The sequence below is a fragment of the Ictidomys tridecemlineatus genome, chromosome 3 (assembly GCF_052094955.1).
Source record: "Ictidomys tridecemlineatus isolate mIctTri1 chromosome 3, mIctTri1.hap1, whole genome shotgun sequence".
In the NCBI taxonomy this organism is placed as follows: domain Eukaryota; kingdom Metazoa; phylum Chordata; class Mammalia; order Rodentia; family Sciuridae; genus Ictidomys; species Ictidomys tridecemlineatus.
Genome location: NC_135479.1, coordinates 64,848,062 through 65,134,670, shown reverse-complemented (window position 1 = coordinate 65,134,670; position 286,609 = coordinate 64,848,062). Strand labels below are relative to the sequence as shown.

General features: G+C 35.0%; 3 protein-coding genes across 3 annotated transcripts; 2 read left to right on the top strand and 1 right to left on the bottom strand.

The window, feature by feature from the left end:
• Nucleotides 1-38,264: 38,264 nt before the first annotated feature.
• LOC144376207 (uncharacterized) lies at nt 38,265-39,434 on the bottom strand. The gene is made up of 2 exons (XM_078043075.1): nt 39,077-39,434; nt 38,265-38,750 (listed from the first exon to the last, which is right to left on the bottom strand). The coding sequence occupies exons 1-2, from the start codon at nt 39,391-39,393 to the stop codon at nt 38,633-38,635; spliced, it is 435 nt and encodes a 144-aa protein (XP_077899201.1). The 5' UTR covers nt 39,394-39,434; the 3' UTR covers nt 38,265-38,632.
• Nucleotides 38,613-99,718, top strand: LOC144376206 (uncharacterized). Its single transcript, XM_078043074.1, has 4 exons — nt 38,613-38,909; nt 62,081-62,177; nt 85,854-85,980; nt 90,983-99,718. Exons 2-4 carry the CDS (start codon nt 62,118-62,120, stop codon nt 92,119-92,121), a joined length of 1,326 nt encoding a protein of 441 aa, XP_077899200.1. The 5' UTR covers nt 38,613-38,909; nt 62,081-62,117; the 3' UTR covers nt 92,122-99,718.
• A 12,961-nt stretch (nt 99,719-112,679) lies between these two features.
• On the top strand, nt 112,680-279,869 carry LOC120888242 (uncharacterized). Its single transcript, XM_078041107.1, is given in 8 exon segments — nt 112,680-112,731; nt 165,702-165,798; nt 187,363-187,432; nt 191,587-191,713; nt 196,539-197,520; nt 274,349-274,362; nt 274,989-276,148; nt 279,598-279,869. Coding segments are annotated over 4 exon segments (2,127 nt in total). The 5' UTR covers nt 112,680-112,731; nt 165,702-165,798; nt 187,363-187,432; nt 191,587-191,713; nt 196,539-196,839.
• The last annotated feature ends 6,740 nt before the right edge of the window (nt 279,870-286,609 follow it).

The window sequence follows — 286,609 nt, the reverse complement described above, 5'->3', positions numbered from 1 at the left end:
TGACATGGTCGTTGCACCCCAAGTTATTATAACATTGCACTGGGTACGACATGTCCTTCTTTTGTCTTTCTCTTAGTGCTGGAAAGCCCTTGCACTCTGCAGGTTTTGTTGCCATTGCACACAAAAGGGTTTCCACACTGGTCTTTATCTATCACTTTAAAGTCCGTGCCTTTCTTTCAGGGTGCTGCCAACTTGTTTGTAGTTGTACTTCTACATGGCCACAGTTCAATCTCAGCTATTCCCTCTTACTCACCATCGTCACGATACAGGATGCGAGGCAAGGCACTGCACTTGAGTGATCCATTGAGAAGAGGGACCTCAAGGGGAGCATGTCCTATTGCATGCGGGTTTGACGTGTCTCCGCCCCGCCCCACGAAAAAAGGCGTCGGCTGATATGGTGTCAGATCTGGGGAAGGCGCCCCCTAGGGCTGGGCCATACTACGCAGCCACTTCTGCACAGTGGGATAGGACCTCTACTCTCGCCTGTATTGTCTTAGTGAAACAAAAAGGGGGAGCTGTGGTGAGCCGTTCCTGCGGACTGTGGTCACCATTACATGATGGCGCTGGCTCCGTTGTGGTCTGTGAAGGACAACTCCATATCAAAGAGAGTTGGCGTGTTCCCAGCTCCTTATCAGAGAAAGTTGGCGTGTCATTTTCTAGCACCCTGTGAGAAGGGTACACGTGGCAGCTTTGCATTGGGGTTCGAGGTGCTTTATTAAGGCTGGGAGGGGCATCCGAAGTAGTAGTAGAAGTAGAGTAGAAGAATTATTAAAAGAATATCAAGGACCTGAATAAACTGCTGAAAGAAGATTCCTGAGTCGCGTCTTCCTTGCGGGCAAGGGGGGTCGCGACAAAGGGCTATCCCTCAAACCTCCTCTCCAGAGAGCATCCTACCTAGGAAGGTCAGCAAAGTCATTTTCCAACTCTTTCCTGCTTTTAGACTGCCACAGTGGAAGGCAAGGCATGAGAAAACACACCTACTGTTGGTGAGCAGCTAACTCTCCTTCAGAATCTGCTTATGCAGTTGGGCTTATAGAAAGGTGCCTACCTGAGTCAGGTAAGTGCCTAACCTGAAGCAAGGCTAAAGTAGGCAGCTGCTGATTACCTGCAGCCATCTGATTCCTTGTTCACCCCTGAGAAGGTAGGGGTAGGAGACAGATTCACTCTTCTGGGTCTCAAAAGGAGCGCCTGCTGGAATCACTATGGACTCCCATGCCAAGCTCAGGCATGTGAGAGCCACAGCTCCACCACTGCCTAGGGCCAAACTCATTCATGCAACAAATAGTTACTGGGCATGCATTATGTTCCAGGTGCTGTTCCAGGTGCAGGGGGCTATGCAAATGATAACACAAGCAAAGCTCCCTGCACTCATGGAGGTGATATTGTCCAGCAGGACTCAGCAAACTTTTCTTCTAACAACCAGATAGTAAATATGTTTGACTTCGGGTGCCATAAGGTCTCCATCAAAAGGATTTAACTGCCTTCCCAGTAGGAAAGCATCCAATAATGGGTGTGGCTGTGTGCCAATAAAACTTTACTTAAGGACACTGACCTTTGAATTCCATTTCATGCATCCTGAAGTAAAAGTGTTCTCCCCATGCCCAACCATTTAAAAATGTGCAGATGTATAAAACATTCTTAGCATGAGGGAAGGCGAAATAAATACAGGTGATGCCAATAATAAAAACGGGAAACATACACAACACTTAGATGTGCCAGGTATTGTTCTAGTGCTTATGTAAATTAACTCATTTAATCATTAGAATAACTCTGGGAGAAGTGTAACCATTATTGGCTCCACTTTACTGAGATAAAAAGAGGGAATGCAGAAATTTGCATGGAGTGATACTACCAGAAAACTGTTTGGCCAGTGAAAAACCAGCCTCTAACTCATAGCAAAGCCTGTCCAAAGAAGGGAAATGACCTTTGTCCTTGGAAAGACCCATAGAGCACTTCTAAGCACATTCCCACCCTACTAAGTTGTTTATCTACAAATAACAGGAGAGATCTGCTGCACCAGGTGTCCCTGACTCAGGCAAGGTGGGGATCCATAGAAACCCTCTAGCAGCCACCAATCAGCATGAGACAGGGAAGTACCTGGGATGCCAGATGACCCTCCCAGTAGTTTATGGTGATTGATAACATGTTGGGAAACCGTGTAGTTCAGCATGTACATCCCTCTTGGCTTAAACCAATCAGTTCAAATGAATCCCCCTCTTGTAGTAACCAGTAACCTCTCCCCAACTTGTTCCCACCAGTGAATGCACTAATCATGTTTTAGAGTTGTTATTTGATTTCCACGGTGTGTGATGATTTGCTAAGAGATGCTATGATGTATGTGAGGTCCCTGCTTTCTCCAAAGAATGTATGAAACTGCTACAAACCCCGGACTCGGGGCCTCCCAGCATCACCAGTTGCTGTGTGTTCGCTCGGAGGACCGAGCTAGCTTGGATTAAACACCTCTTTGCTGTTCACATCAATCTTGGTCTCTGGTGGTCTTTTGGGGGTCCCAAATTCGAGTATAACACCAGGATGCTTACCCAGAAACCCAATGTGCATGCTTTTATACCTTATTCCTATCCTGTTCATAAAAACCCAATGAAGTGATCAATTTGTTAGCACCTTTGTTGAGCAGACAGTCCTAGGCAGGGAGAGGTCAAGGTGCAACCTGGCGGGAAGAAAGTGAGAACTGGGACCCAGGGGGGTTCCCAGAGTGAGGAGCCAGGAGACTCTCCCAGGAGGCTCCTCTGAGGGCCCAGAGGACAATGCTTAGCATGATGGGTCGGGCACCCCCTGCCGCTGTGTGGGGCGGTGGCTCCACAGACCCCTGGGTTCCTTTTCTCTGGGGGTCTGAGGACACTCTGGGCAGGTTCTTTTGGTCCTTCAAGGGCTCAAAAGCTGGGACACAAGAACCCATCACTGGCCAATATATTTTTTTGTTTGTTTCTTTTTGCAGCACTCGGGATTGAACCCAAGGGCACTTTACTGCCACAGTCTTGGCTGGGCACAAGATCACGAGCCACCACACACCTTGTAGATTCAAACAGAAATTCTTTATTCCTGAACTCACACCGGCCTCTACACAAACACGTTCTGGGGAAAATCCCAGTTCTGCCCGCACAATTCACGTCCCAAATTACTTTCTCAATTCCACGAGAACTCAACAGGAACTCAGGCAGCAGGAACGCCCTATTCCCAGCAGCAATAAACTTAAACCTGAAACTTCCCTAAAACCCGATTGTCTTAAACCGGGAACGCCTTAAACTTGTCTTAAACCGGGAAGGCCCTAAACCCAAGAAGCGGAATACTTCCTCAAACCTGCAGGATTTAAAATGAACTTTTGTCATCAAGGAAAAGTTACTGAATTTTATATGCTTTTATTTAATAATCATGTAACTGGAAAGGTACATCAAAATTTTTCTATAATCTTCACTAAAATATGCTCTATTAGTATATATATTTACTTATTTATTTACTTATTTATATTTTTGTACCATGGGTTGAATTCAGGGGCACTTGATTAAAGGTTTTAATCACAGTACTTTTTGTAATACAGAGCTATATACATACCAGAGAACAACATTAATTTGAAACAATAGGACATAATGACATTAAACAGGAGTATTGCAAGTTCAAGAGCAGCCTCAGCAACTCTGTGAGATCCTTTCTCAAAAATGGTTCCATCTGTTTCACTGAAAAAAAAATGTTGAGGATCTAGCTTGGTGAGAGTCCCCCCTGGGTTCAATCTTCAGTGTTAGAAAGAAATGAATTAAAAATAAATTTAAAAAAAAACAATTAGTTGAACATGTATGTTTTCAAGATAATGTATTAAAGGTGGGTTTTTTATTTAGGTGGAACAAACAAAAGGATAATGTTACTTTGTACTAATCATATTATTATACAACTCATATGATTTATTTTGGTAATTTTTAAATTACTGAAAAATTGAAATACTAGTTTAATTATTTTTATTTCTCTTTGTTAATAACTAGTTGGAAACTTGTATCTAGTGTATACTGGGCATGGTTTGGCCACCATTCTTTGAAAATACCAATAATTTAATCATAAATATGGCTTAAGAATCCTAATCTGGAGGCTTAATGAGGCTGGGATGTGAGTGGCAAATACTGAAGTATGAAAATAATTACAAGGACTTTGGAAAATGCTTTTTCCTCTCTCTTTCTCTGATTTATATGTGAATCTATCTATATGTCTACCCATTTATTTTGACACGTTTCATTGGAGATTGAAAAGGCAATTTTTATATTATAGCTTTTTATATGACAAAGTAGAAAACAGTCAATTTTCCGGGGGTGAGGATGTGGATTTCGAAGGACCCAAAGGTGTGTGTTCTTTTAAGTCAAGTAATCAAGACTTGAACCATTTGCTCTATGGGGACTGAGGCAATTTACTTATTTTTATTTTCTGTTCCTTTTTCTCTATCTAAAAGGTAGAAGTAAATATAGCAGCTTGTTTACAGTATTTTCCATTAGTTTTAAATAAATGATGTGAAGACAGCTGACATTTAGACAGTGCCCAGCAAAAATAGCAGTGACTCTTGCCACTGTCATCCATCTTGTGGTCCTTATTTGTCATATTACAATAGTGATGTAGCATCAAAGAGATTTAATCCCTCATAGTATCATTGATTCTCTGTGATCTAAATTGTGATAGCTAATCTTTCTGGGTTTGTTTAGTCATAAATTAGTTGGTGATGAATGGTTGATTCTTTTCCTGCACATGTTTGAAAAATTTTATGCATTGTTCATACTCTGTTGGGTGACATTCTGGGAACACATCCAACTACAGCTATTTGAAATATTATTACTAACAGCCTTCCAAATTGTCTCAATGACACCTATCTTCTGTAGCTTTTCCTATTATTTTAATTTATATCAGAATTTTCCTTCTAAAATGAATTTACTCTTGTCACATTACTTCAGATGTACCTTTAGGATAAAAATTCAAACCAAAAGAAACTAACATAAATACAATTAATTCCTTTTGTCATTCAATAAGCTAAACATATTATAGAAGTTCTCTCATTTAGTCTTTCCAGTGATTCTTCAGTATAGGTGATTGTTTTCCCAATTTTAACTGCTGAAGAGACTGGCAGAAGTAAGATGAATCATGTTCTAGTGGCATCATCTTCTCTGTTATATTGAGACTTAATAAAGAATCTGTCAATGATGTTCTCCTCCTTGCAACTTAGAAATTAACATGCTTTTATGCACTGAAAATAAATATTTAAAATAAACTAAATATTATGTTACACATCTTTGTTAATGGAATAATGTAATAAAAATCATAAATATCAGCAGTCAGATATAAGGTAAAAATTTTTTAATATCTACATCAGTATTTCTGGAAATAAATTTAAAAAGTGATCTAAGGTATTTGAAAAAAAAATACAACACTTTACTGAAATAAATAGTATTTTTTGTTCTTTTGGGAAAAAAATAAACAATCAGGATATTTTGAATTAAAAAAATAAGTTATAAAGTTAAGATATAAAGGATAATACTAAAATAGTTTAAATTTAACATAAACATTTGTATAGGATACATAAGTATGATCAAGTATAACTAATAATAATAGAGATACATGGAAAATAAAAGTAAGTAGTTCTACAAAATATTTAACTGTATTATGATACTATAGTAAAACATTATAGTGTGGACACAAGGTTGCAGATCTATATGAGAATAACAATGAAGAACTAGAAAATTTCTAATTCTTTTGAAAATGAATCTGATAAATTAATTGTGGAACTTGAAATTTTTATACTATTAATTCTATTTCTAGAAATCTTGCTAGAAGTTACAGAAAAAAATGTGTGACATTTTATGGATGATCACATGCATTGTAAGTTAAACAGTAGAACACATTGCATGTTCCTGTTCTTACAGGTGTGACATTAAGCGCCTTGCAGCAGAGAAACAAGCTATAGGTAAATTCTCTGTGACATTATCACTTGTATTTTTAGTAGAACTGCATGAGCATCTCGATAAAGTTTAGAATCAATGCACCATTAATGAAGGCTGACAGTAATTTATATGTAATTTTTCATCTGCCATTTTTAGAAATGTAATTAATACATAATTTTCCTACAATAAATATAACATTAGCATTTCAACTATTTTGCAGAAATATGATTCCTGTCTCATCACAGTGAAAACTTTAATAAACTTTGTATATTCTTAAAACATTTATTATAAATATTATGCTAATTCATTATTAATAAGAAATCAGTCTAGTTTATATTTTCTCCTAAAAATGGCATTTTAAACAAAAATTGCATATTTGTGCCTACTTCCATTTTATTTTCAGATGTGCATCTATAAGAAAAGTGGTTCTTTTATTGAAAAGTAAAAAAAAAAATACTTTTTGGTTATCTACAAAGTATGTTACACAATTTTCAAAAAACACACACACATATATATATATATATATATATATATATATATATATATATATGCAATATAAAGCAATGTTTTGTTTTTTTATGATGGAAGTATTTAGGGAGTTCTTTCAGATTCCGTTACACTAAATTCTTAACCAGCAAGCTGAAATGGATATATTTCTCTCAATATAACATAAATCATTAGAAATAAAAAAAAACTATGATTTTTAAATTAATTTAACAACTACCTGTTGTTTTAAAAATAGTGAGGTACTAGAATTAGAATTCAAATTCATTCTATATATGTTTTCAAATATTTGAGCTCTTTTAATTTTTCTATGAGTACAAAATAACAATGAAAATACCTAAATCCACACCCTACAAGACCAAATTTTCACAATAACTAATAACTATTCTGTCCCAATTCCATGGTAACTCCTGGCAATTACTAAACGTGTTTCTAGTAGTAGTAGTAGTAGTAATAGTAGGTAAATGAAAATGTTCTTAAACACCAAAATTATTTATAATCTCTTTATGGTTTATTTATTATTATTTCTTCCCACGTGTGGTTAAGAGTTATGTGACAGAGGAGCCATGAATGGGACTATGTAATTTTTCTGGAAGTTACATAAGAAAATACCATAAACTGTGTAGCTAACAGCAGACATTTATTCTCTCAAAATTCTAGCAGTCAAAATCTGAAATCAAGGTGTGAGCAAGGCTGTGCTCCTTCTGAGACTCTAGATAAAATCCATCTTTTTCTCTTCCTAGCTTTGGTGATAACCGCTTTCAGCTGCCTCACTCCAATCTGCTTCTGTTCTCACAGGTTCTTCCCTTCCAATTATCTTGATATATATATAAGTCCTTCAAGCATATTGGTTAAGGGACAACATTAATTCTCTCGTTTTTACTGCGAGTGATAAAAAAGTAATGATTTTACCATATTATCCATTTTTTATAGACTGACAGATAAATTTTGTTCAAAGTATAATTTAAAAAAAAACAACTTACAAGAGTAACAGGATTATTGCATACTTTATTTTACAGCCCCAATCACTGATAAGTATCTAATTTTGTAATGCTATATGAGCATTCTTAAGTTGGATACGTACATAGTTGTTTTGTAATAAAATATGCTGGCATTTTAAATCTATAATTTTCAGTTAGGAATGAATTAATTTAAAAGATACTTAAAAAATCAAATAGTAATTCTTTTAAAATAACATTAGCCATTTTAAGTGTGTAATAGAGTAAGATTAACAATTAACATTGTTGGAACAACATAGGTGCCCTTAAACAGATGAATCAATAAAGAAAGTATGGTATATATACACAATGGAATATTACCCAGCCTCAAGAAGAATGAACATATAGCATTTGCTTGTTAATTGATAGAACTAAAGTTGTCATTCTAAGTGATATAAACCAGTCTCAAAAAAACCAAGGCCAAATGTTCTCTCTGAGGTGTGGATGCTAACCCGTAATGAAGGAAGGGAAACATAGAAGTTCACTGAATTAAACAAAAATGAATGAAGGGAGGGGTAGGAATAGAAAGAGAGTAGAATGAATTGCACATGATTTTTCAATGCACATATAAACACATGACCAGTGTACCCACACAAAAAATGGGATAAAATTGTAATGGTTTGCACTCCATATACACATAATATGTTAAAATACATCCTAGGGTCATGTGTATGTAGAAAACAAATTTTAAAAAAGAGGAATAATTTTATATGGGTTTTGTATCCAAATTAACATATTTTTTGCTGTCAGTGATGAGAAATATAATAATGTTTTCTAATAAATAAAGAGAACCTATATCTGCATATTTTTATTTCCCAGAATGTTTCTTAGACAAAGATGACAAAAACATGCACCTGAGAAAAGACAGCCTCTTCAACAAATGGTTCTGGGAAAACTGGAAATCTATATGCAACATAATAAAATTAGACCTCTATCTCTCACCACACACCAAATGTGGATCAAGGACAGAGTAATTAAACCAAATGGATCAAGGACATAGGAATTAAACCAAAGACTCTTTATTTAATAAAAGAAAAAAAATAAACCCTAATCTTCATTATGTGGGGTTAGACTCCAAATTCCTTAATAAAAATTCTGTGTCACAAAAATTAAAATCAAATAAAACTCAAACTAAAAAGTTTATTCTCAGCAAAAGAAACAATCTGTGAGGTAAATACAGAGCCTACATTTTGGGAGCAAATTTTTACCCCTCATATATCATATAGAGCACTAATATCTAGGATATATAAAGAACTCATAAAGATAAGCATCAAAAACAAACAAACAAAAGCAAATAACCCAATCAATAAATGTACAAGGACCTGCACAGACACTTCTTAGAAGTGGATAAAAAAATCAATCAACAAATATATGAAAAAAAATGTTCATTATCTCTAGAAATTAGAGAAATGCAAATAAAAACTACTCAAAGATGTCATCTCACTCCTATCTGAATGTCAACTATTATGAAGACAAACGACAATAAGTTTGGTGAGGATGTGGGGAAAAAGGTACACTCATATATAGCTGATGGGACTGCATATTAGTGCAGCTGGTATGAAAAGCATTGTGGAGATTACTTGGAAAACTGGGAATGGAGGCACAATTTGACCCAGCTATCCATCTTCTTGGTCTATACTCAAAGGACTAACAAAAAACATATTACAGAAAAAAAGTCACACCAGTTTTTATAGCAGCACAATTCACAATAGCTAAACTGTGGAGCCAACCTACATGTCCTTCAGTAGATCAGTGGATAAAAAAGTGGTATATATACACAATGAAGTATTACTAAGCAATAAAAGAAAATAATATTATGACATTTTCAGGTAAGTGGATGGAGTTGGAGAAGATAATTCTAAGTGAAGTTATCCAATCCCAAAAAGACAAAACCTATACTTGGGTGTTTACAGAAAGCATGGGAGAAATAGATGAACTCTGCATAGGGCAGAGGGGTGGAAGGCAAAAGAGGGAGCAAATGATGGTGGAATTTGAAGGACATTATTATCTAAAGTACATGTATAAAGACATGAATTGGTGTGAACATACTTTATATAGATAGATAGATAGATAGATAGATATAGATATGAAAAATTGTTCTGTATGTGTGCAATAAGAATTGTAATGCATTCCACTGTCATGTATTTAAAAAATAAGTTAAATTAACTTAAAAAAAAGAATTGAATATAGGGACTCAAGATTTCATATGTACACCTGTTCTCATACTAGCATTTTTATAATTAACCTCTGATGGAATAACCTCAATCTCCCCAAACACATGAAATTATAAGAAAAAAACATGGCATTGGCATACCATGGAATATTATTCAGATTGGAATAACAACAAAAAAGGTTTCAGGAGTAATTCATGAACCTTTCAAACATTATTGCAAGTGACCTGTAGGTCATGAATTATCTAATGCTATAAGAATTTAATGTAGAAGGTGAAATTGAGGGTAGAAACTCATACAGACAGAAAATAAAATGGCATTTACCAGGAGCTGATAAAAGGTGTCAGTGATATTTTGAAAAGAAGAAAAATCAATGGAATGGATGATAAATATTTCACAATAGTAAAAATGTGCTTACTGCTTCTTATCTGCATTCTTAGAAAGCATCTAAAGGTTCAACCAAAATAATAACACCAAAACTTTAGTGGGTGGCAACTTAAATATGTATAATGTTTCAAAATTATACACACACACACACACACACACACACACACACACACACAAGTAAATAAATGATGTTGGTATTTAAAAAAAAAGAAAGAAAGAAAAGGATCAAAATGGTATATTTTCTATTTTGTGCACCTTATCATAACAAGAAGTACACCTTGACCTTCTTAATATGTTAAATGTAATATGCCCAGAGCAGAAGGACAAAGCACCATAAGTTCTCATTTATTTGTAGAAAGCAATAAGTAAATATAGTAGAAGAGGATGGAATAGTGATCACAAGAGACTGGGAAGAGTAGAAATAGACAGATTGAAAGAGTTCATTGAGGAGCACAAAGACCAAAATGGAGGAATCACTTTTGATCCTTCTATGGCACAGTTGGGTAACTATTGTTGAAAATAACCTAAAATGTGTTTCAAAATATAATTTGCACCTGGCAGGTGGCACATGCCTGTAATCCCACTGACTTCACAGATTGAAGCAGGAAGATCTTCAGTTCAAAATCATCCTCAGTAACCGTGTCTTTAAGTAAAATAACAAAGAGGGCTGGAGTTGTGACTCAGTGGCTGAGTACAACTGAGTTCTAACCCCAGCACCAATAAATAAATAAATAAATAAATAAATAAATAAACAATAAATAATTTTGCAGTACATAAAGATAATTAATATTTAAAGAGATGAAAATACTTATTACTCTAATTACTACCACTTCTATATATGTACTGAATTATCATAATGTACCCAATAAAATGAATATATAAAATATATATTAAAGAGTTTCCAGTAACTTTATAAACAGCTGTGAAAAACTTCTCTTAAATAAGTAGAATTTTATCTGTCATGATTCTAAAGATGTCAACAGATAATTTGTATACTTTCTGAAAATTTTAAAGCATTTTAGTGGATTGGGTTCAAATATTTTTTTTCTTTTCTTTTATTCCCACAAATTATACCCAGTGGTGATTAACCATTGAGCCACACCCCCAATCCTTTATTTATTTATATATTTATTTATTTATTGAAACAGGGTTTCAGTAAATTTGTAAGTTGCTTAGGTTCTTCCTAGGTTGTTAGTGAAATGGGCTCAAACTTTTGATTCTCCTGCCTCAAACTCCCAAGTAGCTGAGATTACAGGTATGTGCCACATTGCAATGTATTCAAAGAAAGAGGAGGACGTCTTGCTATGTATTCAATTAAACCTCAGTCTATGCTGCTCACTCTTTCAAGGGTATGTTGCCTTATGTAGCAACAGTTTCTTTATTTTCTGGGCTTATGTTTCACAAGAGATCAAAATGTAAAACTCAAATTATAGGAAGATATATGAAAAATATCTGGCCTTAATAAGTCATGCCATAAAAATTATGAATTTGTAGTATTATTTTAATAAGAAAAAATACTAAAGTTGCATTTCTAAAGAGATGTCTGTATTTTACGTCACTGAAAATATCAAAAGATGTACTGTGGGAAATGTTGAAACATTATATATATCTTATATATTACTGTCTCATAATATTGTTCCTTTTGTGTGGTAATTTTGGATTTAAAATTATGATGTAATAAGCAACTGAAAATTGAGAACTGGTTCAGGTAACTTATAGAAAATTTGTACAAGTTTATCTTCTAAATAATGAAATAATCAAAATACACAATAATAATTCCTCAATTGATGATCATGTCTAATTAGTTGAAATGGTGGGATGCTGTGTCACAAGAGTTCCAGTGAATGACAAATATAGAAGAGAAGAAAACATGAAAAGACCCTTCACATAATAATCTCTAGAAAGAGCATGAAAACATCTGTAAAGATGCTAAATAGCACCTGTCAAATGGAAAATAAAATGAAAACTAATACTAGTTTCCTCAAGCCACTAATAAATGGCACACACTCACACAAAACCCAATAGTAACAAATACTGATTGGTTGTGGAGCAGAGGAATTCTTTTTGATTGTTACTGGGATGTCAATACAGTCTTCTGGGAGAGACGCACTGTATTTTTATCCTTAATAAAGTTAATATATGATGCAGTGATCACACTTCCACATATTATCCTCATTATTTGTAAACTGATACCTACAGAAATGGTGTATATGCTACCAAACCTTGATCCTTCTCTTTGATGCTAATTTAATAAGGAGGACATGGTTTTGAAAAAAAGGCAAAGCAGGTATATTATTTCTTTGTTAATAAAGAAGAAACACAGAAGACTCCAGTTGTAGATGCTTTTATTCTGCTCATCCGAGGGAATAGAATCTTTTTTTTTTTTTTTGATGTGTGTGTGCGTGTTTGTGAAGTGGGGATTGAACTCAGAGGCATGAAACAACTGAACAACATTCCCAGCTCTATTTTAAAATTTTATTAAGATACAGATTCTCACTGAATTGCTTAACACCTTGCTTTTGCTGAGGCTGGCTTTGAACTCAAACCTCCTGCCTCATCTTCCTGAGCCACTGGAATTATAGGTATGAGTCATCATTCCTGGCAGAACAAAGAATATTTTCAAAATAAGCTATTCAGAGACTGCTTGTCAGGTACTCCCTGTAAAGAAGAGTAACTGTTCACTTGTTAATTTGGGAGAAATCTATTCCTTAGATCTTCTGGGGCCATCTTTGACATCTGAATTATTCGGTTCTTTTGGTGAATGTGTTCTCAAAACTGTCTGATTCATGGATGGGAAAAGGTGATCTAGTTCCTAGTTATGAAACAGGAGAGAGAGAGAGAGAGAGAGAGAGAGAGAGAGAGAGAGAGAGAGAGAGAGAGATCCTTTCTCTCTTTTCTTTTTTTAAAAGCCTCAGTGGTAGAGTGACAAGGGTTATATTCCAAGCATGGGGCAAGCCACTTTTACATATGCAAATATTCACAGCAGATTAATTCAACAACAATTTAAATTGGAGGGTATATAGCAAATTAATGCTAAATGTAACATTAATATATGGAAATATAGCAAATTTGCTTAAAAAAAAACCTTTAGCAAATTAATGGAGAAGTATATGTATTTTCAAAGAAAATCCATTCAACAAGAAAATAGTAGCCTATTAATTAACTCAACAACCAAAATAAAATTTAAATGCATTTTCTTAAGTAAAAGAAGCCAGTGTAGTAGAATGAGACAAGGTCAGACACCAGAGGAATAACAGAAAGGAGATTTATTTGGCTGCAGCCAGGTTCAGAGAGAAAGCATTTTACTCTACTCAATCAATTGGCCTAAAGAACATTTTCAGGATGTTTTAGGACTTCAAACCGAGTGTATAGGGAGAGGTACTCAGAGGTTCAAAATCTACAGAAGTTCCCATTATAACAAATTTTGTTTTCACTGTTCTGGGGAAATTAACACCTCAAAAACATTTTTTTTTTCTAAGAATCAGTATCTGAGAAAGAAAGAGCTTCTTTTACCCCTCTTTTTCCTGCTATCCTTTTGAACCATTACAATTGAGCCCAATTAGTCTTTGAGATATAAATATCCCTGTGAATATCTCTGGCCCAAAGACAAAGACTTTGTTACAATAAAAACACACTTTTTCAAATACACTCTCCACTTGAAAAAATTCACAAAGTATATTATATCATTGCAATAATAGGTTGCTCAAAAATCTTGTGAAAAACTAGTAAAGAGGTGTTCAGCACCTGATATGTTGATCTCTTTCAGGCTCATGGCAAAGTAAGATAGAGCAACAGGGAATAGAAAGCTCAAGTACATTAAACTCTTTTGTATTTTCTTTTGCTCATAGTCATAAAATAATTATGGTGAATATTTGTAGAGAAGATTAATTAAGACTTTCTTTATAAAAGGGGATTTTATTAAAATAAGATGCAAAGGGTATTTCTTTATTTCAATTAATCTGACATTTCTGAGAAGGAGACAACATGAAGTAAACTAAGGCTACTGATTTTCATGGTTGGACAAAAGTACAGCCTCTGATAAAAAGTGGATTTTTTTTCTCTTTCTGCATCACAGTTCCTGATATTTCTTTCAATGAAATTCTACTAGAGAAATATTGATGCTTATCTTTATTTTTTGTCTATTAATATGTGCATGTTCATATCAAAACTACTCAGGAGTCTGCAGGAGTATTGCAAGTCTTTGGGAACCTTGGATAACTTAGTGAGAAACTTTGTTAACAAAAGAGGCAGGAGATGTATCTCATTGGTGGACCACCTTAAGGTTCTCTTCCCTATACCAAAACTACTACAACAACAACCTGAACAACAGAAATTCAACAAATAACATGAAAGAGTACTTTATGAACAAGAGAATGCTTTTATTATGTTAAAAATAAAAGTGTTGGGCACCATGTGAAACAATTGGAAGCTACCCACACTTCTGTTAAATATATAAAATGGTATAGTAGGGATAGGAATAAAATTGATGATTGCTGAAATTTTAAACATAGAATTACCAAATGACGTACCAATTTCATTCCTAGCTATATTTCTAAATGAACTGAAAACAGATATTCAAACACTTGAACATGAATATCAATGGCATCACCATGTCCACTAGGAAATATACGAAAATCCAAATTTCCATAAAGAATGATAAACAAATGAGTCTATGTATTTATATGTATCCATGTCTGAGTTAGCACATATACATATAGATATATTGATATAAAAATATACATATATCTATATGTCTATATTGATAGACATATAGATATACTGATATATATAAAATATATATATATATTTTTTCAATATTACTCTGCCATAAAAATGAAATACTGATACAGGTGACAATGTAGACAAATCTCAAAAATATTAAGAAAAGTAAACAAAATCAAACATGAAATTTCACCTGTGCTATTACTACATTTATATTAAATATCCAAAAATTGGAAATCATAGAGTTAGAAAGGAGAGAGTTGGTTGCCAGGGCTTGGAAGGTATGTAAGTGAGTGGTTGATTAACAGATTACATAGTATATTATCAGTGATTAAAATGCTTAAAACAAGGTAATTGTGGTAATTATACCACAATATTGTAAATATCACTACTTAAATTATTTTTATAGGCAAGTTTACGAGAATTCAACCTCAATAAAACCAATAAGAAAAAAAAACTTGAAAACACTGAAGTCTATGCAATTATAGGTAGAAGTGACAGAAATGAACTATGGGATTGGACATAACTTCCTTATCTTTGTATTTGAGCACATGACCAGAGTGACTGCATTATGTAGAACCACAAAAATAGAATCCTAAATACAATGAGTTATACTCCATGTATTTATTATATGCCCAAATATTTCCTATCATCATGCATATCTAAAAAAAACCCTAATAAAATAAAAAGAAAGAAACTATGGAGTTATAGTCTCCAACATGTACTCTGCATCATCAAACAAAAGCATAAATGGTAACACTTGATACCAAAAATCAAGAGCCTTCTCTGTCTCAGGCAGTATTCTTGATTCATTATTTACTTTGTTCTTATATTTACACTATCTTTGGTCCTGATTGGAAGATCTCTTATCTAACAGATGAGTACACCATGTTTGAGAGAGGACTGATTGTTCCAAGGTCACCATTTATGCAGACTAAGGCTCTGAAAATTAATGTGTGTGATTTTCAATTACTGTATCATGTATCACAATACAAAGTCAGTCAGTATTGTGGTTGTTTTGTTTCTTTTTGTTTGTTGTTTATTCCTCCTGGTGGGAGAAGGAAGCAAGAAGTAGAAATTACAACAGGGCACCAAGAATCATCTGCATAAACTATCAATATTAAAAAACTTGATTGTGGTCATTTACACTGTAAAAAAGTATATGCAACATGACAAATTATGACTTATGTATGTATAGTTTATTGTATTTTAGTATTATCCTAATAAATTTGTTTTAAATTTTAATGAAAGAAATAAAATATATTCCTCAAAAAAACCAAGTATATATTTAGAAAGCATAGAAAAAGATGCTAAATATTATATGTTATTAAGTAATTACAAATTAAACAGACCTATAAAAGTTTACAAAATTTCAAACTTGACAATATCAAAAACTGGCAAAGATGGGGAATAAGAAGAACTCTCATACATTGCTGTTGGGAAAGAAAAATTGGACAGACACTCTGAAAGACAGTTTGTTGGGCACTTAATATGGCCCACTAATTGTATTTCTCAGTGTTAATTCAATGTAATTGAAAGTTATGTCCACACAAAACCCACATACAAATATCCACAGCTTCTTCATTCATGATTGCCAAGAACAGGAAGCAGCTAAGAGAGACTTCAGTAGCTATTTACCTGTTATTAATGTAAACACTGTGATAAATCTATACAGTGGAGGGTTACTCAAACTTTTTCAAAAAATAAAATTTACTATCAAACATGGAGACAGCATAAGTATATACTGCCAGAAATTATATATTGTCTGAAATATCATATTTGCATAATTCCAAATGTATGACATTCTGGAAAAGTCAAAACAGTAAAAATATTAAACATTGCCAAGAAATCAGGGGGAGAAGAAGAGGTGAAGAACAGGGATTTCTGACATGATGAATCCACTCTGTAAGATGCCATCATGGTGAAAATTGACATTATTCCTTGTCAATGCTTAAAAACCTGTAAAATTAGTGTTTTAATAAATAATTTAACTATTTATTGCTATTAATAATTATTTAACACCATCTCTATTGGCTAAACATTTTGATTTTTTGCTTACATATAATATTTCTCAGTAATACACAAAGAAAAAAAAATGTAGAAATTCTGAATAAGGGAAAGCATATGGGAATATGGTACTATGTGCTTTGTTTTTTTTCTGTAAATCTACAAGTATCTTTAAAATAAAGTTTGTTAATTAAAACAATCAAAGAAGGCTTGGTGGTTTACCTAGCCTAAAACATGCCTGGCCTAGGACTGACCCTCAACAATAAAATTTGCACTGAGAATTAATAATTTCCAACAACCTTGTTTTTCTTTTTTTTTTTTCTCTTTCTTTCTTTCTTTCTTTCTTTTTTTAAATTTTTCTGTGAAGTGTTGCTGGAATTTTCCTACAAAAAAGTCAAGAAAATCGTTTTCTACAAATTTCATGAACTTTTTAGAGAATAGTGAACGTAAGCCCTTAGTGAGTAAACTAGTACCTTATTAAAAAGATGCTTATACATCAATAAAAAATAATTATTTATCACTCTGATCCATAGGTGGTAATTCGTTGAATACTAATTAAAATATGTTCTAAACTTATTTTACTACAAATAAGCATGAGAAGATTAACTGAGATTTTTTTAAGTCCACCTCACTTCCAATATGCTACCTATAAAATGAGATTACTTTTTTTTCTTACCCAACAAATCTCTGGTTGAAATAAATGAAGATAGTCCAAGTAAAGAGGTGTGCTGATATGCATTAAGGGGCAGATAAATTGTGAGTAATATTACTTAGAAACACAGTCCTATCGATCAGATAAATACTAGGCATTTGATGAGACTGAAAATTCCATATTCTTTCTCCATATTTTCATTTTTTTATGGAGTGAGTGTTTTTTTTCCTTGTTTTTTTTTTTCTTTTTTTATTGGTTGTTCAAAACATTACATAGTTCTTGATATATCATATTTCACACTTTGATTCAAGTGGGTTATGAACTCCCATTTTTACCCCGTATACAGATTGCAGAATCACATCAGTTACAATTCCATTGATTTACATATTGACATACTCATGTCTGTTGTATTCTGTTGCCTTTCCTATCCTCTACTATCCCCGTTCCCCTCCCCTCCCCTCCTCTCTTCTCTCTCTGACCCCTCTACTGTAATTCATTTCTCCACCTTGAATTATTTTTCCCTTTCCCCTCACTTCCTCTTGTGTGTAATTTTGTATAACCCTGAGGGTCTCCTTCCATTTTCATGCAATTTCCCTTCTCTCTCCCTTTCCCTCCCACCTCTCATCCCTGTTTAATGTTAGTCTTCTTCTCATGCTCTTCTTCCCTACTCTGTTCTTAGTTACTCTCCTTATATCAAAGAAGACATTTGGCATTTGTTTTTTAGGGATTGTCTAGCTTCACTTAGCATAATCTGCTCTAATGCCTTCCATTTCCCTCCAAATTCTATGATTTTGTCATTTTTTAATGCAGAGTAATACTCCATTGTGTATAAATGCCACATTTTTTTATCCATTCGTCTATTGAAGGGCATCTAGGTTGCTTCCACAGTCTTGCTATTGTGAATTGTGCTGCTATGAACATTGATGTAGGAGTGTCCCTATAGCATGCTCTTTTTAGGTCTTTAGGGAATAGACCCAGAAGGGAAATAGCTGGGTCAAATGGTGGTTCCATTCCCAGCTTTCCAAAAAATTTTCATATTCCTTTCCAAATTGACTGCACCAATTTGCAGTCCCACCAACAATGTAAAAGTGTACCCTTTTCCCCACATCCTCGCCAGCACTTGTTGTTGTTTCACTTCATAATGGCTGCCAATCTTACTGGAGTGAGATAGTATCTTAGGGTGGTTTTGATTTGCATTTCTCTGACTGCTAGTGATGGTGAGCATTTCTTAATGTACTTGTGGATTGATTGTATGTCCTCCTCTGAGAAGTGTCTGTTTAGGTCCTTGGCCCATTTGTTGATTGGGGTATTTGTTATCTTATTGTCTATTTTTTTGAGTTCTTTATATACTCTGAATATTAGGGCTCTATCTGAATTGTGAGGAGTAAAAATTTGTTCCCATGATGTAGGCTCCCTATTTACCTCTAATTGTTTCTTTTGCTGAGAAAAAACTTTTTAGTTTGAGTAAGTCCCATTTGTTGATTCTTGTTATTATATCTTGTGCTATGGATGTCCTATTGAGGAATTTGGAGCCCGACCCTACAGAATGTAGGTCGTAGCCAACTTTTTCTTCTATCAGATGCCATGACTCTGATTTAATATCAAACTCCTTGATCCATTTTGAGTTAACTTTTGTGCATGGAGAGAGAAAGGGATTCAGTTTCATTTTGTTGCATATGGATTTCCAGTTTTCCCAGCACCATTTGTTGAAGATGCTATCCTTCCTCCATTGCATGCTTTTAGCCTCTTTATCAAATATAAGAAAGTTGTAGTTTTGTGGGTTGGTTTCTTTGTCCTCTATTCTGTACCATTGGTCCACCCACCTGTTTTGGTACCAGTACCATACTGTTTTTGTTACTATTGCTCTGTAGTATAGTTTGAAGTCTGGTATTACTATACCACCTGATTCACACTTCCTGCTTAGCATTGTTTTTCATATTCTGGGTCTTTTATTTTTCCATATGAATTTCATGATTGCTTTCTCTATTTCTACAAGAAATGCCATTGGGATTTTGATTGGCATTGCATTAAACCTATAGAGAACTTTTGGTAATATTGCCATTTTGATGATGTTAGTTCTGCCTATCCATGAACAGGGTATATTTTTTCCATCTTCTAAGATTTTCTTCAATTTCTCTCTTTAGGGTTCTGTAGTTTTCACTGTATAACTCTTTCACCTCTTTTGTTAGGTTGATTCCCAAGTATTTTATTATTTTTGAGGATATTGTGAATGGAGTGGTTGACCTCATTTTCATTTCAGAGGATTTGTCACTGATATACAGGAATGCCTTTGATTTATGCGTGTTGATTTTATATCCTGCAACTTTGCTGAATTCATTTATTAGCTCTAATAGTTTCTTTGTAGACTCTTTTGGGTCTGCTAGGTATAGAATCATGTCATCTTCTAATAGTGATAATTTAAGTTCTTCTTTTCCTATTTTTATGCCTTTAATTTATTTCATCTGTCTAATTGCTCTGGCCAGTGTTTCAAGAACTATGTTGAACAGAAGTGGTGAAAGAGGCCATCCCTGTCTATTTCCAGATTTTAGAGGGAATGCCTTCAATTTTTCTCCATTCAGAATGATGCTAGCCTGAGGCTTAGCATAGATTGCTTTTACAATGTTGAGGTATGTTCCTGTTATCCTTAGTTTTTTGAGAGTTTTGAACATAAAGGGATGCTGTACTTTGTCAAATGCTTTTTCCGCATCTATCGAGATGATCATATGTTTCTTATTTTTAAGTCTATTGATGTGGTGAATAACATTTATTGATTTTTATATATTGAACCAGCCTTGCATCCCAGGGATGAATCCTACTTGATCATGGTGCATAATTTTTTTGATATGTTTTTGTATCCCATTTGCCAGAATTTTATTGGGGATTTTTGCATCTAGGTTCATTAGAGATATAGGTCTGTAGTTTTCTTTCTTTGAAGTGTCTTTGTCTGGTTTAGGAATAAGGGTGATGTTGGCCTTGTAGAATGAATTTGGAAGTTCTCCCTCTTTTTGTATTTCCTGAAATAGCTTGAAAAGTATTGGTATTAGTTCCTCTTTAAAGGTTTTGTAAAACTCTGCTGTATACCCATCGGTCCTGGGCTTTTCTTAGTTGGTAATCTTTCGATGGTTTCTTCTATTTCCTCAATTGATATTGGTCTGTTTAGGTTGTCTATATCCTCCTGACTCAATCTGGGCAGATCATATGACTTAAGAAATTTATCGATGCCTTCACTATCTTCTATTTTATTGGAGTATAAGGATTCAAAATAATTTCTGATTATCTTCTGTATTTCTGAAGCGTCTGTTGTGATATTGCCTTTTTCATCCCGTATGCTAGTAATTTGAGTTCTCTCTCTTCTTCTCTTCATTAGCATGGCTAAGGGTCTGTCCATCTTATTTATTTTTTCCAACTTAGTTAGCAATAGTAGGAATTTAACTCATAATTCCTCTATCACTGAGTTACATTTCCTGCTCTTATTCTTCTTTGTTTTATGACAGGGTCTTTCTCAGTTGTCAAGGCTAATCTCAAACTTTTGATTCTCATGCCTCAGCAATCTGTATCACTGGTATTGAAGTACATGACCCTTCACCTGGCTATTTTGTAACATTCTTAAAAGTTGAGTTAAAAACTCACCTAATGATGCATGCCTTTAAGTCTTGTGACTCCCAAAGATAAAGTACTTATTTTTTATTTTCTAAAAATTTGTCCATGGTGACTAAGATGCAGATAATTGCCTTGAAAAAGCACACAGCACAAGCATTAAATCATACACTTCAGGGTCTATTTCTATTGAATGAAACTTCTGTCTAAGAATATCTTTTGTAGCCTCCAGTCTACTTATTTGTGGAAGTTACATTTAACTATTATTATCATTTAAGATGTTTAGGAACAGCTGTGCTTTGGCTTTGACTGTCTTTGCTAAGTGTTTAAGATGAAGCAAGTCAAACTGACTTCTGTTTCTACCTATTGTTAACAGTCAGCTGAGTCTCTTGGGAGTCCTCGGGAAGTTTATAGCAGCTTCTCAGTTCTGCTAGTGCCATTTGCGCTAGGATGGGTCCAGGCCTTGCCTGACCATACGGCTTCCCTCAGAAGCATCAGGGATGTCTCCCTTTTCTGATGACCCTCCTCTTCACAGCAAATGCACTGATTGGCCTTCTGTCCTCCACTGGTCTCATTAATCTCCCTGATCAGGAAGTTATGTGGCCTAGAGTTGCAGAGATATTTGGAGAAGTCCCCTATCCCCTGATTCAGACTGACTCAGAGGGCAAGAGCCAAATATTGGTTTTCTTGGCCCTTTCAATTTAACTTTAATTTTAAAACTTAATCTTAAACATCCAGCAAATAAGTTTCAACAGCCTTATACTAAGTACTGGGCTTTAGTACCTATCTCTCTATCCTGTAGGTGATAACTCCCTATCTTAAGTTAACCTGGGTTGTGAGTTCTGAAAGCAGTACCTCTTTAAAACATTAACAGGCAATCTATCAGGCATTCCTTAGACCATCTAAAAGCAAACTACAAAACAAAACTAACTAGGATAAAAACATATTTAGTTTATGTAATAGCTACTTTAAATTCTGGCAGAGTTATACATTATAATCCCCTGTTTGAGGTCCTGGCAATTGTGACAAAAACCAGCTTTTGGACACAACTTTAAATGCACTGAAATCTGGTCTATTTTTTTTATAGTCGCTCCCACATGTAGTGAGATGGGACATAGAGCCCCATCTCAAGTAAGGTGGGGTTCTTTATAAACCTTAAGTGCTATTGATCTTTGCTTTTTAGACATCATTTTACAAAGTTTACATAAACTGTTGCTCACATTTACATGAACATTAGCTAACACAACATAATATCACACCTAAAACATGAATTAAGGGAAGGCTGAAAGCTTTTAACCTCTTATAGGAAAGTAGCAAAGTACTTCTGTGTATTACAATAAAACCTTTACCCAGATTAAGCTCTCATTGACTTAAAAATATATTTAAATTGTGTATCAGTGTAGAAAAACAACATGGAACCTTACAGACTTGTATACCTGGAAGATATGAACACATTAATAACATCATAATTACATTGATGATTTTATGCTAACCAAGTTTGACTTTTAAAGAAATGACTAAGGGGGAGATGGCAGGGCTTGGATAAATGGCAGGCAACCTGTCTATTGGCAAGTTTTTCCAGATATCATCATCAGCACCTGAAGAAGATCAGAGCAAATAAAAACAGAATGAAGATTAAAATTAGAGCAAAGATCAATTTCTGGCAGAAGTTCCATGTTGGGGGGCTGACAGAAAAGAGACCAAGGACCATGAGGAAGCTTAAAAGGACATAAAGACTCATGAATCCAGAATGGCAGATTAAGAGGTTCTCTGAACTTGTTGTTTCCCGCTGTCCCATGTCCGCTGCATTCCATCGTGCCTGGTAGTGAGTTTCAGCACTGAGTGATTTGTTCTCTTGAAGATGTTGAGGGTCCATCGTTCATCAGAAGCTGGTAGTGCCTAAGCAGAAGCTGGTTGGAAGTTTGATTTGAGACTTTCTGCAATCGGATTTGAAGGAACTTCATTATGCAGAGCAAGAGAGCACAAAAAAAGTATTGAAAAACAACAGTTGTTGTTTAACCATAGTTCTGTAACTTACTCAAAAACTTATACACATAACCAATTTACATAAACCTCCTTTATCCTTTACTTAAACCCTCTTGATTACTTAGTCACATAGACTAAGATATGAACACATTAATAACAACATAATTACATTGATGATTTTATACTAACCAAGTTAGAAACACAATTTTTTTTCTCTATTAGATCCATACCTAGAACCTTTTAGTTTTTTTTATCTATTAATCTCCTTTTGTTCACATTTTGAAACAGTACTTGTAAACCTTTAAATTTAAGCAGACTTAATATTTTATTAGGGCCTTTTTTGAACACCTAGAGAAACTTATAAGCTTAATTTTAAGGACATCTTTACTTTTATCTGTTTACCCAATCTAAATCAAACCATTTAAATCACGTGAATTAAAGATATTTGGATCTATTTTTAATTTTTCATGAGCACCCCTCATCTGTCAATTGTTATATCACTGCAGGATATATGGACATACACACATACAGACATACCGACATACAACACATAACAGGAGTGTGCACACATAACAATAATAAAGGCCTCGTAGCTTTTCGCAGATGAAATATCCATTGCAATTTTTTTTTAAACTCCACTGATCAGAAAAACATTAACCTAGGTCCTCAGGATCAGAATCACTAGCTCAAAAAAAAAAAAATACAGAATCTAAGAAAAAGCAAGAATCCTAAAAAAAAAAAAGATGACTGGCCATACAATTTACTTCTTGGTTTGGTCTAGTTTGAGTTCAGGTAAAAAGTCACTTTTACTCCTTTTTTTTTCTTTGGGCCTGAGCTCCAAGCTGCTTCTGTTTGCATATCAGCTTAAGCCCTGGCTAAGGTCTGGAAGGAGCAGGGAAAAACCGCTATTTTGAGCAGACACTTTAGGCCTAAGGCATTTTAACCTTAAGTTATATTTACAAATTTAAGAAGCAATTTCCAAAATTTCATATCTTTTTACACTAGAAAAACTTGCTCACATAAAACTGGAAATAGGATCTCTACAATCAGAAGAAATTTCTTTAGGACCTCTAAGACACTTTGCTTGTTCTGAAATTTCTAAAGCAGCATTAAGTTACATTAAATTTACACACACATTACCATGTGTATCTAAAATTAAGCTTTGAAAATTTCCAAGACTGTTGCTATTTAATTATCTAATGTCATTTTAATAAGCCAGACCAATGTTGTAATTTAACACTTTTTTTTTCTGAATCTTACACGCTGAGGAAAACAGATATCATATCATAATTTACTATTTTTATCCCAGTAAATGCACTGGTACACCTTAGTAAAATCTTCTCAGGCTACCCAGTTTAAAATTGAAACTCTTTAATTTTTTTTATCTCAAGTATTTAAGTTTTCTAGCATGAACTATCTGAAATCAAACTAAACAATTGCTTAAACCCAACTTTTAACTGCAAGCTAGTGCAATGCTTTAGAAACCCATTCAGATACCAGATTGTTACAATAAAAAAATTAATTTTTAGGCACACATTTAACCTAGATTATCCCTAAGAAACAATCAGACAACCAGATAAGAAAATACCTCTCCAGGTTTTGAACTTTCATTTAATTATGACTGCCCTTACTGCATTCAGTATTCCTTCTTTTTAAGTAAACAGAGGTGGGGTAATTCTTAAAGTATAAATAAGAAATAAGGGAGTTCCCCAAAGCAAAATGGCTCTGGCAGCTGCTGGGAGTCCCTTAGTCTTATCTCCCACCCACAGGATTAGCTCCTCCAGTTTGGTTTGACCTTAGGCACTAGGCATTTTTTTTTTCTTCCTAACTTTTTAGTAGCCAGCTCCCAAAAAGCTCATCTTCAGCTTGCAGTTGTTTCGAGTGCTAGGCTTCCATAAGAAAGCAGAGTGGAGACTCCTTAAAAGTCTCCTCAGGAGTGTTAAAATTTGTGACTGAAAATTTGGTTCCCATCTCTAAAGCCAATTAACACCAATTTAATAATGAGGACAGGGCTTTTAGAAAAGTCAAAGCAAGATGTCAAAGTTGTTAAATCCCCAGCAGGCATCTCTATTTGCACTCAAGCCGATTATGGGAGGGAAAAAAAACATTGCTTCCCTAGTCTCAGTATTTTGCCTTAGATGGAATTTATCACCCGCCTTGGGCTGCAATTTCAAGCAGCCCTACTCCAGGAAGACCCGTTCGCTTCCCTGGCCCCGTGATAACTGCGGCCGGGGAGGGCTGTAACACTTGGGGGGGTTTGGGGACCAGGTCCCTTCTACCCCCACGAGGGAGAGAGAGGGCTGGGTGCCCCCGCGCTGCTTTTCTTTTTTTTGCTTGCCGGGCGGACAGGGGGCGGGGAAGTGCCCAGCCGACTCCATATCTGACCCCGCCCGCCCCACTGTGGTGGAAATTTGCCCTGTGGCAGCCGGTTGCCGGCAGAGGAGGGGGAAGAGGGGCGGTCCCCCGCCGACCTCACCCCCGATTCTGTCCGCCCATCCCCCGCGCCCAGTGGAGTACCCCCCTCCCGGGAGGGGAGACGACCAGGGGGCAGAGAGGACAGGTGGATGGAGGGGCCGGGAGGAACAGAGACAGGACAGATTCACCATACTCCCCAGTGGAGTCCTCCCAGCAGAATGCTCGGACCCCACCCATGCAGGAAGAGAGTCGCAGAGGTCCTGAAAGGTTAGAAGCCATGATCTGGATGACCCTGTGGCCCCGGCTGAAAGACAATATCTCTGACTTTGCAGATTAGAGAGAGAGAGATGGAGGGACTTTCCTGGGGGCCATTCAATTCCGAGGGTGGGCCACTCTGAAGCGCAGAGAGACAATACAAACATGACGTAAACACAGACACACACACAGTAAACCTTTAACACAAGTCCAGAAGCAAAGATTAAAGACAGACAGTGAATTCAACCTAACAAAAAGAGTTGCCGGCAAAACCAGACGGGTTGACAGCAAAATACACCGACAAGGGTCCGTCCGCCCCTCTACCTGATGGAGGGACACTCCTGTCCCCCCCCCCGCCCTCCAAAGCGTCTTTCAGAGGGGTGGCCTGTGGCTCTTTAGACACATCTGCCTGCCACCGCAAGGGGGAGCTTACACTCTCCACTGACAGCCACACACACACACTGCCAACGGCACCCGAGGCTCTGAGAGCTTATGCTCTCTGGGGACTTACACCCACCATTGAGCCAGAGACCAGAGCCTGAGCGATCGCAAAAGAAAAATAAAAAGGAGAGAAGGAGAAGAAGGAGGGGAGAGAAAGAGCAAGAGAGAGAGCGAGAAAGGCGTGTTACTTACCCCCGAAGCAGTCCGTTGTTAGGGTCTCCCTGTTCGGCGATGCACAGATCCCAGCCAAGGCACCAAATGTAAGGGTCCTGAGGAGCGTTGGAGGGAGAGACCACACAAGAGACCAGCTTCATGCAATTGCAGGGGGAAGTTTTATTGAACCAGCATGCTGGGGCTCAAGGCTCACTCAGGAAGGGAGAGCAGCCAAGAGCCCAGAGCAGAGGTCAAACGGACCTTAAGTACACTTTTTGGAGAGGGTGGGGGGCTTTGCATACATCAGAACAAATCATCATGAGGCACGGGAAAATTGAACAACATCTCTGAGTCAGGATTAGTACATATATTGGCGGGAACAATCTGGGCAGGGATGATTGGTCATTTCTAAGCAGGGTACAAATTTAAACTGATTGGTTTTGGAGCCTAGATGCTTACGTGCCATGTTACCTGGAGCTCTTAGCTATTAAACAACCAGGGAATCAATGGAGATATTTACTGGGCAGCTCCCACATTGTCCTAACAAGTTACAGAGATTACAAGTTCCGGGGTAGCAGAGGAATTGTAACAATACCTAGTCTTTACTTTTTAGCCCAGGCCTTGCCATTTAGAAGCTTTACAATGCCCAATCCTTTACACTTTAACTCAAGCTTTTGCAGCTTAGAATCAGCTTAGAAATTTTACCTTTACACTATGTCCTTTACCTATTGGCTCCTATGCTCCTCAGAGCTGCCTTAAAAGGTGGGTACAAACATGTCCTCATTTTCAAAGATAAAAGAACCGAGTCACAGAAAAATGAACTTAACTTACTGGAAAGCAGAGAAGTTGAGAAAAGATTGACATCTACTCTCATTCAGCAAACTCAGGATGCCAGGGCTCCTCCTTGGACCCCCCTTCCAACATTTCCTTGATACCTGATGTTGGACTTGAGAATGTTGGCTTCAAAGATCAGCTCTGCCATTTATTGATACTGTGACCTTCTGCAACTCCTCCCCAGACATCAGTTTCCCCATGGGCCCTGGTGAGGGGGTGCCTGATCTTTCCTTCTCTGTCCACAAACCCTTTAGGAATCTTTTCCTTGACTGGATGGCAGCTCTGCTCCCAGGGGCAGGAGAAGATTTTGGGTACAAACAGAGACTTCCTGAATCCTCCTCTCACTCCTGCTGTGGCTTTGGTTCTGGGCAGGGGCTCCAGGGCCTCTCCCATTGGGTGCTGGAGGCCAGAGCTGCCTTTTTCTGCCCCAGGAGGCCAGCCAGTCCCTGCCCAGGCCTGGAAGATGTTTTTTTTTTCCCTGTGTATTGCAGCTGGGTCCGGTTACAATCAGAAAAAAAGAGAATGACCAGGCCAGCTGGCTGAAAAATAAAGAAGCTTATAAAGAAATGTGTTAGGCCTGTTCTTCTCCTGTGGAGGCTTTGGTTAATCCAAAAGTTTTAGTTCCTTTCTGAAAGGCATTTGGGCTTTTGAAGTCCCTCCCTCTGGCCCCTGGGAAGCCAGGCCCTGGCATGTCCCAATGTGCATAACCAGGATGGGGCCAGGCCACACAGAGTAGGAAGCAGCAGGTCCTGGGAAATGTAGCACTACGCTGGGTCCATTGGGGCCTTTGGCCCCACCCACTCTACTCCTCTCCCAGTGGGGCCCAAGCCCCACAACCTCCCTTTAGTTGCCTCTTGCCTGAATTTCCTCTGCTCCCAGTGGCTTTAAATGCTGGCTGGGTGCCATTTGTGCCAGAGGGTGGGAATGGACTCTTCTTCATTCAGAGAACCAGAGAGATTTTGCAAACAGGGAGACTGAGGCAGAGAGGGCTTACCCCCGGCCATTCAGAAAACCTGAACATACTGAGTTGTCATCGTTCTGTAAATGTGAACAACAGCTACCATTTTTTAAAGATGCAGTTGATGAATCCAGGAATTCACCTGGCAGAGGAAACCCAGCAATCTGTCTCTCAAGGACACTACCTAGCTAGCTCTCTTCTAGTCTTATTTAGTTCCAGTCCTTGCAAATGAGCCTCTTTTTTGTGTGGCTGCTCCATGCTGGGGTCTCTTCTACATCTATTACTGATGAAGGAGCACTATCAAAATATATCTAATAGCTGGGCATGGTGGTTCACACCTGCCCAACTATTCAGGAGGCTGAGGCAGGAGGATTGCAAGTTCAAGCCCAGTTTCGGCAACTTTGTTGAGAATCTGTTTTTTAAAAAAAGGGCTGAAGATGTGGCTCAGTGATAGAGTGCCCTTTGGTACCACAAAATTAAAAGGGCTGGGGATGTAGCTCACTGGTAAAGCACTATAATTGCCAGTACTGCAAAAAAAAAAAAATAGCAGCAAGCACCTACTAGGTGCAAAGTGTCATGTGCTAGATAGACTAGACATGTTCCAGATTTAGCCCCCTCTCTGCTCTTCACACAGCAATGAGCCCGGTCACTGTGGTGCTACACTTGCAGGGCACCCCCTCCCATGACCTACTTCCTCCAACAAGGCAACTAGGCCCTACCTCCTATAGTGTCCACTAACTCCTGATGGTTTGTTCAAATATGTAGATTGATTCACTGATAAAGACAGAGCCCTCATGATCTGATCAGTCCCCCAAGCCCTGCCTCTGAACATTGTTGTTCTGGGGACCCAACCATCAAGATAGGAGCCTCTGGGAAAGGTTTCAGGTACAATGTGCAAAAGCTGGTAAACATCACGGCTGGGATTAGAATTCAGCCCTGCCTGTTTCTTTATGTGTTATGAGCCTCTGTGCTATGTGGGCAACCTCTGACCTCTTGGCATTGCCCTGACTGCTACTCCAGTCACCCCTCATTCACTGGGCAGGGAGTAGGCACCATGATGAGATGGGGGTATATATCAAAATCTAGGCCTCTGTCCTGAAAGAGCTTTTGGTTTACTTGGGACTGCCAAGGTTTCTACCCGTGGTCCTTTGTTCCACTAGAGAGCCTTTATGCAACAGTGATGAGTGCACTGTATATGGACCCCTCCTCTCTATGCTAGCCAGGATGCTGGTCTTTCTATTGATGACATCACTGTATTCCAAGCATCTGTAGGGCACAGGGGATGTAAAGGGAGCAGTAGACCCAGAGTGGATAACATAATTCACTTCCTTTCTGCTGGTGGGTATTTGGTCCCCAAAAGTATTCCATGTGTTCAGCTGAGGCAGGGACTACACATGCTGACACCTCCATAATATTTCTCCAGGGCCTGTGTACCTAGGAGATTCTTTCTATGATGATAGGAGTGGAGGTGCAGAAAAGGGCTATGTACACAGGAAAAAAAATAAAGTACCCATGCTTGGTGTAGGGGTACAAAACAGTGATCCCAGCTACATGGGAGGCTGAGGCAGGAGAACTGCAAGTTTGAGGCCAGTCTGGGATATTTAGGAAGATGCTACTTCAGAATAAAAGGACATAAGCAAACATTTTAATTTTTCTCAAAATGATCTGAGCCAGTTTGTGCTTCTTGGTAGATTCAGATAACAGTGTCATAAGAGAGGTTAGAGTCAGGTGTGGTCTCCTGCTGCCCTATAACCTCTCTAGAAGGTGATAGTAAAGGAAAATATTAGACCAAATTTGCTACATGAAATGACAGTCATTTCACAGACAGCAGCAAATTGGGGTCTTTTTTTTGGGGTGTGTGTGTGTGTGTGTGTGTGTGTGTGTGTGTGTGTTTTGGGAATTGAACTCAGGGGCTCTCAACCACTGAGCCACATCCCCAGCCCTATTTTGTATTTTATTTACAGACAGGGTCTCACTGAGTTGCTTAGTGCCTCACCATTGCTGAGGCTGGATTTTTGAACTCATGATCCTCCTGCCTCAGCCTCCTGAGCTGCTGGGATTACAGGCATGTGCCTCTGCACCTGGCAAAAGTGAGATCATTTTAAAGATAAAATAGGCCCTATAAAGTAGTTTTAACAGCACAATGAAGTCCCAGCTCCATATTTCAGGCTATCTGCCCCCTCCCCAGGGTGAGGAGCCCATCACATTCCTAGGCAGGCTTTGGTGTCCTCAGAATTTCTACTCATGGCTGGACACAGGATGGCCTGGGGGTGGAGCTGTGTGTGAAGGGGCATGCAGTTACCACAGCCTCACCTGCATGCAAGGTAGAGAGCATTCTAGACTGTTTGTTAAAGCATACCTCAAAGGCCTTGGAAGTCAGCAATGAGAGCCCATTTTTAAATCTACCACATTTTTGTTTGTTTTCTAATGTGATAATTAAATTTATTGGTAGCTGAATGATCTACTCAAGACTAAAGGATGTATGACTAGTCTTGGAATGTGCCTACTGCCTGGGGATGTCTACCTGTGCACTCTGAGTCAAAGCTTATAAAACCAGGCCTCATATCACATTTATTATATTGAATTTATATTTTTTTAAAGAGAGAGAGAGAGAGAGAGAGAGAGAGAGAGAGAAAGAGAGACAGAGAGAGAGACAGAGAGAGAATTTTTAATATTTTTTTTCAGTTTTTGGCAGACACAACATCTTTTGTTTGTATGTGGTGCTGAAGATCAAACTCATGCTGCACAAATGCCAGGCGAGCACACTACCACTTGAGCCACATCCCCAGCCCCATATATTGAATTTTTTAAAAAACTTGTTTTAAAATTAAAGAAAATATTGCTGGGTGCAGGGGTACATGCTGGTAATCCCAGCTACATGGGAGGCTGAGACAGGAGGATTGCAAGTTTGGGGCCAGTCAGGGCAATTAGGGTGATGCTATTTCAGAATAAAAAATAAAAAAGGATGAGGGAATGTAGCTGAGTGTAGCGTGCCCCGGGATCTGATCCCTAGTACTGGGGGAAAAAATGAAAGCCAGTCACCACCGCTGTAACAGAGAACAAAGCCACAAGTGAACCAGAGTCCAGCACCTGCAGGCTCCAGGGCGCAGCAGCACACCAAGGGTAGCTGGAGGTGGTCCGGGTGGAGGCTCCTGGGGCAAGGGCCAGGAGTTTCAAGCTTTCTCAGGGTGTGAATTCACCGTGGAACCTCCCAAGAAATTGGTTTCCTTCATGCCTTGTGGGTGTTCCCTGCAAAAACTGCTGACTCTTGAAGAACTAAATAATTATAATAATGATGATAAAATAGAGATGGCTTTCCCAGCTGAACAGAAACTGGAGAAGACAAGAAGGTTCCCACGCCCGACTTATTGTTTTTGGCACCAGGCTCCTGCAGCCCCAGGGAGGCTGATGTCTGGGTCTGCTGCTGGCCTCTTTGAGTTGTGGTCATTGGGCGGACAATGGGGAACCTCTGGAGAATTTCAGAAGCATCTCCAGGGATTTTCTTCCCCCCAAATGGCAGGTTGAGAACTAGAAGCAAAAAAGGGGATATGCTCTTCTCTCTTGCCTTACCCTCTTGTGAATGCCTAGAAACTTCAAGACCAGCTGGGTGTTGTGGCACATACCTGTAATCCCAGTGACTGTGGAGGCAGAGGCAGGAGGATTTCAAGTTTGAGGCCATCCCAGACAATTTAGTGAGATCCTTTCTTAAAATAAAAGAAAAGGGACTGGGGATGCAGCTCAGTGGTAAAGCGCTTGCGTGATGTAGGGAAAGGTCCTGGGTTCAATGCTGAGGCCCTGGGTTCAATCTCAAGCACAAGTACACAGAAAGCATACTGTCTCCTTGGTAGACATAAAGCGGTAATCTTCTAAAAAGCAAACACAAGTCTGTCTCAAGGGAACATGAGATGGGGGAGTGCCTGAATGAAAGGAGAGAATTTACAGTTATGTGGTTGGCTCTCTCTCTGTAAATGGTGTTGACCTTGGCGGTGGTAAAGGTGAGAGATGGAAAAGGAAGAGAGGGAAGTGAGGCCTGGTAACAGCTGTCTCATGGCCTCATTCTAGGCCAGACAGGCAGAGCTTACTGACATGAAATTCTGAGGACAATCTCATGAGATCTGTGCTATCAATACTCCCATTTTTCAGATGAGAAACTATAAACACAGACAGCCCATTGCTTGAGGTTTTCCAGTGAGGCAATGAGGAAGATGGATTGAAAAGGGGATGGAATTGGTTATAATGCCTCCTTTGGTTCTTTGCGGAAGCTGTAACAACTTCTCACTTCAACCACCCAGGTTTCTTTCACCTCAGGCCCTTTGCACATACTGTACATTCTATCATTTTCCTTGACTCCTTTCTTCTCTTCCTTCAGCATGTTAGCCAAACCACTTTTGACCCTTATTTTTCTGGCTTCATTTATACTATCATTTTTCTTCTCAGGAATTGTTCAAAACTGTTTAAATCATTATTCTCATAATCTTCTATTAAAAGTCAGCCTTAGGGCTAACATTTGATACTTCTAATCCACAACCCCTCCCCCCTTAGGGGCTGGGGTTTTACTGATAGAATGCCTGACTAGCATGTGTGAAGCCCTGGGTTTGATCCTCAGAACCACATAAAAATAAATAAAAAAATAAAGGTATTTTGTCGAACTACAACTAAAAAATATATATTTAAAAAAATGTTAGACTTAGCTGGTTGCGATGGCACATGTCTGTAATCCCAGTGGGTAGGGAGGCTGAGACAGGATGATTGCAAGTTCAAAGCCAGCCTCAGCGAAAGTGAGGCACTAAGCCACTCAGTGGGACCCTGTCTCTAAATGAAATACAAAACAGGGCTGGGGATGTGGCTCAGTGGTGGAGAGCCCCTGAGTTTAACCCCTGGTATCCATCCCCCAAACAAAATCCTCAAAAAAAAAAAGGCTTTTTCATCACCCTAGCAAACAAGCCCCAGCAGGAAAGAGTTGTAATCCTTCTGCATTGTTGTACCCTCAGTATTGGCACACAGTAGGCACACAATCAATAAATAAATGTTGAATAAACAAGTGAACCAAGGAAGTTATAAATCTTCCTCCCCAAAATGACTAATTTTCAGGGGCTGATGTAAGTTTGCCGCACAGAGAGTGAGACTTTCAAGTAATTAACCAGCAAGCAAAAGATGCAAATTTCAGATTGCATATAGCCAAGTGACAGGTGTCATTTAAAGTAAGTGTGCATGTGTGTGTGCACATACAAGTAAAAATATGTAGGGGAGAAGGTGGTCACTGGGTCACTTACTGTAAAGCATCTTTTCTTTTCTTTTTTTTTTTTTAACTGGTATTGGGACTTGAATCCAAAGATTATCTACCACTGAACTCCATCCTTAGCCTTTGTGTTTTATTTTGAGACAGTATCTCCCTAAGTTGCCCAGGCTGGTCTTGAATTTATGCCCCTTTTGTCTCAGCTGCCCTGATAACTGGGATTACAGGCATGTGCCACTGTGCCTGGCATGCAAAGCATCGCTTAAAAGACTCTGGGAACTCTTCAGGATGTAATTTAGAGGCCACAAAAGGAACTCTAACATAGGATTTTGTTGGGGGTGGGGGTGGATACTAGGCATTGAACTCAGGGGCACTCAACCACTGTGTCACATCCCCAGCTTTATTTTCTATTTTACTTAGAGTCAGGGTCTCACTGAGTAGCTTAGCACCTCACTTTTGCCGAGGCTGACTTTGAACTCACAATCCCTTTTCCTCAGCCTCCTGAGCCACTGGGATTACAGATGTGTGCCCCTGCTTTGGAATCTACAGTTTTACAGGTTTGTTTTTGTTGCTGACTGGACTCTTGCATTCACCAAGATGATACACGTGCCTCTTCTTGGAAATTCAGAGCAGCAGCCTCACTTGCTCCATGTTCAGAGACAAATTCTCAAGATGCATCATTTGGGAGAATGGCAGCTCTTAGGCTTCCCCTCCTCCAGCTCAATGACAATTGAGGAAAAATGTCTATTTATGTGAACAAGTCTTCTTTGTTTTCAAAATTATCAACTTGTAATCTTTCTTGCATTTATGATGTTGGTTTCTTACAGTTTACTCTGGGTTTCCCAACCACTTCTCTGAGCAGGACAGAAGAAGTTGCCTCCTCTAAATCTTGATCCACCTAAAGCAGATGAAATTGAGGTCAGAAAATGCCTTTAAAGTGTTATAATTTCCATGTGCGGTGGCACAGACTTGTAATCCTAGCAGACCTAATCCTAGCAGCTCAGGAGGATGAGGCAGGAGGATCACAAGTTCAAAGCCAGCCTCAGCAAAAGCGAGGCACTAAGCAACTCAGTAAGACCCTGTCTCTAAAGAAAATATAAAATAGGGCTGGGGATGTGGCTCAGTGGTAGAGTGCTCCTGAGTTCAATCTCCAGTAAAAAAAAGTTATTGTATCTATTATTATTATTATTATTATTATTATTATTGGCAGTGTGGATTGAACCCAGGAGCACTCTACTACCAAGCTACATATATCGTCTTTTTCATTTTTTATTTTTGAGATAGGGTCTTGATAGATTGCACAGGCTGGCCTCAAACTTGAGATCTTCTTGCCTCAGCCTCCTCAGTTGCTGGAATAACGGGTCAAAGGGACCTTGGGCCAAAGGGACCTTTTTAACAAGGGAGGGGCCCTAAGCCCTGGATTCCCTGCTGGAGGTAGGCAGGAGGTAGGCAGATGGTGTAAAATACATCACCTGAAAATGACTTTCTGGTACAGAGTCACCAGATTGGTGAGAAGCAAGGCCCAGGCTTCAACAAATGTCCCTTGAGACCCTTTTGGTATGAATCTGAGTTCAACAGGGCTAGGGTAGTAAGGGGGACAGTACTGGTTTTTTGCAACTCTGAGATTTTTCTTATAACAACATATTTTCTGGAAGGAATTTAAAATGAAACAAGCTTTAGAGGAAACAGGAGAAAGGAGGCACAAGGAGGTCAAGCTCCCTCCACACCCTGACGCACCCTGACTGTAGCTGACAGGGACACAGCAGCCATGTCTCCAGTGGGAGCTGGGTGAGTGTCTACTTGCAAACATGCTTCACAGCAGTGCGCCCAACTCATCAACTCATCAAAAACAAACAAACAAACAAACAAACAAACTTTGTGTGCTGCTCCAGGACCCTCATCCTTGAGGATTAGTTCCAAAAGGCCTTGGTCATTACTGCCAGCCCCCCACCCTCCACAATTCCCCCCTGTCTTTCCTAGTCCATTCTGTTACCTCCACCTCTGGCCTCTGAGTCTCCTGCAGTTCCCTTAGGACAGAGAAAGGGCAGAGGCACTGGCGCCCCTTCCCACTGGACGACCCCCTCCTTTTGCCTAACACAACCCATCCCCACCTTGCTCCTTTTGTTTGTCCCCTCTCTCCTGGATGGGTATGATCTGAATTTTCCACCCCCTGCCTCCAGAGCCCGGGCGGGCGAGCTGGGGGTTTTTCTCCCCCATCCCCAGGAGAGTCATCCCACGATAGAGTCACCCCAGAGTCGAAGCCAATTGCCCCCTTCCCCAGTGTGTTTCATCTGCCACCTGTCAGCCTCTCTCTGAGTCCTTGATCCCAGGCACCAGAAGGGGTGTGTGGGGGGGCGCGGCTGGTTCGGCCCCTTCTTCCTGGCTCTTTCCCAGGCGCCTAGCGTACTCTGCCCTTGCCTGGGCCCTTGGCACTCTTCAGTCTAACCCTGGCCATCCCTGGCTGCAGGAGGTGGCTCTTTGGAGACGTTGGACATTCTTGGACTCACGAACTGGGGAGGGCAGTGGCTGAGAAAGGGAGGACCTATTCCAGAGAAAGGGAAGACCTCCGGGCCTAGGTCTTACTTAGTGGATGACCTGGCCTTAGCCTGTCCAGGTATCCTCACGCTAGGTCTCTGCTGTTGGCGTGTTTGCCTGGGCATTGCATTTCTCCAGTCACCCGACTGTACCTCGTAGATGGCCTTGGGCCCACGCCCATGGTCCCCCTGCCTAAGGCCTTTCTCTGCATCCACTGGCCTGCTCTCCCTAGCAGCAGGGTTGCGGGGGTGGCATATACCTTGGCAACCAGCCAAACACGGGGTTGGCGAGCAGGGCCTTGGGGGACTGCTAAGCTAGGTGAGGGGGGCTCGGTTCAGGCTGGCGAGCAGGCGGGGAACCGTGGGGTGTGGGCACCACTGCTGGGCTGGCCCAGCACTGCTCTCAGAGGGGAGCGGGTTTTTCTGTGAAAGGTTGCCCTGTGTAACTGGTCTCTGAGGGGACACAGCCCTCCCCTCTCCAAGTGGCAATTTATCAATCTTCGAGATTGATAACCCCCAGCGCTGCTCTGTGCACCCGCTCTGCTCTCCGGGCTCAAGGCACCCCAGCCCAAGGTGGCGTCACTTGCCTGGGAGGGGGTGATGTGGGGGCCTCTCCCCTACCTGGGTCCTGGATGCCTGCAGCTGGCGGCGGCGGAGGGGGACGCTTCAAAGTAAAGGTTTAGGGGAGCCGCCCAGGGAAGACTTTTTTTTAAGCATGTGCCCTTCCAGGACCACAGGACCAGCTAGGAGATCTGAGACTTAACTAGTTTAAGAACTACAGAGACTTGAGGCGCTCCCTGGCAAACTTTGTGGAAAGTAGCAACTGGTTTATTTTTGCCAACCTTGGAGGGAAGGGGTGCTACTGCAGTTTTCTGGAGATAAGGTGTTAGACTCACAGACTGGAAGTGCTCACCAGGCTCAAGAACCCTACAAATGAGGGTATAGGCTAGCTCAGTGGTGTAAGCATTTGTTTGATGTGGGGTAAGAGTGGTCTTGGAACACCAAACCATCGTCAAAAGTCATTTGAGGGCCTGAGGATAATTCTAGTGCGTGAAGCACAAGAAGCAACACTGGGGTAGCTAACCTGTTTGCTCCCCCATTCTTTCAATTTTTGCAGTTTGTAATGCTAATGCATCTGGGTGAGCTTGACAGCCAGCATGGGCCTTCTGTTCCCTCCTACCTCCCCCTTGAAGCCAGAGCCCGCCCCCGCTAGCCAGTGAGGTGCCTGGGCCTGCATGGTGCCTGCAAATGCCTCCACAGAGGTCTGGGTTTTGTGGGCGGCTGGAGCTGTATTTCCAGCAATGTCCATTGCTTGGTGGTGTTGGCTCTCTCTCCATCTGATCTGAGCAGGAGCAGTGCGGGGTGCCCCAGGGGATCAGAGTGCTCCCCAGCCTGGATTCTGCTCCTCACATCCTCCTGCTGGGTTTCCAGCCAAGCCTGGCTTTATGATGTGTCTCTGCAGTGCAGAGGTGGAGAGCCAGCGACTACAAAGAAGACAGGAGCGCGAGGGAGGCTGGCAGGCAGCACCAACTGGAGAGCAGAGGAGCCAGGGCCCAGCCGCCCCGCTGCTCCTGCCTAGGAGGACTGGAGCCAGGCTGCGGCTGCCACCTGCTCATCCTCCTCCCCCTCCACCACCGCCGCCACCTCCCCCATCTCCGAGGCCCTGTCCAGTGGAGGCAGCTAGAGGGCTGGCGACTTGGCATCGGCCTGGGGATGGACTGCATCCACTGCCCTAGGGCAGGCAGTGATACGGCTGTTGACCGGTGACGAGTCCTTGCTTCCCTGATGCTGAAGAATAACACCAAAGAAGCACACCGAGGCAAGGTCAGAGTAGAAATTAGAAGTTGATTAAAGGACAGCAGAAAAGACTTCTCCCGGAGGAAGAAGGGGACCCAAGAGGTGGAATCTGTGGAAGTGTGGTTGTCTCCCCTTTGTATAGTTTTGGTGATGGAATGCAAGGGGGAAGGGTTAGGACACAGGTGGACCTAATGATCACCTTTTGGCATGGGATTATCACTTCTCTGGGATGGGCTATCTCCAAATCTGTTGAGGCTGTTGGTTAACACTTCTTTGAGGTGGACTTTGGCCTAAGGCCTTTTCTGGGACTTCATTAAGATTCCATGAATTGTCCTGTGTTTTCCCTCAGTCATTCCAAGCATGGCCTCCATTTTAGATTTCACTTGGTATTAGACCCGATCTAACTACACTGACTATCTAACTTTAAATCTGGCTTCAGCAGCAGCAGCCCTGCACACGGGCTGAGGATGCCTGGGGCACAGTGCCTGAACACTGCCGCCTGAGCCCCCACGCGCCCCCCTCCTCCTCTGGGGGACAGCTCCAGACCTAGCTGAGAGCTAGAGAAGCGGGTGTGAGCCAGGGGCCCCAAGCCACGGCTTCCAAGCCCCTATGGCCTTTTTGAGCCCCTACCCCAAAGTAGGCTGAGTTGAGGTACCCCCTTGCCATCCATCATAATCTCCAAACCGGGTGTTTGGGCATTTTTTGAGCCATTAATATTTATTTTTAAATTTTTTTTGTGTGTGCAGCAGGGGATATTTGAAGCCTTATTTTTTTCCAGGGGGTACTGAGCTTCCTCACTCCCAACCACCTCCGGGTCTCTCCCGCCTCCTGAGACCCTCTTGACTCCAGCACCATTTCCCCCTCCTCAGATGGGTTCATTATGAGCTCCCAGACAGGCTGCAAAATCCAGCAAGGGGAAGAGGAGGAGGCGAAGGAGGAGGAGGGTGAGGGTGGCGGTGACGTGGGGGAGGGAGGGAGGGGCCACATGGGCTGGGGGCAGGCGGGGGGTGGGGAGAAAGTGGAGGGCGGCTTTTTTTTTTTTTTTTGCATAACTTGGCTCAGCCTAGTGGCCTCCGGACTCCCCCGCTACCGCCGCTGGGACCGGGAGCCCCCAGCTGCCTCACTGCAACAGGCAGGGCCCCACCTGCTGTCTGCTCCCCGCAGCCTCTGACCCGGCTGTAAAAAAAAAAAAAAAAGTTTCCAAGAGGCAGGCTGAGAAAGTGGAGAAGGGTTACCCGGGGCGGGGGCGGCGAGAGCCCGCCTCTGAGGGCGAAGGAGTGCCCTGAGCCCCGGAGGTGTCCAGGCGGAAGCAGGTGAAGCTGCGCTCCATGAAAGGTGAGCGAGCAAGGCACAATCAAGCTAGGAGGGAGAGAGAGAGGGAGGAGGGACCTGCGAGCAGGCGGGCTGCTGGGGACCCTCGGAGCCAGCGGAGAGAAGGAGGAGGAAGCCAGGAGCGGGAGGTGGAGGCGGTGGAGGGGGCACGCCATGGACATCCTACCCACCTGGACACTTTCTGGGCCTGGAGCCACCGCTGGCTGGGACCCGGGCCTAGGGTGCCTACAAGGGGACTTCCTCGCTCTCTTCTTGGGACCCCGGGCCTGAGAGGCCAATCAAGGGGTGCGGCCCAACTTGGTTCGGATTGGGAATCTCCATGCTGGCAAGAGGAAGGAAGAGGCAGTGAGGACGGGCACCCTGGAGGCTGGGAGCTTGGAGGCCGCCCTTGCTGGCTCCAGCCTTGCTGGCTTTCTCCAGCCCCTTCCTTGTTGCCCGGGGATGTGGAGAGCGGCAGGCGCTGCTGGCCCAGGCTTCGGGCGCGCATGCGGTCGGCCACCCCGCGCCCCCTCCCTGCCCCATTCCCAGGCCATGCACCCGGCTGCGGCAGCCGCACTTCCTGCCTGCTCCGCGGAGGCTAACCGGGCAGGAAGCCTCCGCCAGGAGTTCATTGTCTGCGCCATGCAGGCCGGTCACAGGTATCCCAGGGAGCGCTGTGGACGTCCTCCCAGTGTGCCAGGTACTCACCTTCCGCACCCTGGTCAGCTTCCTGCACCGAGTACCCAGGGTGCACACGTTTGTGATGAGATATGGATATATAGCCACACACACACGCACTCCTTCTCCTTGCTTTGCTTTATATTTATAGGCTTTATATTCCTGGCTCCAGGGGCCCCTGGAGAGCAGAGGTGCTGGGGAGAGGAAGTGTATGGGCTGAGCCCCTCCCCTGCCATTTTCCTCTAACAGGCTCCCCTCTCCTGGCTTGGCCTGCTGCTTTGTCCCAATTCCAGCCCCTCAGATGGGTGCTTAGCTGCCTGAACACACTGAGGGGTGACTGAGGAACAGGATGAGAGTGGCTATATGCCTCTGAAGCCTTAAAGTCCCAAGGCCCTTGTCCTCTCCTAACTCCCTTGATGACCTCTGGCCGCAGCCCAGTTCTGCTCTGAAAAGTTCATTTTTTGAAGGCCTTCGTGAGAAGGCGCTGGTGCCCCCGCTCTCTTCCTGCCAGCCTTGCTCTTGGCTGGAGTGGTTGAGACTGAATCTGGTGATACACTAGCCACCTCCCTCCTCCTAAAGTCCCAGGAAAGCCAGTGGCAGCCGGCCTGAAGAGAGGCTCCCAGTCATCCTAGAAGAAAACCAACTCAGTTCAAACTTTCAGCAGCGGGACTGCACCTCTATTAGGCTTTGGGAGAAGTTGGTCTTCTGCTCCTTGTTCTGTATCCCAATTCGGAATAGCCTGTTCTGTCTCACAGAGGTGGGGGTACCAAGGGTGTTCTGATCAAGAGAAGGAAACCAGAAGAGAGACTCCCAGAAGAAAAGAGGGGAGAAGGGTCGATGTTTATCCTTTTACTGAATAGAAGGGCAACCACAACTTTAAGTAATATTTGATTTCTTTTCTCTTTTCCTGGCTCATTGCTCACTCCTTATAGAGCCACTTAAGAAGAAGATATTCGAACTGGAACTACTGGATACAAAAAGTTTTCTTTAAATTGGGCAGTTGATTTTGGGTTAAACTTGCAGATTTTTTTTTTTTTTTTGTAAAGATGCAAAGCTTGCATACCTATAACCTGGTAATGTGTCTTCATATCTCCTTATTTTAGAAGGCAAGCCACAGAAAGAAAAGGTAGAGCAGTTTGCAGTGATCAGATGGGTGGGTGTTTCAGAGTTGCTTGTAAAGAATTCTAAAACCACTCTGGATCTCAGAGAAAGACTTAATAATTGGTCTTTAGCCTTTCACGAAATGAGCCTTGAAATGATTTTAAATGAATCTACAAGTACATGTGTGTATATGTAGTTGAGAATTCAACCAAATTGAGGAAGGAAGATAGCTAGGTGGGAGAAGACTAGTGCAGGCATTTTGAGAAGTGTTGTACATACCAGCCACACAATCTTTCTGCAGAACCTTGGCATCGGAAGCCCCCTGATTCTTCCCATGGAGCTTTACATTTTCTAAAAGCAGCCACAACCTTTGTCTCTCACCATTTTGCCTTTTATTCAGTTTACTGGAGTGCATAGGGTGGAGATGTGGCCACTTATCAAAGGAGGAATTAAGAGAGTAGATAATTTGAATAGATAAGAGTTACAGCAGGTGAGGGATTTATTGCTTTTCAAGAACTGCCCTCCTTCTCGAAAGCAATATTCAAAAGTGTGTGCTTAAGTGTGAACAGCTCCTCACCAAGTGTTTGAAATGGCAAGATCTTCACCTTTAAAGATGCTTGAAGGTGCTTCTTAAGGAACAATGGTAACTTTTACATTTTATTATATTTTATTTTGCCTCCACTGCTGTGTGTCAGGGCTAATGTGGAGTCATTGTGGACTTCCCCAGCTCCGTGCATTCTGCAGTAGAACTCACTTGACTGTAATTCATAATTGATCTTGGAAATATGAAAGCAGGTAGCAGGAAGGATAGACAGAAATGTAACAATTTTGAATGGATGCTCAGAGAATGTTATTTGAAAGCATAGGCATTGCTGCTTTGAAAATCAAAATGCCTGGGGGGGGGGCTCACTTTCCACTTCAGGGACACAGCCTCCCTCTGGAGTGGGGGGTCATTTGTCCCCCAGGATGTTTGTCCTTTTTGGAAAGCCCAGATTTACTGGAGGGAGTTTACCCAACAAATAGAGAAGGGGACTGGGGTGGTCATTTTGTTAAAAAAAAAAAAAGAAAGAAAGAAAAAAGAAAAAAACCCCCAAATCCATAAATGTTACAAAAGTCACATTTTCTGACTGATTTTCCTACACCCTTTTCCCCTTTTTTGAGTCCTGGTGGTGTGGCGTGGTAGTTGCAATGATTTGTTCCCTTTGATAATTTTGGCCTCATTCTCCAGGCTTTTCCCATCTTGCTCACTGATGTTATTTTGGCTGATGATATCAGATGGTTTGGTAAGGATTAGCTAGCAGTTCCCTCTGTCACTCAACTTTAAGGAACCCTGTCTTCCTTTACCCTATGGATGGCTGCTGCTGGCTTCCTCAGATCCACGCAACAGCTTCTCTCATTTCTATGGAAAAGGAATACGGCATTTTTCCCAGCCTCAGTTTAAAATTTTTGTATAATTTGTACTGCAGTTTTTCTCAATCTAGCAACTGCCTGTTAATTACAGTTCTTAATATTAATTAGCATTCAGGCTGTGTCCACATACCCCCACCCCAACATCCAAAACTACCCCCATTGACTTTTCTCACCTTCCCTCCCTTCTTTGTCTTTTTCTGCCAGCCCCAAGCTCCTCCAAAGTCCATTTTATAATTTTGGTAGTCTAGGGACCCAGGAACAATGTAGCTTGCCATTGCTAGTATTTCCATGGAAATAATTGAGATGTAATAAATAGAGGCATTCTGGGGTTACAGGTTTCTAGATTCATCTGAGACCACGTACAAGTGTAAATTGTCGACATTTGTTTGGCTAAATGTACATGATCTTGCAGGAAGGGCAAAACAAATCCTTTGCACTTTCCATAGCTTTGTATGTAGATTGGGGTAACTGATATTTAATTCTAATATTTAATTCCCCCAATTAAGTTACCTATTCTTAGGTTTTGAAGGGCCTGTTTCATTCTTGAAAACATTCTTTATGTCTAGTAATTGCTGTTTAGATTCTTACACCAGTTTCCTTGCAAAAGCTTAATAAGCAATAATATAATAATAACTATGTGCCTCTGGCAGGAGAATCCTGCTAAACGTTTAACCATAAGGTGCCAAGTAGGCATTAATAATGAAAAGTGCAAAATGCTGTTGACTTAACAGTCATAAAGTAATTCCACAAAACCCGCCAGCCCTGGAAAATGTTGTGGCCTGCTATAGCGCGTTCACAGAGGAGGAGGAGGGGGAACCATGAAAGGAGAAAACTGGAGCTAGGCATCTTGGAGTACAGATCTTCTGGCTGGAGTCAGAAGGCTGGGGATCTGGTTCAGTTTAATACAAAGTTACAATAATTGCTGTATTGCTAGACAACTCTTAAGCTGGTGGCTGTGGAATTCTTACCCTGTTGTAGGACTTAATAGTCTGGCAATTAGATGCTTTGATTTCTCTTAACTCTTCATTTGAATGTGTAAACAAAAGGAACTCACCACTGAGGCCAGTGTGCAGACTTGCTGCCTGTCTCTGGAAAAGACTCATTTAGGTGGCAGTGGTGGGAGATTGTGTTTTCAAGACAGCGTTAGGAGCAACTTCCTCTTCTTTTAACATTTCTCCCCATTTTATCAATGAAATGAAGGGAGCCTGTTCAAACACTGTTTAAAAAGACACAATAGTGTCTACTTCTGTCTGAAAAAGTAAAAGCAACCATTGCTGCCTCTAGTGCTTTGAGAGTAACATCTTTGCTCAGAGTGACTCGACTTGGTTGTATACTTTTGGCATGTGGTCTGTGGATATCAGAGGGACAAAACACTTTGTCTGGGCTCTTCAGCAGAGTGTGTTTCTCTCTTTATTTCCTCCTTCACAACATTCTAAGACTTGAAGCTACCTGTACCAGGAGATCTGTCAAGCCCTGAGTGGGGGTGACCTCCTTTGGGTGTTAAGGCCATCATCTTGGACCTTTTGGAAGACTGGTGGCTGGATACATCTATGGTTCAGAAAGTGTGTCGATTATAAACTCTCTTGAACATTAGTTTCCCCTTACTTCCTGCTCCAGGGCCTGCAGTTTTCCTTAAGTGTCACTAACTTATGGCATGCAGGCATCTTAACTGTTTCTCGAGGTAATCTAGTGGTGGATGGCTAGGTTTCCTGATGGCCCCATCCATTATGCAAGGTGGGTGGGTGGCTTTAGGTGCTTGCTTTTTCTGAACCCTGGCTGAAATAAGTCCAGACTTGTCTATGCATGCTACACTGATGTTTGCAAAGAGTATTATCTTTATGTCTTGAAAATATTTGTATAGATATCATAGTTTTTTCCTATCTGAGTGAGTGTCGGGTAATTAAAACAGAAGAGTATGTTGGAAACTATTACTGCCTGGTTATAATAGGTAACCTCAAAAGGTGTGGTTGGGCCAATTTGTCAATTTCTGCAAATTCCTGTTGGCTTGCAAGTGTGTTTTGTGTATAGATATATTAGTCTGTAATCAGAGTAGTTTTGCACTCAAAATGGACTAGTGAAGCCTGTATTGGTTATATATCCCACTTGAAGTTTTCAGTGCTGGCTGTCAGTTCCCTTAGCCTGCTGTGGGTGACAGGCAGGGCGAAGTGAGTGGGGGAGATAAAGATGGAAATTTTGGATTCATAGCATACCTGCCAGGATGGGGTGGCAGCTAGCAACTGGGGTTGTATACTCAGTAAATAAAAATACTTTACTGCTTTCAAGTATCACCAATTATGTGATTGCTCTGCATGGCTGTCTTTAAGGAGAGTGCTGTTTTACCTATCTTCTTATACAAAGGTTTTATTTTTAATGGCTTGTGAAAAAGGTTCTCTTTGTCTTGATTGATGTCAGGAATGAAAGCATGATGGTAATATCCCTTTGAAAGCTATTTTATTGTCAGCCTTGCCTGACAGCAGGAGGGCCTCCCAGCGTTATAGATTAGTGCTGTGAATACACTGACATTTTCTTTGTTACATTGCTGTTGTTCTACTTGCAAAGTCAATTACACAATGTCAGAGGTCAGTTACCCAGTTGACTTTGGAAGTAGCAGTGTCTTTCATTGTCTTCTTAAAGATATAATTTCATATTGTTATTGTTGCTTTGTTTTCTCCTTTTTGTTTTGAACCTGCCTCCCTCCCTGGTTACCTCCCCTTCCATGTGCTAACCACACCCCCCACCCCCTTCCCCATAGTCTGAACATGTGAGCAAGGCAAACACTCTGGTTTTAATTGTGACAATCCAAATTCAAAGACCGCTACATCATTATCTCTGAATTCTTCTGCTCATTCACATCTCAGTGGATTTTTATTTATATAGTGACCACAGCAGCCAAGATACATAAAAAACCCATCCAAAGAGATTATAGTGTTGATAATCTTTTATCAAGTGGGTTTTCTCTGGATTGGAGGTCACTAAGGTTGGCAAATTCAGAGCTTCCTTTTTAATTTTTTTTCCTCCTCCCACTTCCTAGAGCCTGCAATTCGAGCTGATCCAGGTTCCCTGGTAGATGGGACCCTGGCAAACAGTTTATTATTATTATTATTATTGTTATTATTATTATTATTGTAGATGTAGCATTCAGCTAGAGCCATTGAGTTTGGGATTTATGATCCTGGATGGCCTTTTGTCATGGGTGGAAGCGGTCTCATAGGAGAATCATGCAGTCCCATTGCAGATGACAAATCGGGTTATAAGGTGTTGTTCTGAAGGGATTCCAGTCTGCCTTTTTGGGCACACTTGGGCTTGGGAAGGATTCACATCCCTGTGTGAAATCTTGCTAGTGAATGGAAGGAAGCCTTGACATGTCTAAATCTGAAAATGGCTCCAGAGGGTGTTTTTATTTATCTGCCATCTTTACCATCACTCCCTTCTCCAGAAAATCTGAAAGTCCTGAGTTCCCTAACCTGGTCACGGAAGTGGCGGTCACCTGGAGCAGGGGCTCACAGAACCATCTCTCTCACCCCACAGAACAGGGTGTAGGAGATACGCTGGCTCTGCCCGCCACCACTACAGACTGCAGATGACGGGCTCCATCAGGAAACTCTGTCCATCCAAGGACACTAATGGTGGGCCCCCAAAGTTATTAGTATGCACCACCAGACAAGAGCCTGTGTTTGCCAACAATTTGTCAGAACTAATTTTTTTTCTCCAATAATTGAAAATTAATGTCTTGAAGTGAAAGCAGATGTTCATGTCATCTTCTGAATTGGGATATAAAACGAGGCTCTGTGGATGTGCTCACTAACCTTACAGCAATTTACCTCTCCTCCATAATGGGGGTTGCTCGGCCTATGTCACCCAAGACCAGAGATTGGGAGCTGAGAGAAGGGGGCCTGGTGGCACTCCTTGTGCTCCTTGGGGGTTTGTTTGGGAGGGAGACTGCATCAATAAAAATCTTTTTGTTTGAGCTCTGAAAGTTGGAGAGTTCATTGTTGAGGATGTTCAGTCGCTGGAGACATATTTGCTGAGATAATTCAAAGCATTGTCCTGGGATAGGTAAGGGAAGCCCTGGCAGGGGGAGAGTGGCTTCCTACAGATGTGTGGGTCCCCAACTGTCATGTCCTTTCGCTGTTTCATGGTGAGGCTGCTTAAAGTCACGCATTCCTGGGTCTGGACCCCAGAGACCTCTGCTCACCTGGCTGACCTGAGCAGGGGCTCAGAACTCTGTGTCTCTCCTTTTTAAAAAATGGGGGTAAAATACGCATAATATAAAATTCACATCTTAACCAGTTTTAAATAGTATTTAAATACCCAACATTGCAGCTGACACCACCTCCAAGTAGTGATGGTTGGGGGAAGGCCATCAGTTCAAATTTCAGTCTTCCAGGGCAGATGTGAAAAAACTAGCTCAGGAGATGATGTGGGGTCTCAAAAGCTCATGGTTCTTTTTCTTAGTCCAGAGCGAGAGGTGATTCAGGTCTGTCTGCCACTAAGAGAGAGAAGGAGCCTAGACCCATCAGGGCCAGTGGGACTGGGGTGACAGGGACAAGGACAGGAACTTTCTAGTGATCTGGTGACCTTTCCCAGGATTAGAACATTTGAGCTCTCTTTGGGAAGTGCCATTCTTCTGGACACTAAGCCTGGCTGGGAATGGGCTCCCCTAGTGGCCCTCATAGGACAGATTTCTTGTGGCTCCCGCACTTGCCTGCCAGGGCCCAGGCAGCATCGGCTCTGCATTTGGCTACAGTAGAAGTAAAATCACATTACCAAATTTCTGTACCCAGATAAGGCTAAAGTACTACTGATATTATGGCACTAATTCTGCCTTTTGTAAAAGATGAGGTTTATACAGCTGTTTGGTGTCAAAAAATATTTTCAAAGTCTCACAAGTACTGTGTGTGTGTGTGTGTGTGTGTGTGTGTTTATATGAGTCTAGTATTGGTGGATAAACTGAGGGAATATTATTCCTGAGCTATATCTTCATTTTTTTCTTTTTTTTTTTGTTTTGAGACAGCATCTTACAAATATGATTTCTTGTGTGTCCACAATTTTTAAGTACATATCAAGAACAAATATGCCTGAACCAAAGGCAAATCTTATCTCCTTTAGGAGCCATGATTCATAGTTAATTTTAAATTCTCTTAAAAGTTAAGTAGTCACTTTTTTTTTCAAAAAGGGGGGTTACACACATATGGTGGCTCATGTCAGCAATCTTAATAATTTGGGAGGCTTAATCAGAAGAATCACAATTTCTAATTCAGCCTAAATATTATGAGAGGGCCCTAAGCATCTAAACAACACTTTGTCTGAAAACTGAAAATAAAATAAAATACAATTAAAAAGGGCTTGTGATACAGGGGTTTAGGAGAACTATCCTGGGTTAAGTACTCATTCCTCTCCCCTTAAAAGGAAAAGAAAAGAAAAGAATAAAAAAATTACATCTGGTTAACTTTCTATTAAATGGGGATAATGTGTTTGAGAAAAACTTCTGAAGCTTATAGCAAGGATTTAAAATAAACTTGGGAAATGGCTGAGAACTGAATTGAAAAATCAAGGACAAGAAACATTTTTAAAATTTCTTATCAGGAGAAACTTAAAAACAGGTATATTTCATTACAGTCATGATAAAAATGCAGCATGGTATGGAAAATGCAACAAAACCACTGTATTTTTATCACAAAAGTTTTATAAATGGAGAATATGAAACATAAAACACTACATAAAAAAGTGAGGGGGAGACAACATTAAGGCAATATATGTAATCTAAAATAAATAATTCACTAAATATCCACTATATAAATATTATCTGGGAGCATGTCTACAAAACAAAACAATACTCCTTGCATAAAGCAGAGAATTTGTGATAGTCTTAAATTAAAAATAGTTTCACATATGTGGCTGCTGTGTACGGGCTCATATCAAAAAAGCAATGTTCGGGGCTCAAGCAGTTGAAAGAATATGTGAGAAACTTTTTTTTTTCTTTTTTACCATGTGATTTTTAAAAATTTTTTTTAGTCATACATGACAGCAGAATGTATTTTGACATATACATACATGGAATGTACTTACATCAATCATATTGTCTATTCTATTCTGCTGCCCTTACTATCCTCCCTACTCCTCCCCTCCTGTTCCATCCTTTCTCTTTATTCAGTCTAATGTGACACACTACCACAGTCTTGTCTGGGCACAAATAACGAAGCCGCCACAAAAGCCTTGTAGGTTCAAACAGCAAGTCTTTATTCCCGAACTCTCACCAGCTCTCTACACACACTTCTTGGAACACTTCTGGGAAACACACAACACACTCCCTCCACCGGACTCCATGTGCCAATCCTTCATGAACACCCCCCCACCCCACCCCCACCTCTGCGAGAACTCAACTGGCAACTGGAACTCCAAAGTAGCGGGTACCCAAGGCAGCAGGATCTGTCCTAATCCTGGCGCTGCCCTATTCCCGGAGCAGGGTCACCTTTCAACCATTCCCTTTAGCAAAATGCCAGGTGTCATTCCAACTAAACTGTGGGTCTCAACAACACACTATTTTTTTTTCTTTTTCTCATCACAACATAATATATGTATTCTGAACAACAATGAGGTCCTCCTTCCATCTTCCATGCAACTCCCCTTCTCCTTCTTTTTCCCTCCCACCTCTCTTCCTATTTAGTGGTAGTCTTCTTCTCATGCTCTTCTTCCCTATCCCATTTTGAGTCACCCCTCTTATATCAGAGAAGACATTCGGCATTTATTTTTTAGAATTGGCTAACTTCACTTAGCATAATCTGTTCTAATTCCATCCATTTGCCTGCAAAATCCACGATCTTGTTATTTTTTAGTGCTTTGTAATATTCCATTGTGTACAAATGCCACATTTTTTAAATCCATTCATCTATTGAAGGGCATCTAGGTTGGTTACACATTCTAGCTGTTGTGAATTGTGCTGCTATAAACATTGATGTGTCTGTGTCTCTGTAGTATGCGATTTTTAGGTCTTTTGGGTATAGTCTGAGAAGGGGAATAGCTGGGTCAAATGGTGGGTCCATTTCCAGCCTTCCAAGGAATCTTCATACTGATTTCCAAATTGGCTGCACCAATTTGCAGTCCCACCAGCAACATATGAGTGTACCTCCCACCCCCATCCTCACCAGCAATTATTGTTGTTTGACTTCATAATGGCTGCCATTCTTATTGGAGTGAGATCGTATCTTAGAATAATTTTAATTTGCATTTCTCTGATTGCTAGAGATGGTGAGCATTTTTTTATGTATTTGTTGATTGATTTTATATTCTCTTCTAAGAAGTTTCTGTTCAAATCCTTGGCCCATTTGTTGATTGGGTTATTAACTTTTTTGTTGTTTAACTTTTTAAGTTCTTTGTATACTCTAGAGATTAGAGCTTTATCTGATGTTTGAGGGGTAAAAATTTGTTCCCAGAGTGTAGGCTCCCTATTCACCAGATGTGAAGAACTTTTTAGATGGTAGGCTTGCTGCTTCTGAAGGCAGCAATAGCCCATAACCACCCTCTAGCTTCTATCCCTCAGCCCCCAAAGTTATTAATTTTTTTTTTTTATGCAGGTCAGACAAAGAAGGCACATTAACAACATTTGACTAATGTAAGAGCATGCTCACAAACAAATGTTTTTGACCTTGAGTACATACATTGAATCTGAGTGTTTATGACCTTGGCTACTTGCTAAAAATATAGCCCTCTGGAAGCTGTACTAACACAGTTGGTCTTTTTCGTCTTATTTTTGGCCCTAAATGCCTCATGGAATTGAGCATTTTACAACTTCTACTGTAAGGAGCAATGCTAACCTCACCATTATTAGGGTGCAACACAAAATTCTGTTTATCTCTAATTCTAACATACAAAAATTAATAATTTTGCTCTCTTGACACCTGGGTAAATTTTTTTAAGTCCATCAGTTCTGGTTAACAGGTAAAATAGGTTAAACTTGGATACCCGGGCTGGCCATGCCAGTTGTTCTCTGGAGCCATTGGCTACTGTTGTTTCTTTTTATGCATCATCCAAAGGCTGGACTTGAAGGCCTATATCCTTCTTCTCTAGAGACTCAACATCACAATGGGGAAGGTTGATAGGTATATTCAAAATACAGAGATCTTACTCTCCTGGATATATTTTGGATTCCTAATCCTCTTGACTATCTTGCAATTCCTTATTCTGGTAGTCTCTCATAAACTTGCATCAATTTTTGCTCTCAGATCTATAGAAACCATTCATCCCATGGCCAGAGCAGCTGCACATGACTCATTTGACTACTTACCCAAATCATCTATGCCACTGCTGCCACTTTTTTCTTTGGCCAGGGGCTGAGGCCTAGGCTTCAACACTTTATTGACACTTCAACTTGCAGGGTTCATGTTTGCCCACAGTGCAGTCAGAATCCTTATTTCTGCTTATAAGGAACTAATCCCATTATATCACAACTCTCCATAGGAGTCCACTGTAATAGGACTGAGGCATCTAGGTGTTTTATGCTTTTAGGTGTCCATAGGTGCCACCACTCCCCTAACAACCTCTATTAATCTATCAGGACTGAGATATCTCTCACCTACAAATATCCTAAAGACTTTGCCAGCTGCTGTGTGTATGTCGAGACCAAGGATGTAAAATTTGGGTCTCTAGCAATTGAGAGATGTTAGGCAGAGTTGGCAGTGTAGTCATGCTTATGCAAAAAAAAAAAAAAAAACACAATAGCTCCCAGACAGCCCAGAACCTTCAGCCCTTAGATTCCTGCATCATTCCATAGGCCTTTTCATATACAGGACAGTAAACAAAAGTGAATGGTCGATATTTTACATAATGAACACATGCTCAAAAGAAAATGTTTATGACAATGAATGAATACACAAAATCAGGGTATTTGTTACTTCAATAAATAATAATAATAATAATAGCAACAACAACAACAATAACCTGTTGGAAGCATCAACATGTTTGGCCTTTCCAGTGATCCACCCTTTTAGGATTCATCATCAAATTCTACACACCTGAAGTCTTCTGCAATGATCTATTAGCAAGGAAGTAAGAGCTCTGCATCCACAGGCACAAAAAAATACACTGTATTGTGATATGACTAGAACACAATCCCCCTGCCTAGGATTACTAAAAGCATTTTCCAGATAGTATCCTGACAAGCTCATCATTCTTTTAACTTATCATTGATCAACTGCTGTGTGGCTGCAACCAAAGATGTAATGTATGATTTAAGATTTGACTGTGTACTCTATTTTATTCACCAAGGATACATAAAAAAATAACATCCTCGTTAGTTTAAAATTTTATTTATCATATAGTCTTTTCTTTAGCTATAACCACACTTTAATTTTCCATAGGCTGTAACGTTTGAACCTAGTATCCTAATAATGCCAGCAGAAAAACCAGAAGTTCAAATATATTGAGTAATCTTTTTTTTTAAAGAGAGAGGAGAGAGAGAGAGAATTTTAATATTTATTTTTTAGTTTTCGGTGGACACAACATCTTTGTTTGTATGTGGTGCTGAGGATCAAACGCGGGCTGCACACATACCAGGCGAGCATGCTACCGCTTGAGCCATATCCCCAGCCAAATCTTTTAAAATTAAATAAAAGTTTAGGCAGTAAAAAAATGTCTGGATAGAATGGAGATCAACAGACTGTTGACTATAATAGATAATGTTACCTTCAATATACATTGAAATATTGGTTTCAATATTTAAACCTTAGGAAATAAGCTAGAATTAACAAAGGGGTGATTTTAACAGCTGTTTCTATGCTTAGCATTTCAATTTTGCCTGTTCATAAACCAGGAAACAAGAGCCAATATTGTAATGCATGTCTGTAATTTCAGTGACTCAAGAGGCTGAGGAAGAAGAATTTTAAGTTCAAGGCTAGTCTCAGCAACTCAGTGGGGCCTTAAGCATCTTAGTGAGAACATGGATTGTTTTTAAAAACAAATGGGCTGGAGATGTGACTTGTGATAAAATGTTCTGAGTCCAGTCCTTGGTACAAAAAAAAAAAATTCTGCTTTTTTGTTCCACTATCTAACTTCTAAGATAATAATGAAAGATTGATAATTCATGTAGTCTAGAGGATGTGAGTTGTGGCTTTGGGGTCACATAGAATTGATCCTGAATTTCAGTAAAGTAGCTTAATATTCATGAGACCTTTCAAATATTCTTTCACACCGAACAGCTATGTAAACCTCATTCATTACAAAAAGCAGAATGATAAGAGTGTCAACATATTAGCAATTCTTTAGCCCTATCTGTACACATAAAGTTGACAATGTGTTTTTACTCCTCTTGTATACAAAGTTCAGAGTATGTTTCCCAAACTTTGAATCTGAGCTCTTATTTTTTTGTGTGTGACTTATGTAAATCTGTGTCTATGAAAGTGTATTAGTCAGGAAACATTCTGAATACTTTGTTTTTGCTTTCATAACACTGTCATCTCCATGAGAATGAGCCGACCTTAATTTATTTGATTCTGAGAAGAAGGGTGCTTTTTTTTGGCAACCATATCTCCCTCTGAAGTTCAGTAACCTTACCAACTATCACCTAATGCAGTAAAAAGATTCCATATAAACCCAGGCTTAATTGATGATAAGCCCACACTTGAGACAATAATTTTTATATGGTTTCTTCTTATTCAGTGATAGATATCTAATTCACTAACCATGGGCTGAATGTTAGGATTCAATCACATGTGGAACAGAAGTTATGTGAAAAACATATTGTGCCTTATAGATACTGGTTAAATTTTTATTAATTTAAATTTAAACTTTAATCTCTTGACAGGATTTATTGAATTATGTGGTAATATGTGTAGACTTTTATGCCTTTAATGTTTGATGATATTCTCAGAGTACCCCATACTAAAGAAGAAAATTGAAATCACAACCCTGCATTAGGCTAAAGACAAAAGTGTAAAATATTTTTTTATATGTTTAGACTCTAGTTTCTGGGTTACTGATGATCTGATGACCTAGAGTTTTCTCTCCAGTGATACCAATCTCTTTTGGTTAAAGTATGATATCTAAAATGAAAATGGAACTTGCCCAGAATCCTGTGAGAAACAGTGTCCACTTTTGTACACTTCTGAGTTGTAGATGGCTGCTTTCTCAAAATGCAGAATCTCTCCTGTTCTTTGGCCCTGTATGTTTATTCCATAACCTATTACACAGAACTGAGTTGTCCATTTTTTTTTTTTTTTTCACCTTGCTGAGGTCAGGGTATTTATAGATCTCAAACAGGGAATATAGCTGTGGTGAACATAGATATCCCTGAGAGGTCAAGAGTGAATTTTAGGATGAAACTTGAAAAATACATTTATTTATTTGTAAATTTATATTTTCAAAAATAACAATATTTTGGATATAGCGGTTTAAGTTATTAAATTGATTTAAGCTGTCTTTCTTAATTTTTATTATGAATACTAGAAATTTTTAAATTATTCTAATGCATTATATTGTTTTTCCCTCTGGGAAAATATTAATGCCTTAGGACATTGCTTAGAAGTTTAAAATAAAATTTGCTTTCTCATAAGACCAGACAGCACAAAAGTTAAATGAAATTTTAAAGTAATTTTGATAAAATTTTTATTCATAAAAGTATATATTTTGGGTGTGTGGGAGATCTTGCCTCTTGGGTTTATTTTCCCCATTGAGTTTCTCCCCACTGAAATTAAGTTTTCATCACATGAGAATAACATCACATAATCTTTTACTTTTCCCCCTCTCACTAAGGTGTGGCTGTAGAGTTTAAGAGTGGTGAGGATAATACAAATGATGAGAAGTGATGAGATGTCATTCAAAGTCCTCATCAGCCTCCCCAGCTCAAGTGCATTTTCTATTGAGCTGGCTGAACATCTGTTCATTTGCTCTACTCTTTATAGTAAAGGTATTCTCACCCTTCCTTCTTACTAGGTAAGGACAATCTGACAGAAGCCTCACTCTATTTATCAAGGTGAGGGGAAGTGATTTGTTTGTGTCTGAGGGCAATACTGCAGGGCTTCTTTAGGCATGCCTGGTGAGACTGCATGTTTCAAACTGAAGTTTTTAAAATGGAGTTTTTTAGACCAGGCCTAAGACCATCCTCACAATAGTGTAGTTCATTTGTCCAAAATTGAGGTTCTTTTTTTTTTGTTGTTGTTGTTGTTGTTGTTGTTGTTTGTTTGTTTCTTTAATGTATTTGTCCTCAAATAAATTTTTTTCTTTTTTCTTTTTTTTGTACCAGGTATTTAACTCAGGGGCACTCAGATACTTCCCCAGTCCTTTTTTGTATTTATTTAGAGAGAGGTTCTCACTTAGTTGCTTAGAGCCTTTCTTTTGCTGATGGTAGCTTTGAACTCACGATATCCATGTATAATTCTTCTGGGCCACAGGGGTTATGGCCTGTGCCACCAAGTTTGTTTCAACTGAGTTTTTCAATATGTAAAACAACTTTATTAAAGTGACATTTGGAAGCATTCGTAATATTCAAGCAAACTCCTTTGTCCTGGTGTGGCAGGAAATAAAAGTGAAACTGGACTTTAATTTAAATAACAAGAAAGTTTAATTGCAAGGGCTTAATTAGAACACAGATAATAAGAAGTTTACAGGCCATAAAGCACTGTTGTACTTGTTTAAAATAATCCTTTTTCTTCGTTGTAGATGAACAAAATATCTTTATTATTATTCTTATTCTTATTCTTATTATTAATGTGGATCCAGTATCAAACAGACTGCCTCATGCATACTAGCCAAGCACTCTACTACTGAGCAACAATCCTAAATCCTTACCTGGTATTTTTTAAATATTTATTTATATTTTACTTATTTATATGTGGTGCTGAGAATTAAGCTCAGGGCCTCATATATGCTAGGCAAGCACTCTACCACTGAGCCATACCTTCAGCTCTTTCCTGGTAGTTTTTAAATACCTGTTCTACATAAATTTTAATTAGTAACTTTAACCCTTTTCCAATATCTCTTTGGAGTAAATCAATAACCTAGAAATCAGTGAAGCAAAGTCTAGTTTTATCTCAAACTCTGATTTTACTTTCTCTTTCTTCCCCAGATCAGACACCTTATAACAGTGTCTGGATTAAGATTACCCCTTGAGAAATTTACTGTATGTTGTCCACATACCAAACTCCAAAATTTATCTATTCCTTAGTTTTGAAAAATTCTTACAGAATATGTCCAGAGGTACCAAAATTTCTTGGAGTACTCAGAAGAATCCATATCTGAGTCTTGCCTTTTAGGGAGCAGTTTGAATTATAAGTATGCAGCCTTTAAGGCAAGTAGATGGATGATCTGCAGCTGGAAGGAACCTTTTCATCAATAACTTGCATCTAAAAGGCACTTAATTTGATTCCTTTTATTAGATCCTGTGAATAAACCTACAATGAAAATGGAAGTGAAGTAATTTCTATAACAAAAGTATTCCAATTTTTTTAGATATTTATCCAGAATTATAATTACTAGGTTATAGGGCATTTTTTAAACCAAGAATTGTTATTTATTTTTACATATTTAGGCACTTTACCACTGTGTTACATGCCTATTTTTTTATTATTAGTGGATTATATGACATTTTTATTTTGAGCTCTTAGGAACCATGATAGGGGCTGGGAATGTGGCTCAGGTGGTAGTGCACTTGCCTGGCATGTGTGTGGCGCTGGGTTTTATCCTCAGCACCACGTACAAATAAAGATGTTGTGTCTGCCAAACACTAAAATGAATAAATAAATATTAAAATTCTCTCTCTCTCTCTCTCTCTCTCAAAAAAAAAAAACATGAACTTTTTTTTCAAAAGTATATTTATTAACTTTATATTGTAAGCAAAAATTTTATCTATGCATATACACCTATACTCTGGAGTCCTTACTATCTTTCAGATATTTGTTTAGTTTGGTGTGGTTGGGTGCTAGGAATTGAACTCCAGGGGTGCTTACCACTGAGTTATGTCTCCAGTCCTTTTTTTTGGAGACAGGTGATATATCACTAATATCTCAATAAGTTGCTTATAGCCTTTCTATGTGGTTAAGGCTGTCTTTCAAATCACATTTCTCTTGACTTGCCTCTCCAGCCTCTAGTATATTTTCCAGATTTGGCAGATTCATTTTTTGAGTTAAATTGACAGCTTTGATATTTAGGTATTTTTGTGTCTTGGTCACAGCTGATGAAACACTTGTGAAAAATTTTATAGCTCATAGATATCACCATGTTTTTGTATCATTTCTTTCATATTTCCTTTTTTCTTTTTTCTTTTTTTTTTTTTTTTTTTTGTGGTGCTAGAGATTTAACCCAGGGCCTTGTGCATACAAGGCAAGCACTCTAAAAACTGAGTTACATCCTCAGCCACTCTCTCACATCTCTGTTCACTAGAGGTAATGATGGTAATTGGGAATTTTGTTCCAAATGTTGTACATTTCTTAAGACCGGACTAATATCTAGTGTATCTAAATCTCTCTACTCATTCACGATTTTTTCAAAGAGATACTCACAGTAGTTTTTTTTTATTAAATTTATTTATAGATGAAGGGAGATTATCTCATTTAATATTCTGCTTTATTTTCAACATCATTCCCTCTTAATATTTGCTTTTTATAGTGTTGCTAAGTTTGTAACTGATTATCTTGCACATTCTGCACACACACTCTAACAGGGAAATTTGCCTCTATGTCCCAATTCTAACTTTAGGTTGGATAGATTCATTCATTCATGTCTAATGTATTTTTCATATGGTCAGTTTTACATATGCCTTTTTATTGCTTTTAACAATACTATTGATCTACATATGGTTTCAGATTTGGTTTATATTATGATATATTGGTCTATATTATTACAATATAGTTTCATAATATACATTAAATGTGTCTCATAACAATAACTATATTATTTGTTTTTTTATTACAGGTTTTGGGGTATTTTACATATATTTTATTTCTAAGATAATTTTTTTGTCCCTTCTTATCTTTTCTTTTATTTGGTACTTGGAATTAAACTCAGGGGAATTGAGCCACATCCCCAAACCTATTTTGTATGACTTTTAGAGACGGTGTCTCACTGAGTTGCTTAGGGCCTCACTTTTGCTGATGCTGGCTTTGAGCTCACAATACACCTGTCTCTGTCTCCCAAGGTACTGGGATTACAATTGTGCACCAACAGGTCCAGCTCTCTTCTTTTATTTAAAGAAAAGCATGCTAAAATTTTGATAGGAAAATATTATATATTAAATTGAGTTAAAATAGTTGTCTTTGTAATGATTACTTTTATTTACACACATGCTATTTTATGTGCCTTTGTAAATTTTTATTTAGTTTGTGATAAGTTCCACATATTTTCCTTGAAATCTATTATACATGTGATGTATTTAACAGATGTAACTTCAGTATAATACTTATGTTGTATTTTGTACTCTAATTAAATTGAAAATCTCTCTGGGTTCCACAAACAATTTTTCCTCAAACTTTGTTATTTTTATTTTTCTGAATCACCTCCTCTTTTCTCCTAGGCTGCAGATTTCTAATGTATTGACAAGTATAGCTCTATTCTTATGCTATCACATACTTGTACACTGTCATTGTACACACATACTATAATTTCTACAGGTCTAAGCTTCTTGGTGAGGAGTATTTCATTTATATATATATATATATATACAGTTTTCATGATGAAATAACAGCAATTTCTACTCCATTTTAAGTTCATGATAATTTGTTCTGTGTCCTCATCAATATATTATATTCTTTTTGTTGTTGTTGTTTCTTACTGGAAATTTAAATCAGGGGCCAGAGACTGGGTCACACATAGTTGCTTAGGGCCTTGCTATGTTTCTGAGGCTGTCTTTAAACTCAGGATTATTTTGCCTTAGCCTCACAATTCATTGGCATTAGAAGTGTGTGCCATGGAACCTGGTTCTATTTTATTTTTATATTGAAATATATATTACTTCTGAAAAAAATTTATTCTTGATATTAAGCATAGAATACAATTTTCCCCCACAAATAACCCCCTCTTTTTTTGGAAAAGATGTCATTTTTTTCGGAAAAGATGTCAATAGTGCTAGATGTATAATTTATTAATGTCTAAATGGCAAGTTTATTATTATTATGATGATGATGATGATGATGCTATCTATTAGTTACATAACTTTATCTGTTCATATTATTATAAGATACATTGTCTTTTCTATAACTTTAAAACATACATCAGTGTGAATCAAAATAAACTTTTGGGGGTTGGGAGGTGAGGGGAGGGATGATGGGGTTAAAAATGATGGTGGAATATAATGTATATTGTTATATAAAGTATATGCATAAAGAAGTGAATTCATGTAAATATAATTTGTATAAACCCAGAGAAATAAAAAATTGTGCTCTATATGGGTAATAAGAATTATAATGCATTCTGTTGTCATATATATTTAATAAATATTTAAAAATTAAAGATAAAGATGGCATTATGTTCTAACTGAAAATAATTACTACTCCTTTTAAAAATGGAAAAAAAGGTCTGTTGGTCAGTTGTAAATTTTATAAAGTAAAAAATGTATCCTGAACATTTGGTAATACATAAACCTAGATGTAGGTATTTATAGTGTTGTCAGCAAAATTAAAAGAAAAATACTGTAGAGTCATTTTTGCAATGTATACTCATAATTATATGAGATGCATTTTGTACATAAACATATATACTACCATTATATAATTAATAAATGATTACTACATCTCACATTAACTACATATATTTCAAATTAATTTGTGTTTTAAAAGCACTGATATATGACACTCTTTGATATGTACACTTGGTGTGTCTTCAAATTTTGTCAATTTTATGTATTATGTTCTTTTCTTTATTCTCCTTTTTATAGAATTTCTTTTTCCAAGTTATTGAGATTAATAAATTTTAAACAATTCAGTATATCAGTGCAGTCTGTAGATTTTCTTTTTTAACCTAAGACAAAATACATCCCAATTGTAATAGGCTTATTGTTATGTAAATGACTTTTAAAAACTTGCATATATAATACCCTTACCTGACCTTACTCTGGACAATTAATATCTGGGTGGAGGGGATCTCAAAGTGATCCATGGAAAAGGCAGAACAGGGATGGGTCAGGATATGAGATTGGTGAATACTGAGTATATAGTAGTTAGTATTCATGAAAAAATATTGCTGGAATAGGTACGGGTAGATAAAAAAGTGCTGTGAAGGAAAGAGGGAAAGAGTGACCAGCTCAAGAGTTCAGATTTAAAAAGTCTAATGGTGGATCAATGATAGTATGAGGTAAAAGGTTAGTTTCTTTGGAGGCAAAAATAAGGTAGAAGTGAAAGAAGAAGGTAACTCTGGCATAGTCCCCAAGATAAAGAGTCAAATGAATAGTACCCTCTCTCTCTCTCTCTCTCTCTCTCTCTCTCTCTATATATATATATATATATATATATATATATATATTCCAAACTTGTGTAAGATTAGATTAATGTCAGCCAGCCTCAGCAACTTAGTGAGGCTCTAAGAAAATCAGCAAAACCCTTTTTCTTTATATAATATTTTATTAAAGGCTGAGAGTGTTTCTTAGTAAAAAAACATATCTGATTTCAATTTGTCATGAGAGAGAGAGAGAGAGAGAGAGAGAGAGAGAGAGAGAGAGAGAGAGAGAAAGATCTTGCAAAAAAAGAGTAATCAGTGACACTGTTAGTGTCAAGGATGTAAATAATTTAAAAGTAATAGTGAGCTAGTTGGAAAACTCATCTAGGTTATTAACTACTGCTTGGGAAGTTAGTCTACTCTCCAAAATATAAAAGTGAGAGAAGAATTCTATATAAAAGTGTATATAAGAAAAAAAGAACTTTTGACACAGCTTTTAGTTGACCCAGACTGGATCAAATTTAGTGGGTGATTAGGGTTCTGCAAAGATGATAAATCCTTGAGTTATTTGGAATAATGTGATTTTATCTAGTCTTCATAAATGAAGATTGAGGTCTAAGATAAATTAGGCTTGGCAAAGGAAAAACATTTCAATGAAAAGTAAATGTATGAATAAACACGTAAAACAATATTTAACCAAAAGTCAACATTAAGAATATTTACGCAATTATGTAATCACCAGTAATGTAAAAACAATGACAACGAAAGAAAAAGTGAATTAATAAAAAATAAATAAATAATGTAATGAATTAATTAATTAACAAATAGCTAACAAGTGCAGAGATGTAATGTGACTGGAATTGTCAAAGTCAGCTTGTAGCCATGAAAAAGTGTAAAGGTACATAGAAAGGTGTTTTACTACTTACTGAGACATACCCTATTAACTACAAGTTCCACTCCTAGGTGGGAAGAGTTGAACACAGAACCCATTCACCTGGCTCTCTCACTTGGGAACTGTGCAAAAAATTACCTTTTTCTTACCCTCAAATTTTATTGCTGCTTCCAATAACACTACCCTCTATATTCACGCTATCATTGTAGACTTGCAGCATGTGAACCCCTCTACTGTTCAAGTTTTTCTTCTTTTTTTCATTGCTCTTTTTCACCCTACCCCCATATCATCCACCAATACTTATTTTGTATAGCAAAATCTACATACACAGCAATCACCAGTCTTATATCTTACTATATCCATTTCGAACCTTGTGCATGATCACTTTGAGATCCCCTCCATGAAAACATAAATAGTCCAAAGTGATCAGAATGGGGGTAAAAATTGTAGAATATTAAAGGTCAGTTACACAACAAGAAAGCTATAAAAAGTGGGCTTCATTTAAAGGTGAAAATAAAAAGAAAATCTTTAGACTTCACTAGTTAAAATAAAGAATCAAAAATTTATGAGTCTCAATAATTTGAATTATACTTGTGAGTCACTTTTTGTGGGGGAGGGATATAAGGACATTGCTAATGAGTTTAAAGTTCAACCTGTTTTTTTTATGAGACAAAGAATAGAAAAATTTAAAAAATATATTAAAGTAATTGTGATATCATTTTCATAAAATTATATATACATATTTATTCACAAATTGCTTTAACCTTATAAACAGTTATAAGTGTCAATACATTTCTCTCTGGCCTAGGTTCTATTATTGGAAGAAAACTTTGCCTTGAAAGAACCCCATACAGAGGCATTTAATGCAATTAACAAGCCTCAAATACTACTACTACTACTACTACTACTACTAATAATAATAATAATAATAATAATAATAATAATAATAATTGAGGTGGGAAGGATTTCAGGTTGTGAAGCATGCCTGTAATATAAGTTACTTGAAAAGACATCACAGGAAAATTTTATACACTGTCTGAAGACATATATGTATATATTATTTATAAAAAGTGTTTATGAGTTCTGTAGTGAGGGTGCATAAGTCCAATACAAAGTCTTTTTTTTTTCTTGAATATTTTTTGTTGTTGTTGTAGATGGACACAGTATCATTAGTAGTTTGTTGGGTTTTTTTAATATTTAGTTTTAGCTTTTCGCGGACACAACTTCTTTGTTTGTATGTGGTGCTGAGGATTGAACCTGGGCCATCCGCATGCCAGGCGAGTGTGCTACCACTTGAGCCACATCCCCTCTAGGGTGGCTTTTTAATGCGGTGCTGGGTGTTCAACCCACTACCTCATGCACCCTAGGGAAGTTCTCTACCACTGATCCATAACCCTAGTCCTCAAAGTCCTTTACTTAATCTTTTTTTTTTTTTTTTGGTGGGGGGAGAGAGTTTGTGCGTGTAGTGCAGGGATTGAATCCATGGCCTTATATCAGCAAAACAAGCACTCTACTGACTAAGCTATATTCTCAGCCCTGATCTGTAGTCACTTAACAATGACAATGGAGCAGCCTGTCATTCAGACTTTGATTCTGTGCCCATTTGGCTCAGGTTGAAGGCAGTGCCTGAAGCCTTGACCAATCAGTCTCTTAGATGAGAACTGTCCAATCCTCACGCAGCCAGTGATGAGGGAGAGGGCTTCCATAATCTTCTGTTCCTTGTTGTCTGGAACCCACCATTTTTTCAATCTTTTTGTAGGCTTCTGTCCTGGATCTGGAGCCCAAGTGTCTGTGCTATGCAGAATATGAAAACAAACCACAGGGAGAACGCTGAGAACCCTGAGAGCCCGGAAATGGTAAGTGTGCCTTGTTATATTGAGACTGCTTAGGAAGGTGGCTTAAAGCTGACAGGAGTGGCAATGGTGGAAACTGGCAGTCATGGCTAGGGACTCCTTGTGGTCCTCTCCAGTCTTGTTGCCAGAGGGTCTCTCTGTGGTAGCTTAGCCTTCACCTCCCTCTGACTAGTCTAGTGAGGCTTATGTCAGCAGTTGAAAACCTAGGCATTTTGTTCCATAATTGTATGGTGTTTTCAGTGTCTTTCTAAAGCCCTTTGTGGACTTCCATGTGCCATGAGTCCAGCATGTCTCCAGATTGCACGGTGAAGACTGAGATAATTATCAGGAGAGAACTCCAAATCCATTTATTGTATTCATGCTTGAGAGAAGCTGTTAATTTTAGGGCTTGTTACTCATGAGGGTTTGTTTGTTTGTTTGTTTGTTTGTTTATTATAATTATTTTTCTGTGTGTGTGTGTGTTGTTGGTTTTTTTTTTTTTTTTTTTTTTTTGGTACCAGAAATTCAACCCAGAGGTGTTCATCCACAGATTCACATTCCCACCCCTTTTTTAATATTTTTATTTAGAGACAGGGTCCCTTTGAATTTCTTAGGGCCTCACAAGTTTGATGATGCTGGCTTTTAACTCATTCTCTTCATGAGTCCTGAGATTTTTAAATGTAGCAGAAGCAGTATCTCAAATCCAAAACAATAATCTGAAATCCAGAACTTCAGTTTAGCTCTCCATAGGTCTTAGAATAAACCCCTAGTTTTCTAGCTCTCTGTTCACATATGCAAAACTAGGGTTCTCTGTTCACAGAGAATACATATAAAATAGAATAGATAGTATAATGACCATGTAATGCGGATAATGCCCTCACTAAAACACACCTGGTGGCTAACTGAAAGATGTTAATGAGCACCTTTAAGGCCTATTTCAAATGTAAAAGACCTTGAAGCCCACTTCTGGGAACACCTTCAACAAAGTCCTTTGTCCCAGGGGTGATTCCTGATTGAATTTGAAGAAAAAAGGATGGGTCATAGAAAGAATAAAAGTGAACCCTTTTGGTAGTCAGGATGCCTTTTTCAAAGCCTATTCTGAATGCATTATGCTTTGTGTTCTGCCCAAAACCATCAGTAAACTTCTAAGATGGCACACAAAAATGAGTTTGTTTTTTTTCTGCTAGCATTCCTCATACCATATGGTGAGCGTTCTATTTTTTCTTGCTTAAATAGATTTTTTTCTTCAAAATTTATGAGACAAGCACCCAGATTGCATTCGCAAACTGAGAAATTTTGGGTCATCTCAAAACTCCACTTTCAAAATTATTAATCATTTTCCCATGTTTTATTTCAAATGTATGCATCATATATAATGTTTTTCTTCAAGAACTGGAGGGCATTTTTAAAAGATTTTAATTTATCTTTCTGAGATTTTTACATGAGAAGAAAGCAGAATAAAATTAGGTGACATTAAAAAGAATGAATCTCTCCTAAATGAGGTTTATGTGTCCCAATTAAGGATTTTTAAAAACTGTAATGGGTCATCAATTGAGGGTTTATTTATTTATTAATTTGTTTGTTTGTTTATTTATTTATGGTCAGACAATCTGGGGTGTTTCTCAGTGATAGAGCACTCACCTAGCACATGCAAGGTCCTGGGTTGGATCCTCAGCACCACATAAAAATAAGTAAATAAAAAATAAATATATAAATAACCCACAGAAACATTCAAATTATTTCAGAAAACCCTTTTATTCTGGTGTGGCAGGAAAAAAAAAGTGGGACTAACTTGAATTTGAATTACATGCAATTTCAATCTCTCTCTCTCTCTCTCTCTCTCTCTCTCTCTCTCTCTCTCTCTCTCTCTCTCTCTTTCTCTCTCTCTCTGTACTGGGGATTGACCCCTGGGCCTCATGCTCAGAAGGCAAGCACTCTACAAGCTGAGCTATTTACTCAGCCCCATTGTTTTGGGGGGAGATCAGGGATTGAAGTCAGGGGCACTCTACCACTGAGCCACATTCCTACCCCTTTTTTGTATTTTACTTAGAGACAGGGTTTCACTAAGTTGCTTAGTGCCTCACCATTGATGAGACTGGTTTTGAATTCATGATCCTTATGTCTCAGTCTTGTAAACAGCTGATATTACAAGCATGCACAACCATGCCTGGCCAACTTCAATCTTTTCTTTTTTTTTAAGAGAGTATGAGAGAGAGAGGGAGAGAGAGAGAGAGAGAGAGAGAGAGAGAGAGAGAGAGAGAGAGAGAGATAGGGAGAGAGAGAGAATTTTCTTTTAATATTTATTTTTCAGTTTTAGGCAGACACAACATCTTTGTTTGTATGTGGTGCTGAGGATCGAACCTGGGCTGCATGCATGCCAAGTGAGCCTGCATGCCAGGCGAGCATGCCAGCACTTGAGCCACATCCCCAGCCCTAACCAACTTCAATCTTAAGGGCAAAAGTACTCGCAAATTCGATCAAAGTCCATGTCAATATCTTGGTACTATATATATAAAGTTGTTGATAGTCCTTATATTCCAGTGCCTCATATGTGCCAGATGTGCTCATATGTGCTCATATGTCAGCTCCACTGAGCCCTAGCACCTAGAATTTTTTATGGGGAATATTGGAGATTGAACTCACTAACACTTGAGTACTAAGACAAATCATCAGGATTTCTTTTTACTTTATTTAGAGACAGGATCTCACTGTGTTTCTTAGCACCTCTCTTCTGCTAATTCTGGCTTTGAAATTTTGATAATTCTTCCTCAGACTCTTCAGCAACTGGGATTACAGGCTTGCACTAACACACCCAGCCCCTGGTACATTTTTAATACCTGTTTTACATAGATTTTAACCAGTAGCCTTAACTTTTTTTTCTAATATATATTTGATTTGAATCCATAACCAAGAAATCAGTGAAACAGAATCTATTTTTTATCTTCAACACTGCTTTTGGTTATGTCAGTGTCTGAGTTAAGATTCCCCATTAAAGAATTTACTATGTCTTGTGTTCTCATTCTGACCTCCCATATGACCAAGTTCTGAGTTTTAGAATATCTGAAACAAGATTCCCAGAGATTCCAAATTTTTGGAGTATTTAGAAAACATCGCTCTCTGAGTCTTGTCTTCTAGAGAACAGTTTGAATTTTAAGTGTGTAGCTTCTGAAGGGATGGACTAATTGGATTCTTTGCAACTGGAAGGCATTTTCTGATATACTTTCTATCTAAAAGGTACTTTATTTGTTTCCTTTTATTAGATACTGTGAATAATGGTACAATAAAAAATAGATGTGTGGCAATATATTTAGCAAAAGGATTCCAAATTTTTAACATATATACCCAAAGTTATTATTACTGGATTGTATGGCATTCATTTACAGAGAAATATTATTTATATATATATTTTTTATTTATTTAAATACTGGAGATTAACCCCAGGGCACTTTACCAGTGTACTACATACCCAGTCTCCAACACTTTTATTTATTTATTTATTTTTGAGGGAGGGTTTTACTGAGTTTCTTAGGACCTTTCCAAGTTCGTGAGGCTGGTCTTTAACTAGAGAATAAATCCCTAGTTTTCTATCTCTTATTTTCCAAAGCCACTGGGAGTACAGGCATGTATGATTTTGCACTGCTACCCCAAATTATTACTAGTAGTTATGTGGCATTTTTATTTTGGTATTTTAAAGAACCTTAACACTTTTATAAAAATATATTTATTAAATTTATATGATCACCAACATTTTTACATATTTGTGTACCCTTGAATCCCTATAAATTATGAAATATTTGCTTGGTTTTGTATGGTTTGGTGCTTGGCATTGAACCCAGAGGTGCATACCACTGAGATACATCCACATTCTTTTTTATGTTATATTTTGAGACAGGCTCTCATTAAGTTGATTGTAGCCTTGTTATGTTACTAAGGCTATCTTTGTACTAACAATTCTCCTGTGTCATTTTCCATAGCTTCTAGAACTTCAGGCATATGCCACCACACATGACAATTTTAGATTTTTATAATAGCCATTCCAACAGCACTGCATAGGCTGAATAAAATCTATTTGATTAATGCATTAAATCCCTGAGGCAAGTTTATGTGAAGTAGCCAGTGTAGGAGTGTTGTGTAAAGATTAGCAAGGATTACAGAATATGAAAGACATTATTATCTAAAGTACATGTATGGGGCTGGGGATGTGGCTAAAGTGGTAGTGCACTTGCCTGGCATGCATGCGGCTGGGGTTCTATCCTCAGCACCACATAAAAACAAAGATGTTGTGTCCGCCAAACACTAAAAAATAAAAATAATAAAATTCTCTCTCTCTCTCTCTCTCTCTCTCTTTCTCATATAAAGTACATATATGAAGACAGGAATTGATGTGAACATAATTTATATACAAACAGAGGTATGAAAAGCTGTTCTATATGTGTAATAAGAATTCCAATGCATTTCACTGTCATGTATTTAAGAAATAAAACAACAAAAAAATCTTTATATGTATTGCTGAAAATCAAACTCAGTGCTTTGCACTTTCTAGCAAAGTAGTCTACAACTGAGACACAACTCCAGCCCATGGACCCAGCTTTTTATAGTCTCTTTGTAGTAATCAGAAACAACTTTAAAAATTAAAATTTCATTTATATCAATTTTTCTAGTATGGTAATGTATTACTAAATAAACTTATTCTTAGTATTTTTAAAAAAATAATCTAATGGATTACTGTTATTTTTCTAGAGATTATTTTATCACTTCTTTAGGCCTTGGTAAAGGGTCTTTTTTTTCAGAATATAGATTTCTTCTATTATCAAATGGGTCCATGCTAACTGTGTTGAAAATAGTGATTCTAAAACTTCACACAATCCACACATTTCCAAGACTATAGTGGAAAGGGAAAGACAATATTTACAACCAAGAAACCATTTCCTATGGAAGCATAGTATCAGTGTCCAACCTGGAGTGTAATCCAGATCGTTCAGTGGTAAGGTTGTTTAAGAACCACAACCATAGGTTTTGGGGATCCTCTAAAGTACACTGAATGGCTTTAAATCACTTACTCTTCTTCAAAATAAAATTTCTGCTACCTACTTAAAAAATAAAGCACTATGAATGAGAAAGGTTAATGAGACTTAAGTTCTGTGGAAACACTGAGGTTGATTTTTAATTATAGTTTATAAATAGTCAAATAAAAAGGGCCTTAGAGTTGTCTCAACTTTTCCAACACATTATATGGAATACTTAGATGAACTCACATGAAATAATAAAAATGCATTTCAGGGAAGTGATATCACAGAAATTTTCAGGGTAGAATCTTGGAAATGTGGGAAAAATATATTCATATACACATGCATTTCTATAGAAAAAAATAAGTGATAAGTACATGAGTATGAGGGTAAATTCAGTGTGCCTCATGCATTGTAGGTCGAAGGTAATGATAAAGTGGTAACTGAGGAGTTCCAGAACTCTATAATCCTGGGAGACATTAATAGCAATTTAGAAAAAGAAAATATAGTTAAATCCCATTAGACTTACGTCTGTCCTCTGTTCCTCTTATGAATTTGATTCTGTCAAATGAGATTATGTGAGTATGGTTCTCTCTGAATTAATGTTTTCTTTTGTTTTTAGGATTTTGTCAGCTATGTCATGTAAAGTCCTGTCTTAAACTCACTTTGTGGGCTCTTTTACCTCCTGTCCTGGACTGCAGAGCAGAGACTCCCCTCACTCATTCTGTGCAATGAATTGACTTTTGTCAATCTTTGCAAACAATGGTTGGAAGAACAAGCATATTGGAGGGTCTTTCATATCCTATAATATGGTAGTCAGACCCTGTGGGTTAAAGGGTAGTTACTTGCTATGTTTGAAAATTTTTCCCTATAGAAGGGCTTATCTATATATTTTTTTTGTTTTGGAAGCCCCATAAACACAGAAGAGAAGCAAAGGAATGCCAGAAGCCATTAGATATGAGAAAATACAAATAAATAAAATCTTCTCTTAGAGCTTTTAGAGGTAAAACGTTTATTTCTGTTTTGTGTAAGAAAACTAAAATTTCTCTTTGGCTGACAATATTTTGATGTTTTAAACTTGCTTGCAATTTCTACCTGTGTTTTGAATTCACCTATGCCTGGCTATCCCTTACCAGATAACAATTCTCTCTAAAACCTTACTTGTGCCTCATAAATTCTGGATCCTGCTCACCAAATAACAATTCTCTCTAAATATCAGTGGATACTTATAAATTCTAATGTCTGGAGCTGAATTTATTTTCCACCTTGAAATGTTAGCCATGTAGATCCTTAACCTGCTCTTAGCCTTTGTATTATAATTGTCAAAATCTTGTTAGCTGTAAATACCTTAGACACCGACCTTCTTTGTAACTTTTTGTTCTGTAAAAACTTTTTCCAGAATATCAGGGGAATGACCTCTAGCATGGAATCTTGTAAGAGACAGTCCTGGCCAGCTTTTGTGTACACAATACAATCTTGATTTAATTTGATTTAAAATTTTAGTTGCTGGTCTTTTGTGTTTTGGTTTAACATTAACCTTTTTTTTTTTTTTAAACTTCACTGTAAATAAAACCAAGAAACACAAAAAAACTCCTATAAATGAGCCAGGTGCATAAAAATAGTCATTCTTTACTGAAAGCACAGTATTCATTATAGAAATGATATAAGCTTAAAAATTAAAATATATCTCAAATATCAAGTGAGTTTAGGAGTTAGAAATTTTTTCTTTCAGAATATAAGTAGTAAAATAGGACAATATAGAAAATGTGAAGCATAAATATATTAAGTAATATACAAAAAATCACCAAAATATTTATTACAAAAATCATATCTACAGAAATGGTTCAAAAGAAGCAATCTTTTTGTCAGGAATAAACATTTGGACAGAAATGGGAGTTTTGGTTCTCAATTTAAGCAGTTTTACTCCTAGTGAATAATCTTTACACTATTTCTGAATTTTACTGGTTGGAATTAATTATAATTTATATATCTGAGAAAAAGGTACTGAAGGCTGAAAAATATTATTGCTCATGTTTTAATCACCTCCATTATTTGATCTTTCCCTTTTAAGCCAAAAATCTGCATAAAACCATCTCTTAATAAATATCTCTATCTCTGTATATTAGCAGCAACAGAGTTATAAAATTACTATGATAACTTGTCTCTTCATGTTCTTAAAGACTATGAATTTGCTGCTTAGCACTTAGGTATAATTCTCTATAGTGTTCTCTAGTTATTTATGTCTCTATGTCAAGTTTTATACCAAGCTATTAGTATGTGCCTTAATTACTCTGTGTAGCAATGTAGTATTTATGTCTTATTTGTGACACTTTGTTCTCAGAACTGTGTCTAAAGGGAAATATGTACAAAATGATTATCCAGGAAAAAATCTATCTAATATTATATTTTATTTTATATTTATTTTTATATTTATGTATACATATCTTTATTATTTAGAAACACCCTTTGGTCTGAAATTACAGTGATACTTGTGTATTATAGCTTGAGTTGGTTGTGAGAATCAAACTAACAAGACTTTTCCCTGTGTTGCCTGGTGATTTCTGCAACCTCAGGAACCTAGTGAATAATAGCAGAAATTAATAAGTAACTCTTTAGTTTGAGGCAGGACCACCAAACTAGATGATGTTTTGCTTCTGCTTTCTATCTTGATTATTAGAAATTACATGGAACACTTTTGGAATTCTGTTCTGTTAGTTCTTCTGAAAAAATCAATAAAAGTGAATAATAATGCAGGAAAGATAAATAATTAATTACAAACAATTCATTTCTTAAAATAAATAATTTTTTTCAAATCACCAAAAATTCTGAAAAGTTAGAAAAGTTAAAACCTTTATAAATATCCTAAGGAAATTTCTCTTTTGCTCAGGACTGTAGACTATATCTCCAACTCATTCTTCTCTAGAATTGGACTGTGTGCAAATATGAAAAAAAAGTGCTAAGATGCTCCACATGGCTTATAAGTTTTAAAATCCTTAAAGGAGCTCAAATCTGCCATTTTTCTACTTTACAAAAAACAAAATCTTAAATTTGTATACTTAACAAACATTTGCAGAAGTGTAATTCAAAGTGACCTAAAAAAATGAAAATATCATTGAAGGACTGACCCACTGAACATGAGGGACTTATAATATTGAATCCCTTATATTAAATGTCTTTTTATCATTGTCAAAAATTTCCATATTTATATTATCAATATATTAATCAAAATTTTTATGCATTTAATAAAAAATATCTAATTTCCTATTTTATTCAGTCTTTTAAAAAATTAGTAGTAATTAATATTAATAATTTAATTCTCATACTTGTTAAAGTATGAAACATATACTTTAAAAGCTATGGCTATAGCAAGTGAAAAATCCAGCCTAATTTTCTTTTAATATTGGGAGCCATCTCATCACAAAGGCATGAAAAGTTAACTTCTGCTTCATTATAAATTACTGTGAAATGTAAACTTGCTTGAAATGCCTGCTAGTGCCTTGAACTCACCCATGTCTGGTTTTCCCTGATGAGATAAAAACCCTCCCTGAAACTTTAGTGATGACTCATAAATTCTGGCTTTCTCTGACCAAATAAAAACTCACTCTGAAACTTTAGTGGTATATCATAAATTCTGATGTTGTGATCTAAATTTACTCCCTAAGAGCTAAACCATTTAGACCATTAACCTACTACGTGTCTTTGCATTATGCTTGTGAAAATTCTGTTATTCATGTAAGTTCTCAAGTCACCCCCCTTTTGTAACTTTTTGTGCTATAAAACTAAAGTCCTAGAGAAGTGGAGTGCTGTCGTCTTTTCCCATGGGTTTCAGGAGAGACTGTTATGCTCAAATGCGGGACCCCCAAAAGACCACTAGAGACCAATAGATGTAAGCACCAAAGAGGTGTTTATTGCAATCTAGCTCAGTCCCCCACACTCACAGAAACTGGTGGCCTAGAGGCCCTGAGCCCGGGGGTTTGCAGCAGTTTTAGAACTCTTTGAGTAAGGCAGGTACTCCACATACATCATAGCATCTCTTAGCAAATCATCACAAACCTTGGGAAAATCATATACAACTCTAAAACATGATTAGCACATTCTCTGGTGGGAACAAGTTGGGTAAGCATGATTGGTTAGTACAAGATGGGGATTCAGTTGAATAGATTGGCTTAGGCCATGAGGGGAGTATATGCTGAACTATATGGTTTCCCAAAATGTTATCAACCACCATAAACTACTGGACAACATGTCATTTGGAATCCCAGGAATTTTCTCTGTCTCATGCTGATTGGTGGCTGCCCCTTATGTGTTGTTTTTGTTGGGCATTTTTACTTTAGGGGTTTTGTTCCCCTAAAGTAAAAGAGTCCAGGATAAGTTCAATCTGTAACCTAAAAAGAACAGAGATCAAAAAATAAATATATAAAATTCGATAATTATTGTCATTATTTTATATTAATTCCTTAATAATATATAAGCATATATAATACATAAACTGAAATGACTTTATATGTAAGTTTAAATGAAAATGTTCTGTTGGTTGGGTTAGTTCCCACTTATGGGAAAACAACCTTGCTTTAAAATAACAGCAGCCTGAGACTCTGGGGTACATTTTTCAGATTAAAAAAAAAAAAAAAAAACAGTACTCAACCTCAACGTATGAGATTCTAACCCTTATTCATGTCTGGATTGGGTAATATTCCTTGTCACTCAAAAAAAGGGCTCACTTCTCTCAGATTCAATGTTCATTTTCTGAAGCCACTTCCAATCAAAAGCATTTTGTGGTAACTGTCCAATCATGTGTCATCAGGGATGAGGAGGGTAGGCTTTCACTCCTTATCTCCTGAATCCTCCATTTTTCCATCTGTGGTCTCACACTTCAGAGTCACAGGTTGTTCTGCTGTGCAGGAACTGAGGATCCAAAGTAACCCTACTCCTGAGAACCAGGAAATGGTGAGTGTGCATTGGCCTAGCAAGGGAGGCTGGGGGAGGAAGACTATAGGAACCATATGACTGGCTGTGTTGAAAACAGGACCTAGCATATTGGGACTCTGGGCAGTCTCTGGAGTCTGCAGGCTTAACTCCTCCACTTGGCCACTATGTCCTCAATCTTACTTGCCAATAAGGTGGGGAACATGTCAGTGGCAGTGCCTTCCTTATGCTCAAAGGACATCCTCAGAATCTGCATAAAATACTATGTGGCAGGTGTGTTCCTGCAGCCCAGTGACTTACCAGATGCTGGAGATTGACAGGTGGAATAATTATCAAAATCAAATCTCCAAGCTCCATTTTCCTGCAGGATAGAAGCTGTCATTTTTGGTTATGTAAATTCCTTTTTAGCTAGCTAATTTTCATTTTTACTTCCTTCATTATTATTATTTGGTTAAAGTTAGGTGAACTCAGGGATACTGTACTACTTAGCCATATCCTTGGTAGTGGAGCCAGATTTACAGATATGTAGTTAGTGTAGTTAGGTAAATTTGGTCTAATATCCAGTAAAATCAAGATTAAACACCATATTGAGGATGGAGTCCAGGATAAGAGGAATTGAAAATGTCCCCAAGGTCCTGAGCCCACCCCAAAGAAATTTTAATGAAGCAGCTCACAGCAAACATTGAGATGCTAATCCAAAAGCCCTTCCTGCCCAGATTACTCCTTCAGCCCACCTGTCCTCCACACCTACATTCCAACACTGCAAGAATACAGAACAAATAACAGCAGTGTGAGAGGAATGCAGAATAGCTGAAGGAAGACCTTAGATACAAAAAAGCTCTTAGTTTAAACCTTAGTTTAAAAAAATCCCTTTCATGGATTCTACCCCTTTGGTCCCCTTTTTTCTTCTGGGGAGAAGTCTTTTCTACTGTTCTTTAATAAAGCTTCTACTTTCCACTCTAAACTTGCCTTGGCACACTTCTCTGGTGTTATACTTCAGCATTGGGGAAGCAAGGACTCTTCACCAGTAAACAGCCCTCACAGGTTTAAATTTGTTTTGAGAAAGGTCCTAGCTAAGTTGCTGAGATCATTTTTGTTATGGTTCGATTTACCTAGAATTTGCTATTGCAATAAAGCATACTGTTTTTACGTACATATGTATTCATATGGGGATCTTATTTATATTGTGATTCTTTATTATTGTAATATTATATTTTCACAATATATATGAATAGTAGGCCATGATAAGTTTTTTTTTTTTTGCTCTTATAATTGAAAAGGTTTTTGGCTAAAGTTACATATAACTTTGTAGATGAATTTTTAAAAAAATATGCTTTGGTTTCTTACTTCATTTAAAGTAAAGCTTGATGATTTTTTAATTATTACATTATTGTTGTATTTAATAGATTTATTTTGACATAACCATAAAACATGAAATATAATTTGCTCCCCTTCAGTATCCAGTAGTTACCCTTTCTCTATTCTCCTACTTTCTTCTATCATATGTTTATTTATAGTTTTTTTAAAAATTATTGCTTTATAGAGAACACATTAAAGTAGACTTCACTCTGATATATTCATATTTGTAAATAGCAGTTTTGGTGAGATATATTGTCAGTTAAGTTGGGGGAATATGATCACCTTTGTAATGATGAATTTTATTATTTACATGGGATGTATAATTCAGTCTTTTATGTGTTTTGTGACTTTTATTTTATCATAAGTTCTATATATTTTGTTTCTAAAAATGTACACATGTGAAATACCACTTGCATAAGGCACTTATGTAAAATTTATACATAGTGTTTTATGCTCTTTTTAAACTGGATATATTATGAAATGTGACTGGCACCGGTGACCATTTTTCATACAGATTTTTATTTATCTCTTCCAAGACATATATTGTTTTGAGCCATGCCCTTGGGTTTCAAGTGTTTGGATGAGTGCCATTGCATACTTATGTGTTATCATGATCACATATGCTCTAATTTCAGTATGTCTCTGTGATGGGGAGTATCAAGTATATTCAATAGCAAAATAGTTTCCACAAATAGATACTAATTTAAACTCCTTTTGAGATGATTATTAATTTGTTTTAAATGTTCATCAATATTACTTAATTTTTCCCATGATGGGTTTTTATTTTGTATTTTTTAAATTTCTAAAGATTTTGAATATTTTTATAGTTAATAAGCATATCTCATGTGTAAATTTGAAGTTCAAACTTCTGTCTTTTATATATTTTTGGCTTAAAACTTGAGAAAAGGATCTAAAAATGCAGCTAGAGATTGATTTAAAAAAAAAAGGTTTAAATTATTTTTTAAAATTGACTTTTTTCTTTACTCACCATTTATTTTAGGTTTCTTGTATGATTGTAAGGGTAGGTTATTTAAAGTGGATTCTAGGGCTTATCTTTGTTAATTACTACAGGAAAAATGAATAAGAAATTTCTCTACACTATGGCTGCAGGAAAATGAATAAATTTCTTTAAAATCATATGGTAATAAAATTGTTAAATCACATACTTACCAAGCATCCACTCCTTAAAAAAAATTTCGGTAATATTTTTGGCAGTGAATCATGAATTCTATTATCTGGATTTTGAGATTTAATATAAAATCATATGGAATAAAATTTGATTAATCCTAGAAATATTCATACATAATTTGTTGTTTACTTAATGACATGTTGTGGAGATAGCAACTAATGAACATATTTATTTTTAGAAATAGTTACTTTTTGCTTTTCAGTTTCTAATAAGTCTTTTAGATTTATTTCCTTCCTGAGTCACTCAGGGCCACTGATGTTTTTTTTTTTTTCTTTTTTCTTTTGTAATCTCCAGGCATTTACCCTTCTAAGAAATCTGTCTTGTGAGTTCTGCTTCTGAAGAGTTTCTTAACATGAAAGAAAAAAAAATCCTTTATATTGCCCCTGAAATGTATTCTCAATGCACTGTCTTCATAATGGAGAGAAAATAATATTTTTCCAGACTGACATCCCTGTGTCAGGAGCTAACAATACATTGATGGTCTTTGAAGAAATTTTATCCAGTTCTGTCTCTGGGTAGTTTTATGTGGGCTGCTGAATTGCCATTTAATATCCAGATACCCATGTTTTTTCATCTGTACTATGAGAATAATTATAGAGGGCACAGATGAATAATGCTCTTCATGAGGCTATGAATACCTGTATATTCTGTAGTGCACAGCTGACAAAGCCTCTGGAATACATTGTGCAGATTCTATTTGGTTAACCATTATCTGCCACTCACATAAATTTTCTTTCAAAATCTTGTAATAACCTTTTAACTTTAGGCATCCATGTCATCCACATTCCCAAGTATAAAAGTTTGAATCTTTCTTTTCTGAATTCCAGGTTCCGTTTCTCTTTTGGTTCAATGTGGTACAAATAACTATGGTTTTTTTTTTTTCTTTCTTTTACACTGTGTTTCTAATAAAAATGTTCTCTGCTCCCAACCTATATTTCCCATGTCCAGCTATGTTTAGAAAATGACAAAATAATTGTTTTTGATAATTTATAAAGGAGAGTTGAGAATAATTCTTGCTCCTCTTTCTCTTCCTTAGAAACTGAACCAGAACTTTTCTTGGTCCTGAAAAAGGGAGGACCATAACCAATCAGATATATAAAAAAAATGTTGATTGATTGTATATTCTCTTCTAAGAACTCTCTGTTCAGATCCTTGGCCCATTTCTTGATTGGGTTATTATTATTATTATTATTATTATTATTATTATTATCATCATCATCATCATCATCATAAACCACTATTATTTTTATTTGCTTCGTTTTTTGAGTTCTTTATGTACCCTAGAGATTAGTGCTCAATCTGATATGTGAGGGGTAAAATATTCCTTCTAAAATGTAGGCACTGTCTTCACCTCGCAGATTGTTTCTTTTGCTGAGAATAAACTTTTTAGTTTGATTCTATCCCATTTTTTGATTATTTGTTTTAATTCTTGTGCTTTCAGTCTCTTATTAAAGAACGTGGGGCTTAATCCCACATGATGAAGATTAGAGCCTCCATTTTATTCCATTGGACACAGAGTATCTGGTTTAATTCCTAGGATCTTGATACACTTGGAGTGGAGTTTTGTGCATGGTGAGAGATGGTGGTTTGTTGAAGAGTCTATCTTTTCTCCAGTGCATGTTTTGATACCTTTGTCTATTACATAATAATTATAATTTTGTGGGTTAGTCTCTGTGACCTCTATTATATACCATTCATCTGCAGTGGTTTTTTTTGTTTGTTTGTTTGTTTGTTTGTTTTTTTACAATTGCAATACTGTTTTTGTTACCATTGCTCTGTAGTATGGTTTAAGGTCTGGTATAGTGATGCCACCTGCTTCACTCTTTCTACTAAGGATTACTTTAGCTCTCCTTGGTCTCTTATTTTTCCAGATAAATTTCATTGTTGCTTTTTCTATTTCTATGAGGAATGCCATTAGAATTTTGATCAGAATTGGCAGTAAATCTGTAGAGTGCTTTGGTAGCATTGTCATTTTTAAATATTAATTCTGCCTATTCATGATCAAGGTAGATCTTTCTATCTTCTAAGGTCTTTTTTGATTATTTTTTTCTTTAGGGTTCTGTAGTTTTTCTTGTTTAGATCTTTTATATATCCTGCTACTTTGCTAAATTTATTTACTAGTTCCAGAAGTTTTCTGGTGGAGCTTTTTGAGTCTTCTAGGTATATAATCATATCTGGCATTTGAAGGTAAATGGATAGCATTGGAGAAGATAATGATAAGTGATGTTAGTCCATTCCAAAAAAAAAAATGCCAAATATAAGAAGGCTGACTCATAATCAGTTAGGAAGGGGGAGCATGAGGGAAATAGATGGATTCTCAATAAAGAAGAGAGGTGGGAGGAAAACAAATGGGGCAGGGGATTAGCAAGAATGGTGGAATGTGATAGAGACCATCATCAAAAGTACATGTACAAAGACACAAATTTGTATCAACATACTTTATATACAACTAGAGATATGAAAAATTGTTCTATACATGAAATAAGAATTGTAATGCTTCTGTTGTCATTTCTTTAAGAAAATCAATAGAAATATGAAAAAATGTTCATAAATTTTATATATTAAATGTTATATCTATCTATCTATATATATATATATATATATATATATATATATATATCTAAGGAAAGACAAGTCTCTTTCCTGAATTTTTAAAAATCAATTAATTTATTAATTTGTTCTAACTTGCTAATAGAGCAGAATGCATTTCTCTTCATAGCACACAAATGGAGCACAAAATTTTATTTCTCTTGTTCAGAAAGTATAGTTACAAAACCCATGTAATGAAACTTTGTGTACAAGATTTTCACCTCATTCCACCATCTTACCTACCTCTATACTATCTCCCATCACCTCTCTCCCCTTTGTCTTATTTAAAGTTCCTTCATTTCTTTCATGCTACTTCCCACTTCCCTCATTGTGGATCACTATCCACTTAGCAGAGAAAACATTAGGTCTTTGGTTTAGGAGGATTGGATTACTTGCCTTAAAATGATATTCTCCAACTCCATCCATTTACTTCCCAATTTCATAATTTTATTCCCTTTTAATGCTCAGTAATATTCCACTGTGTAAATAGACCATATTTTTTATATTCATTCATCTATTGAAGAGCATATAGATTGGTTCTATAGTTTACCTATTGTGAATTGTTTTGCTATGAACATTGATGTGGATATGCCTCTGTGTTATGCTGTTTTCCCCTCTTGTTGGTCTGGGTGAATTTTGTTTTTTTTCCAAGATTTCTAAGGAATCCCCTTATTCTTTTCCAGATTGGTGTCACCAATTTAGAGTCCTACCAACAGTGTAACAGTGGGCCTTTTTCCTTACATCCTTACCAACATATATTTTAGCTTGCATTTTTAATAATTGCAATTCTGATTGGAGAAAGATTAAATTTTGGAGTAATTTTGATTTTCAATTCTTTAATTGCTAGAGATGTTGAACATTTTTTTATTGATTGATTGATTGTTTATCTTCTAAGAAGTGTGTCTCTTCAGTTCCTTAGCCCATTTCATTTAATGATTGGGACATTTGTTTTTTGTTATTAAGTTTTTTAACTCCTTTGTATATTCTGAAAATTAGGTTTCTATTTGATGTGCATGTGGTAAAAATTTGCTCCTATTCTCTGGTATCACTTTTTGCCTCACTGAGTGTTTCTTTTGCTGAGAAGAATCTTTTTATTTGAATTTATCCCATCTAGTGACTCTTGTTTCTATTTCTTGTGCTTTAGTAGTATTCTTAAAGAAGCAAAATTTCAAATCCCCTACTTGGGATTATAGGTGTATGACATCATGATAGCAACACAATTCATGTTCATTTCAAGCCTAATTTCTTAAGGAGCTTTCATCCTAGAAAGAAAAAGGAAATGTTATAGACAGGCCACTGGGTCTAAGGCACTGGTATAAAATAAGGAATATACCATTAATCAATTTAAATAATAGACTCAAATCTTTGGATCTGGGGAAAAACATATGTATATCTATCTTATTATTATTATTACACACACACACACACACACACACACACACACACACACACACACCATACACTTTCTGGTGAAATCTCCTTGCCCTCACTCAGGGCAGTTCCTCTCTAGTTTTTTATATCTCAGGAGAAATATTGATAAAATAATAAATGTATCTTTCACCTGTAACATAAAAAGAAGTGATCATGTCCTTTAACTTCCTGAAATCAGGACAAGCATAACTCTCAAATATAGTTCTGTGAACTGAGATTTTCTGGAGTCTTGACATAGTTTTGAGAGTGCTGTTGCAAAAATACATATACTTTATTAGTAATATTTTAAATACATTGTAACTGTATTATTTCCATCAATAAATAATATATTGACATATATAATCTTCAAATTCAAAAGGCCTCATATGCAAGTTTAAATGCAAATGCTTTTCTGGGTTGGCTGTATTTCACTTCTCCAAGAATACCTTGCCTTAAATTCACTGCAGCCTGAGTATCTGGATTTCAATTCCCAAAGCCTGAAAAAATAAATAAATAAATAAATAAATGTACAAGCAACAACCGAAAATTGGACATCATTTATTTCTGGATTTGAGGTTATCTCCTGACTCTCAAAAAACTCACTAGGCTCAGATTGAACATATGATTACATAAGTTGTGTCTAATCAGGATCCCTTATATAAGCATTGTCCAATCTACACATATTCAATAAAGAAAAGAAAGTTTTGACCAATTGGTGTGAAGTCTGCCAGAGTGGGTATCAATTTCCAGGCTTCCTCACTTACGTTAAGTGAACCTGATTTTCTCTCCTGTATATGTACTTTGTGATTTATAGAGAGGACACGTGGTTCCTAAAAATACAGTAAATGATGAGTTTGCAGTGAAATCCTGAGACTGGATGGTGAGTCTGGTTGAAAGTGGCTGCACTGACTATGGTGGGAACTGGCAATTGTTGGCTAGAATCCCTGGTGTAATCTTTGGTTTCTGAAGTCCTGTGTCTTCTTCTGAGAAAGTTCAGCCATGAATTTCCACTGGCCAGTCAGCTGGATCATGTATTAACAGTAGACACTGGAAGTCCTGTAGTATCCTATAGAATATCTTCAGCCCCTAGCCTAAATTCTATGTGAGAACATTTGTGGCAATATTTCCAAATCTTCTCAGATTGTGTTATGGATTCTGGAGTGAGGAGATCATCCCAATCACAACTCCATGTATTTTTTCCTCCCAAAGTGGGATGAGATACTCTATAGGTATCTCAGTTTTTCTTTCTTCCTGAATTCATTCTCCTTCTTTTTGGAGATTGTGGTATTGTGGATTGAGTCAGAAGTACTGTACCACTTAGCTACATACCTGGTACTTTTTTATTATTTTTTTTTATCTTCAAACAGTTGCTGAGTGTGATTTTAAATTTATTCTCCAGTATTGTGAGTTATATTTATATATAAAATTTTAGCTTCCTGTTCAATGACAACTTCCCCCTTTTCCAATATTATCAGTTACATTTTTGCTTTATTATCAGTTACTTTACACATATTATATTTCAAATTAACATGGTATTTTCAATTGTTATACCGAAAACTGGATGAGACTTTAAAGTATTTTTTTCTCTCTGGGTGCAATGATACATGCATATTAATTCCAGAGACTCCAGTGGCTCTCATAAGTCCATGCTCGTACTTGGGGCTTTTCTTGTTCAAGAGCAGTATAAATGTAGAGAGCTTAGTTTCTCAAAAAAATAACCGAGACAACTCTCAACTTCTATTTTTTTAAATGTCTTCACTAATTTTATAGTCTAGCACAGTGTTTCTTTCTTCCATATTCATATAATTGGAGTACTACTTACTTACTACTTACTTACTATTCCACTTTTTGAGAGTATCCATTCTAACAGCTGTGCTCATGCAGAAGAACTTATAGTTGGATGGTGCACTAAAATTCTGATGCAAGCTTTTTAGATTCCAGGGTGCCTTATGCTCATTGGGAAAAAATGATGTGCATCTATTTTAGAAATAAACAGGGATCTGTGATTGTAAACATTTTTTCTTCATTAATATTCGAGACTTTAGCCCATTACAATCTTTGCACATCAATGTGAAAACCCTCCTTTTTGATCTAGGGAGATTTGCACCTGCTCAGTTACCAGTGCTTTCAATTCTTTGAGGTTTCAGATGTAGTCCATTGAATGGAAAAATTTAATATTGGGACAAATTATTTACAGAAAGAATTGGTTAGGTCTGGTGTTATTAGTAAAGTGAGCTGGCTGAGAGAGCTCAGGGGTGCTAAATTGCTACTTAGGCTTTCAGTGGTGGTCTGTATTTCCCTGTTAATTTTTTGGTACTGTCTAGATAAAAGTTCAACTGTCAGCAACAGCTGTTTGCATTTTTAGAGAATGTTGGCAAATCCCTCTAAGAAGTTAATAGGTTTCTTTAAGATTTAACACCTCTTCCACTCTGGTCTAATGGAATAAAGCCCATGGATCTTGCATGGCCATAGAAAACCACTTATTTTCCCCCCCTGGATTAAATATTCATGTATATCTTATTCCTTCCTTTGTGTGTACAGATAAATTAACATTTAAACTACAGGCAATTTAGAGTTAAATAATATATTTTAAACCCAAATCAATCTTCCTTTATTTATATTAATACTGGATTTGGGCATTTTGTTCCAGTAATTTTGCATATTGCTCAAATCAGAAAATTCTTCAAGTGCATTCTCCTTATCTTCTCTTGGTAAATATTTTTTTTTAATTTTTCCAATTTGTGTGCCTCTAATTCCTTAACAGTTTTAAAAGGATTCAAAACAGGAGTATATATTTATTTGATGTATCCATAAATGGAGGTAGACTTATATTCTGCTTTTATTTATTTTTATTTTATTTTTAAAAATTATCTCTCTTTATATCTTCTCTTTGGTGGATGCTTGTGTATAATTCCAGTGTCACACACATTCTGCACACAAGTCGCTTTTGTAATCTATGCCTTTTATTCTAACATCTACCTTGAGGTTGGATTTTAGCATTCACTCACATTAAATATTTTATTGATATGTTTTTATTTATATACTTATAATAATTAACAATAAAAAGATATTTGCATACATATGAACTGCCCTATGTAGATTTCTGTATTGTGATCTCTTTATCTTAAAATTACTACACTGTTGTAATATTATCACATGCATTAGTGTCAGGTAATGATCACTAGTACATTTTTTCTTATATGTGAGAGAGTACTTGTCTAATTTTATATACATTCATCTTTCCAGGAAAATTTTAGAAGTTTTTGCTTTGATTTCTTCTTTAACAAAATGTAAAGAATGGTAAAATTATGACCAGTTATTATTAAAGGGTATCTTGGGAAAAATGATAATTTTTATAATAGTTCAATCCTTTGTAAATATTTTGAATATTTGAGTCTTTTATGTTCTTTTCTGTATTTTTATTTTCTCAAATACTGCATATTCGTTTTGTAAACATACTTGAATATGAAATGCAACATTCATGTGACATCAGCATAAAACATACATGGTATTTTATAGTATTTGTTAAACTGGATATAATACATTAACAAAAATTCTAGCTCCTAGAATTTACATTTTAGAAAATTTAATAATTATTTCTTTCTCTTTAGCCATGCCCCTTGGTTTCACCTCTGGAAGAATGTGGATGTATTCTCAGGAACAGTTTCTGTAATTTTAGTCTCTGTTTCCTGTGTGGGTGTATCATATACACATGATTACAAAACAGTTTCTATAAATGGATAATAAAAGCTTAAATTATTATTTTCCTTTTCTTGTGAATGCATTTATTCCACATATTCATCAATACTATTTAATTCATCTATATGATGTGATTTTTTCAATGTTACCTAATTTCTAAAGATTTTGAGTTTTTATGATTATTGAACACTTAGATATATTTTTCTTAATGTGACTCTTGAAGAATTTTTTTGTTTTTCTTATGCATTCTTATGCATTAATTTTCTTATGTATTTCTTCTTCCTATAAGTGTTTGATTATATATGAGGAAATTAGTTTTCTTTTAACTTGTCAGTTTTGCAGCTTCTAATGTAGTCATCTGATGAATAGATTTTTTTGTATTAATATTTTGTAATTCATAAGTTTAAGTCTATTATATTGTATAATTTTGAAAAAAAAAACTAATTATTTTCTTGTGTGATACTAGGGATTCAACCAAAGTGTCTTAATGCTGAGCATATTCTCAGCTCTGTTTTAAATTTTATTTTCAGATGGTGTTTGCTCAATTTCTTCAGTTGGCCTTAAATTTTGAACTTCATGCCTTAGACACCAGAATAGTAGATATTTCAGGTGTGCACCACCATATGAACCCTATCTTTTGTATGTAAACTTTTGAGATTTGTACTTTCTTATATATTTCAGTATTATTTATTAATAACTTATATTCATCATTTAATGTGTCAAAATATGTTGTTATGTTTATGAGTGAAGGGATAAAATAGCATTTTATTATCATACACTTTTCCCAATATCCTAGCATGTTTTAAGAGTTGTGTTGTTGGTGTTTTATGTAGTTCCACCATTTATTTTATTATGAGGTTTACCCTGATTGATTTAACTTCATAACATCAATCATGTGGCATCATGGTATTTTGGTCAGCAGTAGACTTTATGTACAACCATGGATCTAGCAAATATCTTAGCCATGTACTAGTCTATACCATCTAGATTCTGTCATTGCACTCAGAGAATTGGAAAATTGCAGAAGATTCTTAGGATCAATTTTCCAGAGTGTATTTGCATAAAATGATAAATCATTATATATGCCTATATTTGCAATTATATATTGTATAATTGATACAATTTTTATTCGTTGAATTTTCAAATTTGCTTTTTTAATTGTATCTGCTTTTTTAAAATTTGTATTGAAGATTGAACCCAGGGGTGCTTAACAATAAAGCCACATCCTCAGTCCCTTTTTTATATTTTATTTAGAGACCGAGTATTGCTGAGTTGCTAAGTGTTTCACTAAGTTGCTCAATACAATATATATTGTCTTAGAATTTATGATCCTTGGCACTAGAGCAGATTATGCTTAGTGAAGCTAGTCAATCCCTAAAAAAAAAATACCAAATGTCTTCTTTGATATAATGAGAGCAACTATTGAACAGAGCAAGGAGGAAGAGCAGGAAGAAAAGACTAACATTTAACAGAGTCATGAGATGGGAGGGAAAGGGAGAGAAAAGGGAAATTGCATGGAAATGAAGGAAGACCCTCATTGCTATACAAAATTACATATAAGAGGTTGTGAGGGGAATGGGAAAATAAACAAGGAGAGTAATGAATTACAGTAGATGGGGTAGAGAGAGAAGAAGGGAGGGGAGGGAAGGGGAGGGGGGATAGGAAAGGTAGCAGAATACAACAGTTACTAACAGGGCATTATGTAAAATTGTGGATGTGTAACCGACGTGATTCTTCAATCTGCATTTGGGGTAAAATTGGGAGTTCATAACCCACTTCAATCTAATGTATGAAATATGATATGTCAAGAGCTTTGTAATGTTGTGAACAACCAATAAAAAAAAATTAAAAATTAACAACAACAAAAAAAAGAATTTATGATCCTTTTTCTTATCCTCCTCAGTCACTAGAACTACAGTTGTCCATCACTAGACTGGGCTCATTTGCTTTTTAAAAGCACCAACATTGATACTGGTAACTCTGTGATATGTTTATCTTTAATAGCTTCTAATTTTGCTCTTGTGCTTAAGACTTTCTTTACTTTTAGTTTTGGAATTTTACTTTTTATTGGGATGTATTATTTGATAATAAATTCTAGTCATTTTATGGATTACTAATTTTTTTTGTATGTTTTATTTTCACCTCAGGTATAGATTTTTTCCAGCTGTATGGAGGTCTAAGTGAAACGTAATAACCTGTATGAATATTATTAAAGAAATGGAACCACAATTTTCCCCAGTTTTTTGACTGCCCTGTATATGCCCAAAGGACATAAAATCAGCATACTACATTGACACAGCCACATTAATGTTTATAGCAGCACAATTCATAATAGCTAAGCTATAAAACCAACCATTCAATAATGAATGGGTCCATTCAATGATGACAGGATAAAAAATGTTGCTTATGTACACAATAAACTAAGAATCTGCCATAAAGAAAAATGACTTTATGATATTTGCCAGGAAATGGATGAATCTGTAGATTTTATGCTAAGTAAAACAAACCATTTCTTTAAAACCAAATATTGAAAGTTATTGCTGATATGTGAAATCTAAAGCTTATAAAGTGTGGAAGGGTAAGAAAAGAAGATCAGTAGATTGCACAATGGTAAACAAAAATAAATAAGTAAATAAGTAAATAAATAAATAAAAGGGACAAGGATAGAAATATAAAAGATATATATCTGTAAGTGAATCCTACCATCATAGCCACCAACAAGAACAGGATTTTAATTAGAATAATATATATCCCATGCTTGCATAATATCATAAAAATTAATTAACTGTCAGGTAGAACTAGAAAGAACCAATAAAATTAAAAAAATTATATTTGTTTGAAGAGCTATATGTATATACTATTATAAATATCATACAATATAAACAATGATCAAAGTTTGTATATATATATATTTAAAATAATTTTGTATGTTAAAAAATGTTAAAATTATAAAACGAAAATTCAAACAGGATTGTTGTTGCTATTTTTTATATTAATAACATACATAAAAACCATAAAATGTTTGAACTTGAATAAACTATTAATTATTTCAGTAAGTAGTCTGCCTACCTTTTTGCATTTCAAAATTTCTCTTATCCCATTGATATTGGAATTACTAGACATCTCAATACACATTCAGAATAGCCAGCTCTATTAGAGAAATAACAAATAAGATTCTACACATTAGTAAATCTCTGATTAGTGGTTGTACAATTAAACTTTGAGGATTCCCTTTCTTAATTACCATGATTTTCTCATCTGAAAAATATGTATAATTTAGATCAAGATATAAAAAATTACAAAATATATATTTTTTGTGATAATGCCTGAGTTTTATATTGTGTTTCATAAATGTGGAGTATGTATACTTTTTTTAAACTTAAATCACTTTTTTTCTCATTGTGTTCCAAAACACTACCTACATTTTATTCTACTAACTCTAATTTCAACTGTATTTACATTACAGACTGTGCAAATATTCCTGAGGTCAATGTGTTATTTATTTACCTATTCTTATTTTAGGAACTGTTAACATTTATGGATATAGCCATTGATTTTACTGAAGAGGAGTGGGAATGCCTTCAGCCTGCTCAGAAAATTTTATATAGAGATGTGATGCTAGAGAACTATAAAAACTTGGCCTTTCTGGGTAAGTTCAACTTCCCTTTAAAATTATTAATTACTAATTATTATGTAATTTACTTCTGTTGCAGATTATCTTCTGGGAACTTCTCTATACAATGAGTTTCAGATTTGTGTTTTAAAGAAAAAGGGCATTTTTAGTACACATATTTCTCTCTCTCTGTCTCTCTCTCTCTCTCTGTATATATATATATAATTTCACTCTTTAATCTATCTCTTTCTTTGTGTGCTACACATCCTTCACTTTAGATAAGTAGTACCTAGTATAATTTAATGATGTAAACTATTGTAGACTACACATAGCAGGGGACACAGTTGAGTCATTCAAATTTCAAGGAGAAAAACAAACTGAAAAATGTTGAAAGAGTAGTTACCCAGCAGAAGAAATTTTCAGAATCTTAGGTTTATTTATTTTAATTGTAATTATTGAACACATACTGCTGTATATTTATCACATTTTCAAATTCCTTTTGTTCTCTGTTTTCTTCTTTAGTAATGTCCCGGTTTATTCACATTAACAATCAAAACTTATCTTTTGTTGTGAGGGCCAGCATGATCTGTTTCAAATCTTCTTGTGAGGAAACCTTTAAAAGAGCAAACAGAAGAGAGAGACACACACACAGGAAAAAGGAAAAAAGAAAAAAAAACTGGCCACCTCTCTTAACAGCTGCACATATAATACCCCAAAATTGCATAGGTTCTGATGTCATGACTACATTCTAACCCAGTGTTTCTTTAACCCCAATTGCTAGATAACCAAGATTAGGTACACTTAACACAAATATAGAGTCCCTTCTTCCTAAGGACATTACCACAGAAACTAGATAGTGCACTTGTAGAGTTGTCTTAATAGCTTCAGGAAGAAAATGCTGGGCATTACAATTGTGGGACTCAGGGTGCCAGTTACAATCACCCCCACTGTTTCCTGTCTATTCCAAGGTCAGAATACTTAATACCTCCCCTCTTTTTTAAGGCCTTTTGAATAAATAATATTACTTATCTCCTTAATGCTGGTGAGGGCAAAAAATAGGGCAGGCATAGAAAACAGCAAGTTCCAACATCAGTAAACATCCACCTATGAATATTTTTGACCCAGATGAAATTGAGTATACATGAAGTTAACCAATCCAACAATTCCAAAATCCATCATCTTGTTGAACCTTATTAATGATATCTTTAAGGTAATCTAAGTCTTTTGAAATAAAATTACTATTATAACTTAAATTGAATGATCACATGGTATTAAACTTCTGATATCCTTGATAATGTAACAATAACAGACAATCAATTGCAGCATGATTGTCAAGTATGGCTTGACAATGTTGTTTTTGTTCTTCATTGAGCATATTTGCATCCATGGATGCATGACTAATACTGTTTATAATAGCATAGGCGAGTTTCATAGTAGTTTTATAAGCCCATAGAGCTAGTCCAAGTAAACCCACCAAGGAGAATGTCAAAGCATTAAATTCTGCCTTAGAGAGAAGCTTTACTGAATCATCACAGTTTTATTAAGAGGAATAGATCTGTTATGAATAAATTGCACAGGATGGTGACCTATTAAATACTATGTGGATGGTAAGGACACATTATTCTGCTAAGACAACAATGAATACCATGAGAGATTTTTGCAGGTATATAACAATTTTATGCAAGTGAGTCAAGATATTGTAATGGGTTCTAGAAGTCCAGAATCAAACAGGACTGAATTTCCCAGAGCTGGTGTACAAAAACAGCAAAATTGTTAGTAAGACCAAAGCATTTACAGAGTTTTGTGTGAGTTTAGCAATCAAAGCAGCAACAAAGTTATCTAGAGTACATTCTAACCCGATTTTAGCCAACACCTGTTGAGCTGAGGCTGTTAATGGTTTTATATCTCCCCAAGTTACTAGAATTCAAGTATCCTGGGGTCCTCTTTTAATGTTTCTCCTCTTTTGAGGAGAATTATTATTCTCTTGTTTGGATAAACTCTTATCTTCCAGGGTTAAATGAGAGTTAGGAATCAGCTTGTGAAGTCCCTGATGTACATTTATAATTGCTATTTTTCAAGCATGAAGCTAGAGTCCAAACAGGACATGTTGGCATAAGTGTAGAAGTTTATGCTTTTCCCCAAGTGAACAAAAGCATAGGATCTTGTCATGCTGGTCAGGTGGAACCACATATATTACATAATTTTATTGGTAATTGCTGTTTGAGAATAAAATGTCTATTCAATGCAGAATACCAATTTTGAGTATTAACTTTATGTTGAATATTGAGCATATTAACTGTAAATAAAACAATATTTAATGCATATTAATATAAGAGAGGCTAGATCTTTGTTTGTTTCTGTTTTAAAAGGCAAGTATTAGGATACAATTTGATCACTCAACAAAAGCTCGTCCAAAAAAATTATGAGAAATTTCATGATTTAATACTATATCTCATTGATTAAAAATTGTGCAAAAGGGTGAGATGTAAAGGCAGGGGCATTATCCATCTTTAAATAAATAGGGCCTCTAGGAGCAGATCATGCTTATTTTCTTTCCATGTTCTCTCCTGGAACTGACTTGACATTTTCTTTTTCACTTTTAATTCTGTTAGTAATTTTTTTTCTTTTGTTTTGTGTTTTGCAATAATGCATTAGTAATCATATATATTTTGAAGTGAATAGATCACTATACTTCTACTTTATAATTTTTTATATTTTTTATTTTTTTATTTTGATTAGTGATTTAATTTCTGGATCTTTTTTTTTTATTCTGGCATGCTTGGATTTTTTTCATGCTTTATAGCTTTATATATATATATATATATATATATATATATATGGAGAGAGAGAGAGAGAGTCTATGACTATAATATCAACCCTACACAATGCACAGTGTGTGTATATATATCCCACTTCTCTTTATATATCCTATAGATTTTTAATTTTTACAGCATTTTACAAGTTGCTTAGACTTGTCTTAAACTGGGTATTGCTTGATAAACCTCTCTCATATTTGTAGAATTTCAGATTTGCACACTAGGAATGCCCCTCTCATTTTTTGTAAAGAATTATTCACATAAACATTGTGTTCACTGATGTTAATATTTTTCAATTTCAGTCTCTAAACATTTTTAAAATAGTCATTCAGTGTTTTTTGAGTAATTCATGAGTGTCAGTATCCTAATGTTAAATTCTTAATTTTTTTTTCCTTTTTTTTGTCACTTGGATTTAGCCATGCTTCTCTTTTTTTATATTTGCTGTAGTATTTTTTATTTGTTTATTAAAGAAGCCATCAGTAGATTATATAGTCCATTTTCAGGAAAAAAATATAAAAACTTTTAAATAAATAAAAATAGGCAAGAACAGTGCTGCATCCTTGTAATATTTGCTAATTGGGAGGCCATGCAAAAGTACTTCATGTTTGAGAGAAGTCACAGAAGTTTAGAAACAGCATGGCTCAAACAATTTTAAAAAGACGTGTTATAGTTCGTGATATAGAATTTTTGGTGTAATCTCAAGCATTACACATGCAACATTAAAAGTTGGATGACCTAAAGATCCAGAATTGCCAGTACTAAATATGTATCCATGAACAATTAAATAAAAAAAGTGAAGAGATACCTCTGCTTTTGTTTTTAGTGCCAACATTTTTCTCAGTATTAAATCTAGGGACTCGGGCTGGGGATGTGGCTCAAGCAGCAGTGCACTTGCCTGGCATGCGTTCGGCCCAGGTTTGATTCACAGAACCACGTACAAAGATGTTGTGTCCACCAAAAACTAAAAAAATAAATATTAAATAAATAAATAAATAAATAAATAAATAAATCTAGGGACTCAATGTGTGTGCCCATCAATGTAAAATGTTTAAAAATATGTACTTATATACTATTATTATTTAGTTATGAAATATTTTGTCTCTTAAAGTGTTATAAAAAATATATGCAGGACTTTGAATTAAGTGAAAGGTGGCAGGCAGATATTAAGTTGTATGAGCATTTGATTCACATGTGGAAGTCAGAAATTTAGTAAGCAAAATTTTGCTCACCAGGTGCTATGTTTTGTTTAGGGTTGATATTATAGTAAAAGTCTCCATATTTTTATTTTATTGAGCATAATAGGGTCAAGAGTTTATTTTACCACATAGTGAGTGTATTATGTTCTTCAGAAATACTAGTAGAAGGAATACAATATGTTATATGAACAAAATTGATAATTATATGAAATAATGATTTTGTTAATTCATTCTATTTAGTCATCTTACCTTGTATATATATTATAAAATACCATGATATATTTATTAATAAACAAAGTTGTATTTGTCAATAAAGGAAATTCTCATATCACACGAATGTAAAAATATAAAAATCAATTTATTATACTTGATTGCCATGTGTTGAATTCATCCAAACATTATGGCCATAGGCTATGCAAGGTTTTTTTAATCTTTTAAAATGTTTTTATGAAGAATTTTATAGACATATATGTGTATATATTTTAGTAAATTTTTGGTTCATATTTCTTTTTAAGAGTCCATTGCCTCTTTACCCTTGTTGAATATTTATGATATTATCACTCAAAATCTACTAGTTAGTTTCATGTCTCTATGTCATGGTAGACAAAAACCATTTTTGGACACTCTTTGAAAAAGCCAGAAATGTTTGTATATGTTTTACATTTCACTTATTCTACTGACAGTGAAGGTAGCTGGTAGATATTTCCTAAATACACAATACTATATTATAAAGGACAAAAGGCTGTTAATGATACTTTTCTACACTTTATTATATTTCTCTTCTTAATGATGTACTCCTCTTGGATACTGTGGTCTCTACAAGAATTTGGGTAATATTCTCAAGGTAATTTTTTCTTTCCTTTTTTTTGAACTAATATATATTTTTTTGGATTTATGGTGACTTTCGGCTTACTAATCTGCTACACTCCTGATGTACATAGTTTACCTTAATTTAATGTTATGTATGCAAAAAATATTTATCCCAGTCTAATAGGTATTGTTTTTTAATTTTTTTTTAAATTTTAGCCATGACTCCTAATCATATCCAAGAATATTTACCAGAAAAGGGCCTAAAACATATATTTCATGAAGTGATAAGTGCAAAATATAGAAGTTGTGATCTTGACTATTTACTACAAAAGAAAATATGGAAAACTACAAGTGAGAGTGAACAGCAGAAATCATATAAAAAATCAGGCCTTGTTCATCACAAGAGAATCTATATTGGAGAGAAGCCCTACAAATATAAAGAATGTTGCAAAGCTTTTAGTATTAAAAAAGGTCTTATTTTCCACAGAAGAACTCACAATGGAGAGAAGCCCTACAAATGTAAAGATTGTGGCAAAGCTTTTGGTAAAAAATCAAACCTTATTTGTGACAGCAGAACTCACACCGGAGAGAAGGTCTACAAATGTAAAGATTGTGGGAAAGCTTTGGGTCAAAAATCAGACCTTATTTACCACAGAAGAACTCACACTGGAGAAAAGCCCTACAAATGTACAGAATGTGGCAAAGCTTTTGGTCGAAAATCACACCTTATTTGCCACATCAGAACTCACACTGGAGAGAAACCCTACAACTGTATAGAATGTGGCAAAGCTTTCAGTCAAAAATCATACCTTACTTGCCACATCAGAACTCACACTGGAGAGAAGCCTTACAAATGTAAAGGTTGTGGGAAAGCTTTCAGTTTTAAATCACTCCTAATTTGCCACAGAAGAACTCACACTGGAGAGAAGCCCTACAAATGTAAAGATTGTGGCAAAGCTTTTGGTCAAAAATCACACCTTTTTCGCCACGGAAGTACTCACACTGAAGAGAAGCCCAACAAATGTAAAGATTGTGGCAAAAGTTTTGGCCAAAAATCAGAGCTTATTTACCATAGTAGAACTCACACTAGCGAGAAGCCCTACAAATGTAAAGAATGTGACAAAGCTTTTGTTAGAAAATCAAACCTTATTTGCCACAAAAGAATTCACACTGGAGAGAAGCCCTACAAATGTAAAGATTGTGGCAAAGCTTTTGGTCAAAAATCAAACCTTTTTCGCCACGGAAGAACTCACACCGGAGAGAAGCCCTACATATGTAAAGATTGTGACAAAGCATTTGGTCACAAATCACACCTTATTCGCCACAGAAAAACTCACACTGGAGAGAAGCCCTAAAAATGTAAGGATTGTGGCAAAGCTTTTGTTCAAAAATCACACCTTATTTACCACAGCAGAATTCACACTGGAGAGAAGCCCTACAAATGTACAGAATGTGGCAAAGCTTTTGGTTACAAATCATACCTTATTCACCACAGCAGAAATCACAGTGAAGAGAAGCCCTAAAAATATAAAAAATGTGGCAAAGCTTTTGGTCAAAAAAATAGACCTTATTCATCACAGTAGAACTCACTGGAGAGAAGCCCTACAAATGTAAAGAATGTGGCAAAGCTTTTACTCAAAAAACAGGCTTTATTTGCCACTGAAGAACTCACACTAGAGAGAAGCCTTACAAATGTAAAAAATGTGGCAAAGCATTCAGTTAAAAATCACACCTTATTTGCCACAACAGAACTCACACTGGAGAGAAGCCTCACAAATGCAAAGTATGTGACAAAGTTATTGCTCAAATTTTACCCCTTATTTGCCACAGGAGAATTTACACTGGAGAGAAGCCTTACAAATATAAGGAACGTGGCAAAGCTTTTAGCAATACAACAGGCCTTATTCACCACAACAGAACTCACTGGAGAATAGCCCTAAAATTGTGAATAATGTCGAAAAGATTTTAATAAAAAATAAAACTTTATTCACCACAGCAGAAGACATCCTGGTGAATGTGAAATGTGAATAAAGTGATAATACTTTTTAAAAAAGACTAAACCTTGGGGGTGGGGTTTTAGTTCAGTGGTAGAGTGCTAGCCTTGCATGTGTGAGATCCTGAGTTTATCCTCAGCACCACATAAAAATAAATAAGTGAATAAAGGTATTATGTCCAACTACTACTAAAAAAAAAACATTAAAAAAGAAAGACTAAACCTTATTAACAACAGAAATTTTACAGAAAAGAACCCCTACAAGTTGAAACCATGCAGCAAAGCTTTTAATAAGAAATCAATTCTTTTCATCACTAAGATACTAATTCTGGAAAGAAGACATATAAGTGTAGAGAATGTAGAAACATTTTAAATTATATATCATATATTACCAGACATCAGAGAAAACACACTGGAGAGAAGCTCTACACATAAGACCATTGTACCATTACTCTAAGAAAGGGACAACATTTAATCCTCACCACAATAACCATAGCATAGAGAAAGTTTTGATATGTGAAAATTGACAATGTGACAATGCCTCCAAACTTTATTCACCAATACTCAGCACCTGTGGATACATACTGGTTAGAGAAAATACAAATGGAAAAAAAATTTTAGCTACATGTTTCTTAAACACTGCTTATTTTTGGAGAATTCATTGTGCCCAGAAACTCTAAAAGGTTAAATAATATTTCGAAAATGTATTTAAATTTTAAATTCATTGAACATCTGAAAACTCATACTAAAGTTATTATCTATATATTACACCTTCATGTATATAAGTATCAGTACAGAACTCATTTAAGTTTAGAAAACAAGTAGTTGTCTTTAACTTTTGCTTAAATTTATGAAGCATTATCAGGTTATTTTGTAGAAATATTAGTCATAAATATCATACATGCATAGTGAAGAAACCTCATCTTTGAAAAAATATAATTGTTTTTCTAAATCAAAAATTAATATTTTCACTTTTGAATACTGAGAAAAGAAGTGTAATATTTTAAACTTTAATTTTTTTGTATTTCAGTTTAAGTTTAGGTATTTTTATACACTGAGCCACATTCCTAAGCCCTCTCTCCACTTTTTCAAATTTTCTGACTGTCCTGCTACGTTGCGTGAAACCACACTAAATTGCTGAGGCTGAATTTCAACTTCTGAAATTACTCAGCTTCCCAGTTTGCTTGGATTACAAGCATGGGCCATTATGCCAGGTTTACAGTGCGTTTTTAACCTATATTTACCTTATGTATGCATATGTCTTTATAACTGAATATTTGTATATGTGTTAACACTCATGTATTTCATCCTGTTGTTAAATGACAGATATCATAGTGTTCCACTTGATTAAATGTTCTATGTAAGAGTAAAACATACTGTTGAGTGAATAATACTCTAGCATCTGTTTATACTTTTACACATTTTAATCAAACTTAATGTGGAATACAATTTGCATAAGTCAGATCATTATTGTTTTCTGTTTGTATTTATGGTGAAATAAAGAGTTATAAGAAGGATATAGATATAGAAAAATAAGCTCCAGGTTTTCATACCTTGATTTATAAATTTTAAATTTTAACTTTTTAACATCTTATCATTTCCTAGTGATTTAAATAGACTGAATTTCCACAAACTTAAGGGTAGCTCTTACAGGAGTGAAGAGCTTTATCTTTCTTGTGTGCATAATGGCTTCATTCTCATTGTAGACATTTCATTTTTCTGTGAATGAGGTCAATGATCAGTGTTTTCATGTACATTATTAAATTATGATATCCTTGTTATTCTATAGGTAGTGTTATTTCCAGGCAAGAATTGGAGAAATGGATGTGGAGTCAAGGTTGAGTGAGGCCTTATACTTATGACAAAATAATCAATGAACTATGTTTTATATCTCATTTTCTGTGGACCAAGTACTAAGAAGTAAACTGAGAAGGTTGTAGTGAAAATTAAGTTTCTTATCATAAAATGTTGGCTTTTCAGGTACAATAGAGCAAAAACTTCTTATACACGGAATCCATACAAAAATCATATTGAATATCATTCACAATTTTATTAACATTAAATATAATTCATGAAGACCTGAGTTTACAACAACAAATGCCTAAGAACAAGGTCTAGGGACACTGTACACTCTCCAATTTAGACATATTTATACCAATTTAATTATACATGAAACTACACTAAATGAGAAGAAAAATCAATTGAATGAACAAACAACAATATAGAAATAAAAACTTGTAAAGAGTTAAGCAAGAGATCAATAGTGGATGACGTTTGGTTTCCAAATGCTAGGGAACAAATGGACATGTAATCTGTTAAAGGTAATTGAAGAAAGATAAGTTACCCACTTTGAGCTACAACAGCATTTGAAAGAAAAAGAGTCACAAAGTAAGCAAAGCTTATTCACTTCCATTTGTATGCTTTGAAATATTTTCCAAAAGTTTTCTGCATATTTTCTTGCAGTCAAATCGGGAAATAATCCAGAAAGTTAAAAAAGACAAGTATTGCTCCTCTGGTTTTAAAAGCAAGAAAAGACATAGAGAGAGATTTATTGAGCTAGAAAAATTTACTAGTTAGTGTTTTAAAAAAGAATTGAGATTACCAGAGTCTAAGTATAATGTATTTCAGCCATCCCTGGCTGCACAGGGCATTTTTTCTTAACAAAGAATTTGTTCACGTATGTACACTTAAAGAACATTGCTGTTTTTATTCAGTCTTTTTCATTAATAATAATGATGTACCTTTCAACACTTTCCAGCCAGAAAAATACACAATTTCAGAAATCTTCTGTCTCATCCACCATATATTCTGCCATAATATTCACCAGGGCAAGATAATATAAACCTTTTGGCAGTCCCATCAAGGCATTCACTACTATTAATTTTAAGGCCAGACATATACTGCATAGAAAAGTATGATAATGGAACAATATAATTTTACTTAGTAAAAATATTTTTTTCATGAAAAATATATCTCAACTCTTTTGTCTTGGGAGTACATTAGAAGAATATCAGGTAATTATACTGTGTATTATGACCTTAGGCTATGAGCCTTAAAATTACCTTAAGATACAAAATAATATTAATGTTTATTTTTATTTATTTATTTTTAGATTTTTTTATTGTTGGTTGTTCAAAACATTACATTGTTCTTGACATATTTCACACTTTGATTCAAGTGGGTTATGAACTCCCATTTTTACCCCATAGACATATTGCAGAATCACATCAGTTACACTTCCATTTATTTACATATTGCCATACTAGTGTCTGTTGTATTCTGCTGCCTTTCCTATATTTATTTTTAAATATAGTTTTTATATTTCAAATATTCAAATTTCACAGCAATAAATGACATAAAAACATGAGAAAAACAACTGCAGTTTGATGTCTCATCATGACATTTCAATACCTGCTATAGATTACCTGTGGCTTCCACTTTTAATTTAAACAAATAATAATTTTTCCATATAATTTGAGTGAAGTGGAGGACAAAATCTCCTGCATTGCTTTCCTGGGAAAGCCATCATACTTGAAAAAACTGAACCCCAAATCAAAATGTGTTTACTCTACATTCTAATTATATCAGTTCTTAACTCGTCTAGCATAAAACAAATCGACTTTCTTCTGGTTGAATATCTTGAGCTCAAAGATATGGAACCTGGGAACTAAAAGAAGTATGACATAAATAATGAGGTCTTTTTTTGCATAAAGCAAATTGCACTTTTTGTATTTGATTTTTCTTCCTGTAAAGATCTACATTTCTATTCCAAGAATGGTATTATGATTGATTGTGACTTGTGTGATTATAGGAGGCTTAAAATGCAGCTACATGTGTTTGAGTCCTTTCACTGGAAAAAACACTATAGGAGACTCAAAATGGTGCTAGACAAACCTATTTTTTTTTTATAATCTGCCTCTTTATTCATGATTTTCTAATGGTTTTGATCTAGTCAGTTGAGACCATTTCTGATTAATGGGTGTCATCAAGATATAAATTCCCTCTATAAACATCAGCAATGAGAAAATTCTTCCCATTAAAAATAAAAACATTTTCATAGAGTATTTGCTATATTCTAAGGAACCACTCTTGCTTTTGCTTTACTCAACAAAATAAATCTCACATATTTGAGTCCCAAAGTTAATGGCAGTACATTAACCTAATCACCATGAGGAATATAAGAAATACAAGATATCACCCTTGAAATATAAAAACAAATAAGAATCAGAAATGCTAAGCCATTACCATCTAAACTATACCAGAGCTTTTAAAATGTAATCTTAAATGTTCTACTCACTTTCATAGTAAGATGCCTTAGACTCAAAGATATTTAATCCCTCACTAGAGGGTACTCAGTGAATGCATGACATTTCTTATTCTAAAGCTTTTACAGAATTTTTTGATAATACATTGCAAAGTCTAACATGTCTTCATTAAAAATAAGACACAGAGGTTGTTTTATTCTGTTTTATAATGTTATAGAAAAATACCAGAAACAGGCCAAAGTATAATAAGAGATATAAATGCATGAAAAATATTTTCTGAGAGGCTGGGGTTGTGGCTCAGTGGTAAAGTGCTAACCTGTCACATGCAAGAAGCTGGGTTCAATTCTCAGCACCACATAGAAATGAATAAATAAATAAATGTATTGTGTCCAACTACAACTTATAAATAAATAAAAATATTTTTGAGTACATAGTTCTGAAGATTTAAGTGCACTGTACCAGAATCTTCTCAGCTCCTGTGACAGCTCCTTCACCTGCATTACACATGAGGTGCCATTATGGTGAGGGCTCATTTGAGAGGTAGAGACAACATAATGAGACAGGAACTCAAAGAAATTCAGAAAAAAGACTTGCTCTTTTGTAACCCCTGGCTTTAATAAAGACTATGTTGTGTCCCATGAAAGTTACATTAACCCTCTCCAAGAACATCTCCCCCAATGATCTAACAACAATTTACTAGATCTTACCTCTTAAACATTACACTATTTTCCAACTATCTCCCTTTGAAACTAAGTTCAAAACATGAGAATTTGGGGGACATACTCAAATTATATTGAAGTAATATGAGATAGACAATGGTAAAAATGAAACATAGAATGTCATTTCTTAGTAGTTATAAAGATTCTAGATACTTCAATAAAATGCCTTAGGGTATAGAAATTATTTTAGGTTGATATTTTAGTTTAATGACAATAGTGAATTTAATTAAATTACTTTTTGAAGAATGAATGAATTTGAATGTGACAAGACTAATGGGCTAGATATTTTAAAATAAGGGAAATGTCTGTGCAAAAACAAAATGTATGTTTAGTAAACCATGTATACGTATAAAAACAGAATGCTGGGCTTTCTGATTATGTTATATCAAGTCAAAAGTTTACTAGCTAAAATCTGGTGGCCCTCTAAAACAAACCAAATATTCATATAAAAATGCAGTGGACATCAGTCTCAAGAGCTTCCTACTTAAAATATCTGCTTGCAAAGACTACATGATTCATAGTAATTCTCGGGAGTATTATATTTCTTTCAATTTCAATTTTTAGCTTTCTATATAATTACCACACCATCTCATGGCCAGATCAATATTTTCTTGAACTTTTTCATATATTAATCTGTACACTATCTCAGATGTTTGTTTCTAGATTGTCAGGGATCCCTCCTAGTGAATTCTGAGATGTGTGAGGTTGAACAAGGATAGAAATTTGCTTATTAAAAATAAGCCATGTTGTAGTTGGGAAGTAAAAGGAGAAAAGAAACAAAAGTCCTCATCTAAACTTGTTTGTGCTGATACTACACAAGGTTATCCCAATGATGGCTGGTTTGGGATAGGGAAGCAACTTTTCTCATACATTATGACACAAATTTCATCAAATATGGTTGTTACAGACTTTTGGAGAACACCTAAATTTTTCTTAGTAATTTCTACATTGAAAAACTACTGTTACCTTTAATCAAAATTATCCATTGCAATAAATCTGAAATAGTTCTTTAATATTGCAAAACAGAAAATTGATGTCATTATTCACTGAATGCTAATATTTTCCAATAACACCTCACACCACAATATATGTACCTTATATAGTTTAACGCCTATAGGGGTTCTTAACACAATGGATAGATAATTAAAGAGTGAAATGAGACTCAGAAACAACTAATTATAGTAAAAAAAAAAATTATTACCTTATTTCAAATACTAGTGCACCATTTTTCTTTTTTCCCAAAAGTTATTTTTTTAGCCTTTTGTATGATATTTCACTTTATTTAAATAACATTATAAATAGTACTTTTTTTTATGTGTACTCTCTGATGTATCTCAAATATACTTGCATACCCCAAGACCTTAGTAGATTTCTATGCACATTATTCACTAGAGAAGCAGTAGTTACTTCTGAAATCTATATTGCTCTTTTTAAATGAGGTCTTGCAGTTTTTTTAAAAAAATCTGAAATAATTATAATGAATTTATTTCTAATTAGCATATAGTAATTGCCTAATAAATATTTGTGAAAAAGAATGAAGAAATAATAAGAGCATTTATATAATCTGTACAATATGGTACGTGGTATTTCATGATTTTAGCTACAACTTATTTAATATTATAACAATCTTACTATGTAAGATGTGGGTACGATGAACCAATAGTAAATAAAAATTTCATGCTGCATTGTTAGCAATTCACCAAACAATTTTTTTTCAAAAACAGAAACCCTGATGTGTTGTTTTTGTCACCTATTATATTATGAATGAATGAAGCTCAGTAAATGAAAAATTGGAACTACATACTTGCTTGGGGTGCCTATCATTCATTGTTAAAAAAAACCTTTAGCTATATAAAATTTTAATACTGTATGTACCATTGTGATATAATGGAATTTTGATAAAATGTACATTAATAATGCTGAAGTCTTTCATTGAGTCTTATATCAGTTTATGAAATAAACTTACTATATGTGATTTCCTCAATTCTAAGTGTCTTATGTTTTAAGAAACTGTATGGACAATGCAAATTAAAGTTAACATACTAATATCAAGAGCAGAAGCACCACAGGAAAGATGAAAACAAAGAATTGGGAGATTCCACCATTATAGATGTAATTTTCTCAACATTTTTTCAACGTACCTAAACAACTATTGATACCAAAGTTAATGAGCAAACTCTTCTCATGCTGAGTGTGCATTATGCTATTATATAAAATGAAAACAAGCAAATGTGTCAGAGATGCATTTTACAACATTAGTTGAAAATGCAATTGATTTATCAGTATCTCACTGTGTTTTACCCCAGCAAATACCTTCTTAGTGTGCAAGATAAATGGGTAAAAATTTTTAAAAATGAAGTAAAATTTATGTTAAAGAAAAACAACTATTTTTTCATAAGGAAAATGTTAATGTCTTTTTGAAACAACATGTCAATAAATTGTGCCCTATCACTAAAGGAAAGCAACAATTCTGGTAAATTCCTTCATTTTATTCTTTGAATATGCCAAGTATTCTTTGGCAAACTTCCACATATATTGTTTTAATTTCACAGGTTTAAATTATATCTGGTTTTCTCTAAATTGTTACTTATTTAATATAAATTTGTTGAGAAATTATTTCTGCATGTGCTGATAGTGAAATATAGTGAGGGATGTATGTCGTTTAAAGCTCTATATATTGCAATCCCATAATAGTGGGAGGAAATAGTTCTCAATATGTTTCTCCTGTATATTATCAGGAGAAACATATTGAGAACTATGAATTTTTTCCAGATATTTATGTCCCTTAGTCTCTACTTTTCACATAAACTAGGGCTTTTAAATGAAGCTGACTATTAAATATCATAGAAAAAGGCCATCAGAGTAATCAGAAGAAATTTAAAAGAGAAACAATCAAATCATAAACATCTGGTTGAAACAAGAACTGTTGGATCATAGCTTTTGACTTTACTAAATTTTCTCGTATCTTTTTTTTATTGTAACTAAGAGGAAGGTAATTCTATTAAAACCATGACCAGAACAATTTATACCAATTTGTTTTTCTAAAACATGGATAAAATTGACTTGCTAACTCAGGATAGAATCTAATGAGTAAATCTTGTTATGGTAAGAAAAAAAAATATGAAAACTCAACATGAATATTGGCCTTTTCAAGAAAAGAATATTAGGGTTAAAACCAATTTGGCATCAGACACTAGAAAGGCAATATGTCAATCAATGGAAGGGTAACTGATGTGATACAGCAATCTGTATACTGGGTAAAGTTGGGAGTTCATAACCCGCTTGAATCAAACTGTGAAATATGATGTATTAAGAACTGTGTAAGGTTTTGAACGACCAACAATAAAAAAAAATAAATTAATTAAAAAAAACAATTTGGTAAGATAGTATTGAATATTTTATATCAAAGAAAAGGCAAAAATATTTAAAATAATTTTGATTATTAGATGCATGTGAATCCTGAGGTTATTCTGTATTTATCATCTATAATCCATCATTAAGGATAAATACTTGGGTTTTATTCTTGCTTTCTTGAAGCTAATCATGGTTTTTTATTTTAGGATATTTTCTTTGTTTTAAGCATAGCTACTTTAGAAAATCTGGAGATATATTTAGCATATTTAAATTTTATTTTCTCGATTATAGTATTCAATCAAAATGGAACATTTCCAGACCTAATTTTCTTTTCAATATATACATGTAGGAAAATAAATAAAATATGAAAAATAATATGTCTGTTTTTCAGACACCAAAAACAGGCATAGCAGATGAGTGAAACCTTAAGCAATAAGTGCAGACTGGTTAGGCGAACTATAACTTTATTTTAAAAATGGTTCTGAATAAGTACAATTTGACAAAATGCTGTTAAAACTTATGGGTAATGGGGAAATAAAAATAATCAAAGTATACCACTGTAAGAAATACTTGAGTTCTGGCACCCGAGAGCAGACTATGGGGGAAACTTCATGTAATGATAGGAAAGAATCCCCCAATTTCCCTTCACCCTCTCACCCACTTAACCTCACCAGAAACCACCAAGGTGCCCAGAATAAAAGGTTTCAAGTTCAATAATCACACTCTTTCCATCTACAAAAAGCAGTTACAATTCCACTGAACAAAGAAGATAATGTGCAAAGTTAAGGGGATCTTAGACATCATATAAAAAATTAGGTTAAAGATAATTCTGTTTCTCTCTCTCTCTCTCTCTCTCTCTCTCTCTGTGTGTGTGTGTGTGTGTGTGTGTGTGTGTGTGTGTGTGTGTGTTGTTTTGTTCCAAGGGTGTGCCTATTCTTTGGTCACCTCAACTCAGCAAAGAAACTGTTATGTTGATGAAGTGTTAGTGAGTGACCCTCATTAAAAACAGACAAATGTTAAAACATTTTTTAAAAGCCTAATTACCCCCAAAAATGTTGCCACTTTCTCCCTCTACATTTTGCTTTTTAAAGTATCTTTTTAAAAACAAATATTAATTTTTTTAGGTGGACACAATATGCTTATTTTTTTTTACATGGTGCTGAGAATCGAACCCAGTGCTTCATGTATGCTAGGCAAGCACGATACTACTTGAGCCATATCCCCAGCCCTAAAGTATCACTATTGGTCTATGACCATGGTATTCACTGTATCCAAATATAAAAGTCTATTGTATATTTGAAGATAAAAATCAGATGATTCAATTTGAAAACAGATGATCCAATTCTCTACATTTTAGTATTCACTTTCCATACACATATTAGCAGGCCAAATATAGTTATAAAAAAGAAAGATATTCTAGAGGGTCAAAACCTAGGCTTGTGTGATAGGTACGATTAGAAAACTATCTAGGCCAGGTGTGGTGTAACATATTTCTAAACCCAGTGACTCAGGAGGCAAAGGCATGATAATCACAAAATTGAGACCAGCCTCAGCAACTTAGTAAGATTCTGTCTCAAAATAAAAAAAATCAGGGATGCAGATGTAGAATTCCCTGGGTTCAATCTCCAGTACCATGAGAGGTGGGTAGGGCAAACAAACAAAAACTAAAAAAGACTTACAGATTTAAAAAGTTATTCCAATATAACATAACCAGGATATTAAAAAGAATAAAAGATTACTTTCTTGCCTCAGAGTTTAAATGAAAATCATAATCTTAGTACAATAATGTTGAAAGAGCCCAAACATGTAAATGAGAACAGCTATAAGGTGGGTATGAGGATCCAGTTACTACCTCTCCTTCATGCCCTACATAAGAAATGCTAAGTCTTTCTCTTCCCAGAGGAAAAAGAGGAAACTTGAGAATATTAGACCTCTCTCTTTTTATGTATACATAACATACACTGAAATGTGACTCTCAAGGCTAAAGCCTGAGAACAAGATGTTAAGACAAAGAGATGTCAGCATTTGAATGTGTGCCTAATATACCATAGATATACTAAATCTAGATGCACTAGTTAGAAGACTCCCTTTTTCCATTCTTTCCTTCTTTCCATCTTTGTCATTTAATCACTGCTTCTTCAACTTTAATTCTCCTGTGCCATGTAACCTAACATGTTCACAATTTCCAAATATTACGCACTTGATGTTTTTTTTATTGTTGGTCTTTCAAAACATTACATAGTTCTTAATACATCATATTTCACAGTTTGATTCAAGTGGGTTATGAACTCCCAACTTTACCCCGTACACAGATTGCTGTATCACATCAGTTACCCTTCCATTGATTGACATATTGCCTTTCTAGTATCTGATGTATTCTGCTGTCTGTCCTATTCTCTACTATCCCCCCTCCTCTCCCCTCCCCTCCCCTTTTCTCTCTCTACTCCTTCTACTGTAAATCATTTCTTCCATTTATATTATCTTGTCTTACCCCTCCTTTCCTCTTATATATCATTTTGTATAACCTTGAGGATCACCTTCCATTTCCATGCGATTTCCCTTCTCACTCCCTTTCCCTCCCACCTCTCATCCCTGTTTAATGTAAATCTTCTTCTCAAGCTCTTCGTCCCTACCCTGTCCTTGTTTACTCCCCTTATATCAAAGGGGTCATTTGGTATTTGTTTTTTAAAGATTGACTAGCTTCCCTTAGCATAATCTGCTCTAATGCCATCCATTTCCCTCCAAATTCTATGATTTTGTCATTTTTTAATGCAGAGTAATACTCCATTGTGTATAAATGCCACATTTTTTTATCCATTCATCTATTGAAGGGCATCTAGGCTGATTCCATAATCTTGCTATAGTGAATTGTGCTGCTATGAACATGGATGTAGCAGTGTCCCTGTAGCATGCTCTTATTAGGTCTTTAGGAAATAGACTGAGAAGGGGAATAGCTGGGTCAAATGGTGGTTCCATTCCAAGCTTTCCAAGAAATCTCCATACTGCTTTCCAAATTGGCTGCACCAATTTGCAGTCCCACCAGCAATGAACAAGAGTGCCCTTTTCCCCGCATCCTCTCCAGCACTTATTGTTGTTTGACTTCCTAATGGCTGCCAATCTTACTGGAGTGAGATGGTATCTTAGGGTAGTTTTGATTTGCATTTCTCTGACTGCTAGCGATAGTGAGCATTTTTTTATGTACTTATTGATTGATTGTATGTCCTCCTCTGAGAAGAGAATCATGAAATTCATATGGAATAATAAAAGACCCAGAATAGCAAAAACAATTCTAAGCAGGAAGTGTGAATCAGGCGGTATAGCGATACCAGACTTCAAACTATACTACAGAGCAATAGTAACAAAAACAGCATGGTACTGGTACCAAAACAGGTGGGTGGACCAATGGTACAGAATAGAGGATACAGTAACCAATCCACAAAACTACAACTATCTTATATTTGATAAAGGGGCTAAAAGCATGCAATGGAGGAAGGATAGCATCTTCAACAAATGATGCTGGGAAAACTGGAAATCCATTTGCATCAAAATGAATCTGAATCCCTATCTCTCACCATGCACAAAAGTTAACTCAAAATGGATCAAGGAGCTTAATATTAAATCAGAGACACGGCATCTGATAGAAGAAAAAGTTGGTTATGATCTACATACTGTGGGATCGGGCCCCAAATTCCTCAATAGGACACCCATAGCGCAAGAGTTAACAACTAGAATCAACAAATTGGACTTATTCAAACTAAAAAGTTTTTTCTCAGCAAAAGAAACAATAAGAGAGATAAACAGGGAGCCTACATCCTGGGAACAAATCTTTAATCCACACACTTCAGATAGAGCCCTAATAACCAGAATATACAAAGAACTAAAAAAATTAGACAATAAGATAACAAATAACGCACTTGATGTTTTGGCAAACCATTTCACTGTTTACTTGCTCTCTGAACAACAGAGCAACCCTTACAGCTGCCGAGTTCTCTTCTTTTGTTCAGTTCTACAACTCCCTATATACTCCAAAAAAGTATATTTACAAAATATATCCAAAATCAACACTGTGACTCCAAGATAAGAGCATGCCTGATGCAATGGAAGTCCCTGAGCTGGTCCTATTGCCTTACATGTTTTAAAGGTTTGTAAAAAGTTTTAAATTTTATTAACATGCCAAATTTAACCTAGATATCTTTCCTTACTTTAGGTCCAATACATACAACTCTCTATACATTGGTTTCTTTTCACTAATCAATATATATCTCAAATTTCACATGTCCAAAATAAACTGTAGACACAACCATCAACCTCCACACACATATATACAAACTTTCATCTCCTCCCCCCACACACACAAAAAAAAAAAGAAAAGAAAAGAAAAAGTTTTATCCTATGGGTTGATCAGGCCAGAAATCCTAAGTGTTATCATGGCTTCTTGCCATTACTATATCCAAAAAATATATATTTTTGATTCTAGTTTTGAATTACAGCAATAACTGATACTGCCACACAAATTGAGGTTGATCTAAATATAACCTACATAACAAGAATATAAATGTTTCATTGTGTACAATGAAATTTTGGCCAAATGTTTCAGATTTTTTAAAGGAACCTCTGATGGTTCAGAACACATATGAAGCCAACTGAGTTTTGCCTGCAAAACATTTGGGCAGCAGTAAAAATAAATGACTTTCTATGTTTAGTCAAAACTGAAAATTTATTTCAAATTGAAAGCCAGTCTTCTACATAAAAGAAGAAAAAGAAAAACAATATGAGGAAAAAATTATCAAGAGAATAAAAAAAGTTCAGCATGTAAAGTGAAAAGAAGAATTAGGCTGATGCAGAAGAGAGCATGATGTGTAGACCTCGGTTGGAATCTGAGCTCATCAGTAGTGCTCTAGAGTAAGTATTCAGCTCTAATCTGCAGTTCCGAGAGTTGTAAGGGAAACTAATTATATTTGCCTCAGAAGCCAATGGTGGAAACTTAAAAGATATCTTTCAAGAGTTCCTCAATATATAATAGCCACTAAAATTATTAACAGGTTATTTAAGTAAATTTTCAAGTTGGAATTTAAGACTTACTGTTTCTCTTCAAACTGAAAAAAATATTACCTGTAAACCTAAAAGCTCAATATGAGAAAACATTAACAAGTAGTGGGAGTGGACAAAAGGTTTCTCTCCCTGGACAAAAATCTCTCACTCCTGTAAGTGTCTGTGAACTGACTGAGGAAGTTCTAGCATTATAAAAATACCTTGAAGGTGAGATACTCAAGAACACTTTGAAATAATGCTTAACTAATTGCAAAGTGACTATTCTGCAATAGATTGCCACTAATTAGAAAAAAGTGAATAAAACTGATTGCCACTAATTAGAAGTAAGTAAAACATATAAGATAAAAGAATAAAGAGAAATAAGTAGTGCTTACTAATTCATTATTAGAGAAAGTAATATCAAACACAGTTCAATAAAAAAATGGATAGAAAGCCTACAGCTGTACAAGTAAATGACAGGTTTGGCCAAATTAATACTAGAAGCTAGACACAATTTAGGGATAACAGTGACACCTAAACATCCATCAAAGAACAGAACAATGAGCTTCAAAGAATAATATTACATGGGCACTGGCTGAAAAATAATCAAGTTATTCTCAAATTTGCTCTTCATTATAGACTGAGTTAGCACTCTTAGATGAGGATATTCTTTTCAGATTATTCGTAATTTTAATAGGTCCACTAAACATGCAAATGGTGCCAACATGTATAATCAATTGAATTTGAAGCTTTAATGTTTAGAGCAACTTACATTCTAAGGACACAAAGAATCCCAGGAAAATGTCATGCAAACATGGAGACAGAAGATCACAATCTACATCTCAAAGAGTGGGCCTCAAAGGAAATCAATCCAGCAAGTACATTGATATAAAAATTCAAGAATTAGGACAAATAAATATCTGTGTAACTCCATCTATTCATTGTCTTATGAGATTCCTGTGACACTTATGCAGCCCATTAGGATACACATATACTGTCCCTACCCCTTGGCTGAATGAATGTACAATTGGATCAAATCACATTCTAACAGCATTGTAAGGCTTACCTGCTGAAAAAAAAAATCTTACTAGAATATTCTGAAGGCATTCAAGGATATAGCTTCTTACTGGATGGGAGTATAGAGAATTGTTTTCTGGTGTGGCACAGTCATAAACAATATAGACTACTCCTTTGTGTAACTTTTACTTTCCTTTGTGTCAAAAATTTCCTGGTAAGGATGTTCATATATAAGTCTCATAAAAGGACTAGAAGGCCAGTGGAATTCACTGGTTCATGGGCTACCTTGAGAAGGTAGTTAAAACAAAAACAGTAGCAACAGAAAAGAACTATTCAGTGTTCAATAAACACTGAAAATGATGTGAAAATGATTTCTCTGTTATTTCTCCACATATGTAATCTGAAGATTTATATTTATTATGTTGTCAGGGAGAATAATATAGTTCTATAATTCTTTTGGAATGGGCATGTAGATCATTCAAGTCATAAAATTCTCAGAATTTAGTAGACTGCCCATCTTGGGTATTTGTTTTGCCTATTCTGGCCATCTCCAGTTTTTTTTTACTGGGGAGACAATTCTCCAGAAGGCTCAACTAACCTCAAACTACAGATATCATTGTAGGTTTTCTGGTTCACTTGCTCTTTCCCCAGAAGACAGAATTAACAAGTAGCTTTTTTATGGTTTACAAGGAGCTCAGCAAAGACCTTATCTTACATGTAGGACAACAATTAACACTGGCTGTTTCCAAAGATGATACTCCCACTAAAAATTTTTATACACAGATTAGAAATAGATGAATATATGCATATGCCTCCATAAATTGGATTACAGAATAAGGTCTTTGGATAATTATTTCAGTAGAATAACTAGAATCCAATATTTAAATATCCACCCTACCACCCATTCCCTGATATAACCTAATTCTGCCATTGCAGGTGTCCCTAAATTACTGCCCTCCCCCCACACACACAGAGAGAAGGGGAATATCATAAAACTTTCCAGCTGTGATCCCAGAATGAGGACTTGTCTGGATTGTTCTTCACCGAACAGTTCCCTTTCCCCCATAAATGACTTCTGATTAATAGTCATAGGGCATAGTGTGAAGGCTGAGCCTACAAGCAAATGTGCTCTGGATATTTTTATGCCTAGAACCCTGGAAGGTTTCAATACATCATGAAAACATATTTTTATCTTTTGCATCTTCCTTTAAATGAGATGAGTAATGCACCCTCTCTGGAATGTGTGTACCTGGTTACGAGAGTTCCAAGGTCTGTTTGGTTCTAATGCTAAAAAATTGAGGTTGATTCTTCAAACTTCATTACCTGGGCCAGTTCCTATAATAAGACTATCACAAAGCTTTCTTTGGAGTGGTGACTTTTCATCTTTATTAATTTGTTTAAAAGTATACAAATGAAGATGGCCTTTCAGTCTTTTGGAAAGTTGTCAATACATCTTGTAAAAAAAACTGGAAATCCAGTGAAGTTGACTGATTCATGGGATACATGGGGCAGGGAGCTAAAACAAAAACAGTAGAAACAGAAAAGAAATATTCATGAGAGGTCAAAAGTCCCCAAAATTTAGTATAAAATAGAGCTAATGAAAGGGGATTCAGCCAACTGAAACAAGGACGCACTCAAGCTGGAGTACCTGAAGAGGAACTGGACTGACATCCCATTACTTTTCATCATTCTACAGGTTCTCTATGTGATCTTCACACTCTCAAACTCTACAGCCTCATCTGGACCTTGGTGAGAGCCTCAACTTCTCCCTATGTCCATCTCCTCAAACCGTCATCCACTCTATTTCAGAAAAAAACCTGCCTTGGCTCTGGACCTGATCACTGTGTTTGAGTGAGTGTGCATCTGCTTTACATAAAGCCTAAGGCTTGAGACTTTTGAACTTAGCATGCAGAGGGAATGTCTGTCATTAGCCTGTAATGATTAAGTGTTTTTTGTAGTTCTTAGAATTAATCTAGAATCTTTGCTATGAATTTATTATTCCTATTGCAGTGCCTAGCGATAAGAATTGATGTTTTTTTATTAAGAACCTATAAAGTGAAATTATATTGAGAAATTTGAGTGAATAAAGCATTGTAAGGGGCAGAAGTGTGTGTACATTCTTTATTTCTCCCTCGACTACATAGTCACAAATTTTCCCCCTCATGACAGTTTGTTATTATTTCTAAAGTATCAAATTAATGGATTTTTATCACTAAAGATTATTTTTGTCTCCAATTCTAAATGTTGACTTTATTTTCAGTATTATATATGTTCTTTGACTGTTATTAGGTTTCAGATGATTGCTGTAAAATACTTCCTAAACTTGTTCATGATGGGTTATTAGAAATATTTGGCTATGTGTTTGCTCTCAAAGCAGAAAAATAAAAATACAGAACTTATGATACCAGAAACACACACAGACATCACACTTGCCAGAATACACTGTCTTGGCTTCCAGGCACCCACTTGAAGGATTTCTAGTGTTTTATAAATAATATAATTAGTTTTTTCTCAAATCTCAGTATTAGAATAATTCTCTTTGTTTTTCTGTACATCACTGGAATAACTACATTTTTGTTTCAGTGGGAATCATGTCTGGTAGGGGAAGAAAAGAAAATGTTTTTTCTCTACTGCTGCTTAACAAAGGGGGGCAAAGTTTTTCAAAGTTTTTTAAAACACAGCTCAAAGGAGCATAAGGCTTACTTGTCTTCTTATTCCTTTTGTTGTTCAAATATCTTATATTTTTTACTAGAGATGATACACCACAAAAAGGCAGAAAAAAACATGCAGAACACAGAATAATACACAGGAGACCAAGAACCAGAGGAAAAAACCCAGGGAATGGAGTGCAATGTCTTGCTAATCCTCCAGACAGAAGTGTGTATGTGACTCATCAGACACCCCTCTGTCACCACAAAACAAATACCAAAGTGTGACACTTTACTACTGTCACAGACAGGAGTACATTGTGTCTCTCCAGACACCTCTCTGTCCCCCCCAAAATTCTTTACTAACCAATACTACTGCCATGGAAAAGAGTGTGTATATGCCTGACAAGGCACCTCACTGTCCGCAGTAGATTCCTCTTAACCCAATACTAGATTTTATAAGGGCACTACTTATTCCTCTTAACCCAATACTAGATTTTATAAGGGCACTACCTATGCAGGTCTTCTGCACTGAATGCTTGCTGTTTTATTGTGGCAATTTACTACAGCATTCAGAGAAACTGAAGGTACATCCCAAGTTTTTTAAAATGGCAAAACTTTCACACCCCTTAGGGTGGCACTCCAGTCCTGGAGTCCCAGAGTGAAGGTCCAGCTTCAGAATTTTGATGGTCTTGGTCTTTCTGGAGCCACAAAATGTTGAACCCCAATACAAAGAATAACCACCAACTCCAATTTTAAATCAAGTTAAAACAAGTTTGTATTTATGTACACAAAGAGAGCTGATTAGTGTCTGTCTCTCCTAAACAAATCTGTGGTGAATGTGCTCCCCATCCCACTATCTTGACAAGGTCACAGTGAAGATAAGTGCTGGCAAATCAGCAGTGGTGGGAAATATAAACCACAAGACCCTTTTTTATGTACTTAGGACTTTTCATTTCATGCTCATATTCCTGGTAGGAAGCATGAGTATGCTAAACCAAATCAAATTTCAGAGGGCTAGAACATAACAGGTAGTTCATACTTTGAAGGCTGTTCTACTATTTTTCAGCATATCAAGGACAAATAGAAGGATGCTCTACTATCTCAGAACATTGAGGACAAAACTCATAATTAACAACAATCATTCTCCAAAAGGTCATGAGAACTTTAGGAACCACATTGACTATATCAACTAAGAACCCAAAACCATATCTTCAGCCTCTTAGAAAGCCTAATTTTTATGCTTATTGCACAAAGCCCACCATTTGTTGTTTTAATTGATTAAGGGAAAGTTCTCTTTTACACTTAGAAGAGTTAGGACAAATAAATATACATTCCTCCCTTTTCTTTAAATCTTCTTTTACTCACATAGGGACTTATGATGAGCATAGTTAATATTGATGGTAAGTGGATTGGAGTTCAGAACTGGCCTTAAAGTGAGAGAGATTATAATAACATAAGAACTAGTGTACCTTGACTAAAACAAAACAAAACAAAACTCTTTAAGAAATCAGCTCAACCAGTTTCATGAGAGTAAATCTAGGAATTAATTAAAGTAGCTTTATAAGACACATTTTTAGAATAATTTTAGAAATATTATTTTATTTAGGTTCTTAACTTTAGAATTCTTAAGTTTTTAGCTGTATTCTTAAGATTCTTTAAGAATAGTTTATAGACTTTAGGATATTTTAATTGTAAGATTCAAAGGAACTTCTTTAGATGGGAATCTTAGATTAAAAATAGAGTAGAGATGTACTTTGAACTTAAAAGTTAATGATAGATTAGCAGACTTTGAGTCTCATTACATAGTTTGGCATGTGTTAATAACAAAATAGTACATCTTGGGAAAATCTGAAAAATGCAAATTAGTGACACATTTTATTAATGATTTTGTACCCATAATAATTGATAAGAAATGTCAAATCCTTCAAAAATGTAAATTGATGTTACATTTTTCTCTATCCCTAATGATTGTTAAGGAAATGTCACATCTTGGCAAAATTTGGAAATTATAAAATCAACAACACATTCTGAATCCATAATGATGAGAAATATTGCAATAAAAGATGACCCAGAGAAAGATACACTAGAGCTTTCTCTCTGGAGATTGCTTCTAAAGAACGACTCTTTGTCTCATTCTTTGCACCAACACCACCCATCTTTCAGAACACCTTGTAACCCACTGGGGCAAGACCCCAGCAGATTGCCACCCCAACTATCCAGAAAAGAGGTTTTATAGCACAAAAAAATTGCAAAGGGGCCTGTCTTGAGAAGTTACAGATAACAAATTTTGACAAGCATAATACAAAGGCAGATAGTAGGTTAATGATCTACATGGTATAATGTTTAAGGTAGGAAGAAAATTCAGATCCCAACATCAGGATTTTGTGGTGCCACTGAGTTTTCAAAGAGGGTTGTTATCTGGTCAGCAGGACACAGGCATGTGTGAGTTCACAGTTCAGGCAGGAATTCCAAACAAGTTTAAAATCAAATTAATTTATAGTAAAACCAAAATTAACTTTTTATGACTTTGTGATGAAAAGACCTCTAACATTAAGATGAAACTAGGCTGGGTTTATCATCACAATTAGAAAATGAGCTTCTATGTTGCCCAAGTCCATGAATGAATAAACAGCTGCCCTGAACTTGTTGAGTTCTTAATCCTTCATTTTGTGCTTACAAATAGTGCAGAAATTGCCCTGTAGTCTCAGCTGAGATTTTCACTTTATATGACTATGTTAAATGTGTTAACATCTTAGATCATTTTTCATGAAGATCAAATCCTGCTGTGCTACAGTTAACTGAAGTTTCATCTTATTTGGCTTCTAAGTTCTGCCTCTTCTTTTCCTAGGACCCCACCAAGGAGCCCCACACAGCATCATGTCTGTATAGATTCCTCTGTGTTTGAGAGTTCCTCTGTCAAGAAGGACCTCTCAAGGTATTTTTTAGATTTTTTCCACTGTGTTTTTCTTGTTCTTCTCATATTTAGACTGGGTCTATAATACTTGTTAAAGCAGGTCACATAGGTGAGAACAGCTCTGACATCTCATGTTCTCCAATTTAATTTTCTCATTAGTACTGAACTATTCAGCTGGCTGTGAGCATGCTTTCCAGGGTCCTCACTGTGAAATTACTGTTCTCGTGTGTCCACATTGTCTGTGTTCTAGAGGAAGTAATGATGCAGAGCCCACATTTAAGGAAAAGGAAGTGAGCATCACTTACATAATTGCTGTGTCTGCCTCAATTGACTAAAATTTTTCTTCACAAGAGGTTTCTAGTTTCAAAATTCTTACTTTCTGATACTTGATCATTACCTGACTCATATTTGCTATCTCTGTTCTACTAACAGTCATTTTTTCAAAGTAATTTTCTCCTTTTATTAGAGGGAATAATAAAATATTTTATCTGACAGCAGAATGTTCCTATTGCATTTTGACCATCACAACTGAAAATGCAAAGAAATATGTATTTCTGTTCTAATCTACACACACTCTCTTATTATAGCTATATTTATGTGGAATAATATATTTGTACTAAGCTAAATATGAATTTATTCTCATCTGTAGTCAGTGAATTCTGATTCACATGCCATAGATCACTCTTCATTCAACCCCCCTACAAACACACCACTTTATAGGTCTAGATTGACAAAATATCTTCATTTTTATGTGGTGCTGAGAATCAAACATAGTGCCTTACATGTGAGAGGCAAGCTCTCAACCATTAAGCTACAACCCTAGCCCCTTTTCACTCCATTTTATCTGTAACTTCTCACACCATCTAGAAGAACCCTGGGCCCTAGCTTCTGCCATATAATTAATTTATTGTTTCAGTATGAGAAATGAACTAATTATTGCTGCAGATGACAGGTTGTGAAATAACAAAACTATGAGTATATGGTCCCTTCTACCCATTTCTGGTGCATATCTCACCAAATCCTCACATATTCTGAGTGATAGGAGGGGTAAGAGCATCTTTTTTTAACATTTATTTTTTGACCTTTGTTTCTTGCACAGAGCTCGTAAATCCTGCCTTATCTCCTGGATGATCAGAAGGTCTTTTACTCTAATAAGAACTCTTGGTGGGTCTAGAAAATCTTCAGGATAGAGAGTGTCTTTCAGTATCACACCTCCTTTTGGGAAAGAAGGTGGAGACTGGGCTAATAATTCATATTGCTGACATTATTAAATCTCCACAAAAGTCTGTACAAGAACTGGTTCAGGGAGTTAATGAGTTTCTGAACACAATCATACACAAGGGGTCGTGCATCTAACTCAATGAGGACAGAGGTTCTTTCACTAAGGACCCTCCTGGGCTTCATTCTGTGAATTTCCTCATCAGATTGTAGTTTGTCTGTCCTGGAATGTCATAAATGAAGGACCATACAGCATGTTTTCTCTTTAGCCTGGCTTCTTTTGCTTAGCAGCACACCAGGAAGGATGCATCTGTGTCTCTATGTCAGTTGGTGATACATCTCATTCCATTCTGTGTTGATTTTGAATTCTGCTGTGGAAGGACATTCAGATTTTTAATCTGATCAACATCATAGAATTGCTGTGCATAATTACATGTTTGTTTTAGTTAGTCATGCTTTTTTAGAGCACATGTAAAAATTCATATAATTTATAAGTACACTGTTGGGCCATTGAATAAAATTTATTTACTTGGCTGTTCCAAATCTACTTCCAGCAATGCCAAAGATGTTTATGTCCCACATCATATTATCTGTTGTTTTGTGGTCACTTCTTTGAGTTCAGCATTTCTAATAGCTGTGCTATTGTAGTTACTGCCCCTTCTCCAGAGAAAAACTTAAGTAAGCTTCTTCAGAAATCTTCATTATTATGGATTTTTGAACTATCAGCAAAAGAGTCTCTACATAAGATTTCAGTGTAGGTAAACTTTTTACTTACTGTTGCTCTATTACTTGGTCACTGACCTGGAAAAACTCAGCACTTCAGGTGCCAAACACCCCTTACTAGTTTTTCACAAACCTTTATCCGGTATATTAGTTTTTAAATGTGTGTTTACAAATGCAAAATGTGATTTAAAAAAATTCTTTAACAAGGCCTTTGGCCTTGAGCTGGAGTTTCACAGAGATGTCTACATTTCTAAGTTAATAAAAGTTACCAATTGCACTCAATGGTAGCAGCTGGTAGGGGAAGGAAAGAAAGAGAAGAAGCTCTCCCCTTCTCAGGTTTTTTACTTGAAGTGTTAAAATGCACATACCAGTAAAATAAAAAGCTGCTTTTATGTGAACTTCTGCAGACTGTGAACTCCTGAGCCCTTTCTCTTACATGTTGGGTAAATTGTTATGAAACTAACTAAACTCAGGATTTAGATGATTAATTGATTACTACAAAAGCTGTTTTCTCAGAACATGGCTGCAACCAAAGAAAACTGTTTCCTAGTATCTTTGATGCTTTGCATTATCTGTCCACTACAACCTTATGGTACTTCACTTCTGTCTTAATTTGTGATTCTCTAATGATATCTAAAGCTGAGTACCATTTTGTATAACTATATGCCATCTTTATATTTTCTTTGGTCATGTGTCTCTTCAGATATTCACTCTTTTTATTTTTTCTGATACTGTGTATTGAACCCAGTGGTGATTAAACACTGAGCCAAACAACCAGATTTTTAATTTATTTACTCATTTATTTAATTTTTAAAAACGTTCTCAGTAAAGCTTGCTTTAAATATACAATCCTCCTGCCTTAGCCTCTTAAGCAATTGTGGTCATAGGCATACAATAGCACATTTGGTAAAAAAAATAATAATAATTTTACACATACATACAACAGCACATTTGGTAAAAAATTAACTTTATAAGTACATGTTATAAATTTTTTTCTGTCAATTTGTTTTTGGCATTTTGAGTTAAAGCTTATCACCAAGGGCCGGGGATGTAGCTCAACTTTAGAGAGTTTCCCAGAACTCAAACATTCCCCCTCATCACTAAGATTACATAGAGTTTCTTCTGTTCCCTTCTAGATTTTTAATAGTTCTCTCAAATTTTAATTATTATCTAGTTGAAATTAAATTTTTGAGGTTGAACTCAGGGGAACACAGCCACGGAGCCATATGTCCAGCTCTATTTTGTTTTTTATTTAGAAACAAGGTCTCACTGAGTTGCTTACCACCTCGTTTTTCCTGAGGCTGGATTTGAACTCAGGATCCTCCTGTCTCAACATACTGAGCCACTGGGATTACAAGTGTGAGCCATTGCCCCAGCAAAGATGAGTTAATTTTTGAAGAAGTTTCAGTTTCTATGTACATTCATTTAACTCAGTAGAGTTCTCAAAACTTTTTCAATTCCCCATTTTTTTGAAAAACTCGTAGATTATGGATTTCACTTCATTTTGAATTTCCAAAATCATGGCCTTTAATATTCTAAGATACATGATCGGATTTTCCCCATTTGTCAGGGTCGCCAGGATCGGGGGCACATGCACTGCCTGGTGTACTGTGCCCAGTGGCCACCAGAGGGCGTGCTGTCTGACTGAATCTGAGAAGGGTAAAGGGATATGGTGGTGTTATAATGCTAATGTATTTTCCGTATGCAGTCTCTAATTCTAACAAATTATCCATAGAACTTCAATAAGTGTCCTGTGATATTATTATAGATATCTATATTATACTCTCTAAAACAAATGTAACAGATGTCCTGGGGCCTCTGAAATTAACACAATATCTATGCTTTATCCTCTAAATATAATAGGTGTTCTATGGCCTTTAGTATTAACTAAACATCCATGCTTTAGCATCTAAAGATAATATAATATGTGCCCCATGGCCTTTAATATTAACATATATGCATAATTTAGCATCCAAAACTAATATAATGGTTTTCGTAAGTCTTTTAACATTAATACAATATGAAAACTGGGGCCTGTGAAGCTACAGTAAGAACCGTGGTCTTTCAACACTGATATCATATCTATATTAGAGCATCAAACACTGACGCAACTACCACCCTGTTGTCTTTGCTACCAACGCGCTACCCTCTGTAACATGGAATCTAATACAATAGCTGCCCAGCCTGCATGCCTTAATGTTAATAGAGTCAATATATTGTTCCTCTAAAATTAATAGTTTGGATTAGGAGTCCTCAGCCTGCTGAGGCCACCCCTTCCCTGCGACCTTAGCCCATCAAGTCTCTGCTCCAACCCCTTTCCTTACACGGGGAGTCAAGTGGTGCCAGCAGGAGCAGAGATGGAGACAACGTCCTGACTGAGGCATGAGGGCAGAAAAAAAAAGAGGTCCACACGAGAGCTCCACTAAGGGAGGCCAAGCGCTGGATCAAGCTGCCTGCAGGCTGTGCAAGCTGGACAGTGAAGAGCAGCGGTGACAGAGAGTAGGAAAAGAGCTGGAAGAGGAGCCCAGCTGTCTGCCTGACAGAACTCACTTCAGGAAGTGCACAATTTAAGGACATGAAATTCAGTGCACTTGAGCATACTGGGCTGGGTGATGAGGAACAGCAAGAAAGACTGCTCAGAAACTAGCTGGACTGAGCTCCACAGAGAATGTTCTGGTTGCTCTGCAGAAAGGCTCTCCTAGCCTATGTCAGCCCCTGGTCCCACAGATGACAAAAACAAACAAACAAAAAAAACAAACAAAAAAAAAAAACGCTTGACCATTACTGTAGAACTGGCCTTGTACATCCCTATCTGATGAGAAAGGAAGATGAAGATTATGATACATGTGTTATAAAACTAAGGAACAGAAGCCCAAGGCTTCATGATCTGTGATGAGCCTCAAATTAGCCCGAGGCTCCACACAGAGTGAATGGCATGGGATGAACCAAATCTGGCAGAATCTGCTCAGAAGTGTTTTTCTGCTGAACACCAGTGGAGATAATTAATGCATCTGCTGAATCAGGAGACAGATAACTGGTTGAAATACAGTTTTTATTTAAAAAGTAATAATTTTAATACAGATTTTTTTCTTCAAATTTTATATCTGTTGACATATCCAATGCATGAGGTTATGTAAGAAATTGTGTAATAGAAATGCTGTACCAGAATCTTCATATCATTCAGAATTTTTTTTTCCTAACACGGTCACTTACAAAAAGATCATGGCAGACCACTCTTATTCCATGGAGATATTTTCCTCATTAGAACCTGTCATTCCATTTTCACCTTAAATGATACATTTTAAATTAACTCTGAGATATAGAAACTTTAAAAATTATCCACATCAACATAAACAATCCACTTTTATTTTGTTATTAATTTAGTTTCTCTTAATAAAATTCAATCTTTTAGGAACAAACTACAAGAAAAAAATATATACATATATATATTTCACATAGCTTCTTTAAATAATATTTTGGTTTCCAATTTGTCATTTTTAGGTTTTCCAATTTGCTCCTTTGAGTATTTAGAAACTTGTTGTTAAAGTAGAAGAAATGTCTTCATGTGAATGTTCTTGCCCCAGACTCTGGGCAGCAGTTAGGAAAAAAAGGAAACAGTCATGCCTCTCACTGAGTAGATCACATGAAATTTTTTTTTCATCTCTATCCACATTGTTCTACTCCCAAATTGCCATGCAGAGAATCTTTGGATTATTCCCAACTTCTGTCATCGCCTCTGTTCTAATCAAATGCTGTTAAAAGGCCATGATGATTGGGAATACTATAAAGTGAAGAAAAATGATTTAAAAATGTGTGGCCTTTACCTTTAATGCTAAAGTAGTATTCATAATATGCCAAGTAAAATTAATATAATAGATTCCCTGTACCCTTCAATATAAATACAATATCCATAGTATGCATCTAAAACTCATGTAATAGCTTCTCTGAATAGTTCAGTATTAATACAATATGTATACTGTGGCTTCTAAATCAAATATGATAACTGTCTGGAGACCTTTATTACTGCTATATTCATACTATATCATGGTAAACTGATAAAATAGCTGTTGTGTGGTCTTTACTACTAGTGAGATTTACATATTGTAACATCAAATACTGAAATCAAAGCATTGAGAGAACTTTAATACTAATATGGTATCCAAATTATAGTATCTAAAATAAATACAGTCACTGTGCTCTGGACTTCAAATCTATTGTGAAGCCCATATTCCAGCACGTTGAGCTAATATAATAGCACCACTGTAGCTTTTCATACTAATATGATATTCATATTATGGGCTATAAATCCAACGAAGTATATATTCTATGGTTTTTAATATTAACATAACATACTTTCTACAACCTGTGAAACCAGTATACTAACTTCTGGGTCCATCTTAATATTCATTTTACATCCATACTATAGCATCTAATACTGATAAATGTGTGCTCTGCACATTTTCATATTAAGATGATATTTATATTATACCACATTAAGCTAATAAAATGTCATGTTTTGGCCATTAAACTAATATAATATTTATGTTATGCTATTAAAATTAATATGTTGACTGCCATGTTGACTTTAATACTAACATGAAATGCACATTTGAAAAACAACAAAATCATTGACCTGGGGATGCTAAAACAATATTCATTCTATAGTATTTAAAGATAATGCAATAGCTTCCATGTGCCCTTGGATAGTAATGATATTTATATTATATTATCTTAAACTGATAATAGATTCTTGTGACATTTTATATAAATATAACATCATACTGTAGCATCTAAATTAACAGTAGCCATACTGTGTCCTTTAAACTAAATAAAATACATACCAGACCATCTGAAACAAACATAGTCATTGTGCTGATGCCTATAATACTAGTATAATATCAAGAGTGTAGCATCTGAAACATAACATATGCCCTGTGAACTTGATTGAAAATAAGATATACATATCATATCACCTAAAATGGATATACTATCTACACTGTTCTCTTTTTTAAAATTATTATTTTGGTACTGGGAATTTAACTCAGAGAAGCTCAACCAAAGAGCCACATCCCAGCCCTATTTTGTATTTTTATTTAGAGACAGAGTCTCACTGTGTTTCTTAGCACCTCATTTTTGCTGAGGCTTGCTTTGAAGTCACAATGCTTCTGCCCCAGCCTCCCAAGTTGCTGGGATTGCAGGCATGTGCCACCACATCTTGCTCTACTGTTATCTTTAATAATGATATAATTGCGTTTCTGCAGCCATCAGTAGTAGTTTAATTACCTTATTATAGCATCTAAATCTGATAAGATAGGTGCCTTGTGGCCTTTAATACAAATAAGATATGCATAATCTATCATTTAAAATGGATATGCTCTCTTTCCTGTGGCTTTTAATACTAATATAATAGCTGTCTTGTGGTCATTAATACTAATTTGATACCATGTTATAGCATCTGAAACAGATAAAATAGCTTCCTTGTGGCATTTCATATTAATAAATGACCCATAATATAGCATCTAATTCTGTTATCATAGCTGCCATGTGGAATTTTTTTCTAATATGATATCCATAACACAATACCTAAAACTAATATAATAACTGAACTTTGGCCTTTAATACTAATATAGTATGTATAGTGTTGAATCTTGAAGTAATGTTATAACTGCTCTGTGGCATTTATGATTAATATTATATGCATGATCTCGCTGCTTAATGTAATATTGTGGCTCTTCTATGGTTTTTTATAATAATGTAATATCCATACCACAGCAACTAAAACTAATAAAATAGCTGGTCTTTTACCTTTGATATTTTGTAATATCATACTATAGCAAATACAACTAATACTATAACTGCCCTGAAGTTTTAATACTATGACATTATCAACAGTCCAACATTTAAAATTAATAAAATATCTTTCCTGACCTTTAATGTTAAAATTTTTCACAATATAGCATCTAAAACTAACTTATTTTCTGTTTTATATCCTTTATTTTATTATTTCACTAAAATAATATCTGTTAAGGCATTTCAAGCTAATATGACATCTGCCTGTAGTTATTAATGCTAATGTAATATTTATATTCTACTATATAAAACTGATATAATAGCTGCCATGTAGGATTAGGCAACATTATAAAATCCATACTAGAGTATCTAAAGTTACTAAAAATAGATACCCTGTGGTATTTAATAGTACTATGTTATCCAAACGATACCATCTTAGACTATTTAATAAATTAATAGAAATAAGGTATACATAGTATAGCATATAGAACTAATATAATTTTGATGCAGGCATGGTGACATATGATTGTCATCTGAGCTTGAGAAGGTGTGGTAGGAGGACCACAAGTTTAAAGCCAGACTCAGAAATTTAGTGATGTCTTAAGCAACTCAGTGAAAACTGGTCTCAAAATAAAACACAAAAAAATGGGTTCAGGGGACTGGGGTTTTGGGTCAGTGGTAAATCACCTGCTTAACATGTGTGAGGCCCTGGTTTTGATCCTCAGCATCACATATAATAAATAAAAAAAAGTAAAAAAATCTATTGACAACTAATAAATATTTTAAAAATGTGGCTCAGTGGTTAAGCACTGCTGGATTTAATTCCTGGTACTCCCCCCCGCCAAAAAAAAATATATATATATATATATAGAGAGAGAGAGAGAGAGAGAGAGAGTGAGAGAGTTAGAGATACAAACTTTGGCCTTTAATACTTTTTTTTTTTGGTAGCAGGGATTAAAACCCAATGCACTTAATCACCAAGCCATATTTTCAGCCCTTTTATCTATTTATTTTATTTTATTTTTTTATACAGGTTCTTAGCAAGTTGCTTAAGAACCTGTATAAAAATAAAATAATAATCACTAAGTTTCTGATGCTGGTCTTGAACTTGCAATCTTCCTGTCTCAGCTTCTTGAGTCACTGGGATGACAGGCATGCATGACCAGGCCCAGCTGATCTTTATTATAAAGTATTGTTTGAAGCTGACCTGTGACATCATTATTAATATTACAACCATATGTGGCCTCTTAATGTAATATTATAGCTCTTCTTTGACCTCTCATATGAATGCCATATCCACAAATAGAATCAAATGCTAACATACTAACTGCCTTATGACCTTTTGTACTAATATAATATTAACACCATTTCCTCTGAAATGGAAATAATAGTTGCTATGTGGCCTTTTAATAGTATATAATATCCACAATATAGCACGTAAATAAGCATAATAACTTCCATGTTGCCTTTAGTGTCGATATTATATCCATATTATAGAATCTGTTACAGATATTAAAGTAGTCCTCTAGCCAGGCATAGAAGCACATGCCCATAATTTTAACAGCTTTGGAGGTTGTGGCTGTAGGATCAGAAGTTTAAATCCAGCCAAAGCAATTTAGTGAGGCCTTGAGCATATTATATTGACCCTATCTAAAAAAAGAAAAAAATGAATAGTACTTGGAATAGGGGCCCCTGGGTTTAATTTCAGGTACCAAAAATGTTCTCTTGTGCTGTTGTACTGTTGTGATATTCTCATTATAGCACCCATTATTACTAAAATAGCAACCCTGTGGCCTGTAATATTAATACCATATTTTTAATGTTTTTTTGTTTTTGTTTTTGTTGTAGTAGATGGACACAAAATGTTTTTATTTATTTTTATATGGTGTTGAGGATCAAACCCAGTGCTTCACACATGCAAGGCAAGGGCTTTAAAACTGAGGTACAGCCCAAGCCCAAAACCATATGGTTTTGTCTTGATACTATATTTGCTGCCTGGTTGTCAGTTATACTAATATCATGTTCATAGCTTAACCTCTAAAACTAATATATCAGCTTCTCTGACAAATCTGATTCTAAAATGACATCCATAATATTGCATCTAATACAATAATAATTGTGGTCCTGTAACCTTTAATATTAATAGAATATCCTTCTAATTGAATCATAATATTTGCCTTGTGGCTTTGAAAACTGATTTAATATTCATGCTATGTCATCTTAAGCTAATATAATAACTGGCTTAAAAACTATTATGATATCCATAGTATAGCATGTAAAATTAATAAATGAGCTTCTCTGTGGTTTTCAATTCTAATATAATATCTATGTTATAGCATCCAAAACAATTAAAATAGCTGCATTGTAGTTTTTATAGCAAAATGACATGTATAATATAGCATTTAAAGCAAATTTAACAAATGATCTGTGGCTGTTACATGAATGTAATATCCATATGATTGAATTAAATATGATCTAATAGCTACATCATGGCTTTCAATAATGATATGACATTTATGCTGCAGCATCAAAAACTGAAAATGTAACTGGGTGCTATTGTTCATGCCTATCATCCCAGCATTTCAAGTGGCTGAGACAGGAGTATTGCAAGTTCAAAGCCATCCTCAGTAACAGGAAAATCTAAGCAAGTTAGTGAGACCCTGTCTCTACTTAAAATACAAAATAGGGCTGGGGATTTGTCTCAGTGGTTAAATGCCCCTGAGTTTAATATCCAGTACAAAAAACAACAACAAAACAAACAAAAACCCCAATAGAGTAGCTGCCCTGTGTTCTTTAATAGCAATATACCATCGTTATTTTAGCACCTAAGAATGATGTGATACCTGCTCTGTGGATGGATCATACTAATATGATACCATCTTCATGACAAGTTTTTTTCACAAGTTCTGGTGATCGTATCAGAGCTTCATTAACTTTAGTTACTTCTCCTAATAGACAAAAAGAGGGTTAACTGGCAGCTTTCACAATTCCCAAAGCACCAAGCTCATCCTGTTTATTCAATTTTGTCTAAACTTCAGGTGGGCTATAGTAAGCAACATCTCATGGAACTTTCTGTGCACAATTGCTGATTCTCACTGTTCCAATGCTATTTTTTGTGGTTATTAAGCAATGTTTCTCTCAATTCTCACACCAAGAGCAGAGCAGATCTTTTGAACAGCCACCAGAACCAAGGCTTACATGTTCCGTGCCATACACAGTGTCATGTGCACAAAGCTGAGGCTAACTGAACTTTAGCATCTCAGGCTAGTATGAGCCATTTATGAGACAGTGTCTCATGAGGCTGCCCCTGGATCACTGGAATCATGCCTCCTTCCCATTACCTAGCCTTAGCATCTCTAGCCACTGGTCAGAATATACTTTGAGTTACTCATAAAAATAAATGATGCACAAGTACTCTAGAAAGCCTGGGCTATCCCTTGAGGCCAGCTAAATATATTCTGTGTGCCTCAGACTATCTTTCCTGATACTAGTGGTTTTGGGGAAATAGAGTCTTTCCTGCTGTGAACTGCTCATATTCCAGGGCAATGCAGGGAGCTCACTGGTGGAGCCTTTCCCTGGAATAAGAGATGCCTGGGTTGGAGTCCCAAAACTAAAGTTAACATGAATGAATGACAACCAGGAAGCAAAATCAGGCTAAATAAACCTGTTTATGAGATGCTAGTAACCTAACAAATTGTTTTTCTAGCTGAGAAATTAACTATATTTGGTGTCAGAGAAACATAAAAAGGTGTTCAAAAGGGCTGAGGTTGTAACTCAATAGTAGAGTGCATGCCCAGCATGTGAGTCACTTGGTTCAATACTCAGCACCACATAAGAATAAGTAAATGGAATAAAGGTATTTTGTCCATATACGAATAAAAAATAATTTTTAAAATGTGTTCATGAAATATTCAGTTTATTTTTATGTGGAATCAGGAGTAAGAAAGTAAAAGATAATTCAGACCTTTCATGCCAGGTGAAGTAGGTGAGGTAACCTGAGGTACATGTGATTTCACAGGCCAAAACTGAGGTTTGACTTGAGTGAAAGTGTTAGGGCCTAGCCTCTGGGAGCACAGCTGGGACATAGAGAAAAAGAGGGTTTGTGAGAAATTGTTAGTCATGGAGAAAACACAAGAGAAATCAATTTTCTTTTTTCACACTGCATTTCTTCATCCTGAAAAAGATATATAAAGAAAGTGAAAGAGAGAAAGAAGGAGAAATGAGTAAAGGACAAGAAAAAGAAACAACATCAGACAGAACAGACATTAATGGGATGCAAATAACATTTAAAATCTGTCCTCAGGTTGAGAAGTCAACCACTTTTGGTGGCAGAAGAAATGTCAAATTGTGTTCAAGAGGCCACACATAAAATATGTGAAGAGAATTTTAATTTGGAATCAGGATGAACAAATTAGAAGATAATTCAGTGCTTCTAAAATTAGAAACAGGCAAGTGTGAAGACTTTAGTACTAGTTGTTCCAGATGCTAAAGCTCCGGGTCCCCTATGAGCACATTATGTGGAGTAACCTTGTTGAACGCAGTCAGGATCCCATACAGACAATGAAGGGTAAAAGGAGTAGAACGTCAGGTAAGAAACAGAAGAAAAACCTGAGATTTTCTTTTTTGCTGTCATTAATTATAGCAGCAGAAATGAGAGAAATAAGGAAAGAGAGTGGACACTAACTTCCAGCTGCATAGGTAAGTCTCCACAGGTCCTGAGATTCTCTGGATACTGCAAAACATCCATGTGCAGAGTTTTGTGACAAGTTCTGGTTTTATTTAGTGCTCCGCAGAGCTTCCAGGTCTTCAGGTACAAGGCTTCTTGCATAAATAGCACTGTGTTTGCCCATTTTTCCAGTTGGAAGAGCCAGATTCCATCTCCTCTCTTTTTGGGAGAATGGCAATGCTGAATGATGCCAACAACCTCTTGCCACTCTTTTCCTGGCCTGGAAAGGCCAACTCCTAGTCTGGCCTGCATGGATTATTAATCAAATAGTAATAGTGGACAACAGCCACTCTGGGCAAATAAGAAATTATATTTGGAGACTGGGGTGAGCAAGTATACACCTGGGCTCTTTGAAAAAGGCCATTTGTAGCTCCCAGTGAAACCAGATTAACAGATAGGTTATTAGTGTAGTTAAGTAAAGCGGGTCTAATATAAAGTAAGATAAATAAAATGGAGGCCATATTGAGAATGCAGTCCAGGAAACCAGAGCAGCACTTGGGGAAATTTAAATGTTAATGTCCCCAAGGCCCTATGCCCATCCTAAGGAAATGTTAATGAAGCAGCTCCCAGCAAACATGGAGATGCTAACCTAAAAGTCCCCCCAGGCCCTTCCTGCCCAGGTTACTCCTTCAGCCCACCTATACCCCACCTCCTGGGTCTTCCCGCCTTCATTCTATCATTGCAAGAAAACAAAGTACAGGAGTGTGGGAAAGCTGAAAGAAGAACTTAGCTATAAAAACAGGAAGACCTCCGCCTTCCACAGATTCTGCCTTTTGGGTCCCCTTCTTCCTCTGGGGAGAAGTATTTTCTGCTGTTCTTTAATAAAGCTTCTACTTTCCACTCTACACTTGCCTCAGCATGCTTCTCTGGTGTTATACTTCAGCATTAGGGAAGCAAGGACTTATCACTGGTAAACAGCAATAACACCAGAAGGCTGCACAGTGAGTTTGAAATGAGCAAGTGTTCTTCAGTAAGAACCCAGTTTACATTACCTGAGAAGTGTGCAGACAGGCCTCAGACCCATCCTAGTCCAGAATACTTGATGACATGGGTATGGGTCCAGGCTAAGTTTGAGTATTAGGTTCAGCTGGGTGAATCCCTCCTCTATCTGGTTGATCTCTTTTCAGCCCCTTCTGGGACAGTATCTCATCCCCAGAAGCATGATCTCCCCAGAGAATACTTCCCTGTCAAGTACTGAGATCTCTCATTTCTTGTCTTGGAGATAGTGTAGATAGTGAGGGAGCTGGGATTGGGTCTGGGGTTGTGTTCATGACTCCAGCCATGCACTCATGAGCATGTGTCCCAGGGCACACATTTCAGTGCTCTGAGCTTATTTTAATATGATAAACAGGAAGTAGAAATGGCCCAGTACAAGGGTATGATATTCAGATGCAATATTCACAGTTGCTCTGAAAAAAATAGTTCAATTGTTTTAAGTCAAGTTCACATTCAGACAAAGCAAGCAATAGCTCTCTCCAACCTGGTCCAAAAGAATTTATTGGAGTCAAGCTCCTCTTATCACTAGCCATCCCTGGATCGAAGTTAGAGGCCTGACCTCAAATGTCATTGATACTGAATCCCAACCCCTTGTCAATGTCAGCCACACTGAATCCCAACCCCTTTTCAAATTTAAGATCAGATCACCAAATTTATATGGTGAGTATTAAAATTAGGGTTGTAAATAATGTTAGAGTTTGGCCATGAGCAAATGTGTGGTCTGTGTTTGTGATCAGATATTAGTTAATGAATACCTATGAAGGTTTACAGGGTAGATGTTAAAGAAAAGTAAGTACTTGGTTTGTGTTTCTAAGGTGAGGTAAGAGAGGATAGGAAATAGGTTTAGTGTTTTGTGACTAGGAATATACAACATAGGTCAGTCAGGATTAGGATCAAAAAAAGACTTTAGAATTCAGCATTCCTGAGACACTATTCTCTATAGTATGTTAACTTTGACTACCACCACTTATAAATTGCTCTCTAAGCCTACACCCCTTCTCTCACAGGTTCCTGTGTATCCCTATATCACATCCATTTGGCCTGTGGCATACCCTCCACTCCCTCCTTTTACCAACCCTGTGTATCCCTCAATTTTCTCTACTCATCTTCTCCTGTGGACACTCCACCAGAAACATTCATCTCTAGCTGAATAGCCTTCCACATTGTTTTTTCATCCCTCCCCTTAGCCCTCCACCACCTCCTCTGACAGATTTCTGTTTAGCCTTCCACAACCTCCTCTTATCTCCTGCTGCACACTCTTCCATTACCTCTGCTCAAGAGCCCATGAGTACCATTGACCATTTCCTCTTGGTTTTTATCATTATTATTTTTTGTAGCTGAGGAACACACCCTAATTCTATCTTGACATAAGGAGCCATCTCATCATAAATTCATGAAAAGTTCATTTCTGTTTTACTATAAAATACTGATTTCTATTTGGCCTGATCATAATTTGGTATGTAAATTATTAACCTGATATCTGCCTTTGAATTTTGCTTCCAAAACCCTGTTAGGTGTAAGTTCCCAAGACAACGACCTTTTAATTTTTTGTGCTATAAAAACTGCCCTGCACTCAGATCAACTACTGTCCTCTGGCCCAGCTTTTCAGGAGAGGCAGTAGCTTATCAGCTCTCTTGTGTACACAATATGAGCTTGCTTTAATTTGGTTTAATATTGGCATCAGTGGTCTGCCAGGTTTCTGTTCTCGCGACTAAAAGGCTCACGAAAACTTAGCTAACTGCACTGCACAAAATAACTACACAAGAGACAAAAGTACCTTTTTGTTTGGGGTTGCTTTGGTGGCTCCTCTGACCTTAAGGGTCCACAGGAAGAGAGAGAGCAAGAGCATGCACTGACCCCTTTAATTGAGGAGAAGCTATTCAAATAAGGCAAGGGGTCAGGTTTCAGGGGGCTGAGTCTATCTTCATGATGCCCACTATCAGAAGGTTGACTGGCACCTGGGGCACACTCAAGGTCACAATAAGAGAAGGGGACACACACAAGGCACTTCCATTGAAGATTCTATCCTAAACAGGGCAATGGGTTATATTACAAGGGAACAGGTGAGCATAGCTTCACAAATGGGGCTGTAGCAAGACACGCCCATGCATGAAACACTTATACTCAAACCCAAGAAGCGTGGGGAACAGCTCTGCCACTTTCCTGGGACTGAAAGCCTTAGCACCCAGCGAGTGTGACTCAGTCACGTGTAAGGTTGGTCTCCCATAGTGGTCTTTTCTTTGCATTGCGGGTTTAACCGTAGCACTCCAACATCACTTCTCTTGCTATTCTCTGTAGCCATCCATGTTTCAACTTCTGTGTCTTTCTTTACCAACTTCTCTCATCTCCTGTATAACTCTACTCAACCAGCACTCTATGTAACCCTATAACACAATATCTTGCAGGCTACAGTGTAATCCTCCACCACTGCCTCTCTCTTCCTGATGTGTATACATCTACAACTTTCTCTTTACCCACTCTGTGTAACTCTCTACTAAATCTTCTCATCCTTTGTGCAGACCTCCATAATTCCTCTCATCTTCTCCTTTCATCCCTTCACTATTTCTTCTCATGTATGTTGCCCTATACCACCTTTTATCATTTCTCTCAGTGTAAACTCCACCACCTCTCTTCATGCTCTACTGTGGAGTATACCACCACCTCCTCACATATATGGCATGAACAACATTTCCTTTTCTCATGGCCCCAGTTAAGCCCTTTACCACCTGCTCTCAAATCTTCCTGCATAGCTCTTCATGGATCCTGTCATCTCCCATGTAACCGTAGACCATCCTTCTACCTATCCCTTATTAGCCACACAAACTCCTCTCATGGCCCCTAGAAAGACCTCCCCACCATCTCTCCCTCTGTAGCTCTTGTCATCACCTGTGTATTCTCCCACCACTTTCTCTTTGGCCTAGTAATTCTGCCTACACCACCTCTACTCAAAGGTCCTGAGAATCCCTCCTCTACCTCCTCTGTGTCTTCCTGGTTAGCCATCCATTATGTCCTCTCACAGACCCTTTGTATTCCTCCACTTAACCACCTCCTCCCAAACCCTCCTCTGCCTTCTCTCATGGCCTCCAGTGGAGGCATCTGTCATATATTCACATGTCCAATGCAGTGCTCCTCATCTCCTTTTCTGTTGCCCTCCACCATCTTTAACCTTCATCTCCTGTTTTGCTCTCCATTGCCTCATATCATGTCCTGTGTAGCCCTCACCTCTTTCTTTTATCTCCTTCTGTATAAGTTCAGGTTTGAAAAAATAATCTTTAAGTTATAAAGTTTCAATCATATATATTAAGATAAAGAAACAGTTTTAAAGTTACCGTATTTGCTATAATATTTTAAGTACAATAATTTTAAATTACAAATATTTAAAATACATTAATTTTCTTTCTCATTTGGCAATTTTAATGAAGGCATAATGGCTCATTCTACTTTTACTTATAATTTTATCCTATTAAATATGCCTTTTCATTTATTATTCATGGAAAATTATTAATAGAAATTCATCACTGGTTAAGAGACATGAGTCAGCCAAGAGGCAAGTTACATAAAAATTCAAGTTTTTCTCCATACACAAAATAACTGTCTAAGCATACTTTATGCTGGAAAAATCCTTCAAGATGGCAAGTAGCACAAACAAGTGTGCTGAAGGCTGAAACTGATTCTGAAAGCTAATTTCTCTCCCACAGCACATCATCACAAAGTGAAGTTTTCTAAAGTCTGGGAGACTAAGGTGGATATTTTTGATGGAAACATGTACTCTTGTGATACTAACAAATTGTAGAGGAAAAATGATTCATAAAACCCATAAAATGCAGAAACTCCAGAGTTCTGATAACTATCTCAGATGTAAGCCACCCAGTAAACCTGCATGACCATTAGATTTTGTTCACTTTAGACCTTATAGAGTTGGAAATAAACATTGATTAAATAAATCACTGAGATGTGGGGTTCTAAACAACATTTATTTTCTCAACTATACAGTCTAAAACATTACTCCTAATGGATTAAAGCACAAGTATCTGGGACATATTTTTCAAGGCTTTTAAATTTTATTATAATATACATTTTATATGCCACATTCTTTTCCAAATTTCTTATGGAACAATATCAAAGATTTGACATTATGCTTGACCATACTTAGGGAGTCACTTCAAGAACTGTAGAGTCACTTCACTCATGCCAAGATGATATCATATTTACATAAAGAGTGAGTTTTTAGGTTATTTGTGGTATAAGGTACAGATTCTATTCAAAACATTAACAAAAGAAAACACAATCATTGTCAGATGAAGTCCTGATATATAAAAATAAAATAACTTAAAAAAATTCCAAGCTTGGCATGGTGGCAAATGCTTGTAATCTTGGTTGGCTCTAGAGACTAAAGCATGAGAATTGCAAGCTCAAAGCCAGTCTCAGAAATTCTGCAAGATTCAGTCTCAAAAAAAAAAAAAAAAGAAAGAAAAGAAAAGAAAAGAAAGAGCTGAGGTTTGGCTACGTAGTTAACCACCTGTGGGTTCAATTCCTGATTTAAATAATAATACTAATAATAATTCTAAATGGCATCATGATAAACACAATAAATTTTGTAACTGATCTTTTTCTTTTGGTGGTACTGGGGATTAAACCCAGGGCCTTTTGCATTTGAGGCCAGCACTCTGCCAACTGAGTTATATACCCAACTCTATAACTGAACATCTTACTAGACTCTTGCTTCCTTCTGTGACTTTTGTGCTTTTGCTATTCCTTCTCTTATTCTATACTTTCTGCCAAAATTTTCTTCAGAAACAAAAAACTCACTCCTTTCACAAATTATCTTTATAAAGAAAAATTTCTGGACATCTTCACCCCTTTGGTAAGGATTGACAAGTCTTCTATTATGAGTTAAAAACTCTATCCTGTTCTTTAATTCGGTACTTCTGCCTCTTTTTCTGTCCTTTTGTTTAAAATTGTAATTTATAACTGCATAGTTACAATTATGGTTTACATTGCTTCCTTGCCTTAGAACAATGAAGCCTTTTGCACACTTATCTCTAAACCCCAATACTCATGCTTTGATTTTTCTTTGTGTTCAGCTACATCACCAAGGTTGTTACAGGTCTTAATGTAAGCAGTTTCTCTTTGATCTGGTCCTGGCTTCCTCCCTCCCATGTATGGTGTTCATATTTTTTTGTGCTTGGTGAGACTTTTATTGAGGTTACATCTCATATACCAGTTGTGATGTAATGAGATATCTTTTTGCAAATATGGTGGATGTGATAAGTGGATGTTATATTGGGACTTCATGGAGATAAGTGACTGCAGTGTCTACCTGTCCTGCTATGAGGTCTTCTTCATGGTATAAATACATTGTCTTATCCCTTGTTTACAAAACTTGAATTGATGGAGTGTACAAACCAAGCTACATGTAGTTCTGATCTCAAAAGTTATGACCACTACATGTCTACATTGTATAGAGCACTTGCTTTTTTTTCAGTGCTACTTTACTTTAGAGAACTCTGAAAAATTCTTTTATAACATATAAGTACAGAAAACAGGGCTGGGGATATGGCTTATGTGGTAGTGCGCAAGCCTGGCATGCATGCGGCCTGGGTTCAATCCTCAGCACCACATACAAACAAAGATGTTGTGTCCGCCAAAAACTAAAAAAAAAAAAAAGAAAAAGAAAAAGAAAAAGAAAAGGAAAAAAAATTAAAATTCTCTCTCTCTAAAAAATAAAAATATAAATAAATATTTTAAAAAAAGAGAACAATATTGGGCATGTTCAAATTTTCCAGAAAAATCTGAGAGCAATTATTAATGATTGCAGATAATCAAACTGAGATTCCCAGAGTTAAGTGATATATCATAATTTACAAAGTTACTAAGTGAGAAAAGCTAAGATTCAAATGAAATCTAGCTAAGTTTTTACACCTAAAAAATACTGTAATATTCACAAAGTCTTACACCTAATACATTATGAGGCAAGGCTGTTACTTTATTGGCTTCTCCATTTAATATTTTCATTTTAAAAACATTTTATTAGTAGAAATAATAGTATTTCTGATGATAAATATATAAGAAAATATTCAACACCTTCAACATCCACAATGTTCAATGGAAACCATGTAGAGTTTTTATATCTTTATATCAGATTTTTAAAAAAAGCATTTATAATATGATAGTTAAAATCATTTTTCAAATTGTACTACTATAAATGTTGTTGTAGCTGCATTCTTGTAGTATGCTGTGATGCCCTTCAGTATATAAATTGATAAAGAAAATGTTCTTTTTATACAAAATGGGATAATGCTCATCATTAAAGAGAATGAAATCATGGCATATGCAGGTAAATGGATGTAGCTGAAGAATATTATACTAAATGAAGTAAGACAATCCACCCAAACCACGTGCTGAATGTTTTCTCTGACATAAAATTTCTGATATGTAATGGAAAGGAGGGAGAAGCATTGGTGGAATAGACAAACTATAGATAAGGCAGTGGGGAGGAAGGGGAAGATAGAGAGAATGGGGATAGGAAAGTGATGGAATGAGATGGATGTCATTACCCTAAGTACATGTATGAAAACATGAATGGTGTGACTCTGTTGTGTACAAGAGATATGGAAAATTGTACTCTATTTGTGTAATATGAATTATAATGCATTCTACTGTCTTTTATAACAAATTAGAATAAAATCTAAAAATTATGTTATAAAAGATTGTGAGCAAATTCAGAGGAAATAAAATATTTAAATACAAAAATAAAAAAACATGTTTATATATGTTGAAATGTTTTACATATTCCATTGTGGAGTTTTTAATACTCAAGAATAACTGTAACATATTATGAAAAAAAGCAAATACATTTGAAGCAAATAAAATATATTCATTTATTAAAAAAGTAATATATTGTCTCATTTAAATCTATTCTTTGAGAGAGAGAAAAACAGAATACAAAGAGTGATTAATAAAGTAAAACAAAATAGAGAGAAGTGGAAAACTAAATATACAAATGAAAAAAGAAGTCTTAAAGTACTACAAAATCCATGCTAAAAATAAGAAAAGGAGTGAATGCATGATAAGACTGTGAGGAATGACAGATTATTTATCCTCTGATAAATGTCTGAAAACTTATTTTCTTTTTTTTAAAGAGAGAGAGAGAGAATTTTTTTAATATTTATTTTTTAGTTTTCGGTGGACACAACATCTTTGTTTGTATGTGGTGCTGAGGATCGAACCCGGGCTGCACGCATGCCAGGTGAGCGCACTACCACTGGAGCCACATCCCCAGCCATCTGAAAACTTATTTTCTTGGGATAAAATAACATATGAAACTATTTCTCACAAGTTTAGACACGATTTTGTAATTACTTAATCATAAAAGTTTGTTAAATAATATCAATACTAGATACTTCCTGGAATTTTTCTCCAAGTTGATGAAATATTTTATATATTTTAGAATATGTATGTGCGTGTGCACTCTAGAACACTATGTATAAATGTACATATGTTTTATCTAAGGTTAACTTTTATATGTATGTGAAATAATTTGATTCTTTTATATTTTTCTAAATATAATGGTAAAAAATATTTTTTGTAGAAAATATAATGTGAGTAATCTGTTTACTTTATTTTAAAGTGTCTGAATTTTTTTTTACATAACTTGCTTTGTAAAGCCAGTCATTTTTATATTTTAAATAATAGGTGTGTTTGAGGGGCCTGGGGATGTGGCTCAAGCAGTAGCGTGCTCGCCTGGCATGTGCATGGCCCTAGGTTTGATCCTCAGCACCATGTACAAATAAAGATGTTGTGTCCGCCAAAAACTAAAAACATAAATATTAAAATCTCTCTCTTTCTCTCTCTCTCTCTCTCTCTCTCTCTCTCTCTCTCTCTCTCTCTCTCTCTCTTGCACACTCTATCTCTCTCTGAAAAAAAGATGTGTTTGAATAAAAGCATTTTAAGAAAGCCTCCACTCAATGATGAATAAAATTCCCTATTAAAGAGTATTAAAGAGTATTTATTTATTTCTTAGTAGAAAATGTTTCCCATAAAAAGAAGCAATGGATGTTAGCCCACCACAGTACGCTAGTTAAATCACCTTTCATATAAACCTATGGCAGGGATGCTAAGAAGATTATATTTCAAAGCACAATGGATCTCAAACATCAAATAAAACTCTAAGCTTCATGAAACCAAAAGAAAAGATTTTACCAGCATTTTCTATTTACCACAGAGCCTTCTCTCAAAGAAATAGGCAGTCCTATGCTAAGTATTTGATAGCATACCCTTGGTGTCAACATTTCCTATTCTTCTATAACAATCACTGGAGTTCCAGATTTCCCCTCACAGTCAGAATTCTATTTTCTTCTATAGGGTATGCTCACAAAGCAAAACAAATAGGAGTTCATGGAAAAGGATTTTTTCACTCATATTTTCCTTGCTGTCTTTTTTCTGTATAAAAACAGAAGGCATCTGTCTTCAAAATTGCTTTCACCATAGATTACTACAATCTTCTAATTCCACTATTGGACTGCAGGAATCTCTTTTGTGGGAGCCAGTGTTGAGGGTCTTCTGCTGCCAAACAGAGGCCTCACAAGCCATGTGCAATGTGGATGATCCATGTCATGTCTTGTGAGCTGCATGGCTTACACATTTGCTTTCCAAAGGAGTCAACCTGATGTGATCTAAAAGGTCCTATATTATATAAATTCTGATTTTCTTTGAAATTGGCCATCTTTATTTAGTTTAGCTAGTGTGCTGCTCCTAATGGTCTCTGCATTAATATTAGTGAAACGCAAAAGAACAGTGGGCCTCAACCATTATTTTTCACCTGTTTCAATCCAACTATTCTTCAGGACTACTTCAGGATTTTTTGTATAAAAAGCCCACCCATCTTATATAGGCTAATATACCAGTGGATTAAAAGGCCCTATTCTTATAGCTTTATGACTCTAATTAGCTTGAATGCTTAAAATGGATTTAACTTATAAACCATGCTGTTTTGTTGTAGTAAATGGTACTGTGTATGTGCATCAAATCACTGTATCAGTGTGAAGTAAATGTATGGATACTTAGATCAAGACAGCAGAGGCATGGGTGAGAAATTCTACACATCAAGAAGGGGCTGAAAGACATGGGTTTGTGTCTGGAGCTGGGATTGTGAGTCAATGGTAGAACACTTGCTTAGCATGTTTGAGGCACAGGGTTTCATCTAAGCACTGCATATAAACAAAATAAAGACCTATCAACATCCAAAAATGTATATAAATATAAAAGGTGCTTAAGTACTTTCTCAGAATTAGTCTATGCAGTTTTAAGAAAATAAGAACAAAATGAAATGCTTCACCCCTTGTAGAAAAGCTATTACCTTCAATAAAGTGCTGCTTATAAATTTATTTATTCTTTGTTATCCTGTGAGGAAATTACAAAATGTTAAAAATTCACTTCTATGTTATCAGCCAAAAGAATGATTTTATATCAGAGTTTTTATTCCTATGCAAAAATCACCACCCTTACTGTTATTGTAGGAGAAATTAATAAACACAGAAAGCTTGGCTATTCTCACAAAGTTTATGTAAACATGTTACTTTAAATTAAATTTATATAATCAATTATGATTTGCTACCAATGCAGATGTCTTGTTACCATTTGGAACACATGAAGAGCTGATGAATTGATCGCTATTTCAGTTTCAAGAGAAACATTTTCTATAAGGGTGTCTGTATTTTGTCAAGAAGATAAAACAAGAACAGTAAGGACTTATTGATTCCTGATCCATGCAAAAATAACTGAGAAAGAAGGGTGATATCACTTAGAAAATGTACACAAGTTATAAACCACTTTTAAAAAATCATATTAAAAATACATACAAAGAACTACAGACCCAGTTAAGACAAAATCAGCTACTCCAGGCAATAAAACTACAGGAGATATCACAATATCAATACTTGAGAAATACTGACACTTGTTATCTGATCAAAGTCATTATAAACACTCCCAGAACCATGTAGAGCACACTATTCTTTAAGACCTCAGAAGTAAATGTTAGCTAGAACCTACTGACATACTAAAATTATTTATTATAACAAAGGTGAACCGATATATTCTGCTTTACAACTCTCCTGGCAAGCCAGAGAACGGGGTAAATTTATTATCTACAGCACCATAATGCTCACAAAGAGCTCTGTATTATTCATAAGACTGCATATAAATTATAAAAAAATATTTTTTTCCAGTTTATAACATTGTTTTATACATATCAATACAATTATGTTGTGGCCAGCAAAGTACATGTTATTACTGACAGCTGCTGACATGATTCAATAAAGCCCCAAGGGGTTTCACTGATAATCCTAAATCACTACTACTTTTCCAAATAAAAAGTCACTTCTATCTCTCACAATATTTAGAGGAGGTTTGCAGAAACGTCAGTGGTTCATAAGGAAGCAACTTGGGTAGAAGCCCCAAGAAACCAGTGTAATTTTCTAAGTTTAGTCGGGAGGAGAGGGGGTCTTGTATATTAAAAAATAAGCCCTCTGTAGAAAATGGAGTCTCTCATGTGAAGATTAATAAGTCTAATTTTGGAAAGAGAGTTTCTGTCAGAATTTGCTACTATTTTACTTGGTTTCTTATCTTTCTCTTCCTGTGTCAGATGATGAAGTGCCTAATTTTAAAACCACATTTTGAGATGAATGTCCTTAAAAAACTTTAGAGATTTTTCTATTGACTTAGAATTCCTCTGCAGTTTTCAATTTTGCAAGTCATATTAAAATAGGCAGACTGCATGATCAAATGTTATTCAGATGTCTTCAAATAAATTTAATAATTTCTTTTTTTATTCCATGTACAAAGGAATAATTTAATTACAATGAATAAAAGATAAGTTGAGAGTAGGTGGTTCTTTTCATAAAGCAAAATTTTTTAGATATCAAGAACTCAATGAATACAATTTTGAGCTGAAATATGGTTGGAGTCCTCCTGCCCCAGCTGGCCCCAGCGCACCTCTGGCACACATACCCACCCAGAAAGTTATGTCACGGGGGAGGGAGCTCGGTGCCGCTGATGCCCCGCCCTCGACCCCCGCCCCTGGCTCCCGCCCCCATCGCTTCCAGCCAGGCTCCCGCCCCCACCGCTGCAGGCCAGGCTCCCTTCTGAGGCCTGGCCTGCTCTGTGAGCCTCCGAGGCCCGGCCCTGGCCGCTGCAGCTCCTTCCTGTCAGCCCGTGTTTTGAGGAGCCCCTTGTCCCCGTCCCTGGCGCTGACAAGGGCTGCAGCCTGCGGAGCGGGTCTCCCCTCCTCCTCCTCATCCTTCTAGAGGCTCAGCCAGAGGCCGCCTTTGACACTCCGCTTCACCGTCACACCCCCCAGCACTTCCAGAGTCCTGCCTCTCGTCGCTGTCCTCGGGAGAGCTGGAGCCTAGGCTGTCTCCAACACCGCACCAGTCTGGGAGGCAGGCACTCGCTTCTCCAGTGGGGGCCGCGCCTGCGCCTGCCCCCGCCCTCTGCGCTCAACTCTGGCATGCAGCAGGGGCTGCAGCCCCCCCCCCAGCCCCCCCACCTCCCCAGCCCCCGCCTCGCGCTCCAGGACTCCTCTCCTGAGTTCTCCCAAGGCGCTGGATTGCCTCCTTTCTCTCCCAGAACTCCGCTTCTCCTCCGCCGCTTCCCGCCCTCCCCACCCCAAACCCCAACTCCCCAGCTCGGTGGCGCCTCGGGGATGCAACTCCCCTTTTCCGCACACTCGGGCAGCGGTGCCTGCATCCAGAAACAGCCCTCTTGGGGGCGCTACAGCAACAACTAAAAATTCAAGAAAAAAAGGACTGTGTCTTAGACTTGGGTACCTTCACTACTTGTGTACCCATAAACATACATATATATATATATATACATATATATATATATATATATACATATATATATATATATACATATATATATATATATATATATGTATATATATATATATATATATATAGAGAGAGAGAGAGAGAGAGAGAAAGAGAGAGAGAGAGTGTATAAATTTTTCCTTTGATGCTTTTTCAAGTAACTTATATTACAGGTGAGCATCACAATTCTAGAATCCCCCTACCCTTCTTCTTATTATTATTATTTTGAGTGGCTGTGAATTGCATTAAATGCCTTGGGTGGATTTACTTTGAGGGAGAATTTCCTTCCAATAGTAGGACCTAACCCAGACAGAAGTGCATTGACACTTATCACTGTATATAAGGTTAAAGCAATTTGTGAATAAATATGTATATATTTTTATTTATGGAAAAATATCACAGTTAGTTTAAAATTTTATTTAACTTTTCTATTCACTGATCTTATGAAAAACAGCTTGAGGTTTAAACTCATTAGCAATTTCATTAGGTATCAAGGTCCCCATATCTCTCACCCCTAAAAAGAGACTCACAAGTATAAGTTTAAAGTTTTTTCTATTCAAATTAAAAATGAAAAACAAAAGTCAACCACAGTAACATATACCTGTAATCCAAGTGGCTCAGGAGGTGGTTGCAGGAGAACTGTGAGTTCAATGTTGCCTTCAGCAAAAAGTAAGGCACTAAGAAACTCAGTAAGACCCTGTCCTTAAATGAAAAAGAAGGAGTAGGAGGAAGAGGAGGAGGAAAAGAAGGAGAAGGAGGAGAAGAAAATAAGAGCTTTAAAAAATTGTAACTAAAAACTCTATATTCAATATATTATCATGGCTTGACACTATGAATTTATTAATACATACATGCACTTTTGGAAAACCATCTTAATATTCGCTATTTACCTGAAGTCTCAGGAATATCTCAGTTTACTGTATCCAAATTTGACATTGAGAGCTATGTATTCATTGACATCAGCAAGATGAAAAGCCTGAACCACTCATTTTTATGTCCTAGGAAATGGAATACACTTCCTGGACATATTCTCAACATGGCCAAAGAACACGAGAGACAGTGCACATTGAGACAGCTGGCAGCTCCAATCCAGAACTGTACAAATGTGGGTATTATTTCTCACTAGATTCTAAGAATAGATTCATTCCCATTTCAGATCCCACATGGTAAATATAAAGAAACGGTGTCACAGGAGGTGGATGGTGCCAGGTCTTCAGATTTTTCAGTAGCCCAGACTCTACAATATCAATACATTAAAGGGAAACTTATTTGCAATTTTACCTTGACCCTAGAGGCAGAATTGAAATATTTGGCTTTTATAGTTGTGCTAATATTACCAAATTTATAAGGTAGTGGGAGAATATTTTAACAATTAAAGGCATATATGTCTATAATTTTTTTTATAGTTCAATACAGTTTATTAAGAGAGTCAACAAAATTTTAATGAAGAAAAAATAAATCACTGTCTATAAGATGACTGTTGTTTTTCATACAACCTCTGCACATCAAGTGATTGAATCCTGGCATCCAGCCTATAGTGAATAAATTAACTAACTATCTGTCACTAATTAACTCATTCTAAAACTTATTAGCTCATATTTGGGATGGTCATCAATTTAGGCTAAGTTCACCTGGAATCATTGCTGCATATAATTAACTGATGGTTGGTATATACACTGAACTTTAGAGTGTAATCTGGCTGTCAATAAAACACCCTGATTTTTTTTCCCAAAATAACTCATGATTAAAAAAGTATTGTGGGCTTGTTCTCATCTAGGTAACAGTGTTCTGAAAGCAAAAACAAAAGCATTCAAATGTTTCTTGACCAGATACCTGATTAATACTCTTTCATAGCAAGCAGCACTACATAATTCATAAAAAAATAATAAGAGACCATATTCAAAATTTTGGAAACACATTCTACATTTTTCTAGAGTAGGAATAAAAACATATCATCTACTTTCTGTATATAAATGAAGCTGAAGAATTGTTACATGTTGGCATTTATGATTATTGTACCTTTTATAATAGATGAAGTTCACATAGCTGTTCAGTGTGAAAGAATATTTGCTAAGTCTCACAAGAATATTTGCTAAGTAACTCTACTGGAATTCAGGTTCAACTCTACCTTATCTCAAAGCCAAAACTCACCTCCTCTAGGTTACATGAGTTATCAATATTTTAATATTCTCTTGGATGTTAGATAGTGACACTTATTCAAAAGAGCAGAATTTTTGTTTCTTTTGTACCAGAGATCTTACCCAGGGGCATTTAAGCACAAAGTCACACCTCCAGCCCCATTTTATTTTATTTTATTTTTTGTACCTGGGATTGAAGCCAGGGGCACTTAACCCTGGGCCACATCCCCAGCCCTATTTTGTATTATACTTAGAGACAGAGTCTCACTGAGTTGTCTAGGGTCTCACTTTGGCTGAGGGTGACTTTGAATTTACTATCTTCTTGCCTCATTTTCCCATCCTTCTGGGATTATGGTTGTGTGCACCTTGCCCAACACAGTCGCGGTTTTGGGGTTTTTTTTTTGTTGTTGTTGTTGTTTGTTTGTTTCTTTAGTATTTACTCAGTTGCTGAAGCTGTCCTTGAATGTGATATGTCCCTGCCTAAATTTCCTGAGTCACTGAAATTACAGAAACACATCACCATACCTGTTCTTTTCAGTTCATACAAAGGCAGAATTGGGATGTCAAACAGAAGAGAGCTGATAAAATCACCCCATCTTAAATGGTGTCTTACTTCCTAATATTTAAACATTGGATTTGTTTTGACACATAATGCTGAGGGCCATTACCAAGTAGGAATGACGCATCGAAATTTCCTTGCCAAGCGTACCCCATGCTGCTTAGAGGACATTCAATGGGACATTGCATGCATGCTTTAATAAGGTGACCTTGCTCAAAGACCAAGGCAGATCCGGGTTTAGAGCTGATCAGGTTTGAGGAAGTAACCGGCTCCTTGAGTTTAAGGCGTTGCCAGTTTAAGATAATGGGTTTTAGGGAAGTTGGAAGTTGAAGATTATTGCTGGGATTAGGGTGTTCCTGCTGCTTGTTCCCGTTGAGTTCTCGTGAGATTAAAATGGGATTTGGAGAGAGCCTCGTGGAGTAGGTGGTGTGCGGGAGACAGCAGAACGTGTTTGCCCCTGGACCTGTGTGGAGGCGGTGTGAGAGCGGGAATAAAGAATTGCTGTTTGAACCTACAAAGCTGTGAGTGCCTCGTGATTCTGGTGCCAAGCCGAGACATTGGCCTTGGCAACATAATGAGGAAATATTATTTTAATCAGGAGACTGTTGATTCTCATTTTATCTATACAATTTGTTACAGTTCAAAACTTGATTTAATTTGAAAATATAATTCATCCTGTATAATTCCTGTGCTTTCTCTGATTTCTGTTAGAACACTGGTTTTAATGCCTGTGCAAAATTATGATGAATTTACAGCTAGAGAGAAGTCTATATAATAAAATATTAATAGTATTATTTTTAATCATATTTTTGTTTCATATTTCTAACTTAGTTAGCAATATGAAGACTTGAACTCATAACTCCTCTTTCACTGAGTTATACTCCCAGATCTTTTTCTTCATTGTTTTATGACAGGGTTTTTCTCTGTTGTCAAGGCTAATCTCAAACTTTTGATCCTCAAGCATCAGAAAACTGTATCACCGGTATTGAAGTGCATGACCGTGTACACGGCTATTTTGTAACATTCTTAAAGTTGAGTATACAAACTCACCTAATGGTGCATTCCTGTAACTCTAGTTACTCCCAAGGATGAGGTACTCTTTTTTTCTTTTTTGAAATTCATCCATGGTGACTAAGATGCAGATAATTGCTTTGAGAGAGCATACAACACAAGCCTTAAGTCATAGACTAAAGGATCTATTTCTAGTGAATGAAAAAAAAATCAGACATATAATCTTGTGTTGCATAATCTCATGACATTTTGTTTGTTAACAGCAGCACAATGATGAGTATGTAACAGATTTAATTGCATATGTATTCTTGTTAGACCACGATGCAAGAAAAGACCACTGACTCCAATTAAAATCAAATTAAAGCAAGCTTATTATTTCGACTGGCCGGGCTGCCTTGCCCATCAAAATCACGGGAGCCAAGGACAGCCATGAGGCTTCTTTGTGGCCCAGTTTTATAGCCCTAGAGTGCTAGATCTCAGACTTGAAGTCAAAATCAACCTGAGAATTGTAAGTTTGTCTTCTCTGCTGTGGGTAATGCTCAGCTCCTGAGGAAAATGCTGGCAAACCCGATTCTTTGCTAAAATAAAATAAAAACAAAAACTAAAAAAGGAGAAGGGAGTGAATGACCTAATATTTTTTTAGGCACAAGGTACACAACTTTATGGCCCCAAAATTTTGCAAGCTTTCATTTCAATTTTAAAATATACTAGATTTGACCATTTTCCATTTCTTCATCTTTTAGAAAATGCCACTCTGTTAGGCTCTGCCATCCCAGGAATAGAGGTGTTGTTTTCATCTTTTTGATCTCCCATGGGTGGCCCCAGGTGTCCCTACCTGACAGTGCCTTGCCAGCCAGCCCAGAGAGTAAACTGGGAGGCTTCTTTGTGTCACCTGGCCTAAGGTCTGCCAACTCCTCCCAAAACCCACATTCTGCAGGTCATGCCCCAACTCACATGTCCCCTGAGATCTCTTCAGGACCAGGAGCTCCATACTGGAGTCGGTTTCCCCAATGAGGCACTTTCAGGGTCATGGAGCAGATGCTGCACTCTGGTCCTTTCCAAAACCTGGGCAGCCCTGGCTCCAGGGCACACAGCAGGCGGCACCCACAGCCTCAGGAAAGCGGGCTCCAACGCTGGTCCCTTCACAGTGATGGAGAGCGACAAGTAAGAGCCCTAGAACAGAGTGCCAGAGACACCACCAAGCCCTGGAACCTGCGGAGCCCAGCGAACAGGGAACGAGTCCCGGTGCATGGAGCCTGCAGCACAGCCCACAGTCAATACAGGCCTCCTGCCATCTCCACAGAGGATACTGGGAGCTCCGGCCTCCCCTGCTGCCAGGCTGTGCTGCCCTTGGGCCTGTGCCCCCGCCCTGGTGTGGGCGAGCTCCGACTCCCGAGCCAACTTGCTCACCTGGTGCCGACCCTAGACTCAAGCGAATTAAAAGAAGAAGAAAGACTGAGAGTGGGACACTGACTTCCCAGGACTGGGGACCTCGAGAAACCCTCTGTAAACCCATCCAGTTCGGTTCACAGGGGACCCAGCCGCCGCCGCCCGGGGCATGGTACCTAGGGAGGTGCTGGGTTTCTTTTCTTCCCTCTAGAAAGTCCTGAGTGCCAGGAGTCAGACCCTCCTCAGCTGTGGACTTCTTCCTGCTGGCGCCCCCTGCCTGCACCTTCTTTGAGTCTCTCTTAATGATTATGTGACTTTGCACCACTTGGGGAGCAAGACAGAACACTTAGCCTCTTTTTTAAAAATAATTTTTAGTTGTGGATGAACACAATACATTTACTTATTTATCTAATATGATGCTGAGGATCTAAACCAGGACCTCACAAATGCTAGGTAAGAGCTCTACCACTGAGCTAGGATCCCAGCCCCACTTATCTCCTTTTGAAACCGATCAACTCTGTTTGCATAAAAACAAGCAGGCTGGGGTGAGCAGTCATGTTGGTGTTATTTATTTATTTATTCATCTTGAAAAGCACAGAGTGTTCAGCAACTATTAAGAATGAACAACTGGATAGTGGCTTTGCAGGTTTTTTAGGAAGGCAGATGAGTGCCCAATGCCTGAGATCCATGTGACTTACCTGGAAACTGGGAAAGCACCAAGGCTGATCTTTCTTTGTGCAAGGCTGCCAATCATGAGGCCACTGAAGATATTTGTGACCAGTGAACTACTAAGCTGTGGGCCCGCTGGGTTTGACACATTCTGAGCTGACTCAATTCTTATGAAATGACTCCTGTTTTCTGCCTCCAGCCAGAAAGTCATCTCAAAATATTGATTAATTTCAGAAGGAGGAAAATAAGGTTCTAATGCTGCCATTCAGGTCCAAGTCTTCTCCAGGGTACCTGCTAGGCCTGCTGTGAGCCTCCATCAAAATGGTCAGGAATTCACTGACAAATTTCAAAGGGGCTGAAATTTCGTTACTGTTTGTATAATTTTGGATTGATTAACAATAGCATAAATGACACAAACATGACAAAGGTGGAAGGTATGAAGCAAACCTCTCATTGGCAATCGTTTCTTTATTCAGTATTCAGCAGTAGAGTCAAGCAGTTGTTTACCTAGCATGGCTTATTTGGGGGGCAGAAAATGGCTTAATAAGGATCTGGGTTACATAAGCTTCTTTCACCATATCAACTTTCTTTCAGAAACTTACAACATTCTTATCATGGACACTCATTGTTGAATTGGACAACCAACCAGGCACAGTCCTTAAGCCACATTGCTTGTTGTTTAATTAATCAGAGGAGGAGAGATACTGAGGGCCATTTCCAAGTAGGAATGAATGGGCTTGCCTTTGGACCCAGGTCATTTGCAGTGACATTGCATGTATGCTTGAGTAAGGTGACCTTGCTCAAGGACCAGGGCAAATCGGGTTTAGGGCGGATCAGGTTTTTAGTTTAGATCAGGTTTAGGGAGTCTCCCGCTCCTTGGGTTTAGGGAGGTTCCAGGATTAAGGTGTACCCTTCTGGGAATAGGGCGTATCCTGCTGATTAGAGCCTGGTGGAGTACGTGGATTTTGCCCAGAACGTGAATTTCTCCAGAACGTGTTTGTATAAGGCCGGTGTGAGTTTGGGAATAAAGAATTGCTGTTTGAATCTACAAAGCTGTGAGTGGCTCATGATTTTGTGCCCAGCCAGACTGCAGTAACTCATGTCATCCACATCTCCAAATACAATATGTCAAATCTTTCTTTTCTGAAATCTAGATTCTTTTTTTTTAAGTTTCATAGTCTTGCCAGTAATTATATTTCACACCGTGGCCTCCTTTTTCCTCTATTTGCTTTCTATTTAAAAACGAAATAAAATAAACAAAGAAAAAATTTTAAAAAATTATTCTTCATGCCTATATATCTCACATTTCTTTTTGTTTTGAAAACATAGGACTTGGTAGTACTTTACATTCTCTCTAGATCAGCCTGTTCTATAATTAATAAACCTTGATTAAACTTCCAGCATATTTAATGATAACCTATATTTTGTATGTAAATGGGTGTTGAGATAAATTCTAGCTGTTGTTTCTTTGTTGAGAGCCATGGCCAGTCAGAATGACTCCTGGCATTTGCCAGAGGGAATGTTTGAAAGGTGACATGGAATGTTTGAAAGGTTATGCCAGGGAACCATTGAGATGATGATTTGAGTTAAGATATATTGAATTGCTATGATGCTGGATTGATTGCATTGTATATTTGACCATTACTATCGGACAATGTGGTGGCTCTTGCTGCTTGGGCGCCCGCTACTTTGAAGTTCTTGCTCTACTTTGGAGTTCTCCTGGGGATTCCTGGAGAGTTCCCTTTGATTGAGGAAGTGCTGGAGGAGGGATTTCCAGTGTGGGGGTTGCTGGAAGGGCAATGTGAGTGGTGAAAAAGCACGCATGCAGTGCCGGTGAAAGTTGAAATAAAGTAGTTGCTGTTTGAACCTACAAGGCTTTGTGGCGGCTCGGTTATTTGTGCCCAGACAGACTGCGGCATTTCTTCTTGATGTAAACTGTGAAGTGTATGAGAAATAAGTCCAAGCACATTACTCTAAATCTTTTGTCATTTAAAACGATAGACCTCAGCCAGAGCATAGGAACATATAGAAAAATACTTGTACCAGCCTGGTTTTAGACCCCACCCACACACTAATGGAGCAGCTGACCCCAAAAAATAAGCCCAGGAAATACCCTATTCACATTCTGGTTCCATGTTAATTACTCAGCTGGGATCAGTGCAGGGAAGTAGGCAAATATCAAAGGTACCAGTTTAGCTCAAGACATTATCAGCATATTTTCTCAATTACTATTTCTAGGAGTATTGTATTGTGGGTGTAATAGTGTAGAATAAAGTAAATCACCAATACACTGAGTGACCTTCCAGAGCCCTGGCCCAACTCTGCTGACCACAGTAATAACTCCACAACTACCAATTGCTCCTAAAAGAAATTTGTTTGTGCACTGTTTCAACTTTAACAAATTTTGTTTGAGTTACTATGTTCTGAAATTTAAAGTTTTAGATGCAAAGGTGACTGGGCATGTGCAAAAATTTGTAAACTGCAAACAAATAAATTTGCTTTCTTTTTTCTAAGACTTTTATGGACTATGATTTCCAACAGTCATTCACAAAAGAGGTAAGAAAAAAAATCCCTGTTTATTCCCAAGGAATCTTTACACAACACTTTTACACTGGCTATTTCACATAAACTTGCCTCAGGGATTTAATTCATAAATCAAATGAATTTCCTGCAGCCTGTACAGTGCTGTTGTAATGGCTATTATAATAATGTAAAATTGTCATGAGTGGTGAAACATGCCTGGAATCCTAGAACTTCAGAAAAATGAGGCAGGAGAATTGGTAATTTGAAGACAGCCTCATTCACTTAACAAGGCTCCAAGAAACTTAGTGAGAGCCTGTCTCAAAATATAACATAAAAAAGACAGTGGATGTGTCTCAGTGGAAAGCACCCCTGGGTTCAATACTCAGCACCAAACCAAAAATTTTTTAAAAAAAGGATTCAGGGTTCAAAAACATGTAAAAAATGTTGGCAACAGCATAAATTTAATGAATATATTTTTGATAAAAGTGTTAAGGTTCTTTAAAAGCCCAAAATAAAAATGCTACATAATCCACTAGTAATAATTTGGGGTACTACCACAAGGTTGTACATGCCTGTACTCTCTGTGGCTTAGAAGGGTGAGACAGGAGGATCTCAAGTTAGAGACCAGACTCAAAAACTTGGCAAAGTCTTAAGCATATCAGTAAACCCTGTCTCAATAACAAATAAATAAATAAAAGTGGTGGAGACTGGGTATGTAATTCAGGACCTTTATTGAGACACATAAACTACACTATCTCATTTAGAAAAGATTTATTCTTTTTAATGTCACCTAATTTTATTCTGCTTTATTCATATGTAAAAAGCTTGGATTGTTGGTAAAGATGGTGCCTGGAGGGGCTGGGGATGTGGCTCAAGTGGTAGACCACTCACCTGGCATGTGTGCGGCCCAGGTTCTATCCTCAGCACCACCTACAAACACGATGTTGTGTCCACCAAAAACAAAAATAAATAAATAAATTAAATAATTCTTTCTCTCTCTCTCCTCTCTCTCTCTCTCTCTCTCTCTCTCTCTCTCTCTCTCTCTCTCTCTCTCTCTCTCTCTCCCTCTCTTAAAAAAAAAGATGGTACCTGGAGCATTTCTCTTCCAGGAGCTCAGGTCTGAAAGGATAAAGTTTCTAAGCTGGAAAGCTTGAATTAAAATGTAAAAGATTAGGTATTATTAAGTTCCTTTGTCACACCCAGATTCCTGAGATAGTTAAGACAATGCCCTACTGGCCATTTAGCCTAGGGCCCTGTGCAGTTTGTCACAGGGCCCGAACAAATCAGTTTGAATGTGTACTCCGCTTAGGAATGACCAATCACCACCGCCCGACCTGTTCCTGCCAATGAATGTGCCAATCACGTCTCAGAGTTGTTGTTCAATTTTCCTGCGCGCCTCACGATGATTTGTTTTGATGTATGCAAAGCCTCCCGCCCTCCCCAAAAAGTGTACTTAAGCTCTGCTTGAACCTCTGCTCTGGGCTGTGGGCCGCTCTCCCTTCCTGAGTGAGCCTTGAGCCTCAGCGCGCTGAATTAGGATCCTCTTCAATAAACTCCCTCCTGCTCATTGCATGAAGCTGGTCTCTTGTGGTCTCTTTCTCCAATGATTCACCGGACCCTTACAGGTCCATGACACTGAATAGCGTGAACTTTTAATGGCACAATGGCACACCTCCTAATCTCCAAAGTGGTGTGAAGTCTCAGCCAATAAAGAAGTAAGAGCCCACTCCCCCCTGCTCCTCCTCATCTCATGAATATTAACACCCTCTCCCTCTCCCCATCCCCCTCCCCCCTCTTCTCCCTTCCCTCTCTCTTCTTCCCCTTTCCCACTTCTCTTTTGTGACAGGCCTCTACATTCCTGCTTGTTGAGTTTATGGAGCTTTTCTGCCAGTCCTACACAGATGATAAATCAAATCTTTTAAAAATGCTCTCTAGTTCTTTATGAAAAAAGAAATGAAATATGGAAAAATAGTCATTGATAATGTTGAAAGTGGAGTTTTGAGATGAAACAAAATTTCTCACTTTGCCAATTGCATCTGGGTGCTTGTCTCACAAATTTTGAAGAATAAAATCTATTTATTTAAGCAAGTCGAAATAGAACTCCCACCATGTGGGATGGGGAATGATACCAGATAAACTCATTTTTGTGTGTCATCTTAAAAGTTTACAGATGTTTTTCAGCAAACATGGAAAAAAAAATTTAAAATAGGTTTTAGAAAAGGCATCCTGACTACGATATGGGTTCATTTTCATCTTTTCGGTGACCCATCTTTCCTATTGCAACTTCACAACAGGACAAAGGACTTTGTTGAAGGTATTCCCAAAAGTAGGCATTAAGGGTTTTTTTACATTTGAAATAGGCCTTAATGGTGCAGTTTGTCACAGGGCCCGAACCAATCAGTTTGAATGTTTATCCTGCTTAGGAGTGACCAATCACCCCGCCTGACCTGTTCCCGCCAATGAATGTGCCAATCACATCTCAGAGTTGTTGTTCAATTTTCCCGTGCCTCATGATGATTTGTTCTGATGTATGCAAAGCCCACCACCCTCTCCAGAAAGTGTACTTAAGCTCTGCTTGACCCCTGCTCTGGGCTCCGGGCTGCTCTCCCTTCTTGAGTGAGCACGGGGCCCCAGCACCCTGAAATGGATCCCCAATAAATACCCTTTTGCCAATTGCATGAAGATAATCTCTTGTGTGGTCTCTTTCTCCGACGCTCCGCCAGTCCCTTACAAGGAACATTGAGTTAAAATCAAGCATCAGCAACTTAATGAGGCCCTAAGAAACTCAAAGGGACCCTGTCTCCATAAAAAAATATTTTAAAAGGGCTGGGGATGTGATTCAGTGGCTGAACACCCCTGGGTTGAATTCCTGGTACCAAAAAGAAAACAAAACACACACACACACAAAAAAAAAAAAAAAAAAAAAAAAAAACCTCCATAACAAGCTCTAAAAGTACAATCTCTCTTGTGCATGGAAACAACAAATGAAGTTGGGGTTCTCTTCAGATAATTATTCCAGTCTTCACCACACAATGTGGGAACATGCTGGACTCATGGCACATGGATGCCCACAAAGGCCTTTAGAGACAATCTGAAAACACCATACAATTATGGAACAAAATGCCCAGGTTTTTAACTGCTGATCTAAGCTTCACTAGACTAGTAAGGGTGGGGGATGGAGGTTGATCTTGAAAGGGTAAAGCTTCTAAGCTGCAAGGCCTGAGTTAAAAAGTGAAGGACCAGGTATTAAGTTCCTCTGCTACACCCAGAACCTGAAATTCCTGAGGCAGTTAAGACAATGCCCTACTGGCCATTTAGCCTAGGGACCTGTGCAGCCTGTCACGTAGGCATACAGGGCCTGCCTGAACCAATCAGTTTGAATGTGTACCCCGCTTAGGAGTGACCAATCACCCCCACCCGACCTGTTCTTGCCAATGAATGTGCTAATCATGTATGAGAGTTGTTGTTCAATTTTGCCATGCCTCATGATGATTTGTCCTGATGTGTGCAAAGCCTCCGCCCTCCCCAAAAAGTGTACTTAAGCACTGCTCGACCCCTCCCCAGGGCTCTGGGCTGCTCTCTCTTCTTGAGTAAGCCTGGAGCCTCATCATGCTGAATTGGATCTTCAATAAATCCCCTTCTGCAATTGCATGAGTCAGTCTCTTGGTGGTCTCTTTCTCTGACTTATCGCCAGACCCTTACAATCTGCCACAGAGACCCTCTGAGGAGTCCTGTGTAGATGGTCTTAGGCCTGAGCCTACACAACTCTATTTTAAAAATTCTAGTTTCAACCTGCTGTCTCACCAGGCACACACACACTGAACACTAAAGTATGGCCTCAAATAAGTTATTTCCCCTCAACCTGATAAATAGAGTGAAGCCCCTGGCAGGCACTTCTAGCCTGATAAGAGAGAAAGGCAAAAATATCATGGTGGAGACCACCAGACAGGATGTTTCTGACCCCAGGGTAAATGATAATGAGAAACCTGGTGGTAGCTGAAGAAGATTGCCAGGGGAGTCAAAAAGCCCAAAATTTTATGTAAATAATAGAGCTAATGAACAGAAATTCAGCCAGACAAAACAAGGATGCACTTGAGATGGAGAGCCTGATAAGGACCTGAAATCCCATTGGTTGTCTTCATTTCCTGATCCTCTGCCTAATACTCACCACTCTTCAACTCTATGCCCTTGTTTGGACCCTGGTGAGAGCTGCAACTTCTCCCTATCATCCTCTCCTCAACCAGTCATCTGCTCCACACCAGAAAAGCTCTGCCTTGGTTTTTGTTCTGATCACCCTGGTCTGAGTGAGTGTTCATATGCTGGACATAAAGCCTAAGGCTTGAGACTTTTGAACTTAGCATGCAGAGGGAATGTCTGTAATTAGCCTGTCATTATTACGTGTGCGCTTTGCAGTGCTTAGAATTAATTTATAATTGTTAGCTCTGAATGGATTATGTCTATTGCAGTACCTAGCATTAAGAATTGTTGTTTTCTTGATTAAGAACCTATAGAGTGAAATTATGTTGAGTAATTAAATGAATAAAGCATTGAAAGTGGCAGAAGTGCACAGAAATTCTTCATTTCTCTTCTGTACTGCCTATATCACAATTGTTGCCCCCTCACAACAAGTCCCTAGCCACAATTTTCATTTTCCGCCATTGCCACTTGTCGGGAACTAGAAGGAAATTCTCCTTCAAAGATTAGCCTGACAGCCCCCTTGGAGACATCCTGCCTGGAAGGCATCCTGCAGCTACCTATCTCCCTGGAACATCCTGCGGTTATCAGGATCATCAGACATCTTGCAGCTGGCAGTTTTACCACCCACATCCAGCAATTGCTGATTAAAGACCTTCCCCATCCCCAGCATATGAATACCCACCCACATCCAGCAATTGTTGATTAGAGAGCTTCCCCATCCCCAGCATATAAATACCCCTGTCTGAACAATAAAAGTTTGCAGCTTGATCAGAACTTTTGTCTTGCTGTCACCTTTCATGTCTCTTGTCCCTTCATTCCTCCCCATCTAGGTTCGATGCCCACGTTGATGTGTCCTGCCGGACAGGACAGCCACTCTTGCCAGCTTCAAACAACCTACTTATCCAGTCTCAAGATAACAAGGCACACTTATCATTTTCTTGCTTTCAGGGTTTTCAGAGTTCTCCCTGTGATTTGTTTTCAGCTTCTTCTTAGCACAGAAATTTGGGCTCCTGATCCACGACAGAAAGCCTACAAAATGATTAAATGAATGACACCTAAAAGACTATTGGTCAAGTCTTCAGGCACTGCCTCCAACCTAAGCCAAGTGGGCCCAGAATCAAGTCCAAAATGCAAGCTGGTCCATTTTCATTGTTAAAAGACTAAGGATCAGGGCTGGAGATATGAATTTAAATAAAAGAAATTAAACTACTTTATATAAGATATCTGCTGTTTTCCAGGTATTCACTGTACCACATATGATTAAAACCTGACATTTTCCCTCCAGTGGGTATATGGTTGTCTATAACTGTATAAGAAGTCACTCCAAAACTTACTAGTTCACATTTGGATTGAAGTGCATTCATCTGCAATATTTTTGCTACATATGTTTAGCTGTTAAGATTATTGAACTTCAGAGGGTGATCTGGCTGCCAAAAAAAGCACCCTGAATCTTCTTCACATGATATCTCAGAATTTAATAAATTAAGGTGAGCTTGTTCTCATTGAGGAGACAGTGTTCTAAAAGAAAAAGCAAAAACATTAAAAATATTTCCTGACTAGTACTCTTTCATAGCCACAACTTTATAAAAGCTATAAAAAAAAAAGAAGAGCCCTGACTCAAAGTTTGGAGAATGCATTATGCATTTGGCTAGAGTAGGAGTAAAATCACATTACCAAATTTCTGTACACAGATAAGGCTAAAGGACTATTGATATTATGTCACTAATTCTGCCTTTTGTAATAGATGAGGTTTATACAGCTGTTCAGTGTCAAAAAATATTTTCAAAATCCCACAAGTTCAGTGTGTGTGTGTGTGTGTGTGTGTGTGTGTGTGTGTGTGTGTTTATATGAGTGTAGTTCTGGTGGTTAAACTGAGAGAATTAATATTCCTGAGCTATATTCTCAATTTTTTTCTCTTCTTTTTCTTTATTTTGAAACAGAATCTTACAAAGTTGCTGTGTTGTGTGCCCACAATTTTTAAGTACATATCAAGATCAAATATGCCTGATACAAAGGCAAAACTTACCTCCTTTAGAAGCCATGATTCATCATTATTTTTGAGTAGTGACATTTTTAAGTAGTGACATTTGTTCAAAAAGGGGAGGGGGTTACACACATATGTGGCTCATGTCAGCAATCTTAATAATTTGGGAGACTTAAGCAGAAGAATCACAATTTCAAATTCAGCCTAAATAATATGAGAGGGATTTAAGAAACTAAGCAAGACTTTGTGTGAAAACTAAAAATAAAATAAAATACAATTTAAAAAGCTTGATGATATAGGGGTTTAGTAGAAATACCCTGGGTTAAGTATTCATTCCTCTCCCCTTAAAAAAAGAAAAGAAAGAATAAAAAAAAGACAAACAAAATTTTTACATCTGATAAATTTTTTATTCAATGGGGATAATAGGTTTAAGAAAAACGTCTAAAGCTTATAGCAAGAAATTAAAATAAACTTGGGAAATTGCTGAAAATTGAATTGAAAAATCAAGAACAAGCAATATTTTTTAAATTTCTTATCAGGAGAAATTTGAAAACAGGCATATTTCATTTCAGTCATGATGAAAATGCAGGATGCTATGGAATCTGCAACAAAAGGACTGTATCTGTATCACAAAAGTTTTGTAAATGGAGAATATGAAATACTACATTAAAAAAGTGGGGTGAGATAACATTAAGGCGATATGTGTAATCTAAAATAAATAATATACTAAATCTCCACTATATGAATTTTATCTTGGAGTATGTCTACAAAACAACACAATACCCCTTGAATAAAGCAGAGGATTTGTGATAGTCTCAAATTAAAAATGATTTCACACCTGTGGCTGTTGTGCAGGAGCTTATATCAAAAAAGCAAGGTTTGGGGCTCAAGCAGTTGAATGAAGATGTGAGGAACTTTTGGGATGGTAGGCATGCTACTATTGAAGGCAGCAATAGCCCATAACGAAACTCTATCTTCTATCCCTCAGCCCCCCAAATTATTAAATAGAACTTTTTTTAATGCAGGTCAGACAAAGAAGGCATATCAACAACATTTTACTTATGTAAGAGCATGCTCACAAATAAATGTTTTTGATCTTGAGTACATAGATTGAATATGATTGTTTAAGACCTTGGTTACTTGCTAAAAATACAGCCCTCTGGAAGCCTGGCCAGGTACTAACATACTTGGTCTTTTTTTGTCCTTAAATGCCTCATGGCATTGAGCATTTTACAACTTCTACTGTAAGGAGCAATGCTAACCTCTCCATTCTTAAGGTGCAACACAGAATGCTGTTTATCTCTAATTCTTACAGACAAAAAATAATAATCTTGCTCTCTTGCCACCTGGGTAAATTATTTTTTAAGTCCACCAGTTCTGCTTAACAGGTAAAATGGAGTAAACTTGGATACCTGGGATGACCATGCCAGTTGTTCACTGAAGCCATTGGCTACTGTCATTCCATTTTATGCATCATCCATTGACTGGACTTGAAGGCCTTTATCCTTCTTCTTCTCCCCAGACTCAATCATCACAATGGAGAAGGTTGATGGGTATTTTAAAAATACAGAGATCATACTCTACTGGATATACTTTGGATTCCTATATTTCTTGATTATTTTGCAATTTCTCATTCTGGTAATCTCTCATACACTTGCATCAGTTTTTGCTGTCAGATCTATAGTAACCATTCATCCCATGACCAGAGCAGCTGCACATGACTCATTTGACTACTTCTCCTAATCATCTATGCCACTGCTGCCACTTTTTTTTGGCCCAGGGCTGAGGCCTGGGCTTCAGCAGTTCATTGATAGTTCAACTTCCAAGGTTTATGTTTGCACACAGTGCAGTCAGAATCCTTATTTCTGTTTACAAGGAACTAATCCCACTATGTAACAGCTCTCCACAGGAGTTCACTGTAATTGGACTGAGGCAACAAAGTGATGTATGCTTCTTCGTGTCCATAGTTGCCACTACTCCCCTAAAAATCTCCATTAATCTATCAGGACTGAGATATCTCTCACCTGCAAATATCATAAAGACTATGCGAGTTGCTGTGTGGGTGTTGAGACCCATGATGTAAATTTTTGGTCTCTAGCCATTGAGAGATGTGAGGAAGAGTTGGCAGTGTAGTCATGCTTATGCAGAGGTAACAATAGCTCTCAGGTAGTCCAGAGCATTCAGCCCTCAGAATCCTGCATCATTCCATAGGCCCTTTCATACATAGTCCAAAAAACAAAGGTGCATGATCAATATTTTACATAGTGAACACATGCTAAAAAGAAAATGTTTATGACAATGAATGTATACACTTAATCAAGGTATTTGTTACTTAAATAAATGATAATACTACTAATAATAATCATCATTATAATAATAACAGTAACCTTTGGAAGCATTAACAACAGAGTAGCTATAGCCATGTTTGGCCTTTCCAATGATTCACTCTTATAGGATTCATCATCAAAAAATCTACACACCTGAAGTCTTCTGCAATGATCTGTCACCAAGGAGGTAAGAACTCTGCATCCACAGGCCTCAAAAAATATGCTGTATTGTGATATGACTAGAAAACAATCCCCCTGTGTAGGATCACTAAAAGCCATCTCCAGATGGTATATAAACAAGCTCATCATTCTTGCAACTTATCATTGATCAACTGCTGTGTGGCTGCATCTAAAGATATCATATATATTGAAGTCATACTGATATTATTATATGGCAGAAACCCATTCCTGTGCTGCTGATAACAAACCAACTGCTATGTGATTTTGCAACACAACTTTTTGTATTTAATATTTTTCTTTATTAACTAGACTTAGAGCCTGCTTTGTAAGATTTAAGGTTTGGCTGCGTACTCTGTATCTTATTCACCAAGGTTAAATAAAAATTAAAAAAATACATTATCCTTGTGAGTTTAAAATTTTATTTATCATATAGTCTTCTCTTTAGCTATAACCACACCATAATTTTCCATAGGCTGTATGGATTGAACCTAGTATCCTAATAATGCCAGAAGAAAAACCAGAAGTTCAAACATATTGAGTAACATTTTGAAATTAAATCAAAGTTTAAGCAGTAAAAAAATTGGCTGGATAAAATAGAGATCAACAGATTGTTTACTATAATAGATAATGTTACCTTCAGTATACATTCAAATATGGGTTTCAATATTTAAACCTTAGGAATGAAGCCAGAATCAATAAAGGGGTGATATTAACAGCTGCTTCTCTGCTTATCATTTCAATTTTGCCTATTCATAAACCAGGAAACAAGAGCCAATATTGTAATGCATGTCTATAATTTCAGTGACTAAAGAGGATGAGAAGAAGGATTTTAAGTTCAAGTCTAGACTCAGCAACTCAGTGGAGCCTTAAGCATCTTAATAAGAACTTGGCTTGTCTTTAAAAACAAATGGGCTGGAGATGTGATTTGTGATAAAGTGTTCTGAGTCCAGTCCTTGGTACAAAAAAAAATTCTACTTTTTTGTGCCACTATCTAACTTCTAAAACAATAATGAAAGATTTATAATTCATGTAGTCTAGAGGATGTGAGTTGTGGCTTTGGGGTCACAGAGAATTTATCCTGAATTCCAGTAAAGTTGCTTAATATTCAGGAGACCTTTCAAATATTCTTTCACACTCATTACAAAAAGCAGAATGATACCGAGTGTCAACATGTGAGCAATTCTTTAGCCCTATCTGTACACATAAAATTGACAATGTGTTTTTACTCCTCTTGTAGCCAAAGTACAGAGTATATTTCCCAAATTTTGGATCTAAGCTCTAATTTTTTTATGAGTGACTTATGTAAATCTGTGACTATGAAAGTGTATTAGTCAGGAAACACTTTGAATACTTTGTTTTTACTTTCCTAACACTGTCACCTCCATGAGAATGAGCCTACGTTAATTTATTTGATTCGGAGAAAAAGGGTGCTTTTTTTGGCAACCATATCTCCCTCTAAAGTTTAGTAACCTTACCAACTATCACCTAATGCAGTAAATAGATCCCATATGAACCCAGGCTTAATTGATGATAAGCCCACACTTGAGACAATAATTTTTATATGGTTTCTTTTTATTCAGTGATAGATATCTAATTCACTAAAAATGGGCTGAATGCCAGGATTCAATCACATGTGGAACAGAAGTTATGTAAAAAATATATTGTGCCTTATAGGTGCTGGTTAAATTTTTATTAATTTAAATTTGAACTTTAATCTCTTGACAGGCTTTATTGAATTATATGGAAATATGTGTAGACTTCTATGTCTTTAATGTTTGATGATATTCTCGGAGTACCCCATACTAAAGAAGAAAAATGAAATCACAACCCTGCATTAGGCTAAAGACAAAACTGCAAAATAATTTTTTTAAAAATGTTTAGACTCTAGTTACTGGGTTACCAATCTCTTTTGGTTAAAGTGTGATATCTAAAATGAAAAATGGATCTGTGCTCAGAATCCTGTGAGAAACAGTTTTCACTTTTGTACACTTCTGAGTTGTAGATAGCTTATCTCTCAAAGTGCAGAGTCTCTCCTGTTCTTTGGCCCTGAGAGAATGTTGTTTGGTATGTTTATTCCATAACCTATGACACAGAACTGAGTTGTCCATTTTTTTCATCTTGCTGAGGTCAGGGTATTTATAGATCTCAAACATGGAATGTAGATGTGGTTAACATAGATATCCCTGAGAGGTAAAGAGTAAATTTTAGGAGGAAGCTTGAAAAATACATTTATTTATTTGTCAGTTTATATTTTCAAAAATAATAATATTTTAGATATAGTAGTTTAAATTATTAAATTGATTTAAGCTGTCCTTCTTAATTTTTATTATGAATACTAGAAATTTTTAAATTATATTAATGCATTACATTGTTTTTCCCTCTGGGAAAATATTAATGCCTTAGGACATTGCTTAGAAGTTTAAAATAAAATTTGCTTTCTCATAAGACCAGACAGCACAAAAGTTAAATAAAATTTTAAAGTAATTTTGATAAAATTTTTAGTCATGAAAGTATATATTTTGGGTGTGTGGGAGATCTTGCCTCTTGGTTTTATTTTCCCCATTGAGTTTCTCCCCACTGAAATTAAGTTTTCATCACATGAGAAGAACATCACATAATCTTTTACCTTTCCCCCTCTCACTAAGGTGTGGCATAGAGTTTAAGAGTGGTGAGGATAATACAAATGATGAGAAGTGATGAGATGTCATTCCAAGTCCTCATCAGCCTCCCCAGCTCAAGTGCACTTTTTATTGAGCTGGCTGAACATCTGTTCATTTGCTCTACTATTTATACTAAATTTTGCAGCTTTTCTACCCTTTTTTCAATCCTTGTTAGTTACTACCAGATTTTTCCATGACATCATTTACTCTAGGGCCAGAAACATGTGGTCTGGTGGTCTGCACCTTGGTCTTCTCACCCTTCCCTCTTATTAGATGAGGACAACCTGCAAGAGGCCTCACTCTGTTTATCAAGATGAGGGGAAGTGATTTGTTTATGTCTGAGGGCAATACTGCAGGGCTTCTTTAGGCATGCCTGGTGAGACTGCATGTTTCAAACTGAAGTTTTTAATATGGAGTTTTTTTAGGCCAGGCCTAAAGCAATCCTCACAATAGTGTAGTTCTTTTTTTTAATATTTATTTTTCAGTTCTCGACAGACACAACATCTTTGTTTATGTGTGGTGCTGAGGATCAAACCCGGGCATCAGGCATGCCAGGAAAGCACGCTACTGCTTGAGCCACATCCCCAGCCCATAGTGTAGTTAATTTGTCCAAAATTAAGGTGGTTTTTTTGTTTGTTTATTTCTTTCTTTAATGTATTTGTCCCCAATTGAATTTTTTCTTTTTTCTTCTTTTTTTTTTGTACCAGGTATTTAACTCAGGGACACTGAGATAAATCCCCAGTCCTTTTTTATATTTATTTAGAGAGAGGATCTCACTTAGTTGCTTAGTGCCTTGCTTTTTCGGATGGTAGCTTTGAACTCATGATACCCATGTATAATTCTTCTGTGCCACAGGGGTTATGGCCTCTCCAACCAAGTTTGCTTTCAACTGAGTTTTTAAATATGTAAAACAACTTTATTAAAGTGACATTTAGAAGCATTCCTAATACTCAAGCAAACTCCTTTGTCCTGGTGTGGCAGGAAATAAAAGTGGAACTAGACTTTAATTTAAATAACAAAAAAGTTCAATTGCAAGGGCTTAATTAGAACACAGATAATTAGAAGGTTACAGGCCATAACACAGTTGTACTTTTTAAAAATATTTTTTTCTTAGTTGTAGATGAACAAAATATTATTATTATTATTATTATTATTATCATTATTATTATTATTATTATTATTATTGTTGTTGTTATTAATGTTGGTCCAGTATCAAACGGACTGCCTCATGCATACTAGTCAAGAATTCTACTACTGAGCAATGACCTTAAATCCTTACCTGGAATTTTTAAATATTTATTTATATGGGGTGCTGAGAATTAAGCTCAGGGCCTCATATATCCTAGGCAAGCTCTGTACAACTGAGCCACACCTTCAGCTCTTTCCTGGTACTTTTTAAATACCTGTTTTACATAAATTTTAATTAGTAGCTTTAACCCTTTTTCAATATTTGTTTGGATTAGATCTATAACCTATAAATCACTGAAGTAAAGTCTAGTTTTATCTCAAACTCTAATTTTACTTCCTCTTTCTTCCCCAGACCAGACACCCTATCACAGTGTCTGAATTAAGATTCCCCCTTGAGGAATTTACTGTATGTTGTCCACATATCAAACTCAAAAATTTACCTATTCCTTAGTTTTGGAAAAGTCTTAGAGAATTTGTCCAGAGGTACCAAAATTTTTTGGAGTACTCAGAAGAATCCATATCTGAGTCTTGCCTTTTAGGGAGCAGTTTGAATTATAAGTATGCAGCCTTTAAGGCAAGCAGATGGATGATCTGCAGCTGGAAGAAACCTTTTCATCAATACCTTGCATCTAAAAGGCACTTCATTTGATTCCTTTTATTAGATACTGTAAATAAACCTACAATAAAAATGGAAGTGAAGTAATATCTTTAACAAAAGTTTTCCAATTTCTTTAGATATTTATCCAGAATTATAATTACTGGGTTATAGGGCATTTTTTAAACCAAGAATTGTTATTGTTATTTATTTGTACTTATTTAGGCACTTTACCACTGGGTTACATCCCTATTTTTTAATAAGACAGGATATCACTGAGTCACTTAAGCCATTGCCAAGTTTCTGAGGCTGTTTTTAAGTTCCTCCTTTTTCATCCTCCCAAGCCACTGAGAGTACAGACATTCACAATGATACCCTGCTTCAAAAAAAAATTATTATTAGTGGATTATATGGCATTTTTATTTTGAGCTCTTAAGAACCATGATAAGGGCTGGGAATGTGGCTGAAGCGGTAGTGCACTTGCCTGGTATTCGTGTGGCACTGGGTTTTATTCTCAGCATCACGTACAAATAAAGATGTTGTGTCTGCCGAAAACTAAAATGAATAAATAAATATTAAAATTTTCTCTCTCTCTCTCTCTGTCTGTCTCTCTCTCTCTCTCTCTCTCTCTCTCTTTCTCTCTCTCTCTCCACCCCCCTCTCTCTTGCTTTCTCTTTAAAAAAAAGAACCATGAAATTTTTTTTCAAAAGTATCTATATTAACTTTATATTGTAACAAAAATTTTTATCTATGCATATACACCTATACTCTGGAATCCATACTACCTTTCAGATATTGGCCACCACACCTAGCTCTTTCAGATTATTATAATGACCTTGTCAACAACACTGCCCAGGCTACAGAAAATCTCTTTGACTGATGCATTTTATCCCTGAGGAAATTTTATATGAAGTAGCCAATGTAGGAGTATTCTGTAAAGATTTGTTGGAATAAACAGGGATCATTGTTTTTTTTTTAAAGAAAGAGAGAGAGAGAGAATTTTTTAATATTTATTTCTCATTTCTTGGCGGACACAACATCTTTTTATGTATGTGGTGCCCTGGCGCGCTACCGCTTCAGCCACATCCCCAGCCCAGGGATCATTGTTTTTTAAGCTCCTTTCTGAACAGCTGTTTGGTATTATAGTTCATAAAAGTGCTGGGAAAAGAATATAAATTCATTTGTTTGAAATCTACAGAGATTTACATAAGCTCAATCACCTTTTGTTCTAGAGTTTGAAACTTCAGGACATAGTAAGGTAAATAAAATATGTTAAAGTTGAGATATTCAGTACACGCATCGACACACACATCCACACATTCAAACACACAAAAAAAACTTTCTAGGAGCAATTGGTGGTTCTGGCATTATTACTAGTGTATCAGGAACATAGTAACATAAACAAAATATGTTAAATGTGAAACATTCAATACACACATACACACATCCACAAAAAAAATTTTTCTAGGAGGAATTGGTAGTTCTGGCCTTATTACTAGTTTATCAGGGTTGGGACAGGATTCAGGAAGTGCTAAAATGTCACTCAAACTAAGAGTAGTTTACTAGATTCCTCCCTATTTCGCCTATAATACAAGCTAGAGTGAACTTCATCTGTCAGCAACAGCAGTTGGGAAAATATGCTGGCAGATTTTTTTTAGATAAATTGACAGCTTTGATATTTGGGTATTTTTGTGTCTTGGTCACAGCTGATGAAGCACTTGTGAAAAATTTTATGGCTCCTACATATCACCATTTTTTTGTATAATTTCTTTCATATTTCTTTGTTTTTAATTTTTTTTGTGGTGCTAGAGATTGAACCCAGGGCCTTGTACAAAGAAGGCAAGCACTCTAAAAACTGAGCTACATCATCAGCCCCTCTCTCACATTTCTGTTCACTAGAGGTGATGATGGTAATTGGGAATTTTGTCCCAAATATGGTACATTTCTTAAGACAGGACTAATATTCAGTGTATCTAAATCTCTCTACTCATTCATGATTTTGCCAGAGATACTCACAGTAGTTTTTTCCTTAAATTTATCTATAGATGGAGGGAGAGTGTCTCATTTAATATTCTGCTTTATTTTCAACATCATTCCCTCTTAATATTTGCTTTTTACAGTGTTGCTAAGTTTGCAACTGACTATCTTACACATTCTGCACACACACTCTAACAGTGAACTTTGCCTCTATGTCCCAATTCTAACTTTAGGTTGGATAAATTCATTCATTCACTTCTTATGTTATTTTTCATATGGTTGGTTTTACATATGACTTTCTATTGCTCTTAACAATACTATTGATCTACATATGATTTCAGATTTGATTTATATTATGATATATTGGTAGATATTATTGCAATATAGTTTCATAATATACATTAAATGTGTCTCATAACAATAACTATATTATTTGTTTTCTTTTTATTAAAAGTTTGAGGGTATTTTACATATATTTCATTTCTAAGATAAGTTTTTTGGTCCCTTATTTTTTTTTCTTTTATTTAGTACTTGGAATTAAACTCAGGGGAATTGAGCCACATCCCCAAACATATTTTGTATGACATTTAAACACGGTATTTCACTGAGTTACTTAGGGCCTCACTTTTGCTGATGCTGGCTTTGAGCTCACAATACACCTCCCAAGGTACTGGGAATACAATTGTGCACCAACAGGTCCAGCTCTTTTCTTGTATTTAAAGAAAAACATGCTAAAATTTTGATAGGAAAATATTATATATTAAATTGAGTTAACATAGTTGTCTATATAATGATTAGTTTTATTTACACACATGCTATTTTATGTGCTTTTGTAAATTTTTATTTAATTTGTGATAAGTTCAACATATTTTCCTTGAAATCCATTATACATGTGATTTATTTAACAGATGTAACTTCAGTATAATACTTATGTGGTATTTTGTACTCTAATTAAACCAAAAATCTTTCTGGGCTCCAAGAACCATTTTTTCTCAAACTTTATTATTTTTATTTTTCTGAATCACCTCGTCTTTCCTCCTAGGCCACAGATTTCTACTGTATTGACAAGTATAGCTCTAGTCTTATGCTATCACATACTTGTATGCTGTCATTGTACACACATAAAATAATTTCTACAGGTCTAAGCTGCTTGGTGAGGAGTATTTCATATATATATATATATACAGTTTTCATGATGAAATAACAGCAATTTCTACTCCATCAATTGTCAATTTTATGTATTATGTTCTTTTCTTTATTATCCTTTTAATAGAATTACTTCTTCCAAATTATCGTGATTAATGAATTTTAAACAATTGAGTATAACAGTGCTGTCTGTAAATTTTCTTTTTTTAACCTAAGACAAAATACATCTCAATTTTAATAGGCTTATTGTTATGTAAATGACATTTTAAAACCTGCATATATAACGCCATTACCTAACCTTACTCTGAACTATTGAAATCTGGGTTGAGGGAATCTCAAAGTGATCCATGGAAAAAGCAGAACAGGGATGGATCAGAATGTGACATTGGTAGATACTGACTATGTAGTAGTGAGTATTCAAGAATAAGTAATGGTGGAATAGGTACAGATAGAGAAAAAAGTGTGGTGAAGAAAAAAGGGAAAGAATGACCAGCTCAAGAGTTCATATTTAAAAAGTCTAATGGTGGATCAATGATAGTATGCGGGAAAAGGGTAGTTTTTTGGAGGCAGAAAAAAGGTAGAAGTGAAAGAAGAAGGTAACTCTGGCACAGTCCCAAAGAGAAAGAGTCAAATGAACATTACCTTCTCCCTCTCTCTCTCTCTCACTATCTCTCTCTGTCTCTCTCTGTCTCTCTCTCTGTCTCTCTGTCTCTCTCTCTCTCTGTCTCTCTCTCTGTCTCTCTCTGTCTCTCTCTCTCTCTCTCTCTCTCTCTCTCTCTCTCTCTATATATATATATATATATATATATATATATATATATATATATATATATAAAATGCATACTTCTATAACATTAAAGTCAGCCACCCTCAGGAACTTAGTGAGGCTCTAAGAAAATCAGCAAAACCCTTTTTATTTGTAGAATATTTTATTAAAGGCTGAGAGTGTTTCTTAGTAAAAAAGCATATCTGATTTCAATTTGTCATATGAGAGAGAGAGAGAGAGAGAGAGAGAGAGAGAGAGAGAGAGAGATCTTGCAAAAATTAAAAAAAAGTAATCAGTGACACTGTTACTTTCAAGGATGTAAATAATTTAAAAGTAATAGTGAGCTAGTTGGAAAACTCATCTAGGTTATTAACTACTGCTTGGGAAGTTAGTCTACTCTCCAAAATATAAAAGTAAAAGAGAAATCCTTTATTAACGTGTATATAAGAAAAAGGAGGAGTTTTGACACAGCTTTTAGCTTTTAGCTTTTTTACATCACCAGTAATGTAAAAACAATGACAACTAAAGAAAAAGTGAATTAATAAAAAACAAATAAATAATGTAATTAATTAATTAATTAATTAATAGCTGATAAGTGCAAAGATGTAATGTGACTGGAATTGTCAAAGTCAGCTTGTAGCCATGAAAAACTGTAAAGGTACATAGAAATGGTGTTTTACTACTTACTGAGACATACCCTATGAACTATAAATTCCACTCCTAGGTGGGAAGAGTTGAACACAGAACCCATTCTCCTGGCTCTCTCACTTGGGAGCTGTGCAAAAAATTACCTTTTTCTTTCCCTCAAATTTTATTGCTGCTTCCAAGAACACTACCCTCTATATTCACGCTATCATTGTAGACTTGTAGCATATGAACCCCTCTACTGTTCAAGTTTTTCTTCTTTTTTTTTCATTGCTCTTTTTTTCCTACCCCCATATCATCCACCAATACTTATTTTGTATAGCAAAATCTACATACCCAGTAATCACCAATCTTATCTTACTATATCCAATTCCTACCTTGTGCATGACCACTTTGAGATCCCCTCCATGAAAACATCAATAGTCCAAAGTGATCAGAATGGGGGTAAAAATTGCATAATATTAAAGGTAAATAAAACAACAAGAAAGCTATAAAAGTGTGCTTCATTTAAAGGTGAAAATAAAAATCTTTAGACATCACTAGTTAAAATAAAAGATCAAAAATTTATGAGTCTCAATAATTTGAATTATACTTGTGAGTCACTTTTTTGGGGGAAGGGATATAATAACATTGCTAAAGAGTTTAAAGTTCAACCTGTTTTTTTTATGAGACAAAGAATAGAAAAATTAAAAACAATATATTAAAGTAATTGTGATATCATTTTCATAAAAAATATATACATATTTATTCACGAATTCGTTTAACCTTATAAACAGTTATGAATGTTAATACATTTCTCTCTAGGCTAGGTCCTATTATTGGAAGAAAACTTTGCCTTAAAAGAACCCCATACAGAGGCATTTAATGCAATTAACAGACTAATAATAATAATAATAATAATAATATTAATATTAATAATAATAAAGTGAGCTGAAGAGGATTTCAGGTTGTGAAGCATACCTGTAATATAAGTTACTTGAAAAGACATCACAGGAGAAATTTTTACATTGTCTGAAGACATATATGTATATATTATTTATAAAAAGTGTTTATGAGTTCTGTAGTGAGGGTGCACAAGTCCAATACACAGTCTTTTTTTTTCTTGTATTCTTTTTGTTGTAGATGGACACAGTATCCTTAGTAGTTTGTTGGCTTTTTTTAATATTTATTTTTAGTTTTTTGTGGACACAACTTCTTTGTTTGTATGAGGATCAAACCTGGGCCACCCGCATGCCAGCGAGTGTGCTACTGCTTGAGCCACATCCGCTCTTGGGTGGCTTTTTAATGTGGTGCTTCTTATTCAATCCAGTACCTCATGCATGCTAGGGAAGTTCTCCACCACTGATCTATAACCCTAGTCCGGAAACTCCTTAACTTAATCTTTTTTTAGGGGGGGGGAGGGAGAGTGTGTGCATGTAGTGCAGGGGATTGAATCCATGGCCTTATATCAGCAAAACAAGCACTCTACTGACTAAGCTATATTCTCAGCCCTGATCTGTAGTTGGTTAACAATGACAATAGAGCAGCCTGTCATTTAGACTTTGATTCTGTGCCCACTTGGCTCAGGTTGGAGGCAGTGCCTGATTCCTTGACCAATCAGCCACTTAGGTGAGAACTGTCCAATCCTCAGGCAGCCAGTGATGAGGGGCAGGGCTTCCACAATCTTCTGTTCCCTTGGTGTCTGTAACCTGCCATTTTTTCAATCTTTTTGTAGGCTTCTGTCCTGAATCCAGAGCCCAGGTGTCTGCGCTGTGCAGAATCTGAAAACAAACCACAGGGAGAATGCTGAGAACCCTGAGAGCCAGGAAATGGTAAGTGTGCCTTGTTATATTGAGACTGCTTAGGAAGGTGGCTTAAAGCTGACAGGAGTGGCAATGGTGGAAACTGGCAGTCATGGCTAGGGACTCCTTGTGGTCCTCTCCAGAGTCTTGTTGCCAGAGGGTCTCTCTGTGGTAGCTTAGCCTTCACCTCCCTCTGACTAGTCTAGTGAGGCTTATGTCAGCAGTTGAAAACCTAGGCATTTTGTTCCATAATGTATGGTGTTTTCAGTGTCTTTCTAAAGCCCTTTGTGGGCTTCCATGTGCAATGAGTCCAGCATGTCTCCAGATTGCACGGTGAAGACTGAGATAATTATCAGGAGAGAACTCCAAATCCATTTATTGTATTCATGCTTGAGAGAAGCTGTTAATTTTAGGACTTGTTACTCATGAGGGTTTGTTTGTTTGTTTGTTTGTTTGTTTGTTTATTATAATTATTTTTCTGTGTGTGTGTGTTGTTGGTTTTTTGTTTTTTGTTTTTTTTTTTTTTTTTGGTACCAGAAATTCAACCCAGAGGTGTTCATCCACTGATTCACATTCCCACCCCTTTTTTAATATTTTTATTTAGAGATAGGGTCCCTTTGAATGTCTTAGGGCCTCACAAATTTGATGATGCTGGCTTTTAACTCATTCTCTTAATGAGTCCTGAGATTTTTAAATGTAGCAAAAGCAGTATCTCAAATCCAAAACAAAAATCTGAAATCCAGAACTTCAGTTTAGCTCTCCATAGGTCTCATAATAAACCCCTAGTTTTCTAGCTCTCTGTTCACATATGCAAATCTAGGGTTCTCTTTTCACAGGGAATAAGTATAAAATAAAATAGATAGTATAATGACCATGTAATGTGGATAATGGGCCTCACTCAAACACACCTGGTGGCTATCTGAAAGATGTTAATCAGCACCGTTAAGGCATATTTCAAATGTAAAAGGCCTTGAAGTCTTCAACAAAGTCCTTTGTCCCAGGGGTGATTCCTAATTGAATTTGAAGAAAAAAAGATGGTTCACAGAAAGAATGAAAGTGAACCCATATGGTAGTCAGGATGCCTGTTCCAAAGCCTATTCTAAATGCATTATGCTCCATGTTCTGCCCAAAACTATCTATAAACTTCAAAGATGGTACACAAAAATCAGTTTTTTGTTTTCTGGTATCTTTCCTCATATCACATGATGGGCGTTCTATTTGTTCTTGCTTAAATAGGTTTTTTTCTTCAAAATTTATGAGACAAGCACCCAGATTCAATTGGCAAACAGAAATTTTGGTTCATCTCAAAACTACACTTTCAGCATTATTGATCATTATTTTCTCATGTTTTATTTCAAAGGTCTGCGTCGTTTATAATGTTTTTCTTCAAGAACTGGAGAGCATTTTTAAAAGATTTTAATTTATCATTCTGAGATTTTCTCATGAGAAGAAAGCAGAATAAAATTAGGTGACATTAAAAAGAATGAATCTTTCCTAAATGAGGTTTATGTGTCCCAATTAAGGATTTTTAAAAACTGTAATGGGTCATCAATTGAGGGTTTATGTATTTATTAATTTGCTTGTTTGTTTATTTATTTATGGTCAGACAATCTGGGGTTGTGGCTCAGTGATAAAGCACTCACCTAGCATGTGCGAGGTCCTGAGTTCGATCTCAGCACCACATAAAAATAAGTAAATAAAAAAATAAATAACCCACAGAAACATTCCAAACATTTCAAGAAACTCTTTTCTTCTGGTGTGGCAGGAAAAAATAAAAGTGGGACTAACTTGAATTTAAATTACATGCAATTTCAATCTCTCTCTCTCTCTCTCTCTCTCTCTCTCTCTCTCTCTCTCTCTCTCTCTCTCTCTCTCTCTCTCTCTCTCTCTCTCTCTGTAGTGGGGATTGACCCCAGGGCCTCATGCTTAGAAGGCAAGCACTCTACAAGCTGAGCTATTTACTCAGCTCCATTTTTTGGGGGGTGAGAGATCAGGGATTGAAGTCAGGGGCACTCTATCACTGAGCCACATCCCTACCCCTATTTTGTATTTTATTTAGAGACAGGGTTTCACTGAGTTGCTTAGTGCCTCACCATTGATGAGACTGGTTTTTAATTTTTGATCCTTATGTCTCGGTCTTGTAAACAGCTGATATTACAGCAATGCATCACCATGCCTGGCAAATTTCAATCTTTTTTTTTAAGAGAGAGTATGAGAGAGAGAGAGAGAGAGAGAGAGAGAGAGAGAGAGAGAGAGAGAGAGAGAGAGAATTTTTTTAATATTTATTTTTTCATTTTTCGGCAGACACAACATCTTTTTTTGTATGTGGTGCTGAGGACTGAATCCAGGCTGCACGCATGCCATGACAGCATGCCACCATTTGAGCCACATCCCCAGCCCCAACCAACATCAATATTAAGGGCTAAAGTACACACAAATTAGATTAAAGTCCATGTCAATATCTTGGTACTATATATATAAAGTTTTTGATAGACCTTCTATTTTATTTACTTATGTATGGAGCTGAGAATTGATTCCAGTGCCTCACATGTGCCAGACAAGTGAGCTCCACTGAGCCCCAGCCCCAGCCCCCTGGGACATTTTTTATGAGGGATATTGAAGTTTGAACTCAGGAACACTTGACTACTAAGATAAATCCCCAGTAATTTTATTTATTTATTTATTTAGAGACAGGATCTCACTGAGTTTCTTAGCACCTCGCTTCTGCTAAGGCTGGCTTTGAACTTTTGATAATTCTTCCTCAGCCTCTTCAGCAACTGGGATTACAGGCTTGCACCAACACACCTAGCCCATGATACATTTATAATACTTGTTTTATGCAGATTTTAACCAGCAGGCTTAACTTTTTTTCTAATATATATTTGATTTGAATCCATAACCAAGAAATCTGTGAAACAGAATCTATTTTTTATCTCCAACACTGCTTTTGGTTATGTCAGTGTCTGAGTTAAGATTCTCCATTAAAGAATTTATTATGTCTTGTGTTCTCATTCTGACCTCCCATAGGACCTAGTTCTGAGTTTTAGAATATCTGAAACAAGGTTCCCAGAGATTCCAAATTTTTTGGAGTATTTATAAAACACCACTCTCTGAGTTTTGCCTTCTAGGGACCAGTTTGAATTTTAAGTGTGTAGCTTTTGAAGGGATGGACTAATTGGATGCTTTGCAGTGGGAAGACATTTTTCTGATATACTTTCTATCTAAAAGATACTTTATTTATTTTCTTTTATTAGATACTGTGAATAAAGTTACAATAAAAATAGATGTGTGGCAATATATTTAGCAAAAGGATTCTTAATTTTTTACATATATACCTAGTGTTATTATTACGAGATTGTATGGAATTTTTTTTTTACGGAGAATTATTATTCATATTTTTTTATTTATTTAAATACTGGAGATTAGCCCCAGGGCAATTTACCAGTGTGCTACATACCCAGTCTCCAACACTTTTATTTATTTATTTATTTTTGAGAGAGTGTTTTACTGATTTTCTTAGGACCTTTCAAGTTCTTAAGGCTGGACTTTAACTTGAGAATGAATCCCTAGTTTTCTACCTCTTATTCTCCTAAGCCACTGGGAGTACAGGCATGTACGATTTTGCACTGCTACCTCAAGTTATTACTAGTGGATTTTGTGGCATTTTTATTTTGGGCTTTTAAAGAACCTTAACACTTTTATAAAAATATAGTTATTAAATTTATATTGTCACCAACATTTTTACATATTGTGTACCCTGGAATCCCTATTAATTATGAGATATTTGCTTGGTTTTTTATGGTTTGGTGCTGAGTATTGAACCCAGAGGTGCATACCACTGAGATACATCCACATTCTTTTTATTTTGAGACAGGCTCTCATTAAGTTGATTGTAGCCTTGTAATGTTATTGAGGCTGTCTTTGTACTAACAATTTTCCTGTGTCATTTTCCATACATTCTTGAATTTCAGGCATATGCCACCAAACACGACAATTTAAATTTTTATAATAGCCATTCCAACAGCACTGCATAGGGTGAATAAAATCTATTTGATTAATGAATTAAATCCCTGAGATAAGTTTATGTGAAGTAGCCAGTTTAGGAGTGTTGTGTAAAGATTAGCAAGGATTGTGGAATGTGATAGACATTATTATCTAAAGTACATATATGGAGATAGGGGTGTGGCTTATGTGGTAGTGCACTCGTCTGGCATGCCTGTGGCTGGGGTTCGATCCTCAGTACCACATACAAACAACGATGTTGTGTCCGCCAAAAACTAAAAAAAAAAAAATATTAATTTTTTTATCTCTCTCTTTAAAAAAGATAAAGTACATATATGAAGACAGGAATTTATATGAACATAGTTTATATACAAACAGAGGTATGAAAAATTGTTTTTTATGTGTAATAAGAATTGCAATGCAGTCCATTATCTTGTATTTAAAAATAAAACAAAAACAACAAAAAAAAACTCTTTATATGTTTTTCTGAGAATCAAACTTAGTGCTTTGCACATGCTAGCAAAGTAGTCTACAACTCAGACACAACTCTAGCCCATGTACCCAGCTTTTTATACTCTCTTTGTAGTAATCAGAAACAACTTTAAAAATTAAAATTGCATTTATAAAACTTTTCCTGGTACAGTAATGTATTACTAACTAAAATTATTCTTAGTATTTTTTTAAAATAATCTAATGGATGACTGTTATTTTTTTCCAAAGATTATTTTATCACTTCTTTAGGGCTTGGTGAAGGGTCTTTTTTTTTTTTACAATGTAGATGTCTTCTATTATCAAATGGGTCCATGCTAACTGTGTTGAAAATAGTGATTCTAAAAGTTCACACAATCTACACATTTCCAAGACTATAGGGAAAAGGGAAAGACAATATTCACAGCCAAGAAACCATTTCCCATGGAAGCCTAGTATCCAATCTGGAGTGTAATCCAGATCTTTCAGTGATAAGGTTGTTTAGGAACCACAACCATAGGTTTTTGAGATACTCTAAAGTACACTGAATGGCTTTAAATCACTTACTCTTCTTCAAAATAAAATTTCTGCTACCTGCTTAAAAAATAAAGCACTATGAATGAGAAAGGTGAATGAGACTTAAGTTCTATGGAGGTACTAAGGTTGACCTTTAATTATAGTTTATAAATAGTCAAATAAGAAGGGCCATAGAGTTGTCTCATCTTTTGCAAGACATGATATGGAATCCTTAGATGAACTGACATGAAATAATGAAAATTCATTTCAGGGAAGTGATATCACAGAAATTTTCAGGGTAGAATCTTGGAAATGTGGGAAAATATATTCATATACATATGCATTTCTATAGAAAAACATAAGTGATAAGTACATGAATATGAGGGTAAATTCAGTGTGCCTCATGCATTGTAGGTTGAAGGTAATGATAAAGTAGTAACTGAGGAGATCCAGAACTCTATAATTGTGGGAGACATTAATAGCAATTTAGAAAAAAAATATAGTCAAATCCCTTTAGATTTGCCTATGTCCTCTGTTCCTCTTATGAATTTGATTCTGTCAAATGAGATTATGTGGGTATGGTTCTCTCTGAATATATGTTTTCTTTTGTTTTTAGGATTATGTCAGGTAGGTCATGTCTTACACTCACTTTGGGGGCCCTTTTACCTCCTGTTTTGGACTGCAGAGCAGAGACTTACCTCACTCATTCTGTGCAATGAATTGACTTTTGTCAATCTTTGCAAACAATGGTTAGAAGAAAAAGCATATTGGAGGGTCTTTCATATCATATAATATGGTTGTCAGACCCTGTGGGTTAAAGAGTAGTTACTTGCTATATTAGAAACATCTTCCCTAAGAGAAAGGCTTTGTCAGAGACCAGCTCCAACAGGGGGTCTCAGGAGAGGAACAGATGGTGAGGAGTCGGCGAAAGGGGGGTGGAGAAACAACACAGACACCAAAGTGAAGGTGTTTATCCCAATCTTTACTTGTGAAGTTGATCATATATACTTTTCATTTTTGCAGGCTCACAGTACTTTGTGGTTACAAACCATGAATCATTATTCAAAGAAACAAAATATTATGTAGCTACAATTAGAAGAATGTATCTTGGCTTATGCATAAGCAAGCATTTGTACTTTCAGTTCATGTTTTGCTTTGAGCTGTTTCTGCTTACTTAACTTCTAGTAATAGTTACAAATGTCCCAAACTATTGGTCTATACCTTGACTATTCTTCCTTGACTTACTGACTGGAACCGGTGCCATGGTTACAGCAAGTGGTCGACTTGTTATTAATTTTAATCAAACAAGAGTAAGAGCACAAACCATTGTGCACAGGCACAAGAACAAGTTGCCCAGTACTAAGCACTAATTTGTCTTATTAACATTAATTTTTCTTCTCTAGATTTTAATTTAATTTCTCAAAAACTTCCTTGACAGGAATACAGGGAGTTTTTTTTTTTATTAGACATTAACAATTTACACTCCACAGCTGAATCATTGCATTTAGAGCAAACAGATCCATTCTTTAGAAGTAGTTGCATTAATTAGGAAAGTCATGTTTTTTTCTTCATACTTAATGGTCATATGAGAAGTCACAACTATACTTATTAAAGGAGTACAAAAACAAATCAGCCCATTCCCAGAAACATACTGCGCTCCTCCAGAGGATGGACGCCTTGTGCCATCCACCTCAGTAGGGCCTTGCCATTGCCTGAGTCAGGGGAGGGGCGCAGCAGGGCTTATCTATATTTTTGGCTTTGGAAGCCCCATAAAAACAGAAGAGAAGCATGTATGGTTATAAACAAAGGAATGCCAGAAGCCATTAGATAGGAGAAAATAAAAAAAATAAAATCTTCTCGTACAGCTTTTAGAGGTAAAATTTTATTTCTGTTTTGTGCAAGAAAACTAAAATTTCTCTTTGGCCTGACAATATTTTGATGTCTTAAACTTGCCTGCAATTTCTACCTGTGTTTTGACTTCACCTATGCCTTGCTATCCCAGATAACAACCCTCTCTAAAACCTTACTGGTGCCTCATAAATTCTGGCTCCCACTGACCAAATAACAATTCTCTCTACATATCAGTGGCAGCTCATAAATTCTAATGTCTGGAGCTGAATTTATTTTTTACCTTTAAATGTTAGCCATGTAGATCCTTAACTTGCTATTTGCCTTTGTACTATGATTGTCAAAATCTTGTTACCTGTATGTACCTTAGACACCCACCTCCTTTGTAATTTTTGTGCTGTAAAAACTTTTTCTGAAGATCAGGAGGATAATCTCTAGCATAGAATCTTGTAAGAGACAGTCCTGGCCAGCTTTTGAGCACACAATAGAATCTTGATTTAATTTGATTTAAAATTTGAGTTGGTCGTCTTTTCTTTGTGTTTTGGTTTAACATTAACCCTTTTTTTTTAAACTTCACTGTAAATAAAACCAAAGAACAACAAAACTCCTGTAAATGAGCCAGGTGCATACAAATAGTCATTCTTTACTGAAGTCACAGTATTCATTATAGAAATGATATAAGCTTAAAAATTAAAAGATATCTCAAATATCAAGGGAGTTTAGGATTTAGAAATTTTTTCTTTCAGTATATAGATAGTAAAATAGGACAAAAGAGAAAATGTGAAGCATAAATATATTAAATGATATGTGAAAAAATCACCAAAATATTTATTACAAAAAATCTTATCTACAGAAATGGTTCAAAAAAGCAGTATTTTTGTCAGGAATAAACATTTGGACAGGAATGGAAGTTTTGGTTCTCTTTTTAAGTAATTTTACTCCTAGTGAATAATCTTTACACTATTTCTGCATTTTTCTGGTTGGAATTAATTATAATTCATATATATGCAAAACAGGTATTGAATGCAGAAAAATATTATTGCTCATGTTTAAATCACCTACATTATCTGATCTTTCCCTTTTTAAACCAAAAATCTGCATAAAACCATCTCTTAATAAATATCTCTATCTCTCTACATTAGCAGCAACTGAGTTATAAAATTTTCTATGATAACTTGTTTCTTCATATACTTAAAGACTATGAATTTGCTGCTTAGCACTTAGGTATAATTATCTATAATGTTCTCTACTTATTTATGTCTCTATGCCAAGTTTTATACCAAGCTCTTAGTATGTGCTTTAATTACTCTGTGTAGCAATGTAGAATTTATGTCTTATTTGTGACACTTTGTTCCCAGAACTGTGTCTAAAGGGAAATATGTACAAAATGATTATCCAGAAAAAAAATCTAATATTATATTTTATTTTACATTTATTTATATGTTTATGTATACATAATTTTATTATTTAGAAGCACACTTCGGTATGAAACTACTGTGATACTAGTGTATTTTAGCTTGAATTAATTGTGAGAAACAAACTAAAAGTTTTTTCTCTGTGTTGGTTGGTGATTTCTGCAACCTTAGGAACCTAATGAATTCTAAGGATCTGGCGAAATGTCGGAGGGAGAGACCACCCAACAGACTGACTCCATGCAATTGGCAAAAGGGGATATTTATTGGGGATCCATTTTAGCGTGCTGGGACTCTGTGCTCACTCAAGGAGGGAGAGCAGCCCAGAGCCCCGAGCAAAGGTCAAGCAGAGCTTAAGTACACTTTTTTGAGAGGGCAGTGGGCTTTGCATACATCAGAACAAATTATCATAAGGCGTGGGGAAATTGAAAAACAACTCTGAGTCGTGATTGGCAAATTCATTGGCGGGAACAGATGGGGGGGGTGATTGGTCATTCCTAAGCGGGGCACACATTCAAACTGATTGGTTTGGGCCCTGTGACAAACTGCACAGGGCCCTAGGCTAAATGGCTAGTAGGGTGTTGTCTTAACTATCTCAGGAATCTGGGTGTAACAGAGGAACTCAATAATACTTAATTTTTTACATTTTAATTCAAGCCTTCCAGCTTAGAAACTTTACCCTTTCAGAATAATAGCAGAAATAAATAAGTAACTATCTAGTTTGAGGCAGAACCACCAAACTAGATGATGTTTTGCTTCTGCTTTCTATATTGATTATTAGAAACATACCTTTAAATTTACATGAAAAACTTTTGGAATTCTGTTCTGTTAGTTCTTCTAAAAATCAATGAAAGTGAAAAATAATTCAGGAAAGATAAATAATTAATTTCAAACAATTCATTTCTTAAAATAAATAATTTTTTTTCAAATCACCAAAAATTCTGAAATGTTAGAAAAGTTAAAAGCTTTAGAAATATCCTAAGGCAATTTCTATTTTGCTCAGAAGAGTAGACTGTCTCCAACTCATTCTTCTCTAGAATTGGACTGTGTGCAAATATGAAAAAAAAAAGTGCTAAGATGCCCTACATGGCTTATAAGTTTTAAAATCCTGACAGGAGCTCAAATCTGCCATTTTTCTACTTTACAAAATACAAAATCTTAAATTTGTATACTTAACAAACATTTGCAGAAGTGTAATTCAAAGTGACCTAAAAAAATGAAAAAAAAATTGTTGAAGGACTGACACACTGAACATGAGGGATTTATAATATTGTATCTCTTATATTAAATGTCTTTTTATCATTGTCAAAAATTTCCATGTTTATTTTATCAATATATTAATCAAAATTTTTATGCATTTAATAACAAATATCTAATTTCCTATTTTATTCAGTCTTTTAAAAAATTAGAAGTAATTAATATTAATAATTTAATTCTCATACTTGTTAAAGTATGCAACATATATTTTAAAAGTTATGGCCATAGCAAGTAAAAAATCCAGCCTAATTTTCTTTTAATATTTAGAGCCATCTCATCATAAAGGCATGAAAAGTTAATTTCTGCTTTATTATAAATTACTGTGATTTGTAAACTTGCTTGAAATCCCTACCAGTGCCTTGAACTCACCCATGTCTGGTTTTCCCTGATGAGATAACAACTCTACCTGAAACTTTAGTGATGACTGATAAATTCTGGCTTTCCCTGATCAAATAACAACTCACTCTGAAACTTTAGTGGTACATCATAAATTCTGATGTTGTGATCTAAATTTGCTCCCTAAATGCTAAACCATTTAGACCATTAACCTACTACGTGTCTTTGTATTATGCTTGTGAAAATCCTGTTGTTCCTGTAAGTTCTCAAGTCACTTTTGTAACTTTTTGTGCTATAAACCTACAGTCCTAGAGAACTGGAGTGCTGAATTCTTTTCCCATGGGTTTCAGGAGAGATTGTTATGCTCAAATGTGGGACCCCCCCAAAAGACCACCAGAGACCAAGATCAATGTAAGAACAAAAGAGGTTTTTATTGCAATCTAAGTCAGTCCTCCACACTCACAGAAACTGGTGGCTTAGAGCACCTGAGCCCAGGGTTTTCAGCAGTTTTATAACTCTTTGGGGAAGGCAGGTACCCCACATACATCATAGCATCTCTTAGCAAATCATCACACACCTTGGGAAAATCATAAACAACTCTAAAACATGATTAGCACATTCACTGGTGGGAATGAGTTGGGTAAGCATGATTGGTTAGTACAAGATGGGGATTCATTTGAACAGATTGGCTTAGGCCATCGGGAGATTATATTCTGCACTATATGGTTTCCCCAAATGTTATCAACCACCATAAACTACTGGAAGTGTCATTTGGAATCCCAGGAATTTTCCCTGTCTCTTGCTGATTGGTGGATGCTAGGGGTTGCTATGGATCTGCACCTAGCCTGACTGAGACAGGGACACCAAGCAAAACAGATCTTTCCTGTTATTTGTAGATAAACAACTCAGCAGGGTGGGTATGAGCCTAGGAGTGCTTGGGTGTGTCTTTCCAAAGATAAGAGTCATGCTCCCTACTTTGGACAGTCTTTGCTCTGAGGTAGAGGCTGGTTTCTCACCTTTACCTTATGTTTTTTTTATGGTTTTTTAGCTGTAGCTGGACACAATACCTTTATTTCACTTATTTATTTTTATGTAGTACTGAGGATCAAACCCAGGATCTTGCACATGGGAGCTGAACACAATACTTTTATTTCACTTACTTATTTTTATGTAGTACTGAGGATCAAACCCAGAATCTGCTGCTCAGCCACAATCCCAGCCCCTAATGTGTTGTTTTTATTGGACACTATTTCTTTAGGGCCTTTCTTCCCAGTTTAAAGTTCAACCTGTCACCTAAAAAGAACAGAGATCAAAAAATAAATATGTAAAATTTGATAATTATTGTCATTATTTTATATTAAGTCCTGAATAATATACAAGCATATATAATTCATAAACTCAGTTACTTTATATGTAAGTTTAAATGAAAATCTTCTGTTGTTTGGGTTAGTTCCCACTTATGGGAAACAACCTTGCCTTAAAATAACAGCAGCCTGAGACTCTGGGGTACATTTCTCAGATTTAAAAAAGAAAAGAAAAGAAAAAACAGCACTCAAAACCTGAGATTCTAGCCTTTATTCATACCTGGATTGGATAATATTCCCTGTCACTCAAAAAATTGTTCACTTCTCTCAGATTCAATGTTCATGATCTGAAGCCCTTTCCAATCAAGAGCATTTTGTGGGAACTGTGCATTCAGGTTTTATCAGGGAGGGTTGGCTTTTCACTTCTTATCTCCTGAGTCCTCCTTTTGCCATCTGTAGTCTCACACTTCAGAGTCACATGTTGTTCTGCTTTGCAGAAACTGAGGATCCCAAGTAGCCCTACTTCTGAGAACCAGGAAATGGTGAGTGTGCATTGGCCTAGCAAGAGAGGCTTGGGGAGGAAGAGTATTGGAACCACAAGATGGGCTGTGTTGAAAACAGGAGCTAGCAGATTGGGACTCTGGGCAGTCTCTGGAGTCTGCAGGCTTAACTCCTCCACTGGGCCACTATTTCCTCAGTCCTACTGGCCAACCAGATGGGGAACATGTCAGTGTCAGAGACTGTTCTCCACACTTTGGGTCTTCCCACCTACATTCCAACACTGCAAGATAAGAGAACAAAGGACAGGAATGTGACAGGAATATGGGATACATTAGCTATAAAAAAAAGCTAAAAAGACCTTAGTTTAAAAAAAAAATCCCTTTCATGGGTTTTACCTCTTTGGTCCCCTTTTTCTTCTGGGGAGAAGTCTTTTCTACTGTCCTTTAATAAAGCTTCTAATTTCCACTCTAAACGTTCCTTGGTGCACTTCTCTGGTGTTATACTTCAGCATTGGGGAAGCAAGGACTCTTCACCAGTAAGCAGCCATAACAGGTTTACATTTATTTTGAGAAAGGCCCTAGCTAAGTTGCTGAGATTATTTTTGTTATGGTTTGATTTATCTAGAATTTGCTATTACAATAAAGCATACTGTTTTACATACATATGTATTCATAGGGGGATCTTATTAATATTGTGATTCATTATTATTGTAATGTTATAATTTCACAATATAGGATAAGATCTTTTTTGCTCTTATAATTGAAATTTCTCTACACTATGGCTGCAAGAAAATGAATAAATTTCTTTAAAATTATATGGTAATAAAATTTTAAATGACATATTTACTAAACATCCTCTCCTTAAAAATTTTTTTTCTGTAATCTTTTTGGCAGTGAATCATGAATTCTATTATCTGGATTTTGGGATTTAATATATAATCATATGGAATAAAATTTGGCCAGTCCTAGAAATATTCATACATAATTTGTTGTTTACTTAATATCTTATTTATATTGTGATTTTTTATTATTGCAATATTATAATTTCACAATATATATGAATAGTAGGCCATGATAAGTTCATTTTGTGCTCTTATAATTGAAAAGGGTTTTGGCTAAAGTTACATATATCTTTGTAGATGAATTTTAAAAATTTATGCTTTGGTTTCTTACTTCATTTAAAGGAAAACTTGATAATTTTTTTACTATTGCATTATTCTTGTATTTAATAGTAAGGTTTACTTTTACATAACCATAAAACATGAAATATAATTTGATCTCCTTCAGTATCAAGTAGTTCCCCTTTCCCTATTCTCCTATTTTCTTCTATCATATATTTATATATAGTTTTTTGAATTATTGCTTTGTAGCATACACATAAAAGTAGACTTCACTGTGATATATTCATATTTGTACATAGAAGTTTTGGTGAGATATATTGTTGGTTAATTTGGGTGAAAATTATCACTTTTGTAATGGTGAGTTTTATTATTTACATGGGATGTATAATTCAGTCTTTTATGTGCTTTTTGTGACTTTTATTTTCTCATAAGTTCTACATATCTTGTTTCTAAAAAAGTACACATGTGAAATACCACTTGCATAAGGCACCTATGTAAAATTTGTACATAGTGTTTTATGCTCTTTGTTAAACTGGATATATTATGAAATGTTACTGGCCCCAGTGACCATTTTTCCTACAGATTATTATTTATATCTTCCAAGATGTATATTTTATTGAGCCATGCCCTTGGGTTTTAAGTGTTTGGATGAGTACCATTGCATACTTACATGTTATCATGATCACATATGCTCTAATATCAGTAAGTCTCTGTGATGGGGAGTATCATGTATATTCAATAGCAAAATAGTTTCCACAAATAGATACTATTTTAAACTCCTTTTGAGTTAATGATTATTAATTTGTTTTAAATGTTCATCAATATTACTTCATTTTTCTCATGATGGGTTTTTTTTGTTTCTTAAATTTCTAAAGATTTTGAATATTTTTAGTTAATAAACATATCTCATGTATAAATTTGAAGTTCAAACTTCTGTCTTTTATATGATTTTGGCTTAAAAGATGAGAAAAGGATCCAAAAATGCAGCTAGAGATTGATTTCAAATAAATAAAAACGTTTAAATTATTTTTAAAATTTGACTTTTCTTTTTACTCATCATTTATTATAGGTTTCTTGTATAATTGTAAGGGTAGATTATTTAAAGTGGATTCTAGGGCTTATCTTTTTTAATTACTACAGGAAAATAAATAAGAAATTTCTCTACACTATGGCTGCAGGAAAATGAATAAATTTCTTTAAAATCATATGGTAATAAAATTGTTAAATGACATATTTACTAAACATTCACTCCTTAAAATTTTTTTTCTGTAATATTTTTGGCAGTGAATCATGAATTCTATTATGTGGACTTTGGAATTTAATATAAAATCTTATGGAATAAATTTGGCCAATCCTAGAAATATTCATACACAATTTGTTGTTTACCTAATGAAATGTTGTGGAGTTAGCAACTAATGAACATATTTATTTTTAGAAATAGTTACTTTTTTGCTTTTCAATTTATTATAAGCCTTTTAGATTTATTTCCTTACTGAGTCACTCAGGGCCACTGTTTTTTTGTTTTTGTTTTTGTTTTTGTTTATCTCGAGGCATTTACCTTTCTAAGAAATCTGTTTCTGAAGAGTTTCTTAATATGAAAGAAAAAAAGTATTTATGTTGCCCCTGAAATGTATTCTCAATGCACTCTCTTCAAAATGCAGAGAAAATAATATTTCCCCAGACTGACATCCCTGTGTCAGGAGCTGACAATACATTGATGGTCATTGAAGAAATTTCATACAGTTCTGTCTCTGGGTAGTTTTCTGTGGGCTGCTGAATTGACAATTAGTATCCAGATACCCATGTTTTTTCATCTGTACTATAAAATAAATTTTAGAGGGCACAGATGAATAATGCTCTTCATGAGGCTAGGAATACCTGTATGTTCTGTAGTGCACAGCTGGCAAAGCCTCTGGAATACATTGTGCAGATTCTATTTGGTTAACCATTATCTGCCACTCACATAAATTTTCTTTCAAAAGCTTGTAATAGGGGCTGGGGATGTAGCTCAAGTGGTAGCGCGCTCGCCTAGCATGCGTACAGCCCGGGTTCGATCCTCAGCAGCACCACATACCAACAAAGATGTTGTGTCCGCCGAGAACTAAGAAAAAATAAATAAATGTTAAAATTCTCTCTCTCTGTCCCCCTCTCTCTCTCACTCTCTCTTTAAAAAAAAAAAAAAAAAAAAAGCTTGTAATAACCTTTTCACTTTAGGCATCCATGTCATCCACATTCCAAAGTATAAAAGTTTGAATCTTTATTTTCTGAATTCCAGGTTCCATTTCTCTTGTGGTTCAATGGGGTACAAATAATTATGATTTTTTTTCTTTCTTTTACACTGTTTGTAATAAAAATGTTCTCTGCTCTAAACCTATATTTCCCATGTCCAGCTATGTTTAGAAAATGACATAGATAATTGTATTTGATAATTTATAAAGGAGAGTTGAGAATAATTCTTGCTCATGTTCCCCTCCTTAGAAACTGTACCAGAAGTGTTCTTGGTACTGAAAAGTGAGGACCATAACCAATCAGATATATTAAAAAATGTTGATTAATTGTATATTCTCTTCTAAAAACTCTCTGTTCAGATCCTTGGCCCATTTCTTAATTGGGTTATTATTATTATTATTATTATCATCATCATCATCATCATCATCATCATCACTATTAGTATTATTTGCTTAGTCTTTTGAGTTCTTTATGTACCCTAGAGATTAGTGCTCTATCTGATATGTGAGAGGTAAAATATTCCTCCTTAAATGTAGGCTTTGTCTTCACCTCACAGATTGTTTCTTTTGCTGAGAATAAACTTTTTAGTATGATTCTATCCCATTTATTGATTATTTGTTTTAATTCTTGTGCTATCAGTTTCTTATTAAAAAAAATTGGGGCCTAATCCCACATGATGAAGATTAGAGCCTGTATTTCATTCCATTAGACACAGAGTATCTGGGTTAATTCCTAGGTTCTTGATACACTTAGAGTTGAGTTTTGTGCATGGTGAGAGATGGTGGTTTGTTGAAAAGGCTATCTTTTCTCCATTGCATGTTCTGACACCTTTGTCTAATATATAATAATTATAATTTTGTGGGTTAGTCTCTGAGACCTCTATTCTGTACCATTCATGTGTAGTCTGTTTTTTTTGCAAATGCAATGCTGTTTTTGTTACCATTGCTCTGTAGTATGGTTTAAGGTCTGGTATAGTGATTCCACCTGCTTCCCTCTTTCTGCTAAGGGTTACGTAAGCTATTCTTGGTCTCTTATTTTTCCAGATAAATTTTATTGTTGCTTTTTCTATTTCTATGAGGAATGCCATTAGGATTTTGATCAGAATTGCAGTAAATCTGTATAGTGCTTTGGTAGTACTGTCATTTTGATAATATTAATTGTGCCTATTGATGAGCAAAGTAGATCTTTCCATCTCTTAAGGTCTTTTTTGTTTTTTTTTTCTTTAGGTTTCTGTAGTTTTTCTTGTATAGACCCTTCACCTCTTTCATTAAGTTGATTCCCAAATATCTTTTTTTTTTAAGTTATTGTAAATGGGATAGTTTTCTTCATTTCTTTCTCAGAAGATTTTTCACTGATATACAGAAATGCCTTTGATTTATGGATGTTGATTTTATATTCTGCTACTTTGCTAAATTTATTTATGAGATCTAGAAGTTTTCTGGTGGAGCTTTTTGAGTCTTCTAGGTATATAATCATATCTGGAATTTGCAGGTAAATGGATAGCATTAGAGAAGATAATGCTAAGTGATGTTAGCCAATTTAAAAAAATGCCAAATATAAGGAGGCTGACTCATAATGGGGTAGGGAGCGGGAGCATGAGAGAAATAGATGGATTCTCAATAAAGAAGAGGGTTGGGAGGAAAAGAAAGGGGATACAGGATTTGCAAGAATGGTGGAAGGTGATAGAGACCATAATCAAAAGTTCATGTACGAAGACACAAATTTGTATCACCATACTTTATATACAACCAGAGATATGAAAAATTGTGTTCTATACAAGAAATAAGAATTTTAATGCTTCTGTTGTCATTTCTTTAAAAAAATTGACAGAAATATGAAAGAAAATTTGTCCATAAATTATATACACTAAATATGTTCATGATATATAGATCTAGGGAAACGCATGTCTCTTTCCTTAATTTTTAAAAATCAATTAATTTATTAATTTTTTCTAACTTGCTAATAGAGCAGAATACATTTCACTTCATGCTACAAAAATGGAGCACAAACTTTTATTTCTCTTGTTGTACAGAAAGTATAGTAACAAAACCCAGGTAACTCTACTTTGTGTACAACAAGATTTTCATCTCATTCCGCCATCTATAACATCTTTCATCACCTCCTTCCCCTTTGTCTTATTCAAAGTTTCTTCATTTCTTCCATGCTACCTCCCACTTCCCTCGTTGTGCATCACCATCCACTTAGCAGAGAAAATCTTAGGTCTTTGGTTTAGGAGGATTGGCTTACTTTCCTTAACATGATATTCTTCAACTCCATCCATTTACTTTCCAATTCCATAATTTTATTCTCTATTAATGTTCAGTATTATTCCACTGTGTAAATAGACCATATTTTCTTTATCTATTCATCTATTGAAGAACATATAGATTGGTTCTATAGTTTACCTATTGTGAATTGTTTTGCTATGAACATTGATGTGGATATGCCTCTGTATTATGCGGTTTTTAGCTCTTGTTGGTCTAAACTGAGGAGTTGGGTAGCTGGGTAAAATTTGGTTTCTTTCCAAGTTTTCTAAAGAATCTTCTTATTCTTTTCCAGATTGGTGTCACAAATTTAGGGTCCTACCAACATTGTTACAGTGGGGCTTTTTCCTCACATCCTGACCAACATATATTTTTGCTTGTATTTTTAATAACTGCCATTCTGATTGGAGTAAGATTAAATTTTGGAGTAGTTTGGATTTGCAATTCTTTAATTACTAGAGATGTTAAACATTTTTTTATTGATTTATTGATCGTTTATTTTCTAATAAGTGTGTCTCTTCAGATCCTTAGTCCATTTCATTTAATGATTGGGAAATTTGGTTTTTGGTATTAAGTTTTTTAAGTTCTTTATATATCCTGGAAATTAGGTTTCTACTTGATTTGCATGTGGTAAAAAGTTGTTCCTATCTCTGGTATCAGTTTTTGCCTCACTGATTTTTTTTTTCTGAGAAGAATCTTTTCAGTTTGAATTCATCCCACCTAGTGACTCTTGTTTCTATTTCTTGTGCTTTAGTAGTGCTCTTAAAGAAGAAAAATTTCAAATCCCCTACCTGGGATTACAGGTGTATGACATCATGATAGCAACACAATTCATCTTCATTTCAAGCTCATTTTCTTAAGGGGATTTCATCCTAGAAAGAAAAAGAAAATGTTATATACAGGCCATTGGGTCTAAGGCCATGTCATAAAAATAAAGAATATTCCATTAGTCAATTTAAATAATAGACCAAAATCTTTGGATCTGGGGGAAATATATATAACACACACACACACACACACACACACACACACACACACACACCATACTCTTTCTGGTGAAATCTTCTTGCCCTGACTCAGGGAAGTTTCTCTCTAGTTTTTTATATCTCAGGAGAAATAATGGTAAAAAAAAAATGTATCATTCACCTGTAGAATAAAAAGAAGTGATCATGTCCTTCATCTTTTTGAACTCAGGACAAACATAACTCTCAAATATGGTTCTGTGAACTGAGATTTTCTGGAGTCTAGAAATAGATTTGAGGGTGCTGTTCCAAAAATACATATAATTTATTAGTAATATTTTAAATCCATAATGGTAATTTTCACATAGTGGAAATAATGGGTTATACTATAAAATTCAATTTTACTATTTTTATATGAATTTTAAAAAAAATAATTATCTTTCCACCTCTTATAATTTTAATGTTCAATCTGTTTCCATACAAGAGAAGTTAACTGAAATTTTACAGAATTGTCACTGTATTATTTCCATCCATAAATAATATATTTACATATATAATCTACACATTCAAAAGGCCTCATATGCAAGTTTAAATGCAAATGCTTTTCTGGGTTGGCTGGATTATACTTCTCCAAGGATACCTTGCCATAAATTTGATGCAGCCTGAGGAACTGGATTTCAATTCCCAGATCCTCAAAATAAAATAAATAAATAAATAAATAAATAAATAAGTGTACAGACAAGACCCTACAATTGTGACATCATTTATTTCTGGATTTGAGGTTATCTCCTGACTCTGAAAAAACTCACTAGGTTCAGATTGAGCATATGAAGACATAAGTTGTGTCCAATCAGGACCCCTTATATAAGCATTGTCCAATCTACACATATTCAGTAAAGAGAAGCAAGTTTTGACCATCTGGTGTCAAGTCTGCCAGAGTGGGTATCCACTTCTATGCTTCATCACTTATGTTCAGTGAACCTGATTTTTATTCTCCTGTATAGGTGCTTTGTGATTTATAGAGAGGACATGTGGTTTTTCAAAATAGAGTAAATTATGAGTGTGCAGTGAAATCCTGAGACTGGATGGTGAGTCTGGTTGAAACTGGCTGCACTGACTATGGTGGGAGCTGGCAATGGTTTGCTAGAATCCCTGGTGTAACCTTTGGTTTCTGCATTCCTGTGTCTTCTTCTGAGAAAGGTCAGCCATGAATTTCCACTGGCCAGTCAACTGGATCATGTATTAACAGTAGACACTGGAAGTCCTATAGTATCCTATAGAATATCTTCAGCCCCTACCTTAAATTCTATGTGAGAACATTTGTGGCAATATTTCCGAATCTTCTCAGATTGTGTTGTGGATTCTGGAGTGAGGAGATCATCATAAAACATAATGTGTTTTTTCCTCCAGGAGCGGGGTGACATACTCTATAGGTATCTCAGTTTTTTTTTTCCTCCTGAATTCATTCTCCTTCTTTTTGGAGATTGTGGTATTGTGGATTTAGCCAGAGGTACTGTACCACTTTGCTACATACCTGGTACTTTTAATTTTTTTTTTTTATCTTCAGACAGTTGCTGAGTGTGATTTTAAATTTTTGCCCCTGTATTGTGAGTTGCATTTATATATAAAATTTTAGCTTTCTGTTCAATGACAACTTACCACTTTTCCAGTACTATCAGTTACATTTTTGCAGTATTATCAGTTATTTTACCCATATTATATTTCAAATGAACATGGTATTTTCAATTGTTATGCCAAAAACTGGATGAGACTTTAAAGTATTTTTTTTCTCTCTGGGTGAAATGATACACGCATATTAATTACAGAGACTCAAGTGGCTAAGTCAGTAAGATTGCAATTTCAAGGTAAACATCAGGAACTTAGGTAAACTAATTAGACAATTAGAAAAACCTGTCTCATAATTTTAAAACATGGCTGGGTATGTAGCCCAGAATTAACATGCTGCTGTTTCAAATCCCCAGTACTGTGGAAAAAAATCAAAAGCAAAAAAATTTTTTTTGTTTTTTATAAGCATTTTACATAATTGAAAATTAAAAAAGAATCACTTTATCTTGGAAAAATCATGTGTTTCTATTCTTCATTTGTGTCTCCAAAGGCAGACAACCTGTCAGAGTGTCTTTATGCTCATTTGTGAAATGTATATGAGAGCACTCTCATTCCATACTCTGGTATTTTCCTGGAACTGTGTTTCAGAACTATGTAATATGAGGATCCCACAGCTGGCACATCTAATGCCTCTCATAAGTCCAGACCAGTACTTGGAATTTTTTTTGTTGAAGAGCAGTATAAATGTAAAAAGCTTAGTTTCTCAAAGAAATAACTTATAGAACTCTAAACTTCCATTTTTTAAAAAATGTCTTCACTAATTTTATAGTCGCACAGTGTTTCTTTCTTCCATATTCATATAATTGGAGTACTACTTACTTTTCCACTTTTTGACAGTAGCCATTCTAACAGCTGTGCTCATGCAGAAGATCTTATACTTGGATGGTGAACTAAAATTCTGATGCAAGCGTTTTAGATTTCAAGGTGCCTTATGCTCACTGGAAAAAAAAATTGATATGCACCTATTTTAGAAATAAAGAGGGATCTGTGATTGTAACCATTTTTCTTCACTAATATTCAAGATTTTAGCCCATTAAAATGTTTGCACACCAATGTGAAAACATTTCTTTTTGTTCTAGGGAGATTTGCACCTGCACAGTTACCAGTGCTTTCAATGCTTTGAGGTTTCAGATGTAGTCCATTGAATGGAAAAAGTTAATATCGGGACAAATTACTTACAGAAAGAATGGGTTAGGTCTGGTTTTATTAGTAAAGTGAGCTGGGTGAGAGAGCTCAAGAAGTGCTAAACTGCCACTTTGGCTTTCAGTGGTGGTCTGTATATCTCTGTTAATAATTTTGGTACTGTCTAAATAAAAGTTCAACTGTCAGCAATAGCTATTTGCATTTTTAGAAAATGTTGGCAAATCCTTCTAAGGGATTAAGGGATTCCGTTAAGATTTAACACCTCTTCTACTCTGGTCTAATGGAATAAAGCCAATGGATCTTGCATGGCCATAGAAAACCACTTATTTTTTTCCTTCCTGGAGTAAATACTCATGTGTATCTTATCCCTTCCTCTGTGTTTACAGATAAATTAGCATTTAAACTACAGGCAATTTAGAGTTAAATTATATATTTCAAACGCAAATCAATCTTCCTTTATTTATATTAACACTGGATTTGGGCATTTTGTTCCAGTAATTTTGCATATTGCTCAAATTAGACAAATCTTCAAGTGCAATCTACTTATGTCTTTTTTTTAAGAGAGAGAGAGAGAGAGAGAGAGAGTTTTTAATGTTTATTTTTTAGTTTTCGGCAGACACAACATCTTTGTTTGTATGTGGTGCTGAGGATCGAACCCGGGCTGCACGCATGCCAGGTGAGTGCGCCACCGTTTGAGCCACATCCACAGCCCCTCTACTTATGTCTTGATTGATATTTTTTTTTCTGTTTTCCAATTTGTGTGCCTCTAATTCCTTTAGAGTTTTTAGATGGACTGAAAACAGAAGTATATATTTATTTGGTGTATCCATAAATGGAGGGAGGCTTATATTCTGCTTTAATTTATTTTTATTTTATTTTTTAAAATTATCTCTCTTTATATCTGCTGTTTGGTTGATGCTTGTGTATAATTCCAGTGTCACACACATTCTGCATACAAGTCGCTTTTGTAATCTATGCCTTTTATTCTAACATCTACCTTGAGTTTGGATTGTATTATTTACTCACATTAAATATTTTATTGATATATTTTGATTTATGCACTTATAATAATTATCAGTAAAAATATATTTGCATACATATGAATTGCCCTAAGTAGTTTTCTGTATTGTGATTTCTTTATCTTAAAATTACTACACTGTTGTAATATTTTAACATGCATTAGTGTCAGGTAATGATCACTAGTACATTTGCTCTTATATATGAGAGAGTTCTTGTCTAATTTTATATACATTCAACTTTCCAGGAAAATTTTAGAAGTTGTTGCTTTGATTTCTTCTTTAACAAAAAGTAAAGAATGGTAAAATTATGAACAATTTTTATTAAAGGGTACCTTTAGAAAAGTGATCATTTGTATTATAGTTTTATCCTTTGTAAATATGTTGAATATTTGAGTCTTTTATGTTCTTTTCTGTATTTTTATTTTCTCAAATACTGCATATTCTTTTGTAAACATACTTGCATATGAAATGCAACATTCGTGTGACATCAGCATAAACTATACATGGTATTTTATTGTATTTGTCAAACTGGATATAATACATCAACAAATATTCTAGCTCCTAGAATTTACATTTTACAAAATTTAATAATTATTTCTTCTTCTTTAGCCATGCACCTTGGTTTCAACTCTGGAAGAATGTGGCTGTATTCTCATTTACAGTTGTTGTAATTTTAGTCTATGGTTATTGTGTGGGTGTTTCATATACATATGATTACAAAACATTTCCTACAAATGGATAATAAAAGCTTAAATTATTATTTTTCTTTTTTGTGAATGCGTTTATTCCACATATTCATCAATACTATTTAATTTATCTATATGATTTGATTTTATTCAATGTTATCTAATTTCTAAAGATTTTGAGTTTTATGATTATTGAACACTTAGATATATCCTTTTTAATGTGATTCTTCAAGAATTGTTTTTCTTTTGCAATCTGTTGTATTTGTTCTTGTTATAAGCATTTGATTATATGTGAGGAAATTAGGGTTTTTTTCCCTTTTCAGTTTTGCAGCTTTTAATGTAGTCATTTTATGAATTTTTGTATTAATATTTTGTAATTCATAAGTTTAAGTCTATTATATAATTTTCAAAACAAAAAATAAAACTATTTTTTTTCTTTTATGATATTAGGGATTCAACCAAAGTGTCTTAATGCTGAGCATATTCTAAGCTCTGTTTTAAATTTAATTTCCAGATGGGGTTAGCTCAATTACTTCAGTTGGCCTTAAATTTTGAACTTCATGCCTTAGACTCCAGAATAGGAGATATTTCAGGTGTGCACCAAAATACGAACCCTATCTTTTGTATATAAACTTTTGAGCTTTGTACTTTCTTATATATTTCAGTAGCATTTATTAATAACTTATATTCTACATTTAATGTGTCAAAATATGTTGTTATGTTTTATGGGTGAAAGAATAAAATAGCATTTTATTATCACACTCCTTTTCCAATATCCTAGCATGTTTTAAGAGTTTTGTTGTCAGTGTTTTCTGTAGTTCCACCATTTATATTATTATGAGGTTTACCCTGATTGATTTTACTTCATAACATCAATCATGTGGCTTCATGGTATTTTGGTCAGCAGTAGACTTTATGTACAACCATGGATCTAGCAAATATCTTAGCCATGTACTAGTCTATACCATCTAGATTCTGTCATTGCACTCAGAGAATTGGAAAATTGCAGAAGAATTTTAGGATAAATTTTCCCGAGTGTATTTCCATAAAGTGAGAAATCATTATATATGCCTATATTTGCAATTACATACTGTATAATTGATATATATTTTTTTATTTTTTGAATTTTCAAATTTGCTAGTGCTTTTTTAATTGTATCTCCTTTTTAAAAAATTTGTATTGAAGATTGAACCCAGGGGTGCTTAACAATGAAGCCACATCCTTAGTCCTTTTGTTATATTTTGTTTAGAGATAGAGTATTGCTGAGTTACTAAGTGCCCCACTAAGTTGCTCAATACAACATATATAAGACAATATTATATACAATATTGTCTTAGAATTTATGATCCATTTTTCTTATCCTCCTTAGTTACTGGAACTACAGTTGTCCATCACTCTTCTGGGCTCATTTGCTTTTTAAAAGCACCAACATTGGTACTGGTAACTCTGTGTTATGTTTACCTTTAATAGCTTCTAATTTTTGTCTTTTGCTTAGACTTTCTTTACTTTTAGTTTTTAAATTTTACTTTTTAGGGGCTGGGGATGTGACTCAAGCGGTAGCTCACTTGCCTGGAATGTGTGTCGCCTGGGTTCCATCCTTAGCTCCACATACAAACAAAGATGTTGTGTTCACCAATAACTAAAAAATAAATATTTTAAAAAATTAACTTTTTAGTGGGTTGGATGATTTGATAATAAATTCTAGTCATTTTATGGCTTATAATTTTTTTGTGTATGTTTTATTTTTACCTCAGGTAAAACTGAATTCCAATTTTTCCAGCTGAATGGAGGTCTAAGTGAAACATAATAACCTGTATGAATATTGTTAAAGAAATTGAACCACAATTTTATCCAGTTTTTTGACTGCACTGTATATGCCCAAAGGACATAAAATCAGCATACTACATTGACACAGCCACATTTATGTTTATAGCAGCACAATTCACAATAGCTAAGCTATAAAACCAACCACTCAATGATGAAATGGGTCCATTCAATGATGACACGAGAAAATCTGTTTCTTATGTACAAAATAAACTATGAATTGGCCATAAATAAGAATGACTTTATGACATTTGCCAGGAAATGGATGAATCTGGAGATTCTATGTTAAGTAAAACAAACCATTTCTTTAAGACCAAAAGTTGAAAGTTATTGCTGATATGTGAAATGTAAAGCTCATAAAGTGGGGAAGGGTAAGAAAAAAAAGATCAGTAGATTGCACAATGGTAAACAAAAAATAAATAAATAAATAAATAAATAAATAAATAAGACAAGGATAAAAATATAAAAGATATATATCTATAAGTGAATCCTACCATTTTAACCACCACCCAGAAAAGTATTTTAATTAGGATAAGATATATCCCATGCTTTCATAATATCATAAAAATCGATTTTACTGTCAGGTAGAACTAGAAAGAACAAATAAAAAAATAAATTATATTTGTTTTAAGAGCTATACGTATATTCTATTATAAATATCATACAATATAAACATCGATCAAAGTTTGTACATATATATATATATAAAATTTTGTATGTTAATAGATGTTAAAATTATAGAAAGAATAATTCAAACAGGATTGTTGTTGCTATTTTGTTATATTAATAATATATATAAAACCATAAAATGTTTGAACTTAAATAAACTGTTAAATATTTCCATTAAGTGGTCTGTCTACCTTGTTGCATTTCAAAATTTCTCTTATACCATTGATGTTGGAGTTACTAGAGATCTCACTACACATTCAGAAGAGCTAGCTCTATTAGAGAAATAACGAATAAGATTCTACACATTAGTAAATATCTGATTAGTGGTTGTACAATTAAAATTTGAGGGTTCCCTTTCTTAATTATCATGATTTTGTCATCTGAAAAATATGTATAATTTAAATCAAGATATAAAAAATGAAAAAAAATATTTTTGTGTTAATTCCTCAGTTTTATATTGTGTTTCATAAATGTGGTGTATGTATACTTTTTTGAACTTCAATCATTTTTTCTGCAGAAGTACACTACCTACATGATAGTCTACTAACTCTTATTTCAACTTTAATTACATTACAGACTGTGCAAATGTTCTTGTGGTAAATGTGTTATTTATTTACCTATTCTTATTTTAGGAACTGTTAACATTTATGGATATAGCCATTAATTTTACTGAAGAGGAGTGGGAATGCCTTCAGCCTGCTCAGAAAAATTTATATAGAGATATGATGCTAGAGAATTATAGAAACTTTTCCTTCCTGGGTAAGTTTAATTTCCCTTTAAAATTATTAACTACTAATTATTAATTAATTTACTTCTGTTGCAGAGTATCTTCTGGGAGCTTCTCTATGAGTTTCAGATTTGTGTTTCAAAGAAAAAGGGCATAAGGGCATTTTTAGTACAGATATTCTTCACTTTAGATAAGTAGTACCTAGTATAATTTAGTGATGTAAACTATTGTAGATTACACATAGCAGGGGACACAGTTGAGTCATTCAAATGTCAAGAGAAAACCAAACTAAAAAATGTTGAAAGAGTAGTTATCCAGCATAAGAAATTTTCAGAAGCTTAGGCTTATTTATTTTGATTGTAATCGTTGAACAAATACTGCTCTATATTTATCACATTTTCAAGTTCCTTGTTGTTCTCTATTTTCTTCTTTAGTGATGTCCCAGTTTATTCAAATTAGCCATCAAAACTTACCTTTTGTTTTGAGGGCCAGCATGATCTGTTTCAAATCTTTTTGTAAAGAAACTTTTAAAGAAGCAAAGAGAAGAGAGAGACACACACACAGTGAAAAGGAAAAAAGAAAAAAAAATAACTGGCCACCCCTTTTAACAGCTGCACATATAATACTCCAAAATTACATACCTTCTAACCCAGTTTTCTTTAAGCCCAAGTGCTAGCTAACCAAGATTAGAAACAGTTAATACAAATATGGAGCCCCTTCTCCCTAAGGACATTACCACAGAGACTAGATAGTGAACTTGTAGAGTTGTCTTAATAGATTCAGAAAGTAACTGTTGGGCATTACAATTTTGGGACTCAGGGTGCCAGTTACAATCAGTCCAGCACTTTCCTGTCTATTCCAAAGTCAGAATACCTAATACCTCCCCTCTATTTAAAGGCCTTTTGAATAAATAATATTACTTATCTCCATAATGCTGGTGGGGGCAAAAAATAGGGCAGACATAGACAACAGCAAGTTCCAACATCAGTAAACATTCACCTATGAATATTTTTGACCCAGATAAAATTGAGTAAACACGAAGTTAACCAATCCAACAAGTCCAAAATCCATCATCTTGTTCAACCTTATTAATGATATCTTTAAGGTAATCTAAGTCTTTTGAAATGAAATTACTATTATAACTTAAATTGAAGGAACACATGTTATTAAACTTCTGATATCCTTTATGATGTAACAATAACAATCAATTTTATAATGATTTTCAAGTATGGCTTGACAATGTTGTTTATGTTCTTCATTAAGCATATTTACATCCATGGAGGCATGAATAATACTGTTTTTGATAGCATAGGTGAGTTTCATAGAAGTTTTATAAGCCCATAGAGCTAGTCCAAGTAAACCCAGTAAGGAGAATGTTGACCTATTAAATTCTGCCTTAGAGAGAAGCTTCACTGAATCATCACTGTTTTTATCAAAAGGAATAGATCTTATATGTATAAATTGCACAGGATGGTGACCTATTAAATACTATGTTGATGGTAAGGACACATTATTCTGCTAAGACAACAATGAGACATTTTTGCAGGTATATAACAATTTTATGCAAGTGAGTCAAGATATTATAATGGGTTCTAGAATCCAGGATCTGACAGTACTAATTTCCCAGAGCTGGTGTACAGAAACAGAGCAAAATTGTTATTAAGACCAAAGCATTTACAGAGTTGTGTGTGAGTTTATCAATCAAAGCTGTAACAGAGTTATCTACAATACATTCTAACCCCATTTTAGCCAACACATGTTGAGCTGAGGCTGTTAATGGTTTTATATCCCCCGCCCAGTAACTAGAATTAATGTATCTTGGGGTCCTATTTTAATGATTCTCCTCTTTTGAGAAGAATGATTTTTCTCTTTTTTGGATAAACTCTTATCTTCCAGGGTTAAATGAAATCAACTTAGAAATCAGCTTGTGAAGTCCCTGATGTACATTTATAATTGTTATTTTTCATGTATGAAGGTAGAGTCCAAACAGGATAAGTTGGCATAAGAGTAGCAGTCTATGCTTTTCCCCACATGATCAAAGGCATAGGATCTTGTCATGCTGGTCAGATGGAACCTCATATATTACATAATATTTAAAGTAATGGCTGTTTGAGAACAAAATGTCTATACAATGCAGATGACCAATTTTGTGTATTAAATTTATGTTGTATATTGAGAACATTACCTGTAAATAAAACAATATTTAAAGCATATAAATATAAGAGAGGCTAGATCTTTGTTTGTTTCTGTTTTAAAAGGAACATATTAGGATACAATTTGCTCACTCAACAAAAGCTCGTCCAAAAAAATTATAAGAAATTTCATGATTTAAAACTATATCTCATTGATTAAAAATTGTGCAAAAGGATAAGATGAAAAGGCAGGAGCATTATCCATCTCTAAACAAATAGGGCCTCTAGGAGCAGATCTTGCTTGGTTTCTTTCCATTCTCTCTGCTGGAACTGACTTGACATTTTCTTTTTTTAGATTCGATTCTGTTAGTATATTTTTTCTTTTGTTTTGTGTTTTGAAATAATGCATTAGTAATCATAAATATATTGAAGTGAATGAATCATTATAATTTATTTTGTGATTTTTTAATGTTTTTTTTAATTTTGATTAGTGATTTAATTTCTGGATCATTGTTTTTTATTGTGGTATGCTTGGATTCTTTTCACACTTCCTATATATATAGGAAATGGGAAAATATATATGGAGTCTTTGACTATAATATTAACCCTACACAAAACACAGTATATATACACATATAACACTTCTCTTTATATATCCTATAGATTTTTAATTTTTACAGTATTTTACAAGTTGCTTAGACTTTTCTTAAACTTGGTACTGCTTGTAAGCCTCTCCCATATTGGTAGAATTTCAGATTTGCACACTAGTAATGGCCCTCTCATTTTTTCTTAAAGAATTATTCACATAAACATTGTGCTCATTGATATTAATATTTTTTAATTTTACTCCCTAAACTTTTTTTAAAATAGTTACTTAGTGTTCTTTGAGTAATTCATAACTGTCAGTCTCCTTATGTTAAATTCTTAATGTTCTTTTTTTCTTTTTTGTCACTTGGATTTAGCCATGCTTCTCTTTGTTTATATTTGCTGTACTGTTTTTATTTGTTCATTAAAGGAGCCATCAGTAGATTATATAGTCCATTTTTGGGAAATAAGTATAAAAACTTTTAAATAAATAAAAATAGGCAAGAACAGTGCTGCATTCTTGTAATATTTTCTAATTGGGAGGCCATGAAAAAGTACTTCATTTGAGAGAAGTCACAGAAATTTAAAAATGACATGGCTCAAACAATTTTAAAAAAAGACTTGTGTTGTAATTTGTGATATAAAATTTTTGGAATAATCTCAATCATTACACATGAAACATTAAAAGTTGGATGACCTAAAGATCCAGAATTGCCAGTACTAAATATGTATCCATGAATAATTAAATCAGACAATTGAAGAGATACCTCTGCTTTTGTGTTTATTGCAAACATTTTTCTCAGTACTAAAGTTAGGGTCTAAATGTGTGTGCCCATCAATGTCAAATGTGTAAAAATATGTACATATATACTATTATTATTTAGTTATAAAATATTTTGTCTCTTAAAGTCTTATAAGAAATATATGCAGGGGCTGGGGTGGTGGCTCAGTGGTAGAGTGCTCGCCTAGCATGCATGAGGCACTGGGTTCAATCCTCAGCACCACGTAAAAAAAAAAACTAAATAAACAAGAAATATATGCAGGACTTTGAATTAAGTGAAAGGTGGCAGGCAGATATTAAGTTGTAGGAGCATTTGATTCACATGTGGAACTCAGAAATTTAGTGAGCAAAATTTTGCTTATGAGGTACTGTGTTTTTTGTAAGGTTGATATTATAGTGAAAGTCTTCATATTTTTATTTATTGAGCATAATAGGGTCAAGAGTTATATTTTACCACATAGTGAGTGTATTATGTTCTTCATAAAAAGGAATAGAATATAATACCTTGTAAGAACAAAATTGGTAATTACATGAAATAATGCTTGTGTTAATTCATTCTATTTAGACATTTTACCTTGTATATATAGTATAAAATACCATGATATATTTAGAGATAAACAAACTTGTATTTGTCAATAAAGTAAATTCTCATATCACATGAATGTAAAAATATAAAAATCAATTTAATATACTTGACTTTCATGTGTTGAATTTATCCAAGTATTATGGCCATAGGCTATGCAAGGTTTATATAGTCCTTTAAAAAATGTTTTTTTATGATAAATTTTATAGACATATGTGTATATTTCTTAGTAAATTTTTTGTTCATATTTCTTTTTAAGAGTCCATTGCCTCTTTACACTTGTTGAGTATTTATGGTACTATCACTCAAAATCTACTAGTTATTTTTATGTCTCTATGTCATGGTAGACAAAAAAAAAAAAAAAACATTTTTTTGGACATTCTTTAGAAAAGCCAGAAATGTTTGTATATGTTTTACATTTCTCTCGTTCTACTGACAGTGAAGGTAGCTGGTAAATATTTCTAAATACAGAATACTATCTTATGAAGGAAAAAAGGCTTTTAATGTTACTTTTCTACACTTTATTATATTACTCTTCTTAATGATGTACTCCTTTTGGATACTGTGGTCTCTACAAGAATTTTGGTAATATTCTCAAGGTAATTTTGTCTGTACATTTTTTATTGAACTAATATATAATTTGGATTTATGGTGACTCTGGACTTACTAATATGCTACACTCCTGATGTACTTATTTTACCTTAATTTCATGTTATGTATGCAAAATATATTTATCACAGTCTAATAGGTATTTTTTTTATTTTTGTCTATTTCAGCCATGACTCCTAATCATACCCAAGTATATTCACCAGAAAAGGGCCTAAAACATATTTTTCATGAAGTGATAAGTGCAAAATATAGAAGTTGTGATCTTGACTATTTACCGTAGAAGAAAATAGGGAAAACTCCAAGTGAGAGTGAACACCAGAAATCATATAAAAAATCAGGCCTTGTTCTCCAACAGAGAATTTATACTGGAGAGAAGCCGTATAAAGCCGTATAAATATAAAAAATGTGGCAAAGTTTTTAGTAAAAAAAAAAAAAAAAAAGGTCTTATTTACCACAGAAGAAACCACAATGGAAAAAAGCCCTACAAATGTAAAGTATGTGCCAAAGCTTTTGGTCAAAAATCACACCTTATTTGCCACAGTAGAACTCACACTGGAGAGAAGCCTCACAAATGTACAGAATGTGGCAAAGCTTTCCATCAGAAATCAGACCTTATTTGCCACAGGAGAACTCACACTGGAGATAAGCCCTACAAATGTAAAGATTGTGGCAAAGCTTTTGGTCGAAAATCACACCTTATTTGCCACAGCAGAACTCAAACTGGAGAGAAGCCCTACAAATGTACAGAATGTGACAAAGCTTTCGGTAAAAAAATCACACCTTATTAACCACAGAAGAACTGACACTGGAGAGAAGCCCTACAAACGTAAAGATTATGGCAAAGCTTTTGTTGAAAAATCAGACCTTACTTACCATAGAAGATATCACACTGGAGAGAAGCCCTATAAATGTAAAGACTGTGGCAAAGCTTTTTGTAAAAAATCAAACCTTATTTGCCACAGGAGAATTCACACTGGAGAAAAGCCCTACAAATGTAAAGATTGTGGCAAAGCTTTTGGTCAAAAATCAGACCTTATTTGCCACAGTAGCACTCACACTGGAGAGAAGCCCTACAAATGTAAAAAATGTGGCAAAGCTTTTGGTCAAAAAATAGACCTTATTCATCACAGCAGAACTCACTGGAGAGAAGTCCTACTAATGTAAAGAATTTGGGGCTGGGGCTGTGGTCCAGTGGTAGAGTGCTAGCCTCGTGTATGTGAGATCCTGGCTTTGATCCTCAGCACCACATTAAAATAAATAAGTGAAATAATGGTATTGTGTCCAACTGAAACTAAAAAATAAACATAAAAAAGAGAGTAAACCTTATTAACAACAGAATTTATACAGAAAAGAACCTCTACAAATTGAAAAAAAATGCAGCAAAGCTTTTAATAAGAAATCAATTATTTTCACCACTAGGCTACTTATTCTGGAAAGAAGATATATAAATGTAGAGAATGTAGAAACATTTTAAATTATATATCATATATTACTAGACAACAGAGAAAACACATTGGAGAGAAGCTATACAAATGAGACCATTACTCTAATAAAGGGACAACATTTAATCCTCACCACAATAACCGTAGCGTAGAGAATGTTTTGAAATGTGAAAATTGACAATGTGACAATGCCTCCAAAATTTATTCACCACCAATACTCAGAACCTGTGGATACATACTGGTTAGAGAAAATACAAATGGAAAAAAAATGTAGCTACATGTTTCTTAAACACTGCTCATTTTTTGAAAATTCACTGTGCCCAGAACACCTAAAATGTTAAATAATATATCCAAAATGTATTTAAAATTTAAATTCATCGAACATCTGAAAACTTATACTAGTAGTGAAAATTGAACAGATTTTGTCCAAAATATATGCCTTATATAACAGTGTAACATTTATAATAAATGTGAGAGTATAGTAATAATATTATCTACATATTACACCTTGATGTATATGAGGATCAGTAAAAAATACAGAACTCATTTAAGTTTAGAAAACAAGTAGTTGTCTTTAGCTTTTGCTTAAATTAATTAAGCATTATCAAGTTATTTTGTAGAAATATCAGTCATAAACATCATACATGCATAGTGAAGAAACGTCATCTTTGAAAGAATATAATTGTTTTTCTAAATCAAAATTTACTATTTTCACTTTTGAATACTGAGAAAAGAATTATAAGAAATCTATTTTTGTTGTTTAACACTGAAGTGTAACATTTTAAACTTTAATTTTTTGTTGTATTTCAGTTTATGTTTAGGTATTTTTATACACTGAGCCACATTCTTAAGCCCTCTCGCCACTTTTTCAAATTTTGAGACTGTATTGCTAAGTTACTTAAAACCACACTAAGTTGCTGAGGCTGAATTTAAACTTCTAAAACTACACAGTTTCCCAATTTGCTTGGATTACAAGCATGGACCATCATGCCAGGATTACAGTGCATTTTTTTTTTACCTATATTTACCTTATGTATGCAATATGTCTTTATAACTGAATATTTGTTTATATGTTAACACTCATGTACTGCATCCTATTGTTAAATGACAGATATAATAGTGTTCCACTTGACTAAATGTTCTATGTAACAGTAAAACATACTGTTGAGTAAATAATACTCTAGCATCTGTTAATACTTTTACACATTTTAAATAAACTTAATGTTGAATATAATTTGCATAAGTCAGATCATTATTTTTTTCTGTATGTATTTATGTTGAAATTAAGAGTTATAAGAAGGATATAGATATAGGAAAATTAGCCCCAGATTTTCATATCTTGGATTATAAATTTTAAAATTTTAACGTTTTAACATTTTAACATTTCCTAATGATTTTAATAGACTGAATTTCCACAAACTTAAAGGTAGCTCTTACAGGAGGGAAGAGCTGTATCTTTCTTGTGTGCATAATGGCCTTCTAGACTTCATCCTCATTGGAGACATTTCATTTTTCTGTGAATGAGGTCAATGATCAGTGTTTTCATGTACATTAGTAAATTCTGACATTCTTGTTATTCTATATGTAGTGTTATTTCAGGGCAGGTTGAGTGAGTCCTTATACTTATGACAAAATAATCAATGAGCTATGTTCTATAGTCTCATTTTCTGAGGACCAAGTAGTAAGAGGTAAACTGAGAAGGTTGTATGTAAAGATTACATTTCTTATCATAAAATGTTGACTTTTCAGCTACAATAGGGTAAAAGCTTCTTATGCACAGAATCCATACAAAAAATCATATTGAGTATCATTCACAATTTTATAAACATTACAAATAATTCATGAAGAAAAGAGTTTAGAGCAACATATGCTTAATAACAAGGTCTGAAGAAATTGTACACTCTCTGATATAGACATATTTATACCAATTTAATTATACATGAAACTACACTCAGAAGAAAAATCAATTAGATCAACACACAATGATATAGAAATAAAAACTTGTAAATACTTAAGCAAGAGACCAATAGTGGATGAAGTGTGTTTTCCAATGCTAGGGAAAAATGAACATATAATCAGTTAAAGGTAATTGAAGAAAGATAAGTTACCCACTGGGAGCTACAACATCATTTGAAAGAAAAAGTCTCACAAAGTAAGTAAAGATTATTCACTTCCATTTGTATGCTTTGTGATATTTTCCAAAAGTATTCTACTTATTTTATTGCAGTCAAATTGGGAAACAATCCAGAAAGTTAAAAAAGACAAGTATTGCTCTTCTGGTTTTAAAAGCAAGAAAAGGAATAGAGTGAGATTTATTGAGCTAGAAACGTTTACTAGTTAGAGTTTAAAAAAAAAAAAAAAGAACTTGAGATTACCAGAGTCTAAGTATAATGTATTTCAGCCACCCCTGGCTGCACAAGGCATATTTGCTTAACAAAGAATTTATTCACGTATGCATGCTTAAAAAACATTGCTTTTATTACTCAGTCTTTTTCATTAATAACAATGATGTACCTTTCAACAGTTTCCAGCCACAAAAATACACAATTTCAGAAATCTTCTGGTTCATCCTCCCTATATTATGCCACAATATTCACCAGGGCAAGATAATATAAACCTTTTGTCAACCCCATCAAGGCATTCACTTCTGCTAATTTTAAGGTCAAACATATAATGCATAGAAAAGTATGATACATGGAGCAACATAATTTTACTTAGTAAAAATAATTTTTTTTCATGAAAAATATATCCCAACTTCTTTGTCTTGAGATTACTTTAGAAAAAATATGAGGTAATTATACTGTGTATTATGACCTTAGGCTATGAGCCTTAACATTACCTTAAAATACAAAAAAATATTAATGTTTATTTTTAAATATAGTTTTTATATTTTAAATATTCAAATTTCACAGCAATCAATAATTCAAAAACTTGAGAAAAACAACTGCAGTTTGATATCTCATCATGAAATTTCAATACCTGCTGTATATTGCCTGTGGCTTCCACTTTTAATTTAAAGAAAATAATGATTTTTTCATACAATTTTGGTGAAGTGGAGGACAAAATCTCTTGCATTGTTTTCCTGAGCAAGTCATCATACTTGAAACAACTGAAACCCAAATCAAAATATGTTTACTCTACATTCTAATTATATCAGTTCTTAACTCATCTAGCATAAAACAAATCCATTTTCTTCTGGTTGAATACCTTCAGCTCAAAGATATGGTACCTGTGAGCGTAAAAATGTATGACCTAAATGAAGAGATCTTTTTTGCATAAGGCAAATTGCACTTTTTGTATTTGATTTTTCTGCCTGTGAAGATCTACATTTATTTTCCTACAATGGTATTATGATTGATGGTGACTTATGTGATTACATGAGGCTGAAAATGTGTGTTTGGGTCCTTTCCCTGGTAAAAAAAAATACTATAATTTGTACTCTAATAGGAGTACAAATAGGGCTAGAAAAACCTATTTTTTAATCTGCCTCTTTATTCATGGTTTTCTAATGGTTTTGATCTAGTCAGTTCAGACCATTTCTGATTATTGGGTATCATCAAGATGTAAATTTCCTATATAATCATTAGCAATGAGACAATTTTTCCCATTAAAAATAAAAACATTCTCATAGAGTCTTTGCTATATTCTAAGGAACCACTCTTGCTTTTGCTTTACTAAACAAAATAAATTCCACATATTTGAGTCCCAAAGTAAATGGTAATACATTAACCTAAGCACCATGAGGAATATAAGAAACACAAGATATCACCTTTGAAATATAAAAACGAATAAGAATCAGAAATGCTAAGCCATTACCATCTAAACTATACCAGAGCTTTTAAAATGCAATCTTAGATGTTCTACTCACTCTCATAGTAAGATGCCTTAGACTCAAAGGTATTTAATCACTTACTAAAAGTCACTCAGTTAATGCATAACAGTTTTTATTCTAAAGATTTTACAGAATTTTTCAGTAATGCATTGCAAAGTCTCACCTGTCTTCTTTAGAAATAAGAAACAAAGGTTGTTTTAGTCTGTTTTATAATGTTATAGAAAAATACCATAAACAGTCCAATGTATAAAAAGATATAAATGCATAAATATATTTTCTGAGAGGCTGGTGGTGTGGCTCAGTGGTAGAGTGCTCACCTGTCACATGCAAGAATCTGAGTTCAATTCTCAGAACCACATAAATATGAATAATTAAATAAAATAAAGGTATTGTGTCCAACTACAACTTATAAATAAATAAAAATATTTTTTGAGTACATAGTTCTGAAGATTTAAGTGCACTGTACCAGAAACTTCTCAGCTCCTGTGACAGTTCCTTCACCTGCATTACACATGGGGTGGCATTATGGTGAGGGCTCATTTTGAGAGTTAGAACATAATGAGACAGGAAGTCAGAGAAATTAAGAAAAAAAGACTTGCTTTTTTGTCACAACTGGCTTTAATAAGAACTATGTTGTGCCCCATGAAAGATACATTAGCCCTTTCCAAGAGCATCTTCCCCAATGATCTAACCACAATTTACTAGATCACACTACTTAAACATTTCACTATTTTCCAACTCTCTCCCTTTGAAACTAAGTTCCAAACACATGAGCATTTGGGGGACATACTCAAATCATAATGAAAGTAATATGAGAGAGACAATGGTAAAAATGAGACATAGAATGTGATTTCTTAGTAGTTATAAAGATTCTAGGTACTACAATAAAATGCTTTAGAGTATAGAAATTATTTTAGGTTTATATTTTGTTTTAAAGACAATAGGGAATTTAATTAAATTACTGTTTGAAGAATGAATGAATTTGAATGTGACAAGACTAATGGGCTAGGTATATTAAAATAAGGGAAAAGTCTGTGCAAAAACTCAATGAATATTTAATAAACCATGCCTAGGTATAAAAAGAGAATGCTGGGCTTTCGGATTATGCTATATCAAGCCAAATGTTTACTGGCTAAAATCTGGTGGCCCTCAAACCGGAGCAAATATTACTATAAAAGATGCAGTGGACATCAGTCTCAAGAGCATCCTACTTAAAATATCTGCTTCCAAATACTACATAATTCTGCTTCCAAATACTACATAATTCATAGTAATTCTCAGGAGTATTATATTTCTTTCCATTTCAATTTTTAGCTTTCTATATAGTTACCGAACCATCTCATGGCCAGATCAATATTTTCTTGAACTTCTTTATATATTAATATATACACTATCTCAGATATGTTTGTTTCTAGATTGTCAGGGATTCCTCCTAGTGAATTCTGAGATGTGTGAGAGGTTGAACAAGCATAGAAATTTGCTTATTAAAAATAAGCCATGTTGTAGGTGGGAAGTATAAGGAGAAATGTTGCAAAAGTCCTTATCTGAATTTGTGTATGCTGATACTACTCAAGGCTATTCCAATGATGTCTGGTTTGGGTTAAGGAAGCAACTTTTCTTATACATTATGACACAAAGTTCATCAAATATGGTTGTTACAGACTTTTTGAGAACACCTAAATTTTCTTTTAAAGAGAGAGTGAGAGAGGAGAGAAAAAGAGAGAATTTTAAATATTTATTTTTTAGTTCTCAGCGGACACAACATCTTTGTTGGTATGTCGAACCCGGGCCGCACGCATGCCAGGCGAGCGTGCTACCACTTGAGCCACATCCCCAGCCCCCTAAATTTTTATTAGTAATTTCAACAATGAAAAACTACTGTTACCTTTAAACAAAACTATCCATTGCAATACATCTGAAATAGTTCTAATAGTTCAAATTAGCACATAGTAAGTGACTGATAAATATTTGTGAAAAGGATGAAGAAATAATAAGAGCATTTATGTAATCTGTACAATATTGTATGTGGTATTTCATGATTTTAGCTACAACTTATTGAATATTATAACAATCTTACTATGTGAGTAAGATGTGGGTATGATGAACCAATAATAAATAGAAATTGCATGCTGCATTGTTAGTAATTCTCCAAATTTGTTTTTCAAAAACAGACACTCTGATGTATGGTTTTTGTCAACTATTATATTATGAATGAGTGAAGCTCAGTAAATGAATAATTGGAACTACATACTTGCTTAGGGTGACTATAATTCATTGTTAAAAAATCTTTAGCTCTATAAAATTTTAATACTGTATGTACCATTGTGATATAATGGAATTTTGATAAAATTTACATTAATAATGCTAAAGTCTTTCATTGAGTTTTATATCAGTTTATTAAATCAACTTACTATATGTGATTTCCTCAATTCAAAGAGTCTTATGTTTTAAGAAACTGTATGGACAATGCAAATTAAAGTTAACATTCTAATATCAAGAGCAGAAGCACCATAGGAAAGATAAAAACAAAGAATTGGGAGATTCCACCATTATAGATGTAATTTTCTCAACATCTTTTCAATGTATTGATACCAAAATTAATACTATTGATACCAAAATTAATGAGCAAACTCTTCTCATGCTGATTGTGCATGATGCTATTATGTAAAATGAAAACAAGCAAATGTGTCAGAGATGCATTTTACAACAGTAGTTGAAAATACAATTGATTGATCAGTATCTCACTGACCCCAGCAAATACCTTCTCAGTGTGCAAGATAAATGGCTAAAAATTAAAAAAAAATTAAGTAAAATTTACGTTAAAGAATAGCAACTATTTTTTCATAAGGAAAATGCTAATGTCTTTAGAAACAACATGACAATAAACTGTGCCCTATCACATAAAGAAAAGCAACGATTCTGGTAAACTTCTTCATTTTATTCTTTGAATATGCCAAGTATTCTCTGGCAAACTTCCACATATATTGTTTTAATTTCACAGGTGTAAATTATATCTGGTTTCCTCTAAATTGCTACTTATTTAATATAAATTTGTTGATAAATTATTTCTGCATGTGCTGATAGTGAAATATAGTGAGGAATGGAAGTCATTTAAAGCTCTATGAATTGCAATCCCAGAATGCTGGGAGGAAACTGTATATAATCATGAGAAACATATTGAGTACTATAAATTTGTTCCAGATATTTATTTCCCTTAGTATCCACTTTTCACATAAACTTGTGCTTTTAAATAAAACTGACTATTAAATATTAAATATCATAGAAAAGGCCATCAGAGTAACCAGAAGAAGAAATTTAAAAGAGAAACAATCAAATCATAAACATCTGGTTGAAACAAGAACTGGCAAACTGTTGGATCTTAGCTTTTGACTTTACTAAATTTTCTCCTCTCATTTTTTTATTATGACTAAGAGGAAGGTACTTCTAATAAAACCATGACCTGAAAAATTTATAGCAATTTGTTTTTCTAAAACATGAATAAAATTGACGTGCTAACTCAGGATAGAATCTAATGAGTAAATCTTGTTATGGTAAGAAAAAAAAGTATAACTACTCAACATGAATATTGGCCTTTTCAAGAAAAGAATATTAGGGTGAAAACCAATTTGGTAAGATAGTATTAAATATTTTATATCAAAGAAAAGGCAGAAATATTTAAAATAATTTTGATTATTAGATGAATGTAAAAAAAAGTAGTGTCCAAGCCTGATGTGGTGGTACATTCTTGTAATCCCAAATATCATAGAGGCTGAGGCAGAAGGATCAACTTCAAGGCAGCCTTGGTAACTAAGTGAGACCAGGTCTCAAAATAAAATATCAAAGAATTTTGTATATATATGAGTGATAAAGTACCCCGAGTTAAATCCCCAGTGCCATATAAAACAGTAGTTTTAAAAATTTACACCTAAATCAGCAGCCTACACTCTATCTGCAAGTATGTAATGTTTTAAAAGGAAACTAAATTTAGTCATACCTACTACTAGTTGTCTGATTATATTGATCACAATCTTGAAATATATACATAGAAGACCCTTCACAATGTTTTATGTGTTCCCATTATTTTTTCTAATTGCAATGAGAAAGGGAGGAAAACCAATTTAACTTATGCGGCCACTTTTTTTCTTCAGGCCCAATGAATCAAATATTAAAAAGATTTAGCATTTAATTGATTATCATTTATGATATGTGTTCTGTGATTTCTTGCTTAATCTACATTGGAAACTTTATTATTTCTGAGTATCAGCATCTGTACAGGCCACCACACCTCACTCTATTTTTTAATAGTTACAAGTCCCTGTGTTCATGCTTCCTCAGTTAGTTATTCTCTTTTAAAAATAATTATGTGTTGCATTCTTTGTCTACAGAAAATTTATGAAGGTTAAAACCCTTAAGCATTTTCACAACTTTAAGATTGTTTTCATCACAAAACACACACCATAAGTAAGAATGACTTTTTTTCTCTAATTTATTAGGCTTTCTGACATCCAATATCAGGACATGAATGCTGCACATGGAGGGATGTTCTTACCATCAAGAAAAATCAATACTACTTTCTTCAATCCCATTAAATTTTACAAAAAGTGCACATTTTACTGTATTTCATATACAGAACTTGGCTTTTCATTATTTGTGTTTAGTACGTTTTAACTTTCTTTTTTAATCACTTTGTTTTTCCTGTATTTTCTAATATTCAATTTTTTTGTGGTGAGAAAAATAGATCACTAGAATCTTCTAACTTTTTTACATTCAATCATTTGACTATTCACTAGCTAATATATCTATTAAACCATCATTTTAAAGGTAGGACTGAGGTTTGCTTACAAAACTGTTTTCAAGGTCTACTGCAGAATCAGCATAACTTTCTTGAGCTCTGCAGTTAAAACCACTGTTTCTGCCCAAAAACTCAACAGCAGTTGGGAAAATATGCTGACAGATGTTTTTCTGAGATGAATTGAGAGTTTTGATATGTGGATATTTCTGTGTCTTGATCACAGCTAATGAAAAACTTGAAAAGGTTTTTATGGCTCCTAACTATCACCACAATTTTTTTGTATCATTTCTCCCATATTTTCTTCTTTTTTTGTGGTGCTAGATATTGAATCCAGGGCCTTGTGCATACAAGGAAAGCACTGTAAAAACTGAGCTACATCCTCAGCCCATCTCTCACATTTTTGTTTACTATAAGTGATGATGGCAATTGGGGATTTTGTCTCAAATGTGGTACATTGCTCAAGACACGACTAATATCCAGTGTATCTAAATCTCTCCACTCATTATAATTTTGCCAAAGAGACATTCATAGTAGTTTTTCTTAAATGTATCTATAGATGGAGAGAGTGTATCTCATTTTAATATTCAGCTTTATTTTCAACATCATTCCCTCTTAAAATTTGCCTTTTATAGTGTTGCTAAGGTTGGAACTGACTACCTTGCACATTCTGCACACACTCTCTTACAGTGAACTTTGCCACTAGACCCCAATTCTAACTTTAGGTTGGAAAGATTCATTCATTCAATCTAATGTTATTTTTCATATGGTCGGTTTTACATATGCCTTTCTATTGCACTTAACAGTACTATTGATATACATATGGTTTCAGATTTTATTCATGTTGTGTTTTATTATTCTGTATTATTGCAATACAATTAAAGGTGTCACATAAAAATAACTATATTATTTGTTTTTTATTAGAGGTTTTCAGGTATTTTACATATTTTATTTCCAAGATGATTTTTTGGTCCCTTCTTTTCTTTTCTTTTATTTGGTACTGGAAATTAAACTCAGGGGAACTTAGCCATTAAGCCACATCCCCAGAACTGTTTTGTATGACATTTAGAGATGCTGTCTTACTGAGTTGCTTAGTGCCTTACTTTTGCTGATGCTGAATTTGAGCTCACAATACACCTGTCTCAGGCAACCAAGGTGCTGGGATTACAATTGTGCACCACCACATCCAACTCTCTTCTTGTATTTAAAAAAAAAGGTAAAATTTTGATGGGAAAATATTACATATTAAATTGAGTTAAAATAATTGTAATGTTTAGTTTTATATACACACATAATATTTTATGTATTTTTGTAAATTTTTATTTAGTTTGTGATAAGTTCTACATATTTTCCTTGAAAGCCATTAAACATGTAGTGTACTTAACAGACTTAACTTCAGTATAATACTTTTATGTGGTATTTTGTACTCTAATTAAATAAAAAATTTTTCTGGGCTCTAGAAACCAATTTTTTTCAAACTTTATTATTATTTTTTTTTAATGTACCTCCTCTTTTCTTCCAGGCCCCAGATTTCCACTGTGTTGACAAGTATAGCTCTAGCCTTATGCTATCATATAACTATACACTGTCATGGTACACACATACTAAAATTTCTACAGGTATATACTGCTTGGTGAGGAGTACTTCATATATACATAAACAGTTTTCATGAAAAAATAACAGCAATTTCTACTTCATCTTTACTTCATCAAAATTTGTTTTGTGTCCTCATCAATATTCTGTATTCTTCTGGTTGTTGTTGTTTCTTACTGGAAATTTAAATCAGGGGCACACAGAGACTGGGTCACATATAGTTACTAAGGGCTTTGCTAAGTTTCTGAGGCTGATTTTGAACTCAGGATTATCTTGCCTTAGCCTCCCAATCCAATGGGATTAGAGGTGTGTGCCATGGAACCTTGTTTTATTTTATTTTTATTTTGAAATATATATTACTTATTAAAATCATTTATTCTTTTTTTTTTTAAAGAGAGAGTGAGAGAGGAGAGAGAGAGAGCGACAGAGAGAGAATTTTTTTTAATATTTATTTTTTAGTTCTCGGCGGACACAACATCTCTGTTGGTATGTGGTGCTGAGGATCGAACCCGGGTCGCACGCATGGCAGGCGAGCGCGCTACCGCTTGAGCCACATTCCCAGCCCAAAATCATTTATTCTTGATATTAAGAAAGCATAGAATACCAAAACAAATCACAGGGAGAATGCTGAGAATCCTGAAAACCAGGAAATGGTAAGTGTGCATTGTTATCTTTAGACTGGATAGGAAGGTGGCTTAAAGCTGACAAGAGTACCAATGGTGGAAACTTGCAGTCATAGCTAGGGACTCCTCTTGGTCCTCTCCAGAATCTTGATGCCAGAGGGTCTCTTTGGTTCAGCTTATCCTTCACCCGCCTGTTACTGGTCTAGTGAGGCTTAGATCAGCAGTTGAAAACCTGAGCATTTTGTTCCATTATTGTATGGTGTTTTCATCTTCTTTCTAAAGCCCGTTTTGGCCTTCCATGTGCCATGAATCCAGCATGTCTCCAGATTGTGTAGTGAAGACTGAGACAAATACCAAGAGAGAACTCCAAATCCATTTGTTTTACTTATGCTTGAGATAGGCTGTTGATTTTAGGGCTTGTTACTAATGAGGGTTTGTTTGTTTTTGTTTGTTTGTTTGTTTAATTTTGTTTGTGTGTGTGTGGTTTTTGTGTTGTTTTCTTTTTGGTACCAGAAATTCATCCCAGAGGTGTTCATCCACTAATTCACATTCCCACCCCTTTTTAAAAATATTTTTATTTAGAGACAGTGTCCCTTTGTATTTCTTAGGGACTCATAAATTTGATGATGCTGGCTTTTAACTCATTCTCTTCATGAGTCCTGAAATTTTTAAATGTAGAGGAAGCAGTATCTCAAATCTGAACAAAAATCTGAAATCCAGAACTTCAGCTTAGCTCTCCATAGGTCTCAGAATAAATCCCTAGTTCTCTACCTCTCTGTTCACATATCCAAATCTAGGGTTCTCTGTTTACAGTGAATAACTATATAAAATAGAATAGATAGTAGAATGACCTTTTAATGTGGATAATGGGCCTCACTCAACAACACCTGGAGGCTAACTGGAAGGTATGTTAATGAACACCATTAAGGCGTATTTAAAATGTAAAAGACCTTGAAGCCCACTTGTGAGAACACCTTCAACAAAGTCATTTGTCCCAGGGGTGATTCCTGATTGAATTTGAAGAAAAAATAATGGATCACTTAAAGAATGAAAGTGAACCCATTTGGTAGTCTGGATGCCTTTTCCAAAGCCTATTCTAAATGCATTTTGCTCTGTGTTCTGCCTAAACCATTAGTAAACTTCTGAGATGGCACACCAAAATAAGTTTTTTTTTTTTTCTGATATCATTCCTCATACCACATGGAGGGAGTTCTACTTTTTTAGATTTTTTTCTTTAAAAGTAATGAGACAAGCACCTAGATCTAATTGGCTCATATCAAAACTCCACTTTCAGCATTATCAATCATTATTTTCCCATGTTTTATTTAAAATGGATGCATCATTTATGTTTTTCCACAAGAACTGAAGGACATTTTTAAAATATTTTAATTTATCATTCTGAGATTTTTACATGAGAAGAAAGTAGAATAAAATTATGTGACATTAAAAAGAATGAATCTCTCCTAAATGAGGTTTATGTGTCCCAATTAAGAAATTTTAAAAACTGTAATGGGTCATCAATTGAGGGCTTCTTTATTTATTAATATATTTGTTTGTTTATTTGTTTATGGACAGACCATTTTATTAATAATCCACAAAAGCCCTGGGGTTGTGGCTCAGCCATAGAGCACTCACCTAGCATGTGCAAGGTCCTGGGTTCAATCCTCAGCACCACATAAAAAGAAGTAAATTAAAAATAAATAAATGAATAACCCACACAAACTTTCCAAACATTTAAGGAAACTCTTTTCTTCTGGTGTAGAAGGAATAGATTAAAAGTGGGACTAACTTGAATTTAAATTACATGCAAGTTCAATCTCTCTCTCTCTCTCTCTCTCTCTCTCTCTCTCTCTCTCTCTCTCTCTCTCTCTCTTTACTGGGGATTTACCCCAGGGCCTCATGCTTAGAAGGCAAGCACTCTACATGTTGAGCTATTTATCCAGCCCCATTTTTTTTTTGGTGGGGAGACCAGTGATTTAAGTCAGGGGCACTCTACCACTGAGCCTCATCCCTATCCTTATTTTACTTAGAGACAGGGTTTCATTGAGTTGCTTAGAGCCTCACCATTGCTGAGACTGGTTTTTGAATTCATGATCCTTAAGTCTCAGTCTTGTAAACAGCTGATATTACAGGCATGAACCACTATGCCTGGCCAACTTCAATCTTAAGGGCTAAAGTACACAGCAAATTAGATCAAAGTCCATGTCAATTATTTGGTACATTATTAATATATATATATATATATATATATATATATATATATATATATATATATATATATATATTGTTGTTGATAGACCTATATTTTATTTACTTATATGTGGAGGTGAAAATTGATCCCAGAGCCTCACATGTGCCAGACTAGTGAGCTACCACTGAACCCCAGCCTCAGCAACCTGGAACATTTTTTTATGGGGGATATTGGTGATTAAACTCAGGAACACTTGACTACTAAGACATCCCCAGGGTTATTTTTTTTACTTTATTTAGAGACAGAATCTCACTGAGTTTCTTAGCACTTCACTTTTGCTAAGGCTGTCTTTGAACTTTTGATCTTTCTTCCTCAGCCTCTTCAGCACCTGGGATTACAGACTTGTACCAACACACCAAACCCCTAGTACATTTTTAATACCTGTTTTACATAGATTTTAAACAGTAGCCTTAACCTTTTTCTAATATATTTTTTATTTGAATTCATAACCCAGAAATCAGTGAGACAGATCTATTTTTTTATCTCCAACCCTGCTTTCAGTTATGACAGTGTCTTAATTAAGATTCCTCATTAAAGAATTTACTATGTGTTGTGTTCTCATTCTGACTCCCCATATGACCTAGTTCTGAGTTTAAGAATTTCTGAAACAAGGTTCCCAGAGATTCCAAATATTTTGGATTATTTAGAAAACACCACTATCTGAGTCTTGCCTTCTAGGGACCAGTTTGAATTTTAAGTGTGTAGCTTCTAAAGTGATGGACTAATTGGATGCTTTGCAACTGGAAGGCATTTTCTGATATACTAGCTATCTAAAAGGTACTTCATTTGTTTCCTTTTATTAGATACTATAGACGTGTGACAATATATTTAGCAAAGGGATTCCAATTCCTTTACATATATACCCAGAGTTATTATTAGTGGATTGTATGATATTATGTTTTACCAAGAATTATTATTTATATCTTTTTATTTATTTAAATACTGGAGATTAACCCCAGGACACTTTTCCAGTGTGCTACATACCCAGTCTCCAACACTTTTATTTATTTCTTTATTTATTTATTTATTTATTTATTTATTTTTGAGAGAGAGATTTACTGAGTTTCTTAGGACCTTGTCAAGTTTTTGAAGCGGGTCTTTAACTTGAGAATAAACCCCTAGTTTTCTACCTCTTATCCTCCTAAGCCACTGGGAGTATAGGCATGTATGATTTTGCACTGCTAACTCAAATTATTACAAGTGGATTATGTGGCATTTTTATTGTGGTCTTTTAAAGATCCTTAACACTTTTATAAAAAACATATTTATTAAATTTATATTGTCACCAATATTTTTACACATTTGTGTACCCTGGAATCACTATTAATTATGAGATATTTGCTTGGTTTTATTTGGTTTGGTGCTGAGTATTGATTCCAGGGGTGCATACCACTGAGACACATCCACCTTCTTTTTTATGTTATATTTTGAGATAGGCTACTACTAAGTTGATTGTAGCCTTTTTATGTTACTGAGGCTGTATTTGAATTAGCAATTCTCCTGCGTCATTTTTCATAGCTTCTAGAATTTCAGGCATATGCCACTATACATGACAATTTTAGATTTTTATAATAGTCATTCTAACAGCACTGCATAGGCTGCAGAAAATCTATTTGATTAATGCATTAAATCCCAGAGGCAATTTTATATGAAGTAGCCAGTGTAGGAGTGTTGTGTAAAGATAAGCAAAGATTGTGAAATGTGATAGATATTATTATCTAAAGTACATATATGAAGACAGGAATTGATGTGAACATACTTTATATACAATCAGAGGTATGAAAAATTGTTTTATATTTGTAATAGGAATTGTGATGCAATACACTTAATGTATTTAAAAAATAAAACCAAAAATATTTCTTTATATGTATTTCTGAGAGTAAAACTCAGTGCTTTGCACATGCTAGCAAAGTAGTCTACCACTGAATCACAACTCCAGCCCATGTACCCAGGTTTTTATGCTCTCTTTGTAGTAATCAGAAAAAAAATTAAAAATTAAAATTGCATTTATAAAACTTTTCCTAGTACAGTAATGTATTACTTACTAAATTTATTCTTAATATTTTTTAAAAATAATCTAATGGATGATTGTTATTTTTTCCAGAGATTATTTTATCACTTCTTTAGGGCTTGGTGAAGGGTCTTCTTTTTTTTTCAGAATATGGATATCTCCTATTAACAAATGTGTTTATGCTAAGTGTGTTAAAAATAATGACTCTAAAAGTTCACACAATCCACACATTTCCAAGACTATGGGGAAAAGGGAAAGGACAATATTCACAACCAAGAAGCCATTTCCCATGGAAGCATAGTATCAGTGTTCAACTTGGAGTGTAATCCAGATCTTTCAGTGATAAATTTGTTTAAAAACCACAACCATAGGTTTTTGTGATCCTCTAAAGTACCCTGAATGGCTTTAAGTCATTTACTCTTCTTCAAAATAAAATTTATGCTACCCACTTAAAAAATAAAGCACTATGAATGAGAAAGGTGAATGAGACTTAAGTTCTGTGGAGGTACTGAGATTGACCTTTAATCATAGTTTATGAATAGCCAAATACGAAGGGCCTTAGAGTAGTCTCATCTTTTCCAACACATGATATGGAATACTTAGATGAAGTGACATGAAATCATGAAAATGCAATTCAGGGAAGTGATATCACAGAAATTTTCAGAGTAGAATCTTAGAAATGTGGTAAAAATATATCCAAATATATATGCATTTCTATAGAAAAATAAGTGATAAGTACATTAGTATTAGGGTAAATTCAGTGTGCCTCATGCATTGTAGGTTGAAGGTAATGATAAAGTATTAACTGAGGAGATCCAGAACTCTATAATTGTGGGAGACATTAATAGCAATTTAGAAAAAGAAAATATAGTTAAATCCCTTTAGATTTGCCTCTGTCTTCTGTTCTTCTTATGAATTTGATTCTATCAAATGAGATTATGTGGGTATGGTTCTCTCTGAATTTATGTTTTTTTTTTTTTTTAAGGATTTTGTCAGATATGTCATGTAAAATCCTCTCCTAAACTTACTTTGCAGGCTCTTTTACCACCTGTTCTGGACTGCAGAGCAGAGACCCACCTCACTCATTCTGTGCAATTAATTTACTTTTCTCAATCTTTGCCAACAATGGTTGGAAGAACAAGCATATTGGAGGGTCTTTCATATCCTATAATAAGGTTGTCAGACACGGTGATGTTAAAGGTTACTACTTGCTATGTTAGAATCATCTTCCCTATGAGAAGAGCTTATCTTGTAAGGGTCCAGTGAAAAGTCGGAGGAAGAGACCACCAAGAAACTGACTCATGCAATTGCAGAAGGGGATTTATTGAGGATCCAATTCAGCGCACTGAGGCTCCAGGCTCACTCAAGAAGAGAGGGCAGCCCAGAGCCTAGAGCAAAGGCTAAGCAGTGCTTAAGTACACTTTTTGGGGAGGGCAGGAGGCTTTGTATACATCAGAATAAATCTGCATGAGGTGTGGGAAAATTGAACAACTCTCATACATGATTAGCACATTCATTGGAGGGAACAGGTCAGGGCAGGGGTGATTGGTCACTCCTAAGCGGGGTACACATTCAAACCGATTGGTTTGGGTCCTGTATGCCTACGTGACAAGCTGCACACACCCTATGCTAAATGGCCAGTAGGGCATTGTCTTAACTGTCTCAGGAATTTCAGGTTCTGAGTGTAGCTGGGTGTAGCAGAGGAACTAAGCAAATAACTAACCAAGAAAATAGTCACTGAAGTTACACTCTTTCTCAGAAAACCCCAATCAATTTCAGAGCAAAGGTGTGATACAACACCTATTCATTTCCTTTTTTGGGAAAAGGTCCCTTTTGCAAATCAGATAGAAGAGGAAATTGGCCAACCTCTATCAAAATATTACTAGAAATAAATATGAGTTATCTTCATTTAGAAGTAAAGTGAAATGAAATAACACCAATGTACAGTATCTTTCAGGATTACCCTTGAAAAATAAAAAAATAAAGAAACTCTTTCTAAAGGGCAGAATACTTGGCAGCACACTTCATCCTTAATTTCACATGGAAAAAAAAGTTAACTCAGGTAAGAAGGTACATAAAATAATAGGAAGAAATCAAGACTTGGTCAAGGGTTTAGAAGGAACTTTTGAAGACTATAAAATTTGGGGGGTACAGTAATAAGGATGGATCTGTGAGAGAAAAAATGCAGTGTAAATATCATGGGATTTCATGTTATCACATACCAAAGCACATACATCATGGACATTGGACGAGACAACCAAGTTGACAACTGGACCTGGCTAGTTGTTTTTATCCAGGCTGTGGTGAACACAGGATGAGTGAGGACTAAGTACCATAGTGATTTCCAGTCACTTTATTTTATCTATCAAATGCTTCTTCCAAATATCTAGCCAGCTAGTTGGAGAGGTCTATCTCTAGGTTCTCGTTACAGCATCATTCTTTTTATCATTTTCTCATAATAAATTAACAAGTGGACGTCTTTTAACTCAGAAATAATTTTAATCAAAAAAACTCAAACTTTTTTTAAAATTTTGCTTTTACAGATAATAAATGCTAAGCAAGTACCATTAATAAAGTGTCAATACATCATGCCTAAAATTGAATCATACCACACTTAACAAAAATAAAGATATTACTATTGGTCTATGACCATGGTATCCACTGTATTATCATCTAAAAAAAAAACAAAAATATGCTGGCCTAGTAGAATTCTGGAACAGGTGATGGTGTTGCTAACACTTGTTAAATTTCACATCATTATATCAGGTTGTGCTACCAAGAAACACACTATATGGATCCGGGAACCAGAGTGCCAAAGTTTAAGAATCTTAACTCACCATTACTCCTATTAATGCACTTGTCAATCATATTTTTTACACCATGCCTCTGCATCCTCCACTTTTAAAAATCCTAATTATTTCAGAGGACATTTTTCCAACAGGATGTCTAACAAAATTCCAACTAAAATATAAACTGCACCTAAGGACTCTAAATTCTATGTACTAAGAAAACAGAAAGCAAGAGGAGAAATTACAATCCTAGCTAGGACATTTCACTCTCCTTACCAGAGGACATTAATTCCATGTTGCAATGCTAAGCAAGTACCACTAATAAAGTGCCAATACATCATGCCTAAAGTTGAATCAGGCCACACTTATCAAAAATAAAAATATTACTATTGATCTATTACCATGGTATCCACTGTATCCAAATATAAAAGTCTATTGTATATTTGAAGATAAAAATCAGATGATTAAATTTGAAAATAGATTATCCAATTCTCTACTTTTTAGTATTCACTTTCCATACAGGAATTGTAAAAGGATTAGTGCAGTAGTTGTGTCTTGAGAAAATTATAGTGAGGATCCTCAACTGATTTGGGGATGAGTATAGAGACCTAAAGAAGTATGTTTATTGGATCTATAATGAACTGCAGAAGAGACACAAGATGACTATTAATTTGATATTCAATCTACAGAGCTGTCAAAACTGTAATTAGTTTTACTGTTTTCCATTTTTATAAGTTTTCTTCAGGAATAGAGTCTCATCAGTACCATAAACTACGTATAGAATTTAGACTGAAAAGTAAGTTTTTGTGGTGTCACTAAATGGAACTATGCTTTATGGCACCATTAGGATTGAAGGATTTATTTTCCAGACAATTGCTGAAAGTGGTCTTTTCAAAATATTTTCATTAGTAGAAGATTGTTTTTCTGGCTATTACCATTTAAGGCTTCCTAAACTCAAGACTGTTTGAGACTCATGTAAATCACACTCCATGTCTCAAATAGGAAAAATATGAGAGTGCAAGACAGATCTACACTTTTCACTTTGAGTAAGCAGAAGCCTCCTTTGAGATTAGACTGCAACCCCAGATTCTGTGTGCTTAAATATGCTTCCTTCCCTTTATTTCCATTGTGCTGATCTGAAGCACACTAACTTATGGACTTCCAAGATGCCTAGTCATGGTCTTAATCCACCTCCTGGGAAGCCCTAATTGGAACTCAAATGCATCCTTCATCTACTTCCAGACTTTCTGTTTTCCAGAAGTTCTTTGAAGTCTTTTGTCACTGGAGATTACCTCCTCTTTTCATTGTGGATGTTTATCTCTTTTTATGCTTCTCTTTTACTGTTACTTTAATTCATTGTTGGTAAAATAGACTTGTATATTTGAAGATCCAGATCTCTAAGTAAAATAGTTAGCTTAGTTTATGGGCTTATAATACACAATCAAAAATGTTAAATATATTTTAATATGAATTTGATCCATGAATAAAATTGGAGGAAATAAAATAGGCTTTATTTGGATGTAATTCTGCACTACAAAATTATCATTGTTTTTCACAAAAGATAAGAATTTTCAAAGATAACATGACACCAAGAAAAAGAATCATTATTTTTTATATATAGTTGTCCTTGAAAGAGAATAATAATGTCACCATAAATTGATGATATAATATAAAACAAAAAGCTTTATAACCAAGTTCTGTTAATTTTCACAAAACATATTTGAAGCAAAAATACCAGATCCATGAATCTCCTCCAAATACTATAAAGTTAATAGCATTTCTACACAAATCATATAATTTTATGATATTATGTAAATTTTCTAGACAGATGTAGAAGTTAAATACACTAATATTATTTCTCAAGGCACATTTATTTTGAAGCACAGTTCCATGAATCTGCAATTACAATTAAAATTTACTTATTATACACAGAACAGTACCACAAAAATGACCAAATATTTGGATATATTTCCTTTGAAAGATTTATACTTCCTAGACAATAAGGTCAGCTTTAATATAATATATCTCCTACTTTTTCAGTGACACCGAATTCTTAAATTTTAAGCAAACTTCTTCTATAGGCTCCAAATTCACCATATAACTATGGTATTAATACAATTAGTGATGGATGTTACAAGAAAAATTCTTAGTTATTTTAAGAGAGTTTTTTGAAATGAAATATTATATCAACACATGATTTTTCAAACAAAATATGATAATGCATGCAAAGCAATAAATTTGGAATAAAGAAGGTATAGATATTTATTAGCTACAGGACTTTGAGAACACATGCTTTGGACCTAAAAGACAGTTATTTGCTTTGTAATTAAAGCACTTTTTTATAGCTGTGTGAGGATTTTTAGGTCTATGTTTTTGTTTTGTGATCTCACATGCTTTATTTATTGAGATGTATTATTGTAATATATGCTTATATGAGTTATATGCCTCTTTCTAATTATAGAATAGTTTTTTAGAAACTCTTGGTAATCATACAGTTTCTAAATTAGAGAGCAATTACCATGTAAGCAAGAAAATGCACAGTGGCTTAAAGAACTCCTCATCCCAGAGTCTAGCCTTAGAGTTTTCACATAGTTGATGATCAATAAATTTATATGGTTCATAAAGTTAAGATCTGTTTAATCTTTTTGTTTTAGAGAGATAGAGATAGATAGATAGAGAGAGAGAGAGAGAGAGAGAGAGAGAGAGAGAGAGAATTTTAATATTTATTTTTTAGTTTTTCAGCAGACACAACATCTTTGTTTTTATGTGGTGCTGAGGATGGAACCTGGGCCGCACGCATGCCAGGCAAGCCTGCTACCACTTGAGTCACATCCCCAGCCCCTGTTTAATCATAAAGTAAAGAAATAGGAATCCAGAGAGGTGCTTCTTCACAGATGTCAAGCTGTCATTCCTGGGAAACCCAAGGAGTCCTAGAGGGCAATCTGTCCCTCTGATTGATGTAGTTATGTAAAATTCAAGTCCTGCTTTTTTTTCCCACAACTTTGGCTTTCCTGTGTCATCTTGTTCTTTGTGTTTCAGTGACCAGAGAATGAGATAGGTTCACAATTATTTGTTCATGCTAAAGACAAAAAAACCAACAAACAAGCAAAAAAAGAACTAAAAAACAACTTAGTTTGTGAAAACATCAGAAATTTAAGTACAGTGATCAGGGTAGGATGAGATTGCACTGACCTAAGTGTTCCTTTAAGAAAAATTATATTCAGACATTTCCATTGTGACAGAAATGGGAAAGGGCATATATGTATGTATATAGTCATATATATACACATATGAAACTAATACATAAAGAACGAATGAACACAAATATTCCTCCTTTAAACTTGGAAATTATATTCCTGTATATTTTTAATCTAGGAATGTGAAATTACTAGTACGTTCATTTGATTTTCAAAAATATTCACAGTGCTTCCAAACCCTTTTATAATGATCCTCTCATTTGTCATTTCCTAACTGAAAGAGTACAGGATCAGGAAATTTTTAGTCTTCTGAGTTAAATTGGATCCAAAGACTTTATGAGAAATATAAGTAGTTTATGGCATTGTGATGTTGCCCTCTATGAAATGAAGTTTTGAACATAGAATATAATTTCATTCTAAAAATTTAAAAACTTATAATTACTCAAAGTATAGAATTCACATCAATAGTAGTTATGTTTTAATTTTTAATATTATAAAAGCAATTCTATAAATAAAAAATGATAAATTACAGATGGAGATATGGCTCAGTGGTGGAGCACTTGCCTTGCATGTGTGAAGTCCTGGGTTTTATACTCAGTTTACAGCAATATATGCCTAAGAACAAGGTCTGAGGACATTGTACACTCTCCAATATAGAGCTATTTATACTAATTTAATTATACATGAAACTATACTAAACGAGAAGAAAAATTAATTGCACCAAAACACAACAATATAGAAATAAAAACTTGTAAAGACTTAAGCAAGAGACCAATAGTGGATGAAGTGCGGTTTCCAAATGCTAGGTGAAAAATGGACATATAATCAGTTAAAGGTAATTGAAGAAAGATAAGTTATCTACTTTGAGTACAACAGCATTTGAAAGAAAAAGAGTCACAAATTAAGCAAAGATTATTCACTTCCATTTGTATGCTTTGTAATATTTTCCAAAAGTTTTCTGCATATTTTATTGCAGTCAAATTGGGAAACAATCCAGAAAGTTAAAAAAGACAAGTATTGCTCCTCTGGTATTAAAAGCAAGAAAAAAATAGAGAGAGGTTTATTGAGCTAGAAAAATTTATTAGTTGGAGTTGAAAAAAAACTGAGATTACCAGAATCTAAGCATAATGTATTTCAGTCATCCCTAGCTACACAGGGCATTTTTGCTTAACAAAGACTTTGTTCACGTATGTACACTTAAAGAACATTGCTGTTTTTAGTCAGTCTTATTCATTAATAACAGTGGGGTAACTTTCAACAGTTTCCAGCCACAAAAATACACAATTTCAGAAATCTTCTGGTTCATCCTCTATATATTCTGTCACAATATTCACCAGGACAAGATAATATAAACATTTTGGCAGCCCCATCAAGGCATTCACTTATATTAATTTTAATGCCAAACATATACTGCATAGAAAAGTATGATACATGAAACAACAACATAATTTTACTTAGTAAATTTTTTTCAAGAAAAATATATCCCAACCTCTTTTGTCTTGGGATTACATTAGAAAAATATGAGGTAATTATACTGTATATTATGACCTTAGGCTATGAGCCTTAAAATTACCTTTAAATAAAAAAGAATATTAATGTTTATTTTTAAATATAGTTTTTATATTTCAAATATTCAAAGTCTAAAGCAATCAATGATACAAAAACAACTGCAGTTTGATGTCTCATCATGACATTTCAATACCTGCTGTAGATTGCCTGTGGCTTCCACTTTTAATTTTAAAAAAATAATAATTTTCCCATATAATTTGGATGAAGTAGAGGACAAAAATCTGGGCAAGCCATCATACTTGAAACAATGAACCCCAAATCAAAATATGTTTATTCTACAACCCTTTTGGGACTTCTAGGTATAGAATCATGTCATCCACAAATAGTGATAATTTAAGTTCTTCTTTTCCTGTTTTTATGCCTTTAATTTCTTTTGTCTGTCTAATTGCTCTGGCCAGTGTTTAGAAGACAATATTGAATAGAAGTCTTCTTTGATATAAGGAGAGAAACTAAGAACAGAATAGAGAGGAAGAGCATGAGAAGAAGATCACCACTAAACAGGGACGAGAGGGGGGAGGGGAAGAGAGAGAGAGAAGGGAAATTGCATGGTAAAGGAAGGAGACCCTCATTATTATACAAAATTACATATAAGAGGAAGAGAGGGGAAAGGGGAAAAAATAAGAGAGAGAAATGAATTACAGTAGATGTGGTAGGGAGAGAAGATGGGAGGGGAGGGGAGGGGAGGGGAGGGAAGGGGAGGGGGCGGGGGATTGTAGAGAATAGGAAAGGCAGCAGAATAAAACATACACTAGTATGGCAGTAGATAAAAAAAGTGAATGTGTAACCGATGTGAATCTGCAATATGTATATAGGGTAAAAATGGGAGTTCATAATCCGCTTGAATCAAATGTATGAAATATGATATGTCAAGAACTTTGTAATCTTTTGAACAACTAATAATAATAAAAAAATAAATAGAAAAATAAAAAATAAACTTTCATGGAGATACAAAAAACCATACAAAGCAGAAAAACAAATATATTCTTAAAAGAAGTAAACAAGTTCACAATGTTTCTTGTAAAATTGCTCCAAAAGTGTAAGAATAAAAGGCCCCCTTGCTTCAAGTTTGCATCTTGAAGTATAGAGGAAAGGTTACTCCCTCCCTCCTCCCTTCCTCTGCAATTCAAGGTAGGGGCGCCTTCTGGCACACCTCATGGGAGCTGTTTCTCCACACTGACTGCATTAAGATCCCTGTGTAAACACCTGATTCCTCCCTTGCTCTCCTGTGGCCAGCAGGGCTTTTACCATTGACACAGTTCAAGCAGCATGACAGGAGCCGTTCCTCCTGAACACACATTTCTCTAGGAAACCCAGCCCATAGTGGAGTTACAGGGTCTTTAGAACCTGGAAGTGGCTGTCCCAGTGCCTTGGCTGTGCAGCTTGGGTCTTCCCAAGTACCCATCTTTGCCAACAAACAGCACTGTCAGACTTGGGGACATTTGCCAATCAGGTAGGTGCAATTGGCATCTCATTTTTTTAATTTTAATTTGAACTTTTTCCTGATGAGGTCAAGCATTTGTTCATGTGTTTATTTGCCATATTTCTCCCTCTGCAGGGAATCTATTATGTTACTTTTCTTTATATTATTGACTTGAAGAAGATTTTCTTGTATATATTCAATGAATAATCCTTTGTTAGTTAAATGTGCTGCCAATCTGCACCCCCAGTGTACAGATTGTTCTTTCTCTTCTTTCCTTGTGGATTTTGAGAATTTGCAGTTCTTCGTTTAATGTAGCTTGATTTGTTGGTTTACTTTCTTGGGTGGTTTTCTTTGAGGTCTTTGTTCTCTGTGTCTATTTAATTCATTTTCTCACCTTAAGTTCATAAAGTCATACTGATTTTTTTTTTTGTGAGAGACTAAAGTTTTGTGATGATCACAGTGAACATCAGTTGGTCAGAGTCTATTATTTGCAGGGTGGGCCCAGATGGAATTTCATTTTCCCCTATGAATAGCTGGGTGTTCAGCTCGAGTTTTTAAGTAGTCAATTTCTACCTCATTCTATTGCAATTCCCCTCTCTCCTACATCCTGGTACAATTTTTGAAAGCTTACAGCAATTCTTAAACAAATCTGTGGCAAATTTTTTTCAAAGATGCAGTAAATTTTCAGTGAGAAAATTAGATACCAGACTAGATCAAAGGAAGTCAGAAAAATGGATGCAGTTTGAGCCAGTTACATTAGAGTTCTTAGTATAAGATGGCTATGTATGATACAGAACTGGATGGCATCTTATAGAACAATGAAACTTTACCCCCAGGGGTCCTTCTCTACCTGACAGAGAGCACTTTCCTTTTTCCATACATCTGAATTATGTTAATTTTCTACCAGCCCTGGCTGTACTTTATACAGTTTAAATCCTTATCAACAATAGTAAGTCACACAAGATTGGATTCCCCTAAGAGATTCCCATGAGGCTGATTTGTCAGATAACTCTGGCCAGAAGTTCCCACACTTGAGCAAGAATCAAAGTCACCAGGAGAGCTGTGATAGCAGGTGTGGACATTGCTGTGATCCCTGTGAAAGGGTTAAGAATCTTCATCTTCAATCTCTCCAGGTGCTGTTGCTGCTGTTGCTGTAGGGATCCAATATTGACAATTGCCGGGCTCCCATTATTTATGATAATAAGCACAGTTATTCTATGTTTCCTGCGCCCAAGGGGCCAGGTGATCTTTACTGTTTCTCCATGTTGTGCTCCCCTGGGCGGTCTGACGCTGTGCACAATGGGATACCTGTTTTCTGCTATTTTACAAAAGCCTTGGGGGTACTGAGTGTGGGAAGACTCTTACCTCTTTGCTTATTGAAAGTGTGACAGAGTTGTCCTGGCTAGTTTCTATCACATACATTTAGAGCTAGCTTGTGAATGCAAGCTTTGGAAGGTGTGCAGTGGTATTCATTGTTTCAACTTGAATTTTCCTGATGATCCAAATCTCATATATAATATTAATACACCAATAAAAATTTGAATACATTTAAAAAGTCATAAAGGAAAGAAGGAAGGGAAGAAAGAAAGACATATTTTAGGCAAATGCAATAATCATCTAAAAAGGCAGGAACCTTCCAAAAGCTCACTGGAGTTTGGGGAAAAATGGATTTGATTACTTTGAATGTTGGGATCATCATTTGAATTATCATTTAAAATCATAATCCAAATCTTACCATTTTATTTATAAAATATGATGAAGAACATGATAGAAATAGATGTATCATTGAGCTGGCCAAACATGCACAGCACATACACTTGCTTCATGAGAGATGACTAATCAAATGTTAACATAGTAGCAAATGCCAAATCTCAACAAATATAAATGCCAATAAATGTGAAGAAACAAAATTTGAATTGCCATAATTATGCACAAGAATTGAATATGAATATTACAATTTTTAATATTTTTAAATGTAGCCCAATTGACTTCAATAAATTCAATGTTAACTTATTTTTTAATTTTGTTTTTATTTCACTAAAGCTTTTTTTTTATAATTGTATAAATCATTTGATTGTAACCCATAGATGACTATCACTTAAACTAAGAAAGTAGTTATTCTTCCAGGGGATTTGGAATCTGGGTTATTTCAATGTTTTGCATTTGCCTGAAAGACTATATTAAAGAGTATTTGGAAGGTATTATCATAAGGTCCCTCCCAATAAATAACTTAACATATAGATAGTATGGAAGTAATAACTAATCATATGTACTGAAAGATTATGGAAGTCAACATAATACTATATATAGTAAGATTAACATGAAAATATTTTCTTAGTCTCTTGAAATGAAGAGAATGTGGTTGAACATATTGGTCTACATAGAAATGACAATTTGAAAGGGGTAAAGATTAAAATAAACCAGAAAGTAGTATGCAAACTGATTGGAAGGTAGTATGTCCTCAATTCATATCTGTGGACATTGTTTCTGTCTAGTTTGTCAGGAAGAAACTTCATTCCATGAATTCCATAGCTTTATACAAGGAAAGTAACTTTAAAACCATTGGGAGAGTTTGAGGGAAGGACAGGTTGGGAATGCTAAGATACTGAACAGAATGGTTCTCATGACTGGATGGAAGATGAAAGTATGTCTCCTTTACTCACTTCCTTATTTGGAGCCGCCTTCAATAAATTAATTTATAATTCTTTGCTGTTAATTGATTATGTCTATTGTAGTACCTAGCATTAAGAATTGTTGTTTTCTTGATTAAGAACCTATAGAGTGAAATTGTATTGAGTAATTGAGTGAATAGAGCATTGAAAGGGGCAGAAGTGTGTGGACATTCTTTATTTCTCTCCTGTACTGCATATGTCACAATTGTTGCCCCCTCACAACAAGTAACTAGCCACAATTTCCAGTTTCCACCATTGCCACTCTTGCCAGCTTCAAACAACCTACTTGTCCAGACTCAAGATAACAAGAAATACTTACCATTTCCTTACTTTCTATGTTTTTAGCATTCTCTCTGTGATTTGTTTTCAGCTTCTTCTTATTACTGAAACTTGGGCTCCTGATCCATGATAGAAAGCCTACAAAATGATTAAAAGAATGGTGGTTCCAGACAAGAAGGGAACAGAAGATGATAGAAGCAATCCCCTTCATCACTGGCTGTGTGAGGATTGCACAGTTCTCACCTAAAAGACTGGACAAGTCTGCAGACACTGCCTTCAACCTAAGCCAAGTGGGCCCAGAATCAGATCCAAAATGCAAGCTGTTCCATTTTCATTGTTAAAAGATGAAGGACCAGGGCTGGGGATATAAAATTAAATAAGAGAAATTAAAATACTACTTATAAAGTATCTGAAGTTTTCCAGATATTCAGTGTACCACATGTGATTAAATCCTGACATTTTCCCTACAGTGGGTATATTGTTGTCTATAACTGTGTAAGAAGTCACTCTAAAACTTACTAGTTCACATTTGTATTGAACTGCATTCATCTGCAATATTTTTTGCAGCATATGTTTAGCTGTTAAGATTACTGAACTTCAGAGGGTGACCGGGCTGCCAAAGAAAAGCACTGTGAATCTTCTTCACATGATACCTTAGAATCAAGTAAATTAAGGTGGACTTGTTATCATCAAGGAGACAGTGTTCTAAAAGAAAAAGCAAAAACATTAAAAAATATTTCCTGACTAGGTACCTGAGAAGTACTCCTTCATAGCCACAAAATTATATAAGCCATAAAAAATAAAAAGGGCCCTGACCCAAAGTTTGGAGAATACATTCTGCATTTTCTAGCATAGGAGTAAAATCGCATTACCAAATTTCTGTACACAGATAAGGCTAAAGGACTATTGATATTATTGCACTAATTCTGCCTTTTGTATTAGATGAGGTTTATACAGATGTTCAGTTTTAAAAAAATATTTTCATAATCCCACAAGTACTGTGTGTATGTGTGTGTGTGTGTGTGTGTGTGTGTGTGTGTGTGTGTGTTTATATGATTGTAGTACTGGTGGTTAAACTGAGACAATTAGAATTCCTGACCTATATCCTCAACTTTTTCTTTTCTTTTTTTTAATTTTGAGATAGGATATTATAAAGATGCTTTGTTGTTTGTCCACAACTTTTAAGTACATATCAAGGTCAAATATACCTGATCCAAGGCAAAACTTACCTCTTTAGAAGACATAATCATCATTATTTTTAAATTATCTTAAAAGTTAATTAATGACATTTATTTAAAAAAGGTAGTAAAGTTTACACACATATGGTGGCTCATGTCAGCAATCTTAATAATTTGGGAGACTTAAGCAGGAGAATCACAATTTCAAATTCAGCATAAATAATATGAGAGGACACTTCACACATAAGCAAGACTTTGTCTGAAAACTAAAAATACAATAAAATAAAATTTAAAAAGGGATGGTGATACAGGGGTTTAAAAGAACTATCCTGTGTTAAATACTCAGTCCTCTCCCCTTAAAAAAAAAGAAAAAAAATAAGAAAAAGAAAAACAAAATTTTTAAATCTGGTGAAATTTTTATTCAATGGAAATAATATGTTTGAGAATAACTTCTGAAGCTTATAGCAAAGATTTAAAATAAACTTGGGAAATGTCTGAGAACTAAATTTAAAAATGTAGAACAAGCAATATTTTAAAAATTTCTTATCAGTAGATTTGAAAACAGGTGTATTTCATTACATTCATGAAAAAATGCAGCATGCTTTGGAAACTGCAACAAAAAAGTATCTGTATCACAAAAGTTTTATAAATAGAGAATATGAAACACTACATTAAAAAGTGAGGGAGACAGCATTAAGGCAATATATTAATCTAAAATAAATAAATCTCCACTATATGAATATTATCTGGGAGTATGTCTATAAAACAAAACAATACTCCTTGCATAAAGCAGAGGATTTGTGATAGTCTCAAATTAAAAAAAAAATAGTTTCACATCGATGGCTGCTGTGCAGGGGCTCATATCAAAAAGGCAAGGTTTGGCACTCAAGCAGTTGAAAGAAGATGTGAGGAACTTTTGGGATAATAGGCATGCTACTTTTGAAGGCAGAAATAGCCCATAATTATAGTTTCTATCCCTCAGCTGCCCAAATTATTAAATAGAACGTTTTTTATGCAGGTCAGACAAAGAAGGCACATCGCAACATTTTTCTGTGAGCATGCTCACAGAAAAAATGTCTGTCACCTTTAGCATATACATTGAATCTGAGTTTTATTGGCTACTTGCTAAAAACAGAACCCTCTGAAAGCCTGGCTAGGTACAAACACAGTTGTTTTTTGTTATTTATTTATTTATTTTTGTCTCTAAATGCCTCATGGCATTGAGTATTTTACCACTTCTATTGTAAGAAGCAATGCTAACCTCTCCATTTTCAGGGTGTTACACAGAATGCTGTTTATCTCTAATTCTTACAGACAAAAAAATGATAATCTTGCTCTTTTGTCACCTGGGTAAATTATTTTTTTAAGTCGACCAGTTCTGCTTAACAGGTAAAATGAAGTAAGCTTGGATACCTGGGCTGGACATGCTAGTTTTTCACTGGAGCCACTGACTGATGTTGTTTCATTTTATGCAGCATCCATTGACTGGACTTGAAGGCCTTCATCCTCTTTCTTCTCCCCTGACTCAATCATCACAATGGAGAAGGTTGATGGGTATTTTCAAATTACAGAGATCTTACTCTACTGGATGTACTTTGGATTCCAAGACCATTTGAATGTCTTGCAATTCCTCATTCTGATAGTCTCTCATACACTTGCATCAGTTTTTGCAGTCAGATCTATAGAAACCATTCATCCCATGGCCATAGCAGCTGCACACGACTCCTTTGACTACTTCTCCAAATCATCTATGCCACTGCTGCCACTTTTTTCTTTGGCCAGGGGCTGGGGCCTGAGCTTCAGCAATTCATTGATAGTTCAACTTCCAAGGTTCATAATTGCACACAGTGCAGTCAGAATCCTTATTTATGTTTACAAGGAATTCATTCCATTTTGTCACAGCTCTCCATAGGAGTCCACTGTAATAGGACTGAGGCAACTAAGTGTTGTATGCTTTTTGGTGTCCATAGGTGCCACTACTCCCCTAACAATCTTCGTTAATCTATCGGGACTGAGATATCTCTCACCTGCAAATATCCTAAAGACTACGCCAGTTGCTGTGTGGGTGTTGAGACCCAGGATGTAAAATTTTGGTCTCCAGAAATTGAGAGTTGTGAGGCAGAGTTGGCAGTGTAGTCATGCTTATGCGGAGGTAACAATAGCTTCAAGGTAGCCCAGAGGATTCAGCCCTCAGACTCTTGTATCATTCCATAGCCCTTTTCATATATAGGCCAGAAAACAAAGGTACATGATAAATATTATACATAGTGAACACATGCTCAGAAGAAAACGTTTATGACAATGAATGCATACACTAAATCAAAGTATTTATTACTTGAATTAATGATAATGATAATAATAAAAATAATAATGATAATAAACAGTAACCTGTTGGAAGCATCAACAACAGAGTAGTTATAGCCATGTTTGGCCTTTCAAATGATCCACCCTTTTAGGATTTATCATCAAAAAATCTACACACATGAAGTCTTCTGCAATGATCTATTAGCAAGGAGGTAAGAGTTCTGCATGCACAGGCCTCAAAAAATATGCTATATTGTGATATGACTAGAACAAAATCCCCCTGTCTAGGATTACTAAAAGCCATCTCTAGATGGTATCTAAACAAGCTCATTTCTTGCAACTTATCATTAATCAACTGCTGTGTGGCTTTATCTAAAGATATCATATATATTGAAGTCATACTGATATTATTTTGGTGATCTAGAATATATATATACAACTGAATATGGCAGAAAGCCATTCCTGTGCTTCTGATAACAAACCAACTGCTATGTGATTTTTGCAACACAATTTTTGTATTTGATTTTTTTCTTTATTAACTGAGATAGAGCCTGTTTTGTATGATTTAAGGTTTGGCTGTGTACTCTGTATCTTTATCAACAAGGATACATAAAAACAAAGAAAATACCTCATCCTCATTAGTTTAAAATTTTATTTATCATATAGTCTTCTTTTTAGCTACAAACACATCTTAATTTTTCATAGGCTGTACAGTTTGAACCTAGTATCCTAATAATGCCAGAAGAAAAATCAGAAGTTCAAACATATTGAGTAACATTTTCAAATTAAATCAAAGTTTAGGCAGTAAAAATTTTCTGGATAAAATGGAGAACAACAGACTGTTGAGTATAATAGATAATGTTACCTTCAATATACATTGAAATATAGGTTTCAACATTTAAACCTTATAAAGCAAGCCAGAATTAATAAAGGGGTGATTATAACAGCTGCTTCTCTGCTTAGCATTTCAATTTTGCCTATTCGTAAACCAGGAAACAAGAGCCAATATTGTAATGCATGTCTGTAATTTCAGTGTCTCAATAGGCTAAGGAAGAAGGATTTTAAGTTCAAGGCTAGACTCAGCAACTCAGTGGGGCCTTAAGCATCTTAGTGAGAACTTGGCTTGTCTTTAAAAACAAATGTGCTAGAGATGTGATTTGTGATAAAGTGTTCTGAGTCCAGTCCTTGGTACAAAAAAAAATTCTCTTTTTTGTGACACTATCTAACTTCTAAGACATTAATAAAAGATTGATAACTCATGTAGTCTAGAGGATGTGAGTTGTGGCTTTGGGGTCACATAGAATTGACCCTGAATTCCAGTAAAGTTGCTTAATATTCATGAGACATTTCAAATATTCTTTCACACTTAACAGCTATATAAACCTCATTCATTACAAAAAGCAGAGTGATACCGAGTGTCAACATATTAGCAATTCTTTAGCCTTATCTGTACACATAAAGTTGTCAATGTGTTTTTAATCCTGTTGTGGCCAAAATTCAGAGTATATTTCCCAAACTTTAGATCTGAGCTCTTATTTAGTGTGTGTGACTTATGTAAATCTGTGACTATGAAAGTGTATTAGTCAGGAAATTTTTTGAATACTTTGTTTTTACTTTCTTAACACTGTCACCTCCTTGAGAATGAGCCCACCTTAATTTATTTGATTCTAAGAAGAAGGGTGCTTTTTTTGGCAACCATATCACCCTCTGAAGTTCACTAACCTTACCAACTATCACCTAATGCAGTAAAAAAAAATCCCATATGAACACAGCCTTAATTGATGATAAGCCCACACTTGAGACAATGATTTTTATATAGATTCTTCTTATTCAGTGATAGCTATCTAATTCACTAAACATAGGCTGAATGCCAGGATTCAATCACACGTGGAACAGAAGTTATGTGAAAAACATATTATGCCTTATAGGTACTGGTTAAATTTTTATTAATTTAAATTTAAACTTTAATCTCTTGACAGGCTTTATTGAATTATATAGAAATATGTGTAGACTTCTATGCCTTTAATGTTTGATGATATTTTCAGTGAACCCCTTACTAAAGAAGAAAATTGAAATCACAACCCTGCATTAGGCTAAAGACAAAACTGCAAAATAATTTTTTTAAATATTTAGATTCTAGTTTCTGGGTTACTGACGATCTGATGAACTAGAGTCTTCTCTCCAGTGATACCAATCTCTTTTGGTTAAAGTATGATATCTAAAATGAAAATGGATCTGTGCCCAAAATCCTGTGAGAAATAGTGTCCATTTTTGTACACTTCTGAGTTGTAGATGGCTGCTCTTTCAAAGTGCAGAGTTTCACCTGTTCTTTGGCCCTGAGACAACGTTGTTTGGTGTGTTTATTCCATAATCTATGACACAGAACTAGTTGTCCATATTTTCACCTTGCTGAGGTCAGGGTATTTATAGATCTCAAACATGGAATATAGCTGTGGTGAACATACATACCAGGTCAAGACTGAATTTTAGAATGAAGCTTGAAAAATACATTTATTTATTAATTAACTTATATTTTCAAAAATAATAATATTTTGGATATAGTGGTTTAAGTTATAAAATTGATTTAAGCTCTTCTTCTCAATTTTTATTATGAATACTAGAAATTTTTAAATTATACTAGTGCATTATATTGTTTTTCCCTCTAGGAAAATATTAATGCCTTAGGTCATTGCTTAGAAGTTTAAAATAAAATTTGCTTTCTCATAAGACCAGACAGGACAAAAGTTAAATGAAATTTTAAAGTAATTTTGATAAAATTTCTATTCATAAAAGTATATATTTTGGGAGTGTGGGAGATCTTGCCTCTTGGTTTTCTTTGCCCATTGGGTTTCTCCCCACTGAAATTAAGTTTTCATCACATGAGAATAATATCACATAATCTTTCACCTTTCCCCCTCTCACTAAGGTGTGGCTGTAGAGATTAAGAGTGGTGAAAATAATACAAATGATGAGAAGTGATAAGATGTCATTCCAAGTCCTCATCAGCCTCCCCAGCTCAAGTGCATTTTTTATTGAGCTGGATGAACATCTGTTCATTTGCTCTACTATTTATACTAAATTTTGCAGCTTTTTTACCTTTTTTCAATCCTTGTTAGTTACCACCAGATTTTTCCATGACATCACTTACTCTAGGGCCAGAAACATCTGGTCTGGTGGTCTGCACCTTGGTCTTCTCACACTTATGTTAAGGTCTGTAAACAAGTCAAAATAACACCTGGTATTTTGCCAGGGGAATGTTAGAGTTCGTAAACAAGTCTGATTGGTGCCTGGGAAAATGCCAGAGGGAGTGGTTTGAAAAGTAACAAAAGCGAGCCATTAAGTGTGGAGATACCTTATTGGTTGACTGATGTATCTAGTTTAAGCTAATTAAGATAAGCTGTGCAAAATGTATAAATACCTCTGTTGTCCTACAATAAATGGCTCCTACCCCTGCTGTATCAATCTACAAGAGTTGTTCCTCATCCCCGGCTATTTTGCTGCAGCTGGACTATGGCACCCTTCCCTCTTATTAGGTGAAGACAACCTGCCAGAGGCCTCACTCTGTTTATCAAGGTGAGGGGAAGTGATTTGTTTATGTCTGAAGGCAATACTGCAGGGCTTCTTTAGGCATGCCTTGTGAGACTGCATGTTTCAAACTGAAGTTTTTTAAATAGAGTTTTTTAGGCCAGGCCTAAGGGCATCCTCAAAACAGTGAAGTTAATTTGTCCCAAATTAAGGTTGTTTTTGTTTGTTTGTTTGTTTCTTTAATGTATTTGTCCTCAATTGAGTTTTTTTTTTCTTTTCTCTTTTTTGTACCAAGTATTTAACTCAGAGGCACTGAGACATATCTCCAGTCCTTTTTTGTATTTATTTAGAAAGAGGGTCTCACTTAGTTGCTTAGTGTCTTGCTTTTGCTGAGGGTGGCTTTGAACTCATGATACCCATGTGGAATTCTTCTGAGTCACAGGGGTTATGGCCTGTGCCACCAAGTTTGCTTTCAACTGAGTTTTTAAATATGTAGGACAACTTTATTACAATGACATTTAGAAGCATTCCTAATATTCAAGCAAACTCCTTTGTCCTGGTATGGCAGGAAATAAAAGTGGAACTGAACTTTAATTTAAATAACAAGAAATTTCAACTCCAAGGGCTTAATTAAAACACAGATAATTAGAAGGTTACAGGCCATAGCACTGTTGAACTTTTTTAAAATAATTTTTTCTTGGTTGTAGATGATCAAAGTATTATTATTATTATTATTATTATTATTATTACTATGGGTCCAGTATCAAACAGACTGCCTCATGCATACTAGCCAAGCACTCTACTACTGAGCAACAACCCTAAACCTTTACCTGGCATTTTTAAATATTTATTTTTATTTTATTTATTTGTATGTTGTGCTGAGAATTAATCTCAGTGCCTCATATATACTAGGAAAGCACTGTACCACTGAGCCACACCTTCATCTCTTATGTGGTCCTTTTTGAATATCTGTTTTACACACATTTTAATTAGTAGCTTTAACTTTTTTTCAATATTTGTTTGGATTAAATCAATAAACTAGAAATCAGTGAAGCAAAGTCTAGTTTTATCTCAAATGCTGATTTTACTTTCTCTTTCTTCTCCAAACTCAGACACCTTATTATAATGTCTGAATTAAGATTCCCCCTTGAGGAATTTATTGTATGTTGTCCACATTTCAAACTCCAAAATTTACCTAATCCTTAGTTTTAGAAAAGTCTTACACAATTTGTCCAGAGGTACCAATATCTATTAGAGTACTCAGAAAAATCCTTATCTAAGTCTTGCCTTTTAGGGAGCAGTTTGAATTATAAGTATGCAGCCTTTAAGGCAAGTAGATGGATGATCTGCAGCTGGAAGAAACCTTTTCATCAATACCTTGCATCTAAAAGGCACTTCATTTGATTCCTTTTATTAGATACTGTGAATAAATCTACAATGAAAATGGAAGTGAAGTAATTTCATTAACAAAAGTGTGCCAATTTCTTTAGATATATATCCAGAATTATAATTACTGGGTTATAGGGCATTTTTAAACCAAGAATTGTTATTTATTTTTATTTATTTAGGCACTTTACCACTGTGTTACATCCCTATTTTTTTTTAATAAGACAGCGTATCACTGAGTCAATTAAGCCATTGTCAAATTTCTGAGGCTGGTCTTGCATTTAAGTTCCTCCTGTTTCGTCCTACCGAGCCACTGAGAGAACAGACATTCACAATAATACCCTGTTTCAAAAATATATTATTAGTGGATTATCTGGCATTTTAGTTTTGAGCTCTTAAGAACCATGATAGGGGCTGGGGATGTGGCTTAAGTGGTAGCATGCTCGCCTGGCCTGTGTGCAGCACTGCGTTCAATCCTAAGTACCACATACAAATAAAGATGTTGTGTCTGCCAAAAACTACAATGAATAAATAAATAGTAAAATTCTCTCTCTCTCTCTCTCTCTCTCTCTCTCTCATCTCTCTCTCTCACTCTCTCTTAAAAAAAAGAATGATGATAGGTTTTTCAAAAGTATCTTTACTAAATTTTTACTGTAACCAAAATGTTTATCTATACATATACACATAAACTCTGGAGTCCATACTATCTTTCAGAGTTTTGGGGGGTTTGGTGTGTTTTGGTGCTAGGAATTGAACTCCGGGGGTGCCTACCACTGAGTTATGTCCCCAGTCATTTTTTTTTTTTTTGAGACAGGTGATATATCATTAATGTCTCACTAAGTTGCTTATAGCCTGGCTATGTTGTTAAGGCTGTCTTTCAAATCACAATCCTCCTGACACAGCCTCTCTAGCCTCTAGTATATTTGCCACCACACCTAGCTCTATCATATTATTATAATAACCTTTTCAACAACACTGCCCAGGCTACAGAAAATCTCTTTGACTGATGCATTTTATCCCTGTGGAAAGTTTATATGAGGTAGCCAATGTAGGACTTTTCTGTAAAGATTTGTTGGAATAAACAGGAATCATTGTTTTTAACCTCCTTTTTGAACTACTGTTTGGTATCATAGTTCATAAAAGTGGTGGGAAAAGAATGTAAATTCATTTGTTTGAAATCTACAGAGATTTACAGAAGCTCAGTCACCTTTTGTTCCAGAGTTTGAAACTTTAGGACATAGTAACGTAAACAAAATATGTTAAAGTTGAGACATTCAGTACACATATCCACACACACATCCACACACAAAAACTTTCTAGGAGGAATTGGTAGTTCTGACATTATTACTAGTGTATCACGTACACAGTAGCATAAACAAAATGTGTTAAATTTGAAACATTCAATACACACACACACACACACACACACACACACACACACACAACAAAAAAACCCAAAAATATTTTTCTAGGAGGAATTGGTAGTTCTGCCCTTATTACTAGTGTATCAGGGTTGGGGCAGGATTTAGGAAGTGCTAAAATCTCACTCAAGCTAAGAGTATTTTACTGAATTTCTCCCTATTTCACCTATAATACAAACTAGAGTGAATTTCATATGTCAGCTACAGCAGTTGGGAAAATATTCTGGCAGATGTTTTTTGAGATAAATTGACATCTTTGATATTTGAGTATTTTGTGTCTTGGTCACACCTGATGAAACACTTGTGAAGTCTTTTATGGCACCTAGATATCACCACATTTTTTGGTATCATTTCTTTCATATTTTCTTTTTTATTTATTTATTTTTTGTGGTGCTAGAGATTGAACCCAGGGCCTTGTGCATACAAGGCAAGCACTCTCAAAACTGAGCTACATCCTCAGCCCCTGTATCACATTTCTGTTCACTAGAGGTGATGATGGTAATTGGGGATTTTGTCGAAAATATGGTACATTTCTTAAGACAGGTACATTTCTTAAGCCAGTGTATCTAAATCTCTCTACTCATTCACAATTTTGCCAAATAGTAGTTTTTTCCTTAAATGTATCTACAGATGGAGGGAGAGTGTCTCATTTAATATTCTGCTTTATTTTCAACATAATTCCCTCTTAATATTTGCTTTTCATAGTGTTGCTAAGGTTGGAAGTGACTACTTTGCACATTCTGCACACACACTCTAACAGTGAACTTTGCCACTATGTCCCAATTCTAACTTTAGGTTGGATTAGATTCATTCATTCACGTCTAATGTTATTTTTCATATGGTCAGTTTTACATACACATTTCTATTGCTCTTAACAATATTTTTGATCAACATATGGTTTCAGATTTGATTCATGTTATGATTTATTGGTATGTTTTATTGCAATATAGTTTCATAATATACATTAAATGTGTCTCATAACAATAACTATATTATTTGTTTTTTTACTAAAGGTTTTGGAGTATTTTACATACATTTTAATTCTAAGATAAATTTATTTTTTATGGTCCCTTCTTTTCTTTTCTTTTATTTGGTACTTGGAATTAAACTCAGGGGAATTGAACCACATCCCCAAACCTATTTTGTGTGGAATTTAGAGATGGTGTCTCACTGAGTTGCTTTGGGCCTCAGTTTTGCTGATGCTAGCTTTGAGCTCACAATACACCTGTCTCAGCCTCCAAGATGCTGGGATTACAATTGTGCACCAATACATCCAGGTATCTTTTTTTATTTAAAGAAAAACATGCTAAAATTTTGATAGGAAATTATTATATATTAAATTGAGTTAAAATAGTTGTCTTTGTAATGATTAGTTTTATTTACGCACATGGTATTTTATGTGCTTTTGTAAATTTTTATTTAGTTTGTGATAAGTTCCACATATTTTCCTGGAAAGCCATTATACATGTGATGTATTTAACAGATGTAACTTCAGTATAATACTTATGTGGTATTTTGTACTGTAATTAAACCAAAAATCTTTCTAGGCTCTAGAAACCAATTTTTCTCAAACTTTATTATTTTTATTTTTCTGAATCACCTCCTCTTTCCTCTTAGGCTTCAGATTTCCACTGCATTGACAAGTATAGCTCTGGATTTATTCTTTCACATAACTGTGCACTGTCATTGTACACACATACTATAATTTCTAAAGGTCTAATCATCTTGGTGAGGAGAATTTCATCTATACATAAACAGTTTTTATGATGAAATAACAGAAATTTCTACTCCATATTTAGTTCACGAGAATTTATTTTGTTTCCTCATCAATACTTTGTATTCTTTTTGTTTTATTGTTTCTTACTGGATATTTAAATCAGGGGCACACAGAGATTGGGTCACACATAGTTGCTTAGGGCCAAGCTAAGTTTCTGAGGCTGGCTTTAAACTCAGGATTATCTTGCCTTAGCCTCACAATCCAATGGGATTAGAGGTGTGGAAGCTGGTTCTATTTAATTTCATATTGAAATATATATTACTTCTGAAAATAATTTATTCTTGATATTAAGAAAGCATAGAATATTATTTTCCCCCACAAACAACCCCTCCTTTTTTGGAAATGATGTCATTTTTTTCCTAGAAAAGATGTCAGTAGTGCCAGGTGTATAATTTATTAATATCTAAATGGCAAGGTTATTAATTTTATTATTATTATTATTATTATTATTATTATTATTCTATGTATTAGTTACAAAATTTTATGTGTTCATATTATTATAAGGTATATACTCTTTTCTATAACTTCTATTTTGATATCAGTGTGTATCAAAATGAACTTTTGGGGGTTGGGAGGTGGGGGAGGGATCATGGGGTAAGAAATGATGGTGGAATATGATGTATATTATTATATAAAGTACATGTATAAAGAAGTGAATTCATGTAAATATAATTTGTATAAAACTAGAGAAATGAAAAATTGTGCTCTATATGTGTAATAAGAATTGTAATGCATTCTGCTGTCATATAATTAAAAAATAATTAAAAATTAAAGATAAATGATGACATTATGTTCTAACTGAAAATAAATACTACTCCTTTTAAAAATTGGAAAAAAAGGTCTGTTGGTCAGTTGTAAACTTTATAAAGTACAAAATGTATCCTAAATTTTTGATAATACATAAACCTAGATGTAGGTATTTATAGTGTTGTCAGTAAAATAAAAAAAATTCCTGTAGAGTTAATTTTTTTGCAATGTATACTCATAATTATATGAGATGCATTTTGTACATACACATGTATACTACCATTATATATAATTAATAAATTATCACTACATCTCGAATTAACCACATTTATTTCAAATTAATTTGTCTTTTGAAAGCACCAATATATGACACTCTTTGATATATACACTTGGTGTGTCTTCAAATTTGTCACTTTTATGTACTATGTTCTTTTCTTTATTCTCCTTTTTATAGAATTTCTTTTTCCAAATTATTGAGATTAATGAATATTAGACACTTCAGCTTAACAGTGTAGTCTGTAGATTTTCTTTTTTAACCTCAGATAAAATACATCACAATTTTAATAGGCTTATTGTTATGTAAATTTCTTCTAAAAACCTGCATATGTAACACCCTAGCCTGACCTTACTGTAGACTATTGATATCAGGGTGGAGGGGATCTTAAAGTCATCTATGAAAAAGGCAAAACAGGGATGGGTCACGATGTGAGATTAGTAGATGCTGAGTACGTAGTAGTGAGTATTCATGAGAAAGTATTGGTGGAATAGGTTCAGGTAGAGAAAAAAGTGCCGTGAAAGAAAGAGTGAAAGAATGACCATATCAAGAGTTCAGATTTAAAAAGTCTAGTGGGGGGAAACAATGGTAGTATGAGGGTAAGGAGTAGTCTGTGGAGGCAAAAATAAGGTAGAAGTGAAAGAAGAAGGTAACTCCGGCACAGTCCCCAAGAGAAAGAGTCAAATGAATGGGTTATGTGTTTATTTCTTCCCAACTTGAAGTGGAATTAATAATTCACAGAGTATGTTTTAGTAGTTAGTATAAAACCATTTCCAAGTAGCTTTAAAAATTTACGTGACCACAATCAATATTTGGTAATTCCAGTCACATAAAATCTGTGTACTTTTATCTGTTTTATTTATTTATTTATTTCATTTTTTTCATTCTATTATGCTTTATAGTTATTGTGTATATACTCCTGATATATATATATAATGCAAACTTCTATAACATTAAATTAAAGTCAGCCAGCCTCAGCAACTTAGTGAGGCTATAAGAAAATCAGCAAAACCCCTTTTTTTATACAATAATTTATTAAAGGCTGAGAGTGTTTCTTATTAAAAAAGCATATTGATTTCAATTTGTCATATGAGAGAGAGAGAGCAAGAGAGAGAGAGATAGATAGATAGATAGATAGATAGAGAGAGAGAGAGAGAGAGAGAGAGAGAGAGAGAGAGAAAGAACGAAATTGCAAAAATATAAAAAAAGTAATCAGTGACACTCTTAGCGTCAAGTATGTAAATAATTTAAAAGTAATAGTGAAGTAGTTGGAAAACTCATCTAGGTTATTAACTACCACTTGGGAAGTTAGTCTGCTCTCCAAAATATAAAAGTGAGAGAGAAATTCTTTATTAAAGTGTATATATAAGAAAAGAAGAGGAGTTTTGACACATCTTTTAATTGACCCAGACTGGGTCAACTTTAGCGGGTGATTAGGGTTCTGCCAAGATGATAAATCCTTGAGTTATTTGGAATAATGGGATTTTATTTAGTCTTCATAAATGAAGATTGAGGTCTAATATAAATCAGGCTTGGAAAAGGAAAAACATTTTAATGAAAAGTAAATGTATGAATAAACACATAAAACAATATTTAACAAAAAGTCAACATTCAGAATATTTACACAATTATGGAATCACCACCAGTGATGTAAAAACAATGACAACTAAAGAAAAAGTGAATTAATAAAAAACAAATCAATAATGTAGTGAATGAATTAATTAATGAATAAATAACAAGTGCAAAGATGTAATCTTACTGGAATTGTCAAAGTCAGCTTGTAGCCATGAAAAAGTGTAAAGGTACATAGAAATGGTGTTTTACTAATTACTGAGACATACCCTACGAACTATAAATTCCACTCCTAGTTGGGAAAAGTTGAACACAGAACCCATTCACCTGGCTCTCTCACTTGGGAACTGTGCAAAAATTTACCTTTTTCTTTCCCCTAAAATTTTATTGCTGCTTCCAAGGACACTACCCTCTATATTCATGCTATCATTTGAGACTTGTAGCATCTGAACCCCTCTACTGTTCAAGTTTTTCTTCTTTTTTTTTTCATTGCTCTTTTTCTCCCTACCCCCTTTTCATCCACCAATACTTATTTTGTATAGCATAATCTATACACTCAGCAATCACCAGTCTTATATCTTACTATATCCATTTCCTACCTTGTACATGACCACTTTGAGATCCCCTCCATCAAAACATCAATAGTCCAAATTGATCAGAGTGGGGGTAAAATTTGCAAAATATTAAAGGTCAGTTACTCAACAAGAAAGCTATAAAAATCAGGCTTGATATAAAGGTGAAAATAAAAAGAAAATCTTTAGACTTCAGTAGTTAAAATAAATAATCAAAAGTTTATGAGTCTGAATAATTTGAATTATACCTGTAAGTCACTTTTTGTGGGAAAGGGATATAAGGACATTGCCAATGAGTTTAAAGCTCAAACTGTTGTTGTTTTTTAAAGAGACAAAGAAGAGAAAAAAAATATATATATATATGTAATTGTGATATCATTTTCAAAAAAATATACATATTTATCACAAATTGCTTTAACCTTATTAACAGTTATAAGTGTCAATACATTTATCTCTGGGCTAGCTCCTATTATTGGAAGAAAACTTTACCTTAAAATAACCCCATCAAGAGGCATTTAATGCAATTAACAGGCCATCAAATAATAATAATAATAATAATAATAATAATAATAATAATAATAATAATAATAATAAGTGAGGTGGGGAGGATTTCAGGGTTGTGAAGCATACCTGTAATATAAGTTACTTGAAAAGACATCATGGAGAATTTTATACAGTGTTTGAAGACATATATGTATAAATTATATATAAAAAGTGTTTTTGAGTTCTGTAGTGAGGGTGCACAAGTCCAATACACAGTATTTTTTTTCTTGAATAATTTTTGTTGTAGATGAACATAATACCATTAGTAGTTTGTTGGCTGGTGTCTTAATGTGGTGCTGAGTGTTCAACCCAGTACCTCACGCATGCTTGGGAAGCACTCTACCACTGATCCATAACCCTAGTTCCCAAAGTCTGTTACTAATTTATTTTTTGGCGGGAGTGTAGGTGTGTAATGCAGAGGATTGAATCCATGGCCTCATATAAGCAAAATAAGCACTCTACTGACTAAGCTATATTCTCAGCCCTGATTTGTAATCTTTTTCAAAATTTTTTTATTATTTTTTTTTAGTTTTCAGCAAACACAACATCTTTGTTTGTATATGGGGCTGAGGATTTGACTTGGGCCACATGCATGCCAAGCGGGACTGCTTGAGCCACATCACCAGCCCCGCTGATCTACAATCTTTTAACAGTGACAGTGGAGCAGTCTGTCGTTCAGCCTTTGATTCTGGGCTCACTTTGCTCAGATTGGAGGAGGTGCCTGAAGCCTTGACCAATCATTCTCTTAGGTGAGAACTGTCCAATCCTCAGACAGCCAGTGATGAGGGGGCGGGCTTCCACAATCTTCTGTTCTCTTGGTGTCTGGAGCCTGCCATTTTTTTCAACTTTTTTGTAGGCTTTCTGTCCTGGATCTGGAGCCCAGGTGTCTGTGCTATGCAGAATCTGAAAGCAAACCACAGAAAGAACACTGAGAACCCTGAAAGACAGGAAATGGTAAGTGTGCCTTGCTGTCTTGAGACTGGGTAGAAAGGTGGCTTAAAGCTGACAGGAGTGGCAATGGTGGAAACAGGCAGTCCTGCCTAGGGACTCCTCATGGTCCTCTCCAGAGTCTCCTTGCCAGAGGGTCACTCTGTGGCAGCTTAGCCTTCACCTTCCTCTGACTATTTTAGTGAGGTTTAGATCTGCAGTTGAAAACCTGGGCATTTTATTCCATCATTGTATGGTGTTTTCAGCATTTTTTTCTGAAGTCCTTTGTGGGCATCCATGTACCATGACTCCAGCATGTCCCAGATTGTGTAGTGAAGACTGAGATAATTACCAGGAGAGAACCACAACTCCATTTGTTGTATTCATGCATGAGAGAGGCTGTGGATTTTAGGGATTGTTACTCATGAGTGTTTTTTTTTAATTATTCATTCATTTATTAATTTAATTTAGTATGTGTGTGTGTGTGTGTGTGTGTGTGTGTGTGTGCGCGCGCGCGCGCACACGCGCGCGCATGCACACGTGCGCACGTGTGGGTTTTTTTTTTTTTTTGGTAGCAGAAATTCAACCCAGAGGCGTTCATCCACTGATTAACATCCCCACCCCTATTTTATATTTTTATTTAAAGACAGGGTCCCTTTGAGTTTCTTAGGGCCTCACAAATTTGATGATGCTGGCTTTTAACTCATTCTCTTCATGAGTCCTGAGATTTTTAAATGTAGGGGAAGCTGTATCTCAAACCCAGAACAAAATCTGAAATCCAGAACTTCAGCTTAGCTCTACATATGTCTCAGAATGAACCCCTAGTTTTCTAGCTCTCCATTCACATATCCAAATCTAGGGTTCTCTGTTCACAGTAAGAATAAAATAGATAGTATAATGACCATGAAATCAGGATAATGGGCCTCACTCAACCACACCTGGAAGCTAAATGGAAGGTATGTTAATGAGCACCATTGAGGGGTATTTCAAATGTAAAAGAACTTGAAGCCCACTTGTGGGAACACCTTCAACAAAGTCCTTTGTCCCAGGGGTGATTCCTGATAGAATTAAAAAAAAAAAAAAAGGATGGGTCACAGAAAGGATGAAAGTGAACCCATATGGTAGGCAGGATGCCATTTACAAAGTTTATTCTAAATGCATTTTGCTGCAAGTTCTGCCCAAAATCATCATTAAGCTTCTAAGACAGCACACCAAAATGAGTTTTTTTTTCTGGTATTATTCCTCACACCACATGGTGAGAGTTTTATTTCTTCTTGTTTAAATAGATTTTTTTTCTTAAAAATTTATGAGACAAGCACCCTGATGCAATTAGCAAAATGAGAAATTTTGTTCATCTGAAAACCTCCCTTTCAGCCTTATCAATCATTATTTTCCAATGTTTTATTTCAAATGGATGCATCATTTATAATGTTTTTTATCAAGAACTGGAGGACATTTTTAAAAGATTTAATTTACCATTCTGAGATTTTCACATGAGAAGAAAGCAGAATAAAATTAGGTGACATTAAAAAGAATGAATCTCTCCTAAATGATGTTTATGTGTCCCAATTAAGGATTTTTAAAAACTGTAAATTGAGGTTTATTTATTTGTTTATTTATTTATTGTGAGACCATTTAATTAAAATAACCCACAGAAGGGGCTGGGGTTTTGGCTCAGCAGTAGAGGTAGAGCACTCACCTAGCACTTGCAAGGCCTTGGTTAGATCCTCAGCACCACATACAAATAAATAAGTAAGTAAGTAAGTAACCCACAGAAGCATTCCAAACATTTCAGGAAACTCTTTTCTTCTGGTGTGGCAGAAAAAATTAAAAGTGAAACTAACTTGAATTTAAATTACATGCAAGTTCAATCTCAATCTCTCTCTCTCTCTCTCTCTCTCTCTCTCTCTCTCTCTCTCCCTCTCCCTCCCTCTCTCTCCCTCTCTCTCTATTGGGGATTTACCCCAGGGCCTCATGCTTAGAAGGCAAGCACTCTACAAGCTGAGCTATTTACTCAGCCCCATTTTTGGGGGGTGGGAGACCAGGAATTGAAGTCAGGAGCACTCTATCACTGAGCCATATCCCTACCCCTATTTTGTATTTTATTTAGAAACAGAGTTTCACTGAGTTGCTTAGTGCCTCACTATTGATGAGACTGGTTTTGAATTCATGATCCTTATGTCTCAGTCTTGTAAACAGCTGATATTACAGGAATGCATCACCATGCCTGGCAAACTTCAATTTTTTTAAGAGAGAGTGTGTGAGAAGGGAGAGAGAGGGAGAGAGAGAGAGAATTTTTTTAATATTTATTTTTTCATTTTTCGGCAGACAAGGCAAGCACTCTTACAAGCTGAGCTACTCACCCAGCCCCAATTTTTTGGCAGGGGAGACCAGGGATTGAAGTCATGGGCACTCTACCACTTATTTTGTATTTTACTTAGAGACAGGGTTTCACTGAGTTGCTTAGTGCCTCATCATTGCTGAGACTGGTTTTGAATTCATGATCCTTCTGTCTCAGTCTTGTAAATAGCTGATATTGAAGGCATGAACCACCATGCCTGGCAAACTTCAATCTCAAAGGCTAAAGTACAGAGCAAATTAGATAAAAGTCCATGTCAATAACTTGATACATTATTTTTTAAAAATATATGTTTTTAGTTGTGGATAGACCTATATTTTATTTTCTTATATGTGGAGCTGAGAATTGAATCTAGTGCCTCACATGTGCCAGAAAAGTGAGCTACAAATGAGCTCCAGCCCCAGCCTTCTGGTACATTTTTTATGAGTGATACTGGAAAATGAACACAGGAACACTCAACTACTAAGACACATCCCCAGGATTTTTTTTTTTTTTACTTTATTTAGAGATCTCACTGAGTTTCTTAGCACCTCACTTTTGCTGAGGCTGGCTTTGAACTTTTGATCCTTCTTCCTCAGGCTCTTCAGCAACTGGGATTACAGGTCGACACCAATAAACCAGCCCCTGGTACATTTTTAATACATGTTTTAAATAGAATTTAACTTGTAGCTTTAACTTTTTAATACATGTTTGAATTGAATCCATATCCCAGAAATCAGTGAAACAGAGAATCTATTTTTTTTTATCTCCAACACTGCTTTCAGTAATGTCAGTGTTTGAGTTAAGTTTCTCCATTGAAGAATTTACTGTGTGTTGTGTTTTAATTCTGACCTCTCATATGACCTAGTTCTGAGTTTTAGAATATCTGAAACAAGGTTCCCAAAGATTTCAATTTTTTTTGAGTATTTAGAAAACACCACTATCTGAGTCATACCTTCTAGGGACAAGTTTGTATTTTAAGTGTGTAGCTTCTGAAGGGATGAACTAATTGGGTGCTTTGTAGCTGATATTCTTTCTATTTAAAAGGCACTTCATTCGTTTCCTTTTAACAGATACTGTGATTAAAGATACAATAAAAATAGAAGTGTGGGAATATCTTTAGCAAAAGGAATCCAATTTCTCTCTCTCTCTCTCTCTCTCTCTCTCTATATATATATATATATATATATATATATACATATATATATACACCCAGAATTATTATTATTGTATGGCATTTTTTTTTATCAAGAATTATTGTTTATATCTTTATATTTATTTGGATGCTGGAAATTAACTCATGGGCACTTTACCAGTGTGCTACATACCCAGTCTTCAACACTTTTATTAATTTATTTATTTTTGAAATGGGGTTTTACTGAGTTTCTTAGGACCTTGCCAAGTTCTTGAAGCTGGTCTTTAACTTAAGAATAAACTCCTAGTTTTCTACCTCTCATCCTCCTAAGCCACTGGGAATATAATCATTTACAACCTTGCACTGCTACCTCAAATTATTACTAGTGAATTATGTGACATTTTTATTTGGGGCTTTTAAAGAACCTTAACACTTTTATAAAAATATCTTTATTAAATTTATATTGTTGGGCCTGGGGATGTGGCTCAAGTGGTAGTGTGCTCTCCTGGCATGCACTGGGTACTGGGTTCAATCCTCAGCACCACATAAAAATAAAATAAAGATGTTGTGTCCACTGAAAAAAAAAAACTAAAAAAAAATAAAAAACTCTCTCTCTCTCTCTCTCTCTCTCTCTCTCTCTCTCTCTCTCTCTTTCTCTCTTTAAAAAACAATTATATTGTCACCAAAATTTTTACATGTTTATGTACTCTGGTATCCCTGTTAATTATGAGGTATTTGCTTGGTTTTGTTTGGTTTGGTGCTGAGTATTAAACCAAGGAGTGCATACCACTGAGACACATTTGCATGTTATGTTATATTTTGTGACAGGCTCTCACTAAGTTGATTGTAGCCTTGTTATGTCTTTAAACTAAAAATTCTCCTGCATCATTTTCCATAGCTTTTAGAATATCAGGCATATGCCATCATATTTGGCAATTTTAGATTTTATAATAGCCATTCCAACAGCACTGCATAGGCTGCATAAAATCTATTTGATTAATGCATTAAATCACTGAGGAAAGTTTATGTGAGGTAGCCAGTTTAGGAGTACTGTATAAAGATTAGCAAGGATGGTGAATGTGATAGACATTATTATTTAAAGTACATGTATGAAGACAGGAATTGATATGAACTTACTTTATATACAAACAGAGGTATGAGAAATTGTTCTATATGTGTAATAAACATTGTGATCCATTCCACTGTAATGTATTTAAAAATAAAACCAAAAATATAGATTTATTGGGAATAAACAGGGATATTTTAACCCCCTTTGTGAATTATTGTTGTTAACTATAGTCCAAAATAGTCCTAGAAACATGTAAATTAATTTGTTTGCAAGTTTTGAATATTTGTACATGCTCAGTCACCTTTGCATCTAAAGCTTGGAACTTCAGAAAATAGTACCTTGAACAAAATATTTTGAAGTTTAAAAACTCAGTGCACAAACAGATTTATTTTAGGAGCAATTGGTAATTGTTGACTTTTTATTGTGGTTAGCTGTGTTGGGGCAAGGCTCTGAAGTCTTAAAATCTCACTCAATGTATTGGCAAATTACTGAATTTTACACAATTTACACCCACAATTCAATACTGCCAGCCAAAGCCATTGAGAAAACATGCTGATAAATGTCTTGAAATAAATGGACACCTTTGATATTTGGCTATTTCTCTGTGTTTATCCCAGCTCATGGGAAAGTTAAAAATACATTCATGATACCTAGAAAATCACCATATTTTCTGTGCCTTAGATACATGCATATCACTTCTTCCACATTTCTCTTTAGTGAGGGGAGTTCTGGAAATTGGGGATTTGGTCTCAGATGAGGTACTTTGCTCTAGACAGAGCTGATGCTCAGTGTATTCCAGCTTTCCCTGCCGACTGAAAGTATATATTTTCTAAATTGTCCAATGTATGTTAATCTAACTACTCATTTTTCACTTTAAAATGAAAAACTCATAACATGAGTAACTTTTTATTAAGTGTGTATGTAGGTAGAGGAATGAACCATAATTTTAATATTCTGTTTTATTTTTAACATCATTCCCCTCTTAACATCTGCCATTTTTCTGTGTGTTGCTAAGATTGTAGCTCAGTACTCTGCACATTATTCCCACATGCTTTACCACTGAATTTTGCCACAAGTACAAAATTCTAACTTTAAATGGATCAGTTTTATGCCTTCATGTCTAATGTTATTTTTCACATTACTGAATTTAGGTAGACCATTCTGTTGCTCTTAACAATGTAAAAGTTGAACATAAGGGCTGGGGATGTGGCTCTGACATGCGTGCGGCCCGGGTTCGATCCTCAGCACCACACACCAACAAAGATGTTGTGTCCGTCGAGAACTAAAAAATAAATATTAAAAATTTTCTCTCTCTCTCTCTCTCTCTCTCTCTCTCTCTCTCTCTCTCTCTCTCCTTTCTCACTCTCTCTTAAAAAAAGTGGACATAAGCATGGATGCAGATTTGTTCACATTATAATTCTTTTGTCTGTATTATTGCAATATAGTTTATAATATGCATATATTATATGTCACATAACAATCACTATTGTAGTTGTTCTTCTAAATGAAAGGCCTGGGAGTATTTTACATATTTTACTTACCATATAAATTTAAAAAAAAATGGTTTTATCTCTTCTTTTGTTAAAATAACATCATGCTAATTTTTTTATGGAAAAATTATACTTTAGGAAACGTGGTTGGTTTTGCAATTATCAGGTTTATTTACAATCATGGTATTTCTAATTAAGTATTTTATGGGTTTCTGAAAATTTCTATTTTGTAATAAGTTTTACATAATTTCCTTGAAAGCCTCTATACATGTGATGTGTTATACAGATGTAAATTTTATATAACACTTCTGTGATATTTTGTTCAGTTAGATAAATAGGATGTAATAAAACATCCTATTTGGATGGGCTCTAAAATCCAATTTTTCTCAGACTTCAGTATTTCTTTCTTCTTGAAAATACATCTTTTTTTATCCAATATAGCAGTAGCCTTATGCTATCATGTAACTATAGACTAACATGGCTCACTATGTACTTATTGAGGAGCATCATATATATTAAACAGGTAAACAGTTTGCAGAAATTAATAACAGTTATTTACATCTCCACCTTTATTTCTTGAGAATTTGTTTCATTTCCTCATCAATACTATGTAGTTTTTGTATCTGATGCTATTTTTAATTTCTCTTGCTTGTTAATTTTAAAAAAATGAAAATTTATCTTATATAGTTATTTAAGTCCCTTATCTGCTTTTCTCTTGGTGTGTCTTTCTTTTTCTTTTTTTATTAAAGATGCTTAGTTACGTGTGAGTTCTAGTTCTCAAATTGTCTCTTCTCTTTGTACCTTACAATGGTATTATTTATGAGTAAAGTTTGTATTTTAAAGTTGCTGAGTTTATGAATTTTTAACATATTTTGTGTAACTTTTTGAGAAGAAAAACATATTTTTGTGACTGAGATTAAAACCAGGGGTGCCACTTCACTGAATTTTATCCCCAGGCATTATTGAATTTAATATTAAGACAGGATGTTAGTAAGTTGCCTGAACTGGCTTTAAAATTTCAATCCTTATGCTTTATCCTCAAAAATAGACAGTATTACAGGCATCTATTATTATATTGACATTATAAACCCCCCTTTGAATTATGGTTCCTGGGATTGAATTTAGGGGTACCTGATCACTAAGCTACACCCTGCACTATTTTGTATATTATTTAGAGACAGAGTATCACTGACTTGCTTAGCACATTACTTGTGCTGATGCTGGCTTTGAACTCAAAATTCTCCTTCCTCAGCATTCCAAGCCTCAAGCATTACAGGCATGCAGAACTGTACAAAGCTTTTTAAAAAATATTTTCTAGTTGTTGATTGGCCTTTATTCATTTATATGTAGTGCTGAGAATCAAACTCAGTGCCTTGCATATACTAGCTAAGTACACTACCACTGAGAAAAAACTCCAGCCCATGTACCCAGCTTTTTATACTCTCTTTGTAGTAATCAGTAACGACGTTAAAAATTAAAATTGCATTTATATCACTTTTCCTACTACACTAATGTATTACTAACTAAACTTATTCTTAATATTTTTAAAAACAATCTAATGGATGACTGTTTTTTTTTTTTTTCCAGAGAGTATTTTATCACTTCTTTGGGGCTTGGTGAAGGGTCTTCTTTTTTTTTTTTTTTTGGAATATGGATGTTTCCTATTATCAAATAGGTCCCTGCTAAAGGAGTTGAAAATAGTGATTCTAAAAAGTTCATACAATCCACACATTTTCAAGACTATAGGGGAAAGGGAAAGGACAACATTCACAACCAAGAAACCATTTCCCATGGAAGCATAGTATCAGTGTCCAACCTGGAGTGTAATCCAGATTTTTTAGTGGTAAGGTTGTTTAAGAACCACAACCAAAGGTTTTTGGGATCCTCTAAGGTACACTGAATGGCTTTAAATCATTTACTCTTCATCAAAATAAAATTTCTGCTACTTAGAAAAATAAAGCACTATGAATGAGAAAGGTGAATGAGACTTAAGTTCTCTGGAGGTACTGAGTTTGAAAAAAGAGGAGTAGCTCAAAATGTCAGGGATGGAGCATTAAAAGTTCAGGTATGAGAGGTTACCAGAGTTTAAAGATTGGTGGTATCGGTTGAAGAAAATGAAAAAAAAAAAAGTTTAGCTATGGGTTACTGGAGAAAATCTGAGGGAGCTCAACTGGAACAGGTCCAGAAGTGGAGCAATAGCAGATTGAAATTGGATGAGCAGTGCCTAGAGAGGAAGAAATTAGAAATCTTAAAAGAAAATGAGTCTGACATATCTGGTAGGAGCAGGAAGACAGGTTTGTGGCATACTTGTTTGATTACACCATTACACCACTCAGTTCTAGTTTGTAGGAGTTTCTAAATATGAGGCACTGGGGTAAGTATTATGCTGCCAAAATATTTCCTGTGTTCTCCCACATGGGATGAACATTTTTCTCATCTAATACACAATTAGCAGTTTCTTCTTCCTCCTCAGATCAATTATTTTACTCCTTCACCACTTTTTCTTCTACTCTCTCTAGTTTGCCTTTTCTTGCATTGTGTTCACGTTCAGATCCTTGATTCTCAACTATGCCACGTTCCTTATGCTTTACTTTGACTTTGTTGTGGGACAGGGCATAGGCTTATGGGAATCTTGGTAACAAGTGGCCTGACTTAGGGAATCTGGACAGTAGAAGGTCGTGGCAGATGTAGTCCATTTTCATGATGAAAACTGCAATGGCATTTACCTTTTGGAACATTCAGAATATTTTGGTGTCCAAGAGTAGAACTGATGACTCATTAAGGTGTACCTATTTAGGCAGTACCAAATCAATTTTACACAAGGATCTAAATTTTTTGCATGGCAAAGGAATATGACAATTCCAATAAATTAGCATGTTTGTAATTTCAGTCTTTTTTTACCTTTATCTTTCATGTTTTCCTTTCTGATTGATATGAAATACCAAATTTGCTTAGTATTAACTTGTCTCAGTAGTAGTGATTTATACTTTCTTTGGTAAATTTATGCGATGGCTGAATAAATCCTCTTTCATTAAGTTAATTTGGAAATGTTTTTACTGTAACATATTCTTTTGGTATGTATTTTTTTCTCACAAATATAACACCACTTTCATTCTGTCATTTGAACTTTTTGCTAAATATGTACTTTGCAAGTATTTTCTCCAACTTTATATTCTAGTTTGATCACTGAGTGTTCCTCATTCTAAAATATTAAATAATATTAATATTAATATTTAATATTAAAATATTAAACAATGCCATTTATATACATAAATCCATGGAAATATACAGGGAAAGGGTTTAAAAATTAAGTAACAGAGATCAATGATGTAGTTTTTCATTTCCCACTATTCAAATAAATGACATGAATGTTTATTGTAAGAGAATGATCAAGGCCAGGCAGAAAGTATGAATAGAGTATTAGTTGGTATAATCCAAAGCCCCATAGGATAGAGAGAGTTCCAGGGTCCCAAGAAAAAAATGAATAACACCTGAACTCTTGACATGGCTGTGTCCTCTGCTCTGCATCTGGAGACAGAATATAGTGTCATATTTTTTTACCCATCACACTCACTTTTGTGCATAATTAACTTGTCTTTGCTAAATTCTTCTAGACCAGTGTCCCCTCTCTTTTTTCATCCACAGTACATAAAATTTTCTTTTGTGTGATTTTTTTCAAATACTCTGTTCAATAATAAAAATATGATCTATTGAGCATCTGCCTTTTATGTTGCTACAGTTCTCAGATTCTATGAGGTTTAATGTTATAACTTACTGTGATAGCACCATGTTCTCTCTCTTTCATTCTCTATATCTATGCCTATATTTATATCTATCTATCTAGAATACTTTTAGCTTCTAATGGCTATTGGTATCTTTTCTGTGCTTACAAATGTTTATATATATGTATATATATATATATATATATGTAGATATAGATATAGGTAGATAGATAGGTATATATAGATACAGATAGTTTGTATCTCTTTACTCTTTTAAAGGCTGCATCACTAGAAAAAGAAGGTAAACATTTGTAACCACAGAAAGGAGGCCAATAGCCATTAGAAGCTAAAATGATTCTCTTCCAGAGTTTCTGAAAAGAGTGTGGCTTTGTTAATACTTTGACATTAATCCTCTGTTGTGATAATAAAAACATCTATGTCTATAAAAGAATGAATTTCTATTATTTTAAATTGTTATATTTGTGATTATTTTTTTAGTAGCAATGAGAATCTAGCAATTTTTTGCAAGTTTAATTGACAATGTTACCAAAATGAATCATGCTAAAGTGGTAGGTATCAAATATGAATAGTTGTTGTCCAGGTTTTGCATATATTTGCAAATTATAATTTGAAGGTTCTTACCATATTTTCAGAAACAGCTTGTTAAAACAAATTCTTCAAATCTTTCAGTATTTTATTTTTTTCTTTAATTTCTTCAATTCTGTTTACTCTAATTGTGAATTTAGGAAATATTTTCTCTATGTTTCATATAACTTCTCACAACTTATTCTTTATAAAATATTTTTTCTAAAATACTTTTGAATATATTTTATATTTTGCAGTGTTCACAAGTGTAAGGCTTATTCTGACAAACTTTCTAAAAATATTTGTTTTAATTTTTAAAGATTGGAGAAATTCTTTTTTGCTTCTGTCATCTACTTAATTGAGAACAGGAAATTTACTGGTTCATGTTTCTTTCACTTCTTTCTCTGAGTGGATGTATTTGTGTATCCTTAGTGGTCTGTTTTTTGTTTGTTTGTTTGTTTGTGTGTTTGTTTCTGAATTGTAGGTTTGTGAGATTCTCACCGAGGTTTTTAATATGGTGAAAGTAAGATATTTGAAAGGAGCTTCCATATGTCTTTTGCTATATTAATTTTGTTCTTTCCTCAAATGAGTAATAACAGAACTTAAAAAGTAGATATTTTCAAGATTACCATATATGAAATTGTAAAAATAGAAAAATTCATATAAAATGGAAAAGTCAGCATAGCGTATGCACTTAGGTTTCTGATTACTGTGTATTATGTGGTGAATTTCTGGCTGAATGTAATCTAAAGTGTGCTGTCATTGTGTAGACGAAATTTTGATAATGAAGACTTAAATTAAGAATGGTCACATAGAACTCTTTTTCATTCCTAATGTGTTTAGAGTTTTTATCAGGGGTATTAACAGATTTCTATACTTTTATTATGTGGTGTTCAGTGACTTTGGATCCATTCTTGAATTCACTTTCCTAAAAACTTTAAAAAGCTGAGAGCAAAGTATCTCATAGAACATACAACAATCAGTACAAAGAATAATATATCCTGCTAGTTTTATCACACTAAGTTTTATAATATGTTAGAAATCTTTTCCTTTTTTTGGTAACATTGATTGAACATAGGTACACTTAAGCACTGAGCTGCATCCTGAGCTCCCACACAGTTTTAATATTTTTATTAAATACAATGTTTTGCTGAGTGACTTAGAGTATTGCTATGTAACAGAGGCAATATTTGTCCTTGTGATCCTCATGCCTCATCTTCTCAAGTCACTGAAATTATAGTTGTGTACTACATTGGCTAACATACATTAACTGCCTCATGGTCAAAACTTGTTTTTTTTTTATTTATATATAATAATCTATGATTATTTTGTAGAAAATTTATACACAGTATTTTGTGTATAATGTGTACAAAAACATTTATAGTAATTGCACAAAGGGTTCAGGAAAATAAACAGTCTGTGGTAAAGTTTTTAGTTTGTACTTATTGAACAGATATACTATTGATTCAAATTAAGTTGAAATGATAAGATGGAAATTATAATTTTCATAGCAACGAGTAAAAATAAAATATAGTGTCATTGAAATACTAGGAAAAAACAAGCTGAGTGGAATAATTATTTGCTTAAAATTATTGAAGGCCCCACTAGTCGTAATGGTCCAATATAAGAAATAACTCAAACGTTCTTGAATGTTGAAATGAACTATTTGTAGTGTGTCCATAAAATACAAAAGCAGTCATCAATATAAAGGAACACTTTACTGGTGCAAATATGCTTATTGACTCTCACGAATACTGCATAGATCAGCAGATGTATTTAAATTATATTGCATGATATCAAGCAAAATATAATTATACTTTTTATAATCCATTTCAGTAACATCCTTATGGGAACAAAATTTGCATGTGAAAAGTGTTTTTTTTTTGGGGGGAGGGAGGGATGATGTAAATATTCTGTGTTTAAAAGCAATGAAGTTCTTTATTATGCTATTTGTTAAAACTATGTAATGTTTTTTCATTATATTCAAGACATGTACATATGACTTCACCAAAAAATAAATATACAAGGAGAGGGGCTTGCCTATATTGGGAAATCTTCTGAATCTTTAAATAAATGCTTTATTTATTTTTATATGGGCATCATACTTTAATGGAAATTTTAAGTGTTATGTTTGTGAAATAATTAGGTATTGCAGAATACTAACAATAATTTGCAGTTCAGTACAAATCTCAAATTGTTCACTTTCTATTTTAATACTTGATTATTCTCAGGCATTTATCCATGTTCTAATACTTGAACATAAGGGTTTTTTGTTGTTGTAGTAGTTGTTTGTTTGTTTGTTTGTTTCAGCAAAACAATGTGGTAAACATTTTTTTTTATTAATTTATTTTTTTTCAGTACAGGCAATAGTAGTAAGTATTGCATTACCACTGAGATACAAATAGTATTGACTTTTCACTGAGATATATAGTGGTAAATACCTCAGTGATAAAGCAATACTTACTATACACACACACACACACACACACACACAGACACACACACAGAATGTTACCATGACACCTTCATTGTTGGATCATTGGCATGCAAAACAACCAATGGCTTAACACATTTTCTTTAATAATTGTCTCTCCTATTAAATTCTTTGATAAAATTATGCAGTTCATTATCAAGGCAATTATAACTGTGTCCTGTGCCTGGTGTATTAGCAGTAATTTTTAGCTGAGTTGAATGAGAATAAATGACTATCAGAGACCAGTGTATGCAAAGGATATCAATAATACAATATAGGTGCTCTGGTTTAAATAACTGCCTCATAATGGTCCATGTATTAGAGGTCTGTTTCTAAGGTTGTTTTATTTAGTAGAAACTTTACAAGGAAAAATCATATTGGGAATTGTTTAGTTCATTGTAGTATATGTACATGAAAATGTTTTGACACCTGGAGCTATTTTATGCTATGTGCTCCTGCCATAATGTGCTTACTCACCTCAAACATAATGCTGTAATACCAATAACTTATCAACAAGAAACTCCAAAATTTTGATTCAAAATAAGATTTTTTCTATTTGCTAGTTAATTATCACAAGTACTTCTCATAGCTAAAAACAACAACAAAAAAAAAACCTGAAAAATTGTTTGGCTAAATTCATAAGGACATATCTTATGTGTCTTTGCAACTCATTTATTAAAAGATGTTATCTTTAAGTAGTGGCTTTTAGTTATACTACACATGAAAATTTTTTCCAATCTTCTTTTTTTTTTGAGAGAGAGAGAGAATAAATTTTTTAATATTTATTTTTTATTTTTCGGCGGACACAACATCTTTTTTGTATGTGTTGCTAGGATTGAACCCAGGCCGCACGCATGCCAGGCTACCACTCTAGCACTTGAGCCACATCCCCAGCCTTCTTTCCAATCTTTCAAAAACACTAATGGTTTGGTTTTTCTCCAGAGATATGAATTCCAGGAATAATGGATTACATTGTTTTAATGCAATTATTTTTTTTTTGAAATTAAAGAGCCCTTCATGTTACTGTACTCTTATGTCATAACTGTAAACCACTGGGTCACAGTTGAAAATGCATTAGCTTGTGTGATATCCTTGTGTGCTGTCTGGATTTGTCTACTTCAGCCTTTCATGTGGGAGTCTATAGAGAACAGATTTGCAATGTTGAAAAAAATAAATAAAAGAATGATTTTCTTAAATCTTCAGGTGTTTAGTCAAACTGTTGGTGAAGGAATTTTTTTTCAGTAGATTCATCTTGTTCTCTTGCTTTCATATCACGAAACTGTTTTATAAAAAAAAATGTCTAGGTTTAGTCTAGGTTCAAGATTATAAGTAGACTACAAACTCACACGCACAAAAAAAGTTGAATATATACTGTGTGTTATGTATATTTTTACTATTATCTCAGGGTGAGAAATAAAAATAAATCATTAAGCTTTATGTTCAAAATAGTCCACATGGATTTACCCAAATTATACCCTATTAAAACAAAACTAGGGGCTGGGGATGTGGCTCAAGCGGTAGCGTGGCTCGCCTGGCATGCGTGCAGCCGGGGTTAAATCCTCAGCACCACATATAAACAAAGATGTTGTGTCCGCCGAAAAATAAAATAAATAAATAAATAAAAAACTATTAAAAAATTCTCTCTCTCTCAGAAAAGTAAAATAAAGTAAAATAAAATAAAACAAAAAACCTTGAGTGTTCGTCAAAGTATTTTAATAGTAAAAAGTAATAAAGTATATGAAGCTAAAAAATGTGCTTCTAAAACAGAGGTGTAATTCTTCATTTCCTAGAATCCTAGAAAAGATTTATGATATTCTTTTGGTGCTGGGAATTTATCCCAGGGTCTTTTGCATTCAAGGCAAACATTCTATCAATTGAACTATAAGAGCCCTAGAAATGTTGCATGATTATTGTGGCCTAGGAAAATCTTTGAGTTTTTGAGACAGACAGTTGTGATTCTGAGTTCAAAACCTGAATGGCCTCTTTAGTACCTGTGGTACTGTAAAATTTTATTAATTTAGAATAGACATACAAATATTCTCTAAAAGAAAAGAAAAAAAGTATAAAATGCAAAAATATCTCGAGTTCCATATTCTTTCCTGTATCCCAGCACACTGGCAATTCTCTTTTATAGCTGTCCTTATCAAGAGGCAGTATCTTTTTGCCAATATGAGAAATAAAAATGGCTATTATATTACAGCCATTTAGAAGAGAGAAAATATGGAAATATATTGGTATTGTGCTTAGACCTAAAGTGTCTTAAAATCTTCCAGTTTTTATCTTTGTAAACCTCATCATCTTTAGAACAAGAAGCTCATCTTAGGTTTATAAAAAAGAAGAGGCCATGTGGATAAGAATGAAAAGAGCACAGTGGACAGCGATCTCTTATCCAGGAACAGGGTAATCATGTCAAATAGCATAGCATACACATGTAAAATTTCTGCTGCAATCAGAATAGTTCAGATAAGAACATTATAAATTTGGCTTACTCCTAAACTGTTCATTTGAATCATGAATTAGTAAGTTTGCTGGTAGTTTGTAATACTTGATAGCTTTTTTATATTAATAGCTTAAAATACATTTAATAGAAACAGGAAGCCAGACTTCAAAACATGCTCATTTTAAGTTAACTACATAGATTTAGGCATGGAAGAAGCCCTGAATTTATTTTTTTTATTTAATGTTGAGAGATCTATAAAATAATTTTGAGTAATGCCAAAATGCATGTAAACATGAAAATTTTATTAGTACTTTAACTCACAGCATATTCTACAACAAAAGATAAACCAGACAACTATAGCTGGATCACTAGGATGAAGGTCCAATGGCTAAATTTAAAAAAAAATAATAATATTTTTATTCACAACTAAATTTCACTCTCAAGTTTTAGATAGACATGAAGACATGAGGACACTTCCCCCTGGATTTGCATCATTCGTTGTTTGCTGTCTAATATATGAAAATTTATTGACCTTAACAGTTATCAGTTTGGAAGAATGATCTGCTTTAGGCAACTCTTATAGCACCCTCTTGGGTCTAAGAATATTATTTATTTCTCATTTGGTTTAAAGGAAAAATATTGATAAGAAAGTCGTTTCCTCACCTCTGATAAAAAAGAAGGGTTTCAGTCCTTCAATGTTCTGCAGTGTAGGGAACCATAACACTCAGATATACACAGTTGATGTGGCAGCCATTTGCCACATGTGGCTATTGAATTCTTGGAATGTGGCTGATCCACCTTGAGAAGTATAAGAAGTGGAAAGAAGTGTGAGATTTAAAAGTTTAATGAAAATTACATGTAGTTAGCTAACAATTTTCATTGTTTCTATATTAGAATGATAAAATTAAGGATACATTGCATTAAAAATATAAATATTTTTCTTAGAAATTATAATCATAATTTTATGTAATAAAATTTAAAATTATTTTATAACTTAAATTATTATAAAGTATGAATTATTTGTGATAACTTGTAAATTATAAGAATTTATAGAAATTAATTTATAAATTATTATAATTATTTATTTTATTTGTTTTACTTATGACTTATAAAATTCAGTTAAACATATTTATCATTTTATTTTTTAACTATGATGCTATAGAATATTCTCTACTTTTTCTGAAATCTAGCTGCATCAGAATTTCTCAACAAAAGCTGAGTGTGTTGTTGCATACCTCTAATGCTGGTGACTCAGAACACTAAAGAAAGTTAATCACGAGCTTAGGGTCAGACTCAAAGTCTTGGTGAGATTCTGGAAAAAAAATTGAATACTACTAGGGATTGTTATGCTCGAATTCGGGACCCTCATTATCTTACATTAACCCAGGTTGTGTGTTCTTAAAGCACTACCTCTGCAAACCATGAACAGGCAATCTTTAGACCATTTGTAAGAAAACTCCAAAATAAAATTAACAAGAGTGAAAACATTTAGTTCATGTAAGAGCTACGTTGAATTTTGGCAGTTATACATTATAATCCCTTCTTTGAGATCCTAGTAATCTTGAAAAACACCAACTTTGGACAGAAATTTAAATGTACTGAAATCTGGCCTACTTCTTTTGTAGTCATTTTTACATGTTGTGTGATGGGACACAGAGCCTTATCTCAGGTAAGGTGGGGCTCTTCATAAATCTTATGTACTGTAGTTATGCAGCTAAAATTTACTTTTTAGATATCATTTTTCAAAGTCTATATAAATTGTTGCTCAAGTTCTCATGAATATTAGCTAATACAATATAATATCACATCTAAAACTGCAATATGTATACGGGCTAAAAATGGGAGTCCATAATCCGTTTGAATCAAATGTATGAAATTTGATATGTCAAGAGCATTGTAATGTTTTGAACAACATATAAAAAAATTAAATTTAAAAAAACATGAATTAAAGAAAGGCTTAAAGCTGTTAACCTTTTGTAGAAAAGTAGCAAAGAACTTTTTTGTTTTACAATATCAACCTTCAGGGCTGGGGATGTGGCTCAAGCGGTAGCGCACTCGCCTAGCATGCGTGCGACCTGGGTTCGATCCTCAGCACCACATACCAACAAAGATGTTGTGTCCACCGAGAACTAAAAAATAAATATTAAAAATTCTCTCTCTCTCCTCTCTCACTCTCTAAAAAAAAAAAAATAAATCAACCTTCACACAGATTAGGCTCTCATTAACTTAAAAATTCATTTAAATTATATCTCAGTGTAAAAAGTAACATAGAACTTTACATATCTTATTGATAACAAGTCCAGTTATAAAAAACAAATGATATAAATAAATCTACAACATGTTTTTCTTTTAAGCCTAAAATTACCATACAATTTTAGAACACCAGCTTGATATAACACTCTTTTAAAGCTTTTACCTTATAGACTTTCATACCTGAAAGATATGAACACATTAATAGCACCACAATTACATTGATGTTTTTATATTAACAAAATTTAGTTCTTAAAGAAATAACATATTACAATATTGCAAAATAACAGTTGTTGTTTAACCATAATTCTATATTTTTTATTTTTTTTAAGATTACTTGCTCAAAAAACTTACACATATAACCAACTTACACAGACTTTCTTTATCGCTTACTTAAACCCTCTTATTTACTTAATCACATAGACTCTCTTATCCAGAAACACATTTTCCCGCTATTAAATCCATACCTAGAACCTTTAATTTCTAACCTTTTATCTGTTAGCCTCTTTTTTCTGTTCACATTTTGAAATAATCCTTGTAAATGTCTGAATTTAGGCAGATAATTTCTGAAGTTCCTAAAGTAGTATTAAGTTACATTAAATCACCTGAAAAAAAATTCCAAAAGAGACCCACACACTACCATGTATATCCAAAATTAAGCTTTGAAAATTCCCAAGACTGTTGCTATTCAATGTCATTTCAATAAGCCAGACCAATGTCCCAATTCAACACTTGCCTTTCCTAAATTTTACACACTGAGGGGAAGAGATACCATATCATAATTTACTATCCTTGCCAAAATTAATGCAGCGGTATACCTAATGAAATCTCCCCAAGCTACCCAGTTCAAAAACTAATAAAAAAATAAATTATTGGGAGTTACTTGTCAACTTGGAAGTAGAGTTCTATGAATTGGAGGAGCATCCCCCCTCAGATTGGGTCTGACAACCCCAGAGTGGGAGATTAGTTCCCTTGCCAGGGTGTTGCGGTGGAGACAGACAGGACAATAGAAGCAAACACACATAACACAAAATTTGCAGCACGGCCACAGAATTCATAGCATGTTGTGGTTTGCTACCCCAAAACTAAAGGCACAGGCATACTGTGGATCCATCAGCTACAAAATACTTTACCAAATACTTCACAAAATTCTTTACTATAGGCAATCCACTCAGAACCCAGAAAGGGGCTGGGGCCGTCTCTCACAAACCCCATCAGCTGCCCTTCAGTGCGTCCACTTAGACCTATTGCCGACCACACAACACAAAACCAGGACCTGTGGGCAACCAGAGTACAGAAACTTACAGATTGGCAATCGATTGGGGTGTCTGGGTAGGTTTATTAGGGGCATCCTGGATGAGCCCCCATATATTATGCTCAAATTTGTGACCCCCAAAAGACCACCAGAGACCAAGATCCATGTAAACAGCAAAGAGGTGTTTATTGGGAGCTAGCCCGCTCCTCCGAGCGCACACACAGCAACTGGTGATCCTGAGAGGCCTGAACCCAGGGTTTGCAGCAGTTTTATACATTCTTTGGAGAAGGCAGGGACCCCCACACACATCATAGCATCTCTTAGCAAACCATCACACACCACGGGAAAATCAAATAACAACTCTAAAACATGATTAGCACATTCACTGGCAGGAACAAGTTGGGTAGGGGTTATTGGTTACTACAAGAGGGGGATTCATTTGAACTGATTGGTTTAAGCCAAAAGGGGTGTTCGTGCTGAACTACATGGTTTCCCAACACATTATCAACCACCATAAACTACTGTGAGGGTCATCTGGCATCCCAGGTATTTCCCTGTCTCATGCTGATTGGTGGCTGCTATGGGTTGCTATGGACCCAAACCTAGCCTGACTGAGTCAGGGACACCTGGCAAAGAAGATCTCTCCTGTTATTTGTAGATAAACAACTTAGCAGGGTGGAAATGTGCCTAGGAGTGCTCTGTAGGTCTTTCCAAGGACAAAGGTGATGTCCTTTCCTTGTAGAGGCTTTGCTCTGGGGTAGAGGCTGGTTTTTCAAGATCATCCTCAGGGGTCTATCCCTGGAACCAACCAAACAAATAAACAAGCTTCATTTAGCCAGAGAATCAAGGTTATGAAACCCAAAAAATGTAAAGTAATTCTCACTATATTATTTGCATTTGTGAATCTATTATTGGCATTATTGTCACTGATAATTTATATTATATTCAGCATTAAATACTTATGTCCCATTGTATGGCCAGGTCTTCTTGCACATAAAAAGCTCTATCTGAGAAGGAATATAATTAATGTTTTGTTATTTTGGTGTCCAACAGCCTCAGAGGCACAGGGGCCTAATTTTGGTATTTCATGTATTCAGGTAAAAAACATTCCATCAGAAGGGATTGGGGTGATAATTATTGAATCAGAGCAACAACAACAGAATAGAAGGTAGACTTTAAATCCTGGGGGAAAATTCATCTCTGTCTCAGGCAAATCTCTTGATTCATCTCCAGGTTTTGTGATGCCTGGGTGACTCTGTCACAGGGTCTTTCCCTCTGACTCTCAGGGTCTAGAGTATTTTTATTTTTTATATTTATTTTTAAAATATTTATTTATTTATGTATCTTTAGTTTTAGATGAATACATTAGTTTGTTTTTATGTGGTGCCAAGGATCGAACCTAGTGCCTCATGCATGCTAGGTGAGAAGTCTACTACTGAGCCACCACCCCAGGGCCTGGATTATTTTATAATTGATAAGTCTGCAGGGCTGGGCATTATGAAACAGAATAAAGGTGCTGAGTAAAAGTAGTCAGAACTAATTGTGAGAACCTAGGCTTTCCTGAGGTCACCTTTGTAATCTTTTAACCCTACTCTAAATTTGATAAAGCTTAATATACTGCCATCTCTGGCCATAAGAATGGGATTGACAGTCAGGATTCTACTTTTTGTCCTGTTCCAGATTGGTGACCTCTGTCTGGCCTGAAAGTAACTCTGTATTTTTTTGCCTACACCCATTCAGAATGAATGTTATAGACAGGATTAGGACATGAGACTTTTGACTCATGTAAATAATTCATGTTGCTCAGTGTGTAGATACTGGTGAGTTTAATCCTTAGTATTAAAATTAAAAACACCTTTGAACATTTTATTTATTTGTCTTTCATAAGCATAGATAGCAGGTTTAGGGCCCCCTTAGGAAACTTTAGAGCGTGATGTCTCTTCAGTATCTACCATGTCTTTGAGTAGCCATGTTGTAAATATTACATGAAGATAATCCAAGGTGCCTACAGCTTCCATGTTTTTTTAATTACCTAGAGACTACCAACCTGTGTGTAATCCTCTCTTCCTACAGAGCAGCTTGTGATCAGGGAATGGAGCATGTTGTTGAACTAGCTGGATACACTAGATATGCTAGAGATTACAGAAATATCCTTTATAGGTTTCATGTAGACAGATCAAATATTGGAATAATAATATTATTTTCCCAAAATGTTAGAATCAGCTCCTCAGAAACACATTGCTTCTCAGATCCATTGACTTTTGTAACTGACAAGAAAAGCACATAAAAATTTTGTCCTCCATTTTCTTACTCTTCTAGATAGATTTATTATAAGGTGCCAGAATTTCAAAGGAGAATAAACTGTAGCAAAGATTTAGAAAAAAAAATCCTAGTGTGTTTGTGCAGACGTCTTCAAGGAAAAACTCACTATATGCTAATTGGAAGACATAATATAGTTCCTCATGTTTGGGGTGGTATCTAAATATTTAAGTAAATAAAATAGTGTATTGAGCATGTCTCACTTAGTCTAACATTTTTATTAACTATAAAATGTAATTTATCACTAATATTTGAAGGATTAAAAAAAGTTTCCAAGAGAAAAGATAGAGGCAAATTTCAAATAAAATTGTATTCAAATTAAGGTAATTTTTTGAGCCTGTAAAAGAACATCATTGAAGGTTAAGTAAGATCTTAATTGTATCTGTGGCTATAATTTTTATTGCTGTGGAGCTATTTCTAGAATGTCAGATTGAAAAAAAAATCAGAGATAGGTAATAAGCAGCTTTTGTTTATCTAAATCTACATTGCAATATTTCAGATTCATCAAACATAAGATATGGATGCATCCAAAATCTTAGGCTGTCAAGGTCTTCTTTTTAAGAATCAATAGCAAATAAAGAAGGTGAAAAGAAAATGGATCAAAGGAGGTTAGAACATTCATATCTTTCTGGGCATGTAAAGACATGCAAGTTATAACAACAACTTGGAGGTTGAGGAAGAAAGATCAAAGTTGAAGCTTAGAATAGCAACTTAATGAGACTCTGTCTCAATAAAATAAAGTAAAAAACCTAAAATATATCTTAATTGTAGAATGCCCCTGTACCAAAAAATAAATCAAAATTCCAAATGAAGAATCCTTTACCCTGAAGCCAATGAATACTTAGGAGTTTTAAGAAAATTGGGTGTATATTTGTTTGGGCTTACATGAGATGGCTCAATATTCTAATGGTTTCAAATAAAGGAGAGACTTAAGCTTCACTTTTTTAAAACAAATAATTTGTTTTTAACCCTGAATGTAAAAGTGTTCAATTATATTTTTTATGGAAAAAAATTGAAATATGCAGAATTAGTATCTGAAAAAGCATATTTAAAATAGTGAGGATCTTCTAAATCATAATGGAAAGGGGGCTCTTCCTTAGCAGAAGAGAAAAATTGAAGGTAATATCTTCAGTTATTTCTTAAAATGACCTAAATAGTGTCCCATTTTCCTGTGATATTTTTTGTGTTCTATGCAAGCTTTCAGTTGTCAATTTCCTGATTTATATAATTTATAAGAAGCAGGTGTATAAAAGTGTGTTCTTTTTATCAGAATAAGTAACTCGTGTGTGTAGATGTACAGACTCCTAATTTATAGGAAATAAATTATAAATATAAATATTATTCTATTCTGGGGCTTGAAACTGGCACCTCAGTTAGTAAAATTTAATAGGTGTGAAGACCAAACCTTTGGGATCTTTACTAGATGGTATTAGAATTGAATTAATGTACCACTAGTTGTTGAAATATTGGTTATTGTTCAAGTTTGCACATTTGGTATCAAAAGTGGTAGCAGAGTCAGGAGTGGTGTCACACACCTGTAATCACAGTGATGTGAAACAGTGAGGTAGGAAAAAAAGTAAATTTGAGTCCATTCTCAGTAATTTAGAGACCCTAAGCAACTTTATAAGCCCATTTATTACAATTTAAAAAAATCAAAACTTCTTGATATGCATTTCAGGGGTAGAGTGCCCCTGGGTTAAAACTCTAAAAAAAAATAATGTTGTTACAAAAGAAAGACATCACAGTTCAGAATGTTAAACTAACTTCATATATGTGTTAGTTCACTAGTCAATTGAGACACTAGAAAAATGAGTATTTCCATGATGTCAGGGAGGAGTTTAGGGAGCCTGAACCTTCTGGAATTTTTTTCTTAACTGCTTAATATTCTCTCAGTTTCTACTTTGAAATGAGCCAGGTGAGGATACAGTTTCACAGTGAGAGTGGTTTTACAAATCTGAGAATGTTAAACCTGATGTGTCTTTTTCCTATGACCTGAGATATTAACAGTCTATTCACTTACATTGCTTTTTTATTATTTTTTTGTTATAACATAGTGCCATGTAATTCAAGTTGACACAAGTACCTAAGTGTTTTGTAATAGTTTGATAGATAAAAAATTTTACTCTATTGCTCTAAAAGTTAGTTGTGATTTTGTGGTCTGCAGAAGTAAAATTATTTTTTTAAATACAGTATAGATTTAAGGTATGTTTAAATAATGAGAAGATAAGACAACTTTGGACATAACCATTCAAAAAAATATGGAGACTGTTGAAAGTTTTGGTGTGTCTTTAATGATTTCTTATGTCTTCTATGCACTGAGGTAACCACTGTCTTATCAGTATGATTATTACTTATAATTTTGCTATCTATGTCTCAACTATCATTGCTTTCTTTGGTTGTGCTTTTTTTGAATATTCAATAACTAATTGCAACTATTATATATCCTTCAGAATTATGTTTAATTTTTTCCCACTTTTTTGCTTCAGTGTTCTGCTTCACATGTGCTGCTCCCTGAGTTTCATTATACCAAATTATCTACCAATTTTACTGCTTATAATGAATTATTGGGGCTGGGAATGTAGCTCAGTTGGTAGAGTGCTTGACTTTCATGCACAAGGCCCTGTGTTCCATCCCCAGCACCACATAAAAAAAAGTTTATCTTATTGAATGGTTAACCTCCCTACTATATTTAAAAGCCACCTTTTTAAACTCTCATTACTATTTGTATGAAATTAAATACTATGTCATTAATCATATGGTTTATTTGATATGAATTTATTCATTTTTATTCCAGGAACCATTGACATTAAGGGATGTGGTCGTTGATTTTTCTGAAGAGGAATGGAAATGCCTGGACCCTTCTCAGAAGACTTTATATAGAGATGTGATATTAGAGATCTGTAGAAACCTACTCTTTATTGGTGAGACTAAATTTCACTCAGAACTTCTAATTCAAAACCAATATTTATTTTTTAACTTTATAAAGTATCTAATGGCAGCTTCTATTCTGCATAAAAAAATTTAAGTTTCTTGTTTTTAGAACAAAGATTGGGCATTTGTTTATATAGAAAAAAATGTTAAAGATTTTTCTTTATGTTTAACTTATCTTTTCTAAGTAGTACTCACCATGTAGAGAATAAAAATGGTTTCAAAGAATTTTAGTGTTTTTGTCAAAAAAATGATTGGGAAAATAATTGTGTAGAATGTTATAGAGTGTTTTCTCTTTATATTTTTTCTACTGAGGACAACATTAAAAAGCCTTCTGTAGTTATCAAGAAAATAACAAAATGTGACATATTTCATTTTCCATAAAAAACATCTTGCAGTCTGTAAGTTATCTTTGGTCTCCATTCTATCTCCAAAAAAATAACTTTGGGATTTCAAGAGGAAACTGACAATAGATGTATATCAAAGTGGGTAGAAATAAATTAAGCAAAGAATAAAAATAAGCCGTTCAAATATCAAAGAGGAATTCACATTTTAAAATGATAACTGATAAGCTAAAATCTGACACAATTTTTTTTTCAAGTCAAAGTTTGTTTCTATTGCAATAATTAAAGAGCATTTCTTGCTCTATGTTTACCATGCATATCAATTTCTAACACTTATTGTTTTTCAGTGCTTTCCCTACATTTAAATTAACAAAGCATTGTTGGAAAATTAAAAAAATACACAGAGACAAGAACAGGAAGGGGACATAATGGAAAAGAGGTCAAGCTGCCAAGCTTTATTCATATTAATAAGTTAATTTAGGTCATTGTCATCATTACTGCATATTGTTCATTTTATTACTAAGAAGGTAAGAAACTTAAAAACATTATGCACCTTATTCATCAGTTATATACTAAGTTAAAATGTGCAATGTTAGAAGTTTTGTGTAGCTCTCAAGAAAGTCCATTGTATAAACTTACTGTTATGTGGACAGGTTTAGGCTCAGTGAAACATTGTACTTATCTATAAAGAGTATTTCTTTATTCCCAGGAGCTGTGTGAGATCAAGTTTGAGGCTGGTAACACTGTAGTGCAGAGCCTTTTCAAGCAGGAAATTGCTATAGCAGCTTGACATTGCACATGCATTTAATTATTTTACTAGTTCTTGGGGATATTACAGGGCATTCTAAGGGTGAGAAACAGAGTGCCTGTTACCCCTGAGTGTTTGCTCACCAGAAGAATGCTTCTCTGTACAAAGTATTCCACAATGCCTATGAGGATATTCATAACCTGACATTTATTGGTATTTGGGGGCTTCCTAGAAAATTTGCTCATTTCCAATATTTCTAGGTAAAATTATTGTAATATATTAATATTATAGGAGTTTTCTTTTAATATAATTTAAATACTCATTCAAAATTTTCTCATCAGAGCTTTATATAAATGCTTATACTGGATATTCTATTAAATTTTTCTGCCACATTATGAATATCAGTATTTCACAATACCTGTCTCCAGTGGTTATGTAAGTATAGTGAACAATGTGGTTTAAAGAGGAATTTTCAGAGCTGGGGCTGTAGTTTAGTGGCAGAGGGCTTTCCTCACACATGTGAGGTAATGTATTTGATCTTTAGCACTACATAAAAATGCACAGATATAATAAATGCATTTTGTCCACCTATCACTACAAAAAATATTGAAAGAATTATTTCTATTATTATACAATTATCCAGAATTTTATGGGTTACATTTCTCTGATTCTTGTGTTGTTTTTTTGTTTGTTTGTTTGTTTTATTTCAGTTTTATTCTTTAGAGAGCTTCAGTGTTGATCATTAGGTATTCTCACATCAGTGATATTGTTTTTATTTCTATATCTTCATGTTATAATTGAATAGAAATCATCATGTTTTGTCACTTTAGGAAAACATTAGTTGAAATTAAACTGCACGTGAACCATGTGCCAATTTCCAATCAAGTTTTCTATAATTTTACTTATGTGAATAAATATTACCCCTTTTTAATATATGATTTTTATATAGTACTTTGATTTATTATACTCAATTTTTATGCTTAATCATGTAATGTATCTAAGTTTTGCTATATATATATATATATATATATATATATATATATATATCACATATTGAACTCAGATGTTCTTGTAATATTGAGATACATCATCACCCCCTTTTGCCTTTTAGTTTAAAATAGACTCTTGCCAAGTGGCTGAAGCTGAAATTCTATTTCCATGACTCAGCCTTTCTTCCAAATAGCTAGAATAAATGTCATATTCATTATTTCTCTATTATATTAATTTTTTTTTTTCTGTCTAGGAGTAAGACTTTAGCATTTTAAAGGTACCAGAAAGATGTTTGCAATTCTGTTTATCTTTTATGTATTTGTCAAATTTTTAATTATAATCAAAGCTATATAACTTCCTGAACGTACTGTCTTATATATTTTTAATTTACAGGTCAGTAGTGTTCATTTAAATTGTTTCATAAGAGTTTTTCTAGAAAGTATGTTTCACATAGAAAGTAAGTTCATTTTTTCTCCAAACAAGTGCACCTTTGTCTCACCTTTTCATCCCTTATGCCATTCCTTTTGGTCTCTATAGTTGTCTACAGTAGATATCTCTCATAAGTAGAATTACCTGCTATTTTTTGTGAATTAATATTTCACTTAATATAATATCTTAAAAGTTGATCATTGTAGGTATTATATAATTTATTTTTACAGTTTTAAAACTTTTCATAATTCATTCCAAATTGCCTTTATGTAGTCATGTGTAGTGTAATTTAATTGGCTTGCCACATTGATGTATATTGAATGTCTTTTTTTAAGAGAGAGAGAGAGAGAGAGAGAGAGAGAGAGAGAGAGAGAGAGAGAATAGAGAGAGAATTCTTTTAATAATTATTTTTTAGTTTTTGGTAGACACAACATCTTTGTTTTTATGTGGTGCTGAGGATCAAACCCAGGCCGCACACATGCCAGGTGAGCACACTACCGCTTGAGCCACATCCCCAGCCCTTGAATGTTGTTTTAGTGAGAATACATCTGTAAATATATTTTGATTTAACCATCAAGTTGAGGGCTAATTGATGTACTTTCTGTTTTATTACTCATGACTTCCTCATTTAACCTCAAGTTAACCTAAATCTATTGAATACTGTAACTTTTATCATTTTTATATAAGGAAGCATTTTTTAAGTTTTAATATGTGTACTTATTTATGCACCCAGGATATTCAATATAATTGTTCAAATAACTTATTTTGTAGATTCAAAAATAATATTAATTTTTGACTGTTATTACATGGACTTTATAGATTACTTTGGGTGCTATAGGCTTTTTTTCTGTAGCAGAGATGTTTATCCACTGAGCCATAGTTATACCTCTTTTTTTGGAAGAGTACTGGGGATTAACTTCAGGGGCATTTGCCTGCTGAGCTACATCCCAAGCCCCATTTTATATTTTATTTATAAACATGGTCTCTTTCAGTTGCTTAGCACCTTGCTTTTGATGAGGCTGACTTTGAACTCACAATCCTAATGTCAAAGACTCCCAAGCTGCTTGAATTACATGTGTGTGTTATCACGCCTGGCTGACAGCTGTTTTTATATTTCATTTCATTACAATGGCTGGATACATTGCATAGGGCCTTGCTTAATTGCTGAATTTGGCTATAAACTCATATGCATATATTTTATATATCACCTTTGTTTTTTGATTTCCAACTTATTATGTTATTTTCGAATGGAACTTCAATATTGTAATATATGTTAACGTTTGTTTTGTGTTTTTATCCTGATCTCTTTGGAATAATATTCCATAGGCTAAAGAGAATATTGCCTCTGTAAACCAAAATGTTTTTAATGTTATTTGAAGGTTTTATTTGAAGGTAATAATGCAATGCTATTTTTTATTCTTTGCATTAATTGTGGATTGATGTCTCCTGTTATTACTTTGTTGCTTTCTATGATATTGAATTTTATCTGTGTTTTCTTTCTGTATATGAAAAACATTATTTGAGTTACAAATATATTCACTATGATTGTATTCCAGGAATTTGCCATATTTATATTTATATAATATTCTACTTTGTCTCTTATTTATATAAATATTATCAACAGTTTCAAATGTAGTATTTGTTCTACCCTTTTTTAAAAAATCTTTTTGTGACCTTATATCTTAAGAGAATCTTTTGTAGATTTACATCTGATATACTTAACATATTTTTAGGTTTAACTTTGTTAGTCATATTGTGTTTGAGTAGGGTTTTTTTTTCAAAATAGTTTAATGATATTTAAATTACTGATGAGGAAGAACTTACTTCTATAGTTTTCAAGTTTTGTTGATTTCTTATAATTTTTTCTACTGTTAAAATCTGCCTTAATTTGCAGTTTATACATTTTTATAGTGATATTATATTTTTCCTTTTTTATCTCTGATGTTTATTTTGTCATTAATTTGGAATAATTTACGTGCTTAAAACAGTAGAATAAATTGGAAATAACATTCTTATATTTTTAAATGAATATACAACCAGAATAACTCCACATAATTTACCACCAAAAGAATAGGCTGTTATAATTTATGAATGTAAGCTATGTGAAGATATATTCTACTGTCATGTATAACTAAAGAAGAAATAATGAAGTAAATAAAGTATTTAGTTTGGACTACATTTTAATCTGAATTAACTTTGGTTTCCTAAAATGATCAGAGTCTTTACATGTGTTGTCACGATTTGTTATTGATGTCACACGTGCTTTTCTAATTTATACTAATTAACAAAAATTTATAATAATTTTTATGCTTTAGTTTTTTATATTCTATATTAGAATGAAATATTTTATGTACAACAATGAAAAAATAAAATATATATTTGTATATTATTTTCTTTTCCACAAAACTTTCAAATTTTATATCATTTCTGTAATGCAGATTTATTTTATAAGAAATATTCCACTAATTATTTATCTTAGAGGAGGTCAAGAAGTAAAGCAATTTTTGAATATTTTAATATCATGAAAGCATAATTTTTCTTAAAGTTCAAAAAACTGGTATTGGTAGATAAAGTATTCTAGGTTCATATTTTCTTCTTCTTTCAACATACATACCTATTTATGCAAATTCCTATCTGGACGTCTTCTGCAAAGAAATCAACTGTTAATCATAAAAGAATATCTTTGTAAATAAATTTATCTTTTTTCTTAGTCATATAATTTTTTTTTCTTGAAGAGTTTTAAAAATTTGAATATAAATTTGTTAACTTTTTCATTTTATTTATTTATTTATTGGTACTGGGGACTTAACTCAGGGACACTCAACCATTGAGTCAGATCACCAATTCTATTGTGTGTTTCATTTAGAGTCAGGGTCTCACTGAGGTGCTTAGTGCCTCACCATTGCTGAGTCTGTCTTTGAACTCCTGATCATCCTGTCTTAGCCTCCCAAGATGCTGAGATTAAAGTCATGCACCGCTGTGACCAGCCCTACTTGTGTCTTTTAATGAATTCTAAATTTAAATTTTTCTCAAATTTCTAATTTATGAGACTGTGTGTGTATGTGAAAGTAGGGTGCTGGGTATCAAGCCCAGCCTTCTGTATGTGAGGCAAGCAATCTACCATCTGAATGCAGTCCCAACCTGAGACATTTTTTAAAGAATATTTCTAGTATATAATTTCCACTTTTTCTTTTGCTTTTTCTTTCGATTTTCTAAATTGTTATTTAGTTTAATAAACATTTTTCAAGTGATTATTCGGCATTGCTTATGTAATTAACAACATCAATTTTCCAACTCTAAATTGTTTGCTTGAATTGATCATACCATTTTATTGTGTAAGCTATTATTTTCATTGGTATTTTTCTATTTAAAATCTGTTAAATTAGATCATTATATTAATTTTGGAAAATATTTGGATGTTACAATGTAAACAAAGGCATGTCTTGTGCAATAAAATATAAATGTAATTCCATAAAATAGGGAAGATGAGGCAGTGGAATGCCATTTTGAAATAAATTTCAACATTGTTGTAATAAAGTGTCTCAAAAAAAGTATAAATATAAAAAGGTCTGTGGATGTAGTTTACCAATAGAATACCCCTGTGTTTAATCCTAAGAAAGACTCTCCAAAAAGATAAAAACTTCTAAATAAGAACATTATTTTCTGCAATATTTGAGTCACAGGTGGAATTCAAATATGTTGAAATGAAGGGCTGTGATTGTGATAATATTAGTCAGTTTGAGTGTTGTCCTCATCTGTGGTCCTATAAATTCTTAAGATGATTTTCAATATTCTCACAGATTTTGTCAGCATATTGTAGTGATTCTATATATTTCTTGAGTAATAATGGTCTTGAATCATAGTGTTCTGTGGCTATCGCCCCCCAACTTAATAAAGTTTTATATATTTGCAGAATATATTCACCATAGTGCCATAAGTTGAATAACTTGCTATTTTAATTTTTTCAGCTATGACTTCTAGTCAAAACCAAGAATTTTCAGGAGAGCAAGAAATCATTTTTTTTTTGCAAAAATTTATAAAGAGCAGGTATGTATAGCAAGACGGTTAATACTTAATATTAAAAAAGAAATAGACATTAAAAGAGAGGGAAGTTCAGAAAAATTTTCTTAATAAAGAGAAAAAATACATGAAAATTATTTATACAGAAATTACAAATCCATCAGGTTATATTATTACAAACATTTCAGAAGACTGACTGCTCAAATTGTGCTAGTCATTTTTTGTTTGATTAAAACTTTTAACTACATTATTGTAATTGTAAAATTTTTACCCCTCAGTGTTTTGCGTAAAACCACTTATAATACTGTATTTTCAAATGCAAAAACATGTATTAAAGTACATGTATATTCAATGTTTACAGGCCATTATGAAATTGTATCTTTAAAATACCTTCAGGAAAGTATAGACTCAACCAGTTAACTCAGCTTTAGAAATAAAATTAGAATAGAAATGTGCATTTTAGTGAAAAAAATCAAAAGAGTAATAAAATGCTTATTAATCAGTTATGTTTTAACTTCTAATAATCTCTATGTGATTGGACATTAGATAAAAGTCTACAGATCACTAATACAAAATTGCAATATTCTTATCTGTCAGTTTTATGAAGTAATAAGGAGATGATTTCCTACACAGTTTAGACAAATCTTAGAGACAAGGAATATTCAGATTAAGGATTAATGGAAATGCTGCAATAATCCTCACTAGGACATTTCTGTTGCAAAGAACTATTGAGTAATTAAATATGTTAAAGGTGAAATTTGGTATACATTGCTTTTAAAATGCAATAATAATTAAGTAATAGGTAAGTGAAGCAGATAGGTCCTCTAAAAAACATCAAATAAACATGAAGCTCAGCTTTCATGTACAGCAATTGAAACAAAGAAAAAAACTCAGGCACTTCTACCACAGTCTCCCAGAAAACCCAAAGCCCAAATGGCTTACAGAAATACATCACACCCCAAAAGCAGACATGAGGTCCTTTGAGAAAAGTTGAAATCTTCTGACACACTTCTGGGCTCATGCTGAATGTTAAAAACATGACTGGGGAATAAGCAGTAGGGAGGGAGTGGGGATAAAGAAAAATAATAAATGACACAAGCTTGTAATTGTAAAACTCTTGAGAAAAGTAAAGCAGCCACATTGATGAGGTAAGACCACCTTTGAATAGGGCATAGCTTACCATGAAACTTCTCTGTAGAGAACAGAGATCTATAATGTCTTTGTCATTCCATGATTCTGTCTACTGTTTCAGAAGCCCATTTTTGTAGACCCTTCTCCCTAAAACTTTATGGTTTGAGTCAAGGGTACTTGTAAATTTTCATTTATAATTTTAATTCAACTTCAATCAGTCTTTTTGTACTTACTAACCTATTTATGGTTTATAAGTTAGCATAATTACTCCATGTCTTGGGACATCAAGCATCTCACCTGAGTCATTTCCTTTTTGGAAAGTGATGAACCACCTGAAAATATGAATATCTGAGATAATTAGTAAAGGAATATGAGACAAGGCCAGAACTTTTGTTAAAAGGGGTACAGCACCTTACAGATTCTCTAGACCACATACTATCTGAAAAACAATGACCAGATACTTTTCCCATTTTATTTAAGGAGATGTACATTAAAAGTAGTAATGAGATTTCAACAGAATAAGTCTTTTTTTCAGGCAGGTTGATTGGCATTCTGGCAAGTCTCACCCATCTCTGTGATGCTATGTGTCTATGTGGCCCCAATGGATGATACCATCTTCAGTGCCATGCTAAATTTAGAAAAAACTAGGTAGTATATAACATGTACCGAATAGTCTAATACCAGCTAGATTTTAACTGTGAGTTCCCAGGTACCAGACATTCTTGCCTAAAGACCTCCATGCTTTTTTTTAAATTTATGCACAGCCCATAAATGTCTTTGTGCAGCACCATCTGACATGCACTGCTTCATATTTCATAGCAACAGGGATTTTGACCACACTCCAAGTTAATATCCCAAAAGATCTACACATTTTGTGGTTGTGGGTAGAATGGGGTTTGTTCTAATTAATAGCAGGAAAAACATTCCAAGTGTGAGACCCAGAGACTTCCTGGGTCCTATACATGTCCCCAGTAAACTTAATATTATTGCCATTAGATTTTTCTTAGGCTCTAGCATTACACATTTGTGCATCTCAAGGGATATATTTTCAACAAATCAAAAGTATGCCCTAACTGATTTCAGTGAGCTAGTTATATAAAGAGAATTTTAGAAAAACCCACAGTGATAGATATTTTAGCAGTAAAGTTGAGCATGCCATCTCAGATGCAGCTTGCTCTTTGGCTGAATGAAGAATTCTCTGACAGGACCATGATTTTGTCCCAGTGTCTGCAGAATCCCCTGCAAATTAAAAGCAGAAAATAGTGTGTTAGAGACAAGGTGGCACTGTAGGGATGTGGCGCATTGGCTGAGCTGTAGAGAGACAACAACCTATATGGCAGTCACATTTGAGGACCCGTGTGTTCTTTTAAATATATCTGCACAGTACTTTGGGATTATACCTTTCCTCTAAAAAATGGAAAATTAGCAATGGAGTCTATTTCATGCTTCAGTTATCACTGAAATAATTTGAAATGCACTATTGAGTAAACTTCCACAATTGTTTCTGTAGTCAAAAAAATTTTTAAAAAAAGAAGAAGAAATTTCTGAGTTTTAGTAGTCCAATTCTTACTTTACAAAAATGATGCAATGAACAGTTTCTCCTTGTGGAAATGCATAGAAATATAATGAATATGGGATTATTTGTTATTACCTACTATAGGTTAATCTAAAGGCAGATGCAGATACTCAGAGAGACCTCTATTTATTATAAATCTTTCAGGACCTGAAGATAGGTCTCTATTCTAGGTAATTAGCAGTTATTTGTTTTGTGTATACCAATATAAAAGATCTGAAACTCATTAAAATTTACTTTTTTTAAATCCCAGAAAACTGCCATGTGATCTTTTAAAAGAGCTTTACAATGATAAAAGTGTAAACGTTTTAATCCATGCCCAAAATTTATTTATTCTAGCTTTCATAATTAAGAAACAAATTACAGATATAAGATATGTGAAAGCACTTTCAATAAAACTGCAAGTACTACTGATCTCCAGAGTATTAACTTTGTAGTGAAGCCCTACAAGTTAAAAAAATATGTAAAAGCATTTAAAGATTCTTCAATTATTAATCAGAGCAGTGATAAATCCTCTGTAAGTAAAAAATGTGGAAAATATTTTACTCAAACTCCATCTCTTTCTAAAAACCATGGGCTTTACAGTGGAGGTAATCTGTACAAATGTAAAAAATGTGAAAATGTCTTTAAGTTTAAACATTTTTAAACACTACAGTAATCATACTGGTGTGAAAAACTGGAAATGTAAAGAATGTGTCAAATCTTTTAATCAAAAATTACACCTTATTGAACACCAGAAAATTTATAATGGAGAAAAGCCATACAAATGTAAAGAATGTGGCAAAGCTTTCAATAAAAAGTCACATCTTCCTCAACACCACAGAATCCATACTGGAGAAAAGCCATACAAATGTAAAGAATGTGGCAAAGCTTTTAATTAAAGTTTATACTTTACTCAACACCAGAGAATCCATACTGAAGAAAAGCCAAACAAATGTAAAGAATGTGGCAAAGTTTTTAATCAAACTTCATGCCTTACTCAACACGAGAGAATTCATACAGGAGAAAATCCATACAAATGTAAAGAATGTGTCAAAGCTTTTAATCAAAAAATAAACCTTACTCAACACCAGAGAATTCATACTGGAGAAAAACCATACAAATGTGAAGAATGTGGCAAAGCTTTTAAGCAAAAAACAAGCCTTACTCAACACCAGAGAATTCATACTGGAGAAAAACCATACAAATGCAAAGAATGTGGCAAAGCCTTTAATCAAAAATCATGCTTTAATCTACACAAGAGAATCCGTACTGGAGAAAAGCCATACAAATATAAAGAATGTGGCAAAGCTTTCATTTATAAATCATCTCTTACTCAACACCAGAGAATACATACAGGAGAAAAGCCTTACAAATGTAAAGAATGTGGCAAAGCTCTTAATCAAAAATCACACCTTACTGAACACTAGAGAATCCATACTGGAGAAAAGGCATACAAATGTGAAGAATGTGGCAAAGCTTTTAAACAGAAAGGAAGCCTTACACAACACCTGATAATTCATACTGAAGAGAAACCATACAAATGCAAAGAATGTGGCGAAGCCTTTAATCGAAAATCATGCCTTACTCTACACCAGAGAATCCATACTGGAGAAAAGCCATACAGATGTAAAGAATGTGGCAATGCTTTTCATATAAAATCATGCCTTACTAAACACCAGATAATTCATACTGGAGAAAAACCATACAAATGTAAAGAATGTGGCAAAGCTTTTAATCAAAAACCAAGAGAATTCATACTGGAGAAAAATCCTACAAATGTGAAGAATGTGGCTTGGAGGATCACAGGATCAAAACCTGACTCAGAAACTTCACAAGAATCTAAGCAGCTTAGGAAGCTCTTAAGTATAAATAAAAAGATTTGGGCATGTGGCTCAGTGGTAGAGATCACCTTGGTTTAATCCCAAGTCCAAAAAAAAAAAAAAAAGACAAAGAAACTCAGGTTTTGTAGTAATCAGACTCAGATTTTTCTGTGTGTAAGTCTGAACAATTGCATCATTTAAAAAGTTTATTTAAAAAAATGATAATAGCTATACTTACTGATTTATCACCATAGGGCTATAAAGCACAGACACCTCTACTGACTTTTGCTGTCACAGAAATATTTCCTTGATAATCTCACAATATTAAGATGATGCCTCTGTTGATGGAGATTTTATTTGGTATCCTCTGGTCAATTATTCTTAAAACTGGCATGCAATAACCCTCTGCAAGTCCCACTAACTAAGACTCTGAGCAGTAGCCGACCCTTACCAGAGCCCAAGTAGACACAGAGACATCCATGCAAACTCCACTGGAGGTGTGGACTTAGATTCATGACTAACTTCTCAGTATTTCTCAGCCATAACATTCATCACACCCAGAGTACAATGGGCCTTCTAGAGTCATTTCTGATATTCAAAGTAGGGAATAGCATTACTAAAAAACTTTATGATGGGCAAGTCCCTTACCAAAACCAAGCCTTTGGTCTTAAGTTTAACCATGATGAGGCTCAAGGGTAGATCATACATGCCACAAAAAATAATCACTGGTATTTTTCTAAATTATTATCTTCTCCCCAGTGCTTTAAGCACAATGATTGTCTCCCAGGAGGTGAGGAAGGTAAGAAGCACAAAAAGGAGCAGAAGGAGACACACAGCATATTATCAGAAAGAACCTAAAGCCTGCAGACATGAGGAATATTAAGTTGGGCCTTATTATGGTGCTACAAACTCTCTGTCAAAGTGTTCTACCATCTTCCCCAAAGCTTACCATTCCCAGGTCAGTTGTCAATGTGAAGCCAGATGCTCCTGCTTGAACAACAGGTAAGATTCTTCCTTAGAAGGAACTCCATTGAAGAAGTAGTCTTTCCACCTCTTTTATCCCAAGAATGCATAGTGAGTCATTGAGCACTTCACCTGCATACACACACATACACACACGAATATGCAAACTCTCAGAATCTGCAACCCCATGCTGGAGCTGGTGGCCTAGGAAATTATCGTGACACTTATGAGAAAAACCTTTGACTTCTGATCCTGCACATTCCAGAGTGTTCTGTTCATTGATTTGCTTAACCCTTCCAAGGTGCCATCAGAGAGAATAACAGCCCCAGTGAGATGCAAAGCCCGGGTACAACCCTCTTTACCTGAGTAGTCTGTCTTTTTCCCAAACATCCTGAGCCTGCCCCAGGCAGGTATCACCTGGTAACAAATTGAGAATCAAAGGACAGAGGAGAGACTGTTTACAAGCATCAAAATTCTCTGCTCTCCTGGCCAAGCTTCATGCCTCACTGGAAGATACTCCATTCAAACAAGGAGTCCTGCTGCTCTGCAGTCACCCAGAAGGCTTCATAGGATCCATGAAGCATAAAAAATGATGACAAACACAGGCTCTTGCCTGAAGGAGCAGAGAGTAGGCTGCTAGGAGCACCTACAGAGTCACTTTATTTTTCTGGAAATGGAAAGTACTTGTGTTACCAAGGCCTTTTCCTGTTGGGACTCTCTTTCTTTGAAAATGGAGATTTTCTGACCATTAAGACTGCTGTGTGTGTTTTGGTGGGTGTGTGTATGTTGGGGACAGAGGAAGTTTACTGGGTATTTAACTCAGGAGAATTCTACAGCCTTTCTACTATACCTAAGCAAGATCCCTAGATGTGTTTTTAAATATTACTGTGAACCAAGGTTTTACTAAATTGCTCAAGTTGACCTTGAATTTCCTATCCCTGAATCACTTGGTTTATAGGCATGAACCACTGCACCCATTCATGACCTTCTGGAGAGAGCTAATTCTTAGATATAGACAGCCATCTCCCCAAGTTGTTATGTGTAAATCATCCAATATAATTGCCATACCACCAATATCCTTCATATTGTGCTCCTACCATCCAAGATTAGTCTTTGTCTGATATAATCACAGCATGTCCAGGTACAAGAATGGCAGGGATGGCTCATGCCCCTAAAGCTCACCAAAATTATAATACCATACAACCCTAAATCCACTTATGCTTGCTCATCTTTTCTTCCTACACAAATATAAGAAAGTCTCTTTTCCATGTTCTCTATCACCTCCCAAACCCTAATTTCCTGACCAACCCTGGAGCTTCCCAAATGGCTCTGCACTACTGCTAAAAATAGTGTAGTTCTCTATGACAGTGCATGTGTTTATGTGCAAATCCTATATATGATCAAGACAAACCCAAGGCACTTTTTCAACAATGGCAAATTCATAAATCTCCTCAAATGTGCTAGGGCAACTACATCTGGAACCTTTACCACTTGGTCTTGGTCATGGGGAGGCACACAAGCCCCTGCTTTCTGTTAGGCCTTCCCCATCTTAGTGCTGGGGAACACAAAAGGCTGCCAGTGGTGGGAAGAAAATACAGTCACTGCACCTGGAATGTGGGAATTGTGCAGGCACTATTCCTGTTGCATACAGTCTCTTCCACCATTGTTCTAAACGTGGGTTGCAGAAGAGGTGTATAATGAGAATTAGGCAGCCAGGAACTGTAGAAGAGGAGGGGCTTATAGCTTTAGGTAGATGGTATTTTCAAGTCTAAAAAAGTAACTCCTGAAAGAAGTCGGGTGAAAGACTGAGCCTGGATTTCAGGGGGAACTTCCTGTGCAAATGTCCTGAGGTGTGCCTGTTGCATAGCTGGAAAGTGGGCAGGTGAGAATGGCTGGTGGGTGAGCAAGACCCTGTGGGGTGAGGAGAACTGCATAGATTTCCAGGGTTTGTAAGGACCATGGTCTCTCTCCAGGTGGAATGAATATGCAGGCATTTAAGAGTGCCCATTAAACTGGCTGTTGAACAATAAGGCCAGGCATGGTGTCTGCTGTCACCAGGTCCCCCTGGCTGTGGATGAAGAGCAGGTTGCAGGATGCAGGCCTAGACACAGAGAAGAAAGAGCTATCAGCAGTCCCATGCAATAGCTGGAGAGATAGACGACCTGGCAGAGGAGGCTGGTGGCCACGGAGGATCCAGTACGTTTTAAGAGATCAGATGTGGGATGGGGGTAAAGAGTCAGAGGTGATCCCAGACTTCTACTCAAGTGACTCTCAGATGGACTTGTGTTTAATTGAATAGAAAAGATGTGGGAAAGGAGTGTGTTTTTGTGCCTGTCCACCGTTCAGCTTCTGACAGGTTCACTGGAGAGGGTCCATTCATCATCCATCCTTGATTAGGGGTTTGTGGTGTGGTGTAACTCATCCTTTGACATCCACTCAGTTCTGCTGACTATGTCCTGGGGAAGAAGAGTAGGAACTTCCAATGTCTGGCAGGATTGTGTGAGTACAGAAGGAATCCTTCACCCCCAGGTGCACAGGCCTGGGGCCCTGGAGCTAATGACCTTGCACTCAGGTACCATGCAGGTCAGCCATTAATGCCTCAGACTCCTGAAATTCCTGGTACTCCATGGATCTTGGACCATACCTCCTCCTCTTTCTTCTTCCTTGCTCTGGGTAAAGATAACAGGCCAGGTGATTCAGGACATCCTCCCATCCTTTGGGACCTGCCTCTTCTTAGACACCGGGTCTCACTGCCAGGAGTGATGAATGGCCCAGAAATATCACAGCTTGGTGGCTTTTAGTACAGTGTGTGCTAGCAGTTTCCACCCATGGTAGCTGTGCCCAGTGTATCCCCCCCTAATTGTGAAGGCAGCCCTTCTCCAGTCAGTGTGCCTTCCTTACAACCAGAAGGCACACCAGGCACAGCTCCTTTAGGCATTCAGACTTGACACCTCTAGAAACCTCTCTTAACATGAGTGTGGCTGTAATCAATGAGCATCCCTAGGTGATCATAGAGTGGGGACAATGGGACCCAGGGGGAGGTGGGAGTGTGAGCTGGTGGCATCAGGCAGGGTCTCATGATCATTCAGGTCTTTGCTGACCAACACTTATCCCTGGGGCAATGGTGTTGTAGGGGCTTCCTGAGAGGGTGGCAAATGGCAGAATGGTTACATGGGACTTCTGCTCTGGTAGATCTTTGGGGCATCTGGGGGCTGTTAAAATTGCCAGGCATGGTGGCCGGGGCCAGGTGCTTTCCACACACATGACTCTGCAGACTGATGCTGGTTGGTGTGCAGGTTGTGGTAATGCTGTGCCATCTGTCTGCACAGACACTCATGTCCACTCAATCTGGTGATGGAGGCAACTTGAGCCTTCAGTGACCATTTGGTGTTTGGTCAGTGACCTCAGGTGTCCCCAGCCTGTCCACACAGCTTGGCTCAGCTGGGCAAGGCATCTGCAGACAAGAAGTGAGGCATGAGCCTGTTGAACAGCACTGCCCTGTCAGGTGTGAGAGGCTGGAAAAGAAATGGGCAAGCTGCCCTGGGAAACCTGGTAAAACTACCCTTAAACATGGAGACCCAATACTTCCTTCAAGGTCACTCATTATTCAAAATCCGAAAGTAGTAGTGGCCAACATTTCCAAATTACCCACCATGTCCAGGCACAGTGCTTGAGTTTTCAGTGTGGAAGAAAGTGGTTATTGGATAATGCAGCTGGTATTACTTAACACCCTTCTCTTTGATCATATTTTTGTTGCACTGGCAAAAGGTTAGCCGATGAAATAGAAATAGAGTTCTTCTGATGATATTTAAAAAGGCATTTGATTTGCTGATTCTTACTCCTTCTTTTCTCTTTCCCCCCTTTTTTTTGCCTTGAAATAGCTATGATGGCAAGAGCTGAAGCAGCTAACTTCTGCCTGTGAGCCAAAGGGCTGAAAAATCCAATGCCTTACTGTAGACCTTATTGAGACCTAGTCCAATGTTAAAATGATCTGTTCCTAAGCATCTCAGTATATAGTATATTTGGGGCTAGGGTTGTAGCTCAGCTGTAGAGTGCTTGCCTTGCATTTTTGAGGCCCTAGGTTTGATCCTCAGTGCTACATAAAAATAAATGAATTAAAATAAAGATATTGTGTCCATCTAAAACTAAAAACAAAAAGAATATGTGTTTATTATTTGACCTACTGTGGTCATGCTTTATTACCTATAGCAAAACCCACCTCAACTAATACACAAATATTAAATTACTTTATAAAATGCACATCTAGAATGAGCTGAATTTTAAAAAAAAATTCTCGTCATAACTTCTGAGAAGAAATAAATTACTATTAAACAGCTATGTATTTTCCCAAGTCTGAAAATAAACAAATCAATGACCTTAAGTTTGAAATGACTTTTTTTTTCAGCTTCTTCCCCACTATGAAACTGTCAGTCTATAGGCTGAAATTCTTCTATGGGAAAAAAAATGGCATCACCCACTTTCTGTTGTTTATTGCCAAAAGCCCAGACCTACCTAGTAACAGTCATGCATTTAAAATACCCTGTCCTGACTCTCCAATTAGTTTACATTTTGCCCTCAAGAAAAATATAAAATTTCTTAGCCAAAAATTACAATATCCAAATCAACTGGATTTTTGTCAGGTTATTTAGCCTATCTTCTTTCACTTGCTTTTCTGTCACTTTACTCTAGATTCTAGTGGCACTGGACCACTATGATAACACAAGTGTTTTTCCTTATCTCGGCGTCTGAATGCACCTTCTTCCCTCTCTGTGACAATTTCTCCTTTTTCTTCAGATGTTAACTCACATATCATTTCCAATGAAGGACATAAAACACTGACACAAATTTGGGACAGAAGTCCCTTCTATGTGTTCCAGTGGTATCCTGCTTTATCCCTGTCATAATGCCAATGACTCTGTATGGAAATTTCCTACTTGTCTGCTTTTTAAGCTATGATATATGACTGTTGAGGGGTGTCCATTATCATCTCCATGTTTTCATCCCAGTGCTTGCCACAATACCCTAGAACATGGTTGTCAAATTTATTCATAAAGAGTGGGAAACACAAAGCTCTGATACTTGATCATAATGATAACTGTGTATGAAAATGTGGGAATATTGCATTTCATAGTAATTTTGTATTGTGGACATACATATCCATTTTTTATTCTTATAAACAATAAAAAGTTCTCAACTTCTTCACTGATTCATACTTATAAAATCTTTGAGACAAAAATATAATTCTTCTTCTCTTCACTTGCTTCAGAATTTGAATCCTGACTATGGGAGCTTCTTCTTTAAGAATTATTAATAAGTCAAGACAAGATCTACTTTTGGAAATATCATAAGGATTTAAAGAGATTTAAATATATATATATTATATATATATGTGCTATTTTTTTGTTTTTCAGACTATTAATATAATATTTAAATTGTTCATAAAATGTATGATGTAAAAACTTTGTAGAAAGGGATGTGTGTATCATATGTATAATGAAATTCTCAAAGTATTAAAATTATTTACATGTATAAGAAAATTTGAAGTGCAAGTGCAAAACCAGTTTTTATTAAGATGTGTTTTCAAACAACATAAATACTAGCATTAGAGCTCAATTAAACAACCAAATAGTCAATACTAATTTGGTAGATCTAAATATCACATTAATGATGGATTATTTTTATTGTCAAAAATGTAACACTGAATGTGGATCCACACAATTAGTCAACATTATTTTGGTATGCTGGTTATTATTATATTCTCTAGTGGATACATGTATTAGAATTATACGGTCATCAAATACACAGTCTTTAAATTTTTATAATTTTAATTTGAGGCACTGACTTATTAATTTTTTCTAATAATAAACAGTATTTGCTTAATTTTTTCCCATTTCCCTTTGTTTATACAATCTTGGGAAATAATAGTAAATTCACAGTTTCTAATATAAAGTACTTTTGTCCACTGAAGTATTTTAAATTGCATTGATGAAATATGCTACCATTCATGATATTTTTAGTATTTTCTACAATTCAGAAGATGCTAGATAACTACAATACAACCTTCATTCATTATGAATGAATTTTTCAAATATTAACAAGTAACATCATACTTGTTAACCATATCAGTATCAGCATAAAGGTTATTTTGTTATCTAGCATGTTCTGACTTGTAGCTAATACTAAACGTATCATGAAAGATGGCATATGTTAGCGATTCACTTTAAAATGCTTCAGTGGACAAAAGTACTTTATAGTAGAATCTGAAACTTCACTATTTTTCCCAAGATTGTATAAAAAGAAAAAGGCAAAAAAAAAATAAGCAATATTTTATTCAAGCCATGAAATGATCTTAATTGTTATATTTTCTAGATGCCTTCAGACTTAAATATTCCTTAGCCTTTTGTTAACCTTCTTGACTTTTAACCTTTTCAGGGAGAAAGCTCATAGAATGTGCTTAACATGTATTCTCTGGTTTCTTTATGATTGGAACTTTATTATAAGTTTTTTGGCAAAAGTATGACAGAATCAATTCTGTGATTTTTCTCTTTGGATCACATCATGTGACCTATAGTATCCTCATTACTGCTGATGTTAATATTGATCATTAATGTGCCATTTGTAGGATTTTACTTTGTAATTATTTTTTGTGGGTAGATAGTTTGAGACTATAAATATCTTTGTTAATTATTCACCACAATATTTATGCATTTATTATCCCTATACAGATTCATGGTTTATTTTATTGAGTAGGCTGTCACTTATTCATATTTTTAAAATTTATTTTTCTTTCAGGAATGGTCTATTATGATAATATTAGGTTTATAAAAGATTTAAAACAGTAGTGAAAAGAATTCCTAAGAAACATTCCCCAAATGTTACTATTTTGTTAACTTTTTTTTCTCCTCTTCTCCATTTTTAGATAAGTATAGGTTCATAACAGTTTTTTATCTCTGAACCATTTGCAAGATGCACACAATGTCTTTTATTCCAAAATACACTTTCTAAAAATGAGAAATTATCTTCTATAACTTTAGTGTAATGATCAAAATAGGGAAACTATATTATGAATGTCTACTCTACAAATCTTATTCAAAATTTACCAGTTATTTTAACAATGGTATTTGAACCAAAATAAATTCAGTTGTGGAAAATTTTAATATCAATTATTCACTGTGTCAAGTGGTCTTGTTTCTTCTATGTTTGTTTTATTTTTATTTTTAATCTAGGATGGTTCCTGAGTATTTCTGGTCTATTCATGACATCTATTAATTTTTGAATGGTGTATGTGAGTAGTAGTTCTGTAGATTTTACTTCAGTTTAGGATTATATGATGTTTTTCTCTTGAGTGTATTCAGGTTATGCCGTTAGAGGAAGAGCATCATACACACAATGCCTAGTTCTTACACGAGAACATATTTTGGAAGCACTGACAGATATGGTCACAGATTATGATCAGCCTCTAGTAATGGTGGACATATCCTCTAGGATCTAGAGTTAACCTGTACTTAAGAGTAAACAAATATCTGGGGCCTAAATCACACAGGCACAAGAATCTATGGAGGTATGCAGTGTCACTTGGTTCTATCACTGGTTATTGTTGACTAATTATTTTGTTAAGTAGTATCTGCCAGGTTGGTCCATGATAAACATAGTATTTATTTACTCTTTATATTTCATAAATATTTTTTGTGGAGATACTTTGGGAGTTTGTAAATATCTCCTTGGACCTTTAAATTTCACCCACTGGAATTAATATTTCATTGATAATTTTTCCTTATGTTAAATTATTACTATGGTGGTAACCAAATGATGATTTTTTTTCATTGATTGTAGATCAACCAACCAAAGAGGTCAAGAAAGAAAGGTTATCATTTTGGTACTCAGACACCCAGATATGGACAGCAACTGCAATTTCAAGATGATTACACATCTTTCTGATGTGTTCCCATTCATCATGGAGTACTTTTGACTTTCTTGCACAACAAGTTGTCTCAAGTACATCATTTATTTTTTGGGCTGGCATTTTCTGGAAGCTCTGTTTTCTGTTAGAGAAGAAATATCTGACCAGTATTTGTGGTGGTTGTCATTATTACCTTTGAGGTTTTCATGTTAAAGACATCTATAATATAAAAATGTGTATTTTTAATATTTTTAATACTTTTATAGCTGTCAATGGCCCTTTATTTTCTTCAGTGATGCACGGTGCTGAGAATCAGACTCAGTGCCTCACACATGCTAGGCAAGCACTCTGCCACTGAGCCACAACCCTAGCCCAAAATGTGTATATTTCATATAAAAAACACGAAGAAGGGTCTTTCGCATATATTCTAATTTTGTATGTATATATTCATATATAAAAATATTTTTACTGATAAATTATGTATATATAATATATATATAATATAATTATATATAATATATTATATATATAATATAATTATATATATAATATATAATTATATATATAATATAATGTATATATAATATAATTATATATATAATATATAATTATATATATAATATAATGTATATATAATATAATTATATATATAATAAAGATTCTTTATATGTATAAAGAATCTTTATTATACAATTTTCTTATAAATTAGAAATGATCTAGACTAGATACTCTTTAAGAATTCTATTTTTATATCTCTAAAATAATGTAGTATGAAATAATTTTTGAAAATGAGATGAAATTTCTATAGTATATATTATTTAAAATATAAAGCATATTTAAAGCACTTTGTAAAAACATCTTAAGTTAATTTAGTTCTAATACTTCTAACAACTTGCCAAGTTACAGAAAGAAACTGCCTGACACACTGGCACTCTATCTGGTTACAGAAATTATTTTCATAATTAGATTTTAATTTTCATTACCAGTAGATAAATGGTCAATACTTGACTCTCAAATGAACTTAAATCCTACTGGTGGATGTCACATAGGAATTCCTGTTCCACCAACCTGTCAATATACTTGGTGATATAAAAATTATATCAATGGAATTTGCAAAATATTTTTTCTGTGGACCACATAATGAAGACTTTCAGCTTTGAGACCCAAAAGTTCTGTGGTCATAGCCTTAAATCTGCAATATATAGTAGCCAAATGTCTGATGGCATTCCAATAAAACTATATTTTCATAATAAGGGTGTGAGGCTCAGTGTTAGAGTACTTGCATAGCATATATGAAGCCTGAGGACAAATATCAGCATGGCAAAAGAAAACAACAACAGAAACACTTTATTTGCCTAAACAGAATACTTGCTGGATTTAGTCTTGATTTGTTGGTCCAATGTGCTGCTACTGAAGTGAAATTTCAGTGGCAACCTGCATGCATGTAATTTTTCTTTCTATGCACAACACATTTCATATGCACCACATCATTCTTCTACAAAGACTTTCTGTACAATTCAATTTATGAAATAAGAATATTTTCTGAATTTGCCCTCATATATTGTTATTGAATTCACCATTTCAATATGAATAAGTACATTGCATATCTGTCTTTGAAACTTATTTTGTAATTTTTAAATA

Bases quoted from the DNA above. Each gene is read 5' to 3' on its own strand.
- LOC144376206 (XM_078043074.1), top strand. From the start codon at position 62,118: ATGCAGAATATGAAAACAAACCACAGGGAGAACGCTGAGAACCCTGAG. The intron at 62,178-85,853 runs GTAAGTGTGCCT...TTCTTATTTTAG, and splicing joins ACCCTGAGAGCCCGGAAATG to GAACTGTTAACATTTATGGA. The intron at 85,981-90,982 runs GTAAGTTCAACT...TTTAAATTTTAG, and splicing joins TAAAAACTTGGCCTTTCTGG to CCATGACTCCTAATCATATC.
- LOC144376207 (XM_078043075.1), bottom strand. From the start codon at position 39,393: ATGCGCGCCCGAAGCCTGGGCCAGCAGCGCCTGCCGCTCTCCACATCC. The intron at 38,751-39,076 runs GTGGGTAGGATG...TTTTTTTTACAG, and splicing joins CAGGCCCAGAAAGTGTCCAG to CCGGGTCAGAGGCTGCGGGG.